This window comes from Parambassis ranga, chromosome 8 (genome assembly GCF_900634625.1).
Source record: "Parambassis ranga chromosome 8, fParRan2.1, whole genome shotgun sequence".
Lineage (NCBI taxonomy): Eukaryota > Metazoa > Chordata > Actinopteri > Ambassidae > Parambassis > Parambassis ranga.
This window is the reverse complement of record NC_041029.1, coordinates 17,460,163-17,728,898: the sequence shown is the minus strand read 5'-3', so window position 1 is coordinate 17,728,898 and position 268,736 is coordinate 17,460,163. Positions and strand designations below refer to the sequence as shown.

Here is a 268,736-nt window from a genome sequence, read left to right as displayed (position 1 = left end):
TAATATACAGAGTCTGTTCAAGACGCGGTGTGCGCCGTGCGTTTTTTGAGTCCTGTGTCGCTCGTTCTTTCGTTATTTTCGGTTCAAAAAGCAGTTTATTCCTTTGTAGCCCTGTAGAAAATAAACTCGGGGCAAAGCCGTCGTAGTTTGACGGTTGTTTACATACGGCTTTTGTACGTGACCCGGGACACTGTCCCTGTGAACCTGAAGTATCACATCACTAGCAGGATTCGCTAGCTGCATTTGCGTTCAGACCTGAGCCAGATGTAAACCAATCCGGCTAGATCCACCTCAGAGAGGTGGACTGAAATCAATCTGGATATATCCAGATAATGGCCGAATCCTGCTCTAGCCAGATTGATTTTCCCAGTGTGAACCGGGTCTTAGCTCTATCACAGACAAGGGACCTGTCCAGGGTTTACCCTGCTTCTCGCCCAATGACAGCTGGGATAGGCTTCAAGCCCATGACCCTGTAGTACATGGATGAATGGATAGGTGGATTTTATAACAACAGAAAACCTGTGGGCGATCACAGAATGTTTATCTATCTACTTCAGATAGTGATAAACTAACATCGGAGACCAAACTTTAATTTAATGTATCTAGACGTTGGATAAAGGCCTGGCACTCACAAAGCACTGTTCCTGTCACATTTAGCCACATCCACCTGTCAGCAGCACACAGTGACTCTTGGTTGGGTCCTATTGGAGTAAAGAAGGCTGCTAGTTAGTTAATGCTGGTTTCCTTCATTTTAACACATGCTGAGGAGACTGAGAAACGGACTGATGATGAGGTGAAGGCTCCTCCCATGGAGACTTCTATGAGGTGGCCGGGGAAAAGACCCTTATGTTATCCTCAAACAGTGTTTTCTTCCTCTTCTTCTGTCCATACAGGCTTACTACAACACAGAAAGGCACAGAGCCTGTGTTGTCAGGGGCCCCGAGGGCCTGAAGCGAGCCGCCTGAGGACATGCAGCCGGCTGAGTCAGTATCATTGTTCAAATACTGTCTGTAAACACACTTTGACCCGGTAAAGTTTGGCGTAATTTTACAGGATTTTACTTGAGTTGACTTCATCTTTGTTTGTTTGTTTTTCATTCTGTTCATTTATGAGTATTTGTCCTTTCATTTTTTTTGCTCTTCTTTCTCCACCTAACCCCATCAACCCCATCAGCCCCATCAGCCCCATCCTCTCCTCTCCATCCTCTCTCTGTGTCTCCAGACACTGACACCAAATCCCACAACAGACGCCCTGCTGATCGATACATGACATCATCAGGCGTGGACATCATCAGTGGGCTGTGGGCGAGGTGCTGACCTGAAACACACACACACACTCACACACATACAGTAGGACCTGAGGGACTGAGCCAAGCTGAGCCCTCTCTCATCCAAACCTGCCTTCCCGCCAGCGCTGCTGCTGCTGCTGCTGTAGTAAATCTGACTGATGACAGGCCCAAGACCTTTTTCACACACACATAAACACATGGACACACAGCGAGCTAATAGACAATGAGGACATTCCCCCTGAGTGAGCTGTTGAGAGGAGGCCAGGCTGATGGGTGTAAGTACAGCGAAGACAAAGCATCGCGCTCTGAGACTGCAGCTGTCATACTTGCACTGTTTCACCCTATTTATCAGGGTAAATGAAAGACAACTATATCACAAGCCTAATTGTGTGTGTGTCTGTGTGTGTGTGTGTGTGGTCTGTCTGAAGCCTGACTGACAGGGTACAGCGAATAATACAGGCAGGTTTATTTATGTCGGCGCTGCGTGTCTGAGGCTGTCGCCGACGTCACAGGTGGCAGGGAGGCTCCGGTCTGAAGGTGCCGGACTCAAAGAGCAGAGGAGGAGTCAATATCCATAAAGCTGAAAACACCTCCCAGGCTGCTTAAGACAGCTGCAAATGGGGAAAATCACTCATTGTTTATGGTTGCGGGCTCAGACAGATGGACAGGAGAGAGCCGAGCCGGGGCGGAGACGTCAAGAAATGGCTTCTGTACGGAATACAAACATCTGTAAAACGCTGTAAACGTTGCTACATTTGTCTGTCACCCTGAGTCGCCCCTGGTGTTCTGAGTGGGGTGGAAGCTCGGCTTGTCATGAATCTGAAGGAGTCTTAAACAATTTAGTTTGACATCCAAGACACACAAGGAAAAAAAAGCTGCAGACTGACATCACTTTATATTCAGCCGTGAAAATGACATGATGGAAAAAAGGAGGAAAATGGAATAATACATTAAAGCTGAAACATGAACAGGACATGCAGAAAAACTGCAGTTCCTCATGGGGCCACTTGAGGGTGGCACCAGTAGTGAGTCAATCTAAACAGACCTTCACCACCTGTAGCTTATCCATATAGATTATATCAAGGGTTAAAGGTCGGGTAGGAGATTTCCTTCTGATGCACTTTTTGTTAAATTAGTGTAACTTCTCTTTACAATCCGATAGCAACCGATTAGTTCGGCAGTTTCTCATTAAAACGAAGAATATGAATCATCTGAAGCTATAAAACATAAAAACATCATCAATCCTCCGGGTGGACCCTGTAGGAGTATTGGCTGGTTGTCACTCTCTTCCTGCTCTGTGCACCAGAGAGGTACGTGCATGATGGCCGAAGCCACAGACCGCAGCTCGTCTTCAGGTGATGCGTCCATGTGATTGGAGGCGTGGCTTCGGGGTGAGCTCCGAGAGAAAGGGGCGTGTGTTTACTTTAAATCTGGCTGACTCTCACTGAGTTTTCAAAACCTGACATGACATTCAATATAAAAATATACAAACGTCCATTTTAAAATGAATCTAGTAAAACAAGAAAGGAAGAAAATCAACACAACACAGATCCTGCTTTTTTAATCATGCTACTACAACTACATCATATATAAAAAAGTTCACTTTTTTCCTAAGTAACTTTTGTCTTTGGTACACTAGGATTGACAAAATATTTTTCTCTCATATTGTGCATATTTTTCCAAAAATAATCTCCCAATCACCAAAGTAATCTTCCAGAATAGGCAGGGCTTTAATGACTAATCCCAGAAAGTGAAGATCTCGTTTCTTATGGCTACAATAAAACAAAAGATGTTTTAGTATTTTGTTTAATATGTCATACCTTAAACTGGATCTCCTTCAAAGTGCTTTTAGAAACAGTGTGTTGAGCTTGGACGGCCTTATGTGCTTGTTTTGTTTGGTAAATGTTTTGTAGTCACTGGCAGTTGGAATCCGCTTGGCACAGACACGTAGTGACTCAGACAAATACATTCGACAAATGACCGATGACTTCCTGATTCAAACGTTAACAATTAAAAAAACATATATTGATATAACACATGCCTTTGAATGGCACCTCACCTCACTTCCTGGTTCGGAGAAACATGTTTGAATAATATGAGTTCAGATGAGCCCTGCTACACTTAATACGCACTGAAAATAGCTCTGAAAACAAATCTGCTAAATAAATCAAACGATAGTTTGAGAGTTTCCACGGATACTGTATGATGTTTTAAAGGAAATAAGTAACACTGCACGGTCATATTAATGCTAAATAAAAAGGCAGGAAGATCTGGGAGAACAGGACGCTGCTGCAGTTTATTTTTATATATTATGATGTATGTGTTTGCGTGTGCCCACATCCACTGTGTATCCTCTGCTCCGGCTGGAAGCTGCAGCTTCACTGTCTCTGTCCTGTTTGTTATTAGATTTGGGGGAGTTTACCCTGCAGCAACCCCCGTCTGACTCTAAGATGTTACATCTGCCAAATGCAGCAGTCAGAGCTCATCCGGCAAGAAAACACAAAGAGTGAAGCAGTCACTGTAAAAACGCCCGAGCACACCTTATTAGGTGCTTTTAACCACACGTTCACAAGTGGAGGATTCAGAGGACACAAATATCCCCAGCTAGCTATCTGTTGACTACCGCGGTTGTCAATGTCATTACCTTTAGATTAGAACTGGGAAGTGTCCGTACTCTATGGACATTGTTTGCCTTTTTGGTTGGACAGGATTCTTTGTTATTGCATTTGTACATGTATCTGTCAGTGCAGCAGCCATGGCGGATGATAAAGATGTGAGTTAATGCAGTAAAAAGTTTGGACAGAGCTTCCGTGACATCACCCGTTTGTTTCTTAAGAGCCGTTTTGAGGCTCGGTGGGAGGCTCCGGGACGTGCTGACCGCCGCCATGTTGGCAGCGCCACGTCCGCCAGAACTCCAAATATGGACAAAGAGGGGGAGCACGAGTGGAGTTTAGGGGGGCGGGCGATCGTGGAAGCAGGAAACTGCTGTGAAGTCGCCCATTTTAACATGGGAGTCTATGGGAAATGACTCGCTTCTGGAGCCAGCCCCCAGTGGTTGCAGCATGAACTACAAGTTTTGACACTTCTGCATGGGCTTCAGGTCTGAGCCCTGAAGGCTGCTGCTTGATGCAGACAAAGGCTCATGCTCAGTTTTTAAGGAATAGTTATCAGATGACTGCATGGTTTAAATGTCAGTCACTGTTGTGAAGTGACCTCAACCTATCAGAGCGAGATATGTGAAGCATACAGCAGTTAGCACCTCCAAAGATCTGCTAGTGTTTCCTCTCAGGATGCTGATTGGTCTGAACCAGCCATCTCGCATCATTGTGCCTCCTACTGTTTATGTCATGTGTATCTTGTAATGCTAATCTATAACCGCGCACAGGAAATGAACACACATAATAAAAACCATACCCGCGGTCTGAGTCTACAGCCTGTATCCTGCTCAAGGACAATGCTCTTTATTCAGTTCCATGTATTCTGCTTGGATCATTAACTGCTGAGGTGAGACGTGCAGCCTTAGCCTCGGTCTTTTAGCATGCTATTATGTAGATAACCATCAAATGAATATTTAACAACCCTTTACAGGTTTAAAAATGAGTCACTGGAAACATTAATAAGTCACTCTGAGACGGTGTTTTCAACCAGCTAACATTAATTAGCTACAGTTGATAACATCTACCGGCGGCAGTTCTCATTTTGATCGACAAAATTGACAGTTTCTGCCTCTTTTTGCTACTTACAGCCCAAAATCAAGGCCCGATTGTTTTGTACGTGATTAATAAGGGTATTGACTGTAGCCGTAAACGGGTCAGATGGGAGGTAACAGTCATCTGAGGCTGGCCTTGCTTCGGTATGTGCCTCTGGTCAGGATCTCTCAGTGTAGCAGGGTGCCATTTCAGCCTGTCACCCCTCAGCCTGCCGAGCCGACCAGATGAGACCAGGCAGCGGAAGCGAGGGTGGGGGGAGCAGTGGGGTGTATCACACCTCTCCACCAGCTCGGCTCCGTGGTCTCCCCATGTGTCCTTACATGTACAGTAGCATGTAATGTATGTGCCTTTCACTTTAATCTCCCCTGTCACTTGAGCCTGGGGCGCACTGTGAGGACAGGGAGACATTTCTATTCTCAATCCGTCTCCTTCAGCCGGGCTCCTTTTCAATTCTCCCGTCCCGTCCCTCCCTGCTGCCATCCCACATTCTCCTGGTCCGGAGAGGAGCGGTACGGGGGCCGTGACCCTTTTGCCTCATTCCCCGCTCCTACTCAAACATTGCACATTCAGAGTGAGCGCTGCAGCACTAAAGTGGGCTCATTGCACCGGGGCGCTCCTCCCTGCATGACTGTGTGCATTTCGAGCGAATTGAGCTTGACTTTGAGTCCCGATGACCCACCCCCACCACAGCCAGAGCTATCACCTCCTCCTCCTCCTCCTCCTCCTCCTCCTCATCCTCAACCACTCTCCTCTTCCATAGCAGGTGGCGCCACTGGCAGAGGGGCAGAGAGAGGGCTTTGATTCCTAAGCCAGTGGGCTCAGTGCATATTCAAACTAGGGCCTTTTGTTTGTGTTGCTGCGAGGCCCAAGTCAGACTTGCATGCAGAGAATACAAATCAGACCTTTGACAGGAGCAGTTAACCTGCCGCTAAATATAGCTGCCCTGGGTCTGAAAGAGATGGAGGGAGTACTGCTGGGGAGAGCGAGAGAGACGGAGGGAGCACGCAGGGCAGGAGCAGCGAACAAAGGAGGTGAAGAGAGGAGTGAATATGGAGAGGAGGCCAAAGCTTCTCTATATCACATTTCCTCCATCCTTTGGTTTGCTGAGAATATGGTGGTAAAAGTATACAGAGAAATGTCTGCTGAGCAATGCATTGACGTATGCAAAGCCGGTGTGTGTGTGTGAGAGAGAATAAATAAAAAACAGAGAGAGAGAGAGAGGAGACGGGGGAGAGTGGCAAATGAAAGATAGGGAGAGTCTGTTTAATAAAGCAGCAATCTTGAGGGAGCGAGGGTGAGGGAAAGAAGGAGAGGGAATGAGAAATGTGCTCATACCAACAGGGATCTGAGCAGACTGCAAAAGAGGGGGAAGAGACAGAGAGAAGAAATTAGAGAAGCAAAGATCCAAAAGAGCCAGGAAACAGGACAGGAGAGCCGGGACCTCAGCTCCTCCCCCACCACAGACCTCCCAGCATCCTCTCACCTCAGAAAAAAGGGGACAAAATAGATTTACTATGGGGAGGAGACGCAGTTTGGAAACAATCATGAACCAGCTGAACATACTTAAGAAAATATATGAAAATAGACACCACCACAAGAAATGCACTGCAGGTGTAAGGAGAGACAAACAGTGTTTCCACTGGGACTCCAACAATGGACGGACTCATTTGTCTTGAATATATAATCAGAATATGATCAATCAGTAGTTTTTGATCTGATGCTCCTGGTCACTTTATGTCCCCTGCTGGCTCTGGAAACAGTGTGTCTGTTGTGTGTTTTTGCACCAATAAGCTGTGAAGCTGCATTGATTCGCTGATCATTTAATTTTCCCTGCTGGGTCCGTCACTTTTTGGGGTCTGCTGGAAGCAGTGTTTCCTTCATTTGTAGTGTTTCCAGTGTTTTCGACCTCAATGGAAAACATGAGTTATGGTGGTTTGATTGTCATCAGCGTGGTGCACATGGCAGATGTAACCCGTGGATCTCTGCGATGTGAAGAACTTAACAATCAATAAATGAACATTGATAAACTAACAGAAGCATTTATAACAGTGTGGATATACATGTCAGGAAATGAGGCGGCCACCTCTCCCCCAGGGAAACTGGAACAGGGAGAGGCGGAAGGATCGCCACCAGTTTGGGGCAGAGTCCCCAAACTTAAAGAGGAACACAGGACACCGTACATCTCATGACCTCGTCCTAACCTCCACCCATCCCTCCAACTCCTGCTACCCTTGAACTATAAGTAGATTACGCCAGGCTAGATTTGTTATTCTGCTAATCCGACCAAACATGACTATTGGTCGTTGTTTTTTTGAGTATAGGTGAAAATCGGCCCGTTGTGTTCGTTGTGTTTTTGGTCCGTCGGCAGTGCACCGAGCTCTCTCTTGGTTAAAAACGGGCCTCCTGAAACTTCCTGTGATGAAATATCGAACCAGTGAGTGATTGACAGGCAGCTTGCAGCAGTATTATGTAACGCCACAGCTGTATCAGCAGCAGAGATGGTCAGATATAGTGCGTGAGTGTGTGCTTTTTTTCCTGCCCGCTCCTTTTTCTGAGACATAAAGTTGAAGCTAAATCTGCCTTCAGTGTCAGTGAGGCCCTGTATCCTGATGCACTTTGACAAATAATAAAACCATGATGGATGGTGGTGCAGTCCCACAATGTGCCCACCTCGTCAGCCATACTCGGCTATTATGCAACGATGGAGCAACACCACTTTCACTTTACCCCCACTACTATTACTATTACTACTACTGCTGCTGCTGCTGCTGCTCTTGGAGTATACTACCTCCACTGCTACCCAGGGAGCTGAGCTGTGTAATCCCCGGGCGGATAAGGCGAGGTTTGGGGAGATTTAGGAAGCAGAGATCCTGCTGAAGCTGCCAGTCCTCTTGCTGGGGAAATTCAACGGCTGGAAATCCCATGGGATTGGATTAGGATGGATGTAGAGCCAGTCACTGAGAAGTTGCTGTCAGGGAGCCGCAATGCTCACAGTGGGCAACGGTACACAGACACACACACACACACACACAGACTGTGTGTTGAATGAGCAGGCGGTGAGACTTCCTTTACGTGTGCGATGCACTTATCCATCCATCAGCTGCTATTATGTGCAGCTGATGAAAAAGACTCATTTAAAGGAGAGGAAGCTCCATGTCCCTAATTTTATGCACAATGATGATTTTTTTCTAGCGATGAAGGCGGAGCCCGGAATTAATAACACAAAATGTCGATCATTCCAGCCGGAATTTAAATGCGGGACCATCTGTAATTTTGAAAAGTTAATTAGCCTAACGCGCTGCGCGGTCATGTTCAGGGCAAACGGCTCCAAAGCAGAGCTCTCCAGGCAGCCTGCCACTGCCTAATGAGTGTCTCCCGGTGTGCAGGTTTATCATTTGAACACTTTGGTGAAGGTTACATTTGAATAATTTCCAAGCCTTAGTTAGAGACTATTGTTTAATGTGCTTATTATAGCCTAATGGAATTACTGAGACAAAGAAGAAAACTGAGGCCGTTGACCGAGCGGCGGAGTTAGTTCAAATTTAGATTTACACAGTTAAGGACTCGTAATGTGAAATATGAGCAGCCTGACTGCTTTCAGCTCCGAATATCAACGCGTGGATACGTTTTAAAAACCAAATGATTGCACAGAGGGATTATTCCTCTGCCTTTGCTACGCTGTGAGCTACCACTCAGCCGAATTGGATGCTGACTGCAGCTCCTGTTAGCATTGTCAGCTAAGCTTGTTAAGCAGGTCTAGCTAACAAAAAAAAACAGTCAGCGTCTTTTCAACAGGGATGATGTTGATGACTCAGCTTAACTAATGCACCGGCTCCTCATGTACATTATTATCATTCATTTCATTTGGTTTTATGCTGACTTTGATTTGGAAAAAATTTGATTTGCCTTTTGAATTTTGAGCCACCTGTGTTGTGGTTGTTACGGCGTCCGTAGAAGGAACAGGAAGTCTGTACCTGTGTGGAATAAATGAGACATGATGGCGGAGACACATTTTATTTTACCGTGCGTCTGCACAAGTAAAACAGTTGCTGTTGTTTCTCCAGAAAAAAAGAAGCAGAACAAGAAAATATAAATCAGAGGAAGTAAAGTTAAAAAAAGTCCTATTTAAGGCAAAAACCCGTCAGCGTCAGGATGAAGTTGCTGTATGTCTGTGTTTTAGCGCTAATTAGGCTAACAAACATACTACAAAGAGGAGCAGCCGATTATGGATTATGGATTCTGTATTACGGATTAAGGATTTTTGGTCAATTATTTTTATTCAGTATATGATTCAATGATTGATTCAAATACCTTAATACTCAATAAGTGAAAAGCTAATAATAAAAAATGTAAATAAACCTTGAGCTAATGGAAGCAGCCATCTAAAAGATGCTTGTGAGTTTTAGGAATAATTCTTGTTGCATATTTTGTTAGCATTAGCAACAAAAGGCAACAAAAATCCAACAAAATCTTTCATTAAACCTCATTTTATTTTGTTTATTGGTTGATAATTGTGTTAATTCCGCCTGACGTCACCATCAGTGACTCCAACCTTACTACAGTGTTAATAAGACAGTTTCTAATCCGTGGTGGAACACAGGGTTAACAGTCAGCGTGTGGCCCTATGACTTTAAATGCACGAGGCTGTTGTCATGTATTCTACTACAGTCTGTGAAGTGTCAGTGCGTCCTGATCAGTGCGCATCAGCATCAGCCTGATGTGTGAATCTGTTTCTCCTCCGTGGATCCTGAATCGTTGCCTCTGCCGCGCCCCTTTGACCACGCTTGATTCGCAACAATGGGAGAGGGAGAGGGGGAGAGAGAGGGGGAGGGAGGGAGAGAGAGAGGGAGAGAGAGAGAGAGGGAGAGAGAGAGTGAGGGAGGGAGGGAGAGAGAGAGGGAGGGAGAGAGGGAGAGAGAGAGAGAGGGATGAGGGCAGAAGCAGAGCCACAGATTCAAGGATCTGAAGGGAGGATACAGGCTGGAGAGAGAGTCTGCTTCTCGGATCTTTTTTTTTTTTACCTTCATTTTTGCTACAGAGGCTTTTTATTAATTCTGGAGGAAGAAGAAGAACAAATAAAAAAAGAGGTAGAGAGTTAGAGGGGGGGGGCGTTCCCCCCTCCCCCCCCCCTTCAGAAAGATCTCCAGATATTGCCCATACACTGCCGTCGACCTGAGTGCATGGGGAGGGATGGACAGCCTTCCAACAATGGGTGAGTATGGACTCAGCCTCCAGAGCCGCCGCTGCTGCCGCCGCTGCTGCTCCGGTTCTCTCCATGATCCCTGAACGCTGTGTAATAGAATTAATGCATGCGCGTAATTCGGGCGGAAACGTGCGGCCAATATGGCTCCAGCGCGTTACGGAGAGCTGTCACAGCGTTGGACCGTGGTGTAGAATTGTAAAGAACAGACAGGGTGGAGGTTGTAAGCGCATCACCACCTGCACCCCCCCCCCCCATTCATTCATTTCCTCGCGCACTAACTTGCTGTTTTTTCCTCCTCTGCACAGTGAAGTCAGATAAAAGAGTTGGACGCGTCTTCGCTTGTTGCTTAAAGTGAGCTGCCTGCAGTGTGTGTGTGTGTGTGTGTTTCATTTCCAACAAAGCTCCAAGAGAAAGAGAAAGTGCGGAAACACGTTATTTCTGAGTTAAGTGAGGGTGATTTTTGCTCTTCTGGCTCTCAGGCCTTCATCGGAAATTCTCTTTCATGCTTTCCAGCATAAGTTCCATGTGTACGTGGGCTAAAGGCTGCAGCCTGACTCTGTGGACAGGAGCTGCTCTCACATTTTGCATCATGTGGTCTTCGATTGATTGCTTTCAGCTCACTTCTATGAAATATTCAGGCCTTCTCTTATACACCTCCTCCTCCTCCTCCTCTTCATCCTCCTCTTTATGTGTGAGTTGTGTAATTTAATAATGTGTGAATTATTATTATTATTATTTGAAAAGAAATTCTGCTGTAGCTTATTAATCGATTTGTTCAGTTCAGCTGGTGGCACCTTATGTGGCGTTGATGTGCATGTGTGTGTGCGTGAGAGAAAGAACATCAATTTGAATGAGTGTGTGTGTGTGTGTGTGTGTGTGTGTGTGTGAGCCTCTCTCTCTCAGTGTGCATGTGTTCAGCCCCTCAGGCACGTTGGCAAGCATGAACTCCCTGAACTCAATCCTTGTCCATTAAATTCCTATTGATCAAGCAGCAGAGAGAGACATAAAGTTCCATCTCCTTGGTTTCATGTGGGCTCAGCGCGGAGCTCGCTCTTCTTCTTTTTAGGCTTTTTGCCCCCCTGTAAAGAGGAGGAGAAGAAGAAGAGGGAGGAGGCGGAGGAGGAGGAGGAGGAGGAGGAGGAGGAGGCCTTGGGAATCCATTAAGAGAGATGGATGAAGAGGGGAAGCAGGAATGAGCTAATAGTTGATCGCTAAATTGTTGTTAGTGCTTGGACGAGGAGCTGTCCAGTGTGTGTCTGTGTGTGTATTCATGCAGTGTGTGAGTGTGTGTGTGTGTGAGTGTGTGTGTGTGTGTGTGTGTAGACGTCCATTTAGTAACGCAGCAAAGCGGCACATATCTCTCCACTGGGAGCTGTCCTTGGTTCTGATCCGTGGCCCTATATAGCCTACAACCAGCACCACCTCCTCCACCTCCTCCACCTCCTCTCTACACATGTTCAAACACCCCCCCCCCCCCCCCAAATCATTCCCTTCCTGCCTCCCCGCTCTCCCTCCCTCCCCCCTATCTTACACCCTGTTGATTGACATCCACATGCTCTCCATTTGGCTCGCTGAAGGCTCAGTGTGTGTTTGTGTGTGTGTGTAAGTAGTGGTGGTGGAGGGTGTGTTTTTTCGGGTGGTGCGGAGGGGGGGGGGGGGGGGGGACTGGGCCATCCTCAGAGGGCCTTGAACAGAGAGGATGCTGGGTAAAAACGGAAAATAAGGCAAGGAGTGAGAGGAGGAAAACAAAACATCTGTGTGGTAATTGGGCTCCCCTTAGTATTGTAACGCATACATTGACATCTGTTTGATAATTGGCTGCCCTGGCTCCTCGGCGTGTGTCATACTAAATGCCGGTTTGGTGGAAAAGCGAGAGAAAGAAAGAAATGAGGAGGTGTGTGTGTGTTTTCTACCGATGGGGGAAGGGATGTATGCATTTGCTCGTGTTGTAAAAAAAAAAAAAAAAACGCTCCACAGGTCTCATAAAAGAAGGTCTTACCTACACGAGCTCCATGTGGCCTGACGGGTTTTTAAAAATACATTATACATACATATAAGTGTTAAGTGTCAAGTGAGTGTTTACAGCCTCTTGTGCTCCTGCCTCTGGGGTTTTGCTAGCGCGGTTGATTCGAGCCACAGACCCAGAAGCGATATTAGCTGCTTCCGCAATTTGTTCAGAGCTTTGGAGGGGAGAGGCCGTCAAATTGCATAGATAAATATGTTGAATAATTGATGCGGCGCATAGTGGGGAGCTGTTTGGGAGCACACCAGAGATTGCCCGCGATGCCTTGTGTAGCCTCGCAGACAGTCTGTCTGTTTTATAGCAGCCAGGCGTGTGTGTGTGTGTGTGTGTGTGTGTGTGTGTGTGTGTGTTGTATCCTCACAGGGTCTAAACATTACAACACTTACTCTTGTGCTCAGATCTGCTCAACCAGTCCTCAGTGTGTGTGTGTGTGTGTGTGTGTGTGTGTGTGTGTGTGTGTGTGTGTGTGTGTGTGTGTGTGTGTGTGGGCCCTGGCTGTGGGTTTTTCAGAGTCTCATTGCTTCTTGTATCACAGCTCCTTCATCAGATGTAAAGGTTTAAAAACACTAATTCCTGCTACCTGATTTCATAATCCTGCAGATCTAGAGTCAGAGTAATGGCTGATGGATTCATTTGGAGGATTTCTCTGTAGATGACACATGGGAAGTGGTCGGCACAGAGGAGGCCGGGCTGGACAGGCCACCGGGACAGTTAAGAGCTAAGATGTTAGGTCCTATGGGAAGCGAGACGTGGGGGAGTTGCTCGTCCTTGCTCCATCTCCTCCCTTAATGCTGTCTAATGTGAGAGCTTATGGTGAGTGGAGGAGGAATGAAAGAGCTGTAAAGACACGGGGATTTGAGACCTCAGGGCCTCGGCAAACCACAAGGGTGCTATCAGGCTAGCAGGCTACAGCGTCCGATGAAGAATCGGAACATTTTTCAAAACTGCCCCCCCCCTATCATTCTTTTCATCCCTCTCTATCTCCCTCCTTCTCCCCTCCACCCCTTTGAAAAAAGTGTGGTGTTTCTCATGCAGAGGTGTTTAGAATAATAGCAGGAATCACTCCTTTCATGTAGTCTCTTTCAGTGCAGAGGAGCGCGGCGGTGTTCTCCACCGTTTGATTCCAGGGCCTTGAAGATGCGAGGGCAGAAGGATGTGAAGACTGCTTATCTCTTCCTGACACAGCCAATCATGTCGTAGAATGACAGTCCGAACCCAGCTGATCCCCCCCCCCTCTCTCTCACACACAAACACACACCTCCTCCTGCTCTCCATCCAATTCCACTCTCTCATCTCGCTTGAAATTACACACACACTTGTCTTCCCTGACATTTTCCTTATTTCTGCGTCTCCTCTCTTTCTCACACTCGCACGCTGTCATGTCGCCTCCTCTACCTCCTCTCGTGCACGCTCTCCTCATGTGTGCAGCACTGGTGGTGGTGGTGGTGGTGGTGGTGGTGGGGGGCTTGAGCTCGCAGCACTGCGGGGGCAGCCCTCACTCCCTTCAGATGTATGCGTGCAACTGTGGCGTTCGCTGATAAACACAGGGAAAGGGATGGCAAAAAAAAAAATACTCTCCCACTTCCTCACTCACACTCAGTCAGGGGTTCCAAGCAAAGGAAAAAAAACTTTATTGCACCCCAGCGTGCAGTGACAAAACGACTATTCATGTAAGCACGGCAGTCCATCACATTCCCTCTCCTCTGCTTTCTCTTATTGCTCGCCCGCAGCTGACTGCAGATACAGTTGGTGTTGCAGAAGAAATGGAGAGTATTTACGACGCTGGAAACAACGGTGGCTTCGCCGTCGCACTGTGGCTGACGCCGTTAAAACACACAAGAGATACTAACAGCAATTAATGCAGAACGCGCTCAACTCGCTCCCTTTATTCCTGATTTATTGCTCAGTATTTAGCAAGCAAATGTTGATATATGTGGCAGAGAATTGTAGGATGTCACCGAGGGCTCTGAGAAGTTTTGGCCCTTATTTCTGATTAATCAATGAATTCATTTAATGATTAAGTCTCATGAGATTATCGTTTCTCTTTCTCCTGTTTTCTCGCAGAACCTGGACAGTTTCAGCAGCTCATGAAATCCCCACCCTTCCCTCCAGCTCTCTCCTGCTGTATAGCGTCAAACAGAGAAAAGAGGGGGATGGGAGCCGAGAGCGAGTAAGAGGAGAGAGAGAGAGAGAGAGAGAGAAGGTGGAGGGGAGTGAGGTGGCGTGACCGTTTGCTCCCGTCTCGACCACGGGTATTCTTGGGTTGATAATACAGATGTCGATGTTATTGCTTGAGAATACGCGTAGCTGAGCGGAAGCCATCATCGGCAGCAACAGTAGCCTTTCTGCTCCTGATGTGAAGAGCATCTGTGGTGATGGTGGTAATCCTCTCCCCAAAGTCCTGCTGCCTGTGGTCCTCAGACCTGCCTCCATCCTCTCGGCCTCTGCAGGAAGTAAGATCCTTCCAAGCGTGCATCACACACCTTTTTAGCTCTGATTGTTCATCCGCTTGACAGATGCCCTTATCAGAGTGCGTGGTGAAGAGGGGAATCCAATAAGTGCACATGGCAGAGGGGTGCTGTGTGGAGGCTTTGGTGGGGTGGGGTAGGGAGAGTTAGCGGCCCCCCCTTCCCTTTACTAACGGCAGGAAGACAGGACTCTGCACGACAGGACAGAAGGTCCAGCAGTCGCACTAGCTCCTGTGGCTCGCTGTGTATAAGGTCACAGGCAAAGAGCAAATCCAATATCCAGACAGGCCGGCGGGCAGACGGGCGGGCAAACAGGCTGCCGGGCAGGTAGGGGCCACGGGCGGGAGCACATTTAGAAAGTCACAGATAAATCTCAGTCTACTCTCAGCTGTTCTCCAGACTGCCTGGAGGAGGGGCGGGCGGGGAGGCAGACCGACGAGCAGGGACGGAGCAGTCACATGTCTGTCACATACATTTCACCTGGAGTTCACCTCCGAGGTGCTTCACTTTAATATCTCCTTCTCGTCTCTACTTGTTGTTATAGAGTCAAATATTTCACTACAGTACTGACACAGCAGAAAACACACACTGCAGTGCTCAAATCAGCTTTAAAGTCTTATTTATGCAACATTTTCAGCTGTTTTTTATCTTTAAAATTACGTCATACTTGCTGTAAATGTTCACAATTGCAAGCATGACTCAAACTGCTGCTTGCTATATAAGACACAGAGATGCTCAGATCTATTACAATACTATGTATTGAATCACTGTGCTGTACACGTCCTACCAGTTTAATGCAATAAAAACAAAACAATAAGAGCAGGTCGCATGGAGAGATTCTAGCAAAGGCTACCTGTGCTATATATTATGTGCAGAAATACAGCCGAACCTCACAAAGAGGGGATATGCTGCACCATTATGCAGAAATGCTAAGATATTGTCTGTAATGATCCGCTTTCGTAAGATGCAGTAGCTAGCGTTAGCTCACTCGATGTGCCAGTTAAATGCCATTTACAGTCAATGGCCAGTCTCGCTTCTTTCATTTTAAACAGCACTCCAGTCAAAATGTACATGTCTAAAGAAAATCTGATCAAACACACACCACAGCCAGTTCAGCTCCATCAAGCCGGCTCTGCACACATCATATCACCTGCTGGACACACACTTGTCTCCATTAGAGATTACATCCACGTTACAAATCTTTGATGTTTATAAAAATGTAGAAAATAATTTTAACACCAGTTCATGGAGTCCATGCTGACATCCAACCATATAATGAACGTTTAAACAGTCATTCTGAATGGAGAACAGTGTTGACGATCTGATCCCATCTTTCGCCTCTGTGTGTCTGAGTTAACATGTTCAGTACACGGCGCCCCCTTCATGTGATCTGTCGTTCTCTGTGATGCACGTGCCCCGGCTCTGCTGCCGTGTGGGGTGGTCAGATTGTCAATTTCCCCAGTCTGGTGTAGTTTGCAGGGCATTGGATCATATTAGTGTTATTGTAATGGGGTGTAATAAGATTATTCAAATCCCTCTATTTCACAGTGGGCGAATGTGATGCTGGGGCTCAGCCATGTAAAGGGGCCCTTTGACAGAAACTGTGTCTGTGTGCTAAACCCTGGAAATTCCCAGCAAGAGGATTCTCCACGCCACTCCCCAGAGACTCCGCTCACGTCAGCAACACCGTCACTGTCACTGTGTGTGTGTGTGTGTGTGTGTAATTTTTCTGTCTCTTCTTCTACACAGCAATTAAAGATCCAATTGATTTCCCTGCCTACACTGATTACCTGCTTCACTAGTTTGGTTTTTCTATGATATCTGATTAATGCTGGGAGCTGGAAAAATAACATTAACACAAAAAAATGACCATTTATACACAAGTGTATAAATAATAATGAATGTAAATATTCTGTCCCACAGATGAATTGATAATTAATTGAAATTATGTTGCCTAACTAACATTATATTCTCTGCATTTAGCTGCATTACAATGTAAAACCAAGTTTACCTTGTGGTATAAGTTATGATTTTGACCTGATGGTCCTGCTAGATTGTTACCAGAGATTCTCCAGTTCATCCTGAGGGGGCCATGAATGTTTGGATCAAATGTCAAAGCAATCCATCCAGTAGACCTCCAGACATTTCATCCTACAGAAACATAAATGTCAATCTGACGTTGGCCCTAGAAGAAAAAAAGAATCTAAGGATCACCAAGGCTAAGGATGTTTTCCTGTGGGGACCATGAATCACATTTTATGTTAGTTTATCAGTAGAGATATTCCCCAAAATTCTGACCTGCTGCTGTCATTAGAGGAAAACTTAGGTAACAAGAGATTTTTGCCATAGCAAAGTCACTGGGGTCTATCCTCTTGAGACACTGTTTTTTTTTAACATCAATCAGTTAAGACAAAACAATCTGATCATTAAATTTAGGGACCATGAATCCTAGAAACATAATTCAGTGTCAGTTTTTCCAGTAATACTTAGATAAACACCTTGACCTGGTGTTGGCGCTATAATGTAAAGTTGAACTGAATCCATTAGGGTTCATCCTCTGGAAACCATGAATATCAGAACATCTTTCATGGAAATCCATGCAACAGACACGTATATGCCAGTGATCCGGTAAATATTCAAGGCTAAAAGGAAGCTGAAAGAAATCTATTTGGGTTCATCCTCTGAACACATAAACATCTGTAAAATATACATTGGTATATTGTAAATTAATTGTACAGTTATTGTATAATTATTTATAAAGTTAACTTTAACCTGCTGGGAGCACAAGAGGTGACGTTGGGAGAAATTCATCAAGGTTCATCCTCTGGGTACCACTGATATCTTCACCATTGTTAATTAACTTCCATGCAATAGCTTTTGTAATTTTAATGTAACATTTTATGTAAACATACCAGTAGATCTGGTGAACACAAACAGAGGGTGATTTTACCAGCAAAGTGAAAGCAAATTATAAAGTAAATTTGGGCTCATCCTCTTGAGATCATGCATTCCTTTTTAAAGTTTGTCAGTCTGACCCAAAAGTAACTATCGATTTGTACAGACAAATCGATAGTTACTTTTGGGTCAGACTGACTAGCTGTAGTGCTAGCAAGAGAAAAAGCAGTGATGTGACAGATTGTGCTACCTTACTATTACTATTACTTACTATTACTATTGTAGGCTACAATAGTAAGCTCGTTTTAAACAGTGCAGCAAAAACATGGCTGATGTACAGTCCCACGTTACATTAAGATATATATATATCCCCGCTTATATATATATATATATATATATATATATATATATATATATATAAAATCTGGTCCGCTCCCCGCTTATATAGATATGTATATATATATATATAAATATATATAATATATCTATATAAGCGGGGAGCGGACCAGACGGTTTTCTATATATACAGTCTGTCTGTATTAACCGCAGCAATAAAGCAGCAGAGACAATAGGCTGAAGGAATAAGTATGTCTCAGGTTTGGCCATGCGGTGATAGCGGTAATTTCCTCCTCGATGGGTCACTCCATTACAATTACCCTGTAATATTTATCCAGACAAACAAAGGGCCTGTGTGTGTGCAGGAGTGGCTGCAGGGATCTGATGGATAGATGGAAGGGGAGATGCTGTAGGTATAGAGAGATGGATATAGAGAAAGAGAAAGAGAGAGAGAGGGTGAGAAAGGGATGGAGGGAGGAAATCACAGTGCAATAAGAGCCCTCTCATTAGGGCCCGTCTTTATCACTGTGCAGCTCCTATGAGACGTGGCAGATGAGAGGAGGGAACAGAAGGCCAGGAGGGGAGCAGAGCTCAGATTAGGATCCTTATTGCTATGATAATCACTGTTTGTCATCCAATGCGCACGTTTCACACCTGTGGTAAATGCAGATGGGTTAGCGCTCACAGTGTGTGTGTGTTTGTGTGTGTGTGCATGTTTTTGCAAAAGACAAAAAAAGAGATAACAGTTCATGTATGTGGAGAGAGAGAGTGTGAGAGGAGCAGAGATACGTGTGTGTGTGTGTTTCTGCTGCATGGAGGGTGTGCGCACGTGAATGCAACTGCGGACACATTTAGAATGAACAAATAGATAAAGATAGAATTAAATAAATAAGTAACAATCACATGCATTGCTCTCGGTGCCTGGCAACCGGATCTCTCCGTTGCCTTGGAAACAGTTGCTACAGAATGTGAGGTGATTGGCAACCGTGACAACGAGGAGGGAATAACATTTGACCCCGCTTGCTGACGAGGGGAGGCAAGTTGAGGGTGGGGGGGGGGGGGTAGGGTGAGGAAAAAAAGGGGTGGGGGGTGGGGGGGGGGCATAGAGAGGACATAGATTGAAGATGAAGATCAGATTCAGAAATTCATCCTCTTCACTCCTCACTCCTTCTTTTAACACACAACCTCTCCCCCTGGCTTACACACACACTTACTGATACTGTAACACTGTGCATTCAGACACACACATGCTCACACTCTGCCACCCACCACCATCACACACACACACACATTAAGTCTCATCACATGTACAATCCTCACAGGGTGTGTTGTTTTGCATGACAGTGCGTCTGCATGTGCTTCACGAGTTGTTCAACACCTTACACACATTTAAGTACAACACACACACACACACACACTGTGCAGTGAAGACACACATTAATCAGAGGCATTATTTTGCTCCTGAACCTACACGATGTGAAACAGAAGGCAGAGCGAGATCGCTCTGTGCCGAGAGGAGAACCTCACTCTTCTCCGTCCATCTCTCCTCTTCCTCCTCTTCCTCCTCCTCTTCCTCCTACTTCTCCGATGTTGCCCATCCGATTGCACTTTCCGTCTTTCCATCCCTCCCTTCACTCTTCCCCTTCTCTCTGCCTGGCTAAACTAATAAGGGTGTGATTAATGGTCTGCTAATTGCTGTAATCTCAGTTAATTAGAGTGGAGATTCTTCAGTGGTGGAGTGCTTAGGGAGAGATGCATGTTACCCTGATCTGGAGGTACAGAGCTGGCAACACACAACACAGAAGAAGAAAGAGTGTAGTAGAGTACTACTGTCTCACTGCAAGGAGCCTGTTTACACAGTGATGGCTTTTAAAATAGAGACGTAGGAGTCCAAGATGTAAAAACAACACCGTGCATGTACACATATAACACCTGACGTAGGTGGATTTGTTTGGTCGACTTATTGTCTTGTCTTATGTCTTTATTACCTGCTGTTGATTTTCTCAGATAATTAAATGTCATCAAACATCAAGTTATAACAGTTATCGTTAGAACCAACGCTACTATTGTTGAATTTCACCAGATGTATAGTTTTTTTTTAATGTTGCAATCCATCAATAATTATTATAATAAGATCAAAAACTAAATTAATCTGCTTCACAGTAAGTGCTCCCATGCAAGCCGGGGTAAAGTGCCGCCTCTTGCATGTCTTTCACGGGCACAGTATGATTTATAAATACTGAAAGAACTCTCAAAACAAACATATTTATATTGCACATACTGTATTATTTCATTGATCTGATCAGACATGGGGCTGGAGTTTGAGTCTGGACTCATATAGTTGTCAGGCTGTAAGCATGTTTATTTTTTTTATTTTAACATGGAGGTCTATGGGGATTGATCCAGCATCTGTCTTTTCATTTGGACTCTTTAGTTAAGATTCCACAGTTAAATATAAATACAGACAGAAATTCCGTGCAAGACATCTACAGGTTTTTTTTGTTTGAAGTCACTGTGCAGCCATAAAACAGAGAAACTGTAAATATTTCACACTGTGTGAAATAAATATATAAATACAACAGAACAAGGAGATCCACAGTTTACAGAAGATTGTGACATTTAAGGAAACCTTATATTTTACTTAAGGTCAAATTCAGGGGAAATATTGAGACTAGAACTTCAGTGCTCTGTCTGTGAAACTACGAATTAATGCTAACAGGCTTTAATGCATTTTTCGTGTGTGTGTGTGTGTGTGTGTGTGTGTGTGTGTGTGTGTGTGTGCTGCATGTTGAAATCTTTTGGAGTCTTTGACCCACATACAGTCTCTACTCTGTCTTTCTGGGTGTGTTTTTAACTGAGAGGTGTGAAGACTGGAGCCTCGGCCCTGAGGACATATATGTACCCGGTGTCACACACACACACACACACACACACACGGAGCAGATGTGGCAGCGTGGCTGCACATGCAGCCAGCATCTCACCTTCCAACGTTGAGGTGGGCTTCAGGTAACCTGGAGTGACAGCTAGGTGTCTGCAGGACGCCGTCCAGACGTGTGAAGAACAGGACTGCTGGACTGCCTCCCAGATGTGGCAGTATTTGTCAAACGCAAACCACCACACACACACACACCCACCAGATGTGGCAGCAGGAGTCATAACACAGAAGGCCCCAGCTGTTCACGTGTCAAGAAAAAGGAGGACCAGCTTCACTCATCTGATGGCGCTCGTCAAACTTCCCAGGATGGAGGACAAGTGGGGTTAAATCATTCTGACAATAGTGCCAGCGTAAGTAAAGAATGACAGGTGCGTATGAATCCCGGTGTGTGTGTGTGTGTGTGTGTGTGTGTGTGTGTGTGTTTACTCTCACAGCTCCTGTGTGTCGGTTAGTTGTTAAGCTGTGTGGGTGTAGAATGGAATAGATTGGCACCATGCAAAGTTACGGAGCCCCCCTCTGCCCCTCCTTTTTGGACGCCCACACACACACACACACTGAGTGTAACTGCTTTACATTAGTAACACCACGATTATGTAATGTGGGCAGAGCAAAATGTTAAAATCCAGCCTTGCAGTCGAAGAGTTCTGTCCGCTGGGAGTCCGAAGTTTTAAGAATATTTGCTTTCCTCTTGACTCTCTAATAAATGCAGGCTGTTGTTTAGAGCGCTGCACTGAATGAAGAGGAGGGCCACCCCTCTCTGGGCCCTCCGAGGCGCTGTTACTGGAGGAAAGCATCAACTACGCCATCTAGTGTTTGCTATCGGAATAACATTTTGTCTAAGAGCTTTTTGTAAGGCTGATTTTTCCCTCTAGCTCACTTAGCAGATTTTGTAGTGTCTAAAAGTTTCACAGACAATGTTTATATCAACAAACTTATGTGATTAAATCTGATTTTTTTTCTACAGGTGTCATTGAAATCAGACTTTTTTCAGGTCTTATGGACTCAGGATGACTTCGGGATGTGGTCCTAAATTAGATATACATATGTCCGATTTGTGGCCATGCAACTGGATTAAGAACAGACATGTCTGAATCTCAGCAGCTTTTTACCTGAATATTTACACTAAGGGTTTTCGTCAGCAACCTGCACTGACAAATAATTGTGCCGATGTGAGTCCAATTTTCTTTGCAAGGTCCTCTAGACCAAAAGAATGCTATAAATAGAAAATAAAAAATATTCTTATTATTAAAACTTATCTTCAATTAATTTATAAAATATCAACAAACCATACAAAGATATAAAATGAACATGTTAAAGATCTTTGTTTTGTGCCCCATTCACTAACATGGAAGAGCTGGGGGTTATGAAGGATACTGCAGCCAGCCACCAGGGGGCAATCCAGAAGTTTTGGCCTCACTTTTTTTGGAGCTGTCATGTCGTCCATGTGTATATATACAGACTATGGGTTACAGCTTAAGAAAAGCAGCAGTTTCTGCCTGGATGCTGCTGGTACCTGTCGACCTTCTCCCACGGCTCAAACACAACAATTAAACTTGAGACAAATTTAAATTGCACATTTATTTGTTTGAATAATATCTGTTCTTGACTCAGTACCTGTAACACGCTGCTAATTAGTCTCCTCCTGAGATAATTAAATATTTGGAGCCTTGGTTAGTTCAAACACTGCTCAGAAGACCCAAGGGAGTTCAATAATTATTGTAATTGACTAAAGACGGCAGCGTAATGATTTATTCGCCGAGTGTTTTTTGGGGGGATTACAGCTAATTCTGTTCCATTCCAAACTTACAAAATGAGCAGAGGCATTAATATATTCATAATATACAGTGAGTGTAATTTGCATTATATTCACGCTGCTCGTGCTGCATACTGTGCTAAAATATTTAGCATCAACTGTTTTCAAATATTGTTTCCTTCCTGGAACAGATGTTCTCGGTCCTTCCTCATTAGAGAGTATTCATCCATGTCGTATTTAGTCCTCAGTGAACCTTCATCGCTCCTCTTTTTTTCTTTACACTGCCGTATTCTGATAATTTCATTGTCCTTTGTGGCCTTCTCTTGGCGCCTGATTGTGTTTTATAGGTTATCTGTGGAGGGAGGAGGGGGGAGGGGGGAGGAGGGGGATCCAATCAAGGCTCCAGAAGCCCCTGAACCTCAGGGCAGAGCCGCTGACATTTCCCATTGAGTCTGGAGCTCTGTCTCAGGCCTGCGTCTATCTCAGCATAAGAAAATAAATGACAGATGTGGCGGCTCTGCTCCGGTCCGTTTCCATTGAATAAAACCAGCGTAGACTCAGTGGTTATTTAACCGAGTTGCATCAGACGCAGAATCCAACCCCTGTGTGGGTTTCTGTACGAGCTTCACCGTGCGGGGTAAAGCGCTCTGTACAGAAACAGATTCATGGCTTCACTTCAAAGAACAACGTGTGTAAATTTAATCTGTATTTCTTTACAGACATCTTGGACATCCATAGAAACTTTTAACTGTTTCACAACCTGCAATGGGACGAAACCACGTGAATAAAAAGCCACTGACGCTGCAGTAATGACAGGGTTGGTTAATTATAGCCAGTCATGCTAACAGCTTCCCCGCCTGCAGACACACACATCGTTATATTTCAACATGAACATGGTTTTAGTGCAGTCATGGAGCAAACGCCGAGCTTCTTCTTCTTCATCCTGTGCAGGAGGTAGCAGCAGGACCATGGTGGACTGCAGCGTCCCCACTGTTGGTTTCCTCAGGTTCACCAGAAGGAAACATCCACCTTGATGGACTGCACTGGTGGTGGTGGTGGATCCAGATCTCATCCCTGGTAACAAACTGTTGCAGAACTCTCTCAGGATCCACCTCAGAAACCACATGCTGTCTGTGGACTTATAACTGCATGGACATGATCCTGGGAGGACACCACCTCTGTGCCGGTTTAACGCTGTGTTATTAGATTAGATCATGGATCCTGGATCATGGTCTCCTCTCCAGGTTTTCTCCATTAAACTTCACCTTTGCTGAAGAAGGCGCGCCCTCCACTAACGATGCCAGTATGTCCTCATCCTTGATAAGACCTGGACAGTGAGCAGATGACTGCATACGGGCTGATATGGGTAACAAGCGTGTCTTTGGAAGAGCTGAGGTGCAATCATAACTCAGATTATAACCCAGATGCCTTCAGCTATCCAGAGTAACCTGGACAGTGATGTGTCTACATGCTGCTGGTTCATCTTGGCTTCCTGCTCAGACCAGTGTTTTACCAGCTCCTCTCACTCGGGGCCGGGGCAGAGCCGATCAGCTCCACACTCCTGACACTTTAGCTTTATATATATATATACAGATCCTGCCCTGCTCAGCATATGGACATCCACTGCAGCGATGCTGTAAATCAATTGCCTCTTTGTCCTGGGCTGCAAGCCAACCACCTTTCTCCTTCCAGCTAATGCCCTCAAGGTTGAATAAAAAAATCCACTCCACCCAGACTTCATGCTTTGCCTGAACAGAACCAGCGGCGATGGCACCGGTCCAAACACTCGGCCCTGCTCGCAGACCTCCTCACTGTGGCCTGCCCTTCGTCCCGTCATGCACCTTGATGAGCGCAGCCCCGCGGCCTGCGGTGAGATGAGGCATCCTGCTGTATTAAATCTCTGTCGTAACATAATGAACAGTGTCACAGTTTCTCTCGTTATCATCCTCATTACAGGTTCATCACAGTTAAGTCATCAGGGACATGAAATTTCCATGTTTGAAAGTGTAAATTAAGAATTTGTTTAGTGACTCTGACTGATTTAATTAAAGCTATCCGATAACAGAAGCTTTCTTCTTCAGAGGTTTTTCATGAATTCAGCAGAGGTCGGTGTGCAGATTATTAATATTTCATCTTGTATCTGAATAACAATGAAAATCAGTGTTTACACAAAATAAATCACCACCTATAAATTCCCACTCACTGTCACGGCGTGTGCAGGTCGAACGCTCTCCTGTCTTATAATCTGCCGTAGTTTAAATGCATTATTTTCCCCGTGCTCCTCTTTATTTCACTGTGATTGGCATCAGATCTGCTCTAATTAGCAGCTGATGTTCAGTAAATCTGTGAGGTTCTCATTGTTGGAGTAGGGATTAGATTCATCCTGTCTCTGAACACTGTTTCAGGCGACACAAACGTCATTTATACATCTCTGTGTGCTTCATCACGCCACACACTCCAGACAACACTGTGCACACTGTTTGATCCCTGTTACAATGGATTTCACATTAAAATCAGTCTGATGCAACCATCAAAACATGCGGAACAGGTAGGTCTGTGTGTGTGTGTTTGTGTGTGTGTGTGTGTGTGTGTGTTTGTTATGTTTTTTCCTTATAACTGTGTTTCCTGAGAGCCACACCCTTTAAAGGACCAACGTCCAAAAGTTAAGGTGTGAATGTAAAGGTTAGGAGTTATATTCAGCTATCCACAATGAGGGACAATCAGTGTACCTGTGCAAACATGTGTTACTCAGTGTGTGTGTGTGTGTGTCTGTGTGTGTGTGTGTGTGTGTGTGTGTGTGTGTGTGTGTGTGTGTGTGTGTGTGTGTGTGTGTGTGTGTGTGGTAGAACCAGAAAAACAACACTTACTCAACGCTGCCACCCTGTAAACTGGATCAGAAGCTACCCACAGCAATGCAGCATGATGTAATGACCCTTCTATGTCACAATTCTGATGAAGCAATAATATAAAAATAAACGTCTATATTAGTTGCATGTTTTCCCGCAGTAGCTTCCCTGTTATCAAGAACCGCAGTTCCTCAAACTGCCACTTGAAGATGAAGTTACTTCCTTCCTTTCTTTTTCATTTTATATATAAATAACATAAGAGGAATGAAATGAACACTTCAACACAAATCACTAAAGTTAATTAAAATAAGCTAACAAGCCATGAAACATCGCCCCGTGTCTCGTCCACTAGGCCAGCCAGCCACTAGGGGGCAGTCCAGATGTTTCGGCCTCACATTTGGAGAGTTGTGGCGTCAGTTTTTATACAAATCCCCGTCATGACAGTGGATTATAGACTGATACATCTTTAATGGCACACAGTTGTACATTATTAACACATTTCAAATCATTCTGGCTAGCTTTGGCGGCTCAACTAGCAAAATTAGCAACTAGCGGCTAAATGATGACATCACTTATACATATTCTGTCTTTATTCTGTATCATACGTGTCATTCAGGGTGCAACTACGACAGGATCAAACAATGACAACAGGAAACACACTACACCGTAACTAAGGGTCTATTTCTGTCACTAAATCAAGATGGCGCCATACATGTTAGGACAAAATGTAAATAAATTTGTTTTATTTATTTATTTATTTGTTTGTTTATTTTTAGATCATGTGTAATCCACCTTTAAACTAACTGTGGTCTTTGTCCCTGGTGGGTGTAGCCCTGGTGGGTGTAGCCCTGGTGGGTGGTGGGCGGGTGGGTTGGGAGGGGAGGGGTGTGCGCACAGGGGGGCGTCTACGTGCTGACGTCACCGGTCTGTCCTCTCTGTCAACGCCAAAATAAAAACGAGTGAAAACTTTTGCGTCGGACCCGCAGGTAGAGACCCATGGCAGCGGGGGGCTGTGAGACGACGCTTTGTTCGGCGGGCTGTGATGGTTGTGCGGACCCGGCGGTGTTCGTGTAGAAGAGGCGGTGTTTCTCCTTCTCCTCCTTCTTCTTCTCCTCGTAGCAGCGGGCTGTTTCAGTTTAGCCGACTTGCTAGCTAACGTCAACTTGAGAGAAAGTGGGAGAAGACGCTGGAGCTTATCCGCCTACAGAGACCTATGCGACGGATAGCAGGTAACGAAGCTCCCCGTGCCCTGCTCCTTTGTCTGTATTTCACACAGCTTTGGTGGTTCTGTGTTCTGGACCGTGTCGGTCCTTTTTAGCCCACAACTTTGGCCGCTGGCTCAGCTCGTTCCAACTCGTCCAACACCTGCCTGCCGTGTTTTCTGTTGATATTTACTGCAGCACAGCATTTAGTGGACAAAACCCTCGGTGCACGACCCTCCGGGGTTCAGTTCAGCCCTCCTATGATGTGTGCTTTGCGGCTGTTTATCAGTATTCGTGGCACGGTGTGCGGAGCTCGGTGTGATCAGGCTGAGCCTCAGCAGCCTCGCAGAGCGGTGTAGCAATGCGGTAGACAGGGGGCTGGAGGTTTGGGTTTCCAAATGAACCGGCGGGGGAAACTGAAGCGCTATCATTTATGTTCAGGTCGATATGTCACAGGGTCATGGTTTGCTGACAACAGCAGGATAAGTCCATCGGAACAAGGTCAAACGTGGAGAGGCAGAACAGCTCTCCTGTCCGGGCTGTCAGCCGCAGTGAGAAGGCTCCGTGTGCCTCTTCCTCTCCTCTTCCTCCTCCTCCTCCTCCCATGGGGCGACAGGAGCCAGCCTGCCAGGTGAAGAATGCCAATGAATTATTCAGGCACATGCTGCATATGATCAACGTGGCCCAGGACTGTGCATAGAGCTGCTTATGGAGGGGACACAATGAGGAAGAGGAATGAGGAAGGCTTTACTGGAGAAGGGAGTTTTTTACATTCTTGGATCAGTTGTGCAGATGTTTTCTGTGGAGAGCAGAGCTGTGATCTTTGTTTTGCTTCTAGCAGTTTATTTCTTCAGCAGCTGCTTTGTTCCCGTCACAGAGCAGCGTGTATGTGCATAACACAGGACATTTTCCACTAAAAATAGAGCTTAATGTCGGGGACGTGCCTTAAGTGTCATGTGCCGCCCAGAGCCTGAAATGATTTAGGTTACTTTGCCAAAAAAAAAATGTATGGCTTCCAGTGTGCAGTAACCTTTGCCTCGCACAGGCAGCGCTGTGAGTGGTTATCAGTAATAAGTGGTTTGAATTAGCTTGCACAATGTCTGTTATTCAATCAGAGTTGCGGTGTAGTTATCAGGACAGAGTCCGGAGCAGTGCTGACAGTGAACTGCAGCAAAGAACAAATGAAAGGTCAGGCTGAGGATCGCTTCAGCGGCTGCCGGACTTTTTTGGGATGGTTTTCTTTCTAGCAGTTGGTGCAGACTTAAGAGTTGTTCTGATTCATTTATTTTTGTTTGTGTCTTGGCTGTTATTAATACCTACTTCTTAATGAAATGAATTAATATTTCCTTGAAAAGCTCCTCTAATTTATTCAAATAAATTAAACTTAGATCATGTGAAATATTTCATGTTTGAAAATAAGATTTAATCATTTGCTTCGTCTCTTTTTCCCTCTCTTTGCCTCCGTAAATGTGTTTTGTTGGTCTTGGTATTAAAATTGGCAACACTAGTTTCACTACTGCACACACTAGAGTCCAATCTACTGTATATATATATATATATCAGTCTCCCTGTATTATTAAGATTAAGATTTACTTTATTGATCCCCATGGGGAAGTTAAGCTGTATAGCAGCAAATCAAAGAACAATAAATACAATAAACACAAGCAAAAACTCTTATATACACATTATCAGCTAACATTGAACTATCACAGTAATACTGCTGTTGATGTAGAGGTTGGGCAATATGTTCTGCATGGAAATATGATGAGGTAATAAGAATTATTTCATTTAAAACTGGACGACCTCTGTCACAGACTGCTGTTTCACCGGCTGATGTGGTGACATTGTGCTGAGACTCTTTGCTGGACCAAAACGGCAACACATGCTGCACTGTGCTGCGACCGGCAACGTTTCAGAGCAGCAAAGAAGATGTTTCTGATGCTTTAACAAAGTCAGCGAGTCAGCAGTGTTTTACACAGGATAATGTCTCATAGGACCGGTGCACGGACTGCTCCAGGTTGTTCGTAAAGTTCTGAGAAATTTCCTTAAGTTACCTAAACCTAATCTTTCAGTGATGTTGGGATTTCACCTGCTTTGTTTCTTCATCAAGGCTGTAGACTGCTCCAGTTTATCTTCTCCTTTATTTGAATAGACGGGTTTGCAGTGTGGTGACCTTAGTGAAAATAAACAGGTCACGTCGGTCTGTACACAGTCCCTGCGTGTGCTTACATTTTTCATGAGAACTCTTTGCTCTCAGTAGGTTTAATTTGTTCTGCGTTTTATGTTTTAAGTGCTAGCAACAAGGAAACAAACCCCGGATGGAATACACAGATGATTCAAACATGAATAAATAGAACATTGTTGCAGGCTGAACACTTGTTATGCAGTCTCCTCCGTCTCATGAGCTGGAGCCGTTACTTCATCTCGAAAATCCTCTTTTCTTTTTCTGCTCAGCCTTTGTTTTCTTCTCGGGGATATTCGGTGTGTCCTAAACAACTCACTGTAATCCCCTTGCAGAATATGCATAATAATGGAGACCTTTTCTTCTACATCTGAGCGCTGCATGCTGCATCATGTATTCACACCCTGTAACTTTTTTTCTGTTCTTTCCCTCTCTTGCCCTTAACTCTGCTGCCTCTCATGTGCTCTTCCTCCTCTCTCCCCCTCCATGCCCTGCTTGTCTAAAGCTCTCCTGTCACTTGCATTAGACAGCCCGTGTCTTCGGCTTATATTCTTCGGCTTTCCCCTCTGTCTCTTTCCCTTTCTTCTTCTCTTTGTGGCCCGGGTGAACCACACAGGGTGCCGCTTCACCCTCTTGCCGCCGCCACCTCGGTTTCTCTTCTGGCGCTTGCCAGGATGACTGACAGTCATCGATTGAACCTGTCCATGTGTATCACTCTCTGTGTATCCTGCCTCCCCTTCCCTCACCCAACCTCCCGCTTCCTGTCTCTCACTCCCCCTCCTTTCCCCTGTTCTGCTTAGGTGAGTGATGGAGACAAGAGAGTTGACCGTGGTAGCTGGCAGCTTTGTGGGTTTCCAGCTTCTCTTCTCAGTGGCCAGCCCGCGGCTCTCCTTCGCCATCACACCAGGTTATGGACGGCTGCCTCCCACCAAGCTCACCGAGTGGAACTCCAGGTGTGTTACTGCTCTCTCACACACACACACACATATATATCAAACCTTTTAATTTATTTTCATCTTGGTAACCAGAGCTGGACTTGGGGTACATTTATTTCCACTATTTTTGTAATAATAATAATAATAAAATATCTTCACTCAGTCCACAACTTATTCAGCAAAGAAAGCCTTTATTTTATTCCGTTTTTTTTAGATAACAGGCAATATCGGATTTTGTGGGAATAAAATTTAGTCTTTATTTACCTTATACAGTTAAGTAACACAAAATGTTTTAAATTAACTGCACATAAATGCCATTCATTTTGACCACAATGCAAAAAAAAAAGCCATAATAACCCTAAACTTATTGAGTAATTTAATGTTAAATGCATAAAATTACATTTACCACACTGGTATCATTTACAATGATCTGTTATGTAGGTTGATTTTATGATTTCCTGTATATTTCAACAGGAATTAACAATATTATTTTGTCTATTATTCATAAAAGTGTACCATGAGCCCACTTCCCGTTAATACTAGCTATGTATACTGATGCAAAGTCATGACACGGGTGACCCCTCTGAAGCAGACATCCTTTATTTCTGGTGATGCTGCTGTGTTCAGATGGAACCTGATGTGCCTCTGGCTGGCTCATCATTCCACACAGCTACAGCTCCGATGTGAACGGCTGGTGGAGCACAGAGTGGCTTCAGGTTTCATGCAGGAACCTCAGGGGGTGAAGTTCAGAGGGCGACCATTTGTAGTTGCATAACATCTTGCACCAACCCTCAGTTGTTTCCCCTCCTCTCATCTGTTGGCTGTCTGCTCAGAGATGAGCCTTTCTTCATGCAGCTGTAGTTCACATTAGCCCATTTGTCTGTAATTGAAAGAATGGAGTGCATTGACCAAAGAGCCCAAAACAAGTCAAAGGCAGAGCACTGATGGTTCACTTTAGAGTGGCCTTGCATAACAGCCTGCCTCAGTGTGTCAGTGTGTTGTTTATGTAACCAAAACTTAAGTGCAGTGGAAGGAGAAAGTGTTTCGAAGGACAGAACTGTCTGGGGTTTGAACACAGGTGCATGAAATGTAAGATTCTTGTAACAGACACGACTCTATTTTTTATATATATGTTTATTATACAAACGCCTCCTAATACCAGATGTTTGTAACACGGCCTACATTGGCGGCTCCTCTGACACTCCTATTGACTGTTCCATACTTAGACTCTTGCGGCATACAGTAGCCTGTCTGTCGAGCCAGGTTTGGCCTGGGATCAGGCTGGCAGCTGCAGCCTGTGGACTGCTGCTCTGTCCCAGGGGCTGCGGGGTGACAGCGGAGGAACTGAGATTCTGGCAGAGGGGAGATAAGAGCCACTGGACCTCTAGAGTATCTCTTCAGTGGCCCAGATAACCACTCCAAAGGTCAGGGGTGATGCTGTCTCTGGCCTGATTAAAAGAAAAAAACATGTTACTCTCACTTGGACACAGGGGACAATGCACCAGCAGATGTAATTAATTACTCCAGTAAAAAGGGGGAATAACCTTGATATGATATTTGAACTGTTTTATAATTATCTAAGTGTTTCTGAATTTAATGAGTTATGAGACGTTATGGCTGATATCTCTGAATCTGAAAAGGAGAAGCAGGATTCCCGCGTGAAGCGGAGAGGTGCTAATGGATCGGAGCGGCGTCTGTACCAACAGAACTTTCTGCAAAATAACGGACTGCAGAAAAGGCCATAATGAGTAATTCTATACATTGTGTGTGTCTGTCCTCAGGTTGGTGTCCACGGTGCACGCCTTGATCGTGGGCCTTTTCTGTTTATACATCCTGTGGTTTGACGATGAGGTCAACGCCAACCCGGTCTGGTAAGTAAATATCATCTTCAATAAATAAAATTCACTGATATTATAAAACAAAAAGATGTGTTCAACCCTCCTAAAAACAAAGGAGTTCATGTGTGTACTCGCTGTAAAAAAGCAAAATGTTGCCTTGTCATTTTTGTCAGGGTGTGTATATATATATAAAAAGCAGAGTGAATCCTCTGGTTGCTTTTAGGAGAAAATCTGTTCTCACATCTGCCTTTTCTGACTGGCAGCCTCCACCAGCTCACATGGGGAGGGTGGAAACAGATAAAGGGATGAAGTGGGAGGCTGGGGGGGGGGGGGTGTAGTGAAAGATTGTCGGGGTTGGTAGTTAATACCTTTTGGAGCGACAAAGACGGCGCTCCTTCATCGGAACGAGAGACGGATCTAGCATGTCAGCGGAGTCTCCGGAGAGCTGTAGATTCAGTGGATTTAGCGTTTGATTTCTGTCTTCTCTGTCTTCTCTCTGCTTCTGCTGACTGTGTCATTTGCATCAATGAGTCCTCGTTTCTTTCTTCTCTCACTTATATTCGTACGGTGCAGCTTCCTCCTCTCTCCCTCTCCTTCTGTTTCACTTCCTCTCTGGAGTGTCTAGCAGACTAAGATCCCCACCAACAACACTCCTTTTCATAGCAAACAACAGCAGCCCAGTCTTCTGCCCAGCCCACCCCCACCCACCCCTCCACCTCATCCACCCTTACACCCTCCCCTGCGAGCCTCCTCCTGGCTCTCTATCCGTCGTACCCCCACATCTCTGGCTGTGGAATCAATGCAGCACACCTCCCTCGCTTTTATTGTCTCTCTGGCCAGCAGTGCTGGTGGAGCGAGAAAGTAGAGGGGGGAGAGAGGGGAGAGAAGATGGGGGCTCCCTCCCTTCCTCCCTCCCTCCTGCTGCTACTACTCTTCGTAGGCTGAGCGTCAGGTGCTTAGCCCCGAGCCTCTTTCCTCACATTGTATGAGGATTTCTTTCTGTTAAAATAGTGTGTTAGTGTAAGCTTTATGTTTTTTACTTCTCCACCTATAGCTAATCCCCAACAGCACCCTAATGCCTTAAAGCTCATACCATTGCAACACACTGTGTGCTGCAAGCATTAATTCTACAGTCAATCTGATTGTGTTACAGCATCATTAAGAACTGTCACACAGCAGCATTGTTCCCCGTGCTGCTGAGGTGGACTGAGCCAGGCTGTTTAGAAACCTGCATTGTTTTCAGCTGCAGCTCAGCCTCTTTCAGGGTGTCGCTCCGGCTGGCAGCACGGCCTCGGCTGTTATCATAATCCATTCAGTTAACAAGCGCTGTGTCTGACGCCTGTGTTTCTTGATTGGCTTATCTGGACTTGAACTTGGCCTCATGCACCAACATTTTGATGTACATGCTTCAGACATGTTTGGTGTTCCAAAGTGCATTCAGACGATAAATTCCCCACGTCCTGTAAAAGGGTTAGGTAATCTAGGTAATAAGTAAAAGATTTCCAGAATCTTTCTGTGTTTGTCTGAGTAGTATTGGTCTGATCGTCATTGATAAACGGAGAGCGTGGAGCTGTCACACCCTGTCAGCAAGCAAGCCCACACATGGCTTATCAAGCCACCACCTTAAACAAAGACAATGCAGCCGTTTCCTCAACTTACTGATCAGGTTGTAAACAGGCTCATGGAACAGATGTACCCCAGCAACTAAAAGATGTGTTCATGTAATGCCAGCAGGTGTGCTGTATACCCCTCATGTTGTATCCTGTAGGAAGCTGTAGTGCAGGCACCGTGGATTGATTTGTGTCCTTGGATAAAATGGGGTGGATTTTCAGTATCGGCATCAAGAAAGGATTTAAAAAACCAATCAGAATCTACCCTTCGGTAGGTACTTTTTTCTCCTCCAGAAATGTCCCTGAAACAGTTCCTGGTAGGACATTCCAGCAGTGGAAACGCCCCTAAACCTTCCTCTGTGTGTGTGTGTGTGTGTACCGTATTTTTCGGACTATAAGTCGCACTTTTTTTTCATCCTTTGGCTGGGTATGCGACTTATATATAAAAAAATATACAATTAGTTAGCCTTGCGTCCTGACGTCCCATCCTGTCTGACGGTTCTCTTCCACCTCCAGTTGTCCACACTTTGCATTCTGAGCGTAGGTGACGCACACGTTCATGGAACGTGTGCTTGCAGCTGAGCCGACAGCTAATTCCAGACAGCTATAGCGCACAGCAGTCTGAGTTTTACTCATTTACAGGATATTTATGGGGATTTCTGTGCGGTGAAGCGAATCATTTCTCCGCGTGAGGACTTGTTGAAATGCGTGTGTCTCACTCTCAATGCCCTGCAGCCGCACCACTTAAGTTAAGAGGAATTCAAGAGGCAGCGTTACGCTAAAAACATAGTGATTTACGACATGGAGAAATGCTGACTCTTAACTCAAGTTCTCACTGGTACCAGCTGCAGATCTGTTGATATGACTATCTAAGTCTCCATTATCTCTTTCTAGGCCAAATTTCAGTCAGTTAACCCCACGTGGAGAGACGAGCCTGGGCTTCCTGTACATTTAATTATCTGAAGCTGCATCACACTGATGTGATTATCAAAAAAGCCTTTGGACTCTCTGTCTATCACACTCTCACTTAGGTTGGGCGTTATCCAGCCCGGCTGTATTTTGCATCTTGAGTGCAGCTGTAAAGTGATACACCTGGTCAGTTAACAGGAGGAGAGCGCTGCTATATTAGATTGGATACATAACCAGAGAAGTGCATCACTAATATTGAGACTGAGCCATGGAGAAATGTGCTGATTGTTTCCAGTTCCAGTCACTTGTATCAAGCTTTAGGAGAATGAGTCTCATATTCTTGGTATTACAGTAGCCATGTTTCTCCTAATGATTATACAAACGCTGAATGCTGATAGCAGTGTGTCCGGTTTAACTAGAAATGTCTCAGTGTTGAGCTTAGGAGGCGTCGGGTGGGGAAAGGAAAGCTGTTTGTACAGTATGTGCATACAGTATGTGTGTTGTTAGCTCCCGTTACACAAGCGGTCAGCCAGTCATATGCTATACGATACTTGTGACCGATACCAAGATCGGATGTCTATTGAAGCAGAGACACCTCCATTGTTATTTTGAACAGATGTTATTTGCAAAGGACATCCAACGGTCACCAGAGCAGGTCATGGACCGAGCTGCTGAAGGCTGTTTATTCAGGAGCGTTGTCAGCAGCACAGAGTTTGTGATGTTAGGGATTCTGCTGCGGCGCTCGGCTTCTTGTCAACACGCTGTTCTTCTTAATCAAGACCTAACCACATACAAGAGTATCACAGCCAGCTCATCAGCGTCAGACAATCAACTTTAAATGACCTTTCTACCAGATTCTCCATGTGTGTGTTGCTTTAATTAGTCTGAAAAATTGCATCACGCAGAAGTAGATTATCTATCAAAGGAGCACTTAGGACAGATTAACATTTTTCTAGAGGAGTAAGAAGCTTCCCACTCCCAGCTTGTTTACCTTGAGTGTGTTGAAATCACCTCTTGCTCTGTGTTTCCACAGGGGTGACCCGAATCTGGTCAAACTAAATGTAGCCATAACGTGTGGTTACCTACTTTATGGTGAGTTTTTTCACTTCTTGTACACAAAGTGCTTTAATAGCAGCTATGAACAGGCCACCTGTCCACAACAATGTCAGCCCCACAGTAAATAATATTAGAGTTGCATGCAAATGATTTTCACTGTATACTGTGTTGAATAAGACAATTATTTTTAGTCATTATTAGTATTAGTCTGCTGCTGTATACTGGATCCACAAATATTATATTTACATTGTCCTAAATAAAACCACGCAGCAGTACAAAGTGGACCTCTTTTGTTCCTTGAATCACCTCTGGTGCCTTTAACATAGATTATTAGTATGATCCTCATGTGTTGTATCTGCTTTGTGACTGGTGTCTTCCTGTTTCTCAGACCTTGTGCTGCTGGCTTGTAACTGGAGCACTATGGGCGACAGCTTTTTTGTCTGCCACCACTTGGCGGCGCTCTATGCCTATGGATATGTGCTGGTGAGTCTGACAGCGGGGTCTCAGCGTCTGTGCGCCTGCTTCCTGGATGTGTGATAATCTGTGTGTTTGGTCTTTGCAGACGCGTGGTGTGCTTCCCTACTTTGCCAATTTTCGTCTCATTTCAGAGCTGTCCACTCCATTTGTGAACCAAAGGTAAGTCAGCCTGACTTGTGAGTAATCCCCTATTTGTCAACATATCCTGGGATCCGTGCCACAGTCACCATTTTGTGGACATATCCTCTTCCCTGACATTTCTTAATCGCCCTTTCTCTGCTGCAGGTGGTTCTATGAAACATTAAAGTACCCCCGCTCACACCGGCTGGTGGTATTTAACGGCGTCGCCATGTCGGTAGTGTTCTTCCTCGTGCGCATTGCCGTCATGCCGTCCTACTGGGCCAGCGTGTTCGCCACTTTTGGCACTCCGGAGTTTGATCGGCTGGGTTTGGGCGCCCAGGTGGCCTGGATCACCTCCTGCATCGCCCTGGACATCTTAAACACTATTTGGATGTATAAGATCGCACGCGGCTGCTACAAGGTCCTGACAGGGAGAGGAGGACCGAAGGTGAAGGAAGGAGCGGCGTCTCCGTCTGACAAGAAGCACATCAACAACCACACAGACTGAAGGTCTATGAGTAGACGCAGGTATGAGCATGGAGGGAGGCTGGACACCCAGGAACCTCACAGCCTCTCTCTGTCGCTACAGCCTCAGCATCCCTCCCACTCCCACCCTCTCAGTCTCAGCCCTTGATCTCCTTGTTGTTAGCTAGCAGACTGGGCTAAGAGTCCTCGGGTTCTGACTCAGACACAGGACAAGGAGAGTGCTCTTTGACTCACTCAAGCACCAGCGTTTGCAGATTAGCATCCCACCGGGTGATCGGTCGCAGACGACAAGGTAGAGCTCACAAGCACACTTTTTAACACCATCTGTTACTCGCCGCCACAACCGCCGCTCCTCTCAGTCTCCTCTCACACTCAGCCAAAGCCCAATCCTCTGAAGTGCCTGTGAAAAACAGGAAAGCAATAACAATGGAGGAGTCAGACCACACAGCCCCTGCAGAAGACAAGCATCTTACTCACTCCTCTCCTGAAGGCTTCTTCTTCTTCTTCTTCTTCTTCTTCTTTTCTTTTTACCTCCGTCCACACCTGAGGAGACAGTGCCTGCAGATCAGACCTGTACAGTTTGTTTGTGAATCTATAGGGCTCTTGTCTTAAACTCGTCAAACCTCTCAAAGAGACAGGAAGAAACACCATAATGCCTCTTCTACAGTATCACCTGCTGTGGCCTCCTAGTGGCGCCTAACTAGTATCACCAGCCATGCCCCTTCCACCTCTGTATGATTTGGATTATGTGTATATATCTGAGGGTATGCATGCAGGAGAGAAACACACTCTCTCAGACATCCTTCACTTCTCACAGGGGGATTTCTTTCTGTTTTTTTTTGCCTCTTCAGTATTCATCATGTTGGCATTACTGTTTTTTTTACTGACTATTAGCAGTCACAGAAATATTACATCCATCGCAACCCTCTGCCTCACTGGGTAGAGCTATCCAGCTTTTTTTGTTCTACCTCTCCCCTCCCGCCTTACAGAGACTCGGTCAAACATTTTCACACGTGCTGTTTTTTTTTGTGTCATAATGTCACTGTTTTGTCGCTGTTTTTTTTTTCAGCCAGAGCAGCATCTGTGTCCAGTCAGTCACGTAAAGGCTTCTTCTTTTTTCTATTTATCTCCCTTTTTCTGCTACCTTCCTCAAGTTGGCACATGCACAGATCAGCGACCTATACTATCTATCTGGTGCCCTTTTTAAAACACCAACACGGTGCTCGGCGTCCTCTTGCAGAATGTCAGCAATGGGAATGCAGGCAATATAATTCCCTGTCAACTAAGAAGCAGAATATATTTGGATGTACCCAATCTGTACAACAATATGCTGTTGAAGGCTATGTGGCAATCTGCATGTGTTTTATTTTTGTGTATAAACTGTAAATCATCAGTGTAGAGCATGGTATGATCGACACGTTTCTGTGATGCCTTAGTGAATAGTCCAGATAGATGAAGAACATCTAAATATTAACTGCATCAAGCAAATGCTACAAAAGGATTTTGTCTTCCAAAATGTTTTGTTTTCCCTCTCAAAGCATAATCAAAGCATGTCCGTATTGATTATTTCCCCCGTCCCTGCATGTCTGTACAGTATTTACTCATACAGTAGCGATACTGGTACCTTCTGCATACTGTATGGATAACTCGCCACATTCTCTGGATGCCAGCTGGCATCACTTCAGATTCATTAGTTCGTCTTGCTGGTCTGCCATCTGCAGACTCTAAAGACTACATAGCTGATATCACGACAGACAGAAACACAGGGGGGGCGCTACAGGTTAGGTTTGTACGTATGCTTCATCTTTGCCTAAAATACATGTCAGATCTCAGAACCGGAGATTTGAGGCGTCTATGTAGGACACGTCGATAAAATGATTTCAAAGAATTTGCAATATAATGCGAATTAGCTCATCTTTGTCAAATCTGTTCACTAAGATGTAGTAAACACGTGTGTTATCATGGAATGAGGTATACCTAGCTTGTCAACACTGCTACAATTTGCATCATAACATATCGTTTAGCACTTTTTGCAACATAAAGATGTGCGTCTGGGACAGGCAGCCATTGTACTAATCTTAAAAACTGCAGTTCCCTGAATGGCCACTTGAGGGTGGCTCCAAAAATGTCAAACATCTGTGTCATTATTTTATTTTTTGGTGTAGCCAGAAAAATAAAATAAGTTTACTCGAGGCGGCAGCCATCTTGGCAGTGCCTTGTTTGAGGGTGCTTCCATCTTTACGTGCAGTCTGTAATATCAGCTAGACCCAGCGTTTGGTGGTCATTAATCAGAATTTGAAAGCTTGAGTTGATGCTTTACCTACATCCTGACTTACTGAGAATTTTTGGGAGTTTAACTTTTGTATTTTATGTGAGAACTGGCAGATGAAAGCACACTTCCCATGTTTTTATTTACTTACATTACATCTCATGCTAACAGTGAAGCTACGCTCTTGTGTTTCTGCAGCAGACTTGTTGAGCTGACTCAGGTGACGTCACTTGAGGTAATGGATCAGCTTTCTGCGGAGCCTCAAACGACCTCTGTCCTCACACACATGTACACTACCTACACGCCACAGACGTATGTGCATCTCTGAGAATGTCTGGAGGACTTGAACATAAAGCACACTCCCTGTGCAGCTCCTGTGTTCCTGTCTGTCACCATAAAGGAGGGGATACAGTATATCTTGTGCCTTTTTACACTAATGGTGGATGTGATGCAGTCAGATCTAGATTAGCATGAACTTTCTAACGTCTAATATCGAGTGATTATCTCACTGTGTACTCTTATGTATATATTTTTATAACCTGCCTGCACAATGAATTATCCGGCCAAGTATTATTAATCCAAAGCTGACCCCTCGGAAGGGGGCGGAGCCTGTATTGTGTTGATTTTTCTTTTTGTGCTCTCCTGCAGAGAGGGGCATGTCTCTGAATGTTGCGATGGCTTCTTTAGTGGCATTAAGACGATCTCGTGTTGGTCCGAGGTGATGGGGATGGAAATCAGACTGTGTTTTTCTTTCTTTTCTTGTTGATGGGAACGCTAACATCTCACTTCTCAAAGCTGTGAATATATAGAACTCTGAGCGTGGAAGAGCAGAGGTGCTGATACACACTGTGTAGAAGCATCCTGTGCATGTTTGGGTTGAGGCTGCTGTTAAGCTGCATGTCTCCTGCACAAAGTTTGAAGGACACACTAATGTCGAACAAAAACCAGAAAACTCTTTCTACTTTTTTTTTTCTACAGAATATATTTCTGTGCTCCATCTCACACCCTGGGGCTGTTAAAAGAATTGATCATGATGATGATGATGATGATGATGATGATGATGATGATTAGGCTGCTGTTGTAAGGTCATGATCTGTATTCTGTACTAAGTATTGTATCAGGTTAGAACAACCAAATTGCCTCTTATGTTGTGGAGGAGGCAGTGAGTAGATTTAAATATATATCAAGACGGTATATATGAATCATCTTTATGTGATCAAAGTATTGATCTATTGGGTACGATATAGCAAAGCTGCACCTGATTTAAACAATACATTAACATACTTATCCTCGAGGTCACACAGGCTACGTATGTTTTGTTTTTCTTAAATTTAAAATGACACGTGATTAAATCTCAAGGATGACAGTGTTTGTCTAAGTGATAATCAAATGATTTTTTTTGCCTTTTAATGCAATGCAATTTCTTATGTATGTTGTTTTTCTGGGAGTGTTTATTAATGTGAAACAGCCTACACTACACACAGCCCTCGTCTGAGCGCTCTCCCTGTGACTCGGACTGTTGTTGTCTACAATGACCACTACTAATGATCACCTAACTGTAGTGCTGAAAGCTGAGACTTACTTGAAAGTGTTTGTTCTTCAATAAAGTTGAAGACAATAGAAACTAGATGGTGGTTGATCTTATTATTGATTTATTTTTGTTTTTATTATTTAGGTTCCAAACAGAAATCTACAGATGAAGGAGGAAGGATGGAAGAAGTCCTGTTTCACGTAGCAATTTTTAACGTGAACCAAAAGTTATAGATCACAAAAATAGTAGTAATAGTAGCTGAGTGACATAAACTTATCAGATGAATCTTATGGGTTTTTTCCTCTTACAGCCAGAAACTGCAGAAACGGACTGAACTTTCCTACAGTCCTTGAATGCATCGTATGTGATGTAAAGTTTGTCAGAAAACGTAAACACATCTTTAAATTGTTGATCTCAAATGAAAAATTACCAAAAATAAATAAACACGATTCTGTAAAACATCTCCTCACATCTAGGCCGCCATCATTAACTCACTTGTGACCAGCAATCACATGACACAAATTCTGTATTCGCTTGATCTGCAGGGTTTCTGTGTGCACACCATGTATGATTTTTGGGTTTCTAACTGTGTTATACTGGCAAAAAAACAGAGCCATGATTGTGTTGTGATTATGTGGAGTGAAAAACACCAAGAAGCCGCTTGGAGTTCAGAGGGTTAATAGTCATTTATTTATTTACATTAGAAACTTCCGGTTTGTGAATGTGTGCGTTTGAGTCAGGGAAGTGATGGAGACATTTAACAAAAAAGGAAGAGGACAGACTGAGACGTTCACCATGAGATGAAAGGGTCAAAGGAGAGGACTGCCTGAAACAGGGATGAAAGGGGGGAGATGGAAAGCAAGGTAAAAGATTTGAAGGCCTGAGCTGCAGTAGGTCTGTGATTGAATCCATCTCCTGTGTGTGTGTCTGTGTGTGTGTGAGCCTGTGTGTGTGTGTGTGAGCCTGTGTGTGTGTGAGCCTGTGTGTGTGTGTGAGCCTGTGTGTGTGTGTGTGCCTGTGTGTGTGTGTGAGCCTGTGTGTGTGTGTGTGCCTGTGTGTGTGTGTGTGTGTGAGCCTGTGTGTGTGTGTGTGCCTGTGTGTGTGTGTGTGAGCCTGTGTGTGTGTGTGTGTGTGAGCCTGTGTGTGTGTGTGTGTGTGTGTGTGTGTGTGTGCACCGATTGGTCAGGGGGCTTGGTCAGAGTCCATGCCTGAAGAGCTTTACCAAACATGGTCACATAACAGAGACTCAATGAAATGAAAATCTCCCTCTGCTACTACAGCACACGTTTATAGTGCGGACTTGCAGCTTCTGTCTGAATATCATCACCTGCTTGTTTTGCACACACAGACACACACCTGTGTGTTACAAAGACGTGTCATTTGTCATCACCCGTTTCAGCACAGCACCCTAAACACGGGCGATGCGGCTGTTTTCACTGCCTGAGCGAGTCTCTCATGGGGCATTTCAACGTAATGAATTCATGACCGTAAATGTCACGTCTCCCCTTTTTCTCCTTTTGCTAAGGTCTTAATGTCTGAGTTTGGGCCAGAGGTAATATTAAGGCAAGTAATAGTGATGTGAAAATAAATAGATTATAAGAATCGGCCTATTCCAGAAGGAATTTATGCTTGAAGACCTTTCCCAGACTTGGGGAAACAAAAACATGTCAGAAGAATCAAACATTCCAGCCTGTGCAGCAACTATAAACAGAGCTCATTTCACAAGGTGCTTTCACAAGGTCACAGCTGGCAGAAGCTGGTCGGAATGACTTTAAAGCAGCCTGTTAACGAGCAGCGTGTCATCACAGAGCTCAGCCAAAAGTGTCATGAGCCTGTGAGAAGCACAACTAGGAACAGAAGTGAGAGACTCTACTGCAGGTAGATGTGGCACGATTAAGAACTGTGCTAAAAATGGTTAGCAGCGTCGCCTCACAGTTTGCAGGTTGCTCTCATGCTTGTGTGTGTGTGTGTGGAGAAATCAATCCGCCTAGAGCGGGATTCTGGCCGTATCCAGATATATCCTGATTTTTCCTGACCTGGTGGTTTGGAGGACAACAAACAAGCCGGGTTAACCCGGATCGAGCGTGGACACGTGTGTGATAGCCAGATTTGAAAGTAGGTCTGAACGTATCCAGTTTAAAGGCGATCTGGATTCAATCCTACTCTAGCTGGACTGACTTTCTCCAGTGTGAACAGGGCTTTGGGACTCACTAACTAGAGGCCCTGTGATAGACCGGAGACTTGTTCAGGGTGCACCCGTCTCTCGCCCACGTGCATCTGGGACAGGCTGGAGCCCTCGCTGTCCCATCGAGAGCTTCTTCTGTTCCAGACTTTCTCTCTTCCACACTGTTTTATAGCACAAACACATTCACGCTCACACCTACGGGCCATTCAGAGCGACCAGCTGACCTATAACAAGCACGTCTTTAGAACGTGGGAGGAAGCCGGAGCACCCGGAGAACCCACGCAGGCTCAGGGAGAACAGGCAGACTCTTTGCCTGACACTTGAGGAAATGATGTGATGTATGAGTTGCACTGGAAGTCCAGGTGTAAAGCAATAAGAAGTGGAAGCAGCTGAAGTGGAGGTTTCCTTTAAAGTGTTGACATCAACTCAACAGCTGTTAGTGTTGGCAGTGAAAGGAGCTGAAGTGTTAAAAAGACAGTGGTGCAGGTGTGAGTCAGAGAATAAGAGCAGACTGAAGGAACCATTGATGACTGTAACAAGTGAAAGCAACTGAGGCGTGAGTCATGTTGTTCTGTTTGAACTGTGTGTGTACGCCTGTTGATGGATTGGTCAGAATGGTGAAATATTGTGAAGGAATCATAAATATATGCGACAGTATCTGGACTGATTAGGTCCGAGCCGACGCTCGTGTGGCTTCAGTGACCAAATCCAGGTTTGTTTGACGCTTCCTGTCCCACTGCAGCGACAGGTTGGAGTTATGATGCCATGAACTCAGCGCTCAGAACTCCTCCGGGCTGCGTAGGATGCTGAGGCCTCCTACCATAAATAGCCCGACAGAGTGGAGTGAGCGGGGTCGGTGGGTGGAGGGTGGAGGGTGGAGGCTCACGGTGGAAATGCCCTGTCGAGCTCCTGCTGCCCTCCCCCCCTCTCTCTCCGTCTACATCCTGTCAAACGTTACTTCTTCGGCCTGCAGCTCTGCAGCCGGAGCTGCTGGTCTGATGATGTATCGCTTCACTTGGAAATACTGTCTGTGAAAACGTGCAGCGTGTGCACAGCAGCTAGAAACTGTAAATCACTGAGCGGCTGAACGGCTTCTTCTGTTTGGACGGCTGCCGTGCTTATGATCTCACCGTCTGAACTGAAGTCTGTAAAAACACATTCTCATGAAACAGAAAAGCTACTTAAGGAAGAAATATAGTAAATAAGTAGCAGCGGTATCATAGTGACTCCTGTTTGAGGACCCATCGTGTAGAAATGCGCCCTTTTAGCCTTAACGTGTGAGATAAACCTGAACCGGTGGAGCCCGCCGTGCAGCAAATATCTGGCTGTTAGTGCTCGTGTGAGGGATTCCACTTCCACAGGACATCACAGCTCAGGCCCTTCCCTGCTCCCATCATGCCCAAATAAAGTGTCCGAATTCCATGTGTGTGCTTCTTCTTCTCCCTGTGAAATGTTTATAAGACCCATGCTTGGTGTGTGTGTGTGTGTCTGTGTGCATGAATGACTCCTGGTGTGCAGAATTAATGCAGAATTGTATGTTCCAGCAGGCTGTTTATGGTAATCTGCTGTGCTCTGATAATAATCTGCTTTTATTGCAACAGTCTGATGTTAATCAGCTCATGAGGTTCTTTTTATTTGTTAAACTTCTTTGATAATTAGCCGGCTACTGGTGTGTGTGTGTGTGACTTGTAGGCAGCTAATGTATGCTAACAAAATGCTACATGTCTGTTAACCGCTCAAAAAAAGCAGGAATACAGTGAATCATATCTTATTTATTTTGACACTTCAGCTTCTGTCACTGAAACAAGTTAAACAACATGAACAGAACTTTAAAGCTTTTGTCCGTCAGGCTTAAACTGACATGTACTCAGCACTTGTGCTTTCAGAGAACGAGCAGCAGCACCCTAACACTTCAACTGCTTTTAGCCTCGACACGTCAAACAGACCTCTGCCACTTCTTAGGCTTTACTTTATTTAAGAAGTCAAATTCAGCCATTTTGAATGGCCCACAGGTTATACACCAACTGAAGTGAGCTGCCGTCTCAAAAAGCTCAGTCAAACCAGCTGACATGAGGATATCAGGCCCCGTCCACACTGCAGAAAGTCAGTCCAGCTAGAGTAGGATTGAATCCAGATCGCCTTTAAGCTGGATACATTCAGACCTGTTTTCAAATCTGGCTATCACACACACGTGTCCACGCTCAATCCAGCTTAACCCGGCTTGTTTGTTGTCCTCCAAACCACTAGGTGGTCCCTCGTAATGTGTGTGCGCATGCATCGTGTGTTTTCTTTTTGTCCCGTGTCGCTCGTTCTTTCATTTTTTTTTCGGTACTAAAAGCAGTTTATTCCTTTGTAGCCCTGTGAAAATAAACTCGGGGCAAAGCTGTCGTAGTTCCACGGTTGTTTACATATGGCTTCTGAACGTGACCCGGACACTGTCCCCATGAACCGGAAGTATCAGTCGCTAGCGGGATTCACTAGCTGCATTTGCGTTCAGACCTGAGCCAGGCGTAAACCAATCCGGCTAGATCCAGCTCCGAGAGCCCTGTTTTGTTTCTTTCCTGTCTTGTTCTTTGGTCAGCTGGTATGTTCAGTCCTGTCACGCAGACCACTGCTCTGCACCAGTTATTTTCAGCTGTGTGTATAAATCCTCCTCTGACTGATTGAAGCCTCATCATTGAAGCTCTTTCCCTGTGATGACCCGTCACTGCTCGCCTCCGCCTGTCTCTCTCTCTTTAATCCATCCCTGTCCTTTCCAGAATGTTCCTCTCTGCCATGATAGTGACACACAGAACAGACAGAGACCAGGGGATGGATCATGCTGTCTGGGGAGCCTCCTCCTCCTGACTCCCCGCTCATGTCACCTGTCGACCCACGAGAGGAGAGAGGAGTAAGACACCGGAGTAAAACAGGAAAACCAGCTCATTGTCCCCAGAGTGACGTCAGGCGCTCGACACAGACATGATAACCAAGCTGTCAGTCCCACAGCTGTGCAGGTACACGATGTTAAAGATTTCTCATTTAGGTCGGCTCAAACTCAAAAATCAAAACAATTGTTGGATACGAACAAAAGCACCCAAACATTCCTAATGCACAGCTTGGCCTCTTCCATTAAATGATGGGCTTGTATGTCAAAGCTAACGTTGGCTAATGCTAAACAACACTCTAAACAAGTTAATATTACTTGAAAGTTTTCATTGAGAGATGTTGACTGTTAGCATTCAACATGCTAACGATGGTGTGAGGTGAATATAAATAACAAAAATAGCATTTTTCACCATGAGCCTGTTAGCACACTTATTGTTATGTATCTATGTATAAATAGTTAAAAGAACTTGTATTTAATTTGGTGTTTTTTTAATGCAAATTCATGCTAGCTAAAAGTAGTACTATGTGTACTTTTAGTATGTTAGTATGCTGATTTGTGTTAAGTGCTTTTAAAGTAATTAAGCAGATGCCAGTATGCTAGCTCAAAATGATGAACAAAGTAAACAGTATTTTCTTGCTAGCATGCTGATTATTTGCAGAAACATCTTAAAGGTTTGTTTACTTTAGTCGTACATGCTGTTAATTCCTAATTAGCAAATGCTAACATGCTAAACTAAAGAGCTAACACAGCGAATAGCCTTGTGTGCTAACGGGCTAAAATAGTATTTCCATAGTGGCCATTTATGTCTAAGTTTGGCTAATGGGTACGTGTGTTAGATGCTAACAATGCTAAGATGATCGCTACATGCTAGCTTAGCATTTATACTTTATGTTTCTTACTGTCAAGAAAATCTCTTTTTTTCTTCTTTTGCAATAACTGTTAAATTTTGTGCAATAACTGTTAAATATGTAAACTGTTTATAATGTATATATCTTTTATTGGTAGCCTATTTTATTTTATATTGTATATATCTTTTTCCTAACTTATCCCTTGCTGTCTGTATGCCGTTGCAAAAATGAAATTTCCCCATTGTGGGACTAATAAAGGTTTCTTAATCTTAATCTTAATCTTAATCTTAATCTTTTTTAGATATTCTCATCATGTTTTTATTATTTCGCTCTAATGTTTCTACAAATCAAAATACACATTTTAAATTCACTCAATCTTAACTAAACAATATGCAGATGATCAAATGTTTATATTCTTAGACTCCAGCTGACTGTGACATCACTTCAGTAAAAACCTCCGTCTGGCCCGGAGCTGGAAAAAGTGACACTGATTAAATGTAATACCGGAGCGGTGACATCACTGAGGAGGCTGCGTGCTGATTGGACGGCTGCCCCGGCCAATCAGCACGCACACACATGGGAAGAGTTTAAAAAAGATTCAGAAAAGTGTCGCAAAGTTGCCCGAAAGCTTCTTCAGCTGGTTCCGAGCGCAGCGCGACCCACGACCACAACACCAGCAGCTGTAGAAGCGGTCCGAGCGGGTTTGTTTGGACTTCATCTCCTCTCCGTGTGTGTGTGTGTGTGTGTGTGTGAGAGAGAGAGTTTGAGCTGCTTCGGAACCAGAGCTGCAACCTGCCTCTCCATTTTTAAAGCTCCACTGTAAATAGAGAGAAAGAATCAGGATGACAACACACTTCAGGAGCGGCCCAGCCTTCGGACTGTCTGCCGAGGTCAAGAGTAAGGTATGTTTACAGCCCTCATATCCAGAACCAGAACCAGAACTTTATTTATTCCCGAGGGGAAATTCTTTTTTTTACAGACAATAGAAATTAAAGATAAATTGAAGTATGAAATAGAAATATATAATAAATATGTAAATACCTACACAGCATTTAAATCCCTGAGCTGTGTCTAAAGAAGAACAAACATATTTACTCTGTATAAAAACCTTTACACAGTGAAGTATGAATGTACAGTGTCTGAGTGACTGTTACAGTTCAGAGTTCAGTAGTTTGATTGACAGGCAGGAATGACTTCCTGTGTCTCTCAGTGGTGCATCGTGGGAGTCGGAGTCTGTTGCTGAACGAGCTCCTGTAGCTGGTCAGCACAGTGTGGAGCGGGTGAGAGGGACAGTCCAGTATGGTCTTTACTTTGGACCACGTCCTCCTCAGGTTCAGGTTATTCAGGTTATTAAGAGGGTGAACAGGGTGTAGCTGCAGCTGTGGGTCTGCAGGTGGAGGCAGCAGAAGATGGACATGGAATCCCACCCTGTTCACATGACATTTGGAGATAAAACCATCAGAGGAGGTGATGGTTGTTGGGGCTGAAAGTCTTTAAGTGGCCAAATTTGTGTTATTATATAAAAGTGTCGGGGCTTTCAGTCTGTGAGGAGGGCGGAGGTCTGACTCTGTGTTCTGCACTTGGCTGTTTTTTATTGCTAGTTAGAGTTTTCTGGGAAGGAAATGGAATAAATATTGAATAATTACTCTCAGAATAAAACCGTGCAGCCATCTGTGCTGTGTTGTTGTGTTAAACAGTGTTTTAAGCCCATTAAAGGGACAGTTCGCCCCTAAAATCAAATACTGGGGTTGCATAGATTTGGACATGAAAACTTTCTGCCTCAGACAAAATAATACAAACAAACATTTCAACATCTCCTCCTCCTCCACAGTGGCTGGTGTGACACCACACAGACAGCTGTGTGCATCCACCCGTAACAGGAGGCTCATTCTAACACAAGCGCCTCTGGATGTCAACATTAATGGAGCCAAAGAGTCCTAAAGGAACTTGTGTCTGTGGATTTTCTCTAGTAAATTTGATCATGACGTCATTTTACATCTGAAACTTTATAACTATAGGTTTGATTTTGGGGATGTTCCTTTAAATGGACAGTCCATAAAATAAATAATATTATTTATTTAAATAATATTTAATAAATCGATCTCTTTCAGAGAGAAGGCTGGAAGCATTATTGCTAATTGAACTAAAACACACAGGGAAAACAGGGATATTTGATTTTAGGGTGACCTTCATTTATTTATCAGAGGTTTAAATTGAGAAATGATCGTTTAATGTAACAGAGAAGTATCACAGTGGATTTATAACATTCATATTATTAAGCTTTTTAACCGTCATTGTGAGTGAGGGTGGATTTTTTGGGATGTTAAATGCCTTTGATGCGACAGTTTGGATGAGTCAGAGCTGCTGAGAGAAAGGTCAGCTCCTGATGCCTCTAACACCCTGATCCTCATCATCATCATCATCATCATCATCATCATTGTCCCGGGGCCATGTGGCCTCTTCCCTGAATAGTATCGTGTCTCAGCGGTGCTGTAATCTCACGGAGGTGCGCTGCATTCCTGTCAGCGCTCTCTGTCCTGGCTGCTGCCATCTTCCTGTGTCGGCTTTACAGAATAGAAAGAGATGTGGGTTTGAAGCTTTGTGTGCAGGGATGGTTACGTTCCTGCATCATGACATCAGAGAGGAGCAAAGAGACTGACAGGTACCTCAGCAGCATCATCTGATGGCCTTTTAAGGAGTGCCCGGGCTCAGACTTGGAACTTGAGAAAGTGTCCTTTCTCTAAACAGTTTACATCAGAGTCAAGAATGACAAAACACGGTCCTGACAGAACGCAGGTGGAGGAGCAGAAGGATGACGGAGACAAAGCCCTGCCAGCAGCTCACAGCAAGCTGAGACAACAGATGTCCATGGAAGTATTCCTGTGTTTGTGCATGTGGACGGTTCCACATGTTATCAATTACAAATAGCCCGACAAGTATGTTCACTCACAGACTGAACTCTGCCGTCGCAGCGCTTAAGCTAATAAACAAAATCGCCAACGATCCATAAGAGTCCACACAAGCCGACACTTCTGAAGGAAACTTTGTCCTACTCAGTGAATTCATAATCATTTGATTGTATTTTTTAGAGATAGAGAAGCAGTTATGAAGCTCCAGGTGGAGCATATATCATGTGATCTGTTGTCAGTGGTTTTGGGTTGAACCCTTTGCTTGGCATTTGGAGGTTCCTCTGTCTCTCACATTCCTAAGGGATTCATTTGTTAATTGCAATTGCAGAGCTGGAAAGTAACTAAGTATTTGTACTTCTAAGTACTTAAGTAATTTTTATGTATTTCTACTTTACTTAAGTAAAAATAATACTTTCTCCTCTGACTCCATGCTGCAGCTGTTACCTGTTCTTTCTCCTCCACTACATGTCTCCAGTGTCTGTAGTTCCTTGTTCCATGTGATGAACACAGTGTGGACTGATGTGAGGTCAGACTCTGCATGGAGCTGGTGTCACGCTGCCAGCTGTGTTTCTATAATGAGCCTCAGTCATGATGCCGGTGCTCTGGCTCAATGAGCTAACTAGTTAGCTGCTGTCTGCTAACACAGGTCCATCCATGAATGTGTGATGAACATGAATCATCACATGAATCTACAGCAGGAACACTGACACAGTAAACATGCTGAATGCCTGTTTGTTATCAGCAGCCTCTCTGTTCACTTGATGCCCACAGCCTGCCTCATGACACACAGACCTGTCCACAGCTGCTTCTGGACTGAACATGGACATTAACTACACATGCTCCATTTTACTTTGATTATTTTAACCTGTTCAGATCCTTTGCAATGTGTGTGAGTACTTTTACTTTGAATACTTTAAGTACATTTAAAAGTACTTAAGACTTTTACTTAAGTAGGATTGTTGATGCAGCACTTCTACTTTTACTTGAGTATATATTTTGCTGGGTAATTGTACTTTTACTTCAGTGCTTCCTCCACCTCTGTTAATTAGTGACTCTAAATTGGCCTGAGACCCTCTGCAGGGTCAGGCAGGATGAGAATATAGATGGATGGTCTGTGGCTCCTTCCACACCTGGCTGTTTGAATCTCTCTTCTTAGGACATGTTGTAACTCAGGTATCCTTCAGTCTGTTTTCATGAATGATTTTTAAAGTCATACTTGTAATTTGCAGTTTGCCTGTTTAAAGCCCAGGAAACAAAAACATCTGACCTTAACTGTAACCAAATTCAAACTCTTTGAGTCGATGTCAGGGTTGGAAGCAGGACCTGTCGATGTTCGGTCTGTATCGGCCTGAACAGTTGACTCGCTGTAAAAGGGCAGATTCTGGAAAACCCAGAGGGAGAGAAAGAGAGAGATACAAAGTGAGAGAGAGAAATCTGAGCCGAGCCAATCGGCAGAGAGTGAGACGGCGAGAGAGAGGGGGGGGGGTGTTTAGGAAAGCAGTTTCTCCCAAGTTTGGTGAGATGGACTGGAAGCCACGCTATCCCTGCTGCTTTGAAACACTTGTTTGTGTTGGCTGCTGATCCCAGACTGTGAAGACTTATCTGCAGAACATTCAGGGAAAGGGGGCGAGAGTGTGTGTGTCTGTGTGTGTGTGTCTGTGTGTGTGTGTGTGTGTGTGTGTAGGTGTGTGTGCAGCCAGAATTCAAAGTATTAGGGCAGCGTATTTGTGCCAATAAGGAAATACATGCAGAGCGGGAAGGCCGGTGTAGCTCTGCATGCAGGAATGTCCTCAGGCGTTTTTCATCTTCATACACCTCATCCTAAAGTATTTCTTATTATACTGTAAGGCGCTCAGAGTCCATGCAGTGAGCCTTTCCTTATGAGAAAAGTTATTTTAGTCACAGAAAACCTTCAAAGAAAGCAAAGAGATCCAGGACGTGTAGGAGGTGCCTTCACAGGTTCATATGCTTTATTATGAATATAACAGACAAAAGAAACAATTATCTATTAGACCTTTTTGGAGCACCTGTCAGACTATATATAAAGCACAGGAGAAGTAAAGGATGGAGGAAGATGTTTGACATTTTTATTACTCACTCATTTTAGTTATAATTGGACTTAAAATTAGCATCGTCTTGGACGTGAGAGGCGAGTGTCGACTCTCAGCACAAACTTCCTGCCCGCCCACCTCAGCTCCACCTCTTTGCCTGTATTTGGAGTTTAGTCGGAGTGAGATGCTGCCAAAATGGCGACAGTTAGAGCCTCCACAGAGACTTAGAACAGCGCTTCACAAACCTACAAATGACATGAAGGAAACCATAGTTTGATATTTTATGCCTCATATGGTCTGGCTCTCATTCTGTGATACAGACTGAAGGACTGAAGGATGGACTGTGTAAAAGGCCACATTTTAGCCCATAAATCAACAATATTCATGCTAATTGTGACTAAATGTCTGTGGTGTGCAAAACCAAAAAGTTCCAAAACTCATCCTCATTCAGAGACTTAACCTTCGATCTCTGTGTTTCCATCATCTCACCTGCAGATCTGAAAACACATGGGGAAATATGTTATGTGTTTGAGAAAATGTCCAGTTTCATGTATTAAATCTGATTTATTTGTGTAAAAATGAGAAAGTGTGAGGACTCGATAAAAAATGTTTGACCTCTGACCTCTGACCTCTTTTCTCAGCTGGCAGGAAAGTACGACCCGCATAAGGAGGAGGAGCTGAGGCTCTGGATTGAGGATCTGACCGGTAAAAGGATGGGGGACAGCTTCATGGAGAGCCTGAAAGATGGAGTCCTGCTGTGCGAGTGAGTGTTCAGACCCCGTCAGGATGGTTGTAGCTGCAGTTATCTGTTTGTTGAAACCCTGTTTGTTTCACAGGCTCATCAACGTCCTGCAGCCAGGCTCTGTGAAAAAGATCAACCACTCCAGTCAGAACTGGCACCAGGTAACACACCACACATCGGTCCATATGGAGCTCAGTTTGTCTGCAGTGACAACAAAGAGTGTTTACATTCCATAAAGTAGCTGCCATATGAAGCCCGTCGCAGCGTGGCCTGAGAAAGATTAAAAGACTTTGTGAAATGCCACAGAGCAGGGATGATGAAAAACATTTCAAAAGACCATCATTTGCTAAGCCAACATCTGACAGGCTCCTTGTAGCTTCATATTTACTGTACAGTTAAATTCCGTTCTGTCCTTCCCAGCTGGAAAACATCGGGAACTTTGTACGTTCCATCACAGAGTTCGGCCTGAAGCCACATGACATCTTTGAGGCCAACGATCTGTTTGAGAATGTCAACCACACTCAGGTCCAGTGCACGCTCATCGCCCTGGCTGGAATGGTAAGGACACACACACACACACACACACACACACACTGATGTTATTAATCTACCTGTGTGGACGACTGTTCAGCAAACATAAGCTCATAATATTGACACGTTTCTGTCTCAGGCCAAGTCCAAAGGTTTCCACTCCAAGTATGATTTAGGAGTGAAGTACGCCGAGAAACAGCAGCGACGCTTCGCGCCCGAGAAGCTCAGGGAGGGACGGAACATCATCGGACTACAGGTCAGAGCCGCAGAACTGTTAGAGCATTGATCTACGTATTTATAGCTGGGTTTTTCATGTGTGCATATATAGATGGACATTGTCCATTGTCGCTGTTTCACCTGAACACACACACTTCTGTGTTGAGCCAGCAGCTCGGCTGCTCCATTGGATGCTCACTACAACAAAAACTAGCAAACAAGTCAGAAACTCTGGCTGCATCTCTGGCTTTGACCTGCACCACAACCACTACTGGACTGAAGCCTCACAGCTGCTGTAATTTTCAGCCAATATGAACGAAACTATCAGACCCTACAGGAGAACGTATGGCACTGAAAGTCAGGTATGTGTCTCACGTCTTTAGATGGGCACCAACCAGCTGGCAAGTCAGAAGGGCATGACCTCTTATGGGACACGACGTCACCTGTACGACGCCAAGATCGGCATGGAAAAGCCTCAAGACCGATCTACCATCAGCCTACAGATGGGCACCAACAAGGGAGCGAGCCAGGTGAGGAGACTTTATTCAGTCTGATGCAGATCAGACACCACAGAACATGGACCAAAGATCTTCTAGGTGTTGTTTAAATGTTAAATAAAGATACACATAACATAGTAAATCAACTACAGATTGATAAACGTGTGACTGGGCCCTCACCCAGGGGTGATCCTAGACCCTTTGGGGGCCCCCCTTGTCCCCCTTGTGCCTGAATAAAATTGCATAAAAATAATACATCTGAGTATTTCAACAATAAAAGATCAAAGGTCATAATAATAAAGTTGGAGCTTGGTTAGGGGGTGCAATGTTGTATTCACAAACATCCGGCAAATCCTTCATCCTGGTCCTTGATGTATTCCCTGTTTTGATGTCCATCCTCCAGTCTGGCATGACAGCTCCAGGGACCAGGAGGCACATCTTTGACAGGAAGCTGAACCTGGAGAACTGCGACACCTCCACCATCTCTCTGCAGATGGGCACCAACAAGGTGGCGTCTCAGCAGGGCATGACCACCTACGGCCTGCCGCGCCAGGTCTTCGACGGCAAGTACTGCACCAACCCCGCGGAGATGTACTATGACAACGGGAGCGAGGTGGAGTTTGACGGCTACAACCAGTACTCTGACTAAGAAAAACCACGGACAGCCTCCTCACCGCCCCCCCCCCCCCCCCCCCCCTCCACTTCCACCTTGATCCCTTTCGCTTTACGTGACCACCTCTCTCTGTGACGAGTGAACCTCCCAGACTTTTATTTAATGCAGATTGACGTCATTGTTGTCTCCGTTCCCCGTCATGTTTTCACTCCTCTTGTTTGCTTTTCCATGAGTTAAAGAAAAGAATGTTTACGCTGACCTTCCATCAAAAAATGTCATGCAGTGGCCAACTTCTGTCACAACCTCTGGTTAATGTTATCACTGCTAAAAATACCCAGTAGTTATTGACCTTTTATTATTTATAGATTTTCTTTTTTTTACTTGCATGGAGATTTGAATCTGCCCCCTCACCTGCGTTCCCCTCCAGTACAGTTTGACACTGAGTTTGACGTGACCGTGTTGGTGCTATCGAACTTTGACCCGGCTGGAACAGAGTCCACATCCACTTTGGAGTCCTGATCGGGGGAACATGACGCAGGAGGACTCGTAGCTTTTGTTGTTGAGCACCTGCGCTGGCAAATTGTCACGTTAACGATCCTGCTAACTTTCCTGCTGTGGGCTAATTTACGTGGCTTGTGTGCGACATTTCTGAGTAGACGGCTGTGTGAGTTTGGTGGTAAACGTAGTGATCAGAAGGTTTTGTACTGCATGTGTCTTGTCTTCTGTTCTTTAGGCGACTTTTTCTATTGACTTTAGTGAACTTTGGCTTCAGTGTTGCACTTAACCTGAGAAAACAGGCAGAAAACAGTGGTGTAATGTAACAAAGTACATTTACTCAGATACTGTGCAAGTCGGATGCTAATATGAGGTGTGATTGATAAAGTCGTGGCCTAAGGTAGAAGAAGATTATGGTTTATTAGGTTTTGTGGTATTTGTTTGACATAAATGAAAGCTGAACGTTGGCACTGTGTCTGGGAAATAACAAGCCTCAACCACTGGGATTTATACCCCACAAAGAGTCCAAACCAGAGGACCAAAAAGAAGTGGGCTGCTGCATTCAATCATGGCGCAGAGAGCCTGGAAGATGATCCCATCACATCACAGGAGACCATTCACCAGATCCCTGAGATGATCTAATAACACAGCCGTGCAAAGTCGGACATCTCCCAGGAACACGTCCATGATTTATTCACAACAAGCTCCAAATGACCACGCTGTCAGCTCGCTGGCATCAAAAGACAAATCTGCCTTTTTTTTAGGTCCTAGGACCCTGAGAGATTTCTCTGCAGTTTGTAACCAGGGATGAGATTTGGGTCCATCACAGACCAAAGAACCATCCTAACAGTGAGGCCCGCATCATGGCCTCTGTTTTCTGCTGGTAGATGGCGCTGTTACTATGGTGATCTCTGAGACAGCTACTAGAAGGAACCAGCAAGATTAAGCAAGAGGAGGAATAAGACGCCAAGGAAGGGATCCGTGTGCTCCAAGACTGGAGGACTAGCCTTTTCCAAAATGGCCTCCTTCTACCTCAGGTCATGAACTCATCTTTCACCTGTTTTATTGCTACTATTCACTAACATAAGCTGCCTGAGACGTTTGTCCACCACTGGCAGCATTAAGAGGCGGTATCAAAGCAGACCCGGGTGCTCACAGGTGAGCCTTATTCTGCTGTTAGCCCACCGAATGTCTTGAATGTAAGGTTGCTGTAAGCTTAGAGCGGCGCCACGTGCTAACACGCAGTTCATTTTAGAACCAGAGGAGGTTCAGGCCTGTTACACTTCAATTTAAATTCACATTGTGGCGTATCTGTCGCTCTCCATTGTCACTCAGGAGCAGCCATGCTTTAGGACTTGTAATAGTCTGCCATCTAGTGTTGTAAATGGGGAAATGTGCATGTTCATATTCCCAATCCACCAAACATCTAAATGGGACTGTTGGTTTTTAACAGTGCATTAATTTATCTGATACCCAGACCGGCACTGATGATATTAATGCTTCACCCTAATGTCTCATTTCAACAGTCTTTGCTAATCTATTGTTTTTTCTATAAGCCTTTCACTAAATGTGACATTTGTGCAATAAAAACACATCAAAAATATGACATGATTTCATTTTCTCATTACTACTAATAGAAAATACATGGTTGTGATTTATTTTTCTTTTACTTATCTAGGGACAAAAAATCTTTTAGAAATATCAGATTAAAGAATTAAACTGAAACAGAGAAACAAACTATCAATGAGCATGTCGTCGGCAACTTAAAGGTCGGGTAGGAGATTTCATTCTGAAGCACTTTTTGTTAAATTAGTGTAACTTCTCTTTACAGTCCGATAGCAACCGATTAGTTCGGCAGTTTCTCATTAAAACGAAGAATATGAATCATCTGAAGCTATAAAACATAAAAACATCATCAATCCTCCGGGTGGACCCTGTAGGAGGATTGGCTGCTCTGTGCACCAGAGAGGTACGTGCATGATGGCCGAAGTCACAGACCGCAGCTCGTCTTCAGGTGATGCGTCCATGTGATTGGAGGCGTGGCTTCAGGGTGAGCTCAGAGAGAAAGGGGCGTGTGTTTACTTTAAATCTGGCTGACTCTCACTGAGTTTCCTAAATCTGCCCCCCTACCTTTAACATTAAACTAAATGTCCGGCTACACAGTGAGGCTGGAGAGAAGGTCAAGTGTAAAAATGTGACGAGTGGTTGGCTGCTTCACAGGCATTGATCAGTTCGCTGTGAACGGACAAACCTGCGGTGAAAAGGTTATGGAGCCTTCTGAGTGTGTGCAGGTGAGACGAGCTCGATACCTCCAAAAATATCTCTGTGTTTCTTTCTTTAAAGGGAGCGGTGGAGTTCAGCACTCTACATAGGAAACTATCACTGTGTTACTTTGCTCTTAGCTTTTTCAACAGGGGGCTGAAAATCACTCCTTTCAAACCCAGCAGACTCCATAGAGACAACACACACACAGGAGGTGCTGGTCTGCTTCTGTGGAGCTTTAGTGGTTTAACACATGCGATCTAACATGTTACCACACTGAAGTCGCACAATGACGTGAACTAACCAATCAGGAAGAAGAGCAGCAGCTCCTGTGTCCTGTGGGGTCAAATCACTGTTTTTGTCAATGGAGTCTGGAGCGATATATAATATCTTGCTTTGATTATAACAACTAATAATCAATAACCTGTCCCCTTTGATGAAAGCTGCTGCTGAGAGCAGGCCTCTGACATGTTCATCACTCACTAATGTTAAAATCTGAAGCAGCCCCAAAAATGACAAAAACCAGTCCAACAGTTCAAGGTATCCAATGGCTGATCTTACTCCAGCACACCACAGCAAAGAAGACTGTGCTCGGTGTGACAGTGTGGTAAACCATGAGGAGCATCCTGCTGCAAACACTGACTCCTAAGGAAGTAAAGTCTAAGGAAGTCCTGCCAGCCTCAATGCTCCTGAACCACTCCAGTTTATTATCCAGCTGTGATTGATTACTATATTATTTTGTGTATCTGTGTTTAAAGACATACAAAATAAATCTGAGACCTTTAAAATATAATTTTTGGTTACTAATTTAATTAATGGTTAATATTATATATATATATATAATATTAACCATTAATATATATTATATAATATTCTATAATATATAATATTATAGAATATTATTAATTTTGTTTAGAGGTTTTTGTCATATACTGCACAAACTTTGCTCCATTCATTGTCTTTACACAGAAAAAACCCTGAGGAGGCCGTGTGAAGGTAAACAAAGCAAGAGAACCAATGAAAAGTGAGATAAGACACAACTTTCATTTTCCAGGAATCTCATTGGTTAGTTTTTCATAAAGGGGCGGGGCCTGGTCCTGATGGAGGAAGTAGCTTCATTGCACGCAGCGAACTTTGGATCATTTTAACGTTTTAATTTGCAGCTCTCAAATCGAATAAGGTGCCTGAGACTGAAAACCAGGTAGGTGCAGATTTATCTGGCATGAAGTGAGAAGTTGTGTCCACGCAGGTGAAGTTCAACATGAACGCTGTTAGCTCTGTTAGCTCTGTTAGCTCTGTTAGCTCAGAGGCTGCAGCAGCAGCTGGTTAGCTTATTGCTAACGTCAAGCTGCTATTTACAGATTCGCTATTATTCTGCCTATTGTCACCTTTAATGCGTCCCTCTTTATAAATCGATACTTTCGTGGTGTTTATACTGATATATATTGATTATAGGTGTGAGCGAATTATTATATATATATTATTATAAACATCGCCTCCACAGCCTTATCTGACTGTGGGGCTTTATCAGTGCTGCTGCACATGTGTGGATCAGGACGTTTATCTCCTCCTCCTGTTGTTTTGACTAAAGTCAGTTGAGGTTCCACACATCATCTGTAACCGCCCCTAAAACATGCTGATCATCGTTTTATTACTCGAACAGCTGAATGTATCGCAACTTAAGAAAATGAAAATATCTTCATTGACATCACAGGTGCTTGCAACAGTTAATACCGTACAGTTTCCAGAGGGCTCCAAAAAGTGGGATTATTTGAACTGGCAGACTAATAAATGTGCATATTATTCAGGAATAATGCCACCAAGATAATAAAATATTTAAATTAACATTCAACCTAATCACCAACACCACTGACGAACAGATTTACTGCTTACACATTTCATGAAGAGCTGATTCCGAGCTTTGGTTGAAGGAGATGACAGAACAGAAATGGACGACTCTCGGCTGCACCGCTGTTTTAATATTCAGCCATTTAGAATAGAATATATTTTATTGTGGGTGCCAGCATCAATACAACACCGGCAGAGCAAGAATTAAGTAGAATGAAATAGAATATAGTATAATAAAAAAATATAAGATGAGAGGAATTATATACACTATTGCACACCAGCTTAGTTATTGATACACAGATGAGTTATTGCACATATCAATTGTTGCACATGTGTTGTATCAGGCGGGCTGTACTCCTCCCCCCTCCTCCCTCCTCCTCCCCCTCCTGCTAAAAGCAGAGTTGTAAACTAAATTTAGGCATTCGGCTCCTAAATTAAGACTCTGTCTTTTTGTCTTGTTTTTTTTTTTTTTGCAAAGCGACACCATGGCAACAGAGGGTGAGCCAACAGATTTGGTCAAAGTGCTCCACCTCCTCGTTCTTTCCTTCTCCTGGGGCATGCAGGTCTGGGTTTCCTTCATCGCAGGTGAGTGGAGCTCAAACAGCTGAGTCACGCCGCTGCAGTCTGTTTGTTTTCTGAGCCTCTCGCTGTCTTGGCCTGCAGGGTTTGCACTGGTGCGGCAGGTAACGCGGCACACCTTCAGCCTGGTGCAGAGTAAGCTCTTCCCTTTCTACTTCTACTCCTTGTTGGGAAGCAGCTTCATCAGCCTGGCTGTGTTTGCTGTGTACCACCCCAGAGAGCTGCTGGACTGGCATGAGAGCGTGCAGGTCAAGCATCACACCTCTCTGTTCGTCTTTAATCAGAATATTTCAGAGTGTGTTGTGTTTTTCTAAAGCATCCCTTCTCATCGTGCAGATGGCTCTTTACTTCGTGGCGCTGATCACAGCGGGTCTGAACGCCCAGTGGTTTGGCCCCACAGTCACTGAGGTGATGTTAGAGATGAGGGATGTGGAGCAGGAGCATGGCCTGGGAAAGGAGGTCGGACTGGGCAGCCAGAAGGAGGGTTACGCCAAGCTCAAAGAGCAGGACCCCAAATACAAAGCCCAGAAGCGCAGGTTCGGCAAATACCATGGGCTTTCCAGCCTCTGCAACCTGATCGGGTTCATCTGCACCACAACTAATCTGATCTACACAGCCCTGAACCTATCCACCATTTAGATCAGAGTAGGGGAAGAAGGTATCCATCATTCCAGATCAAGGTCTGAGGACCACAACACAGATCATGTTGAGGGTGAAGTGCATTTATTTCCATATACAGTGTTTAACGTGATATGTGGACTGAAGTGTGAATGTAATTATTATGTGAATTTGGATTTATCTGTCCCAAGTGCCTTCATGTGCAGACATGCCTGAGCTCGAGCTCAAGTCTCAGTTTCAGAGGTTTGATCTCGGCAATCAGTGTTTAAACAGGAGAGATTTTTAGATTGGATTGGAAGAATCTAGTTAATCAAGTTAAAGCTAGTTATTTTGATCTCCACCAGGGGGCAGTGTTTGGACAGAAGCTTTGTAGAGCCATTGCTGCACGTTTCATTTTGTAAAGTGTTTTCTAGATAAAGTCATAAAGTGTCAGCACTGTGAATGGAAAATAAATTGAGTCTTTATTGCTTGTTCTGTTGTGTGAACAGGCACTAATGGAATATAAATAAGTTGTATTTTTCACTTTAAGTCTACATTATTTGTTGCTGAATTCATGCTGCCATACCTAATACTAGGTGTTGTTGGCATAGCAGCCCGCTTCAGTTCATTTTAGGTCCCACTGTTGTGTGTCCATACATTGTTCACGCTCTAACAACATAAGAAAAGTCTTCACTGTGTTTAATGTAAAAGACGTTTTAACAGTAGCCCAGTGAAGTGATGCATGTCCTTTTGATCCACATGCTCTGATGCAGGTTTTGAATTTAATTACCAGTGACGCACACCAGGGTTTTTTTTTGGAAGAGCAGCCTTGAATGCAGAGAGCAGTGCTTCGCTGGCCAGCTACAGGATGCCCCTGTTACAGCTGCAGTATCAGCACTAATGGATCATAATGGAGTCATTTCAATATAAAAAGCACAGGCTGAAAGCAAATGGAGGAGCTTTTCCCAAAAGCAGCTAATGGTGGCTTCTCTTACGGCTGTGAGCAGGCCAGAAACAACAGGCTTTATCTCCATGTAGATGTGCATTGTCAGGGTTCTACACAGGGATGTTCAGCCAGGTTCTTGAGGAAGCACCTTGTCAGACGTTCAGCTGCTCCACTGGTATCAGGAAACAAACCTTGTTTACCCAGGGAACAAGTTTATCTGCTCATCCCTATGTGGAAAGCTAAAATCTTAGAAGTAGTGGCAGAAGTCACTAAAACAACTATGAAAATAATGATCTTTTAACGAGAGCGTGTGGACATGTGGACCATCGGGAAGACATGGTCTGCTGCTCTCTCTTAGAATCCCTCAGCTCTGTGTGTGCGATCTAAAACACGAGGAAGCGGGGAAACAAAAGGAAGTGCTGCAGAGTTCCTCCATTCCTCCCTCATTCCTGACCCACACCAGGAAATGAATGTGTAAGTAAAAGTCAGTGCAGCAGTCACACAGATGCACGCCGCTGTGGACCGGAGTGATGCAGCAGAGCCCTGCAGTAATCTAGTGTGTTAAATTAATTATGAGTCTGGGAGTCTCAAGCTGCTTTATTCAATCATCTCTAATGTGGAAATGTGGACCTAATTTGCAACTGTCTGATCTCAGTGATGGATGATGCGCCTTTGCAGCATAAAAAAAAAAAGAGTTCCTATTAGATTCTATCAAAAGGACTGGACACACACACACACACACACTGCTTCAGTCATTATCAGCCTTTCTGCAGCGTAAAACAGGAAAAACAAACAGAGGCTAAAAGGCCGTCTGAAAGAGATATTATCACATTTTTTCAATTCATATGATCCTGTGGCGCCAAAGACACTTCTAAAAACCTCTTCTTCACTTTTAAGACTAAGTCGAGACCGGATTCATCTTTCTTTTTCCAAAGATTTGTAAGATTTACAGCTGCATTTGTAAAAGATTTTAAGGTGATTTTAAAAAACATCCTTCATCAAATCATTGATAGGTTTATATTCAATAGGCCCAGCTGACAGCACGTCTTTCTAATTATGTGTTTTGTCTTTAACAAACTGCACCTTTCTTGATTTTTAAAATAATTCATCATCATCATAGATAACCATTCATATATTTATCCACCGGAAGGGGCGTGGCTTATAGACACACTATAGTGCCAGGGTGGAAGGGGGGGGCCCACAGCTTATGTTTGCCCTGCGGCAACCTGCGATGTAAACCCGGCACTGTTCTATATATGTATAAAAGTTGTATGAAGTTATATTGCGCTTTTTTCCTTGCGCTCATGATTACGTTATTTACTTATTTTTTTTAATGTTTTATAATTTTTTTGAAACTTTTTTTGTGGGTGTGCCCGCGCGCTCACGTGCGCACACACCGTGGAAAGCCGTCCCCTGCCCTCGCGCTGCCTCCTCCTCCTCCTCTTCCTCCTCCTCCTCCTCCTCCTGTCACGCAGAGGGAGTCCCAGTCTGCCTGTCAGCTCTGTACACAAACCCAGATCCGGGAGCCGCTCCAGTCCACCGACCGACAGCCCCGCAACAAGCCGGAGGAAAAGTGTGTGAGGAAGGACGCGCGTCGGTGACCGCTGCTGCTGAGCTGCTGCTGCTGGTGTTGGTTGGTGCTGGCGGTGCTGCTGCTGGTGTTGGTTGGTGCTGGCGGTGCTGCTGCTGCTGTTCGTGTTGTTACTTCAGGACTTTGCGAGCGCGCTTTGACAGTTTCATCAGAGTCGAAGGGGGAAGTTTCTTTCTTCCACTGGAGGTGAGTGCTCCGCTTCCCTCACGTCCTGAACAGCTTCATGTAACCTGATGTGACTTGTAGCCTCAGCAGTTTACCCCCGGGGCCAGTATAATGTGTGTTTTCTGCCCTTTTCATGTCATTTCCCTTCGCCTCCTCTTAATGAGACAGAACAGATGTGACAGCTGCTGTCTGATCAATATCGCTCATTTCCTGTTGATTGTGGCCTCCTCTACAAACAGTGGCAGCTGACAGACCTGCACCACCACCACCACCAGGCCCAGGACACTGCTCTGGCCTTTATTTGCTTCCCCTGGAGATAATGGCGCTTCATGGTGCCATAAAGGAGCTGTTGGTGCAGCCCAGCTCCCTCTGAGATGCCTGTCATGATATCAGGACAGGTGCTGTGGGGCTCCTTATCGGCGAGTCCTGGTCAGCCTGTTTTGTTTGGTTGTTCTACCCAGATGTGTGTGTGTGTGTGTGTGTGTGTGTGTGCAGTTAAATTTCAGGAAAAATGTAAAAGTGTCAGCAGCTCTCTGCCTCCGGCCGTCTGAGCTGCACAGTAAACATTGAATCACATGTGACCGGGTTCTGCCCCTGGCTTAAGCTGAGCTAAAGGGGGGGGGGGTGAATCGATGCTATGTGATCTGTAAGTGCACCAGAGAAGTCCACCTCAGGGACCCTGGCATAGCACAGGCGTCATGTGAGTTGGGGATTTCACAGCTGATGTTTTTGAAGTATTAGAGAGACTTACAGCAAACAGTTTACAGGGAACATGTTGAGAAAGAACTTCAGGGTTTGGACTCCGGGCTGTTTTCATTTCTCATTAATGATCCTCCTCCCTCGGTGGGAGTGAGGGAGTCAGATAGATCTCTCTGTCTCTCTCTCTCTGCTCTGGAGACGTCCATCTGGCCAGTTAAACGCTCAGCGAACTCACTGCTTTGACCACTAATGGGTCTTGGAGGCAGCTGTGTCTGGTCTCCACGGAGATGAGGCTCACCATACAGGGGCGGGGCCGAGCTCGCTGCACCCATTGATCAGCTCTGTGTGTGTGTGTGTGTGTGTGTGATCGCTCTCCCTTTCACACTCAAAGCTGAGCAGTTGCTCATCTCCTCCTCCTCTTCCTCCTCCTCTCCTCTTCCTCCTCTCCTCCTCTTCCTCCTCCTCTGACAATAAAAGGACTTGATTGCAGGTAAACCTGCCCCCAGGAGAGATTACACCGAGAGGTCAAAGGTTATCAATAGGCAGGTGAACAGACCGGCCAATAATTTAAAGTTCCATTTTTAGTGGCTGTAGCTGTTATTTTCAATCTCAGATTAAAAACTTGACTAAACGTTTCTAAAGATTCTTAATTGAACCAGTAGAGTTTTATTTTAATATTTTAAAGCGTTATGTCCTTGATGGCACCTTTCAGTGGAACTTAGCATGTTGCTGCCAGTGTTGGTTGATGGGCTAGGAAGAAAAAAGTGTGTCTGTGCCTCCGCTCTGTGTTTAATATAAATCTGAACTGAATCTGATCTCAGGTCCTGTTTGACCATTTTGGATCTATGGTATTGATATAGGATTTTTTTGTGAGTACACCTTTTGACGGTGGACCTTAAGTTGTGGTTGTTGTCTCATGTACCTTTTTGCTCCAGAGTTGATGTGTATATGTGGCTTGTTGAAGCAGTGGGCTCTCTTAGCTTCAGCTGTTGTCAAGTCTGCATCTGGTTTTTAGTGGTGGAGTTGGATTCAGTTTTTAATCTTAGTGAGTCCATCTGTATCTGGAATCAGTAAAGTCACGACTGTTGCCTTTTGTCTTTTGACCTGTGAATGAATGTCATCTGTAGTCTTTCTAACTGGAGACAAAGGCCAGGGGATGGTGGGTTTTCTGTCTGACGTGAAGGGGACAGCAGTGAGTTGTGTCAGGGATCGGGCTGGTGAGAAATCTTCTGAGCTTCTTTTCTGAGCAGGACGGCCTGAATATGAGCACATCAGTTTGTGCTTTGAGACATTTTTCCGATGTCACCGTATAATCAATTCATTGCAAAAACTGCCATCGAGCATCTTGGGATCGGAGCGTGACTGAACTGATGTCATACTCACTACCTGATCCTGCTGTTGATCTGCTGCTGGTGTGGTTGGTCGCGTGTTAGGAGGTGGCGGTGGGTTTAAAGATGGCCGACGCCAGCACCTGATATCACAGGTTCCCCTGGGTGTTGAGATTATTTTCTCACACAGTCCACAGATTAAATAAGAAATGACCCGTCCTCAGTCAGCTTGTCGTTCACCTTGTCCCTGCTTTCCAGATGGCGACGAACGACTCTCGGCTCCAGCAGCAGCCCTCCCAGAAGGATGCGGCCGACCAGAACTTTGACTACATGTTCAAGCTGCTGATCATCGGCAACAGCAGCGTGGGGAAGACCTCCTTTCTGTTCCGATACGCAGACGACTCCTTCACCTCCGCCTTCGTCAGCACCGTGGGCATCGACTTTAAGGTCAAGACCGTCTTCCGCAACGACAAGAGGATCAAGCTGCAGATCTGGGTAAGCTGGTCCAACATGCAACACGCTGTGGGTGTTTACGCTGCTGTGGGTTCGGCCGTTGTGCAACGTTAACCTGTGGATTGCACAAGTGTGAAAAAAAAGCACAACTTCCTCATGCTTTCATAGACTTTCTCACTCGCTGTGCTTATCTGGCATCTGGTGAGTGTCTGGTGAGTCTGGTGAGATAATGTTTCAGGGGGTACAGCTGGGTGTTCGTGGGAGCTTGTGTGTTTCAGCGCAGGCAGCATGAAGCTGGAGGAGAAACTGCAGCTGATGGTTTTCTGTGGATTCATGGTGAAGCTGCAGGTTGCAGTGCTGCTGGTAGCAGCTTCTGTTGCTGCCCTGCAGGAGATGGTTGTTCCTCTTTGCTCCGTCAGTTACTCACTTAGCATGCACTCTCATGGTTTTTAAGCAGCTTGTGGTTTTTCTGTAAGATACTATGTCGGGCAGAAAGCATCATGTCAGACAATACATATGTCTTCACTGTTAAATTTAAATATTATGAATGAATATAATCCTTATTTATAGAGTACGTTCATAGACCCCCTGCCCAATTGCAGAATTTGTTGTGATTGTTTGTGAATCTTTATACATTTTAAAGGTAGGGAGGAGATTTAGAAAACTCAGCCAGGTTTAAAGTAAACACACGCCCCTTTCTCTCGGAGCTCACCCTGAAGCCACGCCTCCAATCACATGGACGCATCACCTGAAGACGAGCTGCGGTCTGTGGCTTCGGCCATCATGCACGTACCTCTCTGGTGCACAGAGCAGGAAGAGAGTGACAACCAGCCAATACTCCTACAGGGTCCACCCGGAGGATTGATGATGTTTTTATGTTTTATAGCTTCAGATGATTCATATTCTTCTCTTAGCATAGTTTTGGATGTCATAGTGAGCTGCATGCAGGTTTACATTAATCGTCTGTGGATGCTCTCGTTTATCCCGGTCATGTTCTGTAGCTTAGGACCTCTGTGGGTGGAGCTTTAGTGAAACTCACATGACTCAAGTCCCTGTAGTTTAATAGGCGGCTAACGAACAGAACTGTAACAGGGCCATGTGTGGAACTAACAACTCAGTGTTATGGTGTAAAAGGAAGTACAACCTCCTGGGAGGAGATGACAGGACTGAGCTGTAGACTCAGGTGAAAGCAGATGTCTCAGCCCCCACCTATGTCCAGCTGGCCTCCTTGACTGGTCAGCTGAACAGTTTGGAGAAATTTGACAACACCTCTGTGATTGAGGTGGATTTGTCTTGACCACAGTCTGACTGTCCTGTTGTCGTTGTATCCTCACTGTTCTCCTCAGAGTGCGCCACACATCCTTACTGCTATACATTGTTAATGCTGTTCAAACAGATGATTCATTTGAACCAACAGTCCACTGTAGGATACTGTACACAAACGGTGACTGAAATGAATCAGCAGCCCAGCAGCCCACACCAAAACACACACTCACCTGCCTGGCCAAACATGTGTCTCACCATAAGTGACATTTAGCTGGGAAAGAGGAGGAGGAGGGGGAGAAAGAATGAACAGGATTAGCAGCATTAGATTAGTCAGGTTTTGAGAAGGTGGCCGTACGGTGTGTTTGTGTGTCTGCCCGGCCTTCTGTGTGGGCGAACGACAAAGAAAGCTGGTATTTCCTCAGCTCAGGAAGCAGAGGAAGTTCCCTATCGGCCTCTGACGTAACGCAGGCACACAGCAGTGTGTTTAAAGGGTGTGGGAGCAGCAGGGATGTCTTACTACAAGTCCAGCGTGGGGTTAATAATCTACTGTGAAATCACCTATTCCCACAAAGAGTGTTGTTGATGAGGCCGCTCTCTGCCAGCTGCTGCCTCTCTCGCTCTGTGTGTCATCCTGATAACACAGCACATGCACGGCTGAGCGGGAGCGTCGTGTTCACGCTGTGCTCACGTATTGTTTACACCCCTTCCCTGTTTCTGTCATGGAAATATGTGTCAGAACTTCAGGCAAACACACACACCTTTTGCACACTGAGCTAAAAACACATCCCCACGTGTGTGTGTGTGTGTCCCAGGGGATGATATCCTGCGTGTGCTTTGTTGTTGGCAGCCAGTTTAAACGCAGGTGTTTAAATGTCAGAGTGAAAGCTCTATCATCACACACACACGGGGGCGAAGCGGCTTTTGTTTCCTGGTTTCGTTGGGTTTAATTGTAGCCACCCTGGAGGCGGTGTGTTCAGCTCGTCGTCCCATTATGCAGCCAAATATTTGATCGTCTCAGTGCAGCATGTGATAAAGACAGATCTGGAATATTTCACACTTTCAGCCACAGTGTGAATAAGCTCTCAGGTCAGATGGAAGAGCAGCAGAGGCAAAGTGAGGCTGACCACCCAGCACCGTCCTGGCTGCAATGGAACATTCATAACCCTCAATGGCCTCTGGTTACCTGGACAACCCACCACTCCTCCTCCTCCTCTTCAAAATGAGGAAAAAACACCAATGCAAATGAAGGACAGGTTACCAGGTAACCATGAGAGCCGAGGACCAACTCTGTCTACCTGTTTGGTCTTAACCGCACTTCTCATTAAATCCTTTATGATTTTAATATCACGTGGTTTCCATCCTAATGTAATGTCTTAAATCGTCGTCTGTGAAGCACTCTGAATTGCCTCGTGTCTGAATGATGCTATATAAATAAACCTTGGAGATCCACTACTGAGCCCCTCGACTGTGATATCAAATGCAGGCTCCCTTCACTTAGAGGCTGCTTATGAAGAACAGGTCGCTCGCTGTGGCTATAAGGCGGCGCCACGCGACACGGACCGTCTCAGGCTGTTATGTAATAAGCACCTTGTTCTTAGCATCTTGATTTATTAAAACAGTTTCTTTGGAAGGCCAGCACGATGAAGGTTTCTTGAACTGCAGTCAGTGGAAAGGGTCCAGTGTCTATCAGGTCAGATTGAAAGTCTGGTGTAGGTGGAGATGCAGAGTCCTGATCACACACCTTTATCGTCTCAGAAACCAGTTCCACTCATCTTTACTCTGAGCAGTAGTCACATATCATCCACTTTTGTTGAGTTTAAAGACATAGAAGCACAAAATAGTATACCAAGAAATGATCACTGCTACACCCGCTATCCCAGCCCGTAGATAGCTGGAATAGTCTCCAACAGCCTGTGACCCTGGGCTGTAGGACAAAGTGGGTTCAGAAGATGATGAATGGACGGATCGATCACTCAAACTCTTCCAGGCTGCTTTCTGCTGTTTGCAAATGGTGTGGTGTCCACTGGGATGTTGAGAGCCCCAGCTGGACCAACATGGGGATGTGTTCGTATATATATACACTACAGTTCAAAGGTCTGGGGTCTCCAGGCCAGTTCTACAGCTTCTCTGATCAGCTGTGCTAACATCATTTCACAGGAGTTTTTGACCTCTGCTCTGCTCCATCAGGCCCATGTTTTGTCCATGTTGCTTGTATTTTGTTTTGTTTCTTAAGTATTCGACCACTTTTTGCTTTTTTTGCTGTAGTTTCGTCACTGAATTTCCCCTTTTCGGTCACCACCTGCAGCTTATTCTGCTTTGTTTACAGCACACACTGGACACAGCAGCCCAAAGCTCATTTTCATGTGTGTTTTCTAACGTGTCCGACTGATAAGAAAAAGCCTTCAAATGAACCAGATGACCACTATGAATAATATTAGGCAGTAAAAACTGATGGTGTAAATCAGCTGACATGTTGGAGCAACAGACTAAACCCATACTATGTACAATACTGCCTCCTTGTGGTTCAACATTGTGTGTGTGTGATTGCAGGATACAGCAGGACAGGAACGCTACCGCACCATCACCACAGCCTACTACAGAGGAGCCATGGGCTTCCTGCTCATGTATGACATCACAAATCAGGACTCCTTCAACGCCGTTCAGGACTGGTGAGTTGGACCGCTCTTGTATTTTTCCTTTTTTGGCACAGGGTCTGTATAAACACGGACTTCTCCTGGTTTTAATGTCCCAGGGCGACGCAGATTAAGACGTACTCCTGGGACAACGCTCAGGTAATCCTGGTGGGCAACAAGTGTGACCTGGAGGACGACCGGCTGATACCCACAGAGGACGGCCACCGGCTGGCAGAGGAGCTAGGTGCAGGCAGCCTCAGAGCTTTGAGTAACATCCTGTTTGTTCATATAGTGTGAATCACTCTGAACCCCTGCTCCCACTCTCAGGGTTCCAGTTCTTCGAGGCCAGCGCTAAAGACAACATCAACGTCAAGCAGGTGTTCGAGCGCCTGGTGGACGTCATCTGCGAGAAGATGAACGAGAGCATGGAGGGAGACATCAACATCGTAGCCAACCACAGGAACCAGGGCCTTAAAGACTCAGCGTCAGAGAGCCACAGCGGCTGTGCCTGCTAAAGCATCTGCTTTCTTACCAAGTCTCACACACACACACACACACACACACACTGACAACCTCTTCTCTGTGCCTCAACCATGGACGGTGCTGCACCTCTTCCTCCAGCTAAGACTGTCGTCATCAGAGCCGTCAGTCTGTCTCCTTCTGTCTATGTGGTCCTGACCCAGTCCACTGAAACCTGCCCAGGACTCAGTCCACACATCAGCCTCCATGACCACTGCTCATCAATCATACAGCAAATTTACATATATGCATATTGGCAGCAATCCAGTGATGGCTGATGATCTCAGCTTTTGAAATTTAAATAATTGGAAAGCTGCAGATGGTTAGATTTTGTGTTTAATATGATGATATGGTAGTTTCTTACTTTTAGAGGTGGTCTAACCGTCTCCACCTGTCTGCTGTTTACTTTGCAGACATCTAAATTAATAAGCACATCTCTAAAAGTATCAATTTTTTCCTTTAAGGGTTCTAAGGTAAGAATTTCATGAAATGTACAAATATTTATCCTTTTTATTGTTGAAGTGTTTCTTCCAACAAATCCAACAGAAAACTCACCTGCTGCTGCAGCTAAGTATTACCGCACAGCGTCTGCACCCTGCCTAACCAGCTGCTATGTCCTAGAGCTGAAACACCATCATGTTCAAAGACGACTCATCAGTTAGCTTCTAGCGATTCTCTGCTGTCTAATTCATGCAAAATCCTCAAGGATGGCTGCTAAATTAGCTAACAATAATAAATACCCAATTCCAGATCCGTGCACCGTAGCTCGGTCACAGCTGGTTGGCGAACCTGCTGTAGCTTAGCTGTGAGTGGGTGTGATAGTGGACGAACTTCACCAGCTACTGTGACTGATACAAGCTTCTGGGTGATGACTGTAAGGCGGTTAGCCCGCTAGGTGTCATTCAGCTAGTGAGTTAGCAAGTAAACAGTATGGTGAAGAGTCTACGAGATATTTTCTTAGATTAGAGGTGATGCGTGACATAAAAAACCTGCAGTAGTGCAGCACAGCGGCATGCAGCTGTAGAATTGGTTTGAATAGATGCAAACACGTAACACAGCTGCAGTTCATTTAATGGCCACAGGTGCCTATATTAACAGATTATTATTAATATTAACAGATTATTAGTCAGACCTGCTCTTTTCTGCATTCACTGTCTCATACACACACATTTTCACTGTGATACACACACACACACACACACACACACTTGCCCCTACTGCCGCATGACAAAACAAATCATTTGCATGCAAAACCTACTAAAAACTAATATGTGGTGTACTGTATGTTTTTTGCTTGTTACTGACATAATGACTGTTGAACTGCAGCACATTGTGTGTGTGTGTGTGTGTGTGTGTGCACACGCTCTTGGACAGCTGTCTTTGTAAGAGCCAGTTTAAGTGTTTGAGGACCCGTTCAAATGGCAATTTGAGGGTTAACACTTGGTTTTTAGAGTAAGGCTTAGCCTGAAGGTCTTTGTTATGATGGTTAAGGCTATAGGGAACACATTACGTCATGAATGTCCTCACAAATGTAGCTGTACAGGGTTGTGTTTGTGTGTGTGCTCAGAAAGGGAACATGGATCTCTGAGCAGTGCTGCTGCAGAGTCACTTTCTTCTCTGTTACTGTAACAGTTAGAACAGGAGGGTTTGCATTCCCTCCTGCACATTTCAGTGTTGAAATGTGAGGTGTTTAATTTGCAGGGCCATCTGAGCGCCGCTCTGCACGTGCTGACTGCACACTGCGATGCCACAGCTCTGCAGTCGGAGCGGGCCGTGGGTCGCAGGTAGAGGTCAGCCCGCTCCCTGTACTGTGATCAGCCTGTGGTCATTTATCTTTGCCTTCACTGTGTGCTGCTGGACACTGATATTTCGACTCATATCAGACAGCTGCTGTTATCTCCGACTAACTAAGGAGGCTCTGTAACACAATGTGCAGCTTTACAGTGTATTTAAAAGGAACACAGGTGCATGTGAGAGCTTATAACATCGTTGAGGTTGCTTTGCTGCTGAACACATGTGGCTGAGCTGGCATCACAGGGCTGAGCTGTCCGCTGATGCTGAATTTCTTAATCTGGCGTCGTCCCTCTTGTACAGATGTGTTTGAGGCATCCGGAGCTGTCGGTCTGGATTCTTTCTCTCTCTCCTCTTTTGTGCTTTTATGTGTTGCTTTCCTGGTCGGCTCATCGTCTCCCTCTATTTTTCGAATGTGTCGGATAAAAAGTGCATCTTATAAAGTAGATAAATGGATTATGTCTAAATGTGTATATGAGAATAAAGAATATATTAATTACAAAAAGCAGCAGAGTTTGGACTGTTTTCAGATTGAACGATGAAGTGATCATAATATAGTTTTGAATGTCAAACCTCACGGATCTCTGTGTGACATTCCTTCAAATTTGGTACAGAAGACAAACTGAGTTTAGATTTAGACTTTGAAAATGTCCGTGGAAGGTTACAGTGACCACATTTTTAGGGTTTCTTAACCCTTGTGCCCTCCTCTGCCTTTTTTGTACATTTTTTGCAGTTTTTTTTTCATTTGCTGATCATTTTTTTTGCTGAGTTACAGCTGGTGGCGTGGGTTTTTGAAGTCACGTTTTTGAAATCCAGTGTTGTTTCTGTTACTATGTCATTTATACTCACTTCATGCATTTTGCGCCCTCTGGACACCTTCATGGCCAAAAACGTACACACCACAAAAACTGCCATCAATATTTTTTTCTACTTTTTCATAAATCACTTAAACTAATTCAGCCCTGCTCAAAACTACCAAACATTAAACCACTTTCAGGATTTTAACCCTTTAAATGCCAGTTTGCTTACCTCAATGATGAATTATTGATCAAAAAATAAACACAAAAACATCATTATTTTTCATAAAATAAATAGTAGGTGTATGGGGCTTCAGTGGTAATTAGGGTCTTGGATATGTCAAACATTAGTAAGAAAATTGATTTGATTACATTAGTATTTTTTATGTAATTTAAAATTAGGCACCCTTCCACCACCTTCGTGGCCAAAAATATCCATGCCCTACAACTGCTATTAAACTTATTATAACAATATTTAGTGTGAGTGTTTGGTGGACGTTCTGGTTGAGTTAGTTGTGTGTTGATGTGAAACACACATGGCTGTTTCCAGTGTGATTTATGACCACACATCCTACCTCCAAACCTAAAACCTTAGCCAGAAGCCTTTCTCACGTCTTTATCTGAAGAACCAGAGAAACCACACTTTGCACATTGTCCTCCTCAACAACAGATTTCCTCATCCTCTTCTTCCTGTCACCACACTCAGTGAGACACCACCTCCACCTCCCCTGTGCACGGCCTCTGCTTACAAACACAACGTTTGACAGCTGCTTCAAAGTGTTTGAAACTTTTCTTTACATCAGTGCACATCTCTGGGACCAGACTGTCTTCTGCAGTGATGTAAAGACGCACCGAGTTGCATTTAAACTGACGGAGATGGGCGGCTACGCCCCTCCAGGACACTTATCTTGGATGAAGAAACAGGCTTGTCTGCAGTTCCGATAATTCCTGTCAAACGATGAAAACATGGGTGCAGTCAGGAGATAAGGAACCGTTTAGGTCTGCTGCCTGTACAGTGCGAGTGCGCGATTTCCGTTACTTTTGTCACATGCAGGAATTAAATCGACCTGACCATCAGTGTGAAGCTGAACTCCTCTTCCAATCTCATCCACTTATCTATCTATTCATCTGTATGCGTTTTTACGCAATGGCGATCATCTATGCGCCTTTTACGCAGCTCACGCTGGCTTCCACTTCTCAGACACCTAAGTTGTAAACATCAATGAGCGCCTGATTCCCGCCCATCACCACGTGAGCGAGACCTTCTTTTCGCCCCACCCCTTGTTCACTGGCTTTAGGAGAAAGTAAACAGCTCCACTTTACGCACCTTATCTGGCACAAGCAGGCGCGTAACCGCGTTGCGCCATCCATGGTATCTAAACAAAAAACAAGCGTCACCCTGAGAGAGAGAGCTGTGTTTGTGCCAGGTTGTCCTGCTCCAGAGATGCAGGTGGACCGCAGCGAGCCGAACTCCTTCTGCTCACAGTGAAGACAAAAGGATGACATGTGATCACCTGAGCCGTCTGTTGGCACTTTACGCGGTATGTTGCGCCATGTGCGCCCCTTCCATCGTTCAAGGCGCACGGGATTTTGAAAGGAAAGGTAGGGTGACCTTTTTTTAACATTTCTACAAATAATATGTAAATATTAAGTCATTGTTCAAAACAATAGAGGCAATTAGATATTCATACAATATTACATTATTGATTGACTTTACATATGGACCTCCTCAGCCTCCATGCTGCTGAAAGCGGAGCCAGACAACCCAAAGTGCTTTGCTGAAGGCATGAAGGACTTGACATGCTTCTGGGAGGAAGATGAGGAGAGGGCTGGCTCAGTGGATCAGTACTCCTTCACATATACTTACCAGTAAATCACATTCATTATCTGTGTGTGTGTCTTCCCCCACTTTCTGTTTCCTAAGCAGCGTCTTCTTCTGTCCTGAGCAGGAATGAAAACAGCAGCGGGTGCCCGCTCAGAGTCGTCCCTGCTGCAGGTGGGAAACGGCTGTTCGTCTGCCATCTGAACAAAACCAGGATGTTTGTCCAGATGGACATCCGAGTTCACCGGGAGGGAGTGCTGATCCATAATCGCAGCCTTCTCATCGATCTTGTCTGTAAGCGATTTATCCGCCTTCAGAGTCAAAGACTTGAGCATGAATTACATCTTCAATGTATTGATCATGTCTCCTAGTCCCTTGGCTGCAGTCAGTCAATGTGGTTGGTTGTTGTGCTTAACTCACACATATGTGATGTCTTCTCAGGAGCGTTTTTAGCATCTTTCAGCTCATTGTTTTGTTTTTAAAGTAAGTGTTCAGTTCGGTCTTGCGGCTCCTGTTGCAGCCAACAAAGAAGCCACTTTACATTACCCCTGCAAACCTCAATGCTACCTGACATCAGCTGATACTCATGCAGCATTTTAACCATCTGAGCTGGCGTACCCTTCCTCTGCTTTCTCAGATTCCGTCACGTTGCAACCCCCCGTCCTCCTTCCTATGCTAACTCTAACCTCATCAATGACTTGAGTCATCGGTGCCTGCTCTGTAGTCACAGCTGCTCCTCAGGACTTCACCTCTCCATGTGTGCACATGGAAGAACAAAGAGGTGCACCCCCCTTGCCGTGGGCTTTATATGTAATACAAGGGTGTAATCAGTTTGGGTTACCTGAGTACCTTCATTTGATACCTCCTTTGGTACTATCTAACATGTGACTTCTTATTGACAGTTCTTCTGGACCCTCCTGCTAACGTGACGGTAAGGACCACGGGTCAGCAGGGTCAGCTAAACGTCAGCTGGCTGCCACCTCCTCTGAAATACATGGATGACAGCATGATGTACGAGGTCATCTACATTCCGGCAGACAGCCACATTGGACGGGTATGACACTTATTGTCCGTGTTCAGCTCTGAGTGTCTGGTAGATGTCGGGGCTGCACATGGACTTTTATTGATATTCATTACAGGTTGAGGTGGCACAAGCCTGCTCAGAGTTGATCCTGAGAGGCCTGCAGTCAGGCACCAAGTACCGCGTTCAAGTCCGTGTAAAGTTAGATGGGATAAGCTACAATGGGTACTGGAGCGCCTGGAGTGACCCGGTGTTTATAGAGACTCTCCCTGCAGGTGAGTATTTGTGCCCATACGTCAAGATTTGGGGCCACATTTCATTCTGATCCACACCGGTCATTCTGTGTATCCTCTAGAACTTGACCCACTCATCCTGTCCCTGACTCTCATCATCTCCTTCATCTTCATCCTGCTGTGCCTTACTATGCTCCTGTCTCATCAAAGGTTAGTCAACAGGGAGACATATTTCTAGCCACAAACCAACTATGGTTGCTTCTGTGAATTATGTTTTGAGCATCTGGTCCCTTCTTAGGTTTCTTATCAAGAAGATCTGGCCAGTTATTCCAACTCCTGACAGCAAATTCCAAGGTCTCTTTACTGTTTACGGTGGGGACTTTCAGGTAAGAACATGTCCACAGCCATGATAGGTCTTAATTTTGTACAAGCCTAGTTTTTTCAGTCTTTTCTTGCATTTCTTTTGTTCAGGAGTGGTTAGGACAGACCTACGGAGGCTTGTTGTTGACGCCAGCTTTCATCTACTCAGAGGAATGCCCCTCCTCTCTGGAAGTACTCTCAGAACTCAGCCTGTGCCCCACACTGTCCTCCCCACCTCTTCCACCCAAGGCCTCTAAAGCTTTGACAGCGTTCAGAAAGGATGATAAGGGCTTGAGGAAAGCGCTGGATGACAGAGAGATGGTGGACAGGGCGGATTCCACTCTGACAGATGGGTGGAGGCCTGCCCCACATGACCACTGGCTTATGGACCGCTTACGGGCGTTCCAGCAGCACCCCATCCCCAGCTCCCAGTCCTCCCTGCTGGAGTCTCAGGACGCCTATGTCACCCTTAACGCCAACAACCACAGTGAAGACGAGCACCTGGATGATGTCCTGGAGGAGGCCTTACCCCTTGAGGTTTTTTTCAACTCCAGAAAGACAGCATTGTGTGAATCTCACTCTGACCTGGGGTCTGTACAGCAAAGCTCCGGATCAGGTCGCCTTTCATCGCAGTCTAGCTTTGAGTACCCGAACCATACCTTGATGCCCAAAGGCCCTGGGTACACCTACATGATGGTGGCAGACTCTGGGGTCTCCATGGATTACAGCCCCATGAGCAGAGTTGAAGACATAGGGAAAGTGGTTATCTATGCCAACGACTACAAAAACGAGATCCTCCCTCTGAGAAGACCCTTTCTGGTGAGGCAGTACCCCATCAATGACGACGGCTGAGGGGGGAAAGGGCGAAGGGTGGATCTGGATATTCACACAGGGCTACATGAGCCTCGTCAACTGTTAAGAACGGACACTAGAAGTGGACTGATACCAATGCGTAAGCTAACAAACTCAAAAGAAGAATCCGGTGGACGTACATGATCCGTACAGGACTGTGGTTTACACATACTGATATTCAGAGCAAAGTTCTGCAGGCCCATTGTATCCTGACCAGAATTTTTAGTTTCAAGGTGAGGGAGTAAAGTCTCTTGAGTGTTTCATATTTGAGTTAAGTCTTTTCTTATTTTAAGCTTTTAAAGGATGAAGGTTAGACATTCTGAAATGAAAAACTGTTAACAGTAAATAAGCAAATGCTCTTCCCCTGTTCCTCTGATGCGTTTGGTGCCATCCATTTTTCAACAAATTCTGTCGGCAAACCCAGACCAGCCTCCCCCGTTCCTCACGCCTTATCTAACAACACTATGAGAGCATAGCCATGACAGCAGCAGTGCTCAATGCTAAGTATTAGCCTGATTGTAGCCAGCTAACATGCTCACAGCGGCAAAAATGGTGTCCATCAGGCTTTGGCTCAGTTTTTGTAAGTTAGCATGCTCATACGCTCACAGTGTTAATAGGTCATCACCTTAGTTTAGCATTAGCATGCTATCATGAATCTCAGTTATTAGACATATAGGCTGTGTTCACTATTTAGCAAGTTAGTATAAGGTCTTTAAGGCAATATTATAAGGTTGTAAAAATATTGTGTCCACCATCGTAGTTTAGCATTTTAGCATGCTAACATACATACTTATAACTGCAATGCTGATAAAAATGTACTGTCAGCAAGTTAGCATGCTGTATAGGACATTAACACAAACTATATGGTTATAGTAAAAAAAAGTAAGGAGTCTAATGTAAATTTGATTCGTTTGAAAAGTTTGAAAAAAAAAATAAAAATAACCCCAAAAAACTAGTAATTCCAAATTTGTGGCCCAGCTGTGGAAAATTGACATGATCAGGGAGAACCAGAGACATCTTTATAGACAGCTGTTTGGTCTTGTGATATTTGTTGACGACTAAAATCGTTTTTTAAAGACATTTACTTGACCCTCTGCAGCCTTTGGTGGGAAACTCACTGTATTTGTATATAATATCAGGTTTTATCATCGAACCAGCAAGTCCTTTATCAGTTAACTATGACTGTAGGCAATATTCACTCTGTAGCTGTTTGTCTTTCATGTCATGTTGTTTTTTTTTCCGGTCACTACTGCCACCTATAGAGCACAGCGTGCATGACATTCATTGGAGTTTTGAAACATGACAATTTTATGCTGTTTAATGCTTGTTTGCTTTTTGATTTACTTTGAAAATATATTGTCACCATTCTATAAGTGTATAGGGTCATTTCTAAACATTTGTATTTTTGAAAGATAATATAGCACTTGGTGTTAACAGCTAGACTAAATTTTAAAGCTACGAATAAGTGGCTGCCTTTACAGTGTGCAACAAATTTATCTTATTGTATTAGAATGAAAATCCTATTTCCTAAATTACATACACAGATTTAAAACATAATAGAAAGTACTGGTGTTTCCTGTTGTACTTAAACTGTGAGACACAGATACTGAAGGATAATTAAGAAAAGAAAACCAGATATTTGACATAGAGAATATATATTTTTTTGTATATACAGTGTATTTTGCAAAGTTTTTTCAGTGTAAAACAAACTATGTCATTGCAATTTAATAAATGTTGTACATAAAGAACAGCCGTGGTCCTGTGAACATATTAATGATAAGGCTTTAGGTGACATGTTGACAGTTTCTGGTCATTTCCATTCATTTGTTCGCTGCTGAAGTCTTTTTAAACCAACTTAAACTCCATTAAACCATCAGGGAAAATGAAGAGCTGCCACTCCTGGACTGTACCTGGCTTGTCTTTACAGTCTTTGGTCACAGACGTCTCTGTGAGTCCCCTCCCAGAGAGGTAAATATGCCACGCCTCCTGCGCAGCAGCTGCCACAGCTTCATAACCTCTCTCCTGATCCAGAGTACAGCGCACCTGGAAATATCGTTCAACAACATCGAGAATGGGATCTGTGGCACAGGGATCCCTGCTGGCTTGTCCAGTGTCCACGTCAGATAGGAAGGAGGCAATGATGCGGCAGGGGCCCGAGCTCTGGGCCCTCTGCTCCAGGACTTGTGTGAGAAAGGCAGCGGTGTCACAGAGCAGTGCGGACACGTGTGCGGCGCAGGACTGCCCGCATGAGTGAAGACTGCCTCCAGGACTGAGCAAAAAGCCCTCCAGCCTGTCAACGATGATCAGTGAGGGAGGAGTGGGGGACATGTTGGTGGATTCATGGAGGCCGGCCACCTGCTGGAGGAGCTCCTCTGCTGTCCTTGGATAGGAAAACTTAATTTTCTTAAAAATAAGGCACAAATCATCACAGAAACACAGTGAATATACAAAATATTAAAAAGCATATACATAGCAAACATAAACATGATCATTCCTACAACCCCCCATAGTTATAATAGTACTGATTTAAAGACGTCTACCTTAAGACTCTCTGGACTCAGGCTGGGGACACATCTCTGCAGAGACAGCGGGAGACTCTGTATTTGTGTCTGGGTGAAGAACACCACCCTCACCCCCATCTCGGAGGCCGCTGTCACGGCGGCCAGCAGCAGCACGGAGCGGCTGATGCTGTGATCTCCCAAAACCAGGGCGCTGCAGGGGCTCGGGGGCGGAGGACTGAGCGCCGGCTCCTTCTTCAGACCTGTCTGGGATTTAAAAGTCCTAAACACGAGTGTTAAAATGTCCGCCATGTCCCGTACCTAAATATTAGCCACCTTTTATTTCATTTAACGCCGATAACCATGTTGTCGCTAAAGTTTGCAGCGTATGTTTACATGTTGCGCTCTGGTGTTCATGCTAATGCGGTCCGGGTGAGAATCGTTAAATTTGCTGAACAGTTCCGCCTCGACTAACTGTTAACATAATAAAAGATTTGTATGAACACTTTTGCCATTATGTTCGCATTGCTAATTTCAATACTGCTTCCAAAACATTTTTTAAACCTAATGTTTGAGTAAAAAGCAGGAAATCGATTAAACTACCGCTTCCGGTGCTCCCTGACACAACTTCCGGAGAGTTGGCTAATCCCACAGCATCAGCTGTTACGGCCAAGATGGCGCATCGCCTGGCAGAAGTAGAGGTTTCCCTGGAAAATAACCAGGCTAGGGACCAAGGAAAGGGTGCAACAAGGCGGTGCAGAGGGCGGCCCAGGCTCCCGGACTCTGACCGAGCCCAGAGGCGCCTCGAGTCCCGAAAGAAGTACGATGTCAGGAGAGTCTACCTCGGAGAGTCGCACAAGCTGTGGAGTGAGCTCCGCCGGCGGACCAGTCTGAGTGATGCCGGGCTGGCAGAGTACCTCATCCTGCTCAACTCCACCTACGGAGAGAAATACCAGCAGAAATACTGCGGGTAGGGTCAAAGTGCTGCTTCCACAGCTGAGATAAAGCAATAAAAATAGACCAGAGCGGAAGTAGGTTTCTTGTTTGCAACTTAATCAGATTTATTTCTGTGCTACAGGAAGAAGATTGCTCCAGAAGTCTCAGTGAAACAGAAGAAAGGTGAGTGTGTGTAGGGAAGTCAGTTTAACAGCAGCTGTTTGCTTCTGTGATTAGACAGAGAAGTTGGATTTTGGTCTATAGATGGAGCAATGTAAACCTTTGACCTTTGACCTTTGACCCCCCTCCAGGTAGGAAGCAGCGTATCTCCAGCCTCCAGAGTTTGGTGCGTTGGTACCAGGATCACTCACACTCCTGTCCCCATGAGCCCCAGCTCAGAGCTCTGGAGCCGCAGCCCGACTTCTCCACAGCTGCTATCTGGCAATGCGACTCCAGCCATTCATTTGTGCAGTACCTGTTCTCAGCGACGAGGGAGGGGAGCGATTCAGAGCATGGCGAGGAGTGTGATGGTGAGGGTGCTGCAACCACCGATGCACCGGTGGGGAAAGAAATAGCGAGCAGGAAGAGGAGAAAGGAGGATCACGATCAGTTCAAAGGTGCAGAATCCTCCGTTTATGTTTTTTTTGTATATATTTCTATCAGTAGCTGGTAAATTCTAAAACATTTCTTTTAATTACTTTGCATATTCTTAGATGTTGGAGAAAATGTGGATGTTTCTGAGGTGCAGCTTCCAGCTGTGAGCCCCGTAGAGGAGTGTGCAGCTTTAAACTGCCAGCCCGGTGCAGAGGCCTCCTCGAAGGATCCTCCGCTGACAGAACAGCCTGTTTGGCAGATGGAGATGGAGCAGCAGCAGCAGCGAGCCTCCCTCACACCTGCATTTCACTGCATCCCCATAGAGGAGGAGGAGGCGGAGGATCTCAGGCGAGGTAAGGACGGAGAAGAAGAGGAGGAACAAGAAGAAACCAGGACTGTTCAGCATGATTACCAGTGCGTTGCCATGACAACATCCTTAGTGGATGAACTGGAGAAGGTGGACGGGGACCCGGTGCTGTCGCAGAGCTTGAGCGGTTCCATCCCGCCACCCATGCAGGTGCAGGAGCAGAGTGAGATGTTCGACCCTCAGACTCTGCAGACGGTGGTGACCGGCTGTGAGCTCCCCGACCAGAGGACCGCTTTGGAGGGCTCACAGGTGTGTGAAGAGAATCTGGCACAGATGCAGATATCAGAGTGTGGTGGTATGTTTGGCAAATGTTACGATTGTATTTTTTTTTTAATCCTCAGTTAATCATCATCACTGGCCCCAGCTATGAGGCCCTGGCTTCAGAGGGAATCCAGCTCAACATGGGCAGCGGGAATGTGGAGGAGGTCACCTGCACCGTCATTGGGGGCGTCACCTACAATCAGGTGTGTGCATCAGAGTCAAAAATACGGACAGCAGAGGACGAGGACTCCATGACAGGTATGCTAAATGTAGCAATGTAGTTTAAGGAAGGACGTTTCTCTCCTTTTTTTTATTAGGCTGCTTTCTCACACCGTTTCTCTTTAGGTTTGACTGACAAGCAGCTGCTGCAGCCTGCTGTGGACACCTTGGAGATGAGAAGCGACAGAGAGCTGCAGAGGAGTCTGAGCAGGTTTGTGGCCCTTTTTTTCACATGCATGGTGGGGAAGAATGCTATGGCTAGCCATACTGCTCATGCTCACAGATGTGTGGAATCTGGTGGGAGGTCAGTGGTTTCAGGAGGAGAACAGTGTCCACAGTGTCTGTTTTTACCAAGCTGCAGCCTCCGGGGTTCAGACTTGAAGCCCATGTGGAAGTGTCAAAACTTGTAGTTCACGCTGCAGCCACTGGGGGCTGGCTCCAGCAGCGAGTAATTTCCCATAGACTCCCATGTTAAAATGGCCGACTTCACAGCAGAAAAGAACATGTTTACAGCCTGGTACAAAAAACCACTCTGGTCTTAAATGATAGGTTCTCTTCTAGTGTCAGTTGTACGGGGGGTGAATTTTTTTACAACTCACTTGTTTTTATTATATTCGGACTTAAAATTACGCATAATTATGGGCGTTGAGCGACAGGCGATTGATGTATCACAGTGCGAGTTTCCTGCTTCCACGATCGCCCGCCCCCCTAAACTCCGCTCGTGCCCCCCGCTTTGTCCATATTTGGAGCGTCCCGGAGCCTCCCACCGAGCCTCAAAACGGCTCTTCAGAAACAAACGGGTGACGTCACGGAAGCTCTGTCCATAGTTTTTACTGTCTGGTTTTTACAGTGTCAGGTCAAAGAGAAGCAGAAGAGGTCCAGTCATCGAGGCTGACGGGATGCTTAAGATGTTCCACTGTCCGTACGAGGGCTGCAGTCAAGTCTACGTAGCAATCAGCAGCTTCCAGGTACATTCATGCAAATACTTAACATTTCAGCATTATGCTTTCTTGCAGACGATTAAACCGCTTTGTTCTCTGTAGAATCATGTGAACCTGGTTCACAGGAAAGGCAGGACGAAGGTGTGTCCGCACCCCGGCTGTGGCAAAAAGTTCTACCTGTCAAATCACCTGCACCGTCACATGATCATCCATTCAGGTGGGCCCACGGAGACATGTCAGAATATTATTATCGATACAGAGGTGTCAACATGTGAGTCTTCTTACAGGTGTCAGAGATTTCATCTGCGAGACGTGCGGGAAGTCTTTTAAGCGCAAGAATCATCTGGAGGTTCACAGGCGGACGCACACGGGAGAAACCCCACTGCAGTGAGTTTAATAATCCTGCTTTAATATTGACATGAAAGTCTGGAACGTGTTCGTAATCCTCACTTCTTCTCACCAACCTCGTCTCACAGATGTGAAATCTGTGGCTACCAGTGCCGCCAGCGCGCCTCCCTCAACTGGCACATGAAGAAACACACGCCCGAGGCCCACTACAACTTCACGTGCGAGTTCTGCAACAAGAGGTTCGAGAAGCTGGACAGCGTCAAATTTCACAAGCTAAAGAGCCACCCGGACAAGCAGGCGACCTGAGGGTGTGTAACCCTGCTCATCAGAGCTGAAACCAAACCAAAGGAGGACTTTCAGTGAGGAGAAAGACTGCACTGTGTCTGGCCTCACCATGTCCAGGATGATAAGAACAACGCCAGTGTTCATACGGGCTGTGGGTGAGGGCAGGAATCTGACAGCTGTGCAGGACTGAGGCTGTGTCGAATCCTGTGTTTACTGCAGTGAAGACAAAAACGAACAGGTGATGGAAGATTTTTTTAGTCCAAAACCAAAACTACAAGAACAAAACCCTAAGCTAACGGCTAACTAGCCTACTACCAATGATGGCTGACTAAAAGGTTTGTGGTCTAAAGTTGAAGGAGTCAAATTATCCACCAGCAGAAAGCAGACCTCGCTGATTCAGAGACTCTGTCCTGTTCCTGTTCCCACTGTTTGGATTGTTCTTTATTTAGAAGTGGTCTGATCCATGGTTACAGACTGATGCAGAAATCTCTCAGGATCCACCTCAGAAATGGCAGATCGTCTCTCGCCGCCATGTTTTTGTAGACCTCCACATTATTCTGATTAACCTGTATAACTCATGTCGTTCTCCCTCAGGCCATGAACTTATCAATCACCCTGTGTGTTCAGAGGTGGCAGCAGTTCGCATTATTTAGAGTAAAAGAAAGGATCTGGAACCTTCTCTGTGCAGTGTTGTATTTCCCCACTGTGTGGGGGAGGAAGTCATGGATGCTAAGAGATTAGCTTGTTTTAGCCACTATACTGGGAAAATTCCAGAGGCTCCAGCTAATCTTAGCCAGGTTGTGTCAGAAAGGTCTGATTTAAATGACTGATCAGTTCTTACAGATTAATAATGTGTTACATGACACTGTTGCTGCTCGTACTGACGCTAACATAGCTCCTTCCATTTCAGTCATGTCTTTTTACCATCCCAGTGTCCAAGCTCACTACGAGGAAGCATGTGAGTTTCTCAGGAAGTTCCACCTGGTGTCTCTCTCTCTCTGCCTGTCTGTTTTCTGCCTTGTGGTTCTAAGCAAATGCACTTTCTCTCTCTGGTGGTGAGTCACTATAATGCGTACGTATGCATTTGTATTTTTTTTTACTTACAGACATTTGCTTGACTGATTCATGGGGTGCGGTGTGTTTTTGCCTGTGGGTGGTTGTGTGTTCAAAAATAGTAAGAAAACCGCATGATGAGCACAGGAGTCATAAACTCCTTCACAGATGAATGGTGGACATGTACGTGCTCTTTGGTTGGTTGTTTACATTAAAGTTCGGCTTGGGGGCATGTTTGACTTCTTCATGTTGAAACAGAATTATTTAGATCTTTAAAAGCTTTCATTAAATATTTTTTAAATGTTATATCTTGCACTATATGTGACCCAAATACTGTTGTGTTCATATTGTCAAAGGGTGTCCTCGTCCTAGCGTGTCACATCTCTAATTTGACGCCTAATTAAACACCTTTACAACTTCTGTCACGTCCTCTGCCTGTGTTTTGTCTTTAACCAGCTGATGCTAGAAAGTGGGCGGGGCCTGCTTAGCTAACCAATCAGTGCAGCTTGGGCTGTTTTTCAGGCCTCCTTAACTTCCTGTTTTCACAGGAAACCACAGGCTGCGTGTGAAGATAGATTTTATAGCTCCGTGTTGTCACCTGCCACCATTTTGTCAGTTGTCAGAGGCAGGCGGATCAGACTCACACTGGTTGAATGTCTATGGTTGTAAAATGAAGCCACTGTTGAAATGCCAACAACTGTAGTTCCTCAAATGGCCACTTGAGTGAGCCTCTAAAGGCGAGTCCATCCCCATAGACCTCTATGTTGACATACGCCAATCTACAGTGGTTAGCACTGCTGCCTCACAGTGAGAAGGTCTGTGGTTCGACTCCGGCTTGGACCTTTCTGTGTGGAGTTCACACGCCCCCCCCCCCCAAATCCATATCCTGAAGACGTGCATTATCCAGGGTCCCACCTGGGTTAGACTCCAGCTCCATGTGCCCCCTTTTCATTCTGTAGGGATTGACTTCCTCCAGTGGCCACACAAAGAACTGCTGCTTTTGACACTTCTGTGTGCTCGAACATGGTCAAACATTAGTCACAAAATCAGTAACTCATCAGGCTTCAGTGGTTTGTGAAGGACTGGTTTGCTGATCACAGCTAGAAAAAGCTGATGGATGTGATACTTGATTCAGTCCCTCCCAGCTGTTGTTTTGTTTTGTTGAGTTGAGTTTTTAGGAAATTCTCCTTTTTAAACAACTTCCTCGATGGTTTCCTGTAACGAACCGTCTGAGCGTCAGGTTTAAAACTCGGAGGAAGTATTCAAATCATAAACAAACTGCTGCTCTTTCATGGGAACTTTTAGAGTGGATTATTTAGAAATGGCAAATTCTGTTATGGATATGAATCTTTGAGGATTCTCCTTTACATATTCAAAAATCTTTGGAGTCTATAGATTGTTTTTCTGTCCTGCGCTGGAAGCTTATAAAATGATTTTAGTCCTGAAGGAGAACCCGTGTGACGCGGCTGCATGTTCTGAATGAACAGGATCCATTTTCAAAGGTAAACAGCATCTTTCTCCTCACTGTGCCACAGTATCCACAGCCTGCCCGACCTGCTCGGCTGGTTGTATTGATGATTTTATTATTTGCTTTTCCAGTTCATATGACGCCTGCTTGATTCCAGGTGAGACTCCATTGTTATCAGTGTTACTGTAGTGTAGTAAGAAAAGAATTACTTGTTGAACAGTAAACAAACAAAGTGTGTTAGATTTGTTTTTATGTACCAATATAATTCTGAACTAAAGACAGATAATAGATACGGTAATAGATCAGTGTGTCCTGGATATAAGCTCGTGTGACAGATCGTTGTAAATCTGCTGCCTCCATCTTAAGGCCTTATTACCATCAGTGATGTCAGCGCCGATGGAGGCTGCTCCTTCTTCTAGGATAGTGATAGTGATTGTGAATTCAAACATGGCAGAGGAAGCCAGGAAGATGACCTTCGTCACCACACAGACCACCGACAGGACCACACAGCTGGGCATCACCCAGGTCCCACAACAAAGTCCAAGCTGACCAAGCTGTCCGCTCCCTGTGGACCTAAAGCTGCTCAACACATCAAGACCACGGATGAGAAACGGACATCAGCGAGGTCTCCAGGGACACTCTGCTCTCTGGAGGAACGATGTACACCACAGGTCCACAGCGGGGGCGGCGGCCATCTTGTTGACCTGATTTGACTGCTACCTCTGTAGAAGCAGCTCAGCGGTCGCCATGTTTGGACCTTGATGATGATGATGATGACTCCATGACTGACTCCAAGACTTGAGTCTATTGATCCTAATTACAAACTCTTACAGTCACAGTATTCGACCATATTTACAGACTGTGTTCAAATTAACACCTTGTGTGTGTGTGTTAAAAAGTCAGTGTGACTACACACAGGTGATCCAGGTGATCTCACCCTCCCTCCCCCTCTCTGCCTCCCACAGGAGCTTCCAGCCCAGCACCATGGTGATGCTATTATTCAGCTGCTTTGGTCACACCCACTCCCCCTCCCTCCCTCGTCTGCACTTATAAGCAGCCGACAGCCTTAAAATAAGAGCAGATTGTTGAAAAAGTCCCTCATAAGCTGGTGTAAGTGAGACACAGTGACAAAACCACGCGAAGAACAGCAGGCAGCGGGTCACTTTCAGAGGGTAGAAGTGTAGCACACTCCTCCAGCAGCAGCAGCAGCAGCGTCCATCATCAGCTTCAGACTTCACTCTTGGATTCCTCCTGTGGAAGGTAAGCCAAGGACTGACTGATCCGAGCCATACGAGGCCTCCTCCTCCTCTGTTTTTCTTCTTCTCCTCTTTCATGTGGTCGTTTTCTCTGTGTGTACCAACATAGTCAGGGATCCACCCAACAAAGATCCTTTGTCTCCTGGGACCTGCCTGTAATTATTCAGCTGAATGGCGTCTGTTGAGATTCGTCTGTCTCTGTGTGTGTGTGTGTGTGTCTTTGTTGTGGCTTATAATCAGAGACCAACTTCTAGAAAACAGCAAAGATTCTCCTTTTTTCATTCACTGCTGGTGCAAATGTTCCAAATTTGCATGTGACTGGAGCTCGTTAATACATCACCAGGCCGACTCCTCAGTGTCAGAGTGCAGTCAGTGACCAGGAGGAAGTGGGTAGGAGTTTTGGGGAGTCAAGGCAACCTCTCATTGCGTGTCAGACAACATCCTGCCCCCCCCCTCCCCACAGATGTATGATTAACTCGATGACTGAATGCTAAATGAAGTGACAAATCACTTCCTGTTGTGATGTCTGTCTGTGGAAGGTGTTGGAGTATTCACAGGATCCTTAGGAGCAGCCTGTTGCTACAAACAGCGGCGCTCCGTCGCTGTCTTCAGGGAGGACAGTTTATCTGTGTTGTCACGCCACACAATGGGCACTGTTCCTGCCTGCTGAACAAAGTAGAAGTACCAGAGAGCAGCGTGTTCGCGAGTTTTATGTAAATGTGTGCTGTTCTGAAGGCACACATACATACAAGTGACAGTAATAGTTGAGTGTGAAGTAGGAGAGCGGATGCTGTTATTTGCCTACACGACTGATGGAGAGAGAGGCGCCACTGACCACAGACTTTTCTATGCAAATACACAGTCTGTCTCAGGTTGATATATATTACAATTTTGTGTTTTTAAAAACACTTCCTCTTCTCTTTTTAATGCTAAAAGCCTTCCACTGTGAAAAGTTCCACATGTGTGTGTGTCTGTGTGTGGTGGTGGTGGCGGTGGTGGGGGGGGGGGTCACTCCCCCCCGCCTGACAGAGGAAATAACACCTTTATTAGAATGGCGTTAAGATAAAGCTCATGAAAACACATCGGTGAGATGATGAACGCTCCACACAGATGACACAAACAGTGCTTTTAGGCAGGCCTCGGCTAGTTTAGCTAATTGTGGATTAAATTAATAGAATAGAGGCTAAGTCATTAGGCAGACCAGAGGAACCTCACCTTAGCTGGTGAGTTTTTGTAATACTTCACAATAATATAAGATATATACCCTTTAAACATGTCCTTTTCTCTACTCGTAACCAAACAGCAACCTCAGCGGATGAAAATAAAAAGTGTTAAAAATTTGCAGTTCATCCTGCAGCCTGTAGGGGCTGGCTCTAAAAGCGCATCAACCCTCATAGGCTTGGTTTTGGACTTAAAACTACACAGTAACTGTGGCCATGGCCGCCTGGAGTGACAGGCGGGTGACGGCTCAGTGCTTCTGGTGTTTGGGTGGACTGTGACGCTGCCAACATGGCGGCAGTCAGAGCCTTCCACAGAGACTCAAACAGAACATAACCAAGCAAACATACTACAGCCAACATGCAGAGATCAGTTACTCCCACTTCAATGAACCTATGTGTCAAACAGGACAAAATCAACCTGACTAATGTTGTTTAATGTTTTACCTTCAGGTTCATCAGTAACGATGGGATGCTTCGGATTCCTCAAAGCCAGTATGATCTTCTTCAATGGCATCATCTTTGTAAGCAAAGACGCTCAATCTCCACCTGTCCACTATCAAGTATAAAATCCTCTGAGTGCTCCTTTAAACTCCTCCTCCTCAGTTGGCAGGTGCAGCCATCCTGGGTGTTGGGATCTGGGTGAAGGTGGACAGTGGTTCTATCCTCAGCTTCCTTGGAAAAATCGACAACGCACCACCAGAACTCGGTCAGGTTCTCAATATAGGCTACCTGCTGATTGCACTGGGGGCGCTGCTGGTTGTTATCGGCTTTCTCGGCTGCTGTGGAGTCATCAAGGAGAGCAGGTGTATGCTGCTGCTGGTAGGTTGTTGATGAGAGTTAAAGGGGATGTTTCACTTTAATATCTGCATGTTGGTGATTTAACTTACTCTGAAATACCTTTTACAACCTGTCCATGGGCTGTAATGTGACACCTTTGTCAGTTTTCTTAGCACTTTCCAATGAGAAAGAGCCACACTAATGTTATTCTGTACTAGCCAGCTAGCATCATTTGTTATTTTAAAAAAATAAATAGCTTATATGTTTAAATCACAAAGTCACAATACACAACACCAACCCTTGGTCTGTTTTGTACTTCTTTCTGCCACCCATTTAACTTAAAGTTTTAATTTAATTTAAACATATAAGCTATTTATTTTTTTTTAATATAACAAATGATGCTAGCTGGCTAGAAGAGGTTAGCTTAGCTCTTCAATAGCAGGTAAGTTCACATCATAAACATGTGTGTTATTCTGCTCCCTGCCACAAGGGGGAGACAAACATTCCGCACTTTAGCTTTAGACTAGAGGCGATTTTCAGGTGAGCTTCAGGTGAGTACTCTAAAAAGCTAGCAAGCTAATTACCTTTGCTTTATTTGATGAGTACTTTTAGGTTCTAGTTGGGTCCTTTATGTCGTCCACTAACATGGCGGAGGCAGCGTTTATGACCCATACCACAGCCACCTAGGGGGCAACTCACGTGTTTTAAAGAGCTGTCATGTCGTCGATCTTTATATACAGTCTATACTGAACTGTAAAAGCAATGTAGCTATGCTAAGCTAGCCTGCTGCTGTCTGTGGGTTTGTGTTCACAGTGTGATAACATTCTCGTCTTGTCTCTAGTTTTTCATCATCATCCTGCTCATCTTCATCGCAGAGGTTGCAGGAGCCATCGTGATTTTGGTGTTTAGACCTTTGGTAAGTTATTTCAAAAGCTTGTTTGAACACGTATGATATTAGCAGTCGGTTTGTTCACCGTTGGTACTTGCGTATTGTAGGCAGATGAGTTATTTGCCAAAGTTGGCATGGCAGCAGTTAAAAGCATCAAGAGCGACTACGGAAAAAACCCCGACGTCACCGGGCTGTGGGACACAACCATGGCCTCGGTACGTAACAAAGTTTCGGGCTCTTTCTTTTTCTTTTCTTTTTCTTTCTTGTTCTAACATGTTCTTTCTTCGCGCCTAGCTGAAATGTTGTGGCTTCTACAACGCTTCAGACTTTGTGGATTCCCCATATTACACCAGCCACAACAAGACCGTCCCGCCACAGTGCTGCAGGAGCACTGGAACTCCATGTAACCAAACCGTGGCCAACAGCGGCATGGTAAGGACTTTACAACAACAACAACACGATGTCCACAAGCATAAACGTTGCATTAAACCTCTACTTACTGATGTATTGGTTTCCTTAGCTCGTCAATGGCTGCTTCCCAACAATAAAGGGGCTGATTGATGGAAACACTGTAGTTATTGTAGGGGTAGCGCTGGGGATCGCAGCTCTGGAGGTAAAACAGACTTTTCATCATAAAACCTGACTTTTTAGCAGCATGTTTCACTAATACGAGCTGTTTATTCCACTCAGATATGTGCCATGGTCGTCTCAATGTCCCTTTACTGCAGAATAAAATCCACGCGGGCCTGAGCACAGAGCGGCCTCTGGCGCTGTGGTCACTGAAGCCTCGTGCGTTCCTGTGCTGCCTATGACGCCTCATCGTTGACAAGTGTCAAGACTTGTGCAATCAAAATTACTGAAGGACATAACTACGTCTATTTTTAATACATTTAAATTTAATACATGCCATGTATGAATGTAAGAACAGCTACACACGCCTCCACCTGGTGCCTCCACCTGGTGCCTCCACCCTTCAGCCTGAGGTCAGTTAGTGAGGAATTACATGAAAAACAAGTGTGATAATGAAACACAAGCTGGCAGCCACGTTGGAGTCAGGGAGCACTGCTGAGAATTCTGTTGTTGTTGATGCAGCTTGTAAAAAGGTGATATTATGTGTTGTATATGGTGATTTATTTTGAAATAAAGCCTTGATTTCCAGGGTCAGACTCACTAAATCTGGATGTTTTCAAGCTGCTTTAGTTTGTGTGGCTTCACAGTTTGGAAGGAAGAAGGAAACGGCCTCATTAATCACACTTTAACAAGCAAATCTGCCGAAGTGTGGCGACAAACAGAGGATAGAAGGAGCCATGGGGCGGAGACGTTCCAAAAAACATAAAATGTCAGTGTTAATGTGTAACCTCGAGCACATATCCTTAATTCTGGTGAGATTATTAGCTATAGCTGCCATCAGGGGAAAAATAAAGCTGCAGTTTCTTAACTGGAGTTAGTCATGCAGCAGGTTGGACTCTCACTTTGTATTTATAGTGCTGGAAAACTTCCTCCTTCTGGTGATCTTTGGAATGAGCTGGTTAATGTAAGTTCAGTGCAAGAGCTAAAATGTCTGAGATGTAGCTATAGCAGACGTCGTTTAAATCACTGATCACTGATCCACCAGACAATTATCTATCTTCATGTCTCATGTGTCAAATTAGTTCAGAGTGTAACAGGAAATGAATGTAAACAAGTAAACAAACAAACACACTGATGCTGTTTACACTTACACTCACATACATCCAGTGGTAGAAAGTAACGAAGTATTTGTACTTCATTACTTTACTTAAGTAATTTTTTATGTATTTCTTTACTCTCTTCTCTTCTTTACTGTACTTAAGTAATTTTTATGTATTTCTACTTAAGTAAAAATAACAGCACATACTTTCTCCTCTGACTCCATGCTGCAGCTGTTACCTGGACTTTCTCCTCCACTACATGTCTCCGGTGTCTGTAGTTCCTTGTTCCATGTGATGAACACAGTGCTGGACTGATGTGAGGTCAGACTCTGCATGGAGCTGGTGTCACGCTGCAGCTGTGTTTCTATAATGAGCCTCAGTCATGATGCCGGTGCTCTGGCTCAGTGAGCTAACTAGTTAGCTGCTGTCTGCTAACACAGGTCCATCCATGAATGATGAACATGAATCATCACATGAATCTACAGCAGGAACACTGACACAGTAAACATGCTGAATGCCTGTTTGTTATCAGCAGCCTCTCTGTTCACTTGATGCCCACAGCCTGCCTCATGACACACAGACCTGTCCACAGCTGCTTCTGGACTGAACATGTACATTAACTACACATGCTCCATTTTACTTTGATTATTTTAACCTGTTCAGATCCTTTGCAATGGAAATCAATCATATATATTCAGTGTGTGAGTACTTTTACTTTGAATACTTTAAGTACATTTAAAAGTACTTAAGACTTTTACTTAAGTAGGATTGTTGATGCAGCACTTCTACTTTTACTTGAGTATATATTTTGCTGAGTAATTGTACTTTTACTTAAGTACCAAGCTTCAGTACTTCCTCCACCTCTGGATACATCGGCCTCATCCTCACACTGTGCTGTGACCTACAGGACAAACAGAAACATGCTGTAAGTGGTGCAGGTGGACCAAAAAAACCTAACCTGTATTTTGTTGCTGCCATTTTAATTCAGACATTGTTTAGGTTCTAATTTACTTAGTGTAAGAATGTAGTAGAATAAAACAGTCACTAACAAGGATATGTGTATCACCATTGTGGTTTGGCTTTTTGATCATGAGGACTGCAGCTAATGGAACAAACACTGAGTTTAATTAAAACTTGTTTTATATTTTTCTCTCTATTATTATCTTTTTTTAACCTATTTTATATTTCCACTTTATTTTTGTTGTTGTTATATTGCATTATATTTGTGATTGTTTTTAAATCAGGACCACAGCGCCTCCCTGTGGCCGTCCTGTAGAACTACGTGTGAACTGACAGGTGTGAGCGCTCAGTCTGTTTCCAGGTTGCTGATCGTGGTTCATTGGTCATTTAACACATTGAACACAATGCGTTAACTCCTTCCTCCCTGTGACGTCATTCTCGTCACTGCTCCTTTCCATATGTCAGTGAACGCAACATTTTCAGTCCTGAAAAAAAATGAAAATATTGTGTGACTCATTAAAAACCCAACATAACGCCACTAAAGCTTGAAGTTTACTTGTGTTTTTAACCCTGATGTGACCCAGTTCCCCTCTGAGTGTGTGCGTGGCAGCAGCGGGGCCACAGAGGAGGAGCCAGCGCTCCGTCCCTCAGCGCTGGCTCCGCACAGATGCCTTCACTCGGTGAACATCCTCACAGCGCTCTGCCGTCATTTCTTCCGCAGGAGCAGAGTCTGCAGCTGCGCTCCGGTCTCTGGTTCTCTGCCTCTGGATGCTTCTCGGCTTGGTGCGGGTGTCGCGGAGCTGCTGACAGGTGTGTGGGCGCGCTGCCCGCCGCAGAGGGAACATGTCCAATGGGAAAAACGCGAATGCTGCGCAGAAGTGAGTACAGGACGCTGAAAGTTGGACTTAGAGCGCTGATTCAGCAGTTTTAATTAAAAAAACTCAGAGGAAACATGAGTACAGGTTCAGATGTTATATTCTTCCGCTCAGGAAGGTGTTTTTTTTCTTTGGTTTCCTGGAAGTCTGTAGTTTATTCTTCCTCGTGTTGCCTTTAAAATGGTGCCAGGCTGCTGCAGCAGGAAGGACTCTGCATGCTTTCAGTGCTGGGAGGCGGACAGACTTCTCCAGGAAGCAAAGCACACTGAGTGCAGAGCTCCTGTAGAGACTCTCAGTTTGACACTGATGCTACAAACATGCTACAAACATGCTGAACAGACAGACAGGAGGAACAGTTACTGTGTTTAATCCAGCTCCAGCTTATCTGTAGGTAGGATGTTTATCATGTGTGTGTCGGACACACACCTGACTCACAGTGAAGCACACTTGCATATATATATATATTTTTGTGCCTCCATGTTTGTATTCGGGCCACAGCTCCACTCAGATGACCCTGAAAGAGTGCCTGGATGACTGCATGGAGGCTCTGGACCTCTTCCTTAACAACCACTTCACCGAGAGCCTGGAGAGGCTGCGACCAAGGTAACACAGTAATCCAGAGCCACAGAGGGTTTATTAAAGCTGGAGGTGTGTGTGTGTGAAGAGGTGGCCTTCCTCTCAGGCTTCAGTTCTCCAGGATATGAAGTGTTTGCTGAGGCTGACGCCCAACGTGTGATTGATTCAACAGTCAACAGAGCGTGAGCCCTGCAGAATAAACAGCCGCGAGTTAGACGCCGCAGACGAATTAAAGAGCAGCAGATATTTGCTGTTATCTCTCGCCTGCAGGAAAATGTCTTCTGTTCCTAACGCTGCGTGTGTTTGCTGACCGTATCGAGGTGTTGACCCTGCGACTTCCATGTTTCCCATGCAGAGTGAATGAGAGCATGTACCACGCTCTTATTTACGCCACAGTGCTGGAAATGCAGGCCATGATGACCTTCCAGCACGAAGACATCAGCAACGCAGGAAACACCATGAAGAGCGCCCAGGAGGTCTGTCAGAGGTCAGCACGGCTTCCACACACCACAATTAAAAATGAGTCCGTGTCAGACTGTTTGACTCATGCAGTCATACAGGAGGCAAATTTTCAGAGGTGCATTTACATGTGTGGCTCCTCAATGACTATTTGCATGTGAGAAGCATGAGCTGATAGACGCATTTAATTGGTGGATGAATTGCTGTGTCCCTGTGTTTTTGTTTCAGGTTTCGGAGGAAATCTCAAAGTGTGACGAACAAGTCCGAGTCGCTGTCTGAAGGTAAGAGGCCTGCATGTCCTCCCGAGCCCTGTGGCTCTGTAGGACAGCATGCAGCATCCAGCATCCACACATCAGGGTGCATCTGTCAGTGTTACAGTAAAGGGGGGCTGGGTCCCAGGCCTTGATGGGTAGTCTTCTGGTTCCACTTCACAGTCGGGGTTATTGATGAGCAGTCATGTTTGAGTGGTTTTAGACAGATGTATATAAAGTGTGTGTTTGAGGACTAAATGAATGTGTTGTGTTTGTCAAGCAAACAGTAAGAAGTTCCATAAAAACCTTTTTGACAGTCACACCTGTGGCTAGTAAGCAAACTGAAGCTAGCATCTTGTTTGAATACTTGCACTGTGTTAGCTTCCAACAAATTTTGGGATTTTAAACTCGCCTTGCACTGTGTTGGCTGCGCTTCCTTAACCAGCAAGGGTTAACTAAGGGTTAACACAACCCCTGATCCGTTTTGTGCAGCCGAGTTACAGCCAGCTCATAGAAATGTATCATATAACTTGGTGAGATTATATCTAATCCAGAAGTATAGCTAGTGGAAGGATTTTCACACATGTGGCAACTCCCAGCTAGCTACACCGTTTGTTTGCCGTGGATTGGCGTGGATGTGATCGTTCGCTTTCACAGTCATTTTATCGTATATTAGTGTTTTTGTGACGAGCTGTGGTCCCAGCACTGATCCCTGGGGGACGCCAGGCTTCAGTATGATGCAAGCAGACATCTTGTTTTCCCATAATTATGGAAGGTCTGATAGGAAAACAGTTTCCACACTTGATCATGTGATTCCTATTTTTATTTTATCAAAGGAGCTGGAATTTATTCAATTATGCTCGATTTTACAAAAAAACATGGAATATGACATGAAATGAGTTTTGTTGGTTGACTATGTGTGGGTCTCTGTGTGTGTGTCTGTGGTTGTCTGTGTGTATGTCTCTGTGTGTGTGTGTGTGTGTCTGTGGTTGTCTGTGTGTGTGTGTGGGTCTGTGGTTGTGTTTTTGCAGTGCAGCTCCATGCAGAAGTGTGTTACGCCGAGTGTCAACTCCAGAGAGCTGCGCTCACCTTCCTGCAGGTGCAGTAAGCTTCTCTGCTTATTAAAACACCATGTGCTGTGTGACCTGATGTCACCTGAGTGCACCGAGCAACCGCACAACCAGTTTTCACAGATATGAACCCGGGTAACATGGCTGCCGTGTCTCCGTTTTTAATCTGATTCTCTGCAGGACGAGAACATGGTGAGTTTTATCAAAGGAGGCATCAAAGTGCGGAACAGTTACCTGATTTACAAGTAAGTGATCAATGGGAACATGCTTTGTGTTGGCTGATTGATAAGTTGGTGGCCTGCGATGGATGAGTTGAATAAAGGCTTCTGTGTGTTTGTGTCATGCCTCTTTTAATCACGTTGTTGTCACATGTTAATCTGTCCTCTATCATCCAGAGAGCTGCACTCCTTCATAAAGTCACACAGCTGCCACAAAGGAGCCAGCCACGTCCACCTAGAGGGAGGAATATCCTTTGGAGTAGGGGCGTTTAACCTGGTATGTCACACATATGGTGTGTGCGCTTGCACAAGTTGTGACTGCGTTGTCGTACATTAAAACTTAAAACTTACATTAAAACCTCTCCTGCAGACCCTCTCTCTGTTTCCTCCACGGATACTCAAAGTTTTGGAGTTTGCGGGTTTTTCCGGAGACAAGGTGCGATTACACACCACACACATTCACCTGCTCCACTCCTGTTACACCGTCATGGATGTTCTCTGCCTGTGCCGCCCTGTTTCAGGAGTACGGCCTGTCTCTGCTACGTGATGGTGCCACAGGCGTGAACCTGCGCTCCATGCTGTGCGCTCTGCTGCTGCTCTGCTACTACACCTTCCTCACCTTCATACTAGGTAGTGCTGTACCTGGTCCATGCATCAGAGAGGGGGGGGGGTCACAGACCGTCTCTGACTGTCATCATACGGTACTTTATCATATTAAGATTTGTATTTTTTATACTTCCTCTCAGGTACGGGTGAGGGAGAGGTGGCTGAAGCTGAAAGATTGCTGAAACCTTTCCGTCTCCGTTACCCACAGGTGAGTCGCTGTCCCACACGAGGGTTTGTTACTGAATTTTTCCCACATGAGGATTTTTGTTTTGTAATTTAACACAGAATATGAGGCTACGTTTACACATAGCCGGGTGTTTTGAAAAATGAATATATTTCCTTCCAAAAGAACTTTGTGCATGTCAACGCTCCCAAGAGCCGCCATGACTACTCCAGGCCTGTGGGTGGCAGTGTAGGAAGAAGGAGAGCTGTGCAAGCCAATCAGAAGCCACATGGACGCAGTCTTTCTCTCTGTGTAGGAAGTTGTTCCAGCATTGCTGAACCTGCTCTGACAGCCGTACTACACAAAAAAAGGTCGCAAGAACGTACACGCAAACTGCCGCAAACTCCATTTTTCTCCGTTTTTGTCAGTTCACATTGAAACACGATTACGGTGTTTTCAGAAAGAATCAGGCAAAAACTCTGTTTATGTGTAAATGAAAGGGACAAACGAAGGAACAGTCTTCGTTTTTACAGATGCCCTGTGTGTGGAAACAGGGTCTGAATGAAGTGAAAGATCCTTGTCGTCAGTGAGTTCTGTTGTTTCTATTGTTCCTTACATCCACATATTTTCTGCTTGTTTCTCACACACCCTGATTGCATTGATTTGATGGTCACTCCACCTTCTACACACTCCGTCCCTCCTGCACTCACGTGCTGCTCTCTGACTCACATTCCTGTAAATTCATGATCCCTGTTCCCACTCCGCCTCTCCCCACATGCCAGCCCATCCCAGAGAACAAACTCCGAGCGCTCTCACAGCGTGTACCTCACCACAAATGGACATAACTTGGTTAAACACACTGTATGTGCTGCGATGTAATTAGTTTTTGTTTGTTTTTTCTGTCCAGGGAGCGATATTCCTCTTCTTTGCCGGCAGAACTGAGGAAATCAAAGGCAACATTGACGAGGTGTGTCTAAGAAAATCTATATAGACACTCAGTGTCATAAAATACTGTGGTTACCATGGCAATATCATTGCCAATGAGCAAAATAACAGCGCCTCACTGTGTGTCCAGGCAGTGGCGCTCTTTGAAGATGGCTGCAAGGCCCAGCAGACGTGGAAGCAGTTCCACCACATGTGCTACTGGGAGCTGATGTGGTGCTTCACCTATAAACGCGCGTGGAAGATGGCGTACTTCTACGCAGACCTGCTGAGTCAGGAGAGCCGCTGGTCCAAGGTACAGAGCGAGAAGGACGGAGAAGACTCCTCCTCGGGAATCAATCAATACATTCTGGTCGTCTTTCTCCTAGGCAATGTATGTGTACATGAAAGCTGCTTACCTAAGCATGCTGCCAAAGGAAGAGGCCCGACCCTTCGGGGAGGACGAGGTGGAACTCTTCAGACAAGTGCCAACCTTCAAGCAGAAGATCGCAGGGAAGTCTCCTCCTACAGAGAAGTTTGCGATTCGTAAAGCCAGACGCTATAAGGCTGCCTGTCCGGTCAGACTGCCAGTACCAGTGCTGGTAAACACACACACACACTGTGTTCGAGCATGTTAACAGCTAACACACAGCTAACAGCTTGTGTCATCACAGGAGATGATGTACATGTGGAACGGTTTTAGTATGATCAGCAAATGTCCAGAGCTGACTGAAGGCATGATGCAGACGTTGGTGGAGGCAGAGCGCACCCTGCTGGAGTCTCCTGGTAATGCAGCTTCTCCAAACACCCAGACTTATAAACTCCTCATGTTGCTTTAGAGGGTGTCTTGTTTTTCCTCCTGCAGTGAACGAGTACGCGGTGGACGACCGCTGTTTGCTGCACATGCTGAAGGGTCTGTGTTTGAAGAACCAAGGTCTCCTGCAGGCTGCAGAGGAGTGCTTCAACAAAGTGTGTTCCAGGTGAGCTGTATGATGTCAGCGTGGCAGGAGCAGCGCTGGCAAAATGAAAAATGAATCGACACACCGTTCTGTAGAAATATTTAACCCCTTCTGTGTGTTCGCAGTGAAAAGAAGATCAGGTTTGATCACTACCTGGTGCCCAACTCACAGGTGGAGCTTAGCCTGCTCTATATCGATCAAGGTAGAAGGGAAGAAGCGATTAAACTTCTGCACAAGGCCAAGTAAGTCAGTTTTACATGAGCACTGCATGTGTGTAAATGTATTAGATTGTGAGGCAGCGATCATGTTTTCATAGCGCTGGTGCGCGCAGAGCAGGAAGAGAGTGACAACCAGCCAATACTCCTACAGGGTCCACCCGGAGGATTGATGATGTTTTTGTTTTATAGCTTCGGATGATTTATATTCTTCGTTTTAATGAGAAACTGCCGAACTAATCGGTTGCTATCGGATTGTAAAGAGAAGTTACACTAATTTAACACAAAGTGCATCAGAAGGAAACCTCCTACCTTTAAGGTTCAGCATAGATCATCTTGGATTTTTAATGCAACCGTTTGAGAATGTTTCGGTATGTGAGCTAGCTTCCCCGCTCTGTACAGCAATGCAGATTTATATTGTATTTATTAAGGTAAAAACTGAAGTTTGGTTGAACAGCAGCACAGAGTACACATGGTTTACATGGTTCGCTTAGCACTGCAGAAAGACTTGAAACATCTGGAATGTAAAGTACTCAGAATGTAATTAGTGAGCGTTAAAAGTCAAATCTCTCACATGTTCACTCTCCATGCTAAGCTAGGCTAACTGGCTATAGCTTCATATACTTATTTTAAAAAGTTCCACTCCTACTCATACTAAAATAACGCACTTTGGTAACACAATTAATATTAACACAAATGTACTTTATTACTTTTATATATTTATTTGTAACTTCACAAATGGAACGTCTTTACTTTAGTGGTGAGTATGATTGTGTTACAAAAGCTTCAGGTTCTGGTTTCCTTTTTTTTAAGTCAGCTCATGAACACTAGAGGTCGCTCTCAGCTTCTGTAAACACCAATATTTTGAAGTCAGTGGGGTTCGGATGAAGTGGCAGCAATAAAACAGTTGCTGTTTTGTCATTTGTACTTTCTGACATCCCAGATAATAAGATGTCGCTGCACTCTGGTGGTTTTCTCCTTTTTTTTGCAGACACAACTACAAAGATTACTCAATGGAGTCTCGTACTCAGTTTAGGATTCACGCTACTCTGGCCAAACTGAAGGCCGACCCCGCTGAGGACGAGGACACCCACCTGTGACTGGACCGTCCCTCCTGCTGGACTCTCAGGGTTAAGCTGAACACCATTGTCTAGTATTTTCTCACAGTTTCCTTTCAAATGGACCTTGAATTCAGCTTTAACACAGACTTGAGTGTGTGTACATATAAATATAAACACGCAGCGGCCACTTTATTTAATTTTTACGTTAATAATTACACACTAAATTTTAACAACTGATTTCACTGGAAATATTTAATGTAATAAATTCCAAGACTTCATGAAATGTATTATAACTAAAAAGATTTGATTATATATATATAATTAATTTGTAGGAACATTTTATTAGGTGTTCAGAAATTCATGGTATTTCACATGCGGCTGCAGAAACATCCAGTAGATGTTTTTTTTTTTTTATCTGGCCTGAAGACGTTTACGACCTGCAGCCAGTGTTGCATGCGGCGCCCCGTGTGTGTGTCTGTGCAGTGGAAATGTGTACAAACACAGCACAGCTACAAGGAGTGAACTCACTGCTGTCCACCTTCACCTTGGTGTGTTTGATTCCAGTGTGCTGATCAGGGGTGTGCACAGTGTGAACATTATTTTTGCATAAATAAAGTGTACTCATGAATCACATCCATTCTTTAGAATGTATTTTACATCAAATGTAGTCTGTACAAATATTATTTATTTTAGTTTTGTTGCCAAGGATCAACAGTCTAAAATGACTCCGTCCAAGACTATGACGAAGCAGCAGGCGGCGTGATGGGGGCCGCCATCTTCTCCTCTTTCATTCTCCGTTTGATCAGCTTCTTCCTCATCTTCTCCTCCTTTTCTATTTCGGCGACCATTTCCAAAAACTTTGGGCTGCGGGGATCCACGGCAAAGCCGAAACGTTCCTTGGCCTGGGCCAGCAGCCACGTACGTCGGGTCTTCTCCTCCTTTTGCTTTTGCTTGGCTTCCCGCTTTTGTCTGCGCCAGTCCTCGACCATCTTGGGCATCTTGGCCATGTTGTCTGCAATGATTTTCTCTCTGCAGAGGTAAAAGGAGCCATTAGCATGACAGACAGTGACGTGCATTGCAGTGATTGTGGGTTAAAGGTCAGTCCAGCTCAAGAAATGAATGCATTTACATAAAATTTCTACAAATTAAGACTGTATTCAAATGTATACGTTTCAGAAAAAAACTTGTTTATCTCTGCCTCTAATAATAACGCAGCACTTTAGGTTCGTTATCACAGTAGGTGGCGCTAAACCACCTAAACCCTGGTTGCTCCCTGTCACAAAGTTTACAAAAGATGGCGGCTACTCCTGCAGAGAGGTAGCGTGACGTCAGAAGAGCGCGACGATCCACCTGCACCTGGGAAAGTTACTCACCTCAGCAGAAACCGTAAGTGGCAGAAACCTTGTTAGCCTGAGCTGTGTCGTTTAGCCTAAATGATCATGGATTATTTTTTTAAGTTTGCTTTTATTAGTTTGGTAGAGTTTGACTCAAACTTACGACAAAGTTAAAGATCAATCTAAATACCGGGGGTGTCATAGTCGTGACTCTGTACGTCATCACAACAGAGGCTCAAACTGTAGCTACCTGGCACAAAATCCACGTGTAAGTAAGTGCGCTCACAATTAAAATATTGTCATTGTCATAGGTGAATTTTCCAGTTGCAAACACAAAGTAAACCTGCAATGACAGGTGTAAACCGGGGTTATTAAGCTAGCTGTCCGATGATGGGCACATCCATGTTAGCTAAATAGCATGCAAATAGACTTACTTTGCCAGTCGTTTTTCGGTTTCCTCCCTCTCCCTGGCTTCTATGTTCTTTAGCATCACCTCTAACGGAGGATTCCACTCTCTTTCCTCTGCAATAATTCTGTCCAGCTGCTCTTTAGAGGGCCACAATGAGGCAGGGTCGATGCCCGATGCTGAGCCGTAACGGCCGAACAGCTTCCGGTCATAGCGAGCCGTCTTCTGCCACTCCGGCGTCTTCTCGCTGTTCTTGTCGGGAATGTAAGACTCCCCGAGGTTCAGCTTCAGAGGTTTGGGGTTGTAGGACGCTGTCTGCAACAGAAACCCGCACCGAGAGTTCAGAGAAAGTACAGCGTTAGAGGATGAAATTCCATTTAAAGTCCTATACGTCGCTGCCGTCCTCCTACACAGCATGGAGGCCGCCATCTTTCTTCTGCTGCTAGAAGGACCCCGAGCACAGTCAAAGATGTCCGCAACAGTGCCTGTTCAAAAAGGTTTGAATTAACGCCGGCTAAATTGAAAAATCCCATGGTTTATACTAACTATTATTATTTTTTAGGACGCAATCTCTGTTTTAATAATAATAACAATAAAAATAACAATATTAATAGGTCGAATTTATAAATATTAAGTGTGCTTAGCTAAATGTTTTAAAACAAACAGTTGTTGAGAACTGATAAAATTGAAAGAATCAGTTTTAAAGCAACAAAGAATAAACTGTGAAAATAAAAGGTAACAGAGGTCAGAAGGTTCACAGAGACGTTTGACTCTTCAGGAGTTAAATTCAGTGGTGGGGGGTCTCGGTTGACTTGGAAGTAGTTGTGAGCAGGTGGGCTGTAGCCAAGGCACCGCTGCAAGAAAAAAAAAAGGGAGCCGAGGCTCTTTTAACACCTTCTTTGAACATTTAGGGACCACTGGCACGGGAATAAACCTCAGAAAGAAAGGATCTTTGTTTTAACCTCCTTAGCTCCACATCCTCCTTCCTCTTTTAGCAGCCTCCGCCCTCCCTCAACTTTTTATATTTGATTCCTTTTCAAGAAGTGGAGATGGAACAAATGGGGTTGCTCTGGAGTGCAGCACTTACAGAGACAGATGTCATCGCTTTTGTATCGTGGGAGCTCGCAGGGCTCTCCATCGTCATTAAAGATTTAGGGTTCCCATGGCAAGGGGTAGCTCTAGACTGAAGGTGGGGGTGGGCATGACAGAGGCTTAATTTGGCTTAGGAGCGATCTGGTGCCAAGCCCGGGGCTTTAGGGATCACATCAACGTCAGTCACAGGCAAATAGGCTTGTTAGCAGTTAGATGATAAGGGGATGGTGGCGGGATGACAGGTCTATTTCTGAGTGAGTGTGAGAGTGGGAGGGATGGCTGTTTAGGGAAGTTATATAGAACATGCTCACCTGAATTATAATTTGATTGCTTCTTAAAATCATCTGGTGTGTTCGGAGGTGTTTTCATGTGTGTAGAGCTGTTTGTAGTCAGAGGGTTTAGTACATTCATGAAGATGAGCTGTAAGATTTTCCATCGTTTAGACAATGGATGTAACATTCTTCTATAGTATCTAGAGGGCAGCACTGCCTCCTGTAGCAGAATCACCTTCTATGAATGTGTTTCTCAGAGTTGTGTATTAATATCATTTTGGAAGATATTTAAGTTTATTGTGGGAACTGCATTCTGTTGTCTAATTCCTTGGTGGATCTGATGTTGCAAGCTGCAAACAACCATGCTTCACACTGGGTTTGAAGTTCATCTCCTAAAAAGATGGAGCGCTTAAGACTTATCAGTGATGTAGGGAGTTTCTCGGGGTGCACCGGCTTCCTCCTACATACCCACACACATGAGTTTGGGAATTCTAAGGCTGTGTTTGAAATCACTCCCTACTCCCCATGGGTGGAGTTCAGTGTAGGGCTCCATACAGTGAACTCATTGAAAGCATTTTCAGACATTTCAGACTCTGCCTCCGATGTCACTTCTGTTCCCGTTCTGTTAGCGGGTCTGTGCAATGCATGATGGGACATATCGGTAAAAGCAGTGATCATCGGATGGACACTGCTTTACAATGATGCATTGTGGGATACATTGAGGGCCCTATATGGGGTCTATCATTTCTCACTAAGGGGGGAGGGCATAGGCAAATAGGCTTGTTTGCAGTCAGATGATAAGGGGATGGTGGCGAGATGACAGGTCTGTTTCTGAGTGAGCTGGAGCCCATAGGGCAACAGTCTGTCAGCTGACCTTCTTCCTGTGAACCACTGCACTGCGCCACATCTTAACTGTAATGTACTGGATATATACCAACCACAGCATCACCTGTTTCAGGTAGATGTCCCTCAAAGTCTTGCACGGTTGTTCCATGCTTTTGTCACTTCACATGCAGTGTTTCTATAAACTAGGCAGAAGTTGTGTATAATATTTAACAGTCTTATTTTGTCAGCTGCAGAGTGAGACCCGAGAGGAGACATCTTATTGGACAGAACCACGTGCAGATGATTTTCTTCACAGTGTTTTCTTTCAGTTCCTTGTGGAGATCTTTTCAAACCTTGCAGAGCTTTTTAGAACTTGGCTTTGATGATCTGTTTTTCTTTTCTTTAAGTTTTACAACCACGACTACAACATGTCAGGAATATGTGTCAGTATTTCACTTCAGAGGGGATCAGGCGTTTTCCACATGACTGTACACGCTCAGAAAAACAGCCCGGGTTTGGTTTCGTCTTTCCTGTGCAGCAATTTGCCAAGCCGGTGTTACTATTTGTTGACACAAAGACGAAATCATAATAAATTGAGTTAAATGAAGCACTCTTTTGTTGGCCTTAAACAATGCCGGGGGTTTTTACTCCGAATTCTGGCACAGGGAATTAGATTTGTCAGCATCTCCCCCAAGAACAAGAGACAAGGACAAAATCCAAATAAAAGAGAGCTGAGCCCTAAAATATCTCCATTTCCTGGTAATGACAGCACACTGTGGCTGAGCGGTGCAAAGTAAGAGAGAGAGAGAGAAGGAGGGAGAGGGAGGGAAACAGGCCTTCTCGGTAAGACGAGTCCCCGCCGCGCTGGTGATGAATTACAGCTTTCCGCGGGAACATCACACAGAAATTAATAATCCAAAGGTAACTAATGTTGTCCTTGGCAACAGGGATATGAATTACCCGAAGACAACTTAAGCTTCCTTCTCTCTGAAATCTGCACATCTGCATGATGTTCCTGTGGTTAAACTCTACTACAAAGCAGTAAGCAGGTTTTTTTTACATTTTATTTTATTTTTTATTACTTTCTGGAGCTTAAGTCATGGCAGTGATGACCCCCCCCCCCCCCCCATGTTAAACCTGGACTAGGCCCAATCCAGAACTGCGAGCGTAAGCGGTCTTATGCAGGGAGGCGTGGGGGGGTGTTGATGGTAGAGTTTTAGGGCGGCGTTGGAGGGCAGAGGAGGATCTTTCAGTGGGGAGCATTTTACAGTAATGGATGCAGCACATGGAGATCCAGTTAGTGATGCGTTTGGAGCGTGGTGGGTCGGGGATGGAGGGGGAGTCTGTGTCTATGGGTCTCTGAAAGATTCATCTACCTGGGCAGAGGGGGAAGAGGTGCAGCGTGACCACCGGGGAGCTTTTATTTCTGCTCACTTTGCAGCACAGAGTGCAGCACGAACAGCACGCCGCGGCTCCCCTGACTGCCGCGGCTCTTTCCTGTCACATAATGGCTGCAACGTTTTAACAAAATTATCTTGCATCACAAATCTTTATCTCATGTAAACACCTGAAAAGACGTGCGTCCCTGTGTAAACTCGCGCTGCGTTTACATTGGGATTTTTTTTTGGCATTTGTTCCCGGGCTGTAATGGCACCAGATTCCCGCGGCAGTAAACAAGCGTGCCACTCTCAGCCCGTGATGCATTAATTTATTTTTTTTTCTACAAATGATCAAATGGCCTCGGGAGTTGAACAGATTGCGGTTTATAAAAAATGTGCCCAATTTTGACAGATTTGTAAACAGCAACGATAACATAGTTTAATGATGGAGCCGGTAGTTTCTCCTTTCTCTTTGGGAGTCCTCAGGCCTTCACAGTCCAGCCCAGGGTCCTAATGAGATGATGAATGGGCGCATACGGAGTGATGGAGGCTCTCGATTCCACCAGTGACTGCTAATTTAAGGGGAGATTCATCAAATGTGGGCCTGCACTCAGAAGCACCTTCATAAAACAGTGCCGGGGTCCAGTGAAGATGAATGGAGGTAATTACCAGCTCTACCTGTTCGCAGCCTTCTGTGCGGCTTCCTGGGGTTCCAGGGCTCCTGATCCGCCTGACGTTTAAATCCTCTTCTTACTGATGGATCTCCATCGAGTCTGAAGTGTCAGATTGTTCCACATTATTCCGATGCAGCCTCTGAACGCCTCATTCTGCACGTTGGCAGCAAGCGACCTAATGGCTGAGCTTTCTCCACTGACACATCCCGCTGTAAGTGCTGCTGTTATCACTTGGTCAACAGAGCCGTTGCTGTTTGCACTTCCAGTTGGCATTGTTGTGAAACATCAGTGCTTTCTATGATGTCTCCTCAGAATGTGCTGCCAAATTACCGGCATAGTGACCCCTGGTAGAGCTGTTAGGGGTCGTTCGACAGAGCGTTTTTACTGAGCCGGATGTGTGAGCGAAAGAAGGATGCTTTAAGCAAAACAACGCCGCAGATTGAACAGAACTCACAACAGAACTGACCCTCACACGAAGCACTGCCAAGCCTGGTGAAGTGCTGAGCTGCAGTCTCTACAGTCTTGTTTTAACAATTTCGAAGTCCTGCTAGAAACACGGTTCCAAAGCCGAACTGTTACACGTATGGATGAGATGTCTGCTGTACGTTTTGGCGCTGATATGTGCTGTGTTATTATAACAATATTTGTATGAATCTTTAAACCAATTGTTTTCTAAGAAAGTTTGGCTCAACTTGAAACACTCCCTGTGCTGCCATACGTGCAGCTACACCCTGCATCCAAACTCCAAGAGCTTTTTAGTTTGTGCTAAATTTATATCAAGTGAAGGGTTGAACAGGATTTGGTGACTTTGCCAGTGTGTCATGTGACCAGCTAGAGTGTAAGGAGGCCAGATGTGATTTTTGAGCAGTTTAAAATCAAACAGTGTAGCCACGAGCCTCCTCTTGCTCAAAATCGATGTGATGTGTTTTTAGTGCATCATTATCGTTGAATGTGATGGAATGCTGCAGGAAAGAGCCCTAAAAAAAACCCCCACAGAAACACGTTTAGTACTTTTGGTTCCGTTATATCGAAGTTTTTAAATGTCTGTAGTTACCACAAGATCTCAAGGTTTTCTTGTTTTACTCTCTAACAACAAGACAAACGTATCAATCCCTGATGTCGTGTTTTTATTTGGCTAAATGAGTCCACACACATCATCAAAGTATTTCTACTACCCCAGACAGAAGAGTGGTCGACTTGTGGTGATCATAGACTGTATATAAGCACTGACGACATGACGGCTCCCCAGAAGTGACTAAAACATCTGGACTGCCCCCTGGTGGCCGACTCCAGTATAGGTCATAAACCTCTTTGCAGATCCTGGTTCCAAGATGGCGTCTTTTTCCAACATTGCAACCAAGCAAGTGTGATTGTTGGCCTCAGTTTTTACAGTCTGTGCATAATAGACCGTGGTGGTGATGATGTCATGGTCATACAGCTGTGCTGCATCCATGCACATGTTTGTTTTTAGACGTCCCCATGTGGGCGGGACTTGCCCCAGCGCCACATAACGATGACATGTTTGACATCACTACGGTAACATCATGTCTGTGACCTCCTCGTGTGGAACGGTGTCATAATTTAACCCCGAACACTCAGACGTATACGTCAGGGCTCTGTGGCTGCGCCGACCTTCGAACCCTGGCGGCGGGATGCTGAGTCACCGCCTGCGTATATGTTCGCTTTCAGACAGACATGCAGACACAGACTCTTTGAATTTTGGGATGGGGCACTGTGGTGGTGCAGAGGGGGGATTTGGGAAGGGAGGAGGAGGAGGAGGAGGAGGGGTGCGTGTGGCACCAGCCTGGCGCAGACATCGTTCCCGTTGCTCCCTTAGCTGCGCCGGCGCCATCTGTCATCTGCGTGAACATCTGCAAACCCAAGGTGCCCTTGTCACCCAATGTTAGAGCAGTATGTTTGGCTTTTCCATTAAGGAAACCTGGAGTGATTCACCAGAACAAAACCTATTAGAGTGGATGGTGGAGTGGTGAATCAGCTGGGTTGCTGAGGCACATTAAATAGTAGGACTCCTCCTCGGGCTACGCCGCCCGCCTGTCTAGCGTTTCTGGCTAGCATGACATCTCATCCACTAACTGCCTGACAATTTGGCCTGAGCCTGCCGCTTCTTTATGAGCTCCGTCTCCTCCAGATTTCTTCTTCTGTCTCTCTGATTCCACCGCAAAACAGATGGCTTCACCCCATCCTCATTTTTAATCTACCTCCTCTTTGTGCACTTGAGGTTATGACCAAATTTAAAGTTTGGGATGGTCGTATGTGTTGTTGTCCTTTTTTCTGTAGGACAATTTGTTCATCCTGGATTTTAGAATAGAAATATATTCACAGTGTTTTGTTGTATCTTTGCTGTGATTTGATTTCTAGTTGAGATATTTTCAGACACAGAGGAGCGTCGACAGATGGATTTCTGTGCCGGACAGTCTATTATTCACCGCCGCAGCTCTCTCTAGAGAGCGTTGCTGTCTATTGCATATGGTGCTGAGCTGGATTACAGCAACAAGATCACAACAATATGCTCATTGTCCACCACGCAGGGATATAATCTCAAGGATTATTCTCAGATGAAACTGGCTGCAGGCTCTCTGGATGATGTAGAGTGATATGGGAGATTTTTAGTCCAGCGCATCTTTTTTTTATTTTATTTTCAATTGTCCTCGTCTTTGTTGTCTTGCACATGGAGCTGGACGCAGCTCCGGCTCACACAGCTGCCTTTTTCCAAAAAAGAAAAAATGGGCAAACATACACACACACACACATGCAAACGGCGAGCTCGCCGCCATCTGCTGCGGCGAATGAGCGAGGATGCTGCTGTCAAGTTAGTTGTGAATTCGAAACAGCAGCTGAGAGGACACACTGTGCCCTGACCACACAGAGTGGCACCGCTGCTGCCCGGCTGCCTGGCACAACAGGCTCCATCTGACACACTGATGAATTCACACACACACTGTGGAGGACTGTGGGCCAAAATCACAGGACAGGATTTCAATGCAGTGTGGAATGAAAAACCTATTTTTTAATAGAGGACCTGTTCTGTAGAGGTTTGTGTGTAAAAACCATTTTGAGTGAAATAAAACGGACCGTCCCTCTTTGTAAACAATGAGCTATAAGTTCTGGAAAGCCCAACAAGAAAAGGAAAAAAGTGCACCTAAATAAGAGAGAGGGGGAAAAAAGAACTAGGTATCAAGCAGGCGCATACAAAACAGAACCCAAACAAACACCCCGAGAGCCCGACATTCAGCACCGGCCAAGAAAAAGTGCCCGGCAGAGAGGGCTGCCTTTGAAAAGAGCACCTGCACGCTGTAAGAGTCCTGACAACACACACACACACACACACACACTCTTTACAACAGTCAACGTTTTTCTTCTGAGCAAAGTTTGTGGACAGACAGACCCCCCCCCCCTCTTCTGAGCTACTTTGCTAATTTGTCACCTGGCTTGTTTACTTTTCTTTTCCCTTCATTTAGAACTCACCTTTGTCCTAACGGGCTCATTAGCAGCGGCCTGATTCCAGGAAGAAACCAGCACCAGGTTAGAGCCCCCCCCCCTCACACACACACACACACACACACACACACACACTTCTAAAACCGAGCGACACGGCTCAGGCGCCGCACTTTAAATGAGGCTTGGCCTCTTTTTCTCATGAGGGAAGCTGCAGAGAGAGAGAGAGGAGCCAACAATGTGTTTTCACTTTTATGTATTTTCATAAGTCATCTACTTGGCTTATAACGCTGATATTTTTCATAAAAAATGGCATCTTTAAAAAAAAAGAGCTAAAATTAAGTTCTCTTTCTTTTTTTTCCTCTTATAAGGAACAGTCGGTTGACTGTAACGAAGGGTTAATCGTGGCGCCCACAGCGCGGGGTCATGCAGGAGCACTTCGGTATCATGGAACATAATTTTCAGGACCCAGAGGTTTCCACATCTGGCGGTTCCTATTTTCTCCTCGGTCTAATAGACAGTTTAAAATATGCTGATGGATGGAGGAGCGGGATGATGTCATGCAGCACGATGCAGTTTGGGGAATTAAAGTCGCCATAAAATCAGATTCAGTGTTTTATTAGAACACCTATCTGACCCCTCCGATGGTTAAAGGACCGTCGTAGGTTTACTTTAAAGGTGTAATAGAGTTTTCCTGGAAATGTCGATGACTCATCCTGCACCCGAAGGCGAGAGCGCTTCCACCATTTTGTTTTTTTATGTGTTCCTCCTTCATCGGCAGCACTGGAAAGGATGTGATCTTCTAATAAACACAAAGCACTCAGCTACATGTTACTTAAAGGAAGATTGGTGCAAATTTATGTGAAAAAAAAAACTTCTCGTTCTTTCCTTAAAGTTGTATTTTATTATTTTATTATTTTATTATTTGAGGAAGGACAGAGCGGCACCAAACTTGACATCTGGGGATTTTGTTCTTCACGACCTGCCTGAATTCATGCTTAATTTGTTAAGATCAGCTGAGCTAATTTACACATTTAAACTGTGTTTCCTAAAAACTACATTTATTTATAACTTATTTCAGCAACTTAAAGTGCTTTATATCAAACATATGATGCGAAAGATCAAGAATTTCCTTTGGGATTAATAAAGTTTTATCTTATCTTATCTCTTATCTTAAAAAAGAGACAGTAAGAGTAGAGGAAACTCCACATACTGTATTAAGGAGAGATTGGAGAAAGAACTAAACTATATCAGGTGAACAATGGGAAAATATGTGTGAGACTGTATGCACCACCTCATGCTCCACCTCATGCTCCTCATGCTCCACCCGTATCTGGTTGGCTTTTCTTATTGCTCTTATTGCTCCTAAACAAAAATCACAGCAGAGTTCAGCGTCTCAGACGTGTTGCAGGAGATGTGGAGAGCCTGAGGTGAATCACACTCACATTATTCTGGGCCTGCCCCGGAGTCTCTGGATTTTGGGGGGCAGGTCCGACTACTATCAGAACGGATCTTAGGTATAAATGTCCGGCTGACGTGTACCTCAATATATTTAGGTGATCTGCCGGGAGCAGAGGTGGAGGAAGCACTGCGGCTCGGTACAAGTGCTGCATCAACAATCCTACTTAAGTAAAAGTCTTAAGTACTTTAAAATGTACTTAAAGTATTTAAAGTAAAAGTACTCACACACTGAATATATGTTATTGATTTCATCATGACTGAGGCTCATTATAGAAACACAGCTGCAGCGTGACACCACCTCCATGCAGAGTCTGACCTCACATCAGTCCAGCACTGTGTTCATCACATGGAACAAGGAACTACAGACACTGGAGACATGTAGTGGAGGAGAAAGGACAGGTGCAGCATGGAGTCAGAGGAGAAAGGATGAGCTGTTATTTTTACTTAAGTAGAAATACATAAAAATTACTTAAGTACAGTAACAAAGTACAAATACTTAGTTACTTTCCACCACTGGTGGGGACAGGTATTTATTCAAAATTCCTATAGCTACTGCAAAGAAAGCTTCAGCCTGACCCCCAGTGGACAGCTGCTCAGATATAATTAAAAATACTCATGAAATGGAAAGATTAACTTTTTTTTATTATTAGAGACCTGATTTATAATCAATACGATGGAGCAAGAACCACCAGAGAGAGAGAGAGAGAGAGAGAGGGCTCATTTAAGGAACATATTGATTTATTATTATTGTTTTTTAAGCCAGCAGTTTATTTATGAGGAGGAATTGTGCACAACTACACAAATAATAATCACTTTTATACAATCTGGAGCCAATCAGCACAAACTTTAGCTCCAGATGTTTTAAATATGAACAATGATAAACACAGGATTCTATTCTATTCTATTCTATATATATAACGTACGATATGATAGAAGATAAACTCATCTCATTTGATTTGTTCTCACTTCGTACATTTTTCCAGGTACCTAAAGGGTGTTAGTGCCAGCACATGATGGGACGGGTGTCAAACTGATCTGATTGGTGAGAGAAGAAAAAGAGAGAGGGAGGCGGAGAGAGAGAGGCAGAGCAGACAGAGGGAGGTGGAACTGAAAGCAGATGGCAGAGCTGGCACCTGTCTTACACTAAAATCTGTTTGGAGCCGTTTTCCACATGTCTTTAAAAAAAAAAAAAGCCAATTCTGCATATTATGCCAAAAAAAGACACTCTCAGGTTTTAACCCTTTGTGACCATGCCCTCCCTTTAGCTTTCAGTCATAATAGGATGCCCCCCCCCCCCCTGAACAGGAGGAGATACAAAAAAAAAAAACCCTCTCAAATCCTTCCACTCTGTCTCACCCGGGCCTTGTAAGCAAACAGAGGGGGCATTCAGAACAGGAGAGAGTCTCATTTAAAGCGTTAATCTGCGGGCCACATGCTGCACAACAGCAGAGGAGCAAACGAGCAGCACAGTAACAGAGCTGACACACACACACACACACACACTCAGCAGCCAGGCCTGCCCAGACTAAACGTGGCATGTATTTGGCAAGTGAGGGTCTCTGTTCCAGGTGGCTGCATGTATAAGTTGGGATCAGTTTGCGCCCTCTTAGGTCGCCCTCCTTCACAAGACCGCTCTGGAGGCTTTGCAGCCAATCACATGTACCGTTCAAAGCAAACAGGCTTTTATGCAGAGTAACGTTTCGTGGCAGAAACACTGGTGGGAAAGTACGAGCATCCAAAGCGGCTCTGACTGATAGCATCGTTTGTTTCCTACATGTAACGGCAGGACCTGGAGCTGGATGAGTTTAACTGTGAAGAAGAGTAGAGCCCAAGCCAGCTTCATACTATCAACATGGCAGAATGTTATAGCTGTATAGAATGCATTCAGTGCTGAGCTAATAGCACTTCCTGTCTGTCAGATTGAAGCTATGATGCTGAAGTGATGTCATCAGCAGAGGTAGCATTACATTTCATTTTGCTATTTACATATTTCTGGGTAAGGTTTGCACAATATTTCCTTTTGCTAACATTAGCTGCTGTAGTGACGCAGATAAGAAATATAAAGACGTAAAAGCATTAGTTAGCTGTCTCACTAACAGCACTAACTTAAGCTACACTGTAAACATTAAGTTAGTTAACAGACATCTGTAGCATCAACTAACAGTCACATGACAGATTTTGTTATCTAGCCATATGTATCTTTACAGAAATGTGTTGGTTTGCCATATGTAGCATCACAAAAATGATATAGGTATCTCTCTGACGTAGTGAGATGTGGTGATTTAGCATTATAAAACATGGAAAGCTAACAGCCACATGTGGGATAAAGTTAGCTAACAGACGTAGCTGTCAGGTCTTGCTTTTTGTTTTATTTATTTTTGTTTTATTTATCCGAATATTCAGAAAAAGAAATGTCTTGTTAAATATTTAGTTTGGTTACTATGGCAACACATTGATCAGGGCAGTGGAAAAACCCATATGACAGTTGGACTAGTGGATATAAAACCTTTTTTTGTATTATTTACAGTCTAGTTGGATCAATTCTACCATTAAGAATCGATAAAGCCACAGTGACTTTTTATCATTAGGTCACATGATAAATATCCATGTTGTGTAACGTATGTTTTATGATGAAACACGTCTACATGTCGCCTCACTAGAAGACACAGAAGAAGAAATAGTGCAGTGAAACCAAAAATATCTGGAGGGTGCCAGCAGAGAGGAGAACGGGCAGACCTGTTTAAAGACTGTGTCAACAGTTTACACTGTAATTAGGAGGAGAGGAGGAGGAGAGGGAGGCAGACACTGACGCTGACCCGAGTGTCAACATGGCCGCAGCGCTGTCTCTGCAGCAGCATGCAGGGAAACCCAGCTGTAATCTAACGTGCAGTGATGCATCCTGCATTCATCTGTGGGCTTCGGTATGAGTTTTGCATGCTTCCACCTATAACCCTTTGCTTTAACATAACCTTGGTGTGGGTGCAGTTCTGCAGACGTACCAGTAGAGGGGGTCAGAGGACCCGCTTTATGTGCAGCTCTCTGCACACTCAGGAGACAAAGGTTCAGCGAGGCAGCGAGCGCACACCTGTCCAAGGTTGCTGTCACTCATGTCTCTCAACTCCCACCGAAACTTTTATACACTGAAAATAGCTCCTCCCCCTCCTCTCACCTCTTCTTCTTCTTCTCCTTGTTCTTCTTTTTTTATTCCAGGGGAACCACACATTGTGTCCAGATTTTCACACATAGTAACTCAGTGTTTTGGACGACCCAGTCTCAGCTAATGGACGACATTTGTTGTTCCCCCCTCCCAGGTTATTTTAGATCGTGGAGTCACTTTATTTAAAACATGGTGGCCCTTCTTTAAGCATGCTGTGCACGATTCTTAGTAATTTTCTAACTTAACACACACACACACACTGCAGATCCTGATTTATTAACCTCTGACAACACATTTCTTTTGTGTTTCGTGAAGATCACAGTATGAGTAACAATTATGGAATCTGTCACTTTCTTCACGGTGTGCTGACAGACTTACAGGCCTGGTGTGTGTTTCTGTGTGTGTTTCCTGTGAGTTAGATAACAGCCAGGTAGAGAGAGAGTGTGTGTGTGTGAGGAAACGTAGGACGGTTGGTGTTTTTGTTGTTGTTGTGTTGTTGCAGGCTGGCACTGCCCCGTGCAAGATTCGAGCTTCTTTTTCTAGCACCGGTGGTGCCCAGAGGTTGTTGCCATGCAACTCAATGTGGCACAGACACACACACACATGCACAGACACACACACCGACACAAGCACCAACAATGGTCTGCTTTATGAGGTGCCCGCTGATGCCATGGTAACCTCCTCATTCTGGGCAAGACGGGCAGAGCGGTGTGCCAAAAAAATGCCACGGCCCTTCCCCCCCCCCCCCCCCCCCCCACTCTTTCTCAAACCACGTTGCCCAGAAACCTTTTGAATCTTAATAAGTGAAACCAGTGGGCAGACAAATTACGGCGGGAGTGAGTGAGGAGAGCGGGGGAGAGAGTAAACTTTGGAGTTTTAGTGTATCCTGTCTCTCAAGCATAAATTTAGCCTCGAGTGGGAAAAATGATGCAGATCAGAGAGGGCTCCGACGTCTAACTTTATTAGAACACCACTTAATGAGCGCTGGAGTGTGTGTGTGTGTGTGTGTAGGTGAGTGTGGTGCCCCCTCTTGACCTCTGGAATCTGGTGCGGTTACATAACGCCGGCCCTTTCTGCAGAGCCAGACAGAAAGGCCTCCAAAGAGCGCTGCTCCGCTGGCAGAGACATGTTCAGGTGAAGCTCTTCTGATGGAAAACGAAGAGCTCGACAGGGTGTGTGTGTGTGCACTATAATGTGAGCTGCTCTGTGTGTGTGTGTGTGAGTGGGTCCCAGGAGGGTTCGCTCCATCCATTTCAATATTACCGCGGGTCATCCAGGCAGCGCGCCCAGTCAGTCCCCGTGCTTTTTAGGCCCCGCTGAGGCCAGGATTGAATCCTGACTGGGAGCTAGACGATGGAAGGATGGGGGGGGGGGGGGGGGGGGGTCACACAATAGAGCCTCATCTAGTGCTTTTAAATTCCCTTAAAGTAGGGATCCATGCCAAGCGTGGCCCGTCGAGCAGGCTCATGGCAGCATGGCCGGCCCTGTAAGTGCCACTCGTCCCACACCTCCTTCACCCAGACGCTCCACGTTAATGGCGTCCATGTTAATGAACACATTCACGCAGGCCTGCGCCGTCCAACTGCACTCAGAGAGACACAGATAAATAAAGACGGCCTCATATGCTGGCGAGCTGCAGGCAGAGACGGCCGCGTCCATCAGATAGACAGAACGCATCAGATACAATCTGCCGTTCCATTGGACCGAGCACAGAACTCAAACAAAAAGGGCCAAACCCAGTTTTACTCTCAGACGGTTCTTTTTATTTTCTATAATAGGCATGACTAAATAAAATCCACAATAATGCCGTCCGCATGTGAACTGACTAACTGTTTACACCGCAGAAGAAAATGGCTTTGGTTTGTTTTTATTCTCCTTCATCAGCAGCAGATTTCCCTCGCTCTGGTTCTGCACACACAGCCAGAGAGAGGAGGAACATTCGGCCTCGGTGACGTGAGCGCTGCTGCTGCTGGTCTGGTGGAAGGGTTTTCTTTTTCTTTTTTTTGTAATCAGTGTGTAAACAGATACATTTCTAACACAGGTGGCCAGAGCAGAAGATGACCTCTGGTCATGTGGAAACTACACAGAGCACAGAGTGTATCTGTGCCAGTAATAACCCTGTGCTTCTATTTAAACCACGCTTTTATTCCAATATATCTTATTCTCTGATTCTCCAAATAAACAATCTGCTGTCTGTAGGTGAAATATAATGTATGTCACTACAGAGTCCCCATTTTGCAACGTTCTGTAAATACTTATTTATATATACATTATTATTGCATTGATAACTATCAATATCAAGCGAGATGAAAATCAAACTGTGAATGAACAGTTTCATAGATTGTTTTGGTTTGGTCTGTTTCTTTTCAAATTAAAAATGGCGGCTGAAGAATCAGTTTCCCCACAACATAAAATGGCTGAAAAAAAGATATAAACAACAATTTAACATAACATGGTGTAGCACACCGAAGAAAAAAAAACAGGTTGTTTAGAAGTAACCAAACATAAAATATTGGACACAAATATTCTCTCCATTTTTTTGTCATTTGTAACTTCCTTAGCAAGCTGGCTAACATGCTAACAATAAAAACAGACTGATTCACAGTCAGAATAGCAGCTAGCTTGTTAGCTTAACTAGCTGGTTATGATGCTAGTAAAGCAAAATAAGCTAGGTAGCAGTTTGTTCGAAACAAATACTCAATATTTATGTCATCTTTTGATTTATAATCTTAATCTTAATGTTAGCTATTTATATTTATGCTAAGTGTCACATAAATACACACCTGTGTGCTGGTACACAACTCTAGGCTATGCTATTCACCAGTTATTTCTGTACGTTGTACATTTGTAACTTCCTTAGCAAGATGGCTAACATGCTAACAATAAAAACAAACAGATTTGCAGTATAGCAGCTAGCTTGTTAGCGAGACCTCCTTAGCGAGCATGCTAATGTGGCAACAATGCAGACATGCTGTTGTGCAGTCAGAATAGCAGCTAGCTTGTTAGCTTAACTATCTAGTCATGTTGCTAGTAAAGCTAGGCAGCAGTTTGTTCCAAACATGCTCATTTCTTTTCAAAAGTCTGAGTGAATATTAATCTTTTGTTAGCTATTTATATTTATGCAACTCCGTTATATGCTATTCTCCAGTTATTTCTTTATTTTCACTGTTTATTAGCAGCACATTCATTTTTAATTAGCATGGGGTAAACATCTAAGAGTTCTCTGTGTGATAGCACGCTGGTCTTTGTATTTGTGCTGAAATTTCGAGCTCTTTATGAAGAATCTTTGTTTATTAATCACCAGAAGCAGCAATTTAAATATGAGATACATATGGAGATTTGTTAATTGGAGCTTAATTAGACAATGTTTTACTGAACTGAGCAAAAATAAGATGGCTGCACATAACTCGCATTGTTTTGGGTTCTGACCTGCCATGTCGAGTGTCCAATGAAAGCCTCTCCTCAGTAACCTGGCTCAGACTTCAGAGTTTGGCCGGCGGCCTCCTGGAACACATGTATCAGCTCACAGCACAGCGGATAGAAGTGACTGTTTGTGACAATGACGATTTGTCTCCGAAAAATATATACATGGTTAAGAAATAGGACCATTTCACCACCACACACACCATGAGCGCCGCTGCTTTACACTTATGAGAGCGTGCACATCAGCTTCTGGTCGCAGCAGCCGTTGGTGGCTGTGTCTGCACATGGCAGCCGGAGCAGTTGGACTGGCGAAGCGAGAGGCACAGCTGCTTGGAGAGGGTCTCCGTGGCATTTCTGTGTCTGTGTCCCTTTTCCCTCCAAACACACACACACACACACACCAGAGCATACATACAGTATATACCCACACATACACACACCCTCTCCATCACTCACGCCGCAGCAGCATCCTGTTAACAGATAGCTCCTGATTGGTGACTCCAGCCGTGTTGTTTTTTGACTTATAAATATATATTTATATATTGATCAGCAGCAGTTCCGGGAAGAGGACCTCTGGCGTGGCAGAGAGAGGCGGCGTGGCAGTGAGTGTGGAATGGCGTGGGAGAGGCAGAGTGACCCCGGGCTCAGGTGGCAGCTGTGTTATGACTTCTCTGCCAGGTCATGGTGGATGGTAGGACGGATGCTCACTGTCTCTCCCTCGTTGTGTATCGATCAGTGCGTCTGTCTCTGTTCTTGTTTTCGTTACTCTCTCTCTCTTTCTTCTTCTTCTCTCTTTTTTTATTGACCCAGCTTGTTCAGGATGAGCTGGATATGTTGTGCACGCTGCATGTTGGTGGTGCCTGAGGCCACAGGGGAGTGGACTTAGATAAGTTTCTTTAAAGTTGAGCGTCTTTGTTGGGATTATAATCTGAAATTGTGAATGCTGGTTATTTACATTTGGCAAGTTTTAATGGAGCTCCCGTGCCCTAAAAAAATACACTTCTCCTCTTAAATTCTAATCACAAGATCATTTGGGTGATTGACTCCATCAAAGATATCTGGGGCTCATCCCGGAGGACCAGAGTTTTTAATTAAAACCTGTTTCTTCCCGCCAGAGGAAATGATTCAGAATGTCATTAAGGCCGCGGAACACTTCTGAAGCAACACACATATGCACTTTCTCTCTTTATTTAAAACTCCCCAGCAACATGTGGTCATTTTCATCTGTTTTTAAAGGAATATGTTACCGTTCAGATCAGATTGTTTCAGACGCAGCAGCTCTGAATAATCGGTTCTGTCTGTTTACATGCTTCAGTTGTAGTACCCGTCTTCTCCAGGGGGGGGCTTTGACGCTACATTTGTTTTGATGTGCTGTGTTATGACGTACACACATTTGTGTTTATTGATTCAGAGAGTGATCAGGTTGACCCACTACTCCACCAGTGATTAGAAGCTACTAGAAGCTAGCAGTGAAGCTAGCACTGAGGTAACGTAAACACAAGAGAAGCCGCCATGATGATGAGCGTTATCGCACAGTTCCGGATCGGAAGGTGGACGCCATGATCCGCCGGAGCTTGATGTGGTTTCATCAATTTGTTTTTAGCTTAGCATATGCCATTAACTTTCACTGCTGATTTTAATAATCATAGACATCAGATGCTGCTGAGGAACAGAATCCTAATCCCTGTGTATTTAATCCATCAGATTATTAAAGACATTGTTTGTTGGATTATTTCTGTACTAGACACAAACAGTGGTTTCCTTTGGTGTTACATGTGTGTTAGTGTGCAGTCTGAGCCTGGGCAGGCTAGAACTTAGTCGTCCATCTAGTGGTACAAAGTGGTATTGCACGACGGTTAGCATGCCTTGATATTGCTGCAATCTAATATTGTAATATTCTCCATCCTAGCAGTTATTTGTTCCTTTGATCGATGCTCTGAAAACAACTCAATTAAAATCAATTACTGTTCGGATGAGAATTGATCGATTGTGATTAACCGACATGTGACATGATTATGTTTTGGATCTGGATGTCGGAGCTTGATTAGAACACGAATGTGCGGCTGCACCTGATATTGCTTTTGACCTTCAGTTTTTCATGTGACAAAAAAAAAAAACATCCTCAGTTTGGATCAGATCAGAGAGTTAATTTATTCCAGATTTCACATATTGACAACATCAATCACACCAATCTCTTGGTAGCCGTCGCTTTATTATTTCCTCTCATGTGGCGGGTGGTGTTGATCATAGAGGTGTCTCGAGGCCTGACACAGTTTGTAAACCCGAGGGTTCCTCTCAGCGCCAGCCTGCTGCGCTCACTGCTATGTAGGGCAGAGCTAGGCCCTCCGCCTGGGTGGGTGTGTTGGGGGGGATAGGGGGAGAAAGACAGAGAGAGAGAGAGAGTGGGTGATGGGGAGGGATGGCAGCCAGCATTGGGGCCCCTTGCAGGGATGCAGGAGATGGAGAGCAGGGAGGAGGGGTGGAGGGGTTACAGGGTGCTACGGGGGGCAGAGAGAGGGGGCACAGGCTGGGCATGGCTGGCAAAGGAGCAGTCCCCTCCGTCTGTGGACACGCAGCACTCAGCTCGGCGCTACACAAAGCCTCGGGTGCCGGGCAGGATTCACTGGGATCAGAATTCTAGTTCTCCAAACTTACAGACAGCATTTATTTATCTATCGATGTGCAGGATGTTTTCTGAATTTATTCTCACTCGATGTGCGAATGAAGAACGATTCTCAACCAAAAACAGCATCTAGACACATTTCTGAGACTTTTGTGCATAGATACATATGAGACTTAACACAAACATTAGGATTCTTTGCTCTCCTTCCACTTGATATAAATGTTCTAAATATATTTTTACATTAAAAAACCCACATATTTGCTTTACTTATTTTTTTTTTGCTTTTATTTATTTTAAAACCATCTTTTATAATATACAGAAGTCCTGCCCCTCTCCAGAGGATCTACTGAGACTTCAGCGTGCTGCAGATTAGGTCATGTGACTAATTTGTCTTTAATTTTAGAGTTTAGGTTGAAACAGGAAGTCAAATGAACGAATGAAAATGCCCAGATTTTCAGAATAAAATGTGCGCAGAATATATTATCCTGTAAATGTCCATACACTGTGCACATATAAAACAGCTCCTCTGCTGTCTGTTTGTACCAGGTAGCCTCAACCTCTCTGTTCTCATCAGGATTCACATTCTTTTTGATACTTTTTGTCTCATTCTGGACTCAGAGGTGAATCTGTGACTGTCCTGCCTGCCTTGGTTTATGTCCTTTACATTGAGACACCCCCTCCCGCCTCCCGTAGTCTCCCTTCCTCTTTTCAGTGTCTCTCTCTCTCGTTCCATCCCCAGACAGACCCTCCCATCAGTGCCCATTTGCCTCCGTCTGGCTTGTCCCCTTCCTTTTCACCCAGATGACCCTGCCACCGCCCCGCTCCTTCTGTCTGTTTGGCTCTCCTTTACCCAGATGCCCCCCGCCTAAAACCGCTGCCCACTCCCTTCTATCCTCACTCCAACTCTCTACCGCCACTGTCTCCATCTCTTTATCTCTGTCCTCTTTATCTGATTCTAACTGTGTCTCTTGCTTGTTCGCTCTCTCTTTTCCTCGTACTCTCCCGCTGCACAGATGCCTGGCTTGGTTTGCAACAGCTGTCTCGCCATGTGCCACTACCAAGTGTTGCCGTCGACTGCAAGGCCGAGTGGGGGGTGGTGGTGCTGGTGGAGGGGTGGAGGGCGCAGAGTGGATTAGTCATGAATATTCATGTTCTCTTGGATGTACTACCAAACAGAAAATGGCACCACAGAGGAGACTCCACCCATCCAAAGGCACACGATGTGGGGGGGAGAGAGGACGGAGGGGAGGAAAGGACAGAGGAAACAGGAAGGAAGGATGAGGAGACTGTGAGAGAAGTGATGGAAAATTATGGGAAATGAAGGCAGACGGAGGGGAGGGGGATCGGACTGAATGGCATGGATCCATAAAATGATACCACCCCGCAGAGGTGTGAAAGAGGGAGCACAGCAAGAGGAGGGCACGGGAGGAAGTGGTAGGAGGAGAGGGGAGTGGGTTGTTGGAAATGTAGGAAACAAGATGGGAACATTTTGTACTGTGAGGGCTGCAATAAAATATCCATGAAAAGGTTGGAAAGATGCTGCTGAACAATGACTGAATGAATGAATCGTTAAACTAAAGACTGAGTCCACGGCAGACCTCAGCACCGTGGGGCTAATGTCGGCTAATTTATCCCGAGAGCTGCTTGAATGCAATGCAAAGGATGCACCCTGAAGAGAACGTGAACGTTTGTGTCGGTCTGATGATGAGGAGACATGATAAATCATGGACAAAGGCGGATGGTGACGAGCTGTTGTGCAGTTTTAGTGAACACGCGAAAAGTTGGAAGTTAACTTTGTAAATTAGCATTAGCCTCCATCTGGGCTGACCACCCAATATATCAGTCCTACAGCATGATAAGCCTGAACGAAGACCAACACATCTAAGGCTGGTCAGATCCATGACATGATCTAGAGCTCACCTCAAACGCCTTGGAGTTGACTTCAGCACACATCAAGCAACAGTCTTCCATTTCTGAGGTGGACCCTGAGAGATTTCTGCAGGAACCGTGGATGAGACTTGGGTCCACCACCTCCAACCAGAGAACAATCCAAACAGTGAGGTCTGGGTTGAGGCGTTTGCCTGGTGGATGATCACACTATTAGAGGCTATCATGCTGAAACAGCTATGAGAGTAAATCAGGATACATCACCAGGACTCCAGGCATGTCCACCATCGTCCGGTGGCGACGCCATTTTCAGCATCCCTGCTGGTGTGGACCGCTTTCTGGCGATCCAACACGCAGACTTCTACAAAGAAGCTGTCCGTATGCTGCAGTATAGCTAGACTGAGTGAGTGTGTCAACGTATGAGCAGACAACCTTAGGCCACAGACTCATCAATCAGCCCTCATCTTTCAGTGAGCAGTGATGCTACAGGCGAACATCAGGCGGAACGCATCGCCTGGGAAGCAGCATTATCTGAGGAAACATTCACATCAATCTATCACATAGTTTAGAGGTGTCACTTGGTGTGACTGACGGCGCGACATCACCGCCATCCCTGGAGCCCTCTTGATGTTAAAGACAGGAGCACAAAGGATAGACACATACTGTGGATCTGACAAGAAGCAGCTGAATGTGTGAATGTGATCACGATGAAGAGTGAATGGTGAAGTGTGACTACAGGGGGTTCTGATGAGCCGGTAAAGCGAAGCATGAAGAGCAGGAGAACAAGAGAGTGGAGAGGGGGGGGGGGGGGGGATAGCAGATAGCAGATAGACAGTTGGGGTGAGGGGCAGCAGATCTAAGCGGACCCAGGCTCTAGTGGCTCTTCCTCTCTCTTTCATTGAGAGCCAGGAAAAGAGATTATAGCAGCCGTGCTTTCTCCTGTGTGTGGGGATTGGGAGAGGGAAAAAGGAGGAGTGGGGGTGCAGGCATACTCTTCCCTCTACTACCTCCCCCTCGACAACACTCTCTGGTAGTACCGGCTGGACCCGAACCAGAGCGAATCATATCGCTGAGCTCCACTCCGCTGGAGGAGGAGTGAGCACTCCAGTCATCACGGTGACAAATGGTGCAATTTAATATTGATTTTTCTCAATTTTGGAGCAACACAAAGGCTTCTGAAGGGCGCTGTGTGTGTTCAGCGGCCCGCCGTTTAGTTTTTTTGTCACTTCCTGGGTGCCTGTCTGACCCTCTAGGGAGAGCTTATATGACTGACTGAGGAGACAAGAGGTCTGGATCACCAACACCTTCTCTGACCCTCGCATCCACTTACACGGCCCACAATGCACACACAATCACCTATTAGTCTATAATACACAATTACACAGCCCAGCTCTCCCTTCTTTTCCCATATACTCATACAAACAGCGGGTTAATCAGACCTATAAACCCTCCTTGCCGGTGGAAGATAAGCAATGTGCTGGTAGCCCTGCCCTCCTGAGAGCAGCGCTCCTCTAGCGGTGCCGTGGAGCTGCCTGATAAGGCAGGGGAGTGTGGGATACCCTGAGAGATACACACACACACACACACACACTCTGCTCGGCATCAGTCAGTTAGCCAGATCCTCCGCTCAGCCAATCAGTGTTCTGAAGGGCCTGAGGCTCCACCAATCATGTCTCCCCATCAGGTGTTGTTAATCTCAGCACTCGGCATGTTTACATTTTTTTTTCATGTACTAAAAACTGATCAGGCCTCTTCATAAATATTCCTTTACGCTATGAAACATAACTCAGAGAGTAAGATCTGATCAAAAACCCGATCAGTTTGTGTTCGCTCTGTAAACACGTGTGTGTTTGATGTGAGTAACTTCAGTCTAATCCGGCTCAGCAGTGCTTTTCCACCTTGATGTACAAAGAGCTCACACACTTCCTCTCTCAAGGGTCTTTTGGTAATTAAGTACTATTTCCAAACAGAGCTAATTAAGCTTCAACCTGCATTTCAAAAGCCCTTCAGGGTTCAGTTATACGTCTACAGATGACGATCAGTGCATATATGTACACAGAAAGCTTAAAAAGCACAGTGCAGGTAAAGAAAGCTGTGGACTGAATATCAGAAGAGCCGCCTCCTCAGAGCTCGCTGAACATTTCCACTGATCCTTTCACCAGGGAAATATCATGTGAGGAGCTGCCAGTCACTCAGAGCTGTGCAGAGCTCTGTCATCAGCTTTAGAGTATTTTTGTTTTCACATTTATCAGCACAATAACCTGTCAAACCTGTCACTCTCTAAATGTGGGGGAGCTTTGTGATGCTAGTTGTATAATGAAGTAAACATTCTCTGTGTGAGGACGGTGTAATTTTAACTCCCCCGGGTTGTTTAAACATGGCCTTTTATTATTATTATTATTATTATTGCATATAAACCTGTGAATGGATGCAGGTTTAACACGATAATGCTATCTAATGTAGACAGGAGTCACTCTGATGATGATGATGTTTGGCCTGGAAAAGAAAGGATGAAGAGCAGCTTTATCCTCAGCCTTTTATTATAAACCACACAGAGTGAGTCTAACCCATAATTAAAGATACATAAAGTGTAATTAATGTAGTTAGTATAACAACAGAAGGCTGTCCAACAATTTAAAAAAAAATCTTTAGCTAGACCTTTTAGCCTTTGGCGAGTATTATGTTGTAAACTGGCTGCTCTCCACTTGGTTGGATGTTTGCGAGCTAGCCACCATGCTAACAATGCTAACTGCAGTTCATAGAGGTGTAGTGAAGTGTTCAACTTTAAATTTCAGGGTGAATAATCCAGATTTAAAATAATCCTTTTTGTATCAAACTGCCTCCTTTAATTACTATTTAACGTTTATATATTTTGGTTTCTAAATATGAAGAGTTTTGAGTTTCTTTTTAAATTCTACATGACCTTTTTTTTTAGTTTTTGCTGCATTTCAGGGAAATATTTCTGCGTTTGAACTCTGTGGATTAAGACTTTGCAAAACAAACGGCATCTGCTTCCTGCAGCTTTTTTTCTAATGATGTCCTTTTATAACAACTAAATAATTTATCAGTGTCTTTACCAGATAAAACAAGTAACATGCACCTGAATGCACCTTTAATATGATGCAGGAGGCTCATTATGATGCCACAGAAGAGTTTTGCATGTGCTAGTAATTCTTAAGTGAATCCACCTTGATATGTATCCTCTTCATTGCACCAGTTTTAGCATCAGACCCTTGCAGTGTTATGACCTCAGTGTGGTCAGTGGACATGTCCTCCTCTTGCATTGCTTTAACTCTAAAGGTGAAGTTTCCAAACTCCATGTCAGGTCTGCAGCAGCTCTTTTTATTCAGTGCATGCTGCAGCAGCAGCCTAGCATGGCACCAGCGTGCCTCCGTCTAACCGCCGTGGCACCTCTTGGAAGTTGGCGCAGGTCAAATGCGTCTTAATTCAAACCAAAAGAAACGAGAGAATGGCCGCGGGTCGAGCCGGTTCGGTTCCACTGGCCTTGCCAAGGTCAGCATTCCTCGACAGGCCGTTGCCTAGTGGAACTTTTGTTTCAGAGTTTTGTGTAAACCTCCAGTGACACGGTATATAGGACATACAGAGCGAGAGAGAGGACGCTGGAAATGTGCGCAGAGCTGGGAGCGCGGACGCATAGATTACAGGGCGCGCTGGTCAGATGGGCAGAAGGTTCAGACACCGGGAGGAGTTTCAGTCTCGGCGTGAGGAGTGACCATCTATCAGAACAGCCAGCACTGACTGCTCCACAGGTTCCGCCCGCTTGGACCTGTGTGCACTGATTTTACGCTTTTAAATACTTTATGCGCAAAAACACATGACTGCAGTTTGTAGGAGGGGAAATGCCGCAAACAGACGCACTAACGTGTTTTAAATGAACTCAGCCTTTAATGTAGGAAAGTCGAGGAGTTTGTTGTCATGAAAATCATTTGAACGCCCCTCAGGAGTTAAATAACCTGTCTGCACTAAACTCAGCGCGTTTAAAGGTCAAAGAGGTCAAGACAGGAGCAGTTCAATGAGCTACATTCAGACGTCCCGCTCACACCAGGGACATTTCACGAGAAGTTGTTGTTTCACATTTTTCTGCATCATCACACTCATGAGTTGAAGCTTTGATTCCACTTTACAGCCTTAAAAAAATCAATCCAACAGGTTGGTAAATTAATTTTTGTTTATTAAGTTTAAATCAAATCAAATCAAAGCTCTGACGGATCGTTGCTCCCGCTCAGGCCTTTGTTATTTAATTGTCAGTGATGGTGACGAGTTTGCTTCTCCTGCAGGCCGCGCGCTGGAAAAGGCCACACACACACACACACACACACACACACACACACACACACATTAATATTTAGCACTTTAATAATTAAACACCATATTAAAAATGCGCAGTCCATAAAGGAAATATGACACAAATTTGGAGATAAATTTGGTGTTTGATCATTTTAACTTAGATTAATATTTTTACACATTTCTTGAGCTTTAAGGGCCTTTTAGTAATAAATACGTCACATCCAAGAATAGTAATTTTACACATTTTCACATGACATAATTAGCCTTTATTCATTTTAAGCTATAAATTAAATACTTGAGGCCTTAAATAACCTGATTATTTATGATGTGTGTTTGGCCTGTTTTAGTGCTGCCTTCAACACAAAACGAATATTATACATTTTATTAAAATTAATCTATGGCAGATACAGTTAATAATAATAATAATAATAATAATAATAATAATAATAATAATAATAATAATAATAATAATAATATAAAATTTGGGTTGATTAAAACACTTTGATATATTTAATTAGTCAAAGAAACGAATTTAAAAAAAAAAAAAAACTGGGATTAAATACTGGCTAAAAAAATTAGACTGAACTCATCCAAAGCTTCACCTGCATGTTGCCCTAATGGAGAAAAGATTAAATAGTGAATATAAATATATATTATATTAGAAACTGATTGTTTGAAATTCAGATTATTTCATAAATGCAGCATTAAAACTCAGTTTTTAGGAAATAATTGGGATTTTGTGTGAAGCATGAGGCCTCGTCTGCCTGCTGGATGTCTTACAGCATGTCTCCGTGTATTGTCTGCGCCCCTCGGCTTCTATACGTGTGTTTGTGGAGTGATAAACTTGAACTTGTAAACTGGCAGCAGGAGGAATCATGTCTGTCGCTGCTTATCAGCTCGTTTTGTGGCGCCCTCCCTTAAAATTTTCCCATAAAAGGTCATAACTGTATTTTGCCAATTTATTTATGAACAGGCCTGTGTGTGTGTGTGTGTGTGTGTGAAGGCGTGTCTGCTGATATTTCATCTGAATTTCCTGAGCTGATTGGATATCTGTGGTGCGTATATCTCCAGCCAGGAGTCACACACCTGCGCTCTCTCACCTTCAATCCCGTGCCCAAACACACACACACACACACACACACACACACTGGGCCAAGTTGGGCGCTGATTTGGTTTATGATTGCAGCAGTTGAGTAGTTCGCAGTGATGGATGTGCGTAAAAGCTAAGAGGTGGGGTGGGGGTGTGTGGGGCCAAAGGTGCTGCAAATCTTTAAAATAAGTCTGGACAGCTTGATGGCTGCTGCTCGTGTTATTCCCACCACAGCTCTGACTTGAGCCATGAGAGTTAAATCAAGCCCCCCGTGCGCAGGTTGAGTCCATCGAGCTGATTTGAGTGTTTTAAGTGAATAAATTGTACCAGTGACACTGAGTGTGGCTTCACATTTTACAGCCCTCCCTCCATTTAGACTAAATATTAACTCACACACACACACTCCTAAAAAATATTTGTAGTTTATCATAACCTCCCGCCGCCGCTGCCTCCCCGCTCCTCCCCTGTAACCTCCGCTCCTCCCGCCCTCTCAGTCGGCCCCGAGCTGCCCCTACACTGTTGCCGGTGAGAGCTACTAATCCCCTGCGTCCATGGTTTACTCTGAGCCCGTATTTAATTCCTCTAAACCCCCAGCTGCCGCCCTGGTTACTCACTGAACACGACAGACTGTGAACCGCTCTGGTTATTAATAATTCACCAGCCCTCCGCTCCGCTTCTCCGGCCGCGGCCGCAGGACACCGCGCGTCCTCTCTCGGTGCATGCGTGCAGCCACGCTGTGTGTTATTTCCCCCCTTCTTGCGTTTGTTTACTTAATTTCATCTGCACACACACACAGACACACACACACACACACGGGGGAGCTGCACGTATCACCTCTCGGTTCGCTCTCAGACGGTCCCGCTGTCTCACCAGCTCTGATGCGCTGCCACATGCTGAGTTTTCTTTCAGATCTCTGCGCAACTTTCTCCGGACACTGAGGAACAGGTGGAGGAGAACCGAGGACTTTCCCCCCCTCACACACACACACACACACATCAGCAGAGCCGGAGCATGCACTGCGAGGAACAGCGCGCCGGCGTCGTCGTCGTCCCTTTCTGTGCAGGAGCAACAGCTGATTCGGTGAGCGCGTAAGCAGAGAGAGTGCGGGCTACTTACTGTCGGTGCACAGCCAGACTTCTGCTCTGTCACTCGAGGCTCAGACGGTGGCGCACAGCACAGCGCGGCGACTCGGTGGACATTACGGTACCGGGACAGACTGTGAGTGAGTACTGCCAGGCGCGCTCGGTCTCGACAGCGGCGGGGTTTTTTTGTCATGGAAATACCGCACAAACACCTTGCGTGAAGACGCAGACGACTTGGATTATACTGCTCGCTTTGACTGAGGAGAGCTGACTACAAATTCAACCCCCCCAGAAATGTTTACCGGGCAGCAGGCCGTGTATTAGGGCTCTTTTGCTTCCGGTATAAAGGCCCAGCTGAACAAGAAACCGGCACTTTTCTCTCTCCCACACACTTTTTTTTTTTTTTTTTTTTTTGGAAGCCGAACTTTTGAGAGTGGAAAATGGGTCTTTGAGAGTGTTGGCACATTTCCTCATACCACAATGGTACGTGCTATGTAAACCAACAATTTGCTCATTTGTGCAGTCAGCTTTCAGATTACTTGCTCATAGGTTTAATGATACACAGAGAACTTTAATATACTTATAATTATTGTGTGTGTGTGTATTTACTTGTAGACTGTGCCAAGTCCCTCCACCTACCTGAGTCTGTTTACTGTTAGACTTTGTAAATAAGATCTGCATGTGTATTTCAAAAGTATGTTAAACATAATCCTTTTTATTTCACTTCAACATGTTACAAAAAAAATCTGTATTATTATTATTATTATTATTATTATTATTATTATTTCCACCCTCCTGGCCAAACGCGTCCAGCCCCTCACTTCACCGCCACCACCGTCTTCTGCTGTTTTATCCACGCGGGGAACATGACTCCTCTCATCGCAGTGGTCTCTGATGTGTATTTATAGCCACATATATGATATGCGCTATCGCATATCATTCAGTGTAAGCAGCTAATAAAGAGGAGTCATAGGTTACAGTGTGCCACGTAAAGGAGAGAGGAGGAGGGGGGGCATCAGAGCCTGAATCCCACCTAAAGGCAAAGTTTAACAGAGTTTGGAAACTTGGCTATAAGAGGATGGAACTTACTTTTTGCGCCAACAGTCCATTATGTGCCTGTTTGATTTGTGCGTAATTACGCACAGCGGTTTTTCACTAATTCCTTCATTACGCAGGTGATTTATTTGTGCAATTCAGACAAATCCTGTGACAGCAGAAGGAACATTTTTATGATACTGATATTTTTGAAAATCATTCCCTTCATGGAAATATGGCAAATGTATTCTCTGTGAGGCTGTGCTTTTAAAATTAGTAATAAGAAGTCTGTTTTATGCCAGATTATCATATATATAGCTCACACATCCTTGACCCTTTGACAGATTCCTTTTTCTGGCATGAAATGAGTCAAGTCAGGCAGTAGTTAGAAGAACCTCCCACATACAACCTTGAAGCTGCTTAGATACCAGGAAGGGGGGATCTTATTTGCACATGAATATGGAAGATTATTAGTATGAATAATTATTTGTTTACGAGCATCCTTGCTTGACATGGCAGCTGCCCAAGAAGCTCATCACTTAAAAAAAATGATACAGAATTCAGGACAGGCCTCACGTGGGATTATCTCGACTTGTTATTCTCCTACTTATAGCAGCAACTCACCTCGTTTTTTATAAAAAATAAGAAGGGGTACATCGTGAATTTGTGCCAAACATTGCAGATGCATGTTAGTTTAGTCAGAATGCACTAGAGGCATCTGTCAATCAGTGTCAGGATTCAGATCCCTGAGGCCAAAGCTCTGAATCTGACACACTTTACTGTAGAGATTATCTATATCTGCACAAGTACAGGTTATGGATTTTTACATGTCCAGTATGCTATAGAGCTAACAGCAAGTTTGGCCTGTATGAATGGAATGTAAACATGACATATTAGGTCCCATATTACAACCTATTTAAATGTTTACACTGGCCTTTTTTTGGTGGTGAGCACACGTGCAAAGATAAAATAAATGCAGTCATGGACTGCTGTGTAAATAGTTGGGGTAACTGTTTCCCGCAGTGTGTGTGTGTGTGCAGGCCGCCACATGATGATCAGACAAGCGGTTTTCCAGCTTTTGTGTGATCTCCCTCTTGGCCCGCTGCTGCCAGTGATGTCATCCCTCACTGTATACAGAATATTATGCCATTATGTTTGTCCTGGCCTTGACATCTCCCTGGAAAAATAAATAAGGCTTTGGAGCAGGCCGTAATAGACTGTGTGGTGTGTAAGCGCTCGCAGTAAGTTTAAAGATGGAAAGTCTGATATATACGGTCAACGGCGTAAATATTAGGACGGTGAGATCAGATGTGCTCAGGTGGAATGGGGGGGGGGGTATAGAAGAGACATCAGGTGTAATTATCTGAGTCTCTGTGATGTGAATGAAGCTGAGTGATGCTTGTTGCAGTTAGAGTATCTGGATAAACAGGGAAATAAAACTCTTATGAGTGACAAATCACAAACTGGACCAGCAGAGACAGGTACTTTATTTTATTCCACCAGATATGGCACATGCTTAGGGTTATGCTAGCACAATATATGATCGTATTGCATCCAAACCTGGGACCACAACATAGTAAAACACTAAGGAGGCCATGCGGCAGACTGTCACTCAGGAGTCTGAGGTTCAGGTCCCCCTGATACCACAGGCTGTTTTGATTTTTCCCGTGGTTCTGTTTGTGGCTGGATTTGCATTAACAAAAACGACTGGTTAATGTTGAGCAACAACAACAGGGTTAAGTAACGGCCATCTTAAAACACATAAATTCATAGGAAGGAAAACTGTTGCACCATTTTGAGCCGCTGACCCCCCGAACATGTAGAGATGTGACACGGTTGCTTCTTCTATTTCTAATGCAGGCTTTGTGTTAATTAGAGGTCAGAGATGGAAATGACCTGATTCTGAGGTCCGGTTGACGCCGTTCCTCCGACTTGTGTCAGTTAGTGTGCTTCACTATCTGCAGTGAACACCTCCATGGTGACGCCTTTGTTGGGTGACATCAGGCAGCTGCTTAGATGTAGTCAGTCAAATTCTCAACTTTCAAGTCGTCTGTAACTCGAGGAACCCCGTGACATCAGTCTGATGTCACTATTTCATCCGACCACAGAGCCTTCAAATGTTACACTGCTGTCTGCTCTCTCCCATTTTATTGATGGTTGCCTTGCAGTTCAGCCATCTACCGACCTGTGCATGGACTCATGAGAAACGTAACCCTTCTGCACAAGGAAGGCAGTAAAATCAGACCCTTCTGAAGTCCTCCCATGGACGCTTGGTCAGCGGGCACCAGGAGTAGAAGTTGTTGTGTTCAGTTGTTTAATCCAGGTAGTAAGTCATGTTGTAGGTGCAATAAAGGGATTCCAGTGCTTTAATTTGATGCAAACATCTATATAAAATAAGATAAAACTTTATTAATCATGACGGAAATTCTTGTGCCAGAGGTATCAAGGTACATTAAATGCAGTTAAGTACAGAGTATAAGTGTCACTATAATCCAATCAGAGTACAGTACACAGTATGAGCACAATATATGATGCATGGATACAAATAGAGACCAGTGGAGGGAATGACAGTGATTCCATGATCATCGAGCTCCTCTCCAACAGAAAGGGGAGGAGTTATACAGTCTGATGGCCTCTGGCAGGAAGGAGCTCCTGTGGCGTTCTGTGTTCTGTATGTTTGGAGTGAGATTATTTTGAATTTACCAGGTCAGTATCATTCATTTATAGCAAAGATCCAGTGAAAAGAATCAGAGATTATTCTGTTATGGGTTTGAAGGTATGATGGCGCTCCTGTTGAGTGTATACATCGTGCCATGCAGGTGAAGCAGCAGCAGCAGCATCTCTTTTTTTTCATCGAAACACTGGAGTGTTATAATCTGGCTTGTTAGTTTAAACAAACAGCCATGTGAAGCAGGCGCACTCCAGTGTGAGGATAATTGGACTAAAACCTCGGATCAGATCAGATCAGTTTGCTTTGGACGTGGCTGAACGTCATCATATTTCTTGCAGCATGGAAGTGAAGTCTTACTCTGTCTGATCAGTCTGAGCCAGATCACATAACGCTCCTAACTCCCTTCCATCTCATTTCTAACCCTGCCTCAATTACTTTATGGAGACTTTAACCCCTCACATTAATTGGTTTCACGAGCTACCCCCAGACTGCACAGCAGCTGTGGAGCCGAGTAATTTGAATCAACTTAATTTGGGAAGGTGTCGCTGTCTTCTGCCTTCCGAGTTTAATTCAAAATAAATAAATAAATCACAACAACAATACACGTATTTTCTCTCTTCGCTCTCCTCTTTAGGGCCTTAATGAGGAATTAGAGCCAATAGCATTATTCATTAAACAGGGCTTGCCAGCTATTTATCACTGTAACAATATTAGCATATTTGTTTAAATTTTCAACACTCTTTTTTTTTCTTTTTCTAGAATTCGTAACCAGGTTTAGCATTTTTAATAATCTGGCATCGAATGCAACGTACCAAATTGAAAGCTGAAAAAGAACCAGTGGCAAGCCCCAGAAACACACTAAAAAAATCCTTTATAAACACACACACACACACACACACACTCCTCTAATTACCGCCTCCCCCGCTCCCTGTCTCTTATTCCGCACCTCCTGAGATGCAGGTGTAAAATATCACATTTTTCCAGCATTTCTCCCTGAGGTGGCGCTGGCTTGGACTCACACAACGTAAATTTCCCCCTTTCACACCCCCCCCCCCCCCCACATGTTTTTTTTTCTACAAACAACTCCCCCCCTCCCATCCCTCCCCTCTCTTTGAAGTGCTTGCCACATCTGCACAGGTTTGTTAGCTTGTTACCAGGTGAAGAATGAGGATACAATTAAGGCTGAATGAAGCTGAGGACTGAGGGTAGCAGAGGAGAAGTCTCTGATGCTCCCAGAAAACTCCTGAGCTCACAGAGCAGCCGATGCTGCAAATGATTAGGCCGGCCGGTGCGGTGGAATGATCAGAAGGCTGTTAATCAGTGACTGTGGAGGTGCCCGCCTCTCGTGGATCATTGTGCATCCAGGAATATGAAAGCCCAGGTGGTTTCTGCGCTGCTGTACAAGACAATACGAGAGGCAGAGGAAGGTGGGCAATATGGATATGTGCTCCCATTAATCCGGTTCCATGAGAGGCAGCCAATTTAGGCATCCAGCCCCCTTTTAGGTCTGATTTATTGTACGTGTGCCTGTCAGAGAGACACGAGCAGGCAGAGGGCAGCTGACGTAGACCGTGCCGACCATGGCCTGAAAGAGTCAGTGTTTAAAATCATTTAATGGAACAAAAAATCCCTAGCTTAGCACCTGGCTTAGCATAAAAAGTTAACAAACAGCTAACCTGGCTCTAATTATAAATGAGGTCAGATATTTGAATCTTTAAGCTTCCTGTGCTTCCATAAGTTCAGGTTTGTTGACCGTTGGATGGGATGCACAGGGCTACATACAGGAAAACGAAGGTCTGCAGTGGCTGTGTGTGTTGCACTGTGGTCGAGGGCGCACTAGTGAGGAGGAGGCGGTAATAAAGTTCGAGGCACCTTTCCATCTCTAACCACATAATTCAAGATGGCTGCTCCGGGTTATTACGCAGTTTCTGCCTATTTGTGTTATATGAAATGAGTTAAGTCTTAACTCTGAAAAACAAAGACACACAGTTTTGTCCAACCTCTACTTGTAGACATGTTATCCAGGCTTTGTGTGGTAACGATGGCTAATCTGGATTAAGAGCATTGATCTTCAGCATCTTTCAGGAATGTCCATAGACTTCAATGGAAGTTGCTGAGCCAGTTAGTGCTGGTCTCTAAGACCCAGTTCACACTGGGGAAATCAATCCGGCCGCATGTAAACAACCGCTGAACTACGGCAGCTTTGCCCCGAGTTTATTTTCCCCAGGGCTACAAAGGAATAAACTGCTGTTTGAACCGAAAAAAAATGAAAGAACGAGCGACACGGGACACAGGCCTGAATGGACTCTGTATATTACGAGGCGCCACCTAGTGGTTTGGAGGACAACAAACAAGTCGGGTTAAGCTGGATTGAGCGCGGACACGTGTGTGTGATAGCCAGATTTAAAAAAAAAAAAAAATAGGTCTGAACGTATCCAGCTTAAAGGCGATCTGGATTCAATCCTACTCTAGCTGGACTGACTTTCTCCAGTGTGAACAGGGCCTAAGAGAGTTGGCAGGATTTGTCTCCATGGCAACCAGCACCCTGGCCTTTTTTTCTGAACCTAAGATTGAGTTTTTGTACCAAAACAGGACGTTTAGTCTCTTTGGTGAAAATCCTGTGATTAACCCCCTTTATGCCGACTTCGTATCAATTCTTATACAAGAGTACGATCTTATGAGAGATATGTGTACAGAGGTCGCTGTTGACGTGTCTGTATGTGACAAGTTGTTGGGATTTGATCTGTAGCACGACCCTGATCCTCTGCACCGGCCTGTGGTTGTTGGTCTTCCCTCTTGATCAATAAAAGCTATTTCAGTGTTTCTGTGTTACACTCGGGCAGCAGGGGAAAAGTCGTCCCAAACATCTTTTTAAATGTTAATTACACGAGGCTTTGTCACTATTTTAGCTCTAGGCTTGCCATATGGATCGGGCATATGTATAGAAAAACACGTACATATATAATTGATACCATGCTGCATAAAAAGTGACAAAGAGGAGGGAAAAACTGGGGCCAGCGCTGCCGGGAGCTGCATCAAACATTCAGTCTCAAACGAACGATGCGGGCCTGGAGATAAGAGAGCGGTAGAAAGAAGCTTTTCACTCATCAAATGACCCGCTGTCGCAACATTTTTCATCTTTAAACGACCAAAAACAACGTGTCAGAACCAAGAGTACGGCCCGAGCTGCCGGTGTGCCGTGTTCTGTGCTCCACACTGTGATTACCAGCTGAGTAAAATATATCCTTCCAGCCCAACTGGGCAGTTTAAGAGCTTAACAGAAAGCCCAGGCAGCTTGACAAGGGCACCATTTAGTGGGGACAAATGGTTTTCCTCCAGTGTTCCTCAACATATTAACCATGACAAGCCAGAGGAGTGGAGAGCTGCCGAGGCCCAGCGCCACAAGCTGTGTTTTCTTACTCACTGGGATGACTTCAAATCCTAACTTTGTTTAACCGCTTCATGTGGCAAAAAAAAAAAATCATGTTAATGAATGTAGCTGTCTGACACTGAGTGAAATCACACACACACACACTGATGCCCTTCCTGTGTTACAGCGAAGGGGGAAAAGAGAAAAGAGCGGAGCTGCAACCTCTCATTCTGAAGGATATGAATAGCCCGTGTCTCCAGCCGCAGCTCGGTTAGCCCGAGTCTGGGACTTATTATAGTGCTGTGTGTTTATGCATGTGTCTCCGCATGTATTTGTTCAAGGGCAATCCCATGTCACCCTGTGCATGTGTGTGCAGATGTAAATGCTCACAGTGTCTGTTCCAACATTCGTTTATTTCACACAGTGGAACTTTACAGAGTTCCTGTTTGTTTCTGCTTTAAGGCACGTGGAGAGATAAGAATGTAAAGTTCTGGAAAACAGGATTACTTTCCCTCTCCTCCTCTCCTCTCCTCTCTCTCTTATTGTGAGTTAAACTTCCTCCCTCTGACTCTGACAGAGTTATTTTCATTAACGTAGCGATTTTTTTTTAGCCTCGCGGGTTCGAGTCGATTTCCAGAGCAGACTCTCAGATTCAGCCTAATTTGTACCAAGTTGGACTAAAAATAAGTAATAATAACCACCGGCTCGCAAACCAGGCAAGGACTCCCGTCCTCGATCCAGATCCTCAGTCTGTGCCCCCCCCCATGTTGTCTGGCCCTGGCTGCCTGGGCTGACAGCAGAACTGCACTGGATGCTCATTCAGAGCCCGAGTCGCCGCTGCATACAAATGACCCACACTGAATGGAAACAAACAGAATAAACACTTCAGCTGCATCTATCAGTGCAGGCGGACATATGTATGACTGTGTGAATGATTCCTGCTGAATCAGTGCATGCTGACAGAAAAGTGACCATGCAGGTGAAATAGCAGGGACAGGAAATACCATTGTGTTGGGAGTATTGTGTAGTAGTGTGTGTGTGTGTGTGTGTGTGTGTGTGTGCGGGTACGACGGCTAAACACTTTGCTCCCCATTCAAGTGGCGGTGGTGACTGGCTGGGCTGGGCCGGGCCTCAGGCCTGGGCAGCATATGGACGCAGGAAGGCGACACACACACACACACACACACACACACACTACCATCCTGTGAGTGTGTGTGTGAAGATGAAGGATGCTGTTCTCCTGTAGTTCTCTGTGGTGGGACTTGAGGATGATTGTTAAAATAGGTCGAGGAGGATTTTAACATCCAGAATCTGCTTTAGCAGCTTTGCAGCTTTTCTGTGTGTGTGTGTGTTTTTAGTTCCCTGATGCTGAATGCAGCCGCACTAATGAATCGATGTGTTACGTGTGTTACGTTTCAGGCAACCGAAACCTTTCTGTTGAACGAAGAACCCTCCAGAGGTCCTGGGATGCCTGAATGCTTTGTAGTATCAGATTCATACAGGGTATGCATCTATTATTATTATTATTATTATTATTATGATTATGATTTCTTCATGTGTTGGTATTACATGTGTTATTGGAGCCATTACTCATTACTCTGACTGACAGTGTGTTTTCATGCTCTCTGTAATTGCACCACAATCATAATGTCATTCACAGCTCCCTCTACTCAGCTGCAAACCATTACAATTATTATTTCCACACGCACATTTAAAAAAAAAAAAAAGCTTTGCAACTTCAACCGAAGCGCCCTCGCCTCATGGGAGCGAAAATTACCACGATAATGTGCAGCATGCCTGCTTGTATAAAAGCAGAAAGGAGAGCAGAAAGTTAAAGAAAGTGAGCAGCAGAGAGGATTTACAGCGAGCGGCTTGATATAAAATGGTAATAAAAACAAAGATGGGGAGGAGAGAGAGTGATGGAGGGTGGGGGGGGGGGTGATTGTTAATGAGGTGGGAGCCGGTTTTCTAGGATACACTCTTTGTTTCTCAGAGTTAAGACTTAACGGCAGGTCCCAGAATCTGGGCTGCTGCAGTGTATCGTGTGTCTCGGGGTGCAGAAATGAACCATTATGGCTGTAATCGAGCAGCACGGCTGGTAGAAGACAGAGGGAGAGAAACAGGGAGGACGTTTTTTTTTTGGGAGAGTGGGAGGAGTGTCGCTGTGGCTAGTATTGGATTCCAGGGGGCAGCGAGTTCAAGAACGTCCACAGTGAGGGTGTCCACCTCCAGGAGGTCCGCCGCTGGAGACACGTTATTGTAAATGTGTTCCTGAAACATGTTGTGGTGGTTCAAAGTGCAGCCATGCTGGCTGATTAGCCATTAAACATAAGACTCAAGTGTGGCTGCAGTGTGAATGTGAGGTGTGAGCATCCATCAGTGTATTTAAAGGCACAAAGATGTCACAATATGTGAAAAAAGCAATTCTTTTTTATTATCATTATATCATTTAATTGGAAATAGAGCAAAAAAAGCAGCTTGCACAACGTATCACAGAGCTGTAGTTGCATGCTGCTCTGTGTTTGGTTATTTGTTTGATTAGCATGCTAGCTACAAGGCTAAAAGGCTGATCATCATGGTTTGGCAGCTTGTTAGCTAGCCCTACCTAGCCAGCTAGCTGCTACGTGGACGTGTCGGCAGATTTGTGGTCATCATAAGAGGTAGCTCGTGATGTAGCCCTGCTTCATAAGCTAGCTGCTGTGCCGATAATGCTAATTAGCCGATCTGTGCTCATTATTTAGCTAAACCTGCTCAGCAAGGTAGCTTCTATGTTACCTATGTACTCAGCAGTGATCATATTAGCTAAATAACCCGCTAGGCATGCTAGCTACTAAGCTGACAAAGTTTAGTCATTCAGCTATCTTGTTAGCTCACTTGAAGACAGTTTGACAAGTAATTAATTTATTTATTATAAATCACTCAACACTTTTTTTAACACCATGACATAACTAAACATTTACTCATAATTTGTATTTAAATTGTGTAACCTGCCATCCAATATATCAGTAGGATGTTTTAAAAACCTTAAAAAGCCTTTTTGAAACTCTGCAGGTCCTAAAAGAAGAATTTGTTAGAATAAAGGAGAGGACGAAAGGGAGTAGAAATGCATTAAATAACAGTTACAGTTTAAATTATTGTGACTGTGAATCAATGTAGTAGAAAAATTACACCATGAAGAAACTTATTTTACGACAGTATCAGTGTCAAAACCTTTACTGTAACCTGAGCCACAGGATTAACACATTTGCAATTGTTAAAAAAATGTTTAACACATTATCACAAAGCATCATATTACAAGTCCTTACACCCGTACACTGAATTTAAAGAGTCAATATACATGCAAGTGTAAGTGGGAGATTTATCCGAGTTCCTTCAGTGTGTGTGTGTGAGAGTGTGTGTGTGTGTGTGTGTGTGTGTGTGTGTGTGTGTGTGCCGGGTCTGACATCTGCTCAGCCCAACAACACAACCACACTTGTTTATCTCGCCCTTCTTGCTGTATCTCTCCACAGACACAGACAGGTGCGGTGTGGGCCTCTGGTTGTGGTGTGATACTGTTTGTGTGTTTGTGTTAAAACTTACAGTTACTTTCATCCTTGAATAACCTGTTTCTTTTTTTTTTTTTTGTTCGCTGAAGTCGTTGACACGGCGTCTGTGAGCTCTGCTCTGATCATTTCTTAATGAGAGGCTCAGCTCTGATGCAACAGCACCGAGCAAGTCATTACAGCGCCGGCCACTCCGGAGCAGTGGTAAATATGTATATTCGAAGCGTGTGAAAAAGCAGAGCCGCACCGACCGAAGCATATGGCTCTACCATGTGTTACTTAATGAGAGATTTACTCACACAGACCACTAAATGTGTGGCTCGTTTAAGGAGCCGCAGCAGAGCTGTGTTTGTTGCATGTGAGTCGACTCTATAAAGGAGGAGAGGTCGGGGGGTGGAGGAAGCACTGAAGCTTGGTACTTAAGTAAAAGTACAAATACCCAGAAAAATATATACTCAAGTAAAAGTAGAAGTGCTACATCAACAATCCTACTTAAGTAAAAGTCTTAAGTACTTTTAAATGTACTTAAAGTATTCAAAGTAAAAGTACTCACACTGAATATATATGATTGATTTCCAAAGGATGTGAACAGGTTAAAATAATCAAAGTAAAATGGAGCATGTGTAGTTAATGTCCATGTTCAGTCCAGAAGCAGCTGTGGACAGGTCTGTGTGTCATGAGGCAGGCTGTGGGCATCAAGTGAACAGAGAGGCTGCTGATAACAAACAGGCATTCAGCATGTTTACTGTGTCAGTGTTCCTGCTGTAGATTCATGTGATGATTCATGTTCATCACACATTCATGGATGGACCTGTGTTAGCAGACAGCAGCTAACTAGTTAGCTCACTGAGCCAGAGCACCGGCATCATGACTGAGGCTCATTATAGAAACACAGCTGCAGCGTGACACCAGCTCCATGCAGAGTCTGACCTCACATCAGTCCACACTGTGTTCATCACATGGAACAAGGAACTACAGACACTGGAGACATGTAGTGGAGGAGAAAGTCCAGGTAACAGCTGCAGCATGGAGTCAGAGGAGAAAGTATTATTATAATACATAAGAAATTACTTAAGTACAGTAACAAAGTACAAATACTTAGTTACTTTTCACCACTGGGGACGGCTCTAACCTTTTTAATGACAGCTGGGAGAATCCCTGAAAAAGTTGCATGCATAAAGTTCACACTAAAAGGTGTGTGTGTGTGTCAGGGTGTGTTTCATATAAGTCATGTATCATATTATCAGAAAGGAATGCCGCTCTTATAACCCCGTGCGGCGGGGAGGGCAGGAGGTTACAGCTCTGTGGCGTACATACACTCCTGACCGCGAGCTAGCTCCCCCCCCCCTCCTCGCCTGGCGAGCGTATCTGGACCGCGTGCAGTAATTGGCCACACAGAGCCCGGATCTCTTTGTTTTCGCCTGCATAGGCTGCGGTGGAAAATGCACAAGCAGTAAGGCCTCATAAATCTGCGGGACTCCCGATGTCAGGGCCCAAAATTTCAGCTCCACTTTCTGTACAATGACTTCACTCCCACCCAAAACTCCCACTGTACCACACTCAGGATCCAGGCCAACATATGACATTTATATGATCTGTGTGTGTGTGTGAAGGAGAAAGTCTCTCCGTGCACACACACACCCCAGCTCAGTATTTTCTGTGATTATACGTCTGTCTTCACTGTTTGCTAGTTTTCTCTGCTTCGCAGTGAACGCTGCAGTGACTGTTTGGCTTGGACTCACTTCACTGGGGTTTTAAGCTACAGTTGTGGCTTCCAGACTGGGTCAAATATGGTTCAGTAAATAAATAGACTTCACTTTACAGCCGAGAGATGAGATGATGCATTGATTTAAATGACTTTAAAGTGTGCAAACCATAAAGCACCTTCGGAGCGTCACCTCCGGATGGTTCTGCACGCAGCTGAACGCCTGATATGTGGGGGTGAAGTCGGGATAAGTCTGCACCTGGCTGCTGTGAGCGTGTTCAGATCGGTGGGGTGACGAAATGAAGTTATTACAACTCTGCTCTTCTTTCTTTGATCAAACTGAGCCCACTTTGGCCTAGTTTTATTGTGACTAATTACAAATGTGTCCACAAGGGGGCGTCATGCAACGAATATGAGGTTTGTTCAGTATTTTAAACACAATATAATCAAGTATACTTTTTGATGTTTTTGCCAAAAACTGTTCCGTTGACTTGACATCAGCCGCAAACACATCTTAGTTATCAGACCATTCAATGGGCGTTATGACTGCACACATGCACGGGGTAGGTTATCGTATTTGTAGTAGTAATAGTAGTGGATGTTATTGTGTATCATGTTAAGTATAAAGTTGACTTGTTGCCGTGGTAACATCTGAACTATGATTTTTTTGATGAACCTAACCAAGTATTATTAGTTTGATTGCCGTTGCTAGGCAACAATCCAACTCTTCTTCACCCTCCTTCTTCTTCTTCTTCTTATTCTTCCGTACGTTTTTTGGCGGAGCGTATCTTCAGCATACATTGACCGATTTCAGCCATTCAACTATCAAAATGCTCATCTCACAGAGGACGTTCTGGGTCAACTTCAAGTTTTTTTCAAAAAAAATTATAGATTTTCAAATATTAAGCAATATTGGTGTCATTTTTAATTTTGTCTAAGTGTAGCTAAATATAAGAAAAGTGACAGATTATCTTCCTGAACCACTGAAAACAGCCATTCAATTGGATGATAATAGGCAGAGAAGGTAGAGTTTAAAAACAAGCAGTGACTTCCTGCTAAATAGTGTGATGGCGTAAAAAAATACATGATGCGTTTACGTGTCAACTTCAACGTCAATGACTCGATTAAAAAAAAAGTGCATGTTGCATTTTACGAGTCCGTAAACGCAACATGAAGCCCAGCGCTGCCATGTAAAGGGGGGGGGGGGCAGCAGCAGGGAAGCGTCAACGTAATCTGCGGAACCAGCGCGCAGAAGTGAGATTAACGTTAATCTCGCTGCGCTGCTGTCAACAACACGTCGATGAATGTGTTTAAAACGTTTTCAGCAAATGTTGTGAGCTCGTTAGAAAGTTAAAAAAAACCAGAGGGGAGCGTTTAAACTCCTGCAGAAAGGGGAGAGGAGAGGGGGAGGAGAGGGGAGGCGGGGGGAGAGAGAAAGTTTTTTCCCTGAAAGTTTGTGCAAGCTTTCACTTTCTAGGCGGGGTTACTGTAAGCTGCAGCAGCATGGAGTGAGAGGAGCAGGACGGCGAGCGATTGCAATGCAGCACTATACCGAGCTTCCATCCAACCCAAATACGCTCCGCGGTGCTCCGGTCTGAACGCAGCCATGTACTCCCCGTACTGCCTGACGCAGGTAACCCTCCGCTTCTTACTGCGGTGCTTTGTACCGGGGAGGGGGGGGGGGTATTTTTTATCGTTATTAACGCTCTCTGCGCTTCTTGTGTCTACTGTTCTGTTGTACAGCGTGTTCATGAGTTGTGTTTTCTGGTGTGTGTGTGTGTGTGTGTGTGTGTGTGTAACTTCACCTTAACTCTCAGCCGCGCTCTCGCGCCGTCACGTCGCGCGTTTTTGCCGCATGAAACTTTTCTCGTGCGTGTTTCCATCGCACATGGTGTGGGGTTTTTTTGGAGAGAAAATGGCGCTTCTCCCGAAATGTATTTCATATTAAAGAAAAAAAGAAGAAGAAGAAGAAGGAGGAGGAGGAGGAGGAGGAGGTGGAGAGGGGGGCATGCAGGAAAAGGGAGGAGGAGGAGGAGGAGGAGGAAGGAGCACAGACAGAGAAGAGCGGAGTTTTTATTCTGAAGGGCTGATAAGATTTTCTTTTAGGCTTCTTTTGTCAGAGATCAGGGCGCACAGCGCCGCCGCCTTCAGGGCAGCTTTCATGTGGGACTGAACCCGGGAGAAGCGGAGGGAGTGAAGGACAGAGTGTGTGTGTGTGTGTGTGAGAGAGAGAGAGAGAGAGAGAGAGAGGAAAGTGTTTCATTGTAAACACACCAACATTATTCGAGCATCTTCTGAGGTTTTTCTGGACTTGTTGTGCACTTGAATGCAACACGTGTGTGTGTGTGTGTGTGTGTGTGCATACCACTGACTTTATGTCTTATTTCAGACAGTGTCTGTATTTTCTCTTCATAATCTGAGCACAGTCAGACATGTGTGATGATCATATGTTGCCTGCACAACATGAACGACTTGTTTTTGTTAAATAAATCACCTCAGAGCCTGAGTCCTGCACACACACACACACACACACACTCTGATTAGGTTTCCTATAAGTTCTTCAAAGTTTTACACACATCATATTTATCAGAAGTTATAGTTTATTGGTCATTTGCTGCTGTGACATGATCTCTGAGCAGCTTTGTGAGTTATTCCTTGATGCAGGGTCAGGTCTGCTGCTCTCAGTCCTGAGTCTAAAACAGCAGCAACATGGTGAAATGAATGTGAAGCTCTCAGGGAGCTGCTGCAGGTTGGGAGGATTCCTTCACTTGCTTCATAGTGATCTTCACATTTTTAAATGTTGAGGAACAGAACTTCATGCTCGCCGTTGGAAGATGTCACAGCCTCTCAGCGTTACTCACACTAAACTTTTTTATTCAGTGCTGGTAAAATTCTACATTTCTCCGTTGAAACGTTTTTATTGTCTGTCAGCTCTCTGAAGGATTTTCTTCTGGTGCAGCTGCTCCTATATAAAGCAGACTGCTTCATGTCCCTCTGTAAGCTGCCAGAGCCGGTTCTGTCTGAACAGATCAGCCCTCATTTATTTTATTTTATTTTATTTCATGATAACATTTGAGTTTTTTAAAGCAGTGGTTTTATTTTATTATTTTAAACACAGCTCATGTGTCTGTGTCCGTCCTGAGGATGTTCTCGGCTCCTCTCATGTCTGCTCTTCATGTCAGAATAAAGCAGCTGGATGATGTGTCGCCTGTCGCTGACACCAGAGAGGACTGTTTGACTGTTTCCCTTTAATTCCTCAGTTTATGGAGGAAGAGGCTGCTCAGTGTGGTGACTGGTCATTAGAAGGGGAAATGGAAACAGATATTAGGATCAGATGATGATTTATTTGTGAATAGCTTTTAGCTCAAGTCATTTTTAGATGTGAAGCCTTTGAATTAAAACAATATAAACTTTTATTTAATTACAGGCAGCTCATGCAGGGTCAGGCACCACCTCACTGATCATTGTAGAAAATGTTCAACCCCTGTGTGTGTGTGTGTGTGTGTGTGTGTGTGTGTGTGTGTGTGTGTGTGTGTGTGGATAAAAACGACTTCCCTCTCCGTGTAGACAGCCTTCACTTTCCTCTCTCTCTCTCACACACACACACACACACACACACATTCCCTTGCAGCTCCGTGCAGACGGAAACGCACATTTTGTTTATTCATTTGCTGTTAATAATAAAAAAAAATCATGCTTGGACCTCGGTTATGGCAACAATTGTAAACAATTGAATGAATTATTAACTGTGACAAAAAAGAGAGAAGAACAAGCAGCAACGTGCTGAGCGTAAATGGAAGGAAATTATCCGGAGAGCTGTGTGTGTGTGTGTGTGTCAGATATTGAGCACATGCTGCTCAAACTCCGCTTTCTGTTGTTTTTATTTAGTCTCTTTCTGGAATAATAATAATAATAATAATAATAATAATCCTTATTTTCCGGCTGTGTGTGTTGCGCAGACCTGCGCAGGCCGCAGTGACGCAGCACTTCTTCTTTTTATTTTAGCCTTTTTATTATTATGAGTTGATTGCATTTGATAACTGTGTTAACATCTCTGTCATCTCACTCTGTTTGACTGGTGCCACCTTTTTTAACTGATTCCTTCCCTCTGCCCCTCTCTGCCCGCCTGGACGCTGACCCCTGACTCTCCTCGCCTCTTAACACAACCTCTCAACACTAAAGTATTACCCTACTCACCTTCTAAACAATGCCTTAGTGGTAAGTCCTCTTTAGTCCCTATTTATTCAGCATTAGGTGTTTGTGTTTTCCATTTTTTTCTTTCTTTTTTTTTTACGTTTTCCGTCTTGAGAAAATGTTTTTTTTTATCACTCCTTTCTCCCGCTGACCTCCTGCATCTGGAATTACTATAAATCCGTGCAGGAAAGAAAAAGAAGAAACATACTTTATACTTTTGCACACACACACTTTGTGTATTATTATTTTTTTTTTACAACAATTTAGGAAGGAGACGCTTTTTTAAAGCACTGACGCAGCAGGCCAGAAAACCTGGCTGCAGCTCCGACACTACATTACAAATAATACTTTAAACACATGCATGTGTTTTATCAGCCTCCCTCTGAAATATATGTTAAATTACACTGCATCACTTTAAACTAAAACTTTCCCTTTTTTATTCCCAGTTGTCCGCCTGTAGGCCAATTATCGGACAGATCGTTTTAAATCTATGTCATGATGTTATATTTTCTTAGTCCGTCTCTGACGCTCAGAAGTCGCCTCTGCTTCGGGGTCACACTCTCAGCTCCGTGACTTATTGCGCTCCGCTGCGCCGCCGCACTTTTCTTTATCTGCGCTATATGTTTCTGCAAGAGGATGTATGATGTTTTTCTTACGTCATCGCCAGTCGTTATCAGCCGCTATCAGCGCGAGATGTTTTCAGTGAAAACATCACACACCAGCATCTAGAAGCATGAGCTGGTGATTAAATTATTGCAATCAATATCTGCACTTTGACGCATTAACTGGACTTGTGAGGACCTCCCCCTCCCTCCCACACACACACACACACACACCCCTCCTCACCCCTGCTGTCTCTCCGTCTCTTCCCATGGCCTGGAAAATGAGTTGGAACAGCTGTTCAGAGGATTAAAATCTGATGGAACCGCAGTCTGAATAAACAGAATATGTTGGGTTTTGCAGAATTAAAGACATGCGTGTGTGTGTGCACCTAGAAACTTCATCAGGCGTGTGTCTGGGTGCCAGGTCGGCCTGGGTTGGTGCCTTTCTCACCTGACCTTTATATAAAGAAAAGTCCTCACTGCATACTGATTGTCTGCTTTATATTTCTCAGATTGAAATGTATTAAATGATGATATCATATCTGTGGGTTCTGGTTCAGTTGCACACTACTTTAATTGATTCTCGTGGTGCCAAACAGACAGAAGTTAACTGTGGATATTTGTGTGCCGAGCCAGTAAAGCACTCTGCTTTTGGCCTCCGGACAGAAGAATGAACTCATAGCACGTTTGATTGACAGGTTAGGGCTGATCTATTGTGCTAGTGTTCGCACGCATGAGGCCGTCTGATTGGCTGTGACAGAATCTCCTCATTAATGTGACTCATAATGATCTTCATATACACCACATAGAAAACTCATCAGTCATTTAGAGTATTACACAGATGAGCTGTGTCTTAATTTAAGGGCCTCAGTGTTCAGAGGACACGAGCACGAAGTTCACGTGGAGGGTCGTTAAATGAGACTTTGCTGGTTAGACAGAAAGGAAATCCTCCACAGGCCTTCAGCCTTTGTAGACCTCGGCCTTTGAAGGATTTGATTCCTGAAGACTGAATGTGTGTTGCGTGTGTGAAAGACTTTGATGACATTGCACACTTCCTCGGCTTGTGTAGGACTCGGTTTGGTGTCCTCAGAGGTCATCAAGTGGAAGCATGCAGATTGCTTCACAGCAGCGTGACAAGGCTGTGTCTTTGATGGAGATTCCTCCATTACACCTGGTGAGGCAATGCTCCAAAGACAAAGCCTTTGGCCTTTGTAGACCTGGGCCTCTGAAAGACGTGATCAGTTAAAGAGTTATATTAAAAAAAAAATATTGCCTGACATGAGGCAAAGAGGAAGTCCTCTTGTGGACCAAGCCTTTGGCCTTTGAAGGATGCAGTCCTTAGGCTGAGACTTATAGATCTTATGTTTATTTGTGTTGTGTTTGTGAGAATTTGTTGACTTTGCACATGTGCTTGAGGCGATTAGGACACCATTTTGTGTCCATTCAGCAACCCCAGTGTCCACCATGATAAAACAAAAGGACACATAACCGAGAAGCTTATGAACGTGTGTGATAAATGTTCTGTGTTTATTGTCAGCTGGTGACCGGGGGGCGGCGGCACCGTGCGTCAGCAGGAGCACATTTACAGCATTTGTTTATTTATTTATTTATTTTTGCAAAGAAATTCTGAGCTCTCTTTGGTGGTGGAGACAAAGACGAGATGAGCCGGGCGCAATTTGGCAGCGAGCAATATAGATTCTGAGTTGAGTAGCATGTAGTTTTTATCTGGAGCTGCATGCAGAGAGAGAGGCAGAACCAACTGCGTCTCATTCAATATCAGCACAGCTGTCCCAGCATCCGTGGAGAATGGATTCCTACTGCTATTGCCATGGGAGGCTCCAGCCAAGAAGAATGGGAGGATATCCAGTGTGTGTGTGTGTGTGTGTCTTAAAAGGAAGGCGAGGAGAGAGGAGAGGAATATGCTGGTGTGTGTCTGTGTGTGATTTTAGCATGTGTGTGTCATGTTGTCTCCACCCGCCTCACTTTTCCTTCGCTCATGTCACCTCTGGCATGGATTAGTCGTTGGCACAACCCTGGCGGTGCCCGCGGCCCCAGTGCGGTTCTGTGGTCGCCGATATGTTGTGCTGTTGCCATAGCTACTGAACACACACATACACACACACACACTGGTGCTAAATTACATAATTGAGCTAGAATATACAGAGGAACACAAAATACTTAGTGTACATTATGAGAGCAGAGAAAGGGAAGGGCATGGAGAGGATGGAGTGTGTATTAAGTGAGGAAGATGAGGAGGAGGAAGAGGAGGAGGGGGGGGGGATCTATCAAATTTAGAAACCACCAAGACAAAGTGTGCCTTTACCAGAAACAGAGATGCAGTGGTGAATATTTGAGAGCTTTGTCATTGCCGAGCTTTACACATCAGCACAGCTTGTTCTTTCCTCTGATTTTTTTTGAGTCGTAAATCTAACAAACAATGCAGCCATTATGTGGATACATCGTGACAGCCGCTCTGACGGAGTAGCTGAGGAGAAGGTGTTTGTGGCGGCACACGTGTGGCATGAGAAAATGTGTGTGTTTAGGAGGAAAGGATGTGGTAGACATCAGATACACACACACACACACACACACACACGTTTCCCTCTTTACTCTCCTTCTCCCTGGCTTCAGGTTGCTTTGAATGGATGGTGAAGCTGTGACGGTGTCGGCGATATGATGAATTCCAGCCCCGCATTTGTCCCATTTGTGGGTTTTAAGGGCAAAATGAGGAAAATGTTGAGATGCTGGATGTGTTAAAATAATTTATATGGCATAGATATCTACCACAGTTAGCATGCTAACCAGCTATACTATAGACTATAGATTATGGTGTAATACCATTGGTGCCACCAGGTGGGACTGCGAATTAGTGCAGTGAAAAGAGGGGAAGAAGAAATAGCATCGCTTGGAGAGATATTTGAATGAATGAATCAATAACGTTGATATAAAACAGGTCAATGAGTTAAACAGTAAACACAAATTTGGTTAAAGCTCCTGGTAGGAACTGAATAGTTTAGCCTCGCATGGACGCCTTGTGCCGCATAATATGTCGCTTTTTTGGGGTCACATAGCGAATCATCAGACTGGTTGGATAATGTTTCTGTGGATGGTAGACATGTTTAGAGAAATGAAAGAACAGTAGGACATTAAAAAGCAACAGTGCCCAAACATTCAAGGTGGAGGTTTTGAGTCTCGCTAAAGGCCGAACGAGGGCCCGGTTTATCGTCTTACATGTCACATGTTCATTTAGAATTGCATTTGAGAATCATGCATCAGTTATTTTATTAATTTTCGAGCCACCATGATGAGTCCAGTAGCCAAAGCTGTCAGCGCTGGGAGAAGAAATAGCGTTGCTTGGAGATCAATCAATAACAATGATGAAAACAGGTCAATAAGTTAAACAGTAAACACAAATTTGGTTAAAGCTCCTGGTAACAACTGCATAGTCAACCAGCTAAGGTTTGTTTTGTTTTTTGTCGCATGGACGCCTTGTGCCGCTTAATATGTGGCTTTTTTGGGGTCGTTAGCGGATCGTCATACTGGTTGGATAATGTTTCTGTGGTAGCAACAACTGTGGATGATAGACAGTGGTGGAGTAATACTGAAGCTTGAAGTAAAAGTACAATTACCCAGCAAAATATATACTCAAGTAAAAGTAGAAGTGCTACATCAACAATTCTACTTAAGTAAAAGTCTTAAGTACTTTTAAATGTACTTAAAGTATTAAAAGTAAAAGTACTCACACACTGAATATATATGATTGATTTCCATTGTGATAGAATTTTGAACAGGTTAAAACAATCTTAGAAATCCCATTATAGAAACACAGCTGCAGCGTGACACCACCTCCATGCAGAGTCTGACCTCACATCAGTCCAGCTCTGTGTTCATCACATGGAACAAGGAACTACAGACACTGGAGAAATGTAGTGGAGGAGAAAGTACAGGTAACAGCTGCAACATGTAATGGAGTAAAAGTATAAAGTATGAGCTATTATTTTTACTTAGGTAAAGTAGAAATACATAAAAAAATACTTAAGTACAGTAACAAAGTACAAATACTTAGTTACTTTCCACCACTGATGGATGACATGTTATAGTGGGGCTAGGAAATTAAAAAAGCAACAGTGCCCAAACATTCACGGTGGAAGTGAACTCTACATATTATCCTGCACAGTAACGCGTTCAAATAACAAAAGCAACACGCAGTTTTGAGTTAAAGGAGTCTCGCTAAAGGCCAAACGAGGGACCGGTTTATCGTCTTACATGTCACATGTTCATTTAGAATTGCATTTGAGAATCATGCATCAGTTGTTTTATTAATTTTCGAGCCACCATGATGAGTCCAGTAGCCAAAGCTGTCGGCGCTGTAAAGGATTCCAGTCAATAAAGTCACGCTGCAGATTGTAATATGAAAAATGTTGCACATTTTGCTGTGTTTGGTTAGTTTTGTTTCGTGTCTGGAGCCGCAGAGGACAGACTGAGAAATGTTTCTGAGCGTGCTTTGTTCTTGCTTTGAGTAAATTTGAACGGCTGCCAGTATCAACACACGGAGCGAACGTTGACAGTAATTCATTCTCTGCTCTTTCTTTTTTTTAATCAACAAGTAACGTTTCCGTAAGAGACCGGCAGAATGATACTGAATCATTTCCAAAGTGGAACCTGAGGGCTGAAACTTGTGACTTGTGAAGGAAAACAGGGAGCGAGCGGAGCCGGCGTGTCAGCCCGGCCGCAGGTCAACAGGAATAGATAGAGAGTTGTTGTTGCGGATCATTGACGGCCCACTCAAGGTCACTTTAGTGTGGGCAATCTGGGCATGTTGTTTGGCCTGTCCAGCCTGCCTGTCTGACCTACATCTCACTGCGCTGGCTAAATATATACAGTAGACCCCTCATTACAAAGCTTCCAGATTAATCTGGATGAAATCTGATCACCGTTCTCCCTCAGTGTGTTCGACTGCCGTCTGGCTTCCACTGGGCTGACTTTCCGTCTCATTCAGCCTCTCAGACACGCAGACTTCACTATCCAGAAAATAAAGAAAGAAATAAAAATGGCAGATGCAGGCATTCACACAAACGTGGCACACGAACGCACCTCATCATCTCATGAATAACACAGGAGCCGCGGCCACAGTCGGTCTGCTCATTCACAAACAAAGCTTCTCTACATTTGCAATTTGCTGTTTTAATTCTGACTACAGGATGTACTGTATACATTCATATATAACACACCTGCACATATTAATGTGCACAGGTGCACATTCCTTCAGAAACACAGATCACACCCATTATGATGCATTAAAGCAGCAGACCGGGCACTTTAAGTGTGATGAATGTGGTTTATTTTTGTTAATGTAACCCGACAGCCCGCGTTAGTGGCCACACGCCGAGCTTATTTAACCACACGCTATTATAAAGAAGTGGTTATTATTACTATAGATGGATATAGTCAAGGTCACAGCTAAGTAGGCCTAATGCAAAGCATTTATTCGCTTCTAGCTGTTATCTTTAGCTCTTCAACAATTTATTAGCTTTAGCTATCATTCTCATTAGCCTCATGATTGTTTATTTATTAATAGCTATAACCCTTTATTTTTAACTATTTCAACCAAGTAATTGCACCTTTTGTGTTCCACAGTCATTATTTATCAATACCCTGTGGGAGTTTTTTGTACTTTTAGCTTAATATTACAGCATTTTTGTTGCTTTTAGTTAGCCAGCTAAACTGTATCCATTAACCACTGTAGCTGCTTTTCAGCTGCTGACTGTTTTTTTAATTTTTAATTTTTTTTTTAAATTTTGAAATACTTAAATAATCCCATCAGGGAAATTGCTTAAGGCCCAGCAAAGAGCGCCACACACCAGTTATTGCACTGGAGGCAATGCAGGTAAAGTGCCTTGCCCAAGGACACACAACAATGACTAGGGAGGAGGTGGGACCGAACCACCGACCTTCTGCTCTACCACTGAGCCACTGCTGCCCTGATAATTATTCATATTTGTTCTTTAAATCTGTCAGTTTTGATGAAGCTGAACATTTTGAGCTAGTTGTTTAGACTTGCTAAATAATGAATACGTCTTTACAGCCTGTTAAGAAGGCCTGACCCCCCTGGAGCAAGTTCCACTAGGCTTAAAAATGACTAATGCAGCCAATAAACTCCACATGCAGCTGTTGATGTGTGCAGCTCTGTGTTTCATCCGCTCACCTACATTTATCATCAGGCTAAAGAAACATCTCTGCACACCTGGTGTAAAGCCTGCAGAGGTAATTAGTCCACAATCATTTGTACACAAAGGACAAAGGCTTCATCAGGCCACAGTTAATTGGGAAGTGGCAATGGTGTTGTTGGGTAATGTAATGACATCACGTGGTGACGCCACTCGATGATGTTGCAGCATTCATCATCTTTTCACCGCTTCGTTGGCTTTTTCTTTAAGCAGACCGGGGGATAAAGGGGCCATTGATTGGCTCGTTGATTGTACCTCAAATTTCCCGAGGCTTTCTTTCATCATGGCGCTACATTACCTCATGCTGTAGGCTGGCGGGGCGGGCGAATCCAGGAGTGTAATTCACTTCAGCTATTCAGCAGATAAGATTATGTCCATGACTCAAACTTTGCAGATCTGCATTTGCTTTCTGTCTTCTGGGCTTAATAGGCATTTATTGGGTTAATGTTGGAGGGAAAATCTTTTCCTGTCTTGGGGGTGGGTGGAGGAACGTTGACGCTTGCAGGCTTATGAACCCGCAAGTCAAACAGTAATGAAAACAGTTGTGACCTGATTTCAGGCGCTGGGAAAAAAAAAAAAAAAAAAAAAAAAAAGACCGAGTAAAAGGAGGAAGGAGGATTTTTCAAGGTGCAGACAAAGAATGACAGAATATAATGTTGCTTCTCTTTCTTACTTGCTTGTGTTCCCTTCACTCCTTCCTGTTACCTCTCTGTTTTGTGTCTGTGTATCTAATTCGGCCACCCCCGTCCAGCAAGGAATAGCTGTCACCCCAGGGAACAAAGCGCCTGAGCTCGCTCCTCGGAGCAGGAAGTTGGCGCTGGGCCAAGGGTGGAAAATCTATACTCGGTTGCATAATATAACATATCTTTACCTCAGATGAACTCCGAGGAGGCCTGGCAGCTGTGAGCAAACAGAGCTGGAGGGCGGGAGTTTGTGTGTTATTAACTGACTGTTTGTGTGGAAGTGTCGGGTATGAGTGCACGCTCTATGCTTCTTGTAACTTGTGTTTGCTGCTGGCTGGTCCTCTGCAGGCCTGAGGCTGGTTAAGACCCCCCCACACACACACACACCACCACCACCACCACCACCTTCCTCCGCCCTCAATAGTGTGGAGGGGGAGTACAGTAGAGTCAAAATAAAAAGTAGTAGAGTCGGGCAGAGGAGGCCGAGGCCAGGCAGGGTGAGACTCAAACACGGCTCTGTGGCTTCTCCCTGTTTGGCCGGGCCAGCCGCTGACTGCCGTCCCAGCTGCAGCGTGCGCTCAGCGAGGGGAATTCACATGTAAACTTTCTGCTCTGTTTAGGCTCAGAGAAACAGCTTCAGGATTAGTGTGCGTTACATGGAAAAGTTGTATATTTGACTGGAAAATTCAGCACAGGATGAAGATTTCATGTCACTGCTATAAAATATAAAACACAGATGGGCCAGATTGACTCACAGTGAGTGAGTTCATGGAGCGGGACAATCTCTGCTCCTCAAACACTCGTTATGACGGTTTATACATCCACTTCCACGCTGTTATTAAGATGTCTATCTGGGCCGGGCATTATTCTTATAGGGCTCCTTTTTTGTGTGTGATGTGATCGCCTGGAGAAACAGCACAGTGTGTGTGTGTGTGTCTGTGTGTGTGTGTGTGTGTGCCGCTCTTCTGTGGCTGCAGCGCTGGACGGGAACAGACTTGAAATCTGTCTGACGTGTCAAGCTCTGCTGTCAGTCCCTGCAGCTCGCACGAGGTCTCAGGAAACTTAAAACTGGCCCCATTATGGTCATCATCTGGAATAAAGCGCAGTCATCTCCGCCACCTGCGGCAGAGAAAAGACTCTCGCCGGCCTCACAGACCTGTCTGTTAAAAAAGAGCCGTGTATCAATTCACACACATTAATTCTATTCATCGGGTTGTTTTTTTTCTCTCCCTCCATCTGCACACCTGAATACATGTATTTCCAAGCCAGAGTTAGGACTCATATGGGGGCCACAAATTGAGCGTATATTGCAGCCAGGCTGTGGAGATTTATGATGGAAGTCAATGGGGATGGTGTGGGCGGGTATGCAGGGTAGAAAAGTGCACATTATGCTGCTATGAAGGTCCTGAGAATGTGTTATTTTCTTCTTTGACTTCGCAAAGATCAGAGTGAAAGAAATGCAGCACAAAGAGGGAAAGTTATTCGTCTGTGTGTTGTACATACAGTCGAGCCGGGAGCATTCCACGTCCTTCTCTTCTCTTTTTTTTCGAGCAGCATGATTTGTTTGATTTACTCTCTATCAATCAGCAGAGGATGTATTTAAACGATGGTGAAGTATATTTGAGAAAGCCTCTTTATAGCTGTGGCTGTTTGTATTCTCCTTTTACTTTCCTTGGAAGCAGAGCGTGATTAAAACAGACGATATAGGCGTATTGTATTTCCTGGGGGATTGGAAGGAATGCAAATGCATCATAACCATATTATACTAGTTAGGAGCGGTGTGTGTTGCCAAGCCTGTGGATACAGGAGAGAGTAGTTAGTCTCCACAAAGAGCCAGAATCCCACAACTGCAACAACAGGGAGAGGATATCTGACACTGCTGGACTATATTTGACATTTCATAGGATACACACACAGTTCTGAGGCCTTTGCTGCAGAGAAAGACTGATTTTGATTTTTTTTGTTTCCATCCCGCAACAGAGGAAACCCCAGAAAGAGAGAAACCAAGAAAAAAAAAGTTGTGTCTGTGTGCATGTGCGTGGAGCGCCGCAGAATCCGTTTGGCATTTTTTGTTGTGAGGGAAGCATGTTGCTGGTGGGACTTTGGCCTGCACAATCCCTCCTCTGTTAAAACAATGCGGCAGTTGTCCTCCCTAACCTAATTACTCCCTCCAGGGGGAGAAAGGCAACAGCACCAAATCCCATAGTTAGGAGCTCTGATCTGGGCCCTGCTGTAAGAAAAGGCCTCTTTCATTCCCCCCCACTCGCCCCCCTCCTTCCTTCCACCACACATGCACACACACACACACACACACACACACACACTTTCTATTTTTCACTGCGATCGGGTTCGGCCTGATAGAAGCTAATTATGCTCTAATATGTCCTGATATTTCTCCTGATATGTGTTTTTCTTGCTGTTGTAACATTTTATTATTGTTGTAAATTTATTGATACTGACGACGTAATTGCATCTAAAGTAATGTTGTAATGATACGGCCAGCTTTACGGTGATAAACAGGACACAGATGGACGCACGCAGTAAAAAAATTCCAGGGCCAGAATCTGGGGTCAACACAGCAGCAGTGAGCAGCGCCGTGCTTTTATAGCAGCTGGATTGTGTTCTATAAAGTCAAATATGGTGATTTTGAAGTGTCGAACACAACATGTGGAAATTTAAAAATCGACAGATTTATTGTTAGTTATGTGTGAACTTCATACACACGGGGAGCAAACAGTTGCAGCACTGACATGGAGGAGCTGATAATACAAAGTGATGGAGGACAGCGTTAGAATCATCCTGCTGATGTCATCAAACGGGGCCTTTTTAATAAAGTAAATAACTCAAGTCACAAAAAGTTTACATTACCATTATGATGCCTGAATGCACGAACCAGAACCTGAATGTTATTGTTATGCTACAAACCTCTTTTTAAGCCTCAGTCACTCTGAACTGTAACGTTTTTGTAGTTTAGTTGATTTCAAACATTGTTTATCATGTTAGCAGAGTAGCTCGATTGCTAATCATGACCAGCGAACAAGCAAATCGTCAGAGCCTGGCCTACTTATGTGTGATGTCTTATACATTTTTGTCCATTTTTACAACCATTCAAAAGTTTGGGGTCACTTGGAAATGTCTTTATTTTTTTAAAAAATGTTTTTTTATTCAAAGAAGATAACATTAAAGTAATCAGACTACAGTCTGGACACTGTTCATGTGGTAAATGACTGTTCTAGTTACAAAGGCTGGTTTTTAATGGAATATATACAAAGGTGTACAGAGGCCCTTTCCCAGCAGCCATCACTCCTGTGTTCTGATGCTACATTGTGTTAGCTAATCGTGCTAAAAAGGCTCATTGATGATTAGAAAACTCCTGTGAAATGATGTTAGCACAGCTGATCAGAGGAGCTGTAGAACTGGAGACCCCAGACCTTTGATCGGTGATGTGTGTCTGACTGACTGCTCTGAATCAGTTACAATTTAAAGAGAAAAGTAAATATTGAATTCACATTTAATTGCATTTAGTTTGATGCTGTGGATGGTAAAGGGAAAATGACGCTGTTGTTGTGTGAATTTGGATTTAATCTTGATTTTATTTTTAGTAAAATACATTCCACACTCAGAGTGATCTAACACTTACAGACGGTGGCATGTGTTCTTTAATCTGTGCTTGTAAACGCCGTCTTTATCACATAACTTTCGGTGTGAACGATGCTCTTCCAGCTCCACGTCTACCCTTTGTTTTGCTTTTCTCACCCTCCCTGCCCGCTCGCTTTTCATCACGTCACTTACTGGCACCACGGAGGCTTTTCAGAACTTTATTACAGCAACTTCAGACAAGGAAGTCCGCACAGGACGAGACGGGAAAGGTGTGTGTGTGTGTGTAGTGGCTGTCACAAAAAAAGAGGAAAAGGGTGTTAAAATCTTAATTCCTCCCTCAACCGACCTGTTTGGATTTGTTTATTTGTCGATCCTCTCTCAGGAAGATTAGAGCAGCCGTTGTGTGGAGGATTGGGAAATAAGGCTCCTGCGTTTATATTTGGAGATCGCTGCGGCGCTGCGTTGTTGCGTTAGACTGTTGGGGGTTCTGACGTCTTTGTTTGTTTATGTGGAAAAAGAGAAAGTCCACTTTTTGCCACCAAGATCACACAAGAGCAGACCTGCTGTAAAGAAGTCCCACTAAACTGCCGTTTGTGCCCCACCACCAAAACTTGGACTAATAAGCTCAGCAGAGCACATGTCCTGGTACACTGGGGGCATGTAAGGAGACAGTGGTGTTTGTGTATGTGTGTGTGTGGTTGTGCAGTGTTTGTCTTAGGGCCCGGCTCTTTTCCTGTGGTGTGTGTGTGTGTGTGTGGGCTTGAATCCATCCAGCTTGTGCGGACCCTGCGCCCTGTTTGTGCGGCTCGGCACTCGCCCTACGGCCGAAGCGGAAGCTCTGCTTTAACAGCATTAGCAGGACTCTTCCTTCAGCCTCCAGGCCTCTTTATTAACCCTATGACTGTCCACTCCACGTTTTACATCAGCCTTCTATGTTTATTTAGTCATTGCGCCAACATACACTTTCAAACACTTTCATTTCTTAATGAACTTCAGTTTGCAGCAATTTTTGAAAAATAATGACCACATGCGTGAGCATAGTATCACCCTCTGTTTTATTACAAGTGAAGAAGTAATGGTCGCCGCCTGTCAGAGCTTTAGGTTGCACCCTCCGTGTCCTCTCACCTTCATACAAAGTGAGCCAATTCCTTGACATAATGTTCCTTTATAGGGTCCTGCTGAAATTCTAAAGACGTCTCACAGTCAGTCGTCTTCAACAGTGTTTAGCGATGCATGTAGCCACATCATCGGCAGACAATATGTCCAAATTACAAATTAAATCTGCCGGCAACTGTTTACACTCTGAAACTCTTCATCCTTGTCCATTTTAAAGCCATGTTAGGCTTCATCAGCACCCCACCTGAAGCTTAAAATATGGTGTGAGTCCTTTATAGTGTCATTAACATCCACCTTTGACCCTGGAGCAGTTAAGAAGAGCAGTCATCACCTGGGCGGTTTAAAATCATGTGAATGTAAAGCAAATCTGCCATAACTGCTGGAAGAATTCCTCCTGTTCTTTTATCCTTCCCTCTGCCCTCGCTCCCTGTTCTTTGTCTTTATTGTTTTTTTTTTGCCAGGAGATGTCCTTCTTTATCAGGACCCATACAGACACATACAACCACACCTCACTTGTCTACAGGCGGCTCGCTGAGCTACAGTCAACATCCATACATGCATCAGGGTATAATTAATAACGTATGGCTACAGCAGTTACTTGGCTAATCTAAAAGAATATATAGACAGGAGGGCGGGGAAGGGGGGGGGGCATGCACAGACGTGGAGGGTGAGACAGTGGGGGTTGTGAGTTAGGGATGGCGGCAAAGCATTTGCATAAAGGGCAGGGCAGCATGCCCAATGGTGGAAAAGGTTGGCATCACGCCTTTCAGACTGGCAGAGAGGGACGAGAGAGAGAGTGAGAGGGGGGGGGTAGTCAATAGTGCATCCCTTGTTCAGAAAGAGGAGGTCCCTAGCTGTTGGCAGGAGAGCAGGCTAAATCTCTACTTTGATTGTGTGCTAGATTGCCCCTTTATTTGTCTGATTGCAAAGCGTTCAACACTGCATTAGCAGCGGGCTTTACTTTCCTGGAGGCTTCATTCAGAACACGGTTTTTCTGTCTTGGCCTTGTCGTGTGATTGTCGCTGCACATATGCCTCAGACCGTGCAATCAAAAAAAAAAGTTTTCTGACCTGCCGGTTTTTATCAAACCTCCACCTTTTAACGACAGTGTTGATTTAACGTGATGCCATATTCATAAATAAATACGGGACGGAGAGGCAGCCAGCGGCTTTCTGTGTGTGTGTGTGTGTGTGTGTGTGTGTGTGTGTGTGTGTGTGTTACCTTCTGTTTCTCAGAGCCACAACACTGCTGTTCCCCTCGTGCCGCCTGTGGTCGGTAGCAGCGAGTGAAAGGGACGATTATTTAGTGAGTCTGTTTCTGTCCCCGAGTCCATAAGCAGCGCATATTCAGTGTTATCGCTGCGCACATCGCTGCTGAACGTGCCATAAACCTCAGAACAGTCCAGGCTCTTTAGAGGCTGATTAACAGCAGTCATTGGAGGCTGATGTCCATTTTGATACCAGCATTCTATTCTATTATAATTCAGTTAAAATTGGTATAAAAAGTAAACTGCAGAAACCGTGATATTTATCGTGATATTTATCGTGATAATTATATGATGAATAGGTTTTTGGGTACTGGAGGTGGACTGGTCATGACAGACTTGCGCCGTAGAGCCAAACCACAACGAGACAAAAGTTCTCACATGAGGCAGATTTCTGTTGGATGTTGATAAAATGATGTTCAACACATAAATATATCACATTCTTTGCTTATTGCTGTTGTGCATCCATAAAGAAGGAAATCTAAAATTTCAAATTATAATCAGCAATTACTAACATATAATTATTGTATCTTACCAGATGAGCTCATCATACTAATACAGCAGCATTTTATATGGAATATAAATGTAAAAAGAAACTTTTCTTAATTTGACAATAATCAGCTGCTGTACGATCTTCTACCTGCACTTATTGTTTCTCTCGTTCAGATATGAGATAAGTTTCTGTTCCCACTGAAACTGATAAACATTTAATTACATGAATGAAGCAATAAAGTAAATTAATTATATTTCTATTTCATGAAACCAACTTTTAAAGATTTTAATAAATAACTCCAGTACATTTATTCAGCAGCTAGATGTTTTATATTTTATACACACATCAGGCCTGAATTATGATGTGAAGTAATTATATGAAGTAATTATATTTTATATTTTCTTCATTCATTTTTTTAATCCGGTTTTATCGGTTTTTTAAATATATATTTTTATACTGCTCAGTCGCTGCAGCTTCATGAGAGTTCAAAACATGTTGACACGACTGCTGCACCTGCACCGGCTCACATGAATCCACATGTGCACAAAAACAGCAGAGCCAAAATATACTGCACGCACACACACACACACACACACACACAGACTAGCTAAAACCTTTATACTTTAGGCTTTTGATATGAATTTGTATTATTTCATTGCACTCTTACAAGTTTTCGGCACTTCTTTTGTTTCCAGTCCGCAGCAGCTCAACAAAGTCACAAAGTCTGAGGACGCAGCTCTGTGACTTCTCCCCTTCATTTACCTGAATTTCTACATAAAACTGTTGATTTCTGTCTCCATTGACTTAAAGAACTCGGTGGTGGCAGCTGGTGAAAACCTGTTTGATCTGACTGTTGTCTTTGGGCTCTTACAGTCATCCCATGAAGCTAATTAAGGGATCAAAAATGGAGGAAGTGATCTCAACCTGAAAGACGACTTCACGTCTCTTTGTTTTTATATTCTAATATTTTGTGACACCAGCCGAAGGCTTTGAGGAACGCCTGTTAACCTGAGCGTTGTGTACCTGCTGGAGGGAGGGTGGAGGCATTCACAGGAGCATTTCTCCCTTTTTTTGGACGCTTGCTGTTTGTGGTCGGGTTTACAAACAAAGCGGCGTTCTGCTCGAGCGCGTCGTCTGTCTGTCGTGTTGTTTCAGCTCACTTTCTTCTCCCTGCAGTGTGTGAAAGGCTGACTCTGGCATTTCACACTCATCTCTTTGAAAAGATGAGTAAAGCCCTACAGCTTTGCTAAGCGGCAAGTTAACACATGAACCTGAAGATCCTTTTCATTTCGGGCCACGCTGAAATTCCAAATGCAGAGGGATCTTTTCATGAGAGGGGATGTGGTTGTAACATCTCACTGCTTTGAGCCTATTGATAACTCGGAGTGCTTGTGATTCTCTGTGATGTGTGTCAACCAGACTGTCGAGATCAAAGATAATGCGCCATATAAGCGAAGGCTAGCGGCTCCTGGCCGCCTATATGCTGTTCACATGACATAACACCTCAGTCCTGATGTGATGAAACGTCTCTGACGGGTTCATCAAAAATGTAACAACTTCCATCAAACCAAAATCGGAGCTCAGGATCAAAGAGAATGAATGTGCTAAATGCATTTCTTTGTCACAGGCCAGGCGCGGCGTGTTTACCGATTACAGAGCTGCTTATTTTTTTTTATTTTTTTTTCACCAGAGTAGAAAATTAACACCAGCACCCGCCAAAAGCTGCTAAAAGCTGGCTGTGGTTTGTAAGTTTGTCTCCACTAGCAGCCACTTTGGCAGAGTTGTTATTTGGATCTTGGTGAAATTGTGGGAATTAGCTGGTGTGGTTTAAATGTATAAGAGATGAGGCTAAAACAACAACAAGGGAAATAATGTCTGAGGCGGGGATTATACTCCCTTGCGGATGCACATGAGGAGTGCTACGCCGAGTCTGTGATGTCCGCCTGGAGTCCATGTTCCATACATGCACAAAACATCCCATTTTTACGGGAGCCTCTGCACACATGTCCACTCTGTCCACTTTTCTGTGTGTGTCAGCCCAGATTTGTCAACAGTGGGGCAGCAGTGGCTCAGTGGTAGAGCAGGGTTGTCCAATAACTGGAAGGTTGGTGGTTCATTCCCAACTCCTCCCTAGTTGTGTGTCCTTGGGCAAGGCACTTTACACTACCTCCAGTAGTGTGGGTAAAGTTTGGTGGGTACTTTACCCACACTACTGGAGGTAGTGTGGGTAAAGTTTATTAAAGTATCTAAAATAAATAAAAAAATGCAGAGCTCAAATAGTAAATGTCTGGTTGTGTATTCTGCAAGTGAAGGTGTGGTGTGTGACTCACACTCACAACTTCTTCTCTTCTGGGTTGTTTGGGTTGGAATCTTTGCGATATGTGTCAGGCCTGTGTGGACATTTACACATGTGCAAGCCTCTGCTTACTCACCGGTTTGTTTAGCATCTCCTGAGGAGATGGGGCGTGCCGTGTCACTGTCCACACTGTGGACAGTGACACGGACGTGAATGTCTGGCATTCACCCTCTCTGATGACAGAATTTGCATCACACAGGCCCTCGCAGACGTAGAAAGTATAAAACTGGCATTAGTCTGCTCAGTAGTAGTATCACCGTTGCTTTGGTCTGCACTGGCAGCAGTGTGAGCAGCAGTAGTCTGGCAGAGTGAGAAAACACAGTCATGGCTGTTGTGGTGCTGAGTCGGCCTGTCCCAGCATGGCCAGTCACACACACAGGCTGAGACGAAGGGCGGTTCCTTCATTCTTTAGAGACAGCAACACGCAGCTTTGGTTGGAGATTTTGAGCGTGTGCATGCAGAAATAATATATATATATATATATATAAAGGACTTTATCTCGTCAATAAAGACGCTGTGTTCAGGTTTGGGTGGAATACACCGTGCGTCAGTGTACTCCTCCCACATTGCTCATCAATACTGTCGTCTTTCTGCGTGTCCACACATGTATGACGCCTCCTTGAGCAGATATTAAAATCACCCTGTTCACCTCAGTACTTTTAGATCATGTTTCCACTCCTCTCAGCGACACAAACCTTCGGTGTGTTTGTGGTTTCACCTCAGTTTGGTTGTTGGAGTCTCGGCCTCAAACTCTGCAACCGGTTTTGGTGCAAAAAGAGGAGCTCGGTCCCCCTTTCGAAGGGACCCCGAATCCCGTTTGTTGCAGCGCTGCAGCTCTGAGGGGACTGGAATGTGCCGTGCGTGCCTCTTCCCACCCCACACAGCCCACCCCGGGCACGTTAGCACGCAGCCACCGCAAATTGCTTGCAGATTTTTCACACATAGTAACGTGCCGGTTTGTAAACTCAGATAAGTGCAACAACCGACGTGGGGTGCTGAGCTGCACGGACCTGTACGCATCACTGGTTCGCCACAGTAACAAAGAGTGTGTGAGTGTGTGTAAGGAGGCTTTCTGAGGTACCTCTCCTTTAAAAAAAATCAAACTAAATCCTTGTCCCTCCACCTGTTTTTAATGATGGCTGTGTGTGATAACAGTGGAAGGTCATGCAGCAGGCGGTGAAGCTTGTTCTGATTACAGAACAAAACCGCAGAGTGCTGAAGAAGACGCGCTTTAATTCAAACTTACATATGAGACTAATAAAACACCCTAAACTAGAAGCTTCCACTGGCTGGGTAACGTACACCCTTTAACCCTGCCTCCTCCTCCACCTCCTCCACCTTCCTCACCCCCCTTCCTCTGGCTCTCTGTCAGCAGTCGTAGCCGGAGGGTCAGGGGGAGCCGGTGTCAGGCTCCGTCCCGAGGTCAGGGACGCTCAGCTGGGCAGGAGAGGACGCAGGAGCTCCGAGCGGCGCTAATGAAGGACCGGGCGGCCGGGGGGGCCCTCGGGTTGTGCAGACCGGTGGTTTTAATTGGCCTGATGAGATGCAGCACAGTCTGAGAGAGGTCAGGAACCACAGGACGGGTCAGGGAGAGAGAGAGAGGAGTTCTGCAAGTTAAAATTATTTAGAGGAAACATTGTGGTGTTGATGGGAAGGCCAGAGGGCGGCTGAGAACAAAAACCATGGAGCCAGAATTATTTGGCTTTAAGAGTTGGACTTTTACCTCCACTGTTTGAACTTTAATGAACAAGTAACACTAAAAATATAAAAGTATTTGTTACAGTTTTTTTTAAAGCTAAAAAAAATGCCTCAATTAGACAAAATTAGACAATGCTGCTGCAGATTTGTCAAAATAAAATGTTAACTATAATACTTTTCTATCATAAAATAAATTAAAATTCCTTATAGAATTTAATAATGGGATGATTCTGAAGTAATTTCATGCAAACAAATTCAAACGGCGCCTTACGTGCACAAGCGCCACTAATGAGTCAAACTCTGAGCCTTTCTCTCTTCACTGAAAGAGTTAATCTGAAGTTGGCAGCGGACTCCTCTCAGTCTCGGTCAGACGTGCGGAGAATCAAAAAATAAAAGGACTTAAAAATCATTTGTCTGCTGCGCGGACTGTCTGTGTCCAGCTCAGAGGTTTGATGCTGCGAAACAAAACATTAAATACAAATAAAAAAACAGAAATGTGTTCATTACAGAGACTGATCAGGTGATCAGCTTCGTTTCCTTTACATACACAGATAATAAAATGGAGGCTCCTGGTCACTCCGGGCTCTGCTGACATTTTAAACGTGTTTTTAACGTGTTTTTGATGTGGCGCCATCTCTCTCCTCTTTTTTCTGGCATCCATCATGTCTTCATCTTTTCAGTGATGGTGCATTTTTAATAGTTTTGGCAGAGTTTTTTTGCGCCTGGATGTTTAGTTGGAAAATAATCCATGACTTTAATTGTGTGTGTGTGTGTGTGTGTGTGGGGTCTATTAGTGAAACTCGCGGAAGGATTTTTTTTGTTTAATTGTGCGCCATGACGCGCAGACTGCGCGGTCACAGCAGAGTTTTTTCTGGAGGGGAAGGTAATGAGATGAGACACCGGAAACCCGTGCTCAGCCTTTTGTCTGCAGGTTTGTCTTGTAAAAATATCACCGAGTGCTAATTGAAAATAAGCCCGAATTAGAGCGAAAGGCCAAGCAGCGTTTGGCCTTAATTTAATTTCCAGGTAAGGAGATTAACGCACAGGCGCCTTCCATGATGGGTTTATGCCGGTTCGATAACCTAAATAAACATATTTCAACACAGCATTATACAATGTTGGCCTGGTGTGGAGCAGCAGATAGCGCAGACGTCTCCAGTGACGCTCACCCACGGAGACTTGGGATGATTTCTTCTTCCCCTCCAGATTTGGCGCTTTGAAAAGAACCTGCGCGACAGTTTGTCTCCTTCTGATTCCTGGAAAATAAACATGTGACTTTTTCAGGAAGAGCATAGCGAAGGAAAAATGACTTAAACCTCCTTGTAGTCAAATTCCACTGACGTTTGAATGGTGGTTTATTTGCATTTTGGCAGGGTCACCCACAAAGCTTTTAATTCGGGCTGAAAAGCAGACACACAGGAAATCACATTCAAGTGCCAGTTATCTTCTCTGGCTGCACTAAGTTTCTGCAGGTGCTGATGTAAATATATTTAACACACACACACACACACACACAGACAGACAGTGAGGTGTGTGTGTGTGTGTGTCCTCCAGCCTGCCTTTGTTGTGTTATCTAACCATACATCAAACTTTGGCTGCAGAGGCTGACTGTGGAGGTGTGCGCTTGTCCTTCATTGTGTTAACAGATGATGGGTGAGAGTGAGTGTTTCATTAGTGCAGTGTGATGAAGCTGACATGCATTGCTGTGTGGAGGCCGGGATGTTTATCAGAGGCAGAATGCTGCCATTGTCTGCATGAGACACTTTCTCTGTGTGATTACGTTTTAATGCTTTTATTCTGTAACTCAGTTTAAAGACCTCAGGCTCTGTGGGTGTGGGAAGTAACAATATTTTGTCTTTTAAATGTCAGAAACTTGACTAAAATGTTGATTTTAGGGTCATAAGCAACAAATTCTGCAAGAACTGGGAATAAATTTAGTGTTTTTGCTTAAAATTATTAGCCGTTACTTAATGTTCCCCTTAGTTAATCCACTTAAACTGCCAAATTCTCCTTTTCTTTACACCTTGTGGCTCGTGTGTATGCAACAAAGAAAGCATCAAATGATTATTTCTAAGAATTTGGAACCAGGAAGTTTTGAGCATTTTTGTTAAAATTATCAGTTGCTTTTAATTTTAATGAACTAATTTAACACTTCTTCTTAATCTCTGAATCATTAACTCCATGTGATCGCAGGGTTTGTCCCCTGGAGACAAACATCCACCAATCAAGCCTCAAATTCTAATTTTTAAAGAAGCTCAATCCTGACATTTTGGGTATTTTTTAAATTGCTGCTGTTTAGTTCTGTTCAATTTATCAATAAATTTACACACGTTCTTCAATTCTGGCCCGAAAGAGGCTCTAAAAGTCACAGAGTGTTCAGCTTAGACACAAAGAAAAACATGTGTGAAAAGCAGGAAGCAGAGAATTTTGGGCTTTTCTGCTTGAAAACAATCCGTCACCACAGAATTTCCCATTGATTTAATCAATTAATATACAGCAGTGTTACTACTCTACCATTAGTGGCTCCGTGAGATTAAATAGTTAAATTCTTATGGGCATAAAATTCATTTAGAATCATATGGAACAAAGAAAATTAGCAAATTGTCTGCAATTCTGCATGAACTGACCATCAGCTGCAGTTTAATTTCCCATTGATTAATTAATTGATTCTTGCTAGCACAAAATGTAAAAGTTAGTTTCATATTTATCAAAGAAATTCCTTAAAATTTCTGGTATCTGAGAAGCTGGAATCTGAATATATCCCACAGATTAGTCAGTTAATCTGCAGGAATTTGTTGCTCCTTTACAGTTTCTGACCACATGTGATTGTAGTCTGTTTGAGATTTAAAAAAAAAAAAAAAAAATTTAAATTTTGGTGTCAGCAATGAAAGCGTCGGTGAGAAGCGGTCATCAGGATATTTTTGGTGTTTTTCTGGTGGAATAATCAGTTGTCTTGATTTTCCCATTGATTAATAAACTGATCTGCAGGAGCTTTACCTCCATGTCATCGTAGACCTCGATGCTGGTTGACAAAAAAGATGTTTTTGAGTTTCATGCTTCAAAGAGAATAGAATCATATTTATAGATTTGTCGAACCAGAAACTGGAGTGGGGGGGTTTTGGTTAAAATCTTAAATTGTCATTATTCTCTTGTTTATTGATGAGCTGCTTCAAAATGTCTGACTGTGTGATTTGTGACTTTTTGACTGAACAGCTTCATTTTTCCAGTGAAAAGCATCGGGCTGTTGTTTTTGAGGAGCTGCTGTGTCCTGGTCCTTACAGCTGTGGACCCGGTGTGGCTGCGGAGCTGCAGGCTCCTGTGTAGGTTCGTGTTGACTCGGTGCGAGTCTGTGATTCAGCAGCTCTCTTGCCTGCAGAGCAGGTGCAGCCCTGAATGACACGCTTCATGATGAGGCAACATGGCTGCTCCCAAACTGAGCGCCGAACCCTCCAGGAGTTCGGAAAAGGAAGCAAATGTTGTTGGAGGGGGGTAACGGGGGGTGGGGGTGGGCGATGTTAGCACAGTTGCGAATCTGCTGCTGTTTGAAAACAGCTGAGGCGAATCCTGCTGCACCCCCCCCCCCTCTTCGTCGCCTTAAATTCTGTAACCAGTTTCTGTTTTTATGGCTCTAAATCATCTCATCATTCGTGTGTGTGTGTGTTGGGAGCGGAGCGTGGCTGCCTGGGTTTGTTTCTCCCTCTTTGTTTGCTGTGGTAAACCCACGAGCAGCTGCCGGTGCTGGGGTCTGGAGGGATTCTGAAGCTGTGTGTCCTCTCTTTGCCATCCTCTGCCAAGGTGGCATTATGCAAGCAGAGAGCGAGAGAGAAAGAGAGGGAGAGAGAGGAGGGGTGAGTGAGGGAGCCGAAGCGGCGGCGGCGGCCATAGTAAAGATGGAGGCGGGCTGTGGGGCTGTGGGGATTGGTCGGTGCAGGAGAAGACTTGCTCCCCTGAACTTTGCCTTCGTGTCAGAGTGGAACTTGTCGATTTGGCAAATTGTGCAGCGTCGGACAAGGCTGCTCGCTCTCTTACACTCCCACCTGCTCTCTCTCTCTCTCTCTCTCTCTCTCTGTGCCACTACACCCCCCACCTCCTCCCCCTCCTCCCTCCCTTCCCCACCCTCCCCTCTTTCTCTTTTCCCTCCCTTTCAGCTCTTGAAGCTAACGCATTGGCTGGGCTACAGGCATCTTGTTGCCAAATAGGTGGGCCCTACTCGCGTTGGCAAAGGCTCAAGCAATGGTTAGGGAAAGAACGCGGAGAGGACGAGAGACGGCGAGGAGCGAGGGAGAGAAAGAGAGAGAGTTGGAGAGAAAAGGGGAAAAAAGAAGCAGCACTCGGCTTTGCCAGCGGTCGTATGCGCTCGTCCAACATTGATTGGGCTCTCTGTTTTTTTTTCCTCCCTATTCTGTGCTCTGCTCTCCCTGGCCCCCCCATCTGTGTGTGTGTGTCTGTGTGTGTGTGTGTGAGTGTGTGTGAGTGTGTGTGAGTCTTGCGCCGGGCCCAGGGATCAGAACAGACACCACTACCAATCACACTTTGCCAAGGATTTTTTTTTTTTTCCCAAATTTTTTTTTTGTTTTTTTTTGGAAAGCACAAAGGACTGTTTACTTTCAGTGCATCTGAAGTTCTTTTTTCTTTCCTCTAACAGAATGCAACACATTTCTATTTTTACCTGAACAATTTTCATCATTTATTCTGATGCGAAAATTTTGCTTTTAACTCCAGCGAGCGTGCTAATTATTTTTTTTTCTACAACTACTCTCCTCCTTCCAAGTTTTTTTCCGTCTCCTAATTCTCCACACTCTGCCAAACCAGCACTTGCTTTACATTTGAGGTTGGGGGGGGGGGAGTGCAAGGAGGAAAAAAAAAAAAACTGGTGCAGGAGATTTTTTTTTTCACTTTAAACGCTGTGCCAAATTTATGATGAGAGTGCAAAATGGTAACTACCAGGCCGTCTGTCTTCCTCTAAGCAGTGTGTGGTTTTCTGTGGTGATTTCTGTCTGCTTTCAGTTTGTTGTGGAAATGTGAGTCTGGTTGGAGCTCCCCTTTTTTTTTGCATGGTAGCACAGATAGGAAATGGTATGGCTGATCTCTTAGCGGCACATTTCAACAGTGGGCTAGTGGCGGCAAAGCTTGGCGGTGGTGAGCGACCGGTGTGTGGCAACCCTGGCACAGGAACGCTGTGGCGAGATCTGGGCTTTGTTGCCCAGAGATATGTAGTGAAGGTATTACGGTACAGAAGAATAACTTACTCTTTTTACTGCAGGGAAAGCGGGAGCGCAGCTTGGCTCAGCTTTTGGATTTGAATTTATTTTGTTTTTATTTCACGTCTTGAATGTTTATTTATTGTTGTTCAGTTTTTTTTTTAAACCTTTGACTGTTAAGATTAATCCTGCATGTTTTATTTATATTTCCATTTAAATTCTAAGTGTGAAAATATTTAAATGGCTTTTTTGTCATGTTTTATAATTGCTATTTATTATTTAAATGAATATGTAATTATAATCACTCCTGTGCCAACTGTAATTGTAAATATATTTGATCTGGAATCATTTTATTCTCATTTGTTGCATGTTAATTTAAAAGCTTTTTTTCACACGTCTCTCCCCTCTCTCCCTCCTCAGGATGAATTTCATCCCTTCATTGAGGCCCTCCTCCCCCATGTCCGTGCCTTCTCTTACACCTGGTTCAACCTGCAGGCCCGTAAGCGCAAGTACTTCAAGAAGCACGAAAAGAGGATGTCCAAGGATGAGGAGCGCGCGGTGAAGGACGAGCTGCTGGGGGAGAAGCCAGAGATCAAGCAGAAGTGGGCCTCACGCCTGCTGGCCAAGCTCCGCAAGGACATCCGGCCCGAGTTCCGTGAGGACTTTGTGCTCACCATCACGGGGAAGAAGCCCCCCTGCTGTGTGCTGTCCAACCCCGACCAGAAGGGCAAGATCCGCCGCATCGACTGCCTCCGCCAGGCCGACAAGGTGTGGCGGCTGGACCTGGTGATGGTCATCCTGTTTAAGGGCAGCCCCCTGGAGAGCACGGACGGCGAGCGGCTGGTCAAGTCGCCCCAGTGCTCCAACCACGGCCTGTGCGTCCAGCCGCACCACATCGGGGTGACGGTCAAGGAGCTGGATCTCTACCTGGCCTACTTCGTCCACACACCAGGTATGTGACGCCTATAGAGTGATGCTTGTATTTTCCCCTTCATGTGGAACACACACACACACACACACTCACTGGTATGAGTCAGAGATTAGACCCTTCACTGCTGAGCCAGGCTTTGATAAACACAGTCAGGACTGAGATAAGGACCCAGTCTTGACATTTAAAGGGCCAGTGTTCAGTGTTTAATCCTCAAAAAAATGTTCTTATCTGGTTTAAAGAGATTTTGAGAATTTGACAGTCAGGTTTAAAACCTGTGTTTACCCAGAGATATGTTTGCATTGGTACATTTGTTCAAGTATTTGTGTGCAAATTTGTCTAAATCCAAATGTGCATGTTTTCTGGTGCCGTCTGTAAACAAAAGCATCTGCAAACCTGTTTATCTGTGTGTGCATGTGAGAGGCAGTTTGTCATGTGTCTGTAATCCATGTGTATGTTATTGTGAGATTGGTGTGTATTAGTTAGCAGTGTGGTGTGATGTGTGTGTGTGTGTGTGTGTGTGTGTGTGTGTGTGTGTGTGTGTGTGTGTGTGGTGGTCTGGAGAGCGTAGTGACAGCTGGCCCAGTCCCAGGTAGTTTAGGAGGCAGAGAGAGTCGGGCTGTCTGCAGCCTCAACACCACTCTCTCTCCCCCCTCTCTCTCTCTCTCTCTCTCTTTCTAAACACACACAAGTCGCTGTTTTGCAGCTTGATGTTTTATTTTTCCTCATTTGACACATTTGTGCAAGTTAAAATAGAGACAGTGAAAATATTGAACTGTATAAATCTCAAATAGATTTTGTTCTTAATTTCTGCAGGGCTAGTTCCAATCTAAATCTTAATCCTGAATTAGCACAAATAAAATTCTAAATCATGTTTTTTTTTACATCATTAAAACAAACCAGACATTTTTGTTATTGTGGTATAATTCAGCTTCGTTTTCGCAGCAGAAGTGAATCTGAAAAGTGGTCCTGAGCGTCTGATGTGACGCTGTTTAAAGTTAAGAAACTGAGCGCAGCAGGATTTATAAAATATTCACAGTCAAAGCTTCGCTAAAGCAGGATTAGATTTTTAAAATATAATATTTAGGCGCATAGATCTCCTGTCAGGTGTTTGCAGGTAGAGTCAGGTGACACGGCCTCCGCTTCCTCGTACCACCACAGACATGGCGTACAGTTACAGGGCCCTAATTCTTCTCCTTGGCAAGGAGGTGTAGCGCCCCCCCCCCCCCCCCCCCCCCCCCCCCTCCTTCCTCCTCCTTCGCCACCCCCACCCCCGCTCCCACATGCCGGGCTCCTTTCAGCCCCAGTGTGTAACTCTGCTTGAGTTTGCGGGGCCTCCGTGAGCGCCGCTTCCTGTTGAACAATGCGGCGTGGCGAACCGCGGCTCAGATTAGCTCCCAGCGCAGCCTGGTGCCCCTCGGAGTAAAGCCTGTGTGTGTGTGTGTGTGTTTTAATCTGTGCCAGGATCCAGCAGACACTCACACCCGTACATACAATGGCCCGTCACCGTCCTCTTGCTGTATCTCTCCGATATTTGTTTACATTTTAAAATCAGGAGAACGCTCCACAATTCCTTTTTTTTTTGCTTTTTCCCGCGTGCACCAAAACCTTCCGTTCATTCTCTGTGGAGGGGTCCGGCTCGTCTTCTCCACAGCAGTCTGTGTGCAGCACCTTGCACGTGTGGCCAGAATGGAAGACGAGCACAAACATCCACCAAAAAAACCCATTTGCTGTGTTTTCCAGGAGGCAGGCCGGGGTTAACCAGAGTTTACAGAGGACGGGCGCACAGTGGCTCCATTCTAACCTTTGGGGTGGCAGCGTTACAGTTTTATTCTTAGCTTGCCATTCCAGGGTGTCTGTGTCTTGCGGAAGCTATCAGTTGCCAGGCCTGATGATTGGACCGCGGCCGCCTCACCCGCCTGTCCTGCAACGCGGCGTTTTCTGTTCTCTTGTCCCCACTGATGTCACTCTCGCCAGCTGCAGGGGAGGGGAGGGGAGGAGACGGGGCTCTCTGCTGCTTTCAAGCGGCGTGATTGACAGAACAGGAGATACACCCCCCTCCCTCAAACACACACACACATACGCACATCCTCGTCGGTGCAGTATGTGTCTCTGCTTTTGTCCAATTATAGACTTCGGCCCCTCCAGGCGGGGCAGCGAGAGCAGGGACACATCAAAGCTGATCTGCACTGCAGCTGCAAAGCAAGGTCCAAGCACCAAAACTCATCATCTGACAAGTACCTGACTCCACACACACACATACACACACACACACACACACACACACACACACACACACACATGAAGATATAATTGTGGTGATGAACCCCATCTTCTGTCTCTGCTGCATTTGATGATGATAACAATAATAGTTCAGGGATGTGGAGGAAGTGAGGGAGGGGTGGGGGGGGGTGGATCTGATCTCATCTTTGATCACATGTCTGTCGAAAAGTCTGGCTCGCCAGTTGGGCGCTGCAGGCCTTCCTCCACCTAGAGACCCCGGCTCAGGTCATGTTTTTTCGAGCGACGTGTTATTTATTTGTCAGTCTGACGAAGCCGCACAGTTCCAGCATTAGTCATGTTTGGAGCTCGAGCCGCCTCATACGGCTTTCATTACTCGTGCTGTTATGATAAAAAGATGTTTTTGAGAGCGCTGTGTCCATATTTTTATTCTTTGCCCATGGAGACGAGACAGACAGTGAGACGGAGGGAGAGGTGCCTGGGTCAGGTCCGAAAGCCAGAACTACCAACCTGAAGATGTTCATTCAGCCGTCAATGTGTCTTTGTGCCGATGTAACAAATGATCAAGAGAATATCTTTTAATAGAGACAAACAAAGACTTGGACAGCGGACCGAGAGACTTAACGTCACGCTAATCCATCAAACACATCTTATCTGCTTTGCCCAATATCCTGAGCCTCAACAGGAGCTGCTGTTATCAGACACAGTTACATAATGAAGGTGCATGGAGGCTGTACATCGTACCAAAAAAAATAATACTCCTCGGCCTCTTCTTCTCCTCTGGCTGCGTGTGTTTGTGCAGAGCACAGAGGATTTCTGAGCAGAACTGTGCTCCAGTGTTCTGGCACCGGTCCGACAGTAACCCGGGCCGACGGAGAAACAGAGAGTGTCGGCGCCGAGGGAGCCACATTCATCTGGTGTGAAAAACGGAAACTTTCTTACGCTTTGTTGTCATTTGAAATAATGCGGCCAATAAACTTTGAGCTCCTCTCATGACGGGACAGCGACACCGCGGTGTGTGCGCCGAGGCTTTTGGGCCTGCAACAGTCCTACTTTGGCCCGTTTGTCCAGGCGATTTTTTTCCGCTCTACGTGTGTGTGTGTGTGTAAGAAAAAGAAAGGAGAAGCGGTGTGTGTGTGTGTAAGGTATTGCTGGTAAACAGATTATTCCAGCATGATCGCGTGAAAAGACGTGGACGGTTTTATTCGCTCGGCCCGATCCCCCCTCCTCCCCTGACCTCCTTTAACCATGCTCTCACGGCTCTATAGGTTTGACTGCGGAGCAGCTTGGTAGCAGGCCAGCCTGCTTCGTATTCACTGTAATTATCCAGTTTAGTGAATAATACTGGAAAAGATACACAAAAGACTGAGTGTATGATTGAATTATGTCTCATTTCGGAATGAAGGTCAGGTCGTAGCTTTGCAAATACACAGATTCTTTGTAGCAGAGAGTGCTCATTGTGGGCTTTATTTGCTAATTTCACTGTACAGTGATTTTTAATTATTTGTGTAATTAAAGGTTAGCTCAGTTCTCTTCTTTAACTGACAGAAATATATTTATTTTTAAGAAATTAAACACTTAATATGGATTAATGAGCGTAGTAAACAGAAGCAATAAAAATAAACAAGCTGTTCAGCCTTATTATTCATTTTACGGTGCTTCTCGGCTCCTTCCTCGCACAAAAATCCGCATATTTTTCACCCTAGTTTCTCCTCTGTGTTTTATTTTTAGTCTCCCAACACTGTTTCATTTCAGTGTGTGAATTTGCATGACCAGTCCTCTCTCCTTCCTCTGTACAGGCGCCAGGCCTGAAATCTGTCCGTCCGCTAAAAACATACGTATCCTCCGCGCAGGAGGGGTGGCTTGGCTTCTGAGCCGCCTGAGCCGAGGGGCAGAGAGGAGGCGAGAGGTGAAGACAGCAGAGGAGGAGAGAGACAGACAGACAGGAAGGGAAAGGAAAGGAAGGGAAAGGAGTGTCTTTTCTGGGCCATTTCCCAGCAGCCAGATTCTGATCAGTCCGCCTCGCGCCGTCTTCCCGCGGTCCAGTGGAGCAGAGCCACGCGGAGGCTGCCCTGTAATTGGGACAGCTCTTTCCATACGGAAAAGTCTGGGGAACGTGGCGGCAAGTTCATCTCCTCCGCTTCCGTGTGGATTTTTATTTAAAACACAAAAATTATATGCAAAAAAAAAAATCACAATTTTAAAAATAAAAATCCCCTTAAAGAAAACCCTTAAAATGCTAATAATGATTAGTTTTTAATTGTCTCTATCCTTAATTATTCTCCCTATTTTATGGTAATAAATGTCAGTCATTGCCGTTATGGATGATATAGAACGCTGATATAAAGTAAAAAGAAAAGCGTAGAATAAAGATAATGCAGAATGCCATGCTGAAAACAAAGGGAGAGGGAGGGCAGATATTCAGGCTGGTGGGGCTGGTTGGCAGCGTTTGGCACCCAGAGCTGCAGCTCTGTTTAGAAGGTGCCAGCTTTTCAAACCGACACACGGTCTCTGCCAACTTCTCTCCTTCTGATCCTTTTCTTTCTCTCTCATTTTAACATTTTTCCCCCCATATCCTTGTTTTCGCTTAACACTTCTTCCCCTTTTACGCCCCTACCAGCGGCAGCAGCACTCCTATGGCGGCTTTCTCACAGCGGGCTGCCAGAAATAAGAAGGGGTGGTGGAGGTGGGGGGTGTGGGGGCGCTGCTGAACATTTAAACTTGTTTTTTCGGCACGTTGGATAAAATGGCTATCGTGTTACCAGACAGAAAATATTTTCCACCGTTTTTTTTTTCTTTTCTCTTCTCAGCAGAGCGAATGTTGTTACTCGCTGTGATGGTGCTTCTTCTGTGGATTCAGGTTCAAAAAAACAAAATGGAGGATAAAGCACGGCTCCTCTCCAATCACAGCGTAGAATGATGCTGCCCAAAAAAAAAACTGGCAAATTAGCCATTCTGAATAATTTGTCTTTTAATGTGAGTATCATTTCTGTGTTTGCATATTCTGACTAAACGTCTTCAGAGACAGAGCAGGACATTTAAGTCGGGATTAACTGTTCATCGACGGGACAGAGACCTGGGGGCCCCCGTACCGCGATGAGAACCCTGAGTGATAGGAGAAGGTGTTTAACGCTGGGTGTGTGTGGTGGATGGAATTACTCAATAATGATCAGAAAATTAGAGCCATTATTGAGGGAGAGTAAACAGGCCTCTCTAAGTGTGAAAGGCCTCTATTCAAGCCAGGACCAGGAGCAGGACTCCTTTCTTCCTTTCACGGATCCACCCATGGCCTCGAGAGCCCCACTTTTGTTCCCTGAAATAACAGAGTGAATATATGGGGGTCGCGTAGGTGGGGGGTCCTGCCCCCCCCCCAGTATGGACTGAAACCACTGTGACTTCTGAGGTGCACACAGCTTTATTTTAACGGCAGCGTTCTGGCTCCATACTCGCAGTTTTTATTCCTAATTGCTGTCTGATGTATTAAACCAAGTCTGTGTCACAGAGTTCAGAGATTCTGGCAGCTTCTTTTAAAGTGCTTTGTGCGTCTGCAAGTGCACCTGGGTGTCTCTTCACCACACACGCACAGCGCTCTGGAGTTTTCGGAGAGCCGACAGTCAGGGGATGGTGGGTGTAAACCAGGCGCTAATGCGACTTTACTTCCGCGTTTGTCAGCGCGAAATGTTCTAATTAACGGATAAATAAATAAACTCGACACGTCTCTGAGCAACTGAACAGCAAATGCTGCTCAGACGGGGACAAAGAAATGAAGAGAGGGATTTACACTTTCAACAAGCCGTTAGAGAGAATAAAGGCGTCTGTGCTTACTTTGTTTTTTGCATCTCTTTCAAGCACTTTAAGATTAGGATGATTCACACTAATAAAGAGTGTAGCAGTTTTAATGGTGACTGCAGTTAAGTCTTTTATGTGAATCCAGCACCAGATAAAAGTACCTGTCTCTTCAGTCCAACTCTCTGCCGGGCCGAGCCGCCGTCCAGCTCACCTGACGCTTCGGCTCTTCTCCTCCGTCTGTTCCGTCTGCTTTTTTTTGGTCCGGACGGCCAGCTCCGTTTCACAGGCTTCATTTTGGACGGTAACATTCTCATTATACCCGTCAACTGTCAGCGCTCAACTCTCTCGTCTATAATTTCAATCTCATTTGAATTCTTATTGGCAGCTTGGATGCATAAATTTCTTAAAAAGATAGGAAGTCTAGTTTTCTCTTTCTCTCCCCGGTGAGCGATGAAATATAGAGGAGAATCAGGAGAAAGTGTATTATTTGCATTTGTTTATCAGAAAACAACACGTTTCATTTTAAAATCCACTTAAAGGGACATTTCAACCCCCAAAATTAAATCCATCTTAAGTATTATAGTGTGAGTTAAGGGGTTTTTAAGAGATTTCTGCTTTCTCTCTAATTTAATAATAGAAATTGGAATTTATTAAAAAAAATACATTAAAAAAATCAAGTCATTTTATGAGCATCACAGGGAACTTTTTTTTCTACCAAACTTCACCCATCACTGTACAGAAAGCAGCGTGCATCCACCCAAAGGCTCCAGCTCAACTGAGAACGATGCCGTTGATGTTAAAAGCACATATCTGCACACATCAACTCACTGCACTGTGAAACCGTCGCTGTATGTAGGTCAGTGTAAAACAGATCCTACACTAAATTCCTCCAGATGTGTGGATTTTCTTGTGCCATGTTGTTTCATTACACCAGTAAGAAGTTGAAATTTGACACCACAACAACATCCTCGTTTATTTTTAGGTGAACTGGCCCTTTAACTATTGCATCCAAACCACAGCTGTATCCATGCATTGGAAAGCCATCCACAAAGGCAGATGAATAGAGTTGCCATGGCCACGTAGCCATTTTTTTCCCCTCAGTGCACCTTTCCTGGGTGATATCCAAGGAGTGTCAGCCACTGGCCTGGTTGGCACGACGAGCGGCCATGCAGGGCTGGGCTGTTTCTGTGGCACTGCAGCCCGATCAGAGCACGCAGCTCTGCCAGAGGAATCCACTCAGATCGCTTTCACTGTATAGAGGGCATCCCCCGCACACACGCAGATAGATAAGCTGCTACCTATACAGCGCAGACAGCGCAGGTAGCTGCTGCGCTCGCTGCCAGAATGCTACACTCAAGAATAACTCGTCCTCCTCAGAGAGAAGGGAGGATATTAAATTTTCTTGGCTTTGTGATATACTATTTCTGGATATATTAAACACTTATCATTGGACATGGACCAAGTGAGACATATAAAAATGTCACTGTAATTTTAGAGTAGAGTTTTTTTTCTTCCTTTAATGTTTTCACACATTGAGTTCAGTCCAAAAGGCTTTTCATCCTCCACGAATAAATTCTAAGATGGCAGCTTAGATGTAAAGCAGGGGACTGTGATATAAAGTCCTTTACTTCCTTTAACCGAATAACGTCAATATCTTTCAAGAGTTTGAACATTTAATGAAGCAGTGTAAAGTTTTGTTGTTGTTTTTTCACTGCATTAATACCAACCTGAAGATTCACATGCATTTGTGTTTGTATCGTGACCACCAGAGGGCGCATAGCTACGTTACCGCTGGTTGTTGTCATTGCTTAACCCGTGCTGGAGCATCTCGCACAGTAAAAGTAGTACAACAACTTTACAACGTAGCACATTTAGCTAACTATATAGCTAATTTATATGGCTAATTTATATAGCTAATTTATATAGCTAATTTATATAGCTAATTTTAGTGCTGCGGTGATAACGTGACAAACATACTGTACGTGGAAAAAAAGTGCCTCGGCCCCTTTTGTTTATTTAAAGCACTCTGATTTTATAAAAGATTAAACCAACGTCCCTAGTGGGTCTATTTGAGTCCATAGGAGTGAAGTGTGTGAAGTATGCTTTCAGGTGTTGTGTGTGTGTGTGTGTCCGTGTGTGTGTCCATGCATACGCTCATGTGTGCTAACGAAGGAGGCTGAGTGACAACAAACAGTGTCTGCAGCAGAACACATGAGTGTCCTCTCCGAGTTCAACCAGCACCTGAACCCCCTTCACACCTGATGCCTTTGGGCCTGTGTGTGTGTGTGTGTGTGTGTATGTGTGTGTATGTGTGTGTGTGTGTGTGTGTGTGTGTGTGTGTGTGTGTGTGTGTGTGTGAACAGAATGTATGTGGACTGATATGACCCAGCTGGAAAGTGAGATTTAAACTGATTGTTTTTTTACGGGGTGCGCAGGACTTGGAGTGGAGGTAAACCAGGCCCCCCCCACGCCGGTCTTTGCCGTGCCGCAATATGTCGCCACAAAAGTTGTAAAAACATATGATCTGGTGAAAATTCATCAGAATCCCATTAGGCTTGGACGCAGTCTGCAAATGATTTGAAGGTGCTGAGTATTCCAGTTACACCTATTAATCAGAATCTCTCTCTGGTGTCCCTGTAGCAGGAGCAGCAGTGGAGCTGATCTACTGTTATTTGCCCTTTGTGTGGTAACATTTGATTGGTGTATTATTAGACACAGACCACCCTGCTTCTGAGCCCCACTTGAGTTTCCATTCTTCTGCTGCTCAGCCTTAATGTCAGGCTCTCCTCCAGCAACACAAACATACAGAGGAGCACAGAGAGAGAGAGAGAATGAACGTAAAGGCCGTCGCTGCGAGCGCGTTCTGCTTCGGTGGAATGGTGATAGAGAAAGTGATCCAAGCCTCTGTGTTTATTTTAAGAGCTGATGATCTGGAGATGGCCATTAAAAGCAGAGGGCAAACAATTTAAGAGCAGTAAATCTGAATGGAGGGGAGGAGAGGGTGTGGGAGGATAGGGAGGGAGGGGTGAGTTCTCCCTGCCACTCGTTCTGTCCCGCCCTCCATCCACACAGGAAAAAAAAAAAATACTTGAGATGACAGTGAATTAGAGCAATCTGGCCTTCATTCTGCGGTTAGATTTTTATCTGCGGTTTTGGCCCTAAGAGCATCTCAGATCTCTGCTTTCTTTTTTCCTGTCTGCTCTTTTATTGTTGTTTCTGTTCTTTTCATCCGAGTTTACGTCCCCTTCTGGCCTGGCTGTAAAACAAATCCTAACGAGATACCATTCGCACTTAAAGGCATCACAACTAGTAGCATTAAAGGTCGGGTAGGAGATTTCATTCTGATGCACTTTGTGTTAAATTAGTGTAACTTCTCTTTACAATCCGATAGCAGCCGATTAGTTCGGCAGTTTCTCATTAAAATGAAGAATATGAATCATCTGAAGCTATAAAACATAAAAACATCATCAATCCTCCGGGTGGACCCTGTAGGAGTATTGGCTGGTTGTCACTCTCTTCCTGCTCTGTGCACCAGAGAGGTACGTGCACTTAGTTGTTGACCTCGTTTTTTATGCATATATATAAGTAAGTCTGTTAACACGTTGTCTGATGTATAGAAATGTGTCTGCTCTGATGGTCTGACACGCGTCGTCCTCAGGCGTAGCTACTTCATTATAGACTTTTGAGTTTTGTGTGTTCCATACATGCTCAGCATGTTCTGTCTAACCTGATGGATTGATGGACGGAGCTTTCATTGTAGAGGTTGAGTTAACCAGAGCGTTCAAATCTAGTCTGAATCCACATTTAATGTTTGTTTTCTCTGCTCCACAGGACTTTTGGATTTTGTCCTTATAGTTTGCACTATACAAAAAAGATGTTAAGTGAAGTCGTAGAACAAATGTTCGTCAGTCTTTGGGCAGTTTTTATAAAAACCAATCTAGAATTAGGATTAGAATGGCTAGTTTACTTGGTTATGTGGGCCACGACATGCTTGAAAAGGCCGTGTATTGGCGCTAAGCTGATTAGCTCGCTTGCTAATAAGTTGCTAGAGTTAGTGAAAAGTAATGCTGTGTAATGGATGCGCTAAAAGTAATAGACCTACATACAGTTGTTTGATTAATTTGCAAAAAATAACCGAATAGTGGAATAATATGCTTTAGATGTTGATTTAAATAGTAGTTAAGCACTTTAGCTCTAAGGCAGTAGGTGTAATTAATTACATATAAAGTTTCAATGGGTTGCTAACAGTGATGGATTCACAGTTGGAAAAGTTTCCCCCAGCTTTGTTTGTGTTGACTTGAGTTCAGCTGACAGAGGGTCCATGTGACAGAAAAAGGTTGAGAGCTGCTGCTGTACATGGTCATCTTCCTGCCAAGTATCCTGCTGCAGCTGACTGATGTTGATTGAGACCGTCATTTTGGCACCTTAAAGCTTCACTCTGTGCTTTTCTGAAGCCGTCGTCCCACCGAGACACATTTGATACGTTACCCAAAACTTAACTTACAAAAAAACTGTGGTCCCAGACCCCCCCCCCCCCTTCCAGTCTCCCACCCATCTCCTTTTCATTGGTCTTCAGATGTGTGATGAAGTAATCCCGACATATTTTATATCCTAATGTAAAACAAACAGAGCCAAATTACACACATTCTTCCCCCGTACTGATTCGTGGAAGTTGTTAACCAAATAAAGCTCCCTTTTCTCTGTCTCTCTTTCCATCTCACTCTGGGTACTCTCAGTGGATCTGTCCTGGCTAGAACTCTTAACTGAAATAGCCCCAAGCACAAGGCCTCTTTTGTGGTCAGGGTTTTTTTTTTCTACAAGGTGTTTGTGAAAAAGAACAGGATTTTCTCTCCTGGGCTCAGGTCCCTTCATCGCTCCAGGGCCGACTGCTTGGCTCTCCAGATCTGCTCTGGTAAACAGACGTGTCTTACGCACACTGTTTATCACACACGGTGGTGAAATTTAGCCGGTTTCATTTTGGAAGTGTTCAGGTTTTACTTGGAATATATATCAAATGAGTTCTTCTGGATCTTTCCGTACAAGCTCCTGTTTCTTTTTAAGTCTTTGTGCTGGTGACAGCTGTGACCCCGTTTTCAGGGTGTCCGTCCCATTCTTGCGAACATGATATCTCAACAGTCATTGAGGGAATTTCTTGAAATTTTCCATGAACTTTCACTTGGATCTAAGGATGAGCTGATTAGATTTTGGTGTTCAAAGGTCACTGTGACTTCACCTCAGTCTCATTATTGTGAACATGTTTCAGGACACCAGGAAGGAATGTCTTGGACCTTTTGGCACAAATTTGACTTGACTCAGGCTGATGTGCATGTCAAAGGTCTCCGTAACCTCACAAAACATGTGTTTGGTCATAACGAAACTAATTCACATGCTGATTATGATTTTTTTAACAAATGTCTTGGGCCCCGTTCACACTGGAGAAAGTCAATCCAGCTAGAGTAGGATTGAATCCGGATACATTCAGACCTGTTTTCAAATCTGGCTGTCACACACACGTGTCAACGCTCAATCCGGCTTAATCCGGCTTGTTTGTTGTCCTCCAAACCACTAGGTGGCGCCTCGTCATATACAGAGTCTGTTCAGGCTGCCGTAGGACTGGTGCATGCGTGTTTTTTTGTCCCGTGTCGCTCGTTCTTTCATTTTTTTTGGTTCAAAAAGCATTAAATTTATTCCTTTGTAGTCCTGTTGAAAATAAACACGGGGCAAAGCTGTCGTAGTTCGAGGGTTGTTTACATACGCGACCCGGACACTGTCCCTATGAACTGGAAGTATCACGTCAGTAGTGGGATTCACTAGCTGCATTTGCGTTCAGACCTGAGCCAGATGTAAGCTGATCCAGCTAGATCCACCTCTGAGAGGTGGACTGAAATCAATCTAGATATGTCCGGATTCACTTTGTTCAAACTCAATAAAAAACTATCCAGATACGGCCTGAATCCCGCTCTAGCCGGATTGATTTCCCCAGTGTGAACGGGGTCTATAACAGCACTTGACTACCTCTTGCCAGATGACAACAGTTCCTTTGATGATTCATCTACAAGTTGTGTCCAGTCCTGTGTATTCCAAGAAAACCAGTATCTGAGTAAAGACCACATAAGCTCTCTTATTCATGCTAGCATAATGGACCTTAAGTGTTTGCATTTAAGTCTGAGACCATGGTTCTGTACTGTAATATTGAAAATGGAGATTCCGTCCAACGTGGATAGGTTTATGTATCTTGATGATGTGGTAGGGACTCTCAGACTTTGACTGACAAGTTTGGAAAATCTCAGACAGTGAGGCCTGGGCACCCTGTTCCTACCCAAGTGGACTTTAAAGAGAACGGATGGAATGGCTTGGTTTAACATACTGATGTCCAATCCTCCTGAACATGAAGACATTATGGGCAAGAACATAAAGCTTGGTTCATTCGCCGTCCACCATCGCCTTGTAGTTAAAGGCAAATACAGCTCTCTGACAGAGGAGGCATTGGTCGACCGACTCATAAATATAGTCGTACTAACTAGGTTTCAGCACACACTCTAAATTAAAGGGCTGCATGTGCACACTGAGCCTGTAGAGTGTCGCTTTGTGGTGTGTTGTATGATGTACTGTGCATGGGTCCATGCTGAGAATAATATGACTTGGTGAGCTATGTCATTTTTGTAGCACTGACAGAAGGGCGAGCGCACACACACACACACACACACACACACACACACACACACGCACACACACACACTCCTGTGCTCGGGCAGACATGTGTTCTGCACAGCCTGTCATTAAAGGAGCCTTGATGTGGGCGCTGGGTGGCACTGAGGCCTCTTATTATTGTTGTTTTATGACAACTTTCACTCTCTTGCTCGACAATGCCTCCCCCGTCTCCCCCCCCCCCTCCTCCCCCTCTAGTTTCCACTCCTCTTTTCCTCCTCCTCCATCTCCCAACGCATCCAAACCCACATCCATTCCTCTTGTTGCTGCAATGGCATGCCTGTTTGTTTTTAGTGTGTAAACCATCCTGACACATATCCCCGGGGCAAAGGGCGGATATAAGAATATATTTTGGCGTGGAGGGGGCGGAGGGGGGCGGAGACACAGCAGCAGACAGTGTTCCGTCTCTATCTGCAGAGGTCCAGGCCTTGTTCCCAGCTTTGTCAATTGTGGCTGACAGTTATTGTTTTGGGTTTTTATGAATAATAGGGTTGGTAACTGCAGGGTGACATCCCGCCACCACCCGCTGATGACTGTGCTCTGCGTGTTCTGAGGTCTGCTCGGTCACGTGTAAATTCCAAAAGACCAGTTTACCCCAGGGGGCGAGCTTGCTATAGAACATTCCCCTCTTTTAGCCTCCACCTCTCCACCTGTCACACTTTGTGTTTTGCTTTACGGATTTATGACATTATGATTTGTTTATTATTATTATAGGTCGTAATTCATTATTCTCCTGAGTCTGAGTTGAATAAGCTGGAGCGACTGAATAGCAAACACGTCTCATCAGGCGGGAGGCTGCAGTGTGAGTTACAGAGAGCCTCTGTCAGAGCAAAACTGTATACCTCTGTGAACGTTTAAGAAATTAACTCTGTTTATAGGAGTCCATGAGATTTAAGGCGATACTGTTCGGATAAATCGGGAAAAAAACTGAGAGAGTTTTAACTGCGAGTATTCACACACACACACAGAGAGAGAGAGAGAAGGTTTTGCGTGCCTGCACCTTAATTAACGAGGTGTTGGGGAGTTCAGGCCCCGCAGCGGATGAGGGTAAATGAGTGAAGCGAATCACCTCGGGACAGCAATAGGTAAATCCTGTTTAGATCAGCCCCAAGGCGCTACTTGCTCCATAATTTGGCTATGAACACACTCCTCCCCTCCCTCTTCTCACCCTAATCACCTCAGCACCTCCTCATAATCTTGTGCATGCACCATCTCCTCATTTTCGGGTTTTTTTCCCCCTTAATTTTCGACATCCTGTCTTTATCTTTGTCCCCTTGCTCCTCACCTGACACTTTGCTTATCGCAGTCACAGTTCGATGCACTTACACACACTCCTCCGCCATGTTGCGAAACAGCCCGCCGTGTCATGTGAGGTAAAAGAATGTGGAGCAGTAGGGCAAGGTGACACCGACACTGTTATGTCAACATACAGCGACAGACCGGCCGCTGTGAACTGCATACATGTTCTGGACATGTCGTCACATCCAGTCGTGTGTCCTATACGCTCAGATCTATGGGTGTGCCTGAAGTGAGTTGGACTCTGTTTCATTTCCTCCTGACCAGCCCAGTTAGCGTGAGGCTGTAATTAGCACCTCTAACTTTGTTAGAGCTCCTAATTTCATTTGAGTTGGAAGCCCCATGACTAGCTCTGCTAACAATGTACTACAGCTAAGGATGCAGCACACAGCAGCCTACCGGCCCCGACTTGCTGCTCCACTTGATGGGGAATTTCAACACATTACTTCCATCTCCTCATCTAAACTCTGCAGGCATTCATAACGGCAACCTTTACTCTGAGTTGCACTCATTCTTGATGGTTTGTTTCTAACACTGGATTTTTCTCAGACCTCAAACTACACCAGACATTCCTCCTACTGTTTTTGTTAAACGTGTTAATGATCAAAACACTTACAGGAGTCATTAAGTCAGATTTAAAGTCGCTGTGGCAGCTGCACTGTGGCCAGCGTACTTTTCATTTACGAAGCACTGAAGAACCAACAGGGTCCCAGAGTTCCTTCCTGATCCATCTGTGTGCTGTTGGTGTGAGTGTAACTTACAGTAGCATGGAGGGTCTCCTGAGGTCAGGGAGCTGAAAATCACAAAGACATGTGGAATGCTGAAAGTTGGCCAATACAAACAGGCACGCCTGGCTCTCCATCCATGCAGTGCTCAACAACCACCAGCTAGCCTGGATGTGCTAGGCCCAGGAGCAGCCAGAAGAGTCACTTCTGGCCACTAGGGGGCAGAAAGAATAGATAAGTTTTAAAATAAGTTTATCCAGTGCTTGTAGCTTGAGAAAGAATGACTGATTATGTGAGTGTTTTAATCAACAGGTAACTTTTTGGGTCCCTCTCTCTTTTATAGAAAATGTAGAGCCACAGGGGGGAGCTGCTCTTGTGAAAGAGCTCTAATAACCCGATGTATTCTATCTATCATGGTGACATCATCCTCACAAGACACAGTCAGCTACTAGCAAGCGAACATAGTGGAGCATCAAGCAGCTACAGAATCAGACGCTATGATCAGGAGGTGGTGGAGACCAAAAACGGAGGAAAAAAAACTCAAACAAATTAAGTCCGTTATAGAAGATTTAACAATATGATTTAGCAGTCATTAACAATCAGTTTGAAGACTACGTGCTAGGTAAAGATACCTAGCTAGCTTTTAAACACAGCCATCTGTTGGCTATTGGTAGCATTTTATCAGGTTTATTTGCTAAATAGCCACACAGCTTCACAACTATCATAGCAGCTGCCATCTTGATGTCAACACTCAGACGTAATGGCAGCCTTGACTAGGGCTGCAACGATTAGTCGAGTACTCGAGTAATATTCGAGGGCAAAATGCATTGACAATGAATTTAGTAGTCAATGACTCGGTAGTGAATGGTTCTCTGGCTCGTGGTGTAGCGGGATGATCGGCATTTTGGGTGCAAGAGGCCCTAGGTTTCAAAAAACCCGGATGACCCGTTTGTAGGTCGGCGTGGAGTAAGTGTTTAGATTTGGCGGTAATGTGTTTTGGGTAGATGTTGGGATGGGGAGCGGACACACAGACAGAGTTTTAAAGCACAAGGGTTCCGGCTCTAGGGATGGAGGTGGCTGCGGATGAAGCAACGACAAATCAGTGGTCCAAAGCAGTCGTCCACTATTGAAATAGTCATTAGTTGCAGCCGTGTACATGCGAAAACTACGACATTTCTGTGTGATCCGATTACTTTAATAATCACGAAACAATAGGTAACTATCCAATTAACAAAACAGTCGTCTGTGGCCTGTAGCTCTAGCCTTGTCCAATCATTTTCTTTCCACAACATAGGACCATCTGCAGCTGCCTCTCCTTCACATACAGCAGCGAGTCTCCTCTTCATGTTCATGTACTTGCTGATATTTGAAAACTTATAACAAGCTGCAGCCTCACAGTTGGCTGATGAGCAAATGACACACACACACACACTGACTGGTCTACCATGTGGCTGGTGGTCTGATTGCTTGTAGCGTCTGCGTGCTCGTCAAAAAAAAGAAAACAAACATAAAATCGTGTTAAACTTCAGTCACAGACTGCACCTTTCCTTCTGCCCACTAAATCCAGAGGTTTGAATATTAAAACAGAAACAGACTTCACAAGAAGCTGACTCCGGTTTCTTCCCTCGTTTTTTTTTTTTTTAATCAAAACCATTACGAGCTTCACCCACAGAGGGAAGATCCATGAGGCTCAGTTTCTCTCCCCGGCACACATCCATAACAATAGAGGGCATTTTGGTCCAGCAGAACTCAGTTGGCTGCATCAAAATGAAGGGAGCAGTTAGGGTTTCACTTACAGAGTCAGAGAGAGAGGGGGAGGAGGGGGGAGGAGGAGGGAGGAGGAGGGGGGGGGGGCTCACAACGAGAAAACAAACACACAGGGATTGTTGAATTATGGGTAAAGACAGCTGAGGCTAACCAGGTTTGGTTTCCACGGTGCAGTGGGGGGCTTATTGAAAAACAAAAAGTCTATGACTCAGACTCGCTCTCAAGGAGAGTCTCGGGCTGCAGACTCTCCCCAGAAATTCAACAAAAACACATGCAGCCGAATATAAAGGAGAACACCTTCAAAAACATAAAACCCCAGGGTTCAATATGGTCACGAAAATGTTCCACGTATCCTCACTGTTAATGCCAGAAAGGGAGGAGGTTGGGGTGGGGGAGCGTGGGGGAGGAATGGAGGGAGGGAAGAGTGCAGGAGAGGAGGGATCTGTCCTCACATTTGCTATCAATTTAAGGCACTGAAAATAAGCACCAGGTTTCACTGGAGCCGAGCAGAACACCAGGAATGTTTTTCTATATAAAACCGAGGGAGGGAGGGAGAAATTGGGAGTAATGGAGCTATGGAGGGAAGAGTGAGAAAAAGGGGGGAGATAAGGTTAAGAAAAGGAGTGGAAAAAAGAAAAGGGCAGGCAGCAGAGGAGGGTTGATGTTTGACAATAGCACCTTGGGTCCAGATGTGAAGCTGCTGTAGTTTGACAGCTCATGGGGCAAACGTGAGGCAGATGGTGAGTCATAGTGACCTGAACGACCCTGCTGATGGTGTGATACCCGAACCCTGTGGTGGTGGACGCCATCTTTTGGTCTTTCTGTGTGTGGTGGTGATGCAGGGTTGGAACACGGCGCACACGGGGATTTCTATACAAACAAATGTACATTTATGCACATCTGGTGTGGACCAACAGTCGCCCGCACAGAGATGTCGGAGGCTTTTATAACACTTGCTTTGTACACTTTGCAGCTCCATTTGTGGTGTCAGTGGGCTTGGCGGAGACCAGAGACTCCCCGAGGGCTCTGACTAGGCACAACGGATGATGAAGGTTATCTTTTGAGAAGATAATCAATAGTTCTAAATTTGAGCAGCGACATGCTCCCATTTCTGCTTCTGACACAGTTTAAACAGATGTAGTCAGTGTTAGTGTTCCACGCTTCACCCGCTCCCTGCACCACCGAGTTTATCGACTCCACATATGGCCATGAGGTCTGATAAGTGAGCGACTCGAATGAAAATCCGTTAGCAAGAGGTCAGAAAAGTCTGAATACTGAGCTGAAGTTAAAGTACATAGAAGTTATTGGGGCAAAACAAACCAAGATGGTTAGCTAACAGATCATTGAAAGCTACAAAAAGAGCTAAAACTCTAAAATAGTCCTAAAACACTAAGTTAAACTATAGTTTGCTGGAAAATTAAGCTAATATTTGCACATTTTAGTTTAATAAATAGATACAGTTTAAATGGGTGGTTCAACTGTTCACCAATCGTAGGTCCTTTTATATTTAGCTTAATTTATAGACTCTTGTTAGCACTCAAGTGTTGGTAAAAATTTTATGCAAAAACTTTTTTTAGAATAACAGATGAAATATATTTAGCAAAGCACTGATCTTTGTTGAACAGCTAACAGTTAGCCAAAAGTGTAGAACAATAGCTGAACTGCTTAGCTAGTGGGCAGCTGAGCTAAATGTAGTAACTTAAAGGTAGGGGAGGAGATTTAGAAAAGTAAACACACGCCCCTTTCTCTCGGAGCTCACCCTGAAGCCACGCCTCCAATCACATGGACGCATCACCTGAAGACGAGCTGCGGTCTGTGACTTCGGCCATCATGCACGTACCTCTCTGGTGCACAGAGCAGGAAGAGAGTGACAACCAGCCAATACTCCTACAGGGTCCACCCGGAGGATTGATGATGTTTTTATGTTTTATAGCTTCAGATGATTCATATTCTTCATTTTAATGAGAAACTGCCGAACTAATCGGTTGCTAAAATGCCACAATTATGAAAAACTTAAGGTGTGCTAATGGTACTAATGCAATGCACTTTAAAGTGTTAGTAATCATGTTAATTAATGTCCACTTTGAATCTGATAACCAGTGAAATTCTGCTGACAGGGCACTGTGGGATTACAATCCATCAGATAAATATTTCAGCCCCACTGTCGGGTACATTACCAGCTTAGGCGACTTCACAAAGGCAGATTAATGTACAGTCGGTGAGGAGTTTGTATACATGAGGTTGTGGGACATAGTGGCTTCCTTTCATAGCGGGTTGGACTCCAGCGACAGTCTTAAGTCGAGTGGTTGACCTTCTAACAAAGCTCCTTCACCCGGCTCTTCCCACCAACAAAGTGCTGCTCTTATGCTGATAGAAACAGTTGAAAAAGGCTCGGAGTAGAAACAAGGAGGGAGTTAAAGAGAAAGAAAGCTAGAGGGGAGAAAAGGGGGGTAAGAGACAGACCAGATGTGTCTTTTGTTTAGATTTGAACGGAGCGGAAAGGAAGGGTGTAGGAGTTAGGAGGCGAGCTTTGCAAGGAAGAGAAAGAGAGAGGGAGCAAGTGGGAGTTTTTCTTTTTTTTTTCAGGGCAGGACTGCAATGAAACCAAAGCATTCAAAGCTGAGCGGCTGTATGTGGGGAGAGGGGGCCGCACCATACAGTATGTGATTACCTACCAGCAAAACCACATTCATTATACTAATTGCTACAATGGTCCCAGTGGTTGGGGGGCTGAAAAGGGGGCGACGGCGAGAGGGGGGGGGCTGCATTGTTAACATTTGTTAGGCTCATTGACTCCAGAATTCATGGTGTCTGTCATCATAGGTCACAGGGAATATTCTCCAGGGCTTGTTTTTATAGAGAAGCTGATAATCTGGAGGGTCGAGCCGAAGACCCGTTCCCTCAACATCCCAGACCCTCCAAGGCATGTATGCATAACAACATGCTAGGCCTCGGCCGCATTATCATGAGCGCACACGTTTAGCATGTGGTATGCATTCAGGCCCCAGAAATGAGCGAGACATTAACCAAAACAGAGGCAGAGAGGCCAAGATTTGAGTGATTGAGAGACGAGGCCTTTCCTGCGTTTTGCTGCACAAAATAGCCGGGCTCCCAGCAGCTTGTGTCAATATTTTACTGTGTGTGTGTGTGTGTGTGTGTGCCTGCTGTATGCAGAGAGCTCTGAGCAGATGACTGCTATGACGGTTAGAACATGTGCGATGGTGAGCACACAGAGACTCGCACAGCTCAATCTGTTAAGTGTCGGGCCCGATTCAAACCCAGGCGAGGGACTGTTGCCAGTTGTGATGCACCAATGTGGCCAACAGTTGTTTGTGCTGAATTCTTCAGCGTGCGTTCACAGGAAATGAAGGACTAACTTACTCAAATCTTTCCTCCCGCCTCCTGCTCTACCTCTGTGTGGCTGTTTACTGTGTGCTTGTGTTTTCTCCTCAGCTGGACTTGTCACAGACCAGATAACATCAACAGTCATATAGTGTTGAGACTAACTCTCCCATACCCTCATGGCTTCGCTCTTTTATCAGTCAGCCTCTCACTGAGGATCTGCATCGTGTGTTTTTTAGTCATTGGCTGGAGAAGTAGTGCTTTAAAAATTGTGCAAAGAAAAAGGGACAGAACTCAGTAGGTGGCTGGCAGAGCTCCTTCCTCTGCTAAGTGGGTAAAAAAAAGGGACATCACAGTCTACTGAAGTACAAACATATTATCAGCTAAATATCAGGCCTGTCAATCAATTTCCTGCACGCCAGTTGGTGCAAAAAACATTTGTCATCATAGTCGGCTGTAAAAACTGGCCTTTGCTAAGCTCAAGCATGTCCATCCTCCCTCCTCTGTTGATTTCAGGGAACGTAAAGTAAAGAATTCCACCTCAAAATTTAATGTTTACGCCTGCAACGTTTTAGCACATGTATAATGTTCAGGTCAGGGCAGAACTTATACCAGTGGTAGCCGGGAAAATGGCTGAGAAGCTTGTTGCAGATTGACGAATTTTTGTCTTGTAACATTTTTAATGTTGGAAGTAGAATCCTAAATGTAACCAATTGGTTTTAATCCCAACTTTCTGGATTATAATGAAGTAATTTTATACACCCCACTCATGTCCGGCCTTGGTTGAAGACTTTGTCCAGCTACGTTTACTTGTTCAACCCTACTGGCCGGTTTACACTGTGTGATGGGCTGTCGCAGACGAAAGACGACCATCGATATCTTGTCGTGGCTCTAAATCGGTGGTCTTACGTCGCCCTGTGAGACAGGTTCAACGAAGGCCATTGTCAGCGTCTTGCGACCAAAGATAAGCTGAGATAAAATTCTAGTGGTGTCAGAAATGCACTGTGTAAACCTGGCTTAACACCCTCCTGCTATGAAGGAAACATTTCCTTTTCCGTTTGTATCTAGTAGGTATCCTGATCAGGGTCACCACAGATCATGCAGTATTTCAGTAGTTAGTAGTTAGTTAGTAGTCTGGAAGGTCCTGCCCTTCTCACTCTTTGTATCCTGCTTCATTACCGCTCTCTGGGGTCTCAGCAGAGACCCAGGAAGAGTCGGTCTGGCCAAGGTGGCTGCTGTCTGCTCACACAGCCAAAGTAAATGAGCTGTTCTTCCTCCAGTCTCTTGGAAGTGTGCGCTCCTGTAATAGGAGGCTAAAATCGGAAGGGAATTCCACCGTGAACTGGCTTAATCCCATGCAGACAATCAATGCTGTTGTGTTTGTGTAAGCTGAGGGTGTGTGCGCGCACATCGGTCAACAAGATTGATGACAGATTCCCGTCAACTGTCAGGTGGTTTTTGCATTGGTCAGAAATAGCCGTGGGGCTATGAGAAGAATTGGGGGGGATCAGGTGAGAGGGAGGGAGAGGGGGGAGAGAGGCTGGTGGCTGACAGCTCACGGATGATATCCCGTTTCCTCATCCTGGCAAATCACCTTCATCACAGTCTCCCCACCAACCTCCCACCCAGCTATGCAACCCTGCCCGCACTGCATACTCCCTGGGTCAGAGCGAAACCGCAGAGGGCCTGAGTAATCAGACCACACACGCTAAGGCAAGCGGAGAGGAGAGTGACGCTGATACTGGAGTTTGGAGTTTGACGGAGGGGAGGGGAGCTGTGCTGAGGTGGTGGAAGCTTTGTTTTGGCTCAAAATGAGACATTAACTTCACACATGTGTCCTGCTATAAAGTAAGACCTTGTCTCCTAGGTAACAGAACTGTCTTGTCTTTTTTTGCCTTTATTTTAGATTCTCTCATTGTAGACAGGCAGGAGAGAGAGGGTGAGAGAGGCAGGCTGGACACAAAACCCAAGGGACAAGTTCTCTCAAAGTATCACAGAGTCTGGGTGAAAAAGCATCCAAAGAGGCTCTGCCTGGTGCTGGACTGTCGCGCTGTTGGGCTCAGACTCAGTCATCTCTTATGTATACGTACAAGGAGTCCGTTTCAGAAGACCGGGCACATTTATTTTTCAACATCTCCTAAGTTTACACACCTAATCCACTTCTTTGTAGAAGTCTGCTTCTTGACCTTTTGTCACTGTCACACTGGTGCTCACTGAGCTTTTGGAAGGGAGTCTGGAGCCACGGTGCTGGAGGACTCTGAGGTCCAACATTAACAGCATTATCCCAGATACTGCTGAGGAAAAACTTGTCTGCAGTTCAGCTCCTTAGGCCACACACAAAGTTAAGGTTTGAAAAATGTCTGAACTGAGATTTCACCTGATGAAGTACGCAGTAAAGTCTGGGTGAATAATGGGTACAAGTCTTGAAAATGAGGCTGGATGTATGGAGCAGCTACTTGTCCTCAGGGGAGGAACACTAATACGCAGCTCCGGACTCTGGGTTAACATGAACACAGAAACAGATGCAGGAACAAATAGAGTGTTTTGTGAGTAGGTTTTCGCATACATGCAGCTCTGTGACAGCGATGACAGCTGAGACTCGCCCGCCCCGCTCGTTGCCTCTTTTTTTTTTTTTCCTCTGTGGCACGAGGGGCTCCCATGCAGGGTGCATTTGAAGTGGCTTCTGGGAGGCCCTGGAGCGTGCCGAAAGGTCAGAGGTTACAATAACTGGGCCTCCCTGGACCTCCCCAACCCACCCCCCTTTTAACCTCTTAAATCCCCCCCCCACACACACACACACACACACACACTCACACTCCTGTTTTCATGTCGGGGCCACAGATCACTTCCAGATCCCCTCCCAGTGCAGCAGGGCGAACACGCCGCTCTCTCCTGTTAATCCTGCGTCGCTTCACACGTCTCACTGTACACCCGTGTCTCCTGAATAGACTATTGTGTTGTAGGTGTCGAGTTGTACACGTGAGAATGATTTTGTTCCCTATCTCTGCTAATGCAGGAGAATCTGTCGTTCGCTCAGCGAGGTGTGAAATTGCACTGTCAACCGCTTCACCTGTCAGAGCGGCGGCCGGCAGAATGACTCCGATCCGTCGGAACACTCGTTGTTTTTCTGATTTTCTGTCACACTCTTCCCATCCTGGAGATCTTTATCTGGGCTTCGCTCAGCGGCGTTCGCTGTATCACCCAGCCGCCTCCAGCCCCCCTTCAATCTTAACATCTGTTTCTAGTGAGGGCCAGAAAGGGGGACGTCGAACTCTTAAAATTAATTAGCGCATTTCCAAATGCTTGAGTTAGAAGAGGACTCACGAGCCCCCCCCCGTTACTTCTTGCTTCTCTTATATGCTTCCCACCAAGCCCACATCTCCCGCAGTCCCTGGGGGGGGGGCTGGTTTTATCACCCAGGACCAATTAGAGTAGGAAGTGAGGTCCTGACCTTCTGTCAGACCTCATCAGCTCCTGTGTCACCTGACGGAGGCCATGCCACCGCACAGCGGCAGGATACAGAGGGAGGGGGGGGAGGGGAGGGGAGAGGAGAGGGTGGGAGGGGGAGGGGTCAGTGATGCAGGCATCCTGTCTACCTGTTGTGGCTTCTACCAGTAACCACTGAAACAACATCACTTAAAGCTACAGGTGCATGATGAGTTTCAGATAGACGGTTATTATTAAAAACGACTTAAGGAAGTGTCCTGGTAGAAAAAGCTGAGATGCTTCAGATGCTTCAGATGAAAAAGAACCCCGGCACGGTGGAAACATGATCTTTGTTTATTTTATTCACATTTTGTTCACAACTGATGCTAATTTATGTCTTTTTCTCTTTTTTCTCCTTTATGTTTCTGCTGCTGTCTCAACAAAAGGTAAGACTGAGATTCATGCACACTCACCTCTGAGGCACTGCATCCTTTATTAACCTCTGCTCACTGTGTGAGGGTGGGGTGTTCTTCCTTAGCACATACAAACGTGTGTGTATTAAGACGTCCATTATTGCACCACGCCCTTTATCTGCCGAGTTTTAGCTGCTCTTTAAATGTTTCCTGTGGAGCTTTGTTGGCACAACAGCAGCATTGAACATCCACCTGTTGGAATATGTGAGAAACAAGGAAAGTTAGTTTTTCTAGATTTGCAGGTATTGTTAGAAGCACATCTTCCTAAACACTGACAATAAATGATTGTCAACGTAAAGTTTTTTCAGAAACTTTAAATCCTTAAATAGGCGTCTTGTCTTTAGGCTGCGTGCAGGTTTTAATGAGTGTAAGCGTGGTGTGTCAGTAGAACTCGGTTTTGGAACGAAGCCCTTCTATTGTCCCGTGTTCTCTTTTAATGGATACAACACAGAAGAGTGTTGGAAGCTCCCACTCCTCCTCTCCTTCTGTCAGGTCTCCACTGTGCAGCACCTCCATTTGTTCCCAGACTACATTTTTTTGTCACCCTCTCTCCCCCTCCCCTCCCTTCTCTTCCCAATCATCCATCTCTCCGCCTCCTCCTCCTTCATCCTCCACCTTTCCCCTCTCTCACATCCAAATTCTCCACTTTTTCCTTTTTCCCCTCCTACCAGCTCCCTACATATCTCCCATTACTCCTCTTCTGTAACATTCTTATCTCACCCCATCTCCCCTCTCAAGATCTCTGCTTCTTTTCTCCTCCCTCACCCCCCCGCCCCCCCGCCCACTCTTCCTCCCAGTCCGGTTCTGGTTGCGCCTGTTTACCTCCATCGCTCCACCAGATGGTTTGTGTTAAAACTCTACGTTTGACAGCTCGGCTGATTTTTTTTTTTTTTTTTTTTTTTTTAAACTTTCTTTCTTCATATTATTTTAACATGAGCTGAGGCTTGGAGAAACACAGGAGAAGGACAAGCAGGGGGCAGAAGTAAATTAAAATATGAAAAACCCTGATGTATTAAAAGCAATTATTCCGTTAAGTGAAGGGCAGCAGTCATCACTGGGGCCTTTTTTTCGGTTCAGTTCCCCATGTTCCTTTTTTTTTTAAATAAATAAAGGCACATATAATGTAATATTGATTTAAATCACATCTGTTAGGGTGATTTCATCCACCCCCTCTCCCTCTGCTCCACGTCTTTTGGAATGGAGAAGGGGCCCAGGCTGCCAGAAATAATTGCTTGTTTGCTGGTATTTACTTAAAATCTGTCAAAGACGGAGAGAGAAAATGAGTAAGTGCAAGAGTTGTGTGCGAGAGACAGAGAGCGAGCGGCCACTTGGCCCCTACAGAGATCATTATCTGCCACTTGTCATCCTGCTGCTGACAAGGAAATGTGCACATATGTGCTGTACTGCTTTCCATACTGTACATGTCGCAGCGGTAATAAGCTGCAAAGCTTAGACTCTATATTAAGATGGAAGAACTCTCCGTGACATCATCCATATGTGTCCTGAAGAGCGCTTTGGAAGAGCCGGCTGTTGCCATCTTAGCGGCGTCTGACTCCTGCTAACTTTTATCTAATCCAAAAAATGAAGGGGAAAAAAAAAAGGTGGAGTGTGAGAGGAGCTGAGGCGGGCGGGTGGTGCTGCTGGTGCTGCTGGTGCTCCGCCAGACGTTCGGAACATTATCTGAACTGACCCAAAGCTTTTTTATTTTCTACCAGGCTGTAGACATGTTGGACATTTTACCATGGAGGTCTGTGGGGGTTGACTCACCTTTTGAAGTCTGCCTCAAGGGGCCATTGGAGGAATTGCATTTTTTTAGCATATTAGCATAGCATACTTGGAGTTTATGTTTGGAAACACTTCACATCAGCAGTACAAACAGGACCTGCTGATAGCTAACTTAGCTTCTTTAGGCTAAATACAGGTCCAAATGAGCTTTTTTGTAGTTTTTTTCTGAGCTTCTTTAAACGTCATCAGTGGAATTTCTGGATAATTGTTTGTATTATTGTGTTTTTATTATATAATAATGTTTTTTCTTAAATATTATCCATAGCCGAGCATAATGTAGCATATTGCAAAAGACTAAAACTGTTAAAAACAGCTTGCATAGCTGTCTCTGTACTTAAAAAAAGGCCTCCAAACACCTTTACAGCTGTGTTTGTTTACTCTGTATACAAACAAAGACACAGGATTGAGTTTCACATGAGCTCTTGAGCTAACTGTGTAATTTATCTTGGGGTAAAACCACCACCACTGTCATTCTTAACAATTCAAAATTGCACAAACAGAAGACAGTGTGTTAATTAGTGACTTTGGAGCTAAGCTAATTGAGTCTAGCCTAACACAGAGATCGTGTTCCTCACCATGATGAGTTATTTGTTGTCTTATATGATCTGAGTGAGTTATAGTTGCTGTTTTTAATATCGTCCCCTCCTCATATCTTTATCACACGCAGCCTGATCAGGCTGCTGCTTTGGTCGGGGGGCGTCCCAGTCTGCCGGCTGACTGAGCAGGTCTGCCTGATGTTCCCACTGTCTCCTTCCTCCTCCTCCTCCTCCTCCTCTTCTTCCTTGTCTCCTCCCCTCATCCTGCTCTCCTCCCCTCCTTCCCTCCATTCGTTCCCTCCCCAAAGAACCACAAACAATAAAGCCTCTGTTACATTTAACCTCCTCACGTGTTTCCCTTTCTCCCTCGCTCTGCCTCCTGCTCACTTGTTGCTCTCTCCTTCTCACAACATTAAAGCTGTTTGGGTTCTCGTCCTCGGTCTGTTACTCATATCCCTCGGGTGTTTTGGGACTTGTTTGTGGGCTTGAACCATACAGTAGAACAAAGACAACACTCACACACACAAACTTTGTCAGGCTACCACTAAGTCTCCCATTCCAAGCCAATGACAGCGGTGATTAGTATCTCATAACAGCTTACATTGTGTGTTAGTGTGCATGTTAGCTGCTACAATACCCCGGCAGTGGCATTACCACTCATCATAGCTCTGCAGCAGCAGCGGCGGCAGCAGCAGCAGTGGCATCAGGACAGCAAACAGATGTTGGCCTAATCTTCCCCTAATGAGATTGGTCCCTCATTCCTGCGTCTTTATGGGAGCAGCAGGCTGGCAGGCGAGCGCGCTGACACTGTGTAGCTCTTTATGAGTGAACCACCATTAAGAAGCCCGTGCCTGGTAGTCAGAAACACGGCAGGTTGAGGAAAGGAGGCTTTCATTCACAGGTTGGTGAACAGAGAGGCGGGCAGGGAGGCGTGTGGTAATTCACAGGATGTGGAAGGCACAGAGGACAGGCTTTTATCTGATGGCCTTCACCGGTCAATTAGATTAGAGCGCAGTACAGCAAAGTACAGTTAATTCTCTGGATTAACATCATCACTGCCTTCTCAGACCACTAAACCAATTCACTTTTTCCATTTGGTGAATTTCATTACACAGTATGTCAACGTCGAAGCCTTGACATAGTGGGTTGTTTTCCATAAAACAGCAAATTAGGTTTTATTCTTACCTTAAAGATGGAAAAAAAAAACATTTGTGTGTGGTTGCAAAAGCAGCTACAAAGATTTCCTCTGTCTGGAAGAGCTGATACAAATATGAGTTCAAATTCACACACATCCATCCACCATGTTTGCTGTGTGTGTGTACAGATCCTCGGCAGATGGTTGCGTTTCCTCTTTGGTGATTTTTTTGTTGAGTGATTGGTTGAAAGCAGTTCCTAAAAAAAATCATTAGCCTGGTGGCTAATTGTCAACTTAGCATGTCAAGGGCCCTATAGCCTTAAAGGTAGAGTAGGAGATTTTGAAAACTTTTCGAAAGTAAACACACGCCCCTTTCTCTCGGAGCTCACCCCGAAGCCACGCCTCCAATCACATGGACGCTATCACCTGAAGACGAGCTGCGGTCTGTGACTTCGGCCATCATGCACGTACCTCTCTGGTGCACAGAGCAGGAAGAGAGTGACAACCAGCCAATACTCCTACAGGGTCCACCCGGAGGATTGATGATGTTTTTATGTTTTATAGCTTCAGATGATTCATATTCTTCGTTTTAATGAGAAACTGCCGAACTAATCGGTTGCTATCGGATTGTAAAGAGAAGTTACACTAATTTAACACAAAGTGCATCAGAAGGAAATCTCCTCCCCTTTAACCTTATGAGTTATCACATGTATGGGGACACCTGCTGGTCTTGGCCTGTGCTTTCTCTTTTTACAGTGTATTTATGTTGTCCCACCCCTTTTCTTCAGAAACTAATCAGTTGTTAAGGAAGAACATTACAACATTTTTAGGTCTGGCCTGCACTCTATCCCCATCTGACTCTGGTTTTTACTGTGTTTTTATAAGTTGCCATCTCTTGTTCTGTTTTTCTTTCTTGTTCTTTTGCTCTTTCTGTACCAGGAACACACACACACACACACACACACACACACACACACAGGCAGGCAGCACAGCAGTCATAATAGCAGGGTTAAAGTGCAGGGCCGACCACTGGACAGTGTTTGTACAGAATGCTAGCATATGTTGAACCTGGCTTATTGAACTTAGACCGCAGCCTGAAACAGCCCACTGCTCAGCCCACAGCAGCGCAGAAACACACACACACATATCCATGCACTTTCATGCATGCTCAGACATATACACTATATACTCTGTATGCACACATACACACACAACAGGGGTTACTCGGTACATTTTCCAAAAAGAATGACCTCACTTGAGCCATTAGAAGGCTGCAGGCAGAATGAAAAGCAGACAGAGCCAGGCAGTTTGGAGAGAAAGACAAAATGTCACATGAGAGAGTTTGTGTGACGCATATTAATTTTCATGAAAGCTGATCGGCCCGCTGACGATCAGCTTTCATCTTGTGCACGCTAATGACCCCAGCAAACGTACTTAACACATGTTGTTGCACATGATTACACAACAGGCTGAGAGTGTGTGTGTGGATGCAGGTAGAATGTGTTGGAGGCCCCGCCTACATTTTATCCAAAACTTACCTCTCAGGTTACCCGGCAACATGTTACGTTAGAGATGTTTGGTAAACATTTTGAGCCGGTAGTGTTACTGTTGTAATCCCGACTTTTTGTAGCAACCGAATACCTTCCGCGATGTCTGATTTGGATGGTGTGGGAGCAGCTAGCTCGCTAAATCAGCCACTGCTAAGCTTGTATTTGGACTTGATTTGTTTGTTGTTGTTTTTTTTTTAAAAATAGGACTTCCAGAGTGTTGTGCATAGCCACCTGGCTAATGCTAAGCTAGCTTTTCATGTTACCTCCAGACCGCAGGCTAAATAGTTTCTCAGTTTCTCAAGGTGTGAATTTCTGGATGATTTCTGGCGTAGCGCAAACCTGATATTTATTACCTAAAATTCAACTGGAGTTTCAGGTGCTTGGAAAGACGCCCAGGAGAGGTCTTGCTAGCTAATTAAATAGCTCAGGAATGCCATTAGGAAATGGTATTAGTTCGATGTCATCATAATTCAGGAGTTGATGCTGATTGTGGTTTAAAAATGTCCTAATTTAAAACTTTTTTAAAAATTATTTGGAATTAGCTTTGGTTAGACTTTGCCAGCGGCCTTCTCATCCCCACTTTTGGTGAACAGTGGCTTTGGTGGCTTTACTCCCAGGCCGTGTTCCAGGCTCTATTGGGAAGAGTATTCAGCCCCCACACGGAACATAAACCACTTCTGTGAGCGGACCGTAAATATATTTTGTGTCTTTACGGCCTTTGAATGAGGTGCTCTGATGTTTTCATTGTGAGCACGGGACATCCTGCTCACTGTTCCTCCTTAGTCAGATTTATGAATGGACAGGAGCATGTTATCCATCCAGCCAGGCTGCTTGCCCAGATGATCGCCTTGTTACTTTAGGGATGCTCTCGTAGTGTCTGTAAGGCCCTTATATGATCCTTAAGGGATACTCAGAGCCCCACTGTGGGTGAAATTAGCCCCAGATAATCATCTCCTTCTGGGCTACAGCCACTTTGAGAACCAGGCCTGTTTTACACCCCATTTACCAGGAAGAGAGGCGGCGCCTTGCCTCAGTGACCCCTTTGCTCTGAGGCTATATGGGATTTGCTGCTGGAATGGATGGCGAGAGGAGACCTTTCCAACCATCTCTCAAATTAACACCTAAAATTAAGCATAAGTAAATAAGCCTGGGGGTGTACCAACAGAGTGTGGATGGGAGACGATGCAGCTGGAGCTGTACAGCAGGCCTGGAAGACAAAACAGAGGGACGGGACCCTTTTTGGGAAGTGTCTCGGTAGGATGATAGATCACAAGAACCCCTGAACTACCCCCTCCCCCGGCTCGTCCACTCTCTCTCCCTCCTCGATCCATCTCTATCCACACCCCCCCCTCCCTCGCACCCCCATTGTGTCTTAAATCTCTTTCCACCTGATTTTGTCTGAAAGGTTCTCGCTATAGATGAAAAGAGGCTCTCTGTAGCTGCGTAGAATCAACACATTAGACAACCTTGCGGCTCCACTTACTCCCCCCTTAAGTTATAGAACACACACATACGCACCATAAAGTGGCAGCGAGAGTCCTACACATTAAGATATCTTGCCTGTGGGAGGAGAGGTACGCCAACGAGGAAGGAGATGAATAGTGTTAATTCTTGTTAAAGCACATATGTTAGAATCAGAGGGGAATAAGCCTGGTTCTTTCCTCCCTCAAAGCCCGCTATGAAATATCACCTCCCTTTACATTCAGCTGTGTTTTTACGTGTACACCCACACGGACTTCGTTGTGATGAACACCGAAAGATTTCCGCAAACGCCGCTGTGAGTCCATGTTAACCACAAAAGCAGGGAGCATGCATACCGTACATGCATGTATGCAAATACACACACACACACACAGAACTGGCTGTGGTGTCCTGAGCCTGTGTGGCCCAGAGCTGGGATGTGGAGTGAAGCAGGAAATGTGTGAGCCATGAAGGCATGTGTTTATGCTGGCTGCAGCCGCCCATCACCAGCCAGAGGGAAAACAGACACCAGCGCCGCTTCGCTCGCTCTCCATCTCACAGCTTCTCCTCTGAAGCCTCAGTGTGAGCTCCTCTCACCTCTGGCTCTTCAAGTTTCCCCATTTATTTATTCTCATTCTCCACTTTTTAACCCCCCACCCCCAGAAAACAGGCAGAAACCTACAAAAAGATGCACAAATCCAAGAGTGGAACATTTTCAGTTTGAAGAGGGACAAAAACGAAATGTTTCCAAAAACCCTGGCTGCACGGCAGCAGGAGTGGGGACTCTCTACTGGCTAATAAAGATGAGATGTTTAGATAATGACGCTTATAAATAAAAGTATGATACACAGTAAAGACAAATAGTGAAGCAGTGAGGCAGTGTTAATAAAATGAAAATTTAATAACCCCACTAATAACACGAAAATAAATAAAGGCAGACATGCAGAACTTGGCCGTGTTTCTCACTGCGGTTGGCTTGAACCCTGAATCAACAGTTCGCCTTCATCAAGGCAGTTTTTCCTCACGGTTTGGACAATAAAGCTTTTGGACAATAAAACGTCCCGTCACACAGCTGAACGGCTTTCAGAATTTCTCTGTTTGTAAGACGGCTACATTAGCTTAATCATTGCCTGATGTTTCCTAGCCTCTGTGTGTGTGTGTGGTGACCCAGCAGCAGTGTTTGATTGGGAGCTGAGGATAGGTGTTGGAGCGTGGTGGGTGGCTGAAGCAACGGAAGGAGAATGTGTCAATACTTTTGTCTCCTTTCACACCAGACACTAACATCTGGCTCTTGTTTGCAGTGTGAAAGGGTACAATCATCATTCATACCCAGGTCAGATGCCTCTGTCGTTGTCCCCGGTGTTTATCTGCTCCTGCCTGCATGACTCCCGCCCGGGTGGGAGCAGGCGGATCTTTGCCCTTTGTTTTTGGCTGGATGCTAACTCCATTTGTTTTCTAACAAGCATGTGCAGTCAAAGGAGCGGGAACTCTTTTTAGCTTGAGGCCGACTATTATATGAGGTGTGGAGTGTAGGGGAGCAGGGGGAGGAGGGGGAGGAGTGATGTTATGGGTGATGATAGTGATATTAATGGTGTTTGGACGGGCAGGAAGTGAGAGCAGACTTGAACTTCTAGCTGTTCTGATATTCTTGCTCGGTCTCTTGTATCTTCCCGCTCTCTCTCTCTCTCTCTCTCTCTCTCTCTCTCTCTCATTCTCTCTCTCTCTCTCTCTCACACACACACATTCTTCTCCTTAAAAGCAGCTTGTGGCCTGTCCATTAAGTCAGCTGTCTGTGAGGGAACATAAGAACAACACAGTGTAGAAAAAATGAGGTTATAATTTTATTTCAGGAACTGAGACGTCTGCTGGTTGTAGATAGGAGGCGGGGCAACAGACTGCACACTTACCTCTGCTGAGACCCAAAAGCCAGTTTGGCCTTCTTATACCCCAAATATAATACCCGATTTGGGGTATTACTGTGTAGAAAATGTGCTTTAAAATTGTACAGTACAGAAAAGGAAAAACAACCCAGCCTCTAATCCTGAACCTACCTGCTCTACCTCTCTGCCTCTCCCCCCTCCGCTCTGTTTGATATCATCATCCATGGCAAGCTGCTGATAGTGATGGAAAATTGGTCAATACAGACAGAGATACGGGATCACGGGCGGCTGTGCGGGTCAGCCCGGGAGCAGATAGATTTAGCGGTCCAACCACGGTCAATGTCAGTGGGATCTGTGAGGCTAAGTCGCAGTGAGCGTGTGGATCCCGGTGATTGAGTGATTGAGCGCTTAGTGTTTGAGCCTGCGGACAGCCCAAACAAGTTAATCCCCCCCACCCCCACCTCCACCATCACCAACCCCCCCCCCCCGCCTCGCTCCATCCTTTCACTGATCTACAGCAGCACAGGGAGTCGAGCGGAGGCAGATACAGGGGACAGGGCTTTAGTGAAGCTAGTAAAAAAAAAAAAGCTCCTTAATGATTTAATCAGTGAAGATATTCATTTGCTGTAATGCAAGGGTGCTCTGTACGCTCTGTGCTGAGCTCTAAAGGCCAGCGGGGCCAGGCCCATGTGAACGGGAGAATTTGTGATTATGGAGCTGGATTAAGAGAGGAGAGGTTGTGCTTTTTTGATTGGGGACAGAATCAGAGCCAGAGGTCAGGCCGCCCTGTTGGGAACTGGATGATCCTTTATGGAAAGAGGAGATCCACTTATAGTTGGAGGCATGCAACGTAAAAAAATTTTTAAAAATGACCGCACAGTTAAAAGAACCTCAATTCTTCCTTCAACTTGTAGGACTCGGTGCCACTCCAGAGCCAGGGGATGGTGGCCCTAAGTCTGTAGAAAGGGTGCACTATATTTAGAAATATATATATTTCTTAAAAACCAGTCTGTTCTTTTTACAGCCGCCAGATTCCACTGACCAAAACAGTATTTTTACCAAACAGAAACACAGTGTTTGCATGTTTAGATGTGATTTCTGTGCAGTGACACTTTAGTTTTTAACAACAGTAAGTGGATGTGAGAGCGTTCATACAGATGGATCCTATGGCTTCAGGTGATCTGTATATGGTGCAGTTTTTTCACATTATAATAGAGTTTTACGTGTCTAAAATTCAAACGGATGTCCTTGCTAGTTGCAGCTAATGTAATGTACTGTAATGTCTAGCCCCGTCCCTCACACAGAGAGGAGCACGGCTGCAGAGTGCTGCTCCTCATGTGTTCTATAAGATGAGTGGAATTCCCCCTTAAGAGAAAACTAACCTGTGCTGCTGCGTTCATGTAGCAGAGATCAGAAAATATTCATAGAAAACCATGAAGTGATGCCTCTTAGTGTAGAGGGCAAGTGTGGCTTATTGTCGCTTGGGTTCACACACACACACACACACACACGCGGTCCTGAATGGCTCATATAATGGGTTAATAATCCATCTAAGTCCTCACAATGGTGTGTAGGTAGACTTTCTGCTCCGTTAAGCAAGCTTCACTTTTCCCTTTCAGCTGTAAAGCCATAGGTCTTAAAGGCGCTCGTGGCCCAGAGGCCCTCTGAATCCTGACCCCAGCTGATGGACGGGGGGGTCGCTGTGTTGGTACGACTGAAAACTGCACAGTTTTCTATACCAGGCGTATTCACACCAGAGCGAGACGAGGTCTCCCGGCGCTCGCTGACTGTGCAGGCGGTTTAAAAGACGAGGTTATGTGGAAAAACTCGCCGGCCGCGATCGTGAAATCGCCACCTGTGTTACTTCACTGCCGTTGATCTTGGCTGCTCTGCCCTCATTTAGACTTACTGCTGACTTAACATTTTGATTGGACTAATCAGGGCTTTTCTTCCAGGGCAGGGTTGTTTTGCACTCTTGTTCGTCCTCACTCCTCCCACTCTGCGGTCGCTCTTTGACTGGCCTTTGCTAAATGAAGGAGACAGAAAATTTGGAAAAAGCCTCTCCGACATGCTTCCTGTAGGTTAAAGGGCGAGGAAGAGGTGAAAATGGAGAAAGGAAAGAAGAAGAGGAGGAAAAAAGAAATGGAAAGATCCCACTGCTCAAATCGCACCAATTACAGGAACATTCAGGAGCCAGGCTCTGCAGAAAGCATTAGCAGCCGTCCCCCGCTCTCTCCCCTCTCTCTCTTTCCCTCACCCCGCTGTCTCTTTTTTCTTTTTTTTCCATTTTATCTTATGATCCCAGTGGGGTTACTGTTGGTGAGGTACTTCCTGCAGTAAGTTTTGTTTGAGCGTGTGAGTGCTCTCTCTCCCAACAACCAGGGAGCCATGAAGCAGCACTGAAGCCTCTCATTGTAGAAGAGAATATTATTACTCAGCCGTTCACTAAACTTACACCTGTCAAACTGCTCACACAGAGCCTGCAAACACTGACAGATTTACCTCTCAGGAAGCTCAGGCAGTGGGTCTTAATTTTAATTTTAGACAGAAGCAGATTCAAGACTTTTCCAGCCTGCTGTTACACTGAAAGGGAAAATGTCTTTCATTCGTTCATTTAAAATGAGTTTCTTCCCTTAAAGGTAAGGAGGAGATTTTAAAACTCAGTGAGAGTCAGCCAGATTTAAAGTAAACACACGCCCCTTTCTCTTGGAGCTCACCCCGAAGCCACGCCTCCAATCACATGGACATCACCTGAAGACGAGCTGCGGTCTGTGACTTCATGCACGTACCTCTCTGGTGCGCAGAGCAGCCAATACTCCTACAGGGTCCACCCGGAGGATTGGCTGATGTTTTTATGTTTTATAGCTTATATTTATTATATTATTATTATTTTAGATACTGTATTAATCCCAGAGGGAAAGTCTTTACGGCTGCTGCCAAGCAGTGTCATACAATGACTAGCAAGGCGCGCCACAGGCTAGGGTGAAGTGTCTTGCCCAAGAACAGGATTGTAAAGAGAAGTTACACTAATTTAACACAAAGTGCATCAGTCAATCTCCGACCTTTAATTGTTGGAGCTAACCTTTAAATAATTAATGTGACTGTTTCTTCTTGGAAATATGGTTCAAAAGCACACCTGCAGTTACCACTTCTTACCATAGGTGTCACCAAACAGGATTAGATTAAAACACCCAGAATGCACTGGGCTTGTTGGCCCTCTTAACTTATTACTGGTAAAAACAGCCAGCCGGAGACATTAAAGGCAACACACTGGGACATTGTATATGCTAACAGGCTAATACCATCATGATTCCTCAGAACACTGCGTCTACAGTGCGATGTTTGTACCCAGCACTCACCTTTAGATCACATCAGAAATGATGGTCATCCACTGCAGACAGCGACACCATCAGCTGCCCAACACCAAGTCATCTCAGGAGCGCTGCCCCTAGCTGGTTTCTCACTGCTCCACTTCACTGAGCTTGAAGCCTTTAGAAGATGAGTGATCATGTGATCTGATGAGTGGGATCCTTCCTTCTGTGTTTCATGTGTTTGGCTGTTTTTAAGGCAGCCCTCATTGTATTGTGCTTTGACATATTGGCTTAAATTTCATGCTGTGATCGCTGCTGCTTAATATAACATAGTAAAAGTACATATGTGTGTGACTTGTTTGCTTGGGGACTCTTCTGCCTGCACTGAATGGATGTTTGATGTTTGGCTCTGGTTTGTTCTGCTCTCAGCCAAAAGGATCTTCTCCTGCTTTGCTTGATTGCATTTAGACAAAAAAACTCTGATGTTTATTATGTGAAATTCCATCTCCAGAGTAGATTACGTTCATTTTCTAAATCCCACATCACAGCCGTTCCTGCTGCCATCATTGATTGTTCCAAAACTTTGGGAGATCTTTTGACCCCCCCGACTCTGGGGATGATGGCTGATGCAGATGTAGGATCGTGTCACCGTGGCTCGTAAAGGCTCCAAAGGGATGAGAGGAAGGAGCTCAGAGCACAGTGGGATCTGATCACTATTACTGTGGTTTGAAGACGGCACCAGACCCAAATAGAAAGCAGAGAGCGATGTCATCAGGACGGAGATGACTGACGTGTCAGTCTTATCTGACTGTGCTGCCTCAGCACGTTTGCACATCTGGGAGTGTAACATATCCGCGCCGGCCACGGAGGCCCGGGTGATTACGTCTAATGACTTAACTCTTAAACCTGGGAGGTGTAACATAAGACTGGATGCATTTAAATTCTCATTGGAAGTCGGTGATGATGAGAAAAACTCGTCCTGGACTCAGGTGACCAGGCTAAAATAAGATCATTCAACAGACAGCAGCTCCTCGTGTGCTGCGTTTTGTCTGTACTCCTTTTTCAGTCCAGCATTTTTGTGTAGGTGTGGCGTGCAGCCCACATGTGCAGGACTTTTTTTTTTTTTTTTTTTTTTTGGTTAAAGCAAAATATACAGGTCCTTTCATCAAGCGGAGAAAGAGCAGGAAAAAGAAGCAGAGACAGGGAGATGACCATTAGTCTGTTCTCCTCCGCTCTAATTTCACTGCAGATAAGTGAAATCACATGTTGGCAGCAGCTGGAGGGGAAAATACAGAGCAGCAGAAGAAGAAGAGTGAAAAGAGCGGAGGGGAAGTTTCAGAACGATGAGAAGAAACACATCTGAGCCAGATACACGTACAGGCATTAATATAAATAACAAGCTCATATTTTACAATATATGTTGAGTTCAAGACAGTGTGGTGCTTCTTATTGACAGCTGGTTATTGAGAACCACAAAGCAACCATAGCATCCATTTATAGTCATGTTTGTGTCCATCTAATGAATGTAAGTCCAATATTCATGCTCCATTTAGCCCTCGTTCTGCCTCCACTAACTAATGAGGGTAATATCTGGCTCTTTAGCAGCTAAATGCTCCGCTGTGTTCACCAGCTAGCTGCTAATTTGGTCTGTTTTGTCTGGTTAGGTAGCATCTAATGGGTTTATCAGAGCCATTTTGCTGAACAGAGCTGCACTCTGAAGCTAATGAGTGTGCTCTAAAGGCTGTGTGAGAGAACCAGTAAGACTCCAGTAAGATGCTGTAGAGCAAATTAGTTATGAGCCTTAAACGATGGCTCTTCGGCGAGGCCGCCGCCGCGGTCTGCCTGTTTGTCCTCAGCTGTCACGGCGCCATCCGACATACACCTCCATTGATCTCCTGACTTGTACACCACAGCAACACAACCCCGCAGCTCATTTTACCTGACATCCCCAGTCAGTGCACATTACAGTCTCTCCTCTTTTCACGGTCGCCTTTGTTGACTGGCCTCCTCTTGGATGGCGGCCAGTAAATACAGACAATGCGAGTGATCTACGTGAGCAGCATTTCGCCACCCCTCCTTTAACCTTCTTCTTCTTCATTCATTCGCTCTAACCTTCCTCGAGTTTGCACCACCATAGGGCCTCTAATCCACAGCGAAGTATAATCCAGTCCCTGGTGCCAGTAGTAATGCGGGCTTAATTTCATTATGATGTTTAATGGGCACAGCAACCGCCAGGGTTACATGGTTGTAATGCTGTGTGGGTCCCACGTTGGGGACAGTTCCCAGAGGTATTCTCAGTCTCAAAAAAAATCACTTTCCCTTTTTTCTTCTAAGACGTTATAGTTCCGTCTGTTTGTGGGCTAGAAATTAGCTCCACAATTTATTTGTCAGTGGTTAAAAAAATCTTATTATATATTTATATTATATATTTATTTCTTTTACCTTTTGGAGAATTGTATTGACGGGTCTTGGGTGGATCGGGAAAACATGGCAGCTCCAGCAGGCCGAAAGACCAGCCCATGATTAGCATGTTAATACCTGTGTCTACCAAAACCAGATTAAAAAGCACCCAACGACCAAACCGTGCTGATGATCTGCTGGATTACTTTAGCACTGCTGCTAGGACCGGGATTAGAGCTCTGAAGGCTGGTCGCTGGTGAAGACTAAAAATGAAAAAAAACTTTTTGGGTTGCACTACTGCTTCCTCTCATGCTACATTGACTCAAAATCACACCTTGTGGTACAAAGTGGTATTACACAAAGGTGCGTTCAAGGCTAGCTTGTAAATTCAACAAATAAACGGCTTTCTTCACACTCTGGTGACATTTTGACCTTTTCAGAATGATTTAAACTTTAAAAAATATCTGGCACTTTCTGTCTTCAAGAGTATTGTAGTATTTGTTATTAATAAATGTAACATTTGATCCATCACTGGCAGCTTTTGAGATGGATTTTAACATTTCCTCGGACCCTCTTTCCTTCCAGGCACTCTAAAATCCTCCATTTTTTTTGAGAAACTCGTCATGTGAGTGACTCTGAAGCCTGTTTACATCTCCAGACGATGCGTTGCATCATCCACCATGATCATAATGTTAACTGCCTTATCCGCCCCCACACACATTTCACATTCATACATGCAGGGACGATCCCGCAGGAAGCACACACACACACAAAACTCTGTTCAGACGCTGAAAAAAGAAAAAGTCGTGCAGCTGAGAGTGACACGGTGGCGCTGCTCTTATAATGTCTTTTTGGGATTGCGTGTGTTTACGTGTATCGGCTTGCTTCTATCAGCCCCCGGAGGTTCGGGGCCGGACGATGACAGACGATGTAAGGTGGACAGATGATAAACGCAGACTTAGTTTTATTGGATTTCCTTTTTAGTCCACGGTTTTGGCCGGCATTCCATCTTTCCCCTCTGAGTTGCTCTCTCATGGTGAGAGGAGCGAGTGAGAGTATACCTCTGGGACCCGGTGTGTCAAAGAAGTACCCTTCTCATTCTTTCCTCTGATCACTTCCTGATATTTTTTTCCTCTTTCCACAGCTCCATCCATCCACTCACACCTCCCTCATTTCCTGTCCTCTTCGTTTCTTTCCTCTCTCCACAAGCCCCAAAAGCCCCCCCCCCCCTTTCTCTCTGCATTTCTTCACCCCGCCCCACCCTGTATTTTATTTTATTTATTTTTTTCATTTGCAATTACAGTAATATGTAACATCAGGCGCGGTGAGATTTAGGGCTTTACCTTACATAACCCCAGGATTTAGCTGCAGGGTTTTAAGGCTTCTCTGAGCCGCTGAGCTGGGGGCAATCGGGCCTCTTTAAAATATTTTCAAATGGCTGAAATCCCCAAAGGGCCTATGAGCATGCAGGGATAGGAAGGCTTTTCAGGGCCTTGATATAGCGCAACCATCATTATTTTGTATTACCGTGGAGCCTGATCCATTTAAAACACATCCTCCTGCTTTCTGTTCGTGGCAGGCGGGTTCATAGATGTGGGTCGATACGCACATGATGTTACTGTCTATTTTAGTTCAACAGTGTCCAAATTTACGCTCGTTTTCCACGTGATGAACGAGTCTCTCTCTACACACACTTTCACACAGATGTGCACACTTGCCAAATTGAGTTATATCCCTTAAAGAGGGCAGAGGGCAGTTTAGTGTGAGTTACACACCCGTGTGAGGTGTGTGTGTGTGTGAGGTGTGCGTTTTGGTCACGCAGAGCTCTTGGCACTCGCAAGATTTTTTTTTTTATTCGTTAAATTTAATTTGATATGACTTTATATTAAACTGTAAAAGGGTAGAAGGAGGGGTTTGGGTTTGGCCCCGGATCACCACGCCAACCAAAGCCTGATTTTTATTCCTCCTTGAGGCAGGCCAAACGGACAGGCCGTAAATTTCAAATAATGAACTGCCTGGCCTAACTTAGTGATGTGAGCAGGGAGGGAGGTGGATTGTGGAGAAGGACTGGGTACGACCTGACGGAGGGAGAGAGTGGAATAAGCAGAGAAAATAACATTGACAGATAGTGCATGAATAAAAGCAGATGTCATTTGAGGACAAGGCTTTGCATGAGAAGAGCCGATAGAGGCTCTGATACTGAGGGGCGAGTTGGGTAAGGGGATATGCTCGGTGTTATGGGATGTGTAGTGTCAGCAGGGTTGCTGTTAGTTTCCTGCTTCTTCAGCTTCTTATAGGGCACATTTTTAATTTCTCCCTGGCGCAGGTCCTGAGCTGGTGGTGGGGGGGGGGGTTTAAAGATGTAAAGCCACTGGGATTAGGCCTGTAGAAGCAGACGCAGGAGGCGAGGATGAGGTCGCGGAGATCGCCGCCGACCATGTCGTTTTTTTAAGATCGTCAACATGCGACTTTGAATCTTGTGAGTGACTTATTGCGCACGCAACAGGCGGATGATGAGAAGATGAGTTGGAGATTAAAAGTGAGGGATGAGTAGAAAACTAAGTCTGCAGAAGAAGAAACCTGTTTAAGGTTCACGGAGATCTGATTGACTTTTTAAGGTTTTCGCTCTTCGGAGTGGCTCGGTTCTCTGGCTCGGTCCAGGACCTCCCTCCTGCTATTTTTCAATCCGTTTTACTGGCCTTCCTGTGTTTTAACAGGCTTTTATAACTGGGCTGCAGCTGCAAAAGAGAGCAAGAGAGCATGGTAGGGAAAGGGGTAGTTAGAGAGGGAGGGAAAAAGGGAGGGAGCGGGAATTGAATCATGAAATGAGGACCATATTTCCATACTGCCTCGAAAATGTGGACTTTCCATTTTTGTAACTAGGGTGCTCGCTCTCTCTCTCTCTCTCTCTTTTCTCATTCCTTCTCTCTCTCGCTCGCCCTCTCTCTGTCGGTTAAGTGCTGTGCGCAGCTGTTCGTCAGTAGTTGTCTGTTTGTTTGTCTCTCTCCGTCTCCCCCTCCGTGCCTCCCCCTTCTCTGCCTGTAGCTCATGTAAACTTTGCTTTTCGTCATGCTTTTTCCACCGCCGAGCGTCTCTGCTTTTGATTAAAGTTTAAAAAAAAAAAAGGAGCAGATCCCACTTCGCTCTCTTAACTGTAACTAACAGAGACGCCATTTCATTTTTCTCCCCCCTCTGCTCCCCTTCCTCCTCCTCCCCCCTCCCCCCCACAGCTCTGTTCTTTCCACAGCAGTTTGTTTAGGCCACGCGGCTCTGTGAAAACTTCACTGCCAGTGTTTGTTGAGCTTTCCGGCAAGAGCATCTTGAACCGATATGCCTTCCTCCTGTGTTATGACCACTACAAAGCCAACCTTTCTTTTGGCGTGATAATATTGCAGGCCGCAGTGAGGCCAAAGCTGCTCCGGTCCCGCGGCACCAGCTCCTAACAACCTCAGAACTCATCCTGCAAATTCAACATCTTGACTCAAGCCTCAGCAAAGCTAAATTTTGCCACAGTCTGTTCCCGTTCTCGTGTCTCTGACCTCAGCATCCTCAGATCCTCTTTCCCAACTCCTGCTTCTGCCTCAGCCAGACGCACTATTGCAGCCGAGTGGGCCGCAAGCATCTGTTTACAGCGCTCCTTCTGCAGTGTGAGATAATGATGGCCAGATACAGCCCACAGTAAAATAAACACACTGCCACCTCCCTGCTGCAGGCCTGAGTTAGAGCTCAGCCTCACTGAGGAGGGTCCAGACATAAGTGGAAGAATCCTGGCTCCCTGTACTTCTAGAAAATTTGTCCTTTTGATTGTTTTATTGGGTTAAAAACACCCCGAGAGCAAGATCTGAAGATCTCTGTATGGAGGCTGAGTGGTGCAGGATACTTTTAGTTTGGATTATCAATTTAAAAAAGGTTGGGAGGCAGTTTGATTATCTAGAAATGAGTTTTTTACACTCTTGGGCTCTTATGCAGGTCTTTTCCATTGCAGGAACTATGGGCAGACTTGTACCTGCAGTGAAAATAGGCCCTTATAGTCCTGTGTTTTTAGGGCATTGTAGAATCTACTGTACTTTCGAGGTTGTGCGATAAAGTAGTATCTCTACACACTTGATCTGTGGAGTATTGGTCCATGTCTTCTTCTAAAGGTTCCTAGTTCCTGCTGTGGAAGAGCTCGGGATATTGATTGAGTTAATTTGTCTGTAATAATCCAGAATCTGCAGAGCAGGGCTTCAGCCGAGCTGCTGCAGGGATTCTAAGCTGTGTGGTTGGTAGACATCTTGTCTCTGGGTGCAGCTCCTTTAATGGTGCCTTTTATAACCTGTTTAACTGCTAGCTATGCTGCTAGCTACATCAGAAGCCCCCAAACACCGGCCAAGTTATTGGATGGCAGTTACTTTTCTAGCTGTTACTGTCGGCCTTTACGAACACATTTCATTAGTTCTAGTCCTGCTGCAGCTAATAACACACACACACACACACACACACACACACTGTACTAATGTCCGTGGTCAGTGTGCTCGCTCTGCACAATCATAAATAACTCAAAGTAGTTCAACGAACTTTATTGCCGTCTTTAAACCCCTCTTACTTTATCATAACAACCAGCCTTTGAATGCATAATAAAATCCCCTAAGTATGTTCATCTGCTCCGAATGCCTAGATGTATATGTGTGTGTGTGTGTGTGTGTGCGCGCGCACCCTATGTTATGGCTATGAATCGACATGTATTTTGTCAGTGAGGCTGACAGGAGGCAGACAGTGCAGCCGTGGTGACAGCTGAGATGGAGACCAAACCAAAGATTAGGCTCTGGGGAGCTGGTTTGTTGTGGAGGACTGGGCCTGACTGAAGGCAGGGCCGGCTGTCACATGTTAATCCAAGGAATACACAGGCGCTAACGCTACATAAAACATACACCGAGAGTCACGCAGCATTGCACACACATGCTTTACTGTACGGATACGTGGACATACACACGCCGTTATCCTCCGCCTGCAACGTGTAATTACCGCTCTGTGCTTTGACGTGTGGTCGCACCTGTTCCTCACCTGAATCCACTCACACATCCCCAGCCGGGGGCCCCTCGGGCTCCTCGGGGGCCTCAGGAGAACCCCTTACACACACACACGAGCACTACAGGCAGGATGGAAAACATCACCTCATCATCTAAACCGGTTCCCTTTCTCATTTCAGCTGTCCAACCTCCTCCTCGCTGCTATCTCTCTTTCTGTCTTCTCATGTCATCCAGCTCATTCTTCTCTTCTCGTCCACGCTCCCTCCTCCTCCTCCTCTCTCTCTCTCTCCCTCCTCTTTCCTGGTTGCCTCGTTCTCTCTGTTTTTCATAAACTTCTGGCTGAGCTGGAGCCAGCGATCCCAGAGGCGTAGTGTGAAACGCTAGACATTTCTGAGCGACTGCCAAACAGATGCAGGCTCCTCTGGTCTGCCCCCTCGACGTGAACATCCTCTCCATTTAATACCACGCAGCCATAGGCAACAGGGCGGCCATCGCACTGACATTTCAGCCCTTTTACACTCACACACTGATGAAGGAAAGAGGGGGCAGGGGGGTTAACTTCTCATCCGTGATTACCAGAACACAGGGTATAATCACCTCGATGTCACGGTTAGAGGTTTTTATTGAAATATTGAAGATTACAAAGAGTTAGTTAAGCCTGAGCTCATTTGCAGAAGAGGATTTTGTTTCTCTCCGCATCCTTTTTCTCTCTTCTTTTTGTTTCTCAAGCATGAAATGTTTTATTTTGTGTTTTTCTCTGCATGTCAGGTTTTCGGGTCAGCTTTAAAACTGACTCTGAGATAATAAGGCTGAGGTCTTATTGATAAATATGTTTTTCCAAAGCGCAAAGTGGATTTGCAGCCTTTTAATCTCAGTTCTGTTGAGTAGGAGGAAGGAGGGTTTTAAAGCGTTTTATCTGGGTTAATAAGGTAATAGATGGATTGATAGATGGTCAGGAATAAATCTCCAATTATCAGCTTGACTGAGGGAGAGCCTGAGTGGAGCCTGTAAGCTGTCCGAACTAGGCTAATCCTCTGTGTGCAACATGTATGGTCAGGCCTTTTGACTCACTGTCGATATGATTTTAACGATACGTGGATGTATGTCGAATTTCTTTTCTTGAGGCCTGCTGGAGCCAGCGGCTCGCCTGAATCTGGGCCCTGGAGGCAGGCAGAGGGTGCTGCCGTTTATCAGCCAGCATGTCCGAGACCAGTTGTTTACTCACCTTATCTGCCTGAGTGATAAAGCCAGCTTCGACACAGACGGCCATGCACACAAACACTGTGTGTGTGTGTGCGCGCACATGGAACACAAACACACGGCCGTGCTGGGAGCCACTGACCCTTGGGCCGGGTTCATCCGGGGACGCAGACTGACAAATGCGGCTGGGCAGTGACTCCCAGACAGCTGGTGGTCAAAGGTCGCCTTTCTATCTGTGCCCTCATTTGGCTGATTGTTTTTTCTCAGGCTTCATCTGCTCCTCTCTGTCTGTCCGTCTCTTCTTCCTGCTCGCCGTCAGCTGAAAGAATAAATCTTCCGTTCATACTGTAGGTATGCAGATCTGGCTGGCGCTTCCTTAGAAACACTGACTTTTGGACACTTTCCTTCTTACTTGGAAAAACACCCAGCGCTCCGGCAGGATGTATGCAGGACTGTGTTAGCCGGTGCTGCTCATCTGGTTCGTCTGAGCTCTTGACTCCCGTGTCCTGACTTGACACTGATCTAAATGGTTAAAGATGAGCAGCCTGAGTCACGTCCAGAAAGCTGTGTTGTGTCGAGCCCGGTACATAATGACTTAGTGATGCAGGTGAAACTACACAGCTGCATTTATTATACATTTTTTTAAGGAAAGATACATCCAAGTGGACGCGTGTAGTTTGGTGTACTCCGGAGGTGCCCATGTAGACACAAAAAGTGGTGAAGCTGAGGAGGGGGCAACCGTTGCCATGGAGACAGATGAGGTTACAGCAACAAATAAGGTGGAGCTCCAGAGCATCCGCTCCCAATAGACTGTGTTGGGAAGTGCCCAAACACCTTTCAGCCACATGAGGGAGTTAACATACGGAAATAATTTGAATTACCGGTATGTTGTGTTTTTCAAGGTTTTATCTTTTCAGCAGTTTACAGAGCGTCCTTATTCTAATCAATGGACACGCTGCTTTGGAGTAAAAGTCTTGAAGGCATCTAGAAAAGTTTGTGAAGCTCCAGATGGAAGCGAAACTTTGCAAAAACCAAACATTGTGTTCAGGAGGATGTTACATAGTGACGCAGCCCGCCGAGGAAAGTGTGTTATTCATATATAACAATGGTTATAAATATGATTATTATCAAGCAGCTCATTGCTCAATCATAGCATTCTGTGGGCTGAAGAACTGAGTTGTGTCAGACTCAGTCTGTGTCATTTTTAATCAGCGTTTTGAACATTAACGGTGTAATTAACAGTGTAATAGGCAGTGATCCAATTAGTAGAGCAAACTAAACTCCTCCAGGACAGAACAGCGTCCTCCTGGGAGGTTAAGTGTGCTTAATGATTAACTTTTAAAATTTAAGGTGACCTCCATGTTTGCTCTGAGTCACTTCTCTTCTGCTTTTCCTCAAGCCGATATGGAAAGCCTAAGGCACCGAGGGACTCCGTGCCTTAGGCTTTCCACTTCTTATTTTGTCCATCAGATGTCACCAAGTGTAGTTAATCTTACCAGCCTAGGGGGGGAGACAAATCCCCCCCTCCTGTTCTGATGCTTTATGTGTCCCCACAACACAAATGTCAACACTTACGCAGAATAAAAATCACACACGCTCGGCTTCCTCCGCTCATACATCATGCACATCATACACTGAGGCTTCACTGGCATCACCCTGGGAGGATGTGGAGTTTTACACGGCCATTCATCGCTCCCCTAATTCATTAGGCCAAATGAGCATTTATGCAGAGCACACATTATTTTTACAGGCCCGCTTTATGTGTTTGTGTGCAGTTTTACAGCCCTCATAAAACACGTTCTCCAAGCCCCGGATAGATTTGGGAGCATTTATTTGCATAGTTCACAAACCCAAAATAAATCTTTAGTATTTTCTGGCCTGGGCCCGGATCAGACCGAAAGATGTGTCGGTGTAAATAAAGAGTGTGATGCAAACAATGTTGTCTTGTAATCTGAATCATATTTTGTTGACAGTGTGAGATGAACTGTATCGTTTTACAGCCTCTTCACCGAATTACTGACAAGTAAAAGATGTTAACGTGGCAGCTTATTTGAAATATTATTCCAAACGTGCATAATGCTGTATTAACTAGCTTACGATTACCCATAACACCTCCCTGTGAAGACTTTTTTGTTTCCGGTTTTTGAATTTGAATGGACTTCAGTGGTCGTAGCTGTTGTGCCTTGTTTATCCCACTGATATAAATGCTATCAGTGATTTATTTTGTGAAGTTTAGCTCGAAAACCAACTGAGGAATGAGCCAAACTTGGTTTTGATGCTGAAAAGTCATTGTCTGAGTGACTGAGACTGATCTCATGACCATCATAAAAACATGTTTGCCATATTATTAGATTCAGCTGCAACTGGGTGATAACTGCCTCACAGCATAGAAGGCAGCATACATCCAGGTGCTGTGTGTGTGTGCTGTCATGGCTGGATGCACGCCGCCTCCTGCACACTGATCCACTTGATGCTTCATGTAGTAAATAGGTCCTACATGGTTTTCCTTACCCCATAACAGTTCCATCATAGCAGAGGCAGAGTCGTCTGCAGCCCTGAGGCTCTATAGCCCTGATCCAGACTCACTTCCAGCCTGTGTGTCCCCTGTGTCTGACAGGCTTGTAGAAACAGAAATCAGAGAGCTGTCCAAACCTCTGCAGGGACACTCTGACGGGGTGAACTGCCCCTTTAAGTGTTCACTCTGTGGACACATTGCTGCTTGAATTAGTCCCTGGGGTTACTGACACAGTGGGGAATGGTGACACATCGCCAAACCAGAAGTTCACAAGGTCACGCAACACAGAGCGGCGGGGTCTGAGTGACAGGTCACCGTGACCCACAGCACCGTGCAGCCGTGGATATGTGGGATACTTCTGGTCAAGTGATGGCACTGCCTCGTGGGGCTGTGGTGTGTGTGTGTGTGTGTGTGTGTGTTTGCTTTTTCCTCATCTTCCCCCCACCGTGCCGGGTTTGATGGTGTCTGCTCCCTGGCTGGTGCCCACTGTACTCCTCCACCCATCCTCCACCCCCACTCCTGCCAGTGGACCCTCCTCTCCTCTCCTGCCAACAAGTCTCTCTCTCTTTCTTTCTCATTCCTTCTTTTATTCTCTCTGCTCACGTCTTTCTTGGCGAGGCGCAGCGTTCCCACAGCTCTCACAATCCCCCCACCCGAAGCCCCGCCCACCCTCCATCGCTCTTCACCCCTCTTTCTCAGTCTTTCCCTCTCTTCACCCCTTCTCTTTTTCTTGTCTCTCCTCTGCCTCTCTTCTTCCCTTGTATCCCCCTCCTCCTCCTCCTCCTCCTCCTCCTCATTCTTCTTCTTCACTGCCCTCACCCGACCCCCTCCACCCTTTCTCTGGCACAGACTGGCATCACATGATCCCCCACTTGTGCCCAGGCCCGCACACACACACACACACACACACACACACACCATGCACGTATATATCACAACATGTTCGGGTGAAGTGCAGCAGGGTGGCTCATGTCTTTCATTGCTGTGTGTGCACTGCTGTACATTTTATACTCAGGCCCTGAGACGTGTTTGCAGGAAACTTAATATACACACATCATCAGCACAGTTTAAACAACCCTCTGCAGAGCAGCAGCTTTTCACAGTGCGTCCAGCAGCAGTTCTGTGGAGGATGGTCCTGGAGTGATGTGATCAGGGCGCAGAGAAGTTCTTTAAAAAGTAAAAATGTTCTGCTAGAACAGGCCTGTGTTGAAATGTTCAGTGCATTCTTTGCAGCCACAGATATTTCATTTGTTGGTAGGAATCTTGAGTAAAGCCTGATATGCCAGAGAGCTTTCCCCTCCCGTCTCACGCTAAAGCCACGGCAGCCCTGCTGAAATCTTTCCCACTGCTTTCTCTTCCCCCTGTGAGAGGCAGATTTCTTTAGCATGTGTTACTGCGCTATGCTGACCACCCCACACCCCCCTCCTCCTATCCCCACTGCCAACAAGTGACATCTGCTGGCCAAATGGAGAAACGACACATCTCCATATGCATTTTCTGTTCAGATAGGACGGCGGAGAGATTCAAATTCTTTTTTTTTAGTCGCTCCGGGTGCGTTTTTTATTATAATACAAAGTCCTGCGCCTCTAGAGAGACTTTAAACGTGTCTGTGTGCAGTTAAAGCTGCAGCCATAGAACTACAACTACTTATTAGTGTAAATAATTTCATTTGCTGATGTTTTTCAACAATAATTTCTTAAACTGAGATGTAGGATGATCTGCTTTTGATGAAATATAAAGAGTTTTGTCTTAGATTAGTGGTGTGACCGTGTCAGATTTCCTCTACACAATGATCATGATTTTAAAGGTTCAGGGAAGAAAATCTGAAAACATATTATTGTCTGTTTTTGGCTAAAGAGTGAGGCACCGAATACAAGGCGGACTAAATCTGTAAGTGTACCAAAGGCTGCTTTTCCTCACTGAGGTGTGAGAGCTCTGTCTGAGTGAAACCCAGACAAACTGATGCTTGATTTAGGTACAAAAAAAAAAACAGTGGCAAAATTCAAAATTTCTAAAATCACACATGATGCATTGAAAGACCACCGAACGAACCATTCAGAGAATATATAGGAATATATAATAATATTCATACTACTTGAATCAGTGGAGGATTTTTGCATCGACCATGAGAATAAGCAGGATCTCTCTCTCTTCCCTCTTCCTCCCTCGCTCCCTGTGCATCACAGCTCATCAGCATAGGCGCAGATAAAAGATAAAAGAAACAGGGCAGAGGGAGGATGGAGGGTGGAGGGGAGGGGTGGTGGTGGTGGTGGTGGTGGGGGGGTGCATGGGCAGACAGCCAGCCCCCTCCATCCTTCTACCCCCTGCCCTCTTCTCTCTCCCATGGTTGATTCCCTTTAGGCCCTCTCACCCCCCTCTCACCCCCTGGCTCCCTGGCTCTGTGTGGCGTTGGCACAGAGAGGGCGCAGGCAGCACACAGACGGCCACGCAGATGGGCAACGGGCAATGCAGGGCTGCCTCCCCACACCTGCTCCTTGCTGGCACAGGGTCCGGGCCAGGCGGCCACGCAAACGCCACACACACACACACACAGATGTGCATCTAATGCAGAATTATCTCGATTTATTGAACTTTCCCACATATAGACAGGATCTCAGGCAGCGTGCACACTCCCACAGCTTTTTTTTTTGTGTGCATGCTGCACACGCACGCTTACGTGTTTTTTAATAAAAGAGCGGCGTCTCCCTCCTACACTCCGCCGCTCAGCCTGTCAGTCACAGATGTTTACACGCTTATCTCCAACTGCGCCTCAACATGTGCTCTCCAGAAATTTTTGCACATATACACTATCATAAACATATATATATATATATATAAGACACAATCGCACATCCATAGCCACAGAGTGATGTATTTATAGCCTCACGCCCACACATTCACACTTCAGCACTACCGGCATAGAAACACATTTCACAATTAATCACATCGCCCCATGCTGTGCTGTCACATGCAGTTACATGCCAGACATTCACTGCAACTACACAGAGACGCACTATTGTCACTTTTACACTGAATGTGGGCACAACGATTTATGATTTATGAAGACGCTAGAGAGATGCTCCGACGTATCGAAAAGATGAGAATTTGCCACCAGCCTGTAACCGGCACAGTGCTGGAAGAACTGCCAGAATCTGAAGCTGCTGGTTTAATAGGTAGGGTGTGGATATAGAAGCCAAATAAACTTCCCAGGAAGGTGCCAAAAATAGCGGAAAAGGAAAATCCATCCTAAAACAGAAAACCCCTGGTGTTATTTCTTCAATTTCTGAGGGCTTAGACTTGATTTGTAAGCAGAAAACGAGCCGCTCCACTGAGGGTAAATGAGCCATGATTCCAGTCACAGAACACAGGGTAGTTTAGGAGGAATGTGGGCAGATATGTACCCGAAACTCATATCACAACACAATTAGAACACTCCTTGTTTTTAGTGGGTTAGGGTCACGTGTTAATAATTGTTGCACTCTTTTGTGCCCTGGGTTTTGCCTCAGGTTAGCTGATTTCTGGGTACTCACATGGAAATAAAAGAATAGAACATCAATGGAAACAGAGCACACACACGTCTTCGCGCAGTATAATAAACAGTTATAAAGACATAAATCTAAAAAAAGATAAACCGATGCACATCCCAGTGCCCCCAGGTGTTAAATATTATAAACATTTGCCTTTTTACAGCAGTTTTTGACTCTGCACCATGTAGATATTTCACCATGTGGACGCATGGAGCAATGCAAAAACCTGTGATCCTGTGGCCAGGGTGTTTTTGGTGAAATGAAAAGATTAAAACTATAAAACTTAGTTAAAACACTTTAAATAGCACACCTTCTAGCATCTTCCACAAACTTCTGCTGTTACTTGTAGCTGTAGTGATGCTGACGTCCCACCCACCCAGTAAAAAAATGGCCTTATATAGTCGACCCCAGTGTCTCAGGTGAGAGCGTCCAGTCCTAAATCCAGCTCACATCTCAGTGAATCAGTCTTACAGGTCGCCTTATTTACACTATTTTCACCTGATCACTCATCACTTCGTCTGTAAAGACACTTTGCAGCCCACCACAGCACTTCCTCCAGTATCTGTAGTCATTACAACAGGCTCTGTTTCACAGTCAGGTCTTTGCTGCTGCTGTCCCTGCCAGACAAATGTATGCACTTCTGCCTACCTTAGGCTTTCCTTCCGTATGCATACATGGAAAGCCTGAGGCAGGAAGTTATGCTTGCCCTGTCTTAGGCTTTCTGTATAAGTAAAACTAAACAGCAGTAGATGATCTTAACCAGACTCGAGTGTCTCCCTCTAATTGTGACAGTTGTGAGGTTCAGTTTAAGTGGATGACTCAGTGTGTAGAGGAGCTGCTCCGGATGTCCTAATAGCTCAGCAGGAATAACCACAATGTTCTTGTAGTCCCCCCTGTTATTATCTTGTTACACTTAACCGAGCATTATCTAATGAAACTAATTCCCATGAAATTTCCAGCAGCTTTTTTAGGAGAAAGTCCTTTTTTTCTGAACGTAAAGCTGCCCACAGTGCAGCTGGGGTCACGGGTGGGGCAGATGTACACTAACCAACCCATCACTACTCCTCCAGTTCAGCAGCGTCCAATAAGAAGCCCGGGCTTAAAGACCGCAGGCTCAGAATGAGCTTTGCTTGCAGAAGATTGAAACAGAAGGGGGGCCGGGGTGGGGGGGGGTGATCGGAAGGCGATGAGTTGTTTTTCAAAAACATAGGAGGAGGAGGAGGGAGAAGCAAGACGTGGAGAGGATGAAGGAGGTGGTGGAGGAGGAGGAGGAGGAGAAGACGAAGGAAAAAAAAAGAGGTTGAAATGAAGTCCAATAAAAGAGCCGAGTGAACATCTGTGTGGGATCGCCGTAGGGATTAGGAGGGTTTGGAACATTTTAAGCGCATTAAAGATTAAAAAAAAGGTCAGAATGTTTAGCAACATACCGATAAACCTCTTAAGCGAAACCCAATTGGGGAGGCTGTTCGGTTTCTTTATCCAGAGGCGGGAGGATGGTGGTGGGGGGGGGGGTGACGCTGCCATACACACTTAAACTCACTCTTGTATATGTTTGTTTTTTCAGTGCAGTTGGAGTTATGGTTCCTGTTTTACAGCCATTTTTCTTCACTGCACGTTATAGTTAGTATTGTCTGAGACCAGAGAACCGTCGCTGGTACCCACACACTCCACCGGGAGGACCCGGGTTTGGACAAACAGGCCTGAACGACTCGAATCATATAGACGAGAGAGAGAGGGAGGCTGAGGAGTAGCAGAGGGGTTACAGCATGAGGCTGAGACAGGGATCAAGGCTGCAGAGAACAGTGCTGGATTTGTCCACGGCGCTCTCGGGTAGTCGGAGGAAGAGGCCCCTATCATTTGACTGTGAACTGAACCATGTCTGGGGAGCTGTCCTTAAATGACACGGCGCACAGAGGGTGGAGACGGAGGGAGTCAGACACGGGGGGGTGTAGGCCGAGGCTACAGTGACAGTCAGGTCTGAGCGGTGGCTTGTATGTTTTCGGTGTCATGGTTACATTTGATAGCTGCCTGCTTAGCAAGTCTAAAGGTTACTCTATTTAAAGGAGCAGTACGGCAGTTTTTATAAACTGTAGCTTTCATCGAAGCTCGCTGCAACGTTCGGCTCAGAACTGGAGGATCGATTCCGTCATCCTGGAAACTTTGGTCACATTTTGCTTCAATCACGTAGGCTACGGCAGCTCTCTGAAGGGGTCTGCACGGAGACATGATCCACACAACATTAGGTTGTATTTATTTTTATATAGGTGCCATTTTCAGATGTTATGTGCAAAGTCCTTTAGTGTCCCCCCCCCCCCCCCCCCCCCCCATTTTTTTTTGCACATCTTTCCAAGTCCACAGACTGTTTATATTAAAAACATGGTACTCGTCAAGCCCAGTTGGACCAATTCCTTCTGGAAACTTTAGTCCCTTGTGGAAACAACAAGGTGTTTTTCCACTGCAGGAAGCTGCCTTCACCTTTTGTACATGTGGAAGCTGTTGGGACGTCTTTCTGCTCTGTTTTCAGAGGAGAACTAAGTAGATGCTACAGAAATAGATGCTTCTGTGCCTAAAAAACAACAACAGGCCAGATGCCAGACGGCAACACAAACAAAACAAACCTGCTTTGTACAGTCACATGATGAATGCTTCACCTCAAAGAGGCAGCTAGCTGTAAAAGGTGGCGCCACCTTGTGCCTGCGTCGTCTTCCTGCACCTGTTGATTCCATGTCCTGCAGGTACCTGTGTTTTCCTGTTCTCTCTGTGTTTCAGCATGTAGAGATCAGCTGACATGCCAGCTGGGCTGAGTTATTGTTGCTAAGTTAATTGCACCTTGCTGTTATCACCAACACAATGGCTCAGAACTTAAACTACACAGCTGTTGTCTGTGTTTTTTTTCATCCACCTTGTTGACATCTGCACCTGATTCCCATCTACAGGCAGAATTATAATATGAATGTGGATTTTTTTTTTTAGAAATGCATCTCTTCAGTGAGTCGCCGTCGGAAGCCGCCGCTCCGTTTTATCTGCAGCTCTGCTGATGTTTATAGACCGTCATCAGTCTGCATTAAAAATCCCTTTCACTTAGTTCACATTAGATTACAGCGGGCCTGTTTGCTCATGTGTGCTTGTGATGCACAAACAAACACTCTAAGCTGTTCGGTAAATTAGCAGAAAGTGTGCAGTGTGCACTCGTATATGAATATGCGTGCAGTAAATGAGTCCATTAGCAGCGGCGGCGGCTGCCAGTGAGCATGTGTATGTGATTTTACATTCAAGTGTCTCTTAATGATTTCTGCTTGTGTAATAGTTTTTTGTGCACATTGGATGAATGGAGGGATTGTGTGTGTGTGTGTGTGTGTGTGTGTGTGTGTGTGTGTGTGTGTGTGTGTGTGTGTGTGTGTGTGTGTGTGTGTGTGTGTGTGTGTGTGTGTGTGTGTGTGTGTGTGTGTGTGTGTGTGTGTGTGTGTCAGTTGTTAGCCTCTGTCTGCATCTGCAGTGTGATAAATGTATAGTCAGTGTTAACTTCTGTGTACACACTCCTGGAGTATATCAGCAGGGACTGTACAGTGTATTGACCAGGCAACAAAATGAACTCTGTGTGTGTGTGTGATTAGGGTGATAGCATGATGTATTTGATTTCCTGTGTGTGTGTGTGTGGCTGTATTATCTCTGGCGGGGCATGTGCAGGGGGCCTTGGGGCGACTGTGCGCAGGAGATAAGCGTGATTCATCTGTGTTTGAACGTTGTCTGTGTGTGTGTGTCTGTGTGTGTGTGAGAGAGCATGTTTGTGCTTTGGGGGCATGTGTGTGTCTGTTAAGTGTGTGCACGTGTAAGCATTTGAACCAGCCCGTTAATAAAGGGGTGCTGCTGTGGTTGGAAAGCCCGCTGGCAGTGATTTCTCCCTGTAGGTGGTCTATAGAGCAAATATAATATAATACATAGTGTCTCCATTGTTTTCCATTAGACAGGAGAATCCTTGTTCTTTGGGTGAACACACAATGTACAGGATATTGTCATGAAAGCTTGTAACCGTGCCAAGGATTACACACACACACACACACACACACACACACATGCTCATACTGAAATCTTTCATGCATGTGAAGACTGAACACCAAGGACAGCAGACACAGAAAATACATTTTTATTTTCCTTTTATGGGTTTTGAAGTTCGGCCTTGGCAGCGCCTGACACCACCTCACTCCAGAGTGGGAGGAGTCGCCTGAGCGGGAACAGTCTGAACGGCACCCACCTGTCACTCACGTTAATAATGTGTAACTTTAACCCTTAATTTAACCAGGTGAGTCATAGGAACATTACTATTGTATCTGTCATCGGGGGAAGGCTTGTTTGTAAACGTGTCGTGAAGCTGGACGGGTTAATGTGAGCGTCTGAGGCTGGATCAGCGGGTTTTGGTGCTTCTGCCTCCCTGGCTCCGTTTTTCAGGGACAGATTGCAGCTTGAATAAAACAAGGAAAAGTTCTCCCATCGGCAACGAACTTCGATGGGGGATTGACTTTTGTTTTTTTTGTAGGCAACCTCAAGTGGCCATTTGAGGAACTGCAGTTTTTGGCACTTTAGCCTTAGCGCTACATAGTCCTCAGGCCTCGTTCTTTTGGTTCTGGAGACTCTGGACCTTTCCAAGATGTCCCAGGAAGAAGAAAAAAATAATAATAAAGAGGGACGAAGAAAGACATTTGCTCAAAACAAGTGATTAATGGACATTTTATGAGGATATTTTTTGTGTTGACGGTAGAGACATACGGCAGAGGGCCGCAGGTCGGGCCCGGGCTGCTGCACCACCTTGTTTACCAGGCGCCTGTTACTGATACCTCCCAAGCTTTGGGGGTTTTTCTGCAAGAACTGGAACCGGGCTCAGAACCAGTTTGTGCTTCTCAAAGTCAACAGATGGGTCCTTACACTGGACCCATCGAGGCCAGGAAAGACTCTGCCCCAGTATATCTGTGGATCTCTCATCCATCCAGGTCATAGTCATTTCCAAGAGTTCAAATCGAGGCAACTGGACTCAAGGATTGTTCTTTGAAGACATTTTTTGTGTGAGTGTGAGTGGCAAAACATCTTCAAAAAACAATCCTTAAATCCTGCCTTGTTTTAAATTCTTGGAAAAGACTCTGCCTTGGTGTTTAGACGATACACAGAGGTGCAGTCTAACAAGTATTTACAGCATTTAACCATTTCCGTTAGGGTCTTCTTACACAATGCCAACAGAAACTTTTGAAAAATGTTTTTGTTGTTTTTTTAACACATTTTAAACACAGTATGACTGATGTAATGAAAAAAAAAACCTCAGCCTTGTGATAGCGTGGCACAGCGGCCGCCGGCCCGTTCTGTGCCAAGAGATACTTAAACAAAACAACACATTGAGCCCATGCCAGTGAGCTATATTATTATCTTCATTCGAACTAATTGCCAGGCCAAACAGCGACACATATGCACACACAGGCTTCAACAACCACTCATCATTAGGGATTTTAACTGTGGTGTGCCATCCCTGTTGTCATGACAACTAGGCACCAGAATTTTGGCTTGGAAGCTGTCACATAGTGTAAGAGAGATCTTTTCTTTTTTCAGAGGTGTGCAGGTTTTAAAGGGTTTTTTAACGCTTCCTGCTACACTCGGGCCCGTCGCGATAAGAAAGGCCCCGGGCTTCATTTATTCCTGGTTCATCTCACTGCGTCGCCTTGTTTGTCTTGAACGATGCCTTTATATCGGCGTTTCCACACTTCCACGCACTTTTACCAGTGTGTCTGACGTTGTCATCTTCATTAAAGTCGACACACGGCTCACACAGGACTGCAGACGAGCATCTCGGTGGTTTTATCCTCACTATCCTCAATCCTCTGTAGGTCTGTTTTATCTTTAAGACCATTGGGGCTGTGTGTGTGTGTGAGAGAGAAAGAGAGAGAGAGAGTGTGCTTTGCAAGCATGTGTGTCTGTTTGTGTGTCTGTGTGTGTGTGTGTGTGTGTGTGTGTGTGGGTGTGCCGTCAGCTAGCAGGAATGCATGGGTACCGCCAAAGCTAAGATGGCTGCCAAGCGCTAAGATGGCTGCCAGGATTCCACAGAGCGACAGCGCGGGAGAGAAAGGGAATCAGAGACGGTGTGAGAGGGACTGAGGAGACAGACCTGGAGATGGACTCCTGCAGAATGAGGGACGAGTGTGACGATAAAAATATTGTCAAAAAGAAAGTCAGTGTTTCCCTCCTCTTCCAGGGAGATGAGGTGATTTTATGTCTTTTTGTTTTCTTGATTTGGCAACGGTCAAACTGGGTGAATAGTGGAGCCGTTGGCTGGCACGCAGCGCACCACTGCCACCCAAGATTAGGATGCTGATTTGGTCTTAGAAGATGTTGAGATTGAGGGGCCCTCTCGTACCGGCTGTAAGGGGAGGGGGGGACGTTCTGGCTAGAGAGACTTGGCCCAAGATGCCTTTAAAGCTTTAAAGCACAGCAGGGTAATTGGGCTGAATGGTATATATGATACAGCTATAAAACCCCACAAGGCCGCATTACACGTCTGAAGAAGAATGGCAGCCGGCGGGCCAAACAAAACTGGCTGAAGGAGGCAGCTCGCTGCCTGCTGCCTGCTCCTATAGAACCGAAGGTAAACACATGCAGGAGATGCAATCCAAACGGTGTCTGCGACACCAAAAAATGCACAAAGCTGAGGGTTCTTTAAGGCTTTACCCAGCGGCCTTCAGTAAAACACAGTGTGTAGGTGCCAGAGACACTACAGTCTGCACAACAAAGGGTTCGTTAACCCTCAAACCCTCAAATATGAAAAGCAGAGTTTGTCACCATCTATCATAGAAGGACACGGGCAGAAATGTCAGACGTTGAACTTTCCAGAGGTACTTGAATGCACCGTGTGATTCAATCACTGTGCTCTACAGAGCCCCTTAACTTAGTAATAACTGATTTCTTCTTACACTAGTCTTAGATGGTGTGTCTGAGTGTGTGTGAGTCTTATCCAAGTGCACAAGAGAAAAGTGTGTGTAAACCTTTTTTCACCTCTGACAGAAGTTCTGATATCGTGATAAGTTTTTTTGTTTTTCCGTTTTTACGACTTTCAACTCAGATTCACCCTCAGTGGAAATATGCGCCTTTAATCTCTAATCAAAGATGGAGCGACGTGAGCCAAGCCCACGTCTGTCTGTCTTCTTCTTCTTCTGTGTGGAAAGAATGAAAGAAGGCGCCGCTTCCCATCGAGCTGCTAACCTGCCCCTTCACCTTGGGTGGTGTCCAGACATCTGTCCACCTGACTAACCGTCTCCTCCTCCCTCCTCTCTTCCAGAACAATCAGGACAATCAGACAACTCAAACCAGCAAGGAGACACAGACGTCAAGCCCCCACCCAATGGTAAGCTAAGCATGCATACAAATGTCGCCATGTACACACACACACACACACACACACACCCCTGCAGTACATACAGGCCTCTCTGTGTGTCCCAGCAGAGCTGGGCCTGAGTTTATTATGGTAAGGAGAGTTGATGGTACTGTAGCGTGGGGGCTGTGCTGGGATTGTGGCGGGCCACTCATAAATCACACTGACGTTATTGGAAGATGGGAACCACATGGCCGCTGCCGAGCCGAGCGCTGACCTCATGCGCTGTCCCCGCTGTGGTTAACCCTGGGCAGGGATGGAGCGGAGGAAGGAGAGGCGGAGGACGAGGGAGAGAGAGAGAGAGTGGGGGGTGATGGACAGCTGGAGAGAGGGATGAAGTAGAAGGAGGTCTGAAGGAAGGGTGTGGGTTTTAACTTCAGTCAGCCCTGCAGCAGAACCTCCGTCAGACGTCGGTGTGTAGGCCCGGATGTTACAGAGGCCTAGCACAAACTACTTTTGTGCTAGGCTAAAGGTCGAGCTAACAGCCAGTTTGAGGAGTGCTGCTTCTTTTTGGAATCTGAACTTAAATAGCTAAGCTACCTGTAGTGTGGTTAGCTAACAGATGCTACAGCTAACAGACTACAGAGCAACATTTGGCATCACATCCCAGACCACATGTCCCCCTGAAGTTCGGCTCTGTAGTGGCAGTAAGCCTGGCTGAAGCTGAAGCTGTCACAGTTCTTTGGTGTGAGGGTTTTTACTGCACTTTGCTGTGTTTCTGTAAACATCTTTTATAAGAGCAGAGAGCTAATGAAAGGACTCAAGAACCACAGCAGCAAGTTAGAGCTGCTAATAACAGCACTGTAGGACGCTCATTCTGTCTGTGTTTGTCACAATCTCACACCGTCATTCAGTATTTAAACAATATTATTGTAGAAACATTTGGCTGTAAAGTTAGCTACGTCCTCCGCTCACTTAAACTTAAAAGTCCTCGCTTGGATCAAACCAGGAAGTGTAGCAGTCATTTAGCCAACTTAACAGTTGAGATAGCATTTAGTTAGCAGTGTGCTAGCTGGTCACTGACTGACTGAGTCCTGGTTTGGTTCTGGCTGTGGTGATTTTCAGAGTTTTACTGTGTGAAATTAGCTGTAAACAATCATGAGAGCTCGTTAGAAAGTGAAAACAACCGACCATTTTTAGTAAAAACCACTGATGGTCAAAGCTGCTAAAGTAAAGTTTGATGTCTGTGAGATCACATGACCCAGCGCTCCATCCCTGTCTGTGTGGTGATTACAGTCGCTTGTTGGACCTGATTGGTTGTGTATGTTGAACTGTCAACAGTCCAAAAAAAAGTGAACATGTCCAAACCAAAGGGCCTGTTGTATCTTATAGAAAACACATGGCCCCACTGGATGACACCATCAGTGTGTCGAGCCTGTCCACACGTGTTTCTCAGCTCCCTGTGTGTGTGTGTGTGTGTGTGTGTTTTATCACTCTCCTCTGCAGCCTGTTCTCACACTCATCATCTTCTTCTCCTCCCTTCCTTTCATGCAGGCCACTTGAGTTTCCAGGACTGCTTTGTGACTTCAGGGGTGTGGAACGTGGCCGAGCTGGTCCGTGTGTCGCAGAGTGAGTCACCGCTGTAATTTTTTAACTGTCAATCACTGTCTCCAGTTTCTTATCTGTGGTAGTATCATAGCAGAAGTGCTCATAGCAGCACAGCTAATACACCGAGTAATAAAGTTTAAAGCCATCACTAGGAGCACTGCTCTCATGGAGTCATATTTAAACTACATGCTAACACAGATGTTCCCTGGGATCTCACCTGCATCGTCATGTCAGACTATGGTTATGCTAAAGTAGGAAGAGCAGCAGTGACATGTTACTATTGATCCTTCAGTTATCAGGAGTCGTCCTCTGGGAACCATGAACCTTACATCCAAAGTTTAAGCTTTTTCACTTCCTCTCTAAGAGCTATGAAAGTGTCATGGCCGCCCATCCAAAACATGGCGACCGCTCAGCTGTCCACAACAAGACTAGTAATGAAGTCATGCTTACAGGCTTACACTGACACACTGACACAGTACGGCGGCCATAGTGGATACCGACCCCTTCTGGAACTCGACCTCCAGATAGTGGTCCCCCATGAGTAGATTTCTGGGCCACAGACTTGTCAGTCAGCCCTTGCACGGCGTGTAATTATTAATATTCTGTTATATATTTATATATATTCTGTGATTCCTCTCTGTGATGTGTCTCCTTCAGCCCCGGTTGCTACAGCAACGGGCCCCAACTTCTCTTTGGCCGACCTGGACAGCCCCGGCTACTACAACATCAACCAGGTGACCCTGGGACGGCGCTCCATCACCTCCACCCCCTCCACCAGGTATACTCGGGACACCCCCGTTCAGAACGATGCATTCTGGACTAATATGCTTCATTTCTAACCTCTTAACTGTTTTCCTGAAGCTCGGCCTGCTCTGCTTTGTTTGACTCTGCTCTTTCTTTCCCTTCTCTCCTTCATCACTAATCCGTCTCATTTCTCCCACCGATCTGTCCGTCACCTCGTCCTCACCCCCCCCCCCCCCACTCATCTCACGCTGCAGGACTGAAATGGAGCTTTATGCAAGTCTCCCACGGAGGTAGTTACACTCATTACAGAATATCTCCCCGGATACTAATGTAACACAGACCCCTGCATCACACATGCACGCTGTCGCACACATACGCAGGCCCCCATTTTTTATTTTTTATTGATCGCAGATGTGCGAGTCTATAAGAATCTGCAGCGTCTCTCTGGGTCTGGTCTGCTGTGGACGCAGCATGTTTGTCTCCAGTCGTCCTGCGATGCCCCTGCTGGCTATAACATAACATTCCAACAAAACACTGAACAGAAGCTTGATATTTTTCAGTTTTATCTCTCAGATCTGACCCACGCTCGTCCCCCAAACAATACGAGTGTATTGATTATAATCACACAAACACAAATTCACATAGAAATATCAGAGAAAAAGTCTTAAGCTCGTCTCTAACGTCTTTCTTTCCCCCTCAGCTCCAACAAGCGCAAGTCCATTGACGACAGTGAGATGGAGAGCCCGGTGGATGATGTCTTCTACTCGGGCCGCTCCCCGGCGGCTGGCAGCAGCTCTCAGTCCAGTGGTTGGCCTAACGATGTGGATGCAGGTAGTCCCGCCGCAGCGTCCCCATCATTTTCTGCATGCTTCTCCAGGAGCTGGGCTGAGGTCCACGTCCATTCAGACACAGGGAACACCAGGTTTATATATATACATACATATATATATATATATATATATATGTATGTATATATATATATAATAATAATACATCGACCTTACATAGTGCTTTTCTAGGACACTCAAAGACTCTTTACAGAAGCATTATTCATTCACACCACATTCACACAGTGGCAGTGGAAAACTACAGATGTAGCCACTAAAAGAACTTCTGGATTTTACAGAAGTTTTATGCCACCAGTTGGTGACACTTTATGTATTTAATGAGCTCTAGAGGTTCTAATCTGATATTAACTGGGCTGCCAGTTTAGGGGAGCAACACAGCTGAATAAAATACAAATAAATACATTCTGAGATGAGGTTTTTAATCTCTAAGAAAACTCTAAGATTAAGAATAATCTCTGAGATTTTTTTATTGTTTAACAATGATAAAAAGTGGGAAAGAAAAAATTACATCAAAGCTAAATCAGTGGTGCGTAAAAACACGTGGGATGTATTTTCAGGGGAAATGCAGCAAAAATCTGTTTAATTTTTTTTTTAAATGGCTGATTTTTTTAAATGAATTAATTTATAACTTAATCTCAAATATCCATGTTTTTACCACACACAAGTTTAGACAAACATTCAAGCCTTCGACTCAAAAAGTTCGCTTTACATAATTCCCCTTTATCCAGTGTGTGTTGCTATGCTAAGCTAAGCTAAGCTAGCTCTGCTCACCGTACTGACTCTCAGCTGTAATATAAACATTGTGTAAACCTGTTCTCTGACTTGAACTGGACCAGAAGCCACAGCTCCTCTCCTTCCCCCCCCCCCCCCCCATCATCCCCTCTATAATTTTCCATTCAGACCTCCTAGTCTTATTAAAACCTGTGACCTAATCAGTCCCCAAACCTCATGGCCGCCTCCATCTGACTGTCTCTAAACACATGAGAACACATTCTCTCCGTCGCTCCTGGAGGTTTTATATTGCAGATAGTTTGAGGTTTATTTGCACAACTTTAGTGATTTCTACCGCTAATGCTATAATAAACGTGGAGGAGATGTTGGCTCTCCAAAGAGACGTTTCTGCCAGTTTTTCCCAAAATATCATTCTATTTTATACGAGTGTATATCTCAATATTACAGCGAATAAAACTGAAGCTATCTGCATGCTAACTAGGCGAAAGTCTGTTTTATTTATTTTGGCCGAACTGGCCCTTTTATCAGACCCTGCGCTGACTCATGTTTGTCATCAGAGAACTTGTTGGGCTCAGCTTCTATGCTGCTAGCATCCACTGAGCTTCTCCCCAGGACTGTTTGTGTGAGTGTGTGAGTGTCGGCTGTAGACGTAACACAGACTCTCCCCACAGCTACATACACTGTAGTCTGTATAATCCCCTCTGTGGCTGATTGTGTTTGTTTAACTTTATGAGTCAGACCATTTAAATAAAATAGACTATAGTAATGAGATGTTTATATAAGGAATAGTTCAGCATTTAGGGATATAACGTCGATCTGCTTCCATGCTAAGAAAATTGAAACCACCAGTGTATGCTCGGTACATATGAAGCCTCCGCCAGCAGCCAGTTAGCTAATGTTCTGTAAATAACGAAAACAGGAAATAATAATTTTTTAGAGGACATAAATGAGAGGACGCATGCAGATTAGGGTGCAGATTAGCATGCAGATTAGCAGCAGGTTTTATGACTGTAAACTACTTAGGGCCCCGTTCACACTGGAGAAAGACGCATTTGCGTTCTGACCTGAGCCAGATGTAAGCGTATCCGGCTAGATCCACCTCCGAGAGGTGGATCGAGATCTGTCCGGATATATCCAGATTCATGTTGTTCAGACTCAGAAAAAACGATCCGGATACATCCAGATACAGCCCGAATCCCACTCTAGCCAGATTGATTAACCCTGTGTGAACGGGGTCTAAGAGCTAGTTAGCTAAACCCAGACTAATCCAGAATAAATTAAATTTACACATAATGCACAAAATGCTAAAAGGTCTAATGATATAGAAGTTTTCTTCCTCTATATCATTATCAAAGAAGGGTATGTCATTATAGGGAATACATTGATTTGTTGTTTTTTTTAATTGATTGATTAATGTAGTATAAAAATGGCTGCTGTACCAACCATTACATCCAACGACTGGAAGCAGACCAAACAAAAAAAACAGCTAGCATAAAACCTCCTCACTCTCAGGAAGCTAACATTAAGCTAACCAACTGCAACGTTGTCATGATCCCCCCCCCCCTCACCCTTTAGCTTCCTGTCAAAGCTTTGATTCACAATAGACTTCGTGGACATCTCTTGGGTATTGTATGTGACTTTGGGGATTTTGTTAAATTACTAAAAAAAAAATTAAATGTCGATGTATTCTCCAATTTATAAGCGTCACTCCCACTCACATGCTGCTGTGTTCATGCTGCCAGAAGTGATGATGTAACCATTTTATAGACACTTGCTGCACTCTATAACGTTCAAATCCCCCATTGCCCGTGATTTAACCAGCCCTGTCTCTCTCTCTCATTCTTTCCACCTCTCTCTGTGTCTCTTTTTCTCTCCTCCCCTCTTCCGTTGTTAACTCTTCCCTTCTCCCCTGTTTGGCCTTTCAGTGCAGCACCATTTGGCCAGTGTGCAGGAGAGGAAGATTAAGCATGAGAGCGATGGAGTGCAGTTTCCTTACCATGGTTAGAACAACATTAAACATTATACTGTGTACATGTATACATGCTCTACCTCCGCTCACACCACCCTCAGCCTGTGTACATCTCTCTCTCTCTCTCTCTCTCTCTCTCTTTCATGCCTGCACTTCCTGTGAGCTGCTGCTCTTCATCCCTGTTCTTCTTCTTCTTCCTCCTCTCCTCCTACATCCCTCTTCTGTGTCTTGTTGTCTCTGCTGCTGCTGGGTGGGGTTGTGTGTTTTTCTACCAGATGTCTGCTGTTGTCCATTGTGGGTTCACCAAAGCCTTTTGGTCGCCCAGTAGCTCCATGTAACATGCATCCACCGCCCGCCTGCCTCAGAGATGTGAATCTGTGAGAGGAATCAGAAGATAAAGACATCTCCAGTGCATTGAGAGCAGCCTCTCGCTGATGTACGCTTGATTGTCGTTGTGTAATTAAGGAGCATTATCACATCCCAAAAAAAAACACATTGTTGTGACGCCACATGAATGCAGAGTTTCTGAGGTGATGTGAGCGGCATTCAGCTGAGTGCTTTGGGTGTTGTAATTTTGTTGTTGAGCCCAGAGAGGGAAGGCGATGAAAGACCCAGACAAGGTGGAGGAGGAGGTGGAGGAGGAGGAGGAGGAGGAGGAGGAGGAAGGGGGGATGTGAATGAGGGTTTGTTGAGTAGCTGGTTGTTTAGACAGAGCCGTCGAGTGGCGTTCCCACCTGCCGTCGGCCTGACTCAACCGCCTCTGAAAGACAGCGCAGGAAAAAAAAAACAACATACGACCCAAACAAACAGCGTGGAGGCGCTCAGGTGTGTCATGGACGCACGCCGCGCCTTCTGTCTGCGAGACATGCTTACTCACTAACATGCACATTTACAAATGACATGCAGACACACACAGAAAACTACATTTCAGCTCTCTCTCTCTCGCTCTCTCTGATTTACATCCTCACACACACACACACACACACACACACACACACACACACACACACACTCCCCAATCTGGAGAGGAGCAGTGTTCCGGTCCAGATGGCGCCTCCATGTGTCTACAGCGAAGGGAGCTACTGGGTTACAGCAGACATCTGTTCTGGTGATGGTGGTGATGGTGTTGGGAGTGAGAGATGAGGAAGAGTAGAAGAAGAGGAAGAAGAGGGGCGGAGGACAGGAGGAGGGAGGAAGAGGAGGGATGAAGGGGGGGGGGGTTGGGTGGGGGGGGGCCTCCGCCTCTGCCGTGCTCTGGAGGTGATTCTCTACCTGAGTGAAAGGCTCTGAGGCTTAGCAGGTGATCATGTAATTCATCATTAAGTCTGCTGTCTCCCGCCCAGCGCTGCTCTCTCTCTCTCTCTCTCTCTCTCTCTCCCCCTCTCTCTCTCGCCTGCTCGCTCCTGCTGCTCGGCGGTGGGAAAAACCCGCCGTCAACTTTTCGGCGAAGGGTTTCCCCGTGTATCTGTGAGGCTGACAGACAGCGGACGCTAATTATCCCGGCATAAAGCTGTGATACGGCTGTGTGTGATGATGATGAGCGTGTGGTACCTGAGCGAGGAGTGCCTGAGCTTCTTTATGTGTGTGTGTGTGTGTGTGTGTGTGTGTGTGTGTGTGTGTGTGTGTGTGTGTGTGTGTGGACCGGTTCTGTGATAGTTAGTGGGGGGGGGGGGGGGGTTGTGTGGTCGCCAGCTTGTTAGCGTGGCAAGACTACAGGGTCATGGGAGCAATTGGCTGCCAGTCTGCTGGTGCCGTGTGCCAGGAGCAGGACACAGAAATAATGTAGAACAAACAACTGTGTGTGTGTGTGTGTGTGTGTGTGGACTCACAGACACACACACACACACACAGATTAAGAGAGAGATCAGAGTAACTTCTGTTAGCTTTATCAGGCAAAGCTTTCATTGGGCATCTGGGCCTCATTTGCTGAGAAGCCACGCAGCACCAGATATTTCAGCAAGATACCGACTAATTAGGGAATATCACAGAGACTAGAAACAATATGTATAATGTAAGGCTGTTTATACCATAAGCTGGGATGTGGCGGCGCGTAGTCGTCCCCACTCTGTGCGCACCGCAGAGGAAAAAATCCACAACATGGCAGGATTCAGTTTTTTGGCTTGAGTATTTTAATGTAACGCTGCATGAAGAAGGTCAGGGGACCAGAACCAGAGAGAGAGAGCTACAACCCAGTTAGCATCGGCGCTCAACATGTGTCATCCTGTGCTCATCCTGGCGCTGCAGGACGCCAGGAGGTGTGTTGTGGTTGGTCACTCACACACACAAGGCATCATTTTGTTTACTTGTTGGAGTTCAGGAAAGCGTTGTTGTTGTTGTGTCTTGGTTGCCTTGGTAACCTAGTCCTGTCCCTGTTCATCATTGTTGGCACTCATGGACTTACATTGAACATTGAATATTGACCCTATAGGGGGCCCTAGAGTGTGACACTCAGGGAATCTGAGCTCCAATCCTACAAGTCCCACAATGCAACAGTGTTTTTTTTTTAACTCTATCTCTCTTTATCTCTCCAAGCTTGGCTTCTGCTCCAAAAAATTGGCAGATTCAATATCAGTAATATATTGTGCAGGGTCTCACACACACACACACACACACACACACATCATCATCATCATCATCATCCTCACCCTCACAAAACAGTAGTTTTGTAGTTCCTCAGCAGTTTGCACCGGCGCTCAACATGTGTCATCCTGTGCTCATACTGACGCTGCAGGACGTCAGGAGGTGTGTTGTGTGTTGGTCACTCAGACACACGGGGCATCATTTTGTTTACTTGGTCAAGTTCAGGAAAGGATTGTTGTTGTTGTTGTTGTTGTTGTTGTGTCTTGGTTGCTTGGTAACCTAGTCCTGTCCCATCTACAACATCACTGCTGACACTCATGGACTTATTGCACCCCTGAACATTGAATACAGACCCTGTGACACTGAGTGAATCTGAGCTCTAATCCTACAAGTCCCACAATGCAACAGAACATAATTCTCCAATCTTGGCTTCTGCTCCAAAAAATGGCAGATTCAGTATCAGCAATATATTGTGCAGGGTCTCACACACACACACACACACACACACATCATCCTCATCATCAGACAGCAGTAGTGTTGTAGTTCCTCTCTACTGTTGTAGTTGTGAAGACACTAACAGAAGTCAACACATCCTCAGCAGATGGATGACATCTTTTGTGTTGTGTTTTGTTTTGTGTTTTTTTTTCCCATAATGCCACCATCTCACCCTCCTCGCTGTGTCCTCCTCGCTCCTACACGCAGCAGAGTCACATGACGTGAGCATAAGTGCTTGGCGCCCACCTTTTCTCTCTCTATATACTTAAGTGCCCACACAGGCGCAGCTGCACCCATGGTGCCTGTGAGCAGTGTGGGTAAATAGTGATAAAACATTTCCCAGTGCAGCTTTATAAAAAAAAAAGACTTTATATGCTCTGCTCATAAAATCTATTTCCACATCTCTTTGGGCCATGTTGAAATTACCCACGTCTTTATTTGAGTGTGTTTGTTTTATATGTGTGAATATTGTGTCGTTTAGTAGTTTATGGGCCTCTCTCTCTCTCTCTCTCTCTCTCTCACTCGCTCGCTCGCTCGCCGAGGTTGTTTATCACTGTATTCTTTCAACCAAATCTGAAGCAAACACAACATGAGCTCAGTGTGTTTCCAGAGAACAGTAATGAGGTCTGTGTGTCCGTGCTGATGTACTCCTCTATACTTTCACTTCCTCATTATTCCTCTCTCTTTTATGGATTTCTCCTTCCAGAGTGTTTTATTTCAGCTTATATTCAACGTTGTGGTTCCCGGCAGAGGTCAGATACACCATTTGGCGCTGATCCTCAAACCCTGAAAGTCTAAATTGTTCCTTTTGGATTACCATACATCAAAATAAATTCCCTCAGCGCCCACCGCACCGGGCCTTGATCACAGAAGAGAGCCTCTTTTTATCTGTGGCTGTCACACTTTTGGCCATGTTTCTGGTCCGCTGGTGGAGCCGGGCCTATACTTAAGTGTGCCCGTTTCTACCGAGCTGAGGGATATTTCATGCAGCCCTTTAGCCTCAGCCGACATTTATAGACAGGGGGGGACACTTTAATATGTTTGTCTGTGTGTGTCAGCCATGCCGTCACCGCTCCTCTCCTGCTTAACTTCTTCCATCTTTCTACAGCTCTCCCAACTAGCCTTCACTGGCAGTGTGCCTGGTGCTTATACCACCCAGCCTGAACAGCTTGTGTGTGTCTGTGTGTGTGTGTGAGTTCAAGCACTTCTTTATGAAATACTATATGTCTTAAGGCAGCAACATAAAATACCTGACAGTCAGATATGCAGAAGGGCACTACATCAGAGGATCTACTGATGTGTGTCTTGGCGCGCTCTCCTGCAGCTATATGTAGCCGCGCAGCCCGTGCTGGCGTTGGATTGGAAAAAAAAAAACACACACACACACAGTCTGGCCCAGATATGAGGCCGTCCAGGATCCCATTCATTCTTCAGAGGCGTCCTGACGTGTGCAGTGAGTAGGCTGGCCGCCGTGTTTGTGTTCCCGCAGCTCTCTGTAGCTGCAGACGCCGGGCTGTGACGGCGTTGTGCTCGAGGTTCCGTCAGATAGTCTGGGAGACGGCGTTCTCCGTGTTGTTCAGTAGTTGGACCGCCATTTCCATTTCCCAGCTCTCCTCTGTCCTGACTCTGTACCCCTGGCCTCCCGACCCGCTCCACGACCCACCCTGTCCTCCCCTTTCTCCCGCCACCTCCCCTCGCTCTGAAACCCCCTGCTGCTTCCAAACATGGCCTCTCAGCGGACCCTGCCCCCTCACCCCCGCCCCCTACGCCTTCAGGCTGATGGACATTGTACAGCCCGCTGACTGTACACAAACATAGAATACTGGACAGATTGTGAGAACCCATCTGTTTGTTAAGCCTATCAAACAAATCAATGAATGAATCGATCGATCAATCCATTGATTTCAATCATAATCATTTGATTCTTGTAATCAAATTCTGATTATTTCTTTATTTTTATTTTTTTTAGTAGAGTCAAAGTAAGGAAAGCAGCCATGTTTGATTAAAACCACGTCTCTGTTCTGCCATTTTGTTGATCCCCTTTTTGCCAGGACTCCCATCGCCTGGTTCTCTTAAGAAGTCGGGGAAATTCGATTTCAGCGCCCTGTCCTCCCAGACGAGGTCCCCCCGCATGGCGTTCACCCACCACCCACTGCCAATGCTGGCGGGAGTGAGACCAGGTGAGATCAAGAGACTCCCCCCTCCTCCTCCCTGATCGCCCCTTTCAAAACTCCCCTCCCCCCTCCAGAACCCTCCCCCTCCTCCCCTCCTCACCATCTCCTCCTACCCACTCCACCACTTTCTCAGGGCCCCCCCGCCCCTCCTCCCTGTGGTTTTAGAGGTCCGGGCGTTGTCTTTGGTTGGCTGGGAATGAAATGCTGGCAGGTAGCTCTGTAGGTCTGAGTCTCCTCCTCCGCCTCCCCCTGTGGACCGTGCAGGGTGCAGGTCACGCTGGTGATGGAGCTTGTGGGTGTGGTGTGTGGTTTTTCTGAGCCTGTCTAGCGGTGGATGTGTTGGTGGTGGTATCTCTGTAGATTCTTAGAGTGACGAGGTGGTTGCTGCTGTCTGTCGTTGCTACATCTCTCCTCGGAAACTGTCTCGATTTTGTTCTTGGTTTATTTTGTCATATTTTACAACATCTGGATGGCAGAAAAAAATAAACACACATTTCAGAACGAAGGACAACAACGAACAGAAGACCAATGTTTTGAAAGAGGAACCCGGGACAACCATCTTTGATGTGACCACATGTGACCACAGTTTAGATTGTTTAACACAACTTACTTCTTACAGTGTAAGTAATGAAAGGCGTCTGCTTGAACGTGAAGTGTGTGGACACCCTTCAAATGTTAAATTAGCATATTTAAATCTAAAGAACAGTGATGAGGTCAGATGACAAAACTGGCCCCATGTTGAGACACAAAGTCAACAAACACAAAGTTATCATATAAATACACAATATATGCTCTTAAACTGGCATCATTTTGTTTTAGTTTGTCCACAGAATACAATGACAGATTGATCACAGACAATTAATCAATCAATAAAACAAACAATCAGCTGCTACAGATCCCCTAGACTGCAGCCTTTAAAGAACTAATTATTGTATTATAACCCCATATTTTTTAATAATAATCCAACGAATAATTTCAAATATGTGTGGGTTCTGGGTTGTTAACAAGCCCGTGAGGAGTGACGGAGCGTGCTTCGGCACCTCTTTATCCGCCTGTCCTGGAGTCTGTTCCCCCTGACTCATGGATCTGGGCTGAGCCTGCAGTGATGCAAGTTCAGGGTCCCTCCCATGAAAACACCTTAAATAAAGTCCCTGAATCTCCCCTCAGCAGTCAGTCAGAGGTGAAGAGGCTGCAGTGAATCATCCCGATGGCCTCAGAGTGGTCCACTCGAGTGTTATCATCATTTCATGGAGTACTCCATTAATTTTCAATACTTTAATCTCAGATTACTAATTGCTCCTGATCAGTTTGCTGCGTCTCTGACGGGAGCTTTTTACAGTTAATAAATAATAAAATAAGCCTAATGATGCCACCAGGGTTACATTTGTTAGCAGCACATTAGCATTACAAACCGGAGAAACTGTGCTGTAGGAGGGAGGACGCTGTACGACCCGCGCTTTCGGGGTCTTCTACCACAAAACTCCAAATATCTGATTCCGACCATTGTTTTTTAATGAGTCTCTTGTGACTTCTCTACATTTATTTGCTCTTAATCAGCGGGGTACCTCCTGGCATCACCCAGGCAAAACAGGCAGCTGCCCAGGATCTCAGTTCTGTTTGTAGTCATGTGATGTCCTCCAGTTTTATTTGTGTGTGTGTACGAACATGCACCACTATAGTCCAGTATCAACCCATCTGCCCATTGAAACGGGCTAAACGCCCTCCTTCAGAATCTCTTATGTTTAAGGTGAGAGCGTTACGTCCTTGTTTGGACTTAGTCGGATCACCACATGGCAAACATGGAGCCCTGCAACACACACCCAGCCACCAGTCGTCCCCCCTCTGTAGCTTGGCTTCCAAACGGACTTACATTGACAGTGTGGGAACTGCAGTGCGAGCACGTGTCTGTGTTCACGCTGGCAGGGGCAGAGAGCGATGATCTCTGAGCTGCACCAGCTGATTCTCCACGAGCCCGAAACAAGCTGCTGAGATATCAATCGCAGCCAAAAGGGACTCCGAGGATAAATCACCGCTCTCTTAATTTTATCACCACACAGCAGATCGAGTGAGAGACTTTCTCTTTTTTTTTTTGGAAAGTGCCTGTTTGTAAGTTCACTCAGCGAAGGAGCTCACTGGAGATAATTACCCATGTGCTTTAGTTCTGTAGCAAGGCTACATCAAAGGGGGTTCTAAGCCACCGAGCAGATGTGAGGCAGTGAGGTTGACCACCGTGTCATTAAACCCTCCTCCGCGGTTGTTGACAGACCCGATGCCTCTCGAGATGTAACTACAGCAGATCCGATCTCCACAGACACGCATGCACAAACATGCACACATGTGTAAAATCTTCCATCCTTGTTGCGGCCAGCAGTTGTAATTTATACAGTTGTGATTTCTTTCTGTTTTACACAAACTGTCGGCCGCTGCCAGAGCTCACCACACATCATCGGCGTTGTTGTCGCTCTGTGTGAGGAGACTAGATCCAAAAGGGGGTTTAGAAGCGGGATCGAGGAGCATGCTAGGCCCAGCTGCTCGTGGCAGAACGTTCAGTGGTCCTCTCACTCAGGAGCTGCTATTCTTTACCTCTTTGGGACCATGACCTCCTTTTTCAGAGAGAAAGATATCGTGCCAACTTCCTGGGGGGTTGTTGTGCAGCTGACACAGATATGTGCCCTCAGCTAATTATAAATAATAAATAAAACACCATCTATAGATTAGAAGGATCACAACATGAGCGGTTAGCTGAAAAATGTGTATAAGGAACAATTAGGTTTGTGGTCAATATATTTTGATATGGTGACTGGATATTTGATTTGAATGGGCAGCTAATGCTAACAATGCTAACAGCAGAAAACGCAATGCAAGCGGGCAAAATGGCATAAACACAAGGTTGAAATAGTTAAATTGAATGATCTCAATATATGAATTAACAAAATTAATAATAATAATAAATGTTAAAAAGATAAAATGATGCTAAGGCTAATAGCTCAAGGCTAAGCTAGTTAGCTGAACTTAAGATAAAAGATGACATTTTAGGTAGATAATTGTTAGCTACAAGTAAAAAATGGGTGAAATAGATGCACGACCCGACCAGAGAAACCAGAACTCTGCTTCAGTGATCAGCTGTGAAACGTTCGGTTCTACTGAACACGTAACTGAAGCTGAATGGGATCATGGCTCAGTAAGGACAGACGTGTAGGATGGGGGGATGCGGGGATTCCCTCTGATCCTGCTACCCCCCACCCCAGCACCACCAGCACCACCCGGTCCTGTCCCAAACCCGCCCCCATATACCCCCCTGTGTTTGGCCTTCACCCAGTCTCTAATGGGATTAGTATGGGACTATAGGAGCAGGGAGACAGCTTCACTTGGGAGCAGGCAGCTTGGCATGGGAGCAAGGTGCTGCTCGGCTCAGAGGCAAAGGCCCTTGTCTGGGGGGGGGGGGGGGGGGGAGGGAACGCAGCAGGGTTGGCACCCTCAAGCATTACACACACACACACACACACACACACACACACACACACACACACACACACACACACAATGTATACGATGCAAGCACCAAAGAGCATTGGCAGTCCAACGTGGGCAGCTGGGGGGGGGGGGCTGGTGTCAGACTGGCATGGCTGAGAGGAGAACAGGCTTCTAATACAAATCAAGGAGATTCAGTAATGGATATAGGTCTGACAGAGAGGGCTTTGTGTTTGGTTCGGTAAGGCTCGACCAACTGCTCCCTCTCACACCTCACACATACATTCAGCTGCCGTTTTCTCTGTTTTTCAGTCTTGTAAAGCGAAAACTGGTTCTTTATTTTAAGCGTATTACCCACAGAACGCTGTTATATTTTCACATCTCCACACCTGTCGTACACACACACACACACACACATATATATATTTATATATATATTTGCAGATTTAACCGAAAAACAACTCAGATTTGAAGTGTACGCAGAGATTAATTCTGTCATAGAAACAAAATGTGTCAGATAAAGAAAAAACCCGGCTTTGCCATCTGAATGCCAAATTGCTTCAACGCCAATGAATCACACCCTCAAAACAGCACACAGGCGTGCAGGCATTAAGAGCGGCTAATTTAAGACAGTACTCAATGATCGCTTTGTGCTTTCTCTCTCTCTCAAGCTCTGTTTGGATCTGATTTCAAAATGAAGCACTTCAGTGTGCTGAATCTGTGCTCGAGTGTGTGTGTCTGTATGAAGACATTGTGAGTGTGTGTGTGTGTGTTATCTCCGTGGTATGAAGCTGTAGAGGTGAAAATCTTTATTATTCGTGATGTGTCTCATCATCATCTCTCCCATCTCTAAGAAGCTCAGGTGTTTGTGTCCTCCTCGCGTTGTCGCCCTCGCTCTCTGCTGGTGTTCTTCTAATTCTAACACCTGTCTCCGCAGGGAGTCCCCGTGCTTCAGCCTCGGCCCTGCACTTCCCGTCTCCCTCCATCATCCAGCAGTCTAGCCCCTACTTCACCCACCCAACCATCCGCTACCACCACCACCCTGGACAGGATCCTCTGAAGGAATTTGTGCAGTTCGTCTGTGCCGATGGCTCGGGGCAGGCCGCCGGACAGGTAAGGCTCACCAGCAGGGAGGAGGGAAAAATGGCCGTATTACACAGAAACATGCAGACGCCCACTCACCTAGTACTGCAATATAATGTGTATGCTTCAGGTGTGTAAGAAGGACAGGACAGGACACAAGCATCTGTGTACATAGAAGTCAAATTCTACCACTATTGAATGTTTAATTGTACGGAGTCCTAGAGTGGCCAAAAAGCAAAACAGTTTATTTACATAAATGAGTCCTTTTACTTCACTGAGTGGTTAAACTAGCCTCCATCAGACCAGCAGACTGCACAGTTTACCCCGTGGGGACCCTCGTCCTGGGAAACAACCGACATTATAAAGTGGCAATACTAATCATCATCTTTTTTTTTTGATGTTGCGCTTTGTAGCATGTCCCCCTATGTTATATAAAAACATAAGAAATTTGAATTACACAAGCTCTTTGAGTGCTTGGAGAAGTAAAATGTGTCCTTTTTTTGTATATTTTTCCTCCATGTGTCCACTCCACGACTCCAATATTATGTTTTTTTCAACGAAAAGACAATATATTTCCATAAATTTAAAACTTCTGATCATTTTATGGAGAAATTTGAAATAAAACATAATCTGTGATGCTAAGATTATCATTAAATATTCAGTAGTGGTTCCATTTTACACCATTTCCTTGACAAACCTGTAATAACAGCACATGACGGTAGATAGATTTATTGTCAGTGCATATTTGATGACATGAGTTCACCCACATGTCACACACAACAACACACGTGCACCACGCTGGACGTTTTGTTTAGTCAGCTGCTCTACAAATCTTTGTATTGTCTTGTCGATGTCATTTTGCCGTTTCCTGTTTCAGACCCTCGACGTTCTTCCTCCTCCTCCTCCTCCTCTCTTTATTTTTTCTTTTCGCTCCACCCAACCCCTCAGAAGTTAAACCCATCAGCACGAGAGTGAATCAGTCACAGCCAAGCATACCCGCCCTTGTGTTGTGTTGTCATCGTGTTTCTGTTCTCATCTCTAGCTGTTTGAGATTTTAGTTGGAGTTTGGTTGTTTGGTGCTGGTATCGTTGGTGGTGGTGGTGGTGGTGGTGGTGGTGTTGTGCTTGTGTAGAAGAGAGTTCTGATCCATGATTTTGATTTCTTGCCATCTTCTGGATGAACCAAGTCAAATAATTTGCTCACCTTCCTCCTCCTCCACGGACCACCCCTGTGGAACCTCTCAGCTCCTTTCAAACCCTGTGGTGATTATGATTTTTCACACCTCCATGAAAGATGCCGTTCACACATATCATTCCTTTGGTTGTTGTTTCCCCACCCACCTTCCTCTCCCTCCTTCCACCATCGTCCCACCCCCCCACCACCACCTCCTCCCTCCGTCATGGATATTTTTTTGGACCTGGCCTCCCGAGCTGCGTCCTGTTTTCATTCCGTGTCTGCGGATTGTCGCATGTCGCCCTCCTGACCCTGTTTGTGTTGTCTGCAGCCAAACGGGAGCGGCCAGAGCAAAATGCCAGGCTCCTTCTTGCTGCCTCCACCTCCCCCAGTGGCCCGCCCAGTGCCCCTCCCCATGCCCGACTCTAAACCCAACAGCACGCCCCCTGACGGCGGACTCTCCGCGCCCGCATCTCCGTGTAAGTGACCCCGCAGAGACCGTTCTCTAAACAAAACAAAACAAAAAATAACAACAATAATAATCAGAAAACCCCACCCACCCACCCACCCCACCCCACCCCCAACCCTCCCAGTGCAAAGACTCATTGTTCTTCCTCCAACGTGCCATCAGTGTGTATCCAGCATCTCACCTCCCTTAACCTTCGGAAGGCAGCGAAGACTGTACGGCGGAGCGTGTTAGAGCAGACCCGGCCTGTGGCGCTCCTCATGGTCCTGTACGAGGCCCCTTGAGCTTATGTGTTGAGCTAGTGCCTTCCCTGCCCTGCTGGACTCATCAGTGTGAGAGCATTAGGAGTATTCTCTGGTGGGAAGGGCACAAATTTAGGGCAGTTGATTCATATGGACTCCATTAGAAACAATGACTTTTTTTGCTTCAGCTGTTTGGTGGCTAGTGGTTGTCAGGGTGTGAGCTTCGTGTAAAGGAGTGATGTCAGCTCTGGTAGGAGGGGCACTGGATGGAGCACTTTGTTTTTTTTCCTGTCTGTGTTTTTAGCTCCTTCAAATTTAGTGTTTTCGTTTTTTACCCCCCCCCCCCCCCCAGTCAGCGTCTCAAAGTCTTCTATGTCTTATGTATGTTACTCCAAGTCGCAGAAACACATGGGTGTACGCTGTATCTTCATTACTGTCTCTCTCTCTCTCCTCCTCCTCCTCCTCGTCCTTCCTCCCTTTCCTCCACACAGACAGACAGACAGACAGACACATTATGCACACTTACATCCCTTCAATCCCATCGGCGAGATTCAGATTCTGGAGTCCGTAGGGTTCCTCAAACTGCCCTAAATTTGTCAGAGACGTTGATGCCAGTGGGGTTTGAATGTCCCTGACCGATCCTCGGTGTCAGGATGCTGGTGCGCTCAATCACTTCCAACGGCTGGATTTTAATCACTCTGGGAGATCTGAGTTTGTGTACCAGATTTTGGCAGAACTTTTCCGTGGGGTTTTAATGACCTCAATGATTATATAGCGGTACCTTCTGTAGAGGCTGGTATTTATTCATTTCACAGCGAGGGGCCATCGGGTTCACTGTGTGTAGAACCGGGAAATAAATTTATTTACTTTTTGCATGACAAATATGAAGCTGCGTTAGCATAGCTTGATCAAAGAAAATGGCTGTTAATGGGTGTAGTTGTAAACAAACAAAACTTAAATTAAGTAAGCTGTAGAGGTCTTGGTAGACAGATTACATCAAACAACGCTAGCTGCTACATGCTATGTTCTGAAATGCATTATTCCATTCTTGTGGAGGCTATTTTGAGCGCACAAGTGTGCCAACATCATGGCATAATGGTCAAAAGTTGAACAGATGGACTCCACTCACCTTCAATGGGTGCCATCATGGCCTTTACAACTGAAGGGAGCGAGCAGCAACAGTTTTCAACATGGCGGCAGAGGAAGCTGCCTTTGTTGACGTTAAATGCTGCGTTCATTCAAACTTCTGTGTCTGTGCAGTCATTATTTTTCACTTAGTAATGTTTCGTCAAGTTAGGTTAATTAAGCAGCCTGCAGCTAACTTTAGCTCAGTGCATTAGCTTCTTGTTTTCCCATAATAACACACTTGTAAAAGTACATAGTGTACAATAATAAGCTAAGAGCTGCTTTTGCCAGGCAGGCTGCTAACGATAGCTTCTTCTCACATACATCAGAGTATTTAATCAAGTGAGTGAATGAGTTTACTTCCCTAAAGCTTAAACGATTCTTTTAAAGCTCTGCAGGAAGTTGCTGTGTTCTCTGTGTCCGTGTGCACTGATGGTTTCTCTCCTTCTGTTCTGTTTTTTTTGTAGCATACTCCACGCCAGGCGCCACAGCTCCCAACAGGTTTGTCGGCATCGGATCACGGGACAACAACTTTCTGAACATCCCGCAGCAGACACAGGTAGGAGGTTTGGGCCGTGCTACGCTGACAGTTTGTAAGAAAACTGGTCATGTTTTGACTGCCATTACTGGTCGAACCCAGGAAACGTATTCACCGTGTGGATGCGCGCCAAAATATTTCCCCGAAACCTGCTGCTGGGTTTCCTCCGCCTCTCCCACAGCATCAATGTGTGCATTTGTACATCTGTATTTTACTGTACGTGTGTGGTTTACCATATGTGCTCCACTGTTTATTTGGCACATATGGGGCCTACCCTTCGGGCTCCCTCGCTGCCTTCTTCGCTCCCTCTAATGCTACCTTTCCTTTCTCACTACATTTCTGATATTTTACTTTTTAACTCCTCGGCTCTCTTCCCTCTTCTCTCCGTCGCTGCCTTCTCCTTTTTCCCCTTTTCACCTTCTTCATCCATTCCCTTCGCCACCCTGCGCCCCGTTCATGTGCCTCCTCCATTACCACCAGTACTTTTCTCATTAGCATCCAACCACACCCGCCTGGAGCCAGCTCAGCTCTGCTCCTCGACACATGGAAACCATCTGAAAACTGCTCTGCTGATCCCCTCCCTTGTTTCTCTACCCTCCACTCTTTCTCGCTTTCCATTTCTGCCCCGGCGCTCGTTAGTCTCGTCTAGTTGTTTCTTTTTTTTTACCGAAGATATGTGGACACTGAAACGTCGCATACATATGGTATTTGATGTAATTTTCCAAAACCCATGGGCATCAATCTGTTGCTGGAACAGGCATCAGCCACAAGGCCGTTTTACCGAGGCTGATTGTGGCCAATGGGATTCCCCTACATCCTGAGTCGAGTTATTTCACACCAAACCCAAGTCTTTATGGATCTGGTCATGTTGAAACACAGGATAGTCGTCCTCAAACAGCTGCCACTCCGTTTTAAACACAATAATTATGACTGTATTTGTCTTTATTAGAAGTAACGAGGGCATAAAAAAGACCCAAAGGAAGCAAAAGGAAACCACCTGCATGCTGTGTCCCACTGAACTCACATCTTCTCTTGTGAGTGGAATCAAAATGGCACAAACATATCAATGATACACAGGAAGAAAAGTGTGCATACGTGGTGGCTGCAGGACGGAATGGCGAGAGACAGTCGCCGGCAGCAGTGGGCTTCCTGCGCCCTCTTGTGGTGAAAATCAGGAGCTGCAGCCAAAGCTGAGGAGAGAAACAAGATACCAGCCGGGAAGTGGAACAGGGGGGGGAGCGGAGGGAACAGAGAGCAACGGAGTTTCGGCCCTTATAGAAGTCACGTCCCGGCCGTCTCGTTACCCCCAGCAACCAGACATGATGTCATAGCCAGTTGATCTTGAATTTGAGAAGGGGTAGCTGGAGAGGGTGGTGGGCAGGAAAGAAAAGAGGGTGGTCACTGTCTGCTGCCAAGGGTTTAGTGGGAGTGTTCGCAGGAGATAGATGGATTGTGTGTGTTTGTAAGAGCAGAGTAACTAAGAAGGGAGAAGTTACAATGCCCGAGGCCTGCTGGGACCGGGCCCAGGGGAGCGAGGGGAGCGAGGAGGGGAGGGGGTTATTCATGCGACCTGTTAGAGTCAAACAAAACAAAAGGCTGCTTCCCTGGAGGCTCGGAGTAGTTTCCAAGGCTTGACTTCTAGAATGTTGGCGCACCGGGCCGCGGTGCCAGATCCTGCAGGCCAAGCGGGGCAGCCAACAACAGCGGCGCTGACCCATTTCTGCTCCCTGCTCACGCTGAGCAGGAGAAACCCGACATGAAGATGGCGCAAAGTGACAAGGAGCGCCAGACTGCCATCCCCCTGCTGCAGCTTGGCCCGCGAGGAGCCATTCACCGCTCGGCCAAATTCAAGACATACTGTACTCCTCTCCAGAAAGGGACAGACTCGGTGGTAATAAGCCGGGCGAGTGTCCCAGACGACGGTTCTGTCGCTCACTGTATTTAAAAACTTTTGGGACGGGGTACGGTCCTCCCACAGACAGCAGCTTCTCTGGTGTGGTTCTGTACGAGGATCGTGCAGGTGTTGGTGAATCCTGCCCGCCTGCAGGACTCTGTCACTGTAACGCCACCATCAGCCTGACATTTGTAAATCTAAGTGGAATAACTCGCCAACGAGTGGACAGATGGCGAGCCAAACTGTGCTAACGATATTCGAGGACCCCCCGGGGATAACTTCTGATAACTTCGGTGATCTCCTGAATGTTCATCTAGCGCCTTCATCCAGTGCAAGTTTGTGCCCGAAACTTGGTTTTATACCATCAAACAAATGTCAGAAACAGCCTGTGCTCTCCTTTTTATTTTTAGGGTGTTCATATAGCCAAGGAAACTGTGCAGAAGTTTTTTGCAGATGGGAGACATTTTTCTTCTAACTTGTTATAAAGTCATATTACCACGAACGTCTGGAGCCAAGTGATGTTACAGAGAGCGCAGAAGCTCCGTGTTTAATCTTATTGTTTAAGATTTATTGTTGGACGCAAATCAGAGAAGTAGAAAATTAAGAATGTAGCTGGAAACAAAATTCCTCTCAAAGAAAGAACATCTTTAGATCCAGTCTGACTGGATGTTATGACAGACCTAACCCTCATCAGGCACAAAATGGTCAAAGGTTGAGTTTTATTAAAGTCCAGTGTGTTATGTCCACACACTTTATAGAATTAACCCTCTGAGCCTCCAAACATGTGTTTAAAGCTTACAGCAATCATTTATTTTCATCATTTCAATTTCAAATGTATTCAAAATGAGCCATTTACAATACAAAGATTCTTTTAAAACCTAAAAAGAAAATCTATTGAGGCCAATTTTTTTTCACAGGTGTTTTATAGACGAGATTGATCCGTATCAAGCGACAAAGTTCAAGAGCTTAAAGGTCGGGGAGGAGATTTAAAAACTCAGTGAGAGTCAGCCAGGTTTAAAGTAAACACACGCCCCTTTCTCTCGGAGCTCACCCTGAAGCCACGCCTCCAATCACATGGACGCATCACCTGAAGACGAGCTGCGGTCTGTGGCTTCGGCCATCATGCACGTACCTCTCTGGTGCACAGAGCAGGAAGAGAGTGACAACCAGCCAATACTCCTACAGGGTCCACCCGGAGGATTGATGATGTTTTTATGTTTTATAGCTTCAGATGATTCATATTCTTCGTTTTAAAGAGAAACTGCCGAACTAATCGGTTGCTATCGGATTGTAAAGAGAAGTTACACTAATTTAACAAGAAGTGCATCAGAGTGAAATCTCCTACCCGACCTTTAATATGAAGCCAGCTCTACTGTTCTCCTCACAGCTGTGTTATCCCGCACTGTAAACACGTGTTTGGTTTCTCTCACATTTGACCCATGACTGTGCTGTTTCCACAGAGATGCTGGTTTTTGTGCTGCAGTTATGAATGAGAGCAGAGACCGCTCAGACACTGGGTAACATGTAAACACACTCGACTAATGAAGTCTCTCCTTCTCCTTTTTTCTCTTCCAGTCTTGGTTCCTCTGACAAGATGTGTGTACAAACCAGCAACTAGAGTTCTTTCTTTACAATCGGAAATAGAAAAACAACAAAAAAACAAACAAACAGAAAAACAACCCGCAGGATGAAAATCATTTCCCTCCACACACCGACCCACCGAACGGCCCTGACAGTGTGTCTCACCTGATATGAAATATAACCAAGCAACGCAGGAAGTGACAGCAGCATGACGCTTAGAGTGGAACTCTGGATTCTTCTTTACGCAATCAGAAGGGAGGACCTGATTTGATGGATAACAGGAAAGATGTGAACGGATGAACGGACCGGATGAGAGAGAGAGAGACAGAGAGTTAGAGCGGTAAGGATGCAGCAGCAGGGATCTCTCCTCAAACCAGCACCGACCCAGCACAGCACAGGAGGATGAAGAGAGGCGCTCCAGTTCTCCTACTTCATAAAGACGCATTGAATGGCTACGAAAAGTCAACTGTCCAGCAAAACACACACGACAAAAAAGCTTCACCCACATCAATCGATCCGGTCTCCAGTGAAAGCTGCAGTCCACGCTCCTGTGACGGTCTGTCCTCACCCCGAGAAACGAAACAAAACACCGAGCAGTGTTTCTGCCCTCTGAGTGACTCTGTAACCCCCCACCCACACCTTACTACTAACCAGAGCCAGACCATGCCAAAACATATCTTGATCAAGGGTTGCACTACAAGCTGAATCAATTAACACTAATCTTAACGATGTGCACTATTTTACCTACAAGGCATGGGAGGTGAACCACATTTGCCTATTAAAAAGTTTTAAAGAGGAAATAAACCAAGGTACAAGAAGCCTTCACGTGTCCTCACCCCCCGCCCCACCCAACACCCAACACCATCCTCCCACAGATCATTGGCCTCCGCTCATTCTCACATCCCACTACGACGCACACAGTCTGTGCCATGACCGTGACATGAATGAAAACACACACATTTGCCCAGTTGTCACCATTTAGATTGTAGTATTTATAGGTGGTGGTGTTGTGTTGTTATATTTTCATTTTTATACACAGTAAGCCCAGTGAAGTCTCTCTACCTTGATCAGAAAAACACACACCCACACTTTGAAAATCAGTGTGTGTGTGTGTGTCATTACCCAGTTTTATTACTGTAGACAGCAGTTATCGGTTCCCCGTTTGCCCTCTTATAATGTAGATGAATGATTTATTTGTGTGTTCTCTTATTTGAATTTATTCCTTTTTGGATTTGTACTATTGTTTTGTATTTGAATGACAGCACCTTAAAGAGGAACACGGGAAGAAGCAGTTGTATGTTGGAGACAGGGTGGTTAGCAAAACCAGATCAAGTAGCGCTAGCAAAAAAACTTTTAGGGAAGTATGACTTTTCATATTAGATGAGGGGATTGATGCTCTTTCAATACCACGTTCAAACATGAAGCCAACGCAAAGTGCCAAAAAAATCCTGCAATTCCTTAAATGGCCACTGGAGGGAGAAAAAAAACAGATTCAGTCACTATGACAAATTCTTATCCAGAACTTGTGTAGACTTGAACAATGCCAACAACGGCCAATGTCCAGCTTTACAGAAGGTCTGTGTCTACAATGAGCAGCTGGTTAGCTTAGCATTAAAACAGGGGACACGGCTAGCCTAGCTCTGCCCAAAAATAAGGAAAAATCGGATGCTGTAAAACAAAGACACCTTCTGTGTATTCTTGTTGCAGTCAAACACCCACAGATCCCACAACATTCTGCCTTCAAAGAATTCTGACCCGCTCCCTGACGGACCCGGCTCAAAGCACGTACTGATTAGTTCAGGCGAAAACATATAGCGACAAGATAGATGCCACAAATTTACAAAACTTTGACGATCCATCGTTAAACTGACTCAAGTGAACTGGGAGGCTGAACCAGACCTTGGCTGACCCCGTCTCAAGTCTTTGAGCTTCATGAGGCAAACTAGCTGCTATGCTGAACAACCTGAGAAGCTGTGAGTTACAAAACTATTCTTAATCTCCTCATCTAGCAAACGAACAAGTGTATTTTCCAAAAAAAAGTCGACGAGGTTTGCTTGTTCTCGGTGCCTGTAGCCAGGGTTTTGACAATCACAGGGAGTTGCTGAACCATACAAGGTGTGGAGGACTCTACTGTTAGATGGAGGGATACGGCTGGTGACTGGTGGTGATAGGACAACAAAACCAAGGAGGGAAGGTTGCTGAAGACAGGACCCAGAGTTTAAAAAAAAGAGTGAGAGAGAGAGAGAGAGTAGCTCTCCTTTCTGTCTCCCTAAAGTTTACCCTGTTGTTTACACTCCCAGACGGGTCGCTGCTCCAAGAGCAGAGGAGGCCACACTGTGGAGCAAAATGAATATGTGACATATCCGGCTGAGAGAGAGAGGGAGAGAGGGGGGACGAGGGCCTCCAAGGCCGATCGGGTAAAGGTTGCTATGGTAATCCCCCCAACATCACACACAGACACACACACACCAGCACTCCCCCTAGCTTTTGTGAATGGAAAGAGCCCTTATAGAAAAAAACTGCACTAAAACAATCATACCAGCCGACCTTGTGAGTATTTAGAGTTTTTTTTTTTTTTTGTACGTAGATCGACCACCACGTCACATCAGTTGGATGTATTACTGGGATGTAAAACACACTTAGAGCACACTTCTAAAAAAAAAAAAACGATATGAAGACCACTCACCCCCCCCCCTCCCCCATGCCCGACCGAATCGAAAGGGAAGTCTTAAAAAAAACAGACAATCTGAGGAGGCCTTTTTATGCTTTTAATCATTTTATATATGAAATAATCAGCCCACACACACACACACATTCTACTATTACACAAAAGAACCCAACCTCACAAAATAACTGGACTGCCTGGCCATGTTCTTCACTGCAGGGAAACGTAGTTGGCCAACATCTCATCAGCTTCGTAGAGAGAGAGAGAACTAAGCTCCGCTGAGTAAAGACGTACACGATGGCTAAGGTGATTTCTTTTCTAATCTATGGAAGTGCCTCTGTATTCCCATTATGCAATTTGTCAAACATGAATTCAGGTTCTTTTTTCTCACATATAAGCTATGGTGAAAAGGTGGAAGAAAAAAAAACATTATGTCAGGAGGGGGTTAAAAAAAACACACACAGCTCACTAGATAATCGCAAGCATCTTTATATATAATACACATATATATTTATAGATATATACTTTTTTTATTTGCAAGATAAGCTCTGTGGCAGTCTAGTTATTTTTTGAAGCATGGCGCACACTCATAGGATGCATCTCAGAAAAATGGAGAAAAAAAAACCCACACTTAAAAAATCCATCGCAACAATAGATACAAGAAGTGATGATTAAAAAAATGTAGTTGAAGTTTAAAAAAAAAAAAGCAGATTAGGTTTTGTTGTTTTTCTTGTTTTGATGGGAAGTATTGTTCTTGAAATGATGTATGTTGATTGAGCCATGTGCAATGCCTTGGTAGAGGAATTGTGTTTGTTTGTTAGAGATTGTTTGAGGGTGTCACGCGAAAAACAAACAAAAAAAAAACAAAAAAAAGAGGGAAAACCCTCTTGAGGTTTTTTTTGTTGTTGTTGTTGTTGTTGTTTTTAAAGTCCACATGCTCTAAAGGACTCTAAACATGAGGGCGGCGAGAAAAAAAAATCCCAGTCTTTGTAAGTAAGTTTGGGGGGAAATTGTATATTAATTTCTTTTTTTTCTTTTTTGTTCCTTTTATCACTTTATTTTTTAAAAGTTCATTTCTATTGTTTAAACAAAAAAAAAAATTTGCGGGAGGGCTGAAGGAACAATTTTTTGCAACTCATAAAATATATATCACTATGAAAACTGGTGCTTTCGTAAAGAATAAAGTACGTTCGATCTCTATTATACATAAATAATAATAAACAAAATTAAGTGTTATCATAAAAAAAAGCAAATTTTAGGAAAACATGCATTATTCTATTTCTCTTTCTTTTTTTGTATTTACCAGAGGGAGGGGGGGGGGTTTGTTGTATATGAAAAGGTTGTTGTGACAAAAGGCATTTTTCCTCCCAACCTTTACGCTGAAACAGCTGATTTCACATCAAAAATGTAACATGCGACACGAAAAAGACAAGATCTTCCCCAGTTTTTGGGAGATGCACACGTATGGAGTCCAAAAGGAGACAAAAATTCATTTGATCATCATTTTCAAAAACAAACAAACAATGTGACCCCCCCCCTTCTCTCACACACACACACACTATACATACACTCCCTCTCCTCCTCCTCCTCCTCTTCCTCCTCACATACCCGCTGTAAATGATTATAAATATTTGTTTGGTGATGTAGTTATAGACTCAGAGCATCTTTAAAGGTTGTCCCTAAAAAGTGCCTTTTGTTCACAGACTCCATCTTGTAATCCTGAGTGCCCATCTCGAAAAAAAGACAAAAAAAGTCCCCTCCTTCACACGCTTCTATATCTTTCTCTTTCTTCGAGCTTTTTAAAAGCAGTATACATAGTACTAAAGGAAATTGGTGTGATTTAGTTCCTCTTTTTATTGTTGAATAATTAAGAAAAGCTGAAAAAAAAAAAAAAAAAGATCAAATCTTTTCTGTCTTGCTTCTCTTCCTCTGTATCTTGTCGTCTGTCTATCTTGGACACTGGAGTAGTCTGTAGCCGCGTAACTTCCTCCCCCCCCCCCTCTCCCCCCTTTCTCCCTTTTCTCTGAACGGCGGGGTTTAAAAAAAAATACAAACAAAAACAAACAAAAAAAAGAATACGCAAAGATTTTTTTGTCTGAGCAGAATGCAGTTAGCTCACATGTTATTCTTGTCTGTACGCTTCACATTGTATTACCATACCCATCTTCTTCAGCTTCTCCATTCAAACAGCTAATGTAAGTGAACAAGTTACACCACGGGGCTCTGGGCTGTGCTGAGGACCCACAGAGGGGGGGCGGAAACGAGACCCGAGACCCGAGACCCGAGACCCGAGACCCACCCTGGTGGAGGGGCGAAGCACTCGCTGCGGTTTTTGGGCGTTTTTTTTTTTTTTTTTTGGTTGTTTTGTTTGTTTGTAGGCGTGGGCGATGATGACCTGTAGTACTGCTAGTGTAGGCGGGTTTGTTTGTAAATCCTTGTTTCTGATCTATTTATTTTTTTATAATTGAATTTCGGATTTGCTTTTTTTTTTAATTGTCATTGTTACTGCTTTTCTTGGGCAGCGGTTAAGACGCAAGACCTTCAATTATGCACCTTGCTAGTGGTTGAACGAGACCAGCTACTTAACAAAAAAAAACTGAAAACTGACTTCGAAGCACCTTAAAAGCGGAGCAGGTTCCACAGCTCGGACACTGACGGGCTCAGATTTTAGCACAATCAATACAAATTTTATCACCGCCAAAGTGATAGGGATCCAAAACCAGAGGAGACCTGAACAAAAACAGAAAAGAGATGTAGTAGAGAGAGCACCGTGAAATTCCACCAGCACAGAAATCGAGCGAAAAATACAGAAAAATAAAGTTATATATGCAACTTTTTATTTTTCTTCATCAAGCAAATGAAGCCAGCAGCAGTATTATCAATCAAGCCTTCGATAAGTGAGAGCGCCACAGCTGAGAAGCCATATCAGAGACAAACAGGCTGCACAGAGCAGAGTGTGTGTGTCAGTGTGTGTCTGTCTGTGTGTGTGTGTTGAGTATCTGCCCCTGCGCCGTTCAAAGAGCCCGGTCAGACCCTGTGGCCCAACCGTCCGCCATTTTTTTTTCTTTCTGTTTTCCTTGGTTTGTGTCTAACGCGTCGTAGGGCTGTGTTTAGCATCTTTAGCGACTGAGCGTCCGTGGCCGGCCTTTAACCCCGCCTCTGTGCCCCCCCCTACCCGTTACCCCGCCCACCATGAGTGCCCCTCCCCCTCCTCCCGTCACAGCGGCGTCCCATCCTCAGACACACCTCCCAGAGCCCATGGTGAAATGCATGTGTTAATTACAGTTTCTTTTCCATAATAATAATAAAACACAGTTTGAAAAGAGCAACACCTTTACTTGATTGAATAAAAGGATGTTCTTGACTGTATCCTGCCTCCTTTTTGTTTCAGCTGTGGTGGAAGAAGGAAGGAAAATGGCGTCTGTGGCTGATATGTTACTGTTCATGACACAAACATGTGAAACTAGCATGCCACTGTAGGTGTAGCTCCTTTTTTAGCAGTTAAAGGTCGGGGAGGAGATTTAGAAAACTCAGTGAGAGTCAGCCAGATTTAAAGTAAACACACGCCCCTTTCTCTCTGAGCTCACCCCGAAGCCACGCCTCCAATCACATGGACGCATCACCTGAAGACGAGCTGCGGTCTGTGACCTCGGCCATCATGCACGTACCTCTCTGGTGCACAGAGCAGGAAGAGAGTGACAACCAGCCAATACTCCTACAGGGTCCACCCGGAGGATTGATGATGTTTTTATGTTTTATAGCTTCAGATGATTCATATTCTTCGTTTTAATGAGAAACTGCCGAACTAATCGGTTGCTATCGGATTGTAAAGAGAAGTTACACTAATTTAACAAAATCAGAGTGAAATCTCCTACCCGACCTTTAAAACCTGTTTTTATTGTTTGAATGTAACCATTGAATAACCAACACAATGTGCAGGACTAGTTAGCTGTGGCACTATGGTGTAATACCACTTTGCACCAGCAGAGGTGATAATGAGTCAATCAGTCTACCAATAGTCCCATAACCAAGGTGTGTGTGTGTAATATAGAAATCATCTGGACGGGGCGTGCATCTTTCTGGTGCCCGTGGTCCTGGCCTCCATGCTAAGCTAAAAATCAACCATTAGCGGCTAATGTCCCTCCTCCTCTTCAGTGTTTGCTCCTTAGACGACACATTTGATGACAGCTGAACAGCTGGTGGATGGGTGTGTGCTGCGAACATCATGGTTTCCAAAGAAATGTGTTTCAGGTGCGGCGGTGGACGGAAAGGCAGCTCTGTGCGGTAAGACTCCTGGTGGTGGCTGGTGGTCACATCACCTCCATGTTGGTTTCTGGTCACTACATTTAAGAGGAAAGATCACACTGTAATATTAACAGTCCCTCTCGCAGCAGGAAGGTTCCTGGTTCGATTCTGACTGGGGCCTTTGGGTTCTCTCTGGGTGACCCGGCTTCCTCCCACATTCTCAAGACGTGCTTGTCAGGTTAATTGGTGACTCTAAATTGCCTGTAGATGTGTGAGTGTGAATGGTTGTTTGACTGTGTGTTGCCCTGGACTGGTGACCTGTCCAGGGTGGACCCCGCCTCTCACCCGAATTTAGCTGGGACAGGCTCCAGACCCCTGTGACCCTGCACTGCAGGATGAAACGGGTTAAAGGATGATGGATGGATCACACTGTGTTTAGATAAACAATCCAGTCTCACAGGATTTTTCCTTTTTAACCTTGTCTACTCGAGTATAGACTGATGGGTAGTGATTGATCAGTTCTAATCTACAACGTTATCAGGTGCAAAAAATGAAGTCTGAGTATTTGTTGATACTACTGAGGGGGAGGTGGAGTCTGTGAACTGGACTCAGGGCGTAGTTTTGATTCTTCCTGCATGCTTTCACACATTTCACTATCTGGGTGTTTTTACCTTTTAACCCTTGAAGCAATGAGTTAAACCTTCAAATACTGGCGGATTTTCAGTCTTCATGTAGGATGTGCAGGTCAGGTACCAGATGTAAAGGGTGCTCCTCGTCTTTATCTCCAGCAGAGCCAAATGAATCCACCAGAGGGCGCCCTTACACAGATCAGGTGAGTGTGTGATGATGCTAATGAGGCACAAAGAGTCAGACGCCTGAAAGACTGCTGATATTTAATGGAGCATAGCATAGTCTAAGATCATGTTGATGCTGTAGGACCGCTGTCAGTACATGCTGCCTTCACTGACACACAGAGTGTGAGACTGCGGTGTGTTCGTGGACCTTCGTGCAGGACGAACATTCACTGCACATCTCCACCTCACACAGCACAAACCAGGGTCCTCGTTCTCCATGTGTGGCTGCTCAGATCACATAAGCTGCTGTGAGTTCATGTTTTTTAACTAAATACATTGTAAGATACGAACATCGTAGAAATACGATGAAATTAATCACTATCAAATTTATACTTAAAACTGATGCATTAAACGCTTTATATCCACTTACATCTGAGAACAAATCATGATTTAATCTAGCCTGATGTTAGCTTGAAAAACTCAGACCACACATGAAGAACAGGACTCTGACGACCTTTGACCCTGTCACCATAATACAGTATGTGTGTGTGTGTGCATACAGTATGAAGTGTGACACAGACGTCTGCCCTGTTTTGTTTTAGTTTAAAACCACACACCGCCTGTGTTCCTATCTCATGTGCCTCCATTCAAACCAGTCTCATACCGAGGAGCAGGTTTAGAGAATAGCTTCAAGCTTTTTTTTTGCTAGTGTTGGTGCTGTTAGCCAATTAGATTCTGAACCCGAAACTCCCACTGGTCTGACCCAGAACGGACCTTTAACGGCACATTTATGTTAGACTACCAGATACCCCAAATCCGGACGATTATCTGAATGGGGCTTTTTTTGGTTGCCAGATCTTTCCTGACATGTTTCATATGCATCTTACAGGACCTTTTACATTAAGCGAAAGAGAAAATGTCCCTGCTGACTCAGAACCTGACTGCTAAGACCAAATGCAAGTATGAACAAATCATAAAAATCATCTGTCTTGTAGTTGTTGTTTCTCAAAGTCAAGGATGCATCCTTAATATTAAAGGTCCTTGAAGGGCGTAGCAAGACTCACGAGTACATGTGTGCACATCACTGAAAAGGTCTCAATGTCGGTGTTTAAAGCTAACACTACATTGGCTAACATAGCAACCTAAAAAGGACACTTCTGTATTTTGAGAAAGTTTCTCAATGATACTACTTCCTTGTTAGGATGAGTCCTACACAATTACATCCTTCAGCTCAGGTCGAGCACTACGGCCCTTTGATTATAAAACAGTTCATTTGATGACTGAGCTCCCCAGAAGATGAGCAACAGTAAAGCTACAAGGAAAAGATCCTTCGTCAAAAACTACATCATCAAATCAGGCCAAAGGACAGACCTTAACTTCCGAGATCCTTCAAAGGCCACGTGAGACAGCTTCCTACTGTTCAAGCACACGATGGAAGTGTCCAACAAACGTGCGGTATACATCACTGAAAAGGTTTAACCCTAACCGTTCTGCACGCAGCACCACGCTGCAAATCAGGCGTCTTTGAAAAGCCTCAGTACAAAAGGACACTTTAGTTGGACTCTAAGGAGTTAAAAGCAAAAAAACAGTCCCAGCTGTGACAACGACGCGCTCTATAAAGGCGGAGTTTAACAGATCCTTTCTTTACTTCATCATCTGTGTTGGGTCAAGGATAGTTCCTTGGTAAGACGGGTCCTTTCAAGACTGGGTGGTTTGACACACAAAGGCCAATAAGAACCCAAGGTTTCGATGCCATCAGAACAGGCCTAGGGTCAGGGTTAATAGATCCTCAGACGGAGCCCTCCTTGACTTTGAGAAACGAGCAGTTTTATAAAGTTTGTGTCAAATTTTGGATGAATTCAAACTGAGCCTATCGACCTCTTAACGCTGCAGTAGAAACATCAGAGGCCCGTGAAGTGCGATGTTTGCTGCATGGTAGCTTTTTATGAGTAGTGTTAGCACCAGAAGCTATTAGCATAGACAAAAATAGTTCCAAGCCTTGATCATCTAAACAGGCAGGCGCAGAGTCTGTGGGGACTCCGATGAGTATGATGGTACAAACCGGGACAGAACAGAAAAACCCAGATACGCATTTGTCAGTTTAGTTTTGACTGATAGACCCCAGAAAACATGTCAGACACATACAGGGCAGCGCGATCCAGTCCGTCGTTCTCTCGTGGATGTACGTACGTGAGGCTTACAGAGGTACACACAAGCAGTTACACACACACACGCACACACACACACACACACTGATAATGTTGTCTTAGTGCAGTGAGGAGAATGTGCTTCCATACAATCCAGCTACAGCATGAACACACTTAGAGAATGCAGTATCGATTACTTCTTCAGCTTAACTGTATCGCATCCATCTGCACAGGCATACACCGACACACACGAGCACGCACCCAACCCTTCCTCCCCGCCTCCCCTCCCCTCCGGCCGCTCCCCTCCATCATGTTCACAAAGCGTGTCTAAAATCAAATTATAGATCTCCCCTAAACAAAGCCCACACATTCCATTGGAATTCACGTGGATTTCATCATTCTTCCACATTTTTGTTTTTCCACCCCGACCTTCCTCTGCACACCACTTTGTGTACTTTTAACCCCTTTCCGAACGCTAAATCCCCCACCCCCACCCCCCCGACCCTGTCTCCCTTTATCCCACCCGACCCCACCCCTCCTCCCCCCTGCTCCACTGGCTCCCCCCCCCTCCTGTTGGGTTGAGCTGAGGTTGGTGGCTGTACAGTAAAATTTTTGGGGGTGCAGTCTTTATGCTGAGCTGGAGAAGGGGAGGGGGGAAGGGTAGGAGGGTGGAGCAGGAAGGCAGTGATCCTCCGCCGTTCAGTCGTCTTCCAGTCCCTGGTTGAGGAGAAAGTTGGCTGCCAGGTTCTCGTTCTTCTCGCAGGCAAAGTAGGCCTGGATCACCAGAGCCTCAGGAAAACCCAACGCTTTTAACTGCTCAGCAGAACCAACAGAAGAGACGACACCGGCTTTTAAAAACCAGACAATACCAAAAAAAAACAAAAGGACAAACTACTAATCTGAAGTCTCCTCTCACCCTTTCAATGGCTTCCTTCTCCTGAGGTGTGACCTGGATATAGTTGACGGGTGCGCCCTCCTCCCCGGCTGCCCCCATCTCTCCAACCTCCGGCACGTCTCCCCCCTCTCCCACCGGCTCGTTCAACATCTGAATGAACAGCTCTTGATGCTGACTGATTTGCTGGTGAAAGACACACAGGAAGTGAGAGGTGAGTATCAGAACATGGGTTCACTGGTAATTACAATGGCTAACTCTATAAGAGGGCTAGCCTTATACCAAGATAAACGTCAAACCACACGATTCATAGTGTCATCTTGAGACACTACGTCTTGTTTGTTCCAGCTCCAATGAAATATGAAGGCAACACAGAGCGGAGATTGTTTGACTGGGACAAGCGTCTCGGTCTGCTGGTCTGGTGCACTCTGGGTTATTTGGCAGGTGGAACTGTTGCTATTGGTTGATACAGTGGTTACATATATGAGCAGACTGCAACAACCAGACTCCTATCTGTGTGCAGATGCCACGTTAGGTTACACTATAACCGCATCTACCTTGACAGGTCAGCAGCAGCAACAGAGATCAAAGTTGAAAGAATGTCAGCTGTGAGTGCTAAGGTTCATGTTTCCACCTGTTTTTGGGTTTCACAGCTTTACCTACAAGAGAAGCGCTGTACAAACCCCTCTGTGAGTGTGTACTGTCCTACCTGTAGAAGCTGGGGATTCTCCCGGCCTAGCTGCTGGAGCAGAGCTGGTAGCAGAGCAGGGTTCTGCTGGATGGCCTGTCTCATGTGCAGGAACTGAGGCTGGGCCCGCAGGAATGCAAGTGGGTTCTCTCCTAGTGGTAAAAAAAAAAACATAATAGACTGTATAGTCATATGCAGGAAGCTTTAGTGTACCCCAGGTCACTCTCAAATCCTTCAGCTAGCAGCTGAACAGACAGAGCTCAGTGGTTTTTACACATGTAAATAGACCTGCACATGTAGCTGAGACAGCCACAGGCAACAAGTCCTCAGTGAGTGAAGTGCAGATTTGATGGGACCCAACAGGTCTAACAACAAGCCTGTGGTACTTAGGATGACTCATAATCGGTTACTGTCAGGAAGTCTGCAATAGTTACTGAGTTTTGGGTGTGTCACATATTTATATCTGCTCTGAGATCTGCTCAGATTTTCGACAGGGGTGGAGTGACTACTTTGATATTTTCTAGGATCTCCTTTGAGATATTTAGCAGGGGACGTTTTGAAGCACAGAGGGGACTCTGGGTTTTTGTGTAAACTGAGTTAGGTGACCTACCTTCTGCTAGAGACGGGGCTTCTGTGGGTCCAGATGTGGGAGCCTGGGCTGGAGGATTACTCTCCTGGACCGGGCTGCTGGGGATACCCTGCAAACACCACAATATGACCATAAAAATATCAAACACACATTCTGAATACCGCTGACTGACTGACTGCACTGTTACTCAGTCTAAAGGCAGATATAAAACGGCTCCAGCAGCTGTGTGCTGACGTACAGTGAGGAGGTACTCCACAGCTCTGTGGGGGTTGTTGAAGCTGGCCCGTAGTGCAGCCACCACTCTCTCCCTTTCGTAGCCCATAGACATGATCTCTGTCAGCATGGCCTCGTACTCCGCTCCAGTCACTGAAAACACACACACAAGCAGGGATGATTACAACACTGCATGTCTTTGTGCAGATGTCAGCGGGGCTTCTGTGAATTATCCTTCCTGTGATTTGGCAACTTTAAACTTTAAACTCAGTTTCAGTGAATTATATAGATATTAAAACATTTTAAAACCCCCTCTAAACTGAAGTAGGTGAAAATGTTAATATTATTTTCCTTTAATAATAATAAATTAACATAAAGGCACACAAACAACATGGAAAACTAGCAGGATGACATCTATTGGACTCCTTCCCTCTCTCTGAGTATATACATGAACTGTGACTGAACAAAATGGGAATCCCCATCAGTCTCTGTGGCTCTACAACAAGGAAGGGCCTGCTTTTGTCACAGCCTAAATATAGACACGGTATATATTACACCGCTGCCTGTAAAGTCCCTGACTCACATCAGTAACGACGTCTGGCAGAGCAAGTATAACCTGGGATCTACAACAACAACAACATGTCGCACTGTGACTTTGACCCTCCTCATGACAGGGTCCTCACTGAAAGAACATACACTCAGTTCCATTAGCGTTTAAATCTGGTGGCATGCTGCACTTACCCAGCGCTGAGGAGGCATCCAAGCCCTGACTAGCCCCGCCACTAGAGCTACAACACAAAAAGAAGGAAAGAAATGAGACGACTTCCAAAATGAAGAACAGACACTGAGCTGAGTGAAGCAGCACACTTCAGGTGTAGGAAAAACATTGACACTAACAATGTTTGATTATTTTCATTGCAAACTGTACCTGGCTGGTTGTTGTGGTTCTGTGGCGGCGACACTTGGCTCCTCTTTGGCCTCCTCGGGAGGAATGGGGACAGCTGCTGGGGTGGCAACTGGGGCTGGAGCTGGGTTTGTGGCCGGGGCAGCTGTTGACGTGGAGCCAGAGTCCTGTGCTGGGGGCTTGGGGGCTTCTGACACTGTGGGTGAAGCTGCTGCTGCTGCTCCTGCAGGCTTAGTCTAATGTGTGTTCAAAAACGGGCGACACAGTTTAACTGGTTTTAAACTACAGTAGAAGTACTATGAAACCTCAACGTCACATGCAGTAGGGCCTCACCTTGGACACCATCACTACAACAAAGTTCTTCTCGTCGATTTTGTAGTCTTTGATCTGGGTGTCATCCTGCAAGATTTTTCCAGCGTATATCAGCTTCTGTCCAGAGACAGGAAAGTTGTCTTTTCCTCTTTCTGCCTCTATCTTCTCTTTCAAGGCCTTCACCTGATAAAAGGAGACGAATCATGACGCCGTGATTAAAATATGAACACAGATGAACTCTTTAAATCTTTCCTTTATTTCCTATAAAGGCAACAAAGCTATCAGAGCCACAACAGCACACTTTTAGTGGATTACATCAGAACCAGCCTTTGACAGACATCAAATTTTAAACATCAAAAATCGACTTAAATTAAATCCAGTGTGAACACGTAAATGAATATTATGACAGGGATAACTTAGATATAGTGTGAACCCTGCAGGCTGCATCTTCAGACGCCAAGGCGCTAGCAAACAGAGCCAGCTACCAATAAAGCTAATCGTAATTGGCAGTGTCGTTAGCATTAGCAATCATTAGCGTGGTGAGTGGGGGGGGGCTTCATCACGGAAGTTGAAGAATTCTTTAACGTGACTCAACAGATGTTAACACAAAGCAGCAGCCGGTGAGTAACGGCGACGCTAACTTGAAACGAGGAGTTCACAGCCGATGACTTTGTTTAGTGGGTTGGTCGGCTAGTAGGCTAGCAAGCAAACCTGCTAACGTTAGCTCGCAACAGAAGTGAGGTGTCGCGTTGTGTGTCCGTTTCGTGAAGGCTGTCAATTTGTAACACGTGTGGTCCGTGGGCAACGTTTTCCAGAACCGACACAAGCCGTTCTTCCCGTGCTAACATCAAGAAAAGCTGCCGGGATAGAAGCTACAACACAGTGTCTCGCAGCTAAGAAGTGCTAGCTAACAGCCAGTTAGCTAATAGCCACTCACCGTTTGTTCGGGGTCTATCTCAATCTGAATCGTCTGCTGCTGCAGCGTTTTAAGCGTGATCTGCATGCTGGCGGCGGCGTCCGGTGAGCTTCAGGCGGAGAAACGGTTGCTCGCTGAGCGCTTAATGTGTTGTGGAAGTTGGCGTTTCGGGAAAGATAACAGCTAGCCGAGAAATGTGTGTATCCATGAGCACTCAGCAAATCGCCATCTTTGGTGACAAGTTGGTGGTGCGGCGAGAAGAGCTGGGAGGCACGAGATCTCGTGCTGGGCTGCGCGAACACAGCGGAGCCGTGAGACGTGAAGTAAATACATTATAATTACACGATAATTACAACAGGAACATGTGTAATTACACCTCTGAGTGGGCAAAAAATAATAATTTAAATTAGTAATAAACATTAATTAACAAATGTTTACTTTATGACTCAAATCAGATGAACCATTACGTCACATTAGGATAAATATATTATATATTTTTTTTGGTAGAGAAATATACAGACCAATATATGAACTGATATTGACTTATTGATCAGGCTCCATTAGGATTCTTTAAGAGTAAGATTATATAGTGTTTTCAGTAATATAACATCACTTAATCTCAGGTTGTGTGTTGTGATTATGGGCTTTTGTTCACATCTAAATAGACTCGAGGGGATTTTACAGGCAGATATCGTGGAAAAGCTTTTTCAGGGTATTCCAGTCTGTTTGCAGTGTTGACAGGCAGTTGTTTGGCTTTTGTTTTTATTGTGTTGTCCTTTTCCTTTCCCTTATTTTATTTTTATTTTTTTTGTATTTTAAATACTTTAATAATCCCAGAGGGAAATTGCTTAAGGCTGCTGCCAAGCAGTGTCATACAATGACCAGCAAGGAGCGCACAGCCCAAGGACACACAACAATGACTAGGAAAAAGTTGGGATCGACATTAGGCAAGGCAAGTTTTATTTATATAGCACCATTCATACACAAGGCAATTCAGAGTGCTTTACATAAGATGGAATCACAGAATAAAAACATTTTCAAACATTAAATTAAGAAGGAAATTAAAATCATAAAAAGAATAGAATCATAAAAACATCAAATAAAATCAGGATGATTAAATGAGCAGAGTGCAGTCAAGAAATTAGGAGAACGCTGCAGTAAACAAATGTGTTTTCAGGCCTGACTTAAATAGAGTGACTGTCTGAGCAGGTGTTCAGGTGTTCAGGAAGGCTGTTCCACCAGTGAGGGGCAGAATAACTGAATCCTGCTTCACTCTGTTTGGTTCTGACCCTGGGTCCACACAGCAGGCCTGTCCCTGATGATCTCAGGCGTCTGGATGGTTCATAGGGAACCAATAAGTCCAGGATGTATTTTGGTCCAAGACCATTCAGTGCTTTGTAGACCAGGAGTAAAGTTTTGAAATGTATCCTTTGACTCACAGGAAGCCAGTGCAGTGATTTGAGGACCGGTGTGATGTGGTCCATTTTCCTGGTATTACTCAGAACTCTAGCAGCAGCATTTTGGACCAGCTGCAGCTGCCTGACGGATTTTTTGCTAAGACCTGTGAGGACGCCGTTACAATAATCTAGCCTACTGAAAATAAATGCATGAATAAGTTTTTCTGTGTCTTGTTTGGACAGAAAGCCCTTGATCCTAGCAATGTTTTTCAGGTGGTAATAGGCAGACTTAGTAATGGCTTTTACATGGGTGTTAAAATTCAGGTCTGAGTCGAGTATTACACCGAGATTTCTGGCTTGGTTTGTGACCTTCAGTGACATGGAGTCAAGGTAAGCTCTTTCATTTTTGGGGCCAAAAACAATCATCTCTGTTTTGTCAGCATTGAGCTGGAGAAAGTTCTGGCTCATCCACTCATTGATTTGTTGAGTACACTTACTTAGTGAGTGTAAGGGACTGTAGTCATGTGATGACACTGATATATAAAGCTGTGTGTCGTCTGCATAGGTGTGGTAGGAGAAAAAAACGTTTTTAAGAAAATGTGTAGTCAGATTGTCAAGTGAGCATGTTGTGGGTTTTAACTGTTTAACAGTTTCTGTCAGTGCTGTATTATCTAGAAGGTTAAAATGTGCCAGCTTAACTGGTGGATGAGAAGGCACAAGTGACATTATGGTTTTGCCAGAGCTAGAGCTACAGACTGTTTGTCTTATTTTTAACACTTTATCCGTGAAAAAAGATGCAAAGTCATTGCATGACTTTTTAGACAGCACTTCAGGTGGCACTGACACTCCTGGGTTTGTCAGTCTGTCTATAACAGAGAACAATGTGCGAGCATTGTTGCTGTTCCTGTCGATGATCTCTGAAAAATAGGATTGTCTTGCATTTTTCAGTTCCTGGTTGTAGTTATGTAGGCTCTCTTTGTAAATGTTATAATGAACCTGGAGTTTAGTTTTTCTCCATCTGCCTGTCTGCAGACTCTTTTTTGAGCTTTAACCAGTGTGGCATTTCTCCAAGGTGACTTTTTCCTTCCTGACAGAACTTTGGTTCTGATTGGGGCAATTGAATCAATAACAGTCACAACTTTGGAACTGAAACCGTTTACAAGGTCGTCAAATTAGTGAAAACGTCCACATGTGTAAAGACAAAGGCTTACACAGCCTTGCTTAAACAGCAACAGAGCATCAACGAAAATCTGTATATTTCATTTGTGCAGTTTTAAAAATCTACCAGCAGGGGGCAGAGGCTGACCACTCAGCGATGGAGTGTGCCTGAAAGGAAGGATTCTGTTACCCTGTCTGTTGTAGGTATAGGAGAATAAAGATGGCGGTCACTGAGCACATGCCGACATTATATGATGAGAGAGTGACGGTGAAGGAGTTCACTCACTTTACGCAGCTTCACATGTCGGATGTTTATTGTTGAAACCTCATTTCCCGTGTGGCTGTATGAGCGCAGCAATAATGTGATCTGATCCACAGGAATACATGTCCGTGTGTGATTTGTTCAGCTGTCTTCAATGACACAGGCCACATTACCAGATTACACACACACACAGTAACACACTGTGCTGACTGCGACCACCAGTCAGACCTTCCAGCTAGTTTCACCACATAAATATTTCATCAAATTACCCACTGAGTTGTCGCTCAGTGCCAGGTTTGCCAGGGTCTCCCCGTGGGGCCTCTTCCCCATTTTCCTCCATTTCCCGTTTGCATTTTTTGTTCTATCACACATTCTTCTCCGTTTAGTCACTTTTGATTTGTTCCCGAGTTTAAAAGTGTCCTGTTTTGTGATGAAGAGGAAGGGACTGAACAGGAGGAGTGATGGCAGACAGGGTGGAGGGATGAAGTGAAGGTGGAGGGGTAAAGGTGGCCTGTTATAAATAAGAGAGTGTGTTTGTGTGTGTGTGTGAGCATGGTGCCCTAAATGTGTGTTCATCTGGGTTAATTCTCAAGGACAGAACTATTAAAGATTAACAACAGCCCACCATGTTTTATTGAGATGAGCCGCATTTGCAGGCATATGGCTCCAAAGGCAGACCTACTTAAAATGTCTGTTTGTCTGTTTCAGCGGGATTTTATTTTCTCCAGACAATAGGATCTTCTTTTCATAAAAGCCGTGTCGTGACTGTAGGCACGACTTTTTTTTGCTTTCTTTTTTTAGCCTCGGTGCAGCAGGCAAACCTCAATTTGATTGGCCTCGCTTAGGCCGGAGGTGTTTTTGGTTTGGTTTGTCGGTTGTGCACGTTCATAGAAATCAATGTGTGTATGGGATGTGCACATGAACAGCAGGGGCAGTGTTGAGTTGACTTCCTGGTTCGGGTGGGGCCTTTCTGTGTGGGGTTTGCATGTTCTTCCAGCAGGCTTTCTCTGGGGACTTCATACCAAAGACATGTTAGGATAAGTTGTTTGTCTGTGTCTTGTCTTTTAGCCCTGTCCAGGGTTGACCCGCCTCTCGCCCATTGACAGCCAGGATAGGCTCCAGCCTCCCTATGACGCTATAGTACAGGACAAAGAGGGTTCAGAAGATGGATGGATGTTAGACTATAACATCCATGCATGGTGTAAAACAGTAAAAAAACTAAATACATACATAAATAATACTGAAGTTGGGACCTCTCTGGCGCTAACGAAGACACTTGTCTCATACATCCCTGTTCAACAGAAGTCAATGTGTTAGCTGTGACTCTCGACATGGGGCTGCAACAAACCAGTATTTGTTCGCCGATTATTTTTGCGATTATTCGAGCATTCGGATGATAGTATTTCCATTGCTTTCCTTGACAGTTTAGTGGTGCAGTGACAGCTGTTAGTCGTCCTGTGTCACCTTGAAGTCTATTTTCTGAGACTCAGAAGAGCAAATATGTACAGTGGTCCGAGATCAGGAGACAAATAAATAAAAGATGTAGAAGAATTTTATTGAAGGTTAAAGCTGCAAAAGTTATTAAATTTGTACACCCAGTTGTGTATGCTAGCTCAAAGCTGCAGCTATTTGATACTCGCCGATTATTTTTGCTATTATTCGAGTAATCGGATCACGCGGAAATATCATAGTTTTCCGATAACGGCTGCAGCTAATAGCTGCTTCAGCAGCTACTTTGGCCCGCGGCCGCCTCCATACCCAGCTCCAATAGTATGTGTAGGTGTGTGTTTGCTTTCCCGGGTTTCGAACCCAGGGCCCCTTGCACCCAAAACGCTGATCACTACGCCACGAGCCAGAGATCCATTCTCAATGACGTCACTAACGAGTCATCGAATACTGAATTAGTTGTCGATGCATTTTGCCCTGGAATATTACTACTAATATATTGCTACTCTCGACCCCACAACAGTCCCACAGTAGACCTTACACGTCCATCAGGGTCTGTGCAGACGTCTGTGCACCCTCCAATGTATTATGTCGGCTCAGATTTTCCGTGGGGCTGCTTGTAAACAAAAAAACCATACAGTCTCCGATTTGGAGAGTTTGATACATAGACACCAAACTATACTGTTGATTTAAATCTGTGGTGCTTTTATAGAGAACCTTCTCTAACATGTACAAAAACACCAACTGTGAATGTGTGTGTTCCAAATCATTTTTAATTTGGGTGTTTCTGGCGGAGGAACTACCGACTGTGTCCCTCCTCCTCCTCCTCCTTTCTGTTGTCTCATGTCCTCTGAGAGAAATCCTTCTATTCTCCTACAGGTACACCCCCACAGCGCGGCATCATCTGCATAGCCATGATATGCCACACTGCTGTGTGTGTGTGCTGTCACCAGTACAATGAGTGAGTCATGTATAAAAACCCACTGGGATGTGTGTTAATATGAGACTTTTGAGACCCACAACACCTACACTCCACACACGGGCACATACTGAAGCTCATGAGCTGCTTATTCTTATGCTTTTTCTTTGGTGCTTGTAGTTGCAAAAACTTCTAATAGCTAATAATAGCATTGGCTCGTTCAAGTAGTGTGTGTGCAGCACTGTTTGTTCAGATGCTTATTTTAATACTTAGAAGTAAATAAATGTGAGTTTTCTGGGGTTAGCTTGAAAAAAGTTCTTAAACTGCTAACTTGTAGCTAGTTTGTTCTTAAAATGTCACTGACTTGCTTGTAGTATGATGTCATACTACATTTTCATGTCAAATGTACCACATGCTTGTTCACGTTGTTAGCATTGTGGCGCTTAGTTTGTTGATAACTTTCACAAGATTGTGCAGTTCATCCTCTACTGACGAGATCGGCTAAGGATCTCCTATCTGTAAGAGGAACATAAGAGATACAGTTATGCAATAGAAGCCATTTAAACCGTTCTTCTGATATATATTTGCTGTAAAAACTATATATTTTTTCACTTTGGCTCATGCTGGCAGATAATCTAGTTCGACTCACTGCTTCAGACCAACTTGTGTTCGCCCGTCAGCTGACTAATGTCTGATATGCTGCGTTTGAAGGTGACATCCAGGCCCAGCGCACAGTGCATCCATTGGTTGCCATGGCGACGACGGATGCATGACTCCCGCAGTGACAGCTCAGAGAGTGTGCTGGGTAAACAAGGACTCCCCTGAGAGTGGGACAACCGGTAATGACACCACAGAGGAAAAAACACACAGACACACACATGAACAACACGCACACAGCAAACTCACAGGGGACCGGGGTGCTTTAGTTGTTAAAAACTCTAGCATGGCCATCTCTCCTTCCCTCCCTCCCTCCCTCTCCGTTTCT

The 268,736-nt window shown here is 45.1% G+C and overlaps 12 protein-coding genes and 1 long non-coding RNA gene across 27 annotated transcripts; 9 read left to right on the top strand and 4 right to left on the bottom strand.

Annotated features, from left to right (window-relative positions):
- Nucleotides 1-26,376: 26,376 nt before the first annotated feature.
- tlcd4b (TLC domain containing 4b) lies at nucleotides 26,377-40,168 on the top strand. The gene is made up of 7 exons (XM_028411662.1): nucleotides 26,377-26,686; nucleotides 29,642-29,794; nucleotides 31,558-31,647; nucleotides 35,167-35,225; nucleotides 35,578-35,672; nucleotides 35,752-35,825; nucleotides 35,952-40,168. The coding sequence occupies exons 2-7, from the start codon at nucleotides 29,649-29,651 to the stop codon at nucleotides 36,292-36,294; spliced, it is 807 nt and encodes a 268-aa protein (XP_028267463.1). The 5' UTR covers nucleotides 26,377-26,686; nucleotides 29,642-29,648; the 3' UTR covers nucleotides 36,295-40,168.
- A 6,413-nt stretch (nucleotides 40,169-46,581) lies between these two features.
- On the top strand, nucleotides 46,582-55,631 carry cnn1b (calponin 1, basic, smooth muscle, b). Its single transcript, XM_028412864.1, has 7 exons — nucleotides 46,582-46,876; nucleotides 51,576-51,697; nucleotides 51,771-51,837; nucleotides 52,097-52,234; nucleotides 52,347-52,463; nucleotides 52,807-52,953; nucleotides 53,324-55,631. Exons 1-7 carry the CDS (start codon nucleotides 46,817-46,819, stop codon nucleotides 53,567-53,569), a joined length of 897 nt encoding a protein of 298 aa, XP_028268665.1. The 5' UTR covers nucleotides 46,582-46,816; the 3' UTR covers nucleotides 53,570-55,631.
- A 1,723-nt stretch (nucleotides 55,632-57,354) lies between these two features.
- tmem205 (transmembrane protein 205) lies at nucleotides 57,355-59,857 on the top strand. The gene is made up of 4 exons (XM_028411973.1): nucleotides 57,355-57,491; nucleotides 58,617-58,723; nucleotides 58,802-58,965; nucleotides 59,054-59,857. Exons 2-4 carry the CDS (start codon nucleotides 58,624-58,626, stop codon nucleotides 59,354-59,356), a joined length of 567 nt encoding a protein of 188 aa, XP_028267774.1. The 5' UTR covers nucleotides 57,355-57,491; nucleotides 58,617-58,623; the 3' UTR covers nucleotides 59,357-59,857.
- A 1,862-nt stretch (nucleotides 59,858-61,719) lies between these two features.
- Nucleotides 61,720-71,210, top strand: rab3db (RAB3D, member RAS oncogene family, b). 4 transcript variants are annotated; one of them, XM_028412852.1, is made up of 6 exons: nucleotides 61,720-62,037; nucleotides 62,256-62,445; nucleotides 64,302-64,538; nucleotides 68,313-68,431; nucleotides 68,515-68,639; nucleotides 68,723-71,210. In XM_028412852.1, exons 3-6 carry the CDS (start codon nucleotides 64,302-64,304, stop codon nucleotides 68,908-68,910), a joined length of 669 nt encoding a protein of 222 aa, XP_028268653.1. In that variant the 5' UTR covers nucleotides 61,720-62,037; nucleotides 62,256-62,445; the 3' UTR covers nucleotides 68,911-71,210. The 4 variants fall into 4 exon arrangements, with proteins under 4 accessions (XP_028268653.1, XP_028268652.1, XP_028268654.1 ...); XM_028412851.1 differs by lacking the exon at nucleotides 62,256-62,445 and having other exon boundaries at nucleotides 61,721-62,037; XM_028412853.1 differs by lacking the exon at nucleotides 62,256-62,445 and having other exon boundaries at nucleotides 61,740-61,833.
- A 1,636-nt stretch (nucleotides 71,211-72,846) lies between these two features.
- On the top strand, nucleotides 72,847-77,540 carry epor (erythropoietin receptor). Its single transcript, XM_028412848.1, has 8 exons — nucleotides 72,847-73,104; nucleotides 73,236-73,371; nucleotides 73,452-73,618; nucleotides 74,227-74,378; nucleotides 74,464-74,620; nucleotides 74,701-74,788; nucleotides 74,877-74,964; nucleotides 75,050-77,540. The coding sequence occupies exons 1-8, from the start codon at nucleotides 73,002-73,004 to the stop codon at nucleotides 75,788-75,790; spliced, it is 1,632 nt and encodes a 543-aa protein (XP_028268649.1). The 5' UTR covers nucleotides 72,847-73,001; the 3' UTR covers nucleotides 75,791-77,540.
- swsap1 (SWIM-type zinc finger 7 associated protein 1) lies at nucleotides 77,427-79,015 on the bottom strand. Its single transcript, XM_028412849.1, has 2 exons — nucleotides 78,331-79,015; nucleotides 77,427-78,193 (listed from the first exon to the last, which is right to left on the bottom strand). The coding sequence occupies exons 1-2, from the start codon at nucleotides 78,598-78,600 to the stop codon at nucleotides 77,636-77,638; spliced, it is 828 nt and encodes a 275-aa protein (XP_028268650.1). The 5' UTR covers nucleotides 78,601-79,015; the 3' UTR covers nucleotides 77,427-77,635.
- On the top strand, nucleotides 78,948-85,254 carry znf653 (zinc finger protein 653). 2 transcript variants are annotated; one of them, XR_003671133.1, is made up of 11 exons: nucleotides 78,948-79,258; nucleotides 79,367-79,407; nucleotides 79,536-79,841; nucleotides 79,938-80,434; nucleotides 80,527-80,704; nucleotides 80,792-80,876; nucleotides 81,516-81,633; nucleotides 81,709-81,823; nucleotides 81,894-81,993; nucleotides 82,083-83,294; nucleotides 85,127-85,254. XR_003671133.1 is itself a non-coding variant. In XM_028412847.1 (10 exons), the coding sequence occupies exons 1-10, from the start codon at nucleotides 78,963-78,965 to the stop codon at nucleotides 82,258-82,260; spliced, it is 1,914 nt and encodes a 637-aa protein (XP_028268648.1). In that variant the 5' UTR covers nucleotides 78,948-78,962; the 3' UTR covers nucleotides 82,261-83,717. The 2 variants fall into 2 exon arrangements, 1 of the variants encoding a protein (XP_028268648.1); XM_028412847.1 differs by lacking the exon at nucleotides 85,127-85,254 and having other exon boundaries at nucleotides 82,083-83,717.
- A 598-nt stretch (nucleotides 85,255-85,852) lies between these two features.
- On the top strand, nucleotides 85,853-90,077 carry tspan34b (tetraspanin 34b). Its single transcript, XM_028412854.1, has 8 exons — nucleotides 85,853-86,020; nucleotides 87,687-87,757; nucleotides 87,840-88,055; nucleotides 88,855-88,929; nucleotides 89,010-89,117; nucleotides 89,197-89,334; nucleotides 89,423-89,515; nucleotides 89,593-90,077. Exons 2-8 carry the CDS (start codon nucleotides 87,701-87,703, stop codon nucleotides 89,650-89,652), a joined length of 747 nt encoding a protein of 248 aa, XP_028268655.1. The 5' UTR covers nucleotides 85,853-86,020; nucleotides 87,687-87,700; the 3' UTR covers nucleotides 89,653-90,077.
- A 2,045-nt stretch (nucleotides 90,078-92,122) lies between these two features.
- LOC114440184 (tetratricopeptide repeat protein 39A) lies at nucleotides 92,123-99,539 on the top strand. Of its 3 annotated transcripts, none has more exons than XM_028412489.1 (17): nucleotides 92,123-92,410; nucleotides 92,906-93,010; nucleotides 93,339-93,470; nucleotides 93,671-93,723; nucleotides 94,725-94,792; nucleotides 94,944-95,008; nucleotides 95,159-95,258; nucleotides 95,352-95,417; nucleotides 95,503-95,614; nucleotides 95,728-95,795; nucleotides 96,658-96,717; nucleotides 96,826-96,987; nucleotides 97,061-97,273; nucleotides 97,346-97,457; nucleotides 97,537-97,651; nucleotides 97,756-97,872; nucleotides 98,837-99,539. In XM_028412489.1, exons 1-17 carry the CDS (start codon nucleotides 92,376-92,378, stop codon nucleotides 98,943-98,945), a joined length of 1,692 nt encoding a protein of 563 aa, XP_028268290.1. In that variant the 5' UTR covers nucleotides 92,123-92,375; the 3' UTR covers nucleotides 98,946-99,539. The 3 variants fall into 3 exon arrangements, with proteins under 3 accessions (XP_028268290.1, XP_028268291.1, XP_028268292.1); XM_028412490.1 differs by having other exon boundaries at nucleotides 92,125-92,410; nucleotides 95,503-95,611; XM_028412491.1 differs by lacking the exons at nucleotides 92,123-92,410; nucleotides 92,906-93,010; nucleotides 93,339-93,470 and having other exon boundaries at nucleotides 93,692-93,723; nucleotides 94,730-94,792.
- gadd45gip1 (growth arrest and DNA-damage-inducible, gamma interacting protein 1) lies at nucleotides 99,540-101,099 on the bottom strand. Its single transcript, XM_028412492.1, has 2 exons — nucleotides 100,675-101,099; nucleotides 99,540-99,935 (listed from the first exon to the last, which is right to left on the bottom strand). Exons 1-2 carry the CDS (start codon nucleotides 101,073-101,075, stop codon nucleotides 99,644-99,646), a joined length of 693 nt encoding a protein of 230 aa, XP_028268293.1. The 5' UTR covers nucleotides 101,076-101,099; the 3' UTR covers nucleotides 99,540-99,643.
- Nucleotides 101,100-118,594: 17,495 nt separating this feature from the next.
- Nucleotides 118,595-127,544, bottom strand: LOC114439286 (uncharacterized). The gene is made up of 3 exons (XR_003671036.1): nucleotides 127,410-127,544; nucleotides 120,929-121,089; nucleotides 118,595-118,734 (listed from the first exon to the last, which is right to left on the bottom strand). It is a non-coding gene; the product is annotated as an uncharacterized LOC114439286 (long non-coding RNA).
- A 51-nt stretch (nucleotides 127,545-127,595) lies between these two features.
- Nucleotides 127,596-252,942, top strand: nfixb (nuclear factor I/Xb). 9 transcript variants are annotated; one of them, XM_028411117.1, is made up of 13 exons: nucleotides 127,596-127,858; nucleotides 135,871-135,954; nucleotides 167,553-168,084; nucleotides 225,449-225,514; nucleotides 227,036-227,110; nucleotides 227,747-227,867; nucleotides 228,534-228,664; nucleotides 231,339-231,413; nucleotides 236,509-236,637; nucleotides 241,040-241,215; nucleotides 242,690-242,837; nucleotides 244,659-244,750; nucleotides 248,199-252,923. In XM_028411117.1, exons 1-13 carry the CDS (start codon nucleotides 127,856-127,858, stop codon nucleotides 248,211-248,213), a joined length of 1,647 nt encoding a protein of 548 aa, XP_028266918.1. In that variant the 5' UTR covers nucleotides 127,596-127,855; the 3' UTR covers nucleotides 248,214-252,923. The 9 variants fall into 9 exon arrangements, with proteins under 9 accessions (XP_028266918.1, XP_028266910.1, XP_028266912.1 ...); XM_028411109.1 differs by lacking the exon at nucleotides 242,690-242,837 and adding an exon at nucleotides 143,881-143,916; XM_028411111.1 differs by lacking the exon at nucleotides 242,690-242,837.
- A 5,656-nt stretch (nucleotides 252,943-258,598) lies between these two features.
- Nucleotides 258,599-262,845, bottom strand: rad23aa (RAD23 homolog A, nucleotide excision repair protein a). Its single transcript, XM_028412090.1, has 9 exons — nucleotides 262,591-262,845; nucleotides 261,675-261,836; nucleotides 261,366-261,577; nucleotides 261,179-261,225; nucleotides 260,463-260,590; nucleotides 260,246-260,333; nucleotides 259,657-259,787; nucleotides 258,972-259,133; nucleotides 258,599-258,868 (listed from the first exon to the last, which is right to left on the bottom strand). Exons 1-9 carry the CDS (start codon nucleotides 262,654-262,656, stop codon nucleotides 258,755-258,757), a joined length of 1,110 nt encoding a protein of 369 aa, XP_028267891.1. The 5' UTR covers nucleotides 262,657-262,845; the 3' UTR covers nucleotides 258,599-258,754.
- Between the last annotated feature and the right edge of the window lie 5,891 nt (nucleotides 262,846-268,736).

What these genes read in the sequence shown, in the direction of transcription:
- tlcd4b (XM_028411662.1), top strand. Translation starts at nt 29,649, where the DNA reads ATGGAGACAAGAGAGTTGACCGTGGTAGCTGGCAGCTTTGTGGGTTTC. An exon ending in GTGTGGTTACCTACTTTATG is followed by an intron (nt 35,226 to 35,577) that starts GTGAGTTTTTTC and finishes CCTGTTTCTCAG; the next exon opens with ACCTTGTGCTGCTGGCTTGT. An exon ending in ACTCCATTTGTGAACCAAAG is followed by an intron (nt 35,826 to 35,951) that starts GTAAGTCAGCCT and finishes TCTCTGCTGCAG; the next exon opens with GTGGTTCTATGAAACATTAA.
- cnn1b (XM_028412864.1), top strand. Translation starts at nt 46,817, where the DNA reads ATGACAACACACTTCAGGAGCGGCCCAGCCTTCGGACTGTCTGCCGAG. An exon ending in GATGGAGTCCTGCTGTGCGA is followed by an intron (nt 51,698 to 51,770) that starts GTGAGTGTTCAG and finishes TTTGTTTCACAG; the next exon opens with GCTCATCAACGTCCTGCAGC. An exon ending in GGAACATCATCGGACTACAG is followed by an intron (nt 52,464 to 52,806) that starts GTCAGAGCCGCA and finishes TCACGTCTTTAG; the next exon opens with ATGGGCACCAACCAGCTGGC.
- tmem205 (XM_028411973.1), top strand. Translation starts at nt 58,624, where the DNA reads ATGGCAACAGAGGGTGAGCCAACAGATTTGGTCAAAGTGCTCCACCTC. An exon ending in CTGGGTTTCCTTCATCGCAG is followed by an intron (nt 58,724 to 58,801) that starts GTGAGTGGAGCT and finishes CTTGGCCTGCAG; the next exon opens with GGTTTGCACTGGTGCGGCAG. An exon ending in ACTGGCATGAGAGCGTGCAG is followed by an intron (nt 58,966 to 59,053) that starts GTCAAGCATCAC and finishes CTCATCGTGCAG; the next exon opens with ATGGCTCTTTACTTCGTGGC.
- rab3db (XM_028412852.1), top strand. Translation starts at nt 64,302, where the DNA reads ATGGCGACGAACGACTCTCGGCTCCAGCAGCAGCCCTCCCAGAAGGAT. An exon ending in TTCAACGCCGTTCAGGACTG is followed by an intron (nt 68,432 to 68,514) that starts GTGAGTTGGACC and finishes TTAATGTCCCAG; the next exon opens with GGCGACGCAGATTAAGACGT. An exon ending in CCGGCTGGCAGAGGAGCTAG is followed by an intron (nt 68,640 to 68,722) that starts GTGCAGGCAGCC and finishes TCCCACTCTCAG; the next exon opens with GGTTCCAGTTCTTCGAGGCC.
- epor (XM_028412848.1), top strand. Translation starts at nt 73,002, where the DNA reads ATGACATGTGATCACCTGAGCCGTCTGTTGGCACTTTACGCGGTATGT. An exon ending in ACGGGATTTTGAAAGGAAAG is followed by an intron (nt 73,105 to 73,235) that starts GTAGGGTGACCT and finishes GGACCTCCTCAG; the next exon opens with CCTCCATGCTGCTGAAAGCG. An exon ending in TTTACGGTGGGGACTTTCAG is followed by an intron (nt 74,965 to 75,049) that starts GTAAGAACATGT and finishes TCTTTTGTTCAG; the next exon opens with GAGTGGTTAGGACAGACCTA.
- swsap1 (XM_028412849.1), bottom strand. Translation starts at nt 78,600, where the DNA reads ATGGCGGACATTTTAACACTCGTGTTTAGGACTTTTAAATCCCAGACA. An exon ending in TGAGTCCAGAGAGTCTTAAG is followed by an intron (nt 78,194 to 78,330) that starts GTAGACGTCTTT and finishes CTTATTTTTAAG; the next exon opens with AAAATTAAGTTTTCCTATCC.
- znf653 (XM_028412847.1), top strand. Translation starts at nt 78,963, where the DNA reads ATGGCGCATCGCCTGGCAGAAGTAGAGGTTTCCCTGGAAAATAACCAG. An exon ending in TACCAGCAGAAATACTGCGG is followed by an intron (nt 79,259 to 79,366) that starts GTAGGGTCAAAG and finishes TCTGTGCTACAG; the next exon opens with GAAGAAGATTGCTCCAGAAG. An exon ending in CTGCAGAGGAGTCTGAGCAG is followed by an intron (nt 80,877 to 81,515) that starts GTTTGTGGCCCT and finishes TGGTTTTTACAG; the next exon opens with TGTCAGGTCAAAGAGAAGCA.
- tspan34b (XM_028412854.1), top strand. Translation starts at nt 87,701, where the DNA reads ATGGGATGCTTCGGATTCCTCAAAGCCAGTATGATCTTCTTCAATGGC. An exon ending in TTTTGGTGTTTAGACCTTTG is followed by an intron (nt 88,930 to 89,009) that starts GTAAGTTATTTC and finishes TGCGTATTGTAG; the next exon opens with GCAGATGAGTTATTTGCCAA. An exon ending in CCGTGGCCAACAGCGGCATG is followed by an intron (nt 89,335 to 89,422) that starts GTAAGGACTTTA and finishes TGGTTTCCTTAG; the next exon opens with CTCGTCAATGGCTGCTTCCC.
- LOC114440184 (XM_028412489.1), top strand. Translation starts at nt 92,376, where the DNA reads ATGTCCAATGGGAAAAACGCGAATGCTGCGCAGAA. An exon ending in GAGTAGGGGCGTTTAACCTG is followed by an intron (nt 95,259 to 95,351) that starts GTATGTCACACA and finishes CCTCTCCTGCAG; the next exon opens with ACCCTCTCTCTGTTTCCTCC. An exon ending in GACTGCCAGTACCAGTGCTG is followed by an intron (nt 97,274 to 97,345) that starts GTAAACACACAC and finishes GTGTCATCACAG; the next exon opens with GAGATGATGTACATGTGGAA.
- gadd45gip1 (XM_028412492.1), bottom strand. Translation starts at nt 101,075, where the DNA reads ATGGCGGCCTCCATGCTGTGTAGGAGGACGGCAGCGACGTATAGGACT. An exon ending in ACCGAAAAACGACTGGCAAA is followed by an intron (nt 99,936 to 100,674) that starts GTAAGTCTATTT and finishes TTACCTCTGCAG; the next exon opens with AGAGAAAATCATTGCAGACA.
- nfixb (XM_028411117.1), top strand. An exon ending in GCTGGTCCGTGTGTCGCAGA is followed by an intron (nt 227,111 to 227,746) that starts GTGAGTCACCGC and finishes TGTCTCCTTCAG; the next exon opens with CCCCGGTTGCTACAGCAACG. An exon ending in ACCTCCACCCCCTCCACCAG is followed by an intron (nt 227,868 to 228,533) that starts GTATACTCGGGA and finishes TTTCCCCCTCAG; the next exon opens with CTCCAACAAGCGCAAGTCCA.
- rad23aa (XM_028412090.1), bottom strand. Translation starts at nt 262,656, where the DNA reads ATGCAGATCACGCTTAAAACGCTGCAGCAGCAGACGATTCAGATTGAG. An exon ending in GGATGCCTCCTCAGCGCTGG is followed by an intron (nt 260,591 to 261,178) that starts GTAAGTGCAGCA and finishes GTGTGTTTTCAG; the next exon opens with TGACTGGAGCGGAGTACGAG. An exon ending in AGCCCCGTCTCTAGCAGAAG is followed by an intron (nt 259,788 to 260,245) that starts GTAGGTCACCTA and finishes TTTTACCACTAG; the next exon opens with GAGAGAACCCACTTGCATTC.